Source organism: Neopsephotus bourkii, unplaced genomic scaffold (assembly GCF_033783945.1).
Source record: "Neopsephotus bourkii isolate Nb327-2 ecotype Australia unplaced genomic scaffold, CSIRO-AGI_Nbou_v1 NB_1825, whole genome shotgun sequence".
Taxonomy (NCBI): domain Eukaryota; kingdom Metazoa; phylum Chordata; class Aves; order Psittaciformes; family Psittacidae; genus Neopsephotus; species Neopsephotus bourkii.
This window is the reverse complement of record NW_026902298.1, coordinates 4,115,377-4,403,734: the sequence shown is the minus strand read 5'-3', so window position 1 is coordinate 4,403,734 and position 288,358 is coordinate 4,115,377. Positions and strand designations below refer to the sequence as shown.

General features: G+C 42.0%; 2 protein-coding genes across 2 annotated transcripts; one reads left to right on the top strand and one right to left on the bottom strand.

Moving 5' to 3' along the window:
- Positions 1-71,874: 71,874 nt before the first annotated feature.
- On the bottom strand, positions 71,875-236,737 carry TMEM135 (transmembrane protein 135). The gene is made up of 15 exons (XM_061343739.1): positions 236,436-236,737; positions 224,365-224,492; positions 218,098-218,190; positions 200,288-200,321; positions 165,534-165,599; positions 131,243-131,289; positions 91,159-91,200; positions 89,321-89,467; positions 87,251-87,320; positions 81,676-81,843; positions 79,808-79,871; positions 79,088-79,164; positions 77,391-77,489; positions 75,799-75,866; positions 71,875-74,196 (listed from the first exon to the last, which is right to left on the bottom strand). The coding sequence occupies exons 1-15, from the start codon at positions 236,574-236,576 to the stop codon at positions 74,064-74,066; spliced, it is 1,377 nt and encodes a 458-aa protein (XP_061199723.1). The 5' UTR covers positions 236,577-236,737; the 3' UTR covers positions 71,875-74,063.
- Positions 236,738-255,916: 19,179 nt separating this feature from the next.
- On the top strand, positions 255,917-261,577 carry FZD4 (frizzled class receptor 4). Its single transcript, XM_061343725.1, has 2 exons — positions 255,917-256,229; positions 257,062-261,577. Exons 1-2 carry the CDS (start codon positions 255,993-255,995, stop codon positions 258,388-258,390), a joined length of 1,566 nt encoding a protein of 521 aa, XP_061199709.1. The 5' UTR covers positions 255,917-255,992; the 3' UTR covers positions 258,391-261,577.
- Positions 261,578-288,358: the final 26,781 nt, after the last annotated feature.

The window sequence follows — 288,358 nt, the reverse complement described above, 5'->3', positions numbered from 1 at the left end:
AGTCTTGCCTTCTGAACCACACAGAAAGAAGCAGGAGTGAAAGCCATAGTATCAAAAGAGAAGCAATTACTGGTGTAGATGGCTTCAAGCTCCATACTACACCAGCCATGTGGTTGTCAGTATGTCCAACCAAGAAAATGGCTGTGTCCTTACTCTTTGGAGCTGGCACATGATGTCCTCTCTGGGACACCTGGGGACCCTTTTGCCCCTGGCAGCAATCATTTAGCTTTCATTAGAAAAAGATGATGAACAGAAATGTTAGGAATGTCATTGGTGTTTCACCAGGCATTTGTTTTGTGTGGGATATTTTCAGGTAGAGGGAGAAAAGATGGCTTGACATGGATTTTGTTAAGGAACATTATATAACCTTCCCACATGCGTAACAGTGAGTTTTATCTATTTTCAGGCTTAAGAGAAGCACTTTTGTTCGCTACCATTCACGTCTGTATAAATATCTCTGTGGGCATGTGACAGTGTCACACACTCAGAGGCAGAACCATCTCAGAGAATACTTCTGCAAACCTTACACCCCAGGAAAACCAATTGCCTTGCTATCACCCCCAGTTTCAGTGGGGCCACTCTCTGTGTAGAAGTAGGGAGAGCTTCCATTGCTATTAGTTATCCGTGTCCTTTGTAGAGCACTGACAACATGGTAGGTTGTGGTCTCTGTCTAAAAACTGTTAAGGAGCTTTGAAGGTAAAAGTTGTGTTCAACACTTAACCCTTAATAGTTCCAGATGATCTCAGTCTCTATAGTTTATTTTCCTATTCCATTTCAAAATACACTTCCAGCTTCTGCACCAACATCCTGTAATGATGACTTTAGCAGGCTGCTTATGCCTTTTCTGGTAAAATTTAAAAAATATAATATTTAATTTGGTTTATATCTTCTACTTGGTAAATATGTGTGTATATGCATATATATATATGTATATATAGCATGTTTTGGTACTGACTGCTTACTTGCTGAGTATCCTTCCTACGTTGTGATTTTAGAAATGCTTGTGAAAGAAAGATACAAAGATGGAGCCACAGAAGCCCAGGCTAAAGAATTTCCTCGTATAGAATGAAAGGGTGGAGAGTAGATAATTCTGGATATTAGAAATAGGATTAAAGGTAAAATAGGAAGTAAGGGGTGGAAAGTTATATTTTGAGTGGCTAAATACAGTGTTTTCTTTTCTTTAAGTCCTATCAGAGTAGTTCACAAGATGGATGGTTTACATGTCAGGCAGCGATAGTTTCTGCAATCTCTCTCAAACATACCTGTCCTCAGGAACATACCTGTTCTCCTTCTGTTCTCCTAATTTGAAACCAAATTGATTCTTACACTGCATAACTAAAAGCTGACCATAGTGAAAATTTCCAGTGAAACAGTAAACTCAAAATGCCACCAACATACTAGTGGTCTCTTAAAGAACATTTCCAGTTTCTTACAGAGATGAACTGGCCTCTTAGCATATTGTTTCTGTCAAAAGAGCTCCATGCTCATTTTTCCATGCAAAAAGTAAGTCCAGGAACACAGTTAGCCCATAACCCCAACACTGCACAAGACATTGAAAGAGATTGCTGAAACAGCCACGTGCCTGCTCAAGGAACTGAGAGAATTAAGACACAGTCCAGGATGCGGATGATTCTTAATTCTGACAAACTTCAATTTCCATGTTCCTTTCTGCTCTGATGATCTCAGAGCATTTTACAGCAGTGAGTACAATTTCCCCCTCCACCTTTTACACATCTGACTGTAGTTTAGGGCATTTGTGCAGAAAACCAGTCTGTCTGGTTTAAGTCAAAACTTATTTGTGTGTTCTTTCATGATAACTCAAGGGGAGAGGAACATCACCTTTATCTCATTCCTGCCTTTTCTCTTTCCTCCTTTGTACATAGGAAAGGCTTTCTTTCCATACTTGACATGGCATTTGTACTATCTCCACTTACAACCCAAATATCCAGAAAGAGAAAACTGCTGATAGTGTTAACCTACACACAGCAGTAGACAGGACCTTTGCTCTAATAGTAAGATACAGCAGCACAACTCCTTATTCCTGCCCCAGATTGCTACCTTGTGCAGAACTGTTTTACATAAAAACAATCTTGTGAGAGATTTCATAAACATGATGGTTAAAGCACTTTGTCTTCACTGATGGTGAATGCAAAACTTTAAGCTATTTTTAGCTGACACATTTAACAAGAGCTTTTATGGAAGCATCTTTCACATACTGTATTTGAATAACAAAGAGAGAAATGAGGCTTTTACAGGACAAACAATAATGCATATTTTTCACTGCACTTACCACACAATAGTCTCTGTTGTGCTGTTTGTAAAACCCACAGTAACAGTGCTGTTTCAACTGTTGAATCTTACTGACCGTACTCATTAGACTACTAATACCGGGTAGGGGTAAATCCACTTCATAAGAAACTTCATTGTCTTTTGGACAATATTATGCAAATATTCTCAATTAATCTCAGAGTAATGAGAATTTTGTAAAGCAAAAGTTGCAGTGAATGTTTGATGAAGTAATATTATGCCAACAGTCTAAACATGGCTCGATTGTGGAAATGAAATTTGGGTAGGGAATTCAACTATTAAAGCAGAAAATATCTAATTAAATGGAACTCGTGCATTAAATTCCACTTATTCTCTACACAAGAATTCTTTTTCAAGTTCTATTTAAGTAAAATTACATAGCAACATATAATTAAAAATCCAGTACCACCTTCAAGTTATGAAAGGCACCACACTTTTAACAGGAAATAGCAGCCCGCGTGAGAGATTTGCATTAACTGAAACAAACATTTTCACTGTCAAAATGTATTTGAAGTTTCATGTTCAGCATATGGAACACTGAGCTGATCTCAAGGAAAAAGGAAAAGCAATAAGAAAATGCATTCACAAGCTTATGAAGTATTTACACATCTTCTAGATAGCAGAGGAAATGTTCTCAGCTCCTGAGTATTTCATAAACATTTGTGTGAATATTCATATTTCATAGAGTTTATACCCAGCAGCTCATCATCTTCTTATTATTTGCTGTGTGCCACTATCTCCGTTAACACATTTCAGTAATTCAATCCCTAAGCAGAAACAGTCGCATATCATTTACATTTACAAAGCATCACAAATGGAAGAAAGTCAGTCTACAGATAGCTCAGGGACTGATGGCAATGCCTGCCAGCCTATAATGCCAGTGACAGGGTCAGACTGGTGACCTTGTCTTCCAGCAGAAAACGCATTCCTGCTGATAGGCATTACCCTGCTGTGTTTAGGCTCCTGTAACCTGAAATTCAGCTTTGCCCTCAAATGAGACAATCGTGTCACCATAATGCCTCAGAGATCAAGTCATGGTGTAGGATGCTGCTGTGGCTGACACAAAAAAGAGCAGAAACAGGTTTCCTGTCAGATGCTCACAACTGGAGCTGGGTAATACGAACACCGAAAGAAAAATACAAGGATAGTGTATTTGGTTAAAAGTAATTTTTCCAAGGACCAGTAACCATTGTTCACATTTGATGAGTGATTTCAGATGTAAAAAGAGACCTGAAAAAAAAACCCCAAACAATTATTTTTATTTTCATGCCTTTTTTAATGTTTATTTTTCCTTTTTTTTATGAAGAAATGTGATTTTTCATTTTAAAACCTTTTTCAAAAATTACTTTTTTATTACTATATATAGCGTTCTTCTTGAGTGGAAAGCTCGGTAGTTTGAATATCAAAGTGAAAAATCTGTTAGAATTACATATTTATAGTTTACTTACAACCCAATTGCTACACAAGCAACAACTGGATAAAGACGGGAGGCACTGGTAGTTATTGCAGCTTCCTTACAGCTTAAATTTTGCCAAGCTGTTTCCAAGCATGCCAGCAAGAGATTGAAAAGCTTCGAAAAGTGAGACGTGTCTGTGAGAGAGCTCAGAATATTTTGCTTGTAAATCTAATGTTTGCTGATAAAAGCTATTATGTATTTAAGTTCAATCAATTTCCAACTGGTTGGTTTGTAACTCCCCGCTTCCTCCTAAACAGCCTGACAATACTATATTCAAAACAATCTGTACCTCCACAGCACACAGAAACAGAGAGCGATAGCAAATTCCTCTCAGACCACCTAGAATGGACCTATAAAGTTAAGAGCATGAATAACTGAACATCAGAATAGCACAAGTATTTACCAAATCGTTTTAGCTGGCTGGCATAATGCCCGTGTCACCCAAAACCAATTTTTCCAGTGGGATTTACATCTCCAGACCAACACTGATGTACCGAGTATAACTAACACATTTGGGATGAGGGAATTTAAAGACTGAGAAAAAACAATGAGAAGAGAAAGTAATGGTGGTTAATACAAAATGAGATCAAAAGAAACCCATCAGTATGAAATGGGCCACGTACAATATCTCCCAGTATAGCAACTGTACTAATAAGCATACAGTTTCATGAATCTGACGCTGTTACAAACACTGGGCTGTGATACTAATTACACCCTGTAAAATATAAACAACTTATAAATACAGAAAAGCTGCTCTGAAACATAATACATAGATCTAAATCCACCATGAAGGTACTGGTGTGTATTAGTTTCCTCCCCAGGCAAACTTCTGATGTGTGACAGTTAACATGCATGGATCAACAAGAAAAGAGATGGATTGAAATACTTCTAATATGAAGGAGAGTTCATATGAAGCAGCAAGCCAAGTCAATCATGGGTGATTCGCTATATCTGGTCATGGTAGAAGGACCTGAACATGGGAAATTCAGACCTAGGATGCAGCATCAGAAGGTAGATAAGCATACATCTAATTTGAAGTCACTTGAAAGGTACCCAGAATCACCTGGTATAGGGCCAAGCTACCTCTATACCATCAACAGAACAGGACCAGGAACCTGAGCCTGGCTGCTTCTGTGTTGCAAGCTCTGAGCTGGGTTCAGGCCATTCCTTGGCTGTTCCCTTACTGCTACATTAAATGTTGTCAAATCATGAACTTCAGCCCCAGAGTTAAATTGTCTGTACTGTTCAGTTGATAGAATAGTCCCTGACATGGGAGTCCTGTACCAGTCCCTAACTATTCTCAAGTGTTTGGGTTGTAGCATGGATCAAGGACTGCTCCCAACAGGCAGTTCAGGTGCAGGCACTCTGGTTTTGACTATAACAGATTTTGAAAGTATAGATATAGGTTTTTCTGTGCCTCCCTGAACTCTTGCAACCCCAAGAAACAGTCCTTTTATTTTTAGTGGTATTTCAGTTCACAGTGTCTGATGGAGGTGAGTGCCTTGCTGCAGCCCACCACAGTGATTTTTAGTAGTAAAGCAAGGGAATGCACTGCCTCCCTTAGAGGGGATGCCGTGAGGATATACAAGGTGCAAAGCTCTCTGAGATAAAGCTGAAGGCTATGTGGAGGAGCAAAGGAAACAAAAGTGCACTCATGTCCATGTCATCTTTTTGTGACCAGTCTGAACACTCACCAAAGCCTTTGTATTCAAGTAATGCAGACCAAATGGCCCAAAACAGGAGCAGAGAATTAACAGTTGACAAAGGGAATTAACAGTTGAACAATATTTGAATCTGAGCTGTGACCTTTTCTCATTTAACAGTAGACATGTCTATTGGACCCAGTCTCATCAGCTTTCTCTACCTCTGATGTGGTGATTTAGTATGTAAATGTACTTGCCCTGTCTTACCCTGGTATTTACTAAACACTGTAGTAATATAATTACATTTATGGCAAACCATAGTGAGAAGTTGGACATACAATATTCTAGCATTCATTTTAAAAAGCATAAAGTATATTTTTATAAACATCTAAGTAATATCTTCTCATATACGTACATTTCTATTGCTTCTGAGGAAAAAAATATTGAAAAGACATTAAGCTTTAAAAATTTGGCTGTAAGTGATCAAACAAGGAAATTGACTGCATAGTGCAATGAGGGATGAGCATCAAAGAGTAAATCAAGGCTTGTAAGATTGGGATAACTGTCTACACTTATGAGAACAGCCGAAAATAGGTTTAGAGCAAGAAACAAGAAAATACATAGGCTTAATTCACCACCTTCTATGAAGTTGCATCTTAAGTGACAAGCATAACTACTGATCTTGTAACAAGCATCCTAGTAAGCCTTTAATGTAGCTCAAGATTCAGGCTCTTTGAATTAAATAAAGGTAGGAGCTGCACTTTGCTCACTGCAAGTTTGTAAGAGACTTCCATGTTCACTCTAACACCTCTGTGCACGCCCCAGTCTCTTCATCTGTAAGTAAAAATTAATATATTCAGCATTATTTCTGTGTTACACACTTTCAGCAGCACATTGCTGGGAGCTCTGCTACATCTATACAGCCCCAGTGTGGGCTGGCTAGACCCCGTACTCTTGAGAGCATGGAGAAAAGCCTGTTAGTGTCTTAGACTCTTTCTTAGGGATTCTCTTATGCCATGATAACCTTTGGTCTAGCCATTTAAGAGACATTCCCATGATCATTTTGAATCCTATATTGATGCAGGCCTGGTTTCAGCTTCTGGAGTTGAACAAGTCCACAACTTTAGTGGCAGAAGAATAGAATATTCAGGACAAGGAGTCAAGACAGATGAGATCAGGCAGAAAGAAACAGGAAGGGATTCTCTAAAATTACACTGGCACAGTTCATTTTGACCTAAGGCATCAATTTTCTCCCTTTCTCCCCATTTAAATTCATTTTGCTGGTTATTTCTGTGGCGCAGATTGCTTCCCTGCCCAATCAAATCATTGTCAATGCATAAGTAGGCTCCATCTTCATTCCCCGCTCCCTTCTTTTTTTCCTTGTGCTTTTTGGGGAGGAACATATCATCTGATTTCTTTCTCTTTGCATTGCAACCAAAATGGTATAGGAAAACACAAAGGAGAAAGAACAGTCTTCCCTGGATAGATGTCCACGTTCCGTCTTTAATATGACACGTTATTGTCGGTTGACAGTTCAAATTGACGGTTCAAAAATCTATCCCAGCTTTTCAGTATTTTCTTGTTGTTTCCAAGGAGTCTTTTTCTAAATATTTGCTTTTGGAAAAAAGATGGTGACAAATCACTTTCCAGGTTTCCATGACTGCTGAAGTGGTTAATTTATTTTCATTCATTCTGTGTTTACATCTGCTTTCAGTCTTTGTGTCCTGTCCGTTGAGGATTCACTTAATCTGATTAGGCTTCCCTAGGTAATTTGGGAATTTTATGTTACAGTTTTTCTGGCAAAAAAAAAAATAATAAAAAATGGGAATTTGGTTTTGTCATTCCTTCCCCTAAAATATTTATGAAGTACAGTATATAACTATAGCAGATGTGAATAAGAAACAGAGCTCCCAAGACATCTACAGTACAAAGTTCACTGGGGTAAGAAGACCATTTCCTTACCTGGCTTCGTCATAGTTCAGCTCTTGGTTAGAATTTCCAGTTCTCCTCATAGACCCATAGGAACCATGGAAGTAAAGAACCATATTTTTAACCTCTTATTCAGCAAAACACAGAATGCCCTTAGAATCATAGGATCAGATGGGTTGGAAAAGACCTTTAGATCATCAGGGCCAACCTCTACCCCAGGTCTGCCAAGTCCACCAGTAAACCATGTCACTAAGAGCCTTTAATGTTATATAATTTAAACATGTGATTAAATTCCTTTAAACAATTGTCTGAGAGCATCTTATCACTTCATTATCTTTTCCATTGCTTATTTGGCATCTGACATAATTTCTGTTGTACATCTAATTCCGAGTTTGTAGCTAAAACAATGAGTGTATGTTTTAACCAACCTTTGTCATGAAGCAGCTGAAAAGATTCATACAATGGGTAAACAACAGAAAACTTGCACCTGCAGAACTGCATGTTTATTGATTTCCTTCCAAACTGGTTAAGTGTGTGAGTACAAATTCGTGGTGGCAGATGTTGCCCCTGCCACCCAGCTACTAATAACATGAGGAGAAGAAGTTGTACATGTGGCTAGCTTTTCACTGTGGTATTTGTATGAATTTTGACAACAGATAAGGATCCATCTAGGTTTTTGATTCAGCTGGAAAAGTCCATTCGCCTGGGAAGAGGAGCAGTCTTTGACTTCGTTATGCATTTTTATAATGACTTTTGGGGACATATAATTCAGAGAGAATCCACTAATTCTGACAAAACTTAACGTGTTCTGACATCTTAACATTTTTAAATGAAAGATTATTTGAAGGGCCAAAGATACATGATTACAGTGATTGCTATTTTCTCTCTTTCTATTTTGGGGTTTCTTCCTTTGCTATAGTGTCTGCTTCATTTCCTAACTCCCTTAGTTTAAATTTGAAGTGAAATAGTTTCCAGATGCAATTTTACTGCTCCCTTACCCACATAATGAAAACTAAAAGACACCATAGAATCAGTGTTGAGGCACCACTATCAGTAAGTTTGACAAATACCCATCATAAAGATTTTTTACTGCTTTGTTGACTTAAAAAAAGGTAATCTGGAATGGGATGAAGTGCAATAACAATTTAATAGTAACAGATTCATTTTGTGGGTGTTATGATGCTTCTTGACAACTTTTGCTTAAAATATGCACAAACACACAGAGGATACAGTTTGGCAAGTGGAATTCTTCATACTCTATAGAAAGAAAGCACAATTAGTCAGTTGCAATCCAATTACATTTGTGTGCTAAATAAGGCTGCTGAGAAAAATCACAGGCTCTTTATTCCTAAAGAAGAGTAATAATACAGTTTAATTTGATTTTCCTTAGCCTTTCTATAAAGTCAGTGTGCAACTTTTTCGTATTTAATAACAAGCAAACAAAAAATAGCCCACTTTTTCATTTTATATTGAAGTAAATTCAGGGCTTGTGTCAGAGATGATTTATTCCTCAAACTCAGAGTAAAATGACTGACTCCAGAAGGCTAAAGGAAGGAGTTTATTTTTCTACTATTAAACTTTAAATGTAGCAAAAGTTTCAGATTCAAAGTCATCTTCCTAGGAGAGTGCAGTGTATGAGCCTCCATCTCCCAAAGCACTTCTTAATTCATGAGGGCCTCTGGAAACAGAGTTTGGACCATAATAATGAAACGGATGGAGAAAATTAATTACTGCATACAAAATTTTACCTTTAATACCCATATTTCTGAATGTATTCCTGGAATTTTAACATACACCTGATCAGACTAAATGAGGTCAGAATTCAGGTCAGTGAAGAAATCAGTTCCCTTCAAAACAGTCCAATATCTCAGGATTTACATAAATGGAGAAGATTTCATCAGGACAGTAACCTTCAAAGTAGGAAAGAATAAGAATGCCCTAAATATAAGGCTTAAAGAATGTTGTAGTATTAGTAGAAATTAGTAAATTAGTAAAAAGACCTTATCAACAACTTGAACAAAGTTGTTCGAAACTTCAACACAAGATGAAGCTTCTGACCACTTCAGCTGTTAGAAACCTCCCTACCAAAAGTCCCTAATTTGTGTGCACAAGGAAGGGCAGAGGAGAAGCCAGTTACCTGCACGCAGTTCCTCCTGAGGAAGACTGCTCTCTAGACCTGCTCTTTAGACCTCTCTGCCAAGTTGAACCCCATCCAGGATGTGTTTGTCTCTTGATCTCCAGCTTTCATTCAAGAACAAACCCTGAAAAGTCCAGATTTTATCCTTTCTGTGCCCTTGATTCTTCAAATTATTTTCTTCCAGGCTCAGTCCAAGTCTCAGTTTTTGAGCTATTCATTAAAGTATTCTCCAGATGAGCACCAGCTGCTGTTGTTGGACACCAGCTGGCTTCTCCCTTGAATGAGACCACATTACAGCATTCACTTCTTTTGTAGCGTGAGTTCAATCAGCACTAGCTTAACCCAAAGTGAGAACTTGCAGCAAAACCTATAGCTGCTGGCAGAGGAGAAACATTTTTGTTATATCAGTGATGTTTTCCTACTTGTTTTCAGGAAACATCCCAAAATCCTTATCTTCAAGCCAAAGGCTTTCCCTTCCTTCTAGCTATTACAGTCAGGGATTTTCAATAAATGACTCCTTATCCCAGGAAACACATTCTTAGCATCCACAACACCCCTCATTTTCTCTTTGGTATTCATTTGAATGAAATTAACCACTAGAACAGGAATCCTTTAATATCTGGCATTAAAGGAAAAGAGCAAAGAAGTAGGCAGAAGCCACATCTTTTTCTCAGAATAGAAAACCCTGGTCTTTGGAAGGAGTGCTTATAATGCTGAAGATAACACGAGCCCCTGGCTTCCAGTGCCAGCTTGTATCCTCTTCAATGGGATTTTTAAAACTTGCCTTGAAATCCGAATGCTGTAATGAAAATTGCATTCTCTGATTCAGTGGAGAAAAAAAATATTCAACAAAAATTTCAGTTCCAAACACATTTATATTTCATCTTGACCCACTGGAACTCTAAAATGTGGTGGGCACAGCTGCTGGAGATGGTCAGAAGAGGCTGCAGTAGCAGGATGCCCATACTGAGATATGGAGATACAAGCACTTTGCAACATATTTTTGCTTATAGATATCTATGAGAATGAGTCACTAACACAGGATGCAATTACAATTACAATACAAGCACCGTAATAAATTACAAAATTCATATGTAGGGCCATACAAGGGAGACATTTTCTAATTAAACCATTAAACATATTTATGATGATAGTCCCCAAGACTGACCAGTGTAAAGCACCTATAAATTAGTCAGAGAAAAACACATACCTTTTCATTTCCTATCCATCAAGGCCTATTAAATTAGAATAAATAATATAAAATGCAGTGGGTAAAACAGTTATTAATAGTCTGCAAGGGAGAATCTCACGTTGCCAAGTGGACAGTTTGGCATACATGTTCTTTCTCATCTTTAGTTCCTGTGAGCTTATGGAAAAAGCTATTGACCAGATAGAGATGAAGCATACATAATTGCATTATGTCACCATTTTACACTTAGCATCTGGCAATGATTCTGCCTCCAAAGTAAGAAATTCAGATATGACAACAATGAACAATGAACCTAATTCTCATCTTCGTTAAATTGGGTTTTCATGCTGCAATTTCAGTCTATTTCTTCTCCTAATATTCAGTCATTCCGATATCAGCTGATTCAGAATGTGAATAGCTAATTAGATTTGGATGATTTCACGCATCCCAAAAGGAAGCTGAAATTTGGCTGAATCCGTCTGAAAAAAAAGGAAGAGTCAAGATGTACTTCTCTGTAAATAAAACTGGTTTCCACATTCTCTCCAACCAGAATAGGCAGTTCATGCCTTCTGAGTAACCACATATCATAGGTCACCTACTGGTTTCCTTAAAAATCAAGAGACAACTTTCTTTTTTACAGCTCTGAAGCATTGGAGAAGTTAATTTGTGAATCAGTCTTTCGTGTGGTAGCCTCCACCACCAGACATGAGTAGCAGCTAGCTGTGTTAATCTCTACAGCTACTTGTCTAGCTGTCCCAACACCCTACTGAATAAAATCTCTTAGCTACCTTGGTAAAGAGCCCACAGAATTGCTGTAACTGTAATGTAAAATTAATGTAACTTTAACTTGTATTAGACTAAAGCATTCAGAGTGACAAAGCAGAGCCTTGCTTGGACCTTAAAGCACAATGTGAGGGTTGAATGTCACTCCCATGTTGGACAAACAGATGTTGTAATTTAGTAACACAAAATGTGTTGGTGAATAGGTCAGATCACACACAGAGTGAGTTTCAATCTGTTTCAGTCTCCCTTTTTGAACTTCTGAACAGTTTGGTGAACACTCGCCTCCTTTTCTAGCTACCTCACCTCCAGGCTTGTAGACAAAGCAAGTGCAGGGAGAGCTCCCAGAACTTGCACAGATTTGGCTGAAAGGGATCTATAATCATTCCTATCAGTCTACTTGAAAACAGAGTATTTTTAGAAACATATTTCCTCTGTTTTCAGACAAAAATCACTGACTTTCCTTAAGATTGGATAAGGATATGTCAATAGCGCTCTTGGCCAGAGACTTTAAGATATGAATCACTGCTAATCTATCAACATCATAGATTTAGCGGCTCAGTTCTCGCACAGACAAGTGCCTAATTTGAAGATCATTTTGTGCCAGTTACAGTATAATTATGTGATGATACTTGTTCAGCATTATTTCAGATTACAGCAATTTAAGTCATAGTCCTACTTCCCTCAGTGGCCACGGTAGTCCTGCCACTGACATTAACAAAAGCTAGATGAGATACAAAGAGAACGGCAGAGCCATTGTTTACTGGCCATGACTTCTACAAAGAGAGATTTTCATACTCATGACTAAAGTTCATTTTCTGTAGGCAGCTAGACACTAAGTACACAGGCAAAATGGAAGAGATCCTGATTCCATTTACTGGCACGGTTTTAAGGCAAATATATTACATTTAAATTGGTATAACTAAGAACAAAATCCAGCCAACTGTATCAAGCCCAAGGCCCATAAGATTTTCTTCCTTGCAGATCATTAAGATATTTCTCTTACATTGCAAGATCTCTCTCAGTCTATATTTTTCTGGTACTCACATCTGTCTTTCATCTGACAATGTCAGCATCAAGGCAAGCCCATTACTAGAATATATGCTACTAAGTACTTGATTTGAGACAATTTTATTCTTGACAGAGATTGAGATACTCTCAGGCTTGCTGTTATTTCCATTTTGTACACTGGAACAGTGCCAAATAGACTTGTACAATAAGGATACCAGCACTGAAATTAAGGTTTTAAACTCTATCAGCTACAGAAAGAAAGGAAAATAACAATCAGGAGTTAGGTTAGTGTTTCCTTCCTTATGGATGGACTGAATAAGGCTTTTACTCTGACATTAGAAGGGTCTGTTGCAATGCTTTTCGGACCTGATTTTTTTTTTTTGCTTTTATTTTGTCTTATATAACAGGGGAGTCCACTAACCACAGCTGCACCGTTCTGTATTTGCACTGGCACCAAGATCAGCTTCCATTTATGAAGATTGCCCACAGTTTTGTTGACCATAAAAACCTTTGACCGTCATTAGAAATCTGGTCTGCACATTATTTTGTGTTCTGCTGTTGCAGGACTGATGGTCTCAGCTCTTTCCATGGGTACACCAGGTTTCAGTCCTCACCAGCAATTTGCTCTTTTGTTCAGACCACTGACAGCATCAGTCAAAACCACAGACTCTTCCCTCTCACAGAGTACTGAGGAAGCTGATTTATTCTGGAGATATTAAAGATGAAAGAGAAAACACACATAACCAGCAAAAGTGCCTTGAATGCTTTTCTTCTTCCAGAGAAATTGCAGTCATTCACAACCTGTTACAAGTCCTTAAGCAAATTGCTTCAGTCACAGCTTGATATCAGCCCTTCTTCTCTTTTGTGTGTTTCACTCAAAGAGCAGTTGTCTTCGTATATGTCTTTTCCACAAGCTGATGACTAAATAATAGGCTGCGCCTTTTCCTGGGCTGCTCCTGGGCTGTTCCCTTCTCCACAGGCTTAGCACCAGATGCACTGCTCAGGTCCTTTTATGAAATGCAGTGACAAGGAGCATGCCGTGAAGGAGCAATGTGCTGTTCATCGGGCACAGCAGGACTCAGCCATCCTGCTGCTCAAGACCATAGACCGAGCCATGCCCGACTGTGTCTCAGGTTTCCCATTTGTGATTTACAGTGCATCCCCTAGGTCTGTAACGTGACAGACATATATATTTCACCTTCTAACGATACATTTCCCTCAACCAACAGCTTCACTGCATTTCCCCTACCATTGATTTTGCCTGAATTTAGACTACACATAGCTGTAATGCTAACATCACTTCAAACTAGTCTCAGCCCATGCCCTAGAGGTTTTCCCTCTTCATTCCCTGACAAGGTTCACATTACATCAGAACAGTAGGACTGAGTTAAACTGAAGGTCCATCTGTCTGTCACTGTGACAGGTATATAGCTTCCCACAGTCTCTCAGATTTTGTATTGAGACAGGCTGGGATGGTATTCAGGTACCTAAATGTAGGTGCTTGCTGCTATTTCAAATCCCTGTCTTGGCAGCCAGCTGCTGCTCCAGGAGGGCATAGGTCTCCTACAGGTTCTGTGGCATATGTGCCAACTCTGTGAAGATGTGTCATGTATTTTAGGATAACTATCTTTGGCAATAAATCCCAAATGTCATGTCTTTATGTTCAGTAGACTTTGTGGTGAGGAACTGGCAGCAGGGTGCCCAGAGATGTTGTGACTGATAAATTTCTGATCTATGAACTTGCCTACTCTTTTTTAATTGCACAATTTTAGCACCAAGAAAATCTTATGGCAAGGAAGTTCAGAAGTTTTATGAATAATTACTTGCTTTTGAATGTGGCTATGAATGTGCTATCTGCTAATTAAGCTGACACCCAAGCAGAGCCCTCCTGCAGCCATAGCATAGATGCACACAGAGCGAGATGCGACTCGCTTGCCTTAAACCCATACGTAAGAATACCATGATCATTATCATCATCAAAGCATATTGTAACATTGTAAGGTCACAAATAGTATTTTGTCACACAGATAAGTTAAAATATAAATAATATACAGAACTGCAAAGCACAAATGGTAACTTGTGATACAGCTTCATAAATGGTATACATAGAATAACATGTGCAAGTACTAAAATCTGTAAGATGAGAATTAAGGACATAGAGTGGGCAGGAAAGTGTTTGCTGGAACCACAATTCCTACAAAATAAGCAAAACCAGTAAAGCCTGATCCCCAAAACAAAATATCAAGAACAGATGATATCATCCCCCTTTTGTTTGGGGGGTGGGATAGAAAAGCATAAAACTTCAAGGCTGGATGAGAAAACCTGGGGAACGCAGGCCACTTCAGTTCTGGCTTCCCATACCAAAGAGCTTACTCAACTCAATCTCAGGGACTTAGAACCATGAGGGACCACAGTTATCAATGCTAACTACACCAGCATCAGCTTCAGTGTGTATTCACACCTAGTTCAGGATAAGCTCTTAAAGAACAAATTATTCTGTATACGTGGTGATTATGAAAGCCCTTTCAATATCATTTATGGTTTTATAGAGCTAAGTCAACCCCCACTCTTATCCAAAGGGGCTTGGAGAGCCTTTTCCTATTCATTTGTTTAAAATATGAAAGATAATATTTAGCCTTAAGCATCCTGCAACATTTTTCTAAAGGTTTTTCAGTTCTGCTGTAGCCTTGTCAGACGGAGGAAATAGAATTGCTAATATTTCAGCTCACCATGGCCTAAGTCAAGGCATAACAGCACACACTGCTACACTTTCTGTTCTTCCCTAATTGCTAACATTCCGGATGCTGTTTTGCCTGCCTGTGGTATTTCTTGTGGGTATGTTAGAACAGGCCTCCCTGCCTGGCATCCTGACGTGTTAGTTAATTGATGCCGTTTAACAGGGTTTAAATATCATATTGCAGTTTACAGATGAAGTTAAGATCATATTTAACCAATGTGGGTTTAACACTTTGAGTTGCAAATAACTTAAAACAGAAACTTTGCCTAACTAAATCACTAGTTCTGTTATGTTTTCTAGACTTGAATGGAACATTGGGAGAAAGAAGAGATATCCAGAAAAGAATATAACTTTTTTAGAGTTATCATGTAACACTACAGAGAAAAGAGGGATTTGGTGTTTTTAATGTAATTTCTGCTGTACGTTGAGTTACAAATAGTACCATATCCCCTTACAATAGAAAAGCAATTCATGTAGGAGAGAGTGAGAGGTGCATTCATGATCCTTTTCACTGCTGTTTTAATACACAGTTTCTTTTGGATTTTGTTTGGTTCCTTTGAATCCCACTCCTCCACAGACTTCCCAGGACTCAGTACTCTGTTATTGCTTATTCTTCCTGCTGCTCTGTTGACTGTAGCAGTCCCATAGTTCCTACAGCTGAAAATAGTTCTCTTAAATTCCAAATTATTCTTCATTGTTGAAAATGTGTGAAAATTTAAAAAGAAAAAAAAAAAAAAAACAAAGACTACAGACTGCAACAGAGGCTGTAGAACAGTATATGCATCTTCCATTAATTTCATGATCATTCAAGAGACCATAGGATATCCTTGACATGGAGAGACACCATTATATTCGGTTACTGTGGGTTCTCTTCTGCCCCTGTCTTTGCTGGATTATAGCTTAAGAGTTTAAAATGCCTAGAATTAGTACTTTCTTCTTCCTTTATGTTCACTAATACTAGTAAGTACTTGTACCTTGCGCTTATTTTCATTTTAGATATTATCAAGGCTTATTCAGCAACATTAATGAGAAGGTATATATAGATGTGTGATTACTGTAATCACACACTAGGAAAACTCAAGAGTGTAGGGTTTTTATGGATTAACTGACAGAAATATAAAAATGTATAATGGAAGGAGACTGTGGAAATTGAGTTTAAACACCCTGCTTATCCTAGAGATATCTACTCTTGATGCAAAAATTAATCATTCAGGAGCCTATTGGCACAATTTAGGCTTCAATTCCATAAAACACTTCAGGAAGATTTAGATACATTGTCACAGAGGAAGTTACCTGTGATTTTAATATTTCTATAAGATTCTCCATGCTTCTCTTTAGCAGAGATGAAAATCAGATTATCTGCAATGCTCAAGTAGAATAGTCTATCACCTTGTGCTCTGAGCCAGACAGACACTGACATTCCCATATTTATTTCCCATAGTTAACAGTAATTTACCACATTTGTCACCACAGTTGATGCAACTAGTCGTGGATCCAATATTTCCACGCTTATAGAATCACAGAATAGTTAGGGTTGGAAAGGACCTTAAGATCATCAAGTTACAAATCCCCTGCTGTGGACAGGGACACCTCACACTAAACCATGTCACCCAAGGCTCTGTCCAACCTGGCCTTGAACACCGCCAGGGATGGAGCATACACAACTTCCCTGGGCAACCCATTCCAGTGCCTCACCACCCTAACAGGAAAGAACTTCGTCCTTATAGCCAATCTAGATTTCCCCTGGTTAAGTTTGAGCCTGTTACCCCTTGTGCTATCACTACAGTCCCTAATGAAGAGTCCCTCCCTAACATCCCTATACACCCAAGCAGAACTCCTTCTCCTCTGCTTATACAAGCAGAACTCCTCCAGATCACCCAAGTAATGCCTGAGTAAACAAGCATTACTGTAAACAGTCCTACACAAAAAGATATTTGTCTCTGGAATAGCTAGTTCTAATTGAAATTGCAAAAGAATTTTGACAGCCAGTGAGTATGTCTTCTCCTGTTAGTGTCTCTCCCTTCACATCAATTTACTTGCTTTATTATGGACACAGCCCAGAGAATGTGGGTTACTTAAAGACTGTTATACCAACTTTTGTCACTATGCTCTACTTAATATTAAGTTATTTTTCCTACACTGCAACTTTTCCTTGTTTAGGGAATGTCTTGCACATAACTCCAAGCACAAACTGCTTTCTTTTCTATAAATATTTATATATAGATGCTCAATACCCTTTATATTATTAGAAATGAGGGATTTTCTCCTATGTATGTATTTCACTACTGATCAGTCTCCTAGCTAACACAGATAATTTGCTTTCATCTGTTAGCAATTGTTTTTAGGGACACAAAGCAGCTCTGTGCTGCTGAGAGTAAACTGATGTGTTGGCAAAGGGCATATTTACCTCTGTTCAGCTTGGTCAGTGTAACACAGCTGGGTGTCCGTGTGCCTCAGGCAGCCCTGAATACACAGCAAGGACTTCAGCCATTACCTCAGAGTTTAGTTATTTTCCTGGCTGGTTTTGGTGCCTTGAAGAAGGCTCTGTGCCCTTTACATGGGAAAGCAGGGGAATTGCATGGAGTGCTGATGAGAGATGGGCCATGAGCCAGCTGAGAGATTATGAGTCAAGATTAACTAGCAGACCAAAGTGCAGGATGTTGTTGTAGGTGTCTGCTATAGACCTACTGATCAGGAGGAGAAGACAGATGAGACCTTCTTCAGGATGTTGCTGGGCAGTTGCTATTGGAACAACAACGTGCAGAAAGAATGGGTCTGCCCAGGCTTGATGCAGCCACTAAGTGTCGGGATACCAGGGCAACACAGCCCTGAACCCACTGCTGTCCTGATCTCTAGCATTATAGAATAACCGAATGGTTTGGGTTGGAAGGGACCTTTAAATATCATCTTGTTCCAACCCTGTGCCACAGGCAGGGACACCTTCCACTAGATCAGGTTGCTCCAACCTGCCCTTGAACACTGCCAGGGATGGAGCATCCACAACTTCTCTGGGCAACCTGTGCCAGTGCCTTAACACCCTATCTAAATCTACCAATCTAAATCCATTCTCCTTCAGTTTGGCAAACACCTACTATGTCTTAGTCTCCCATCTGTGGTTTGTCTGTGACTTTATCTTAACACCTATGCGATAGTCCTAAGACAGAAGAAGGTCAGAACAGTGCTGTCTTTGTTGGATGAAAGAACAGTGGGTTTTATCCTCTGAAGTACTGCAGTCCAGTGCTGCAGTAGAATTTTAATCTAATGTCTGTACACACCTCACCCCATCCAAGATACTGTCAGGAAAAAGAAAAGTGCTCCTTTTGGACAGTTAGCATCTACTCAAGGTCTGTGTACACACTCCTCCCCAGACTGGGCTTTTACACGTTAACAACTGAGTGGGACTTGGAACTATCTACCAGCACCATCTGCTGTTACCTTGGAGAAGGTGTATGAACGATAGACAGTGTCATAAATGTGTCACAACACTAATGAGATCCCAGTCCTGCAGTGATATTTATATAGATAACTCTGTGTTCATATGTAATCAAGAAGATTTTCTGGCTATAAAATCACATCCTTGTGTTTCTTGCTGACACTGGAGTTCACATATGCAGCACCCGCTGACTTAAAGCTCATTTCCATAGCTTTGGCATTGTCTAAGTCACTGTCTTTATACAAGAAGGTGCGTTGAGTAATGATGACAAAATGTCATTACACTTTGGTAAACTGGGAGAGTTTGGAGAGCCCTATTCTCTCTCTTGCTTCTGCTTTTCTTGCTGGTTGCAGAAGGTAAAGCAAGAGGAAATCCTTCATCACACCTTTTATGGGTAAGTTATATCCCATTTATGTTATTGTCTCTGTTGTTGTGTTTGAGTCTTTGAGTATTTTTCTGCTCTTCATAAAAATAAGTGATGAAACAAAACAAGCTTCGTTAGCATTAAACACAGGCACAGCTAGAACTTCACAAGGGTTATCCATCCCATCAATTTTTAACTGACATTAATTGATATTTCACTACTGTGAGCCAACATGGTTTTCAAGCACATGTACAGTATTAATTAGAAATGGGAGCTCACAATAGTTGCTAAGAAACAAGTATATATTTGTAATCACTTTTTTACCCCTGGCATTAATGCCTTGTCATGAGCTCAAGGATGTTTCCCTCAGTACAAATCCCTGTCTTTCCCAATTGGCAGGCTGAAAATTTCAAAGCTAATTGCTGATTAGTATAATGAGATAGGAGGGGGTATGTCTGCTAAAGTAAATATAGAGAATCACTAGCAACATCTATATTAAAGCACTAAAGAGGACACACAGGTCTGAGCATGTTAAATTAGCAGGGTCCGTAGCATGATTTTCATCTAGGTCAACTAACAGCTTCCCAGGGTAAGGCCAGGCATGGTTCAGGGGGTACTATGGCCAGGCAGCTTTTCCAGTAGGTAACTCAGATGCAGCCATCCCCTTTTAGAACACACAAGACAGAATTACTTTAATGCTGGCTGATTTCAGGGCTAGCAACATTCCCCAGCCTGCTTTATTTGTAGCTATACATACGGGTATAGCCATAGAAACCTGAAGAACCAAGGAATAAATAGGAATAAAAAATCCCCCAATCTGTTAGAAGAATAGCACTTTAGCACCTTTGGGATTTGTCTTAAATGCTATCTTAGATCTGACTAGCTTTGAGATGTGTAATTGCATTTCTTTATTTTAAGTACTCCCTTGTCCATTGCTATATGTGCCATGGAAAAGAACCTGCTAAAATCCCGTGCTGAATCTTGTTTATGTGAACTGTTGCCTTTACTTCCATGTTGCCACTTCCCATGAGGGGAGTTAGTGTGCTGAAGCATTTAGAAGGACCTAACGGACTATACAGGAATATGGAGAAAACAACCCAGAGCGCTTCCAAAACATGCAGAATAATAAAACTGGAAAACCCTAAAGATTTTTCTTTTTTCTATTTTCCCTGAAAAGGTTTACTTGTAACAACAGAGAAAAGGTTTTAAAGAAAAACACGACATTTAAACTAACATTCCTCTTAAAGCAGTGTCTGCATGTGAAGACTGACCTTCAGCTGTGAAAGGTATTTTTACAGGCCTCTGCACAGACTGTTTTTTTTGGTCCAAAGACAAAAGAATACAAAGTTTGAAGCTGACATAAAAAACAGCAAGTGATAAATCACGGAGTTGTGAGAGAAGTACCTGGGTCACTTGGAAAGCAAGGAAGCGATTCATAGAATCACAGAATAGTTAGGGTTGGAAAGGACCTTCAGATCATCAAGTTCCAACCCCCCTGCCATGGGCAGGGACACCTTGCTCTGAACCATATCACCCAAGGCCTCGTCCAGCCTGGCCTTGAACACTGCCAGGGATGGAGCATTCACAACCTCCTTGGGCAACCCATTCCAGTGCCTCACCACCCTCACAGTAAAGAATTTCCTCCTTATATCCAATCTAAATTTCCCGTTTAAGTTTTAACCCATTACCCCTTGTCATATCACTACAGTCCCTAAGGAAGAGTCCCTCCCCAGCATCCCTATAGGCCCCCTTCAGATACTGGAAGGCTGCTATGAGGTCTCCACGCAGCCTTCTCTTCTCCAGGCTTAACAGCCCCAACTTTCTCAGCCGATCTTCATACAGGAGGTGCTCCAGTCCCCTGGTCATTCTCATGGCCCTCCTCTGGACTTGTTCCAACAGATCCATGTCCTTCTTATGTTGAGGACACCAGAACTGCACACAATACTCCAAGTGAGGTCTCACGAGAGCAGAATAAAGGGGCAGGATCACCTCCTTCGACCTGCTGGTCACACTCCTTTTGATGCAGCCCAGGATACGGGCTTCATGCTTCAGAATTATATAAAGGGTATCTAGGATATCTAGAAAGAAACAAATGGCATTGACCACAGATGCTGGCTCAGTCTTGAGAAGCATCAGGAAATGGAGCTGATAGCATGGCAAGTGTTGGACTCAGTGCAATTTCCTGGATGACATTGTCAACAAAGAGCTGATGAGATCTTCAGCTATCTCAATGTGTTGATTTCGGGTTTACGCTATCATATCTTTGTCTGAAGCAGCTCTGACCACTATAGCAATACAGTGCCCACTTCTGGATCCATGACAGATTTTGGTGCACTGGAAAGGTTTTAAAGAATCATCCCTCTTAAAGAAGGAGGGATGACACAGTTTGAGGACAAACCTTACAGATGAATAATTCAGAGGCTCCCTCTGGTTATCTTAGCAATAAAAACCCCAGAGATTACTTCCATCATCATGGGCTGTTAAAGTCTGGATTTTTAAATTATTGAGATTTCTGAAGTTGATTGAAAAAATTTGCTGTTGTCTGCTGACTGCATTTGATTTTGCCATATTTACATGATGGATTTACTTTATCTCAATGCACAGCTTCTTTTCAGGAAGGGAAGTGTTGTCTTCCTCTGAGGCAAGAGAAGCAGCAGCATAATTCATTACCCTGAGATGGATCAGGATTGCAGCTAGGGACAAGGGATTGTGTCTCATTAGAAAGCCTTGATCCAAGATCCATTGGGACTGAATTTTTGTTTGAATGAGGCTGGCAGGTTGTTTCTCTTGGATTTCTTTTAAAATAAAAGATCTAGCCCCTTTACAAGGCTCTTTTTATTAGTTTCACATAAACCCTTTGCTGCTGCAGGAGGATCACAGATCTTGACCTTCTTTGCTGCCTTCCCCTGGTCATAGGTTCTGATTTACAGTAAGTTCAGGCATGTTTTACATGTCTCTGTCTATTTCACAGCTTCCAAGGACTGTGGAAACCTGGATTTGATGATCCAGGAATCATTTCCCATCCTGTACTTTATTTTTCTTGACTAGTTGATTCTTCAATATAACAGAAACATTACGTGTTTCAGAGGTTAAAAGGGAAGGTAAACTATTTCTGGTTATAATTGAGGTAAATTTTCTTAATGTGAAAATATTTAACTTTTCAAACCGACTTACCTTGGACTGTTGCAGATACTTTTTCATTGCCATTTTCTTGGTATATAATCTTCTAAAACTCCAAAAGAAGAGAACTTAGGAACGGCTGTATTGGCTGTGCATGGCAAGCCAAACACGGCAAGCCAAACTAAGTGATGATAGCCACCTTACTGTGACTTCGTGTCATGGTGCTTTATTAAATTACAGACATAGCAAACCAACCCAGGCCTAGGGGAAGGTATAAAATGCACACAGTTTTCTGCATTCTCACCTATTTCAATATAATCTTACATAACCAAGGCAATGTCAAGGCATAAACAAAATGTGATTTTTCTGGGCTAGCTAGACAGTCAAAGATAACAAAGAAGCCTCACTGCCTAAACAGAGACTACAATGCCTAGGAATACCAATTTGGCACCTACTCCTGCAGAGCAGCATCTTCCAGCAGCAGGAGCCACTTCCCAACTCCAACACAAGCCAAACATCCTACACTTGGTATTTTTTACACGAAAGTTTACCTATTTTTCCAATTACCCTATGCAATTTTTCTCATATAAAGGTAAATATTAGTGATTATTTCTGTAACAACATTTCTGGGCACTTACTGTTTTGTGGTCAGGTATTGGTCAAGCCAAATATTAAACACCATCTATTATTACATCAGAGTATTACCCCTCTTTGATCATTAAGAACATGGAAACAGGTCTGTACTGTTTAATTAGGTCTCTTTATCCTACCTCCATACAGATATGGTAGAGATAGTATTAAACTGAGCAGTGACAATTATTATTATCTACCACCTTTTAATTGACCAATCTCTGCTTGTATACAAAAAAAAGAAACTTAAAGGAAACACACTCCTAATTTTGGAGAAAACCAGACTTGCCTATTAAACACAGTCATTCCTTATCTATCTCATTATTTCACACACTTTGTGAAGAACATCTTGACCACATAAAGAAAATGTGAGTCAATTAAAGTCAGAGTGTTTACTGGTGGGACACGTAACCCACCTGTGTAATTAAAACCAGACATTTAATTTAACTTTAAAACTTCTAATGTGACCTAGAAATACTTCCTCAAAACTTGCTGCCACCAGGAGAGAGCAGACTGCAACTTTGTCCTTTATGTAAGGTTTTTCACTTTCCATTTAAGCTCTGAACCTCCTCCATCTATTTCCAGGTCTTCCAATTCCTTTCCTTCCATCTCACTGACAATTCCCAGAGATTAATGTTTAATAACAATCTGGGATATGAGCCCCTCTTTTTATCCTAATTCCCATACCTGCAGCATCCTCTGACTTAGTGGCCATTTCTCCTCATTCCTTCCCTCAGCTACCTTCTTGAGCTACAAGGTAGCTGTCACTCAAGGATGCAAAGAAGCCAGGGAAATACAGAGACTGCAGTGTCTGCTCAGGTGCAGCAAAGCCGCTCTTAAGCACCCAACATGCAGCCAAAGGGAGACCAGGGAGGTGCAGTACAAAAATGAGCTTCGAGGTTAATACTGCACAAAGTTCAAGAGAATGATGGAATTGTCTTTCATCATCTGAAGTAGAAGCTAAGTTATCCAGCAATGAAACAACCCAACCAATTTTCAGTGTCTTAATCCCTGGGGAAAAATAAGCAAAGCAAAGGAGCTTTCTGGCCCTGATCACAGTGGCCATACCCTTCTCATGCAAGGTCTCTAGATGCATGCAGCACATCCATAATATTTCATATGTTTTCTCTCCTGGGTGACTCTAATCCAATGACACTTGATGAACAATTATTGGCATGAAAAACATGTAATGAGAGGTTATGTCATACCTGTCTTGGCAGCCACCTCATGTTTGCACCACTGCCTTATGGAACCAGCCACCATCACACTGTTGTGTATACAAGGCCAAGGTATTGCTAGGTCACCGTCCCCATGACATCATGACTAAGGTGTTCCATCAGAATCCCTCTTGGCTCTCCTGTGTCTTCTGAGGGTCTATTCAAAAGCAGTTCTCAACTGTGTTTTGGAAGAACCAAAAGGCAGACTTTCCCATAGACATCGCTTAGAGCTTTTACATGAATGTCATAGAGCCTCAAGTCACCATAAATAAAGCTACAGCAAATCACACTCCAATGTTGGTGTTCAGCCTACTAAATGTCACAGATGCCATCTTAAAATTTTCACCAGAAAGTCTGCTAGATTAATGTGCAGTTACCTTAAAGCAGAAGCCCACTGAAAGAAATATTAAAACACACATAAGAAAAAGCACCCTATTTTGTATTGCATTTTAGTACAACCACTTTCACTTTGCTAAACTTATAGTCAACACTAATGCAGATTTCTGACTTCTTTCTAGTGCTTGTTAAACATGCTGGGACAAAGTTGTTATCAAATACCACAACAGGATTAAAACAAGTAGAACAAGCAACACGTTATTACCATCCTCTCTGCTCAATCCAACCACTCCCATATTGTTTTCAACCCAGCAGCAAATTCAGTAGAGAAGGTGGAGGAGATATATAGGGACAAGCAGATATTAAGATCCACTGAAACCATCTACAAATCACGTAAAATACTGTGACTACAGCTACTATTTTGTTGATTAAGCACTAACTGAGTGGGAAAGCTGCTTCCTAACAATGAATGAACACAACTCTAACAAGACAATAAGACGATCAATCTCAGTCACAGAATCCAGCATTTAGAGGGGAAGTGGTTACAAGAAAAAGTCTGTAAGCTCTTTGGAAGTTGGACTGAGAAAAGAACTTGCTAAGGGCCATCTTCTCAATGGATATGAATTCGACACTTACAAAGCCTGTGCTTCAGCATTGCCTTATACCAGCTGACATTAGAGATTCCTACGTTGAAAAATTGGTACAAAACCTTCTCACTGCCATAGGGACAATGCTGCTTACAGACATTTATCCTAGCAAGCATTAACTTGTCCATCAGCAGTGGAGTTCACTCTCAGACATTCACTAAGTTTCTAACATGATTTTTAAATTGGAAAAAATAAAAAATATCCATTTGTCCAAGGAAAAGAATAGAAGACAAATCATATATATCACACACATACACACACACAGAGTGCTCCCTTTTAGGTGGTGGGTCATCCTACATCTGGTTGCAGATAAGTGCCTGGCAGCAAACTGCCCAGTCTCCTTTGGTACCAAGATGTTTCCTGTGATCACTTCAGTGTCCTGGTTACCCACTCTCCATTTTTGACTGTGATCTTGCTGCACTTGCATGAGCTCTACCATTATCCTCTTCCCAGACTCATTCCGTGCCCTCTGAAACCTGTTCTAGCTCAGTAGCTCCCTAAGGGATGACACAATTACCCTTTCAAAAGGCACCCTTAGCCCAGACACCTAAAGGAAGACACACACTTTTGGGAGGAAAGCATAGCAACCTGTTATGGACATGTGCCTGGATTTCACCTTTCCTAAACAACGAGCAGTTGTTCCTGCACTATTTCATCTGCATCCACACTGGCACTACAAATAAGTTTATGCAACTGACCCAGAAATCAGCTAGTGGGAGGTTTTGTGCTGGGATTTCAGCTGAGAACATGTTTGCCTCCCAGTCCAAAACATTCCTTCGTTGTGCTGAAATTCTGAGTCCCTCATCTGACTAATTTCCTAAGAAAAAGAGGGCTGTACTGCACTCCTGACGCATCCTCAAAGCTGCCATTTGACACTATCCCAGCCCTTGCAAAAGACTTGTTTTCAGCCTGTCTCAAGCTCCACAAATCTATCTACTACAGTGACAGACAGCCCCAGGGCTCCACTAAATAGCAGAAGGGAAGAAATTGCTCCTGAGGGCAATTTTCAGAAGGAACATGACTTCCATTCTCAAATTGCCCATTGGAGGACACTTTCTCCACTGACTTATAGGAAAAGTCTAGGGGGATTAGCCTTCTGACTCAAATGCTGCATCATTTAGATGCTTGACTCTCAGTAATGTAATTCATAACGTTGCTAAGCATATATAAGTTTCAAGGTTTTCAACAGATAAGAGATGTAACTACATTGTGTTGCTGTGATAAAAGCCAGATGCTGAAGGTAGGGGGAGGCCCTAATCAGTCATCAGGTACATCCATTGCCAAAAATGGATTTTCATTTAATTGGCAAATTTTATTACATTTTCCAATTGAGGTTTGAGCAACCCCTATCTGCCCTTCCACTGATAAAGAAAACAGTGCAGACAGTGGCTTTGTCTCTGCTACGTATCAGCAGGACAGCTTCTGGAGCCGTGTATACAATCACAACAATTTATTTGCGTATGTCTGTACAAGAAGCCACATTGTCCCAAGGTCCTTGAGGAAAACCTTTACAGAGACCAAAAGGACAGATAGCTACTGAATTCTCCCAATAGCATTGCTTTGTTATTGCAATCATAAGACATTGAACTCAGAGACAAACATGAAAATCTCTTCAGGAAAAAGAGGAAATAGAGTCCTCCTATGCCCAGATGAAAATCCTCACCTCTCAAGTCAGATCAAACACCTTTCTTATTCCCAGCTCTGAAAAGGCTTCAGATGCCTGTGAAATCCCTTTGCTAGTTGTTTAATCAACTCACTGCCCAGTGCAACAGTGCCCAAAGGTTCCTGTGTCCCAGACTGGCAGCACTGTGGGGCAAAGGAGTGGGTTCAGCTCTTACAAATGATTTCTACTTGGCAGGAGCAGAAGTCAAAGAGAAAGTGATGTGGCAGCTCCCAGTCAAGTACAAAGCCTGGCAGAATTTCCCTGCATACTGAGTTTTCCATAGCTTCACTAATAAAGGTGGTTGGAGTTATGCTGTCAGCAAAAGCAACGATTTTCAGCTGCCCAAAACAAATCCACCTGTATTTCTGCATAGAAGTCTTCAAAAAGAGGATGGCTTGTTTTCAACTTCTTTTTTTCCTCATCTTAGTGGTGAAATTCCACAGGGACCTCATAACGATCAAGGTGTGTTGTGCGGTGACTTGAAGTCATTGCATAATTGTGAACAAAATGGCACATATCATTTTTATCCTCATTCCCTTCATGTAAGTAGAGCGAGTGAGTCACAGAGACAGGAGTGCACGCTAAAACCCTCACCAAAATTTTAAACAGATAATTTTAGATACGACAGAGAACAAATGGATGACTCTGAGTGTTACATAATGTGGCCTTTTATATCCTCCTGTGTCCCAGATACAGGTACAGACCAGCACTACTACAAGTTCCCCAACAACAGACCAGCTTAAAGAGGTTGCCACCCTCCATCCCAGTCACAGGGCCCCCCAAAAAGCACATATAAGGTACTGGGGAAGTCTACACACAGGCTCTCAGCAAAACAACTAGCAGAGGGGGAAAACAGCAAATTCAGTGAATACTTCATTAACCACTTCAGTTCTTTTATTCCCTGAGGGAGTCAGTAAAACAAAAGCACTCGTACACTCTCTAATCCGGTTCCTCAAATTTTATAACCACTTTGAGACAGGAAAAGCAATTTGCAGGGAGCTCATGGTAACAGATTCACTTCTCCCAGTGACTTAATGTACTTGGCCAACATACTTGCGGTGGAGCCAGGAAAGCTATGTCAATTTACATGGCACACGAATCTGCCTGCATTAGCTTCATGTCTCCAAAGATGGTCTGAGTCACCAGGAATCATGCAGGCCACTTGAAATGGCCATGTTGGGTAATTTAAGTCAAATAATTAGTGCTAAAACAGGAAGTAAAATGGTCCTGCTTCTGTCACCTTTCATAAGTGAAGGAGTGAGAGGTAACTTCACTAAGACCTGCATTTCTGCCCCATACAGAGAGCTTTGGTTCCCTGCAGGCATTCCTCTGTGCCAGCCCGTGACTGTCTGTCCTGGAAAGCTGCTGTAAGCATTTTGACAGCTCACAGGAGCTAACAAGCACAACCTGACATCAGAGTAACTCTGATGCTCTACTACCAGATAGAGTGAAACGACTCAAGAAGCAAAACAACCCATTCCCCAGTCATCAGCCACACAGGGGATGGGAGTGTGCAGATGGATGATGTCCCTCCCCTTCCCATCCCTGAGGGAACCACTGGAGAGATGAAAAGCACAGATGTATCCTACCCCATAGCAAAACAGGCACTCGCCACTCTTCCCCAATCAGTCCTTCTTCAACCTGAGGGCTATTCAACTAGAAGGAAATTATACTCTTGATTTTCTACATCAAATAAGCAGGAAGCCCCAGATGCGGTTGGCTCCTACAAGAGTGAACCTAATGCTTATAAAGGCTTGGGCCAGAAGATAAATCAGGGGTGATGCTGGGTAGGAATGGGTCTCGTGGTCAGAAGACAAGCAGGGAGATGTGGGAGCAGACTCATGGGTTATTCTTAAGAAGATTTTGTGGGAAAGGAATAAAATAGTCATGTTGTTGAGAAAGGAAAGTAAGACTATCAGAAAGAAATGTAGGAAAGATGCTCCACAAGCATGCAGGATGTGGGTGGGCATCAAGTATCTACACAAAAACACATTAGAGATTTGGCTGGAGAGTGGGGACTCAAAGCCTCTGAAGACATCTGCAACCCAAGCTAAGCAGCTAGGACAGCCCTTTGGGATTGAGAAAGAAGCAACAATGCCAGCCCTCTCCAGGTCATTAAGCAAGGGGTGATGACCACAAACTACAACACTTTTGTGGGTCAAAATGGAGATGTGCAGGCTGGTTGTACAGCAGAGAAAGTCTGTGATATACCAAATGTATGACCAAGCTACTTTAAAACAGAGCTCCATTCCCTGGCTATGGAATTCCATCAAAAGATGCCCTCTGGTGAGGTACGGTCGTTCCTCTTCCTTGGTTTTATTGCCTATTGTTTTGCCTTACTTTAAGTAAGATGGAAATGTAGACAGTGAAAGTTTATGGACCCTCTAGGGGATGACCCTGTCAGAACAGAATTTACTGCAAGAATCTTTAGCTTCCACAAGCCAGAAATACTTATTAGATCAGTATGGATGAGAGGGTTTTCAAATGTAACACCAGGGTATATACATTCTGTCCATAAAAAATAGGCAAATTGCATTTTTTACTCTGGAGAGAAACGTCCATAAATCAGACAGTGGATGGCATAGCGCTGAATGCAGTGCGAAGCAAGAGTCTCAGGAACAAGAAAAATGAAGAGAATTAATGTCAGAAAATTGCCATATAGACGGTAATTGTGATGAAGAAGTTTAAAACCCAATAACTCATTTAGCATCAGCAGCGGTGGGGAGCAGGATTTTAAGACTCACTGAGGCCACTGGTTTTCATGAGAAGCAGCAGCTGTTTCAAATACCCAACTGTCACCAACTGGGAGAACAGAAAGTTCAGCATCACTGCTGGAGCTCTGCCTGCTTGACGTTAATGTGAGCTATAAACAAATGCCATAATGGGCTGGTTTTCTGCAAAATTCTATTATTCCTTTTAATTTAAAAACAAATCAAATGGTATTTCTTATAAGATGTTTGTTTAGGGTTGACATTTAAATGTAGGATCTATTATATATGCAGGTCTTCAGACAGTTTGTCCTTTAGTGGTTCTTGAGGGATATGGCATCAAAAAACGAATCACGGCTAAGTAAGATTGCTGTGGAAAAGGAACGAGATAGTGCAAGAGATAATTCAGGTGTGCCTCTTCAAGGACAATTCTGGGTCATGGTATAAGCTTGGAAACAGTGTGATTGAAAATGTCAACAAACAGGGACTCCATCCCTTTCAGAACTGATCAGCTTTTGCATCCATTACAACTGCTTTAACTGGTAATGAGGATATTTAGCAGCTTGCACGTTAAGGTCTTGCAAATTAGTTTCCACCTATAATATCATATGAAAATATCAAGCTGTAATTTAATACTTACCTGGATCCAGGAAACTCCTGTGAATTTCCTTCAAGGTGGAATTCAACTTTCTACTTAAATTTTATTTAAAAAAACAAACTACAAAACAATCATGTTTGCTCGGAAAAACAAGAATCATGATTTTTTCCCAGTTTGTTTTCAAATGGCAAAGCTGCTAGCTTTAATTTTCAGTCAGTCTCCCCCAGGACTTGGCAGTGGAAGTCTGGTTATACTGAAATGTGGAAATGCTGTTTGAGCAAGAATTAGAGGAGTATTATGTACACTGGGTATCTTTAAGGGATTCTTGTTCCAAGAAGGCAAGCAGATAGAATATCAGCACTAGCTTTTCAGACCATTCTTAAAACTAGTGAATTTTCTGAGGCCAGTGCCATTAAACAATGTGCATAACTGGCATATGTAGCTGTGAGCAGTATTACCTTCATCCAGCCAGTCTAGTATGGAATCATGGAATAGTTAGGATTGGAAAGGACCTTAAGATCATCTAGTTCCAACCCCGTTAAGGTATACGGTGGTACCTTAAAAGAATTGGAGATATAGGTCACTTAGGTCTTAAAAATACATCTCCTCATAGCACAAGTCATACATCTCCTCATAGCACAAGTCATCAGCCTAGCTAAATCGTCACCTGATTCATTGAAATGCCAACTACAAGCATTGTTTCAGATGATGCCTTTCATTCTAGAAGACAACCCATTGCTGATAGATATAGATCTATGGGGTAGGGTAGGATGAATACAGGAAGGAAAGGCTTTGCAGAATCCAAATACAAGAGCACACATACATGGTTACGATAAAGGCCATGATGAGTAGCACTACACAGTCCTTTCACAAAAAAGCTACACATTTGTCCCACAAATATCTCATTTCCCGTAATTATGTCCTTTTAAAAGCTGTTGATGTGATTTGCATTAGGACAAGGCTTACACATGCTCATTTACTGCATTTCACTTGTGGATTGTTAATAACAAAGTATAGTATCTCTGCTGCTTAGAGTTGAGCACAGCCTAAGAAAAAAAAGGAATCATTCCACAAGCGTTGTCTTCTGGTAACACGCTCACACAGTCTTAATCTTCATTTTCAACAGCGGGATTAATGTTCAAAGAATCATGTGTTCCAAGAACAAATCCATTCCAAGACTTCATAATCTGCTCTAATATATTCCTAAAGGGGGAAAAAAATGGCTGAAACAAACAGATTACTCTTTCTGCTTTTCCCAAGGCTTTAGGACCAATTCCTACCAAGTACCAAATCACTCAGCACTCTTGTACCTCTCTTGCTCTACAAGGTATTTGTGGCTGTTCTCACTCTACAATGAAGGTCACACGTTGCTTTGTTCCGAGATCCACAGGGATCACTTCAAACAGTGGAATAAAAGACAGTACATTCATAATGAACGGTGTACAAGGATATCATTATGAAAAGCTGCAGACTGTTTTCACTCTCCAGAGGGGTGGCTGAGTGCCCTGCTCTCAGAGGCACTTGAAAACACGAATAAAGGGATCCGCTTTCAGGCATCAGTGCTCGTGTGCATTTTTATGAATGATCTTTGCAACTTCAGTGAGAGTTTTTCTTGTTGCCTTTTAGCAGTGTCACTGTCAGGAAACAGCTCTGCAGCAGGGTTTAGAGCCCCACTCAAGCTCTTAGCCCAGCCAAAAGAGCTGTATGAACTATGCGTCTTTTACTGCTCAACAAGCCACCTGGCATGTGTCTCACCCTTGTAGTTGTCTTCTATTCACTTAGCCTTGACTGCTTACTCTGATTCCTGATGCTAGACTCCTAGGTCCTCATTCCAGCTTGACTATTCAATACCCAAGTTTTACTCTTTAGCACTTGGCTTTGGCTTGGACCCACTGCCTCCTCGCATGTTCTGTGGTGTCCTGACTGCTTAAACTTTGATCACTGGCCTTTCACACTCCATCAGTTTAAAAACAGCATTGATTTTTTTTCTGGTTTTTAGCCTTGATTTGTCCTTCTTACAATAGCTGGCTGCTATCTTCTTCTGCGAGTCTAGCCTGACAACTAGCTACTGTGTGAGGTTTCCCATGTCTCTCTTGCATCCTTAGTGACTACAGCTACAGAACATCCTCCATTCCCCTTACTGTTAAGGATTTTGTTTTCTAAAAACATGTCAAGTTACTGTGCAAACAAACTTTTATGCATTTAAATATTAAGAATGAGAGCCCAAGCACGACTATTCTGACAGCTTTTCTGACTAATGATAGTATTACTTTCTTGCTCAGTGATTCAGCTCTTCTACCACTAGCACTTTTCCTTTTGGTTGGCTTTAAAGAACAGGCAGTCTAAGAAAGAGCAGATGCCGATGTTCCCTGAGTGCTCACCAGCATGTCACCTGGACCAACATCATCAACACTTTAACCAACCCATGAAAGCAGCACTATACTCAGTCGTCTTCCTTTGTGTGGTTTACCAATGAGCAACACTTCGTTTCGAATCAGTCTTACTTCTATTACATTTTTCCCTATGTTCAGCATCCTATATTCTAAGCAAAGAAGGCAACTCTCTTCTCACCCAGTAGTGTCTGCAGAGGAGATACGTGCACCTGAGATTGTCAGGTACACCTTCTCTCTATTCCAAAAAACAGGTTCTTCCAATCTTGATATCTACCTAATGATTAAAACTCTGGAACTTAGTACTCATACCTACACTATATCACCTAGCCCTAGGAGAGATGGATATTGTCTTAAACCCACTGCCCCCCAAAAAATAGTGAAGTAACAACAGATTCCTCACAAGTATTGCAGAAAACCCCTCTTTTGAAAATACCTTCACTGAGGTAACAGTTGTAAGTTAATGGTCACTGTTTAAAGACCTTCATGCTATCTGTTGCTAGAAATGTCTGGAGATATCAAGATGGTCCACATTCAGCACAACTAAGACGCTGACTTCATCCTTTCGTTTGGGTGTAGGTGGCTTCATACTCCAGACCTTTTATTGATCCACTGCATAACTCCTCAGAAGTTTCATATCACTCTCTTCCTCTGTATTTAACAGAATATGCATTTGATACAGGTATCAGTATCATGCTTTACCATTTTAAAATTATCTCTTATCTTTAGCTTTAGAAGGTTGATTCTATTAATCAGAACAAAGGAGAATGTGACAGCTAGAAGGAGAACTAAGGAAAAGTTGGGAATATTTATGACAGCCATTTGGGGCTCAAGGTATCCCAGTCTTATTTAATACTCTGACATGTTGAACACTAAGTGGTTTTTTTATCATCATCACTCAGCTCTGATATATAAATACAGACATCTATTAATTATACTAGCAGATGATATATATGAAAATGCCTACTTAGCCTCCAGTTATGAGAAAATGCTTTATACTCATCAGGACTGCCCCAAAGGTATCCGTGACTTGTCCTTGTGAAGACATGCTTAACCCTCCAGTTAAAATACTTAGTAGGAAACATCATCTCACTCTTGAGACAGCTACTTCTGAGACACAGCAAAAAACATACCTTCCCTTAGCCTCAGGGTATAGGAGCCAGAACAACCTAAGAATTAGAACATTGTAACAGGAGTGGATTTTTGCTGTTCATGAAGATAATTCCCACACAGTAAATATAGATGCTATATATGCAGCAGTCAGAGCTGTCTGTTAAGAATGAATGCCAAAATGGTGTAGAGGCAACACAGCAGGAGATAGATACCCTCCTTTCCAAGCCCATGGGTCCAGTCCATCAGGAACAGACAGGGGCATACTTGAATTACAACCTGCTTCTGCGACACCTAACTACGAAATACTGCCTTATTGCTGTAGGGTTTAGATAAACTTCCCTAAGCTGTACTGGGGACCAAAACCTTTCTTTTAGCTAGCCACCTGCTAGCTACAGCTTTGTCAAATTGGAGAATCTGACCCAGAGTAAGACTCATTTTATGGCCCCAAATTGTTTGCATTAATGGCTCTGCTTAATTACTGGTAGTTAAGACGTTAGACTAATGTAACAAGCTGAACCAGAGCAGCTATGCATAGATGGTTTCTGTGCTGTTGCAATTACCCTTTAATCTAATGTGTCTGAAATTGAACTGCTGCATTAAGCTAACTGTAATTTTCCCATGTAAAACACTCACTTGTAAGCTGTTACCAAAGTTTAGGTGATACACAGCAACTTTGTACAGTGGTCTAAATGTAGATCAGAGCCTGAGGAGCAGCAGGTACCATCCCTCTGTGGTATAAACCAGTGAGCACTGTCTGGCTTCACTTGAGCTTGGCCAGTTTCTGGTTGTATTCTTTCCTTCTTTGATACCTCTTCTGAGACATCTTAAGAGTCAATTCCAGCTCAAAGTAGATCATGATATAGGGATGCTAGGGATGGACTCTTCATTAGGGACTGTAGTGATAGGACAAGGGGTAATGGGTTAAAACTTAAACAGGGAAAGTTTAGATTGGCTATAAGAAGGAAATTCTTTCCTGTTAGGGTGGTGAGGCACTGGAATAGGTTGCCCAGGGAGGTTGTGAATGCTCCATCCCTGGCGGTGTTCAAGGCCCGGTTGGACAAGGCCTTGGGTGATATGGTTTAGTGTGTGGTGTCCCTGCCCATGGCAGGGGGGTTGGAACTTGATGATCTTAAGGTCCTTTCCAGCCCTAACTATTCTATGATTCTATGATTTCTTTTTGGAAGAAGCCTTCAAAGTCACTGGAAAAATACCCTGGGCAGTGAAATGAAGCTCATCCATGCCTAACTGTTCTAGTGGTTAATATAGCCTTACTATTAATTTTAAATGCAATTTCTCAAAAGTAAAAATTGAAATTCAGATTTTTTATCTCAGAAGAGCATAATCTGGTAGACTGGGAGTTGTCCATTACCAAATCCTACTCCCTAAGCAACTACTTTTCACAGTGTTGCATTTGCAGTTCATTCATCTGTTGCCTTTAACACGATTTGCAAAGTGATACAATGCAAAATGTAAAAGGACGAAATCTGTTTTTCAAGCATTCTCAAAGAGATTTCGAGAGTTAATATGCTCTAGAAGAATCTACCGTATCAGATAAAACAAATACAAATCTTTCAACAGGTGAACTTGATCTGTTCTGCTGAATCCAAAGGGTTTTTTTATAGTAAATAAAACTTTTGGATTGGTGGTACAACTTGAAACAGACTTTTCAAAATTAAACACTACCTGGCTTTACAGTCTTAATAATAGAAGAGATGAGAAACAGCAATGACATTAACAGTAAATATTCTCAGAAGTGAGACGCAGGACCTGAGCACAGAATGAGACACATCTTGCCTCAATACACATCTGCAGGAATCTCATCGAGATTGATCTTATCATATTTAGAACCTAAGAGTGTCTCAGATGGACTGGAGGCAGGAAAATAGCTAAAAGCTGTTACTTTTAATCGTGGGCAAGGATAAGAGAATGAATCATCAAAGTACCCTTGCTCAACAAGGAACCAAATAAAATGTCAAAATAACAATACAGAAGACATGTTTGAAAAGAAAACAAACTGCCTCCTAACTCTCCCTTAAGTCAGCATCGTTCTCTGTTCAATGGGAAATATTTAGATGCTGTAGAACTAAAAGCTAAATTCTGATGAAGCTCATTGTTAACTCACTTGCTCTAAGAAGTTAACCATTATACTTTCCACACATACCTGCCTCCAATCAGGACTACATTTGATGCAGATATAGTCACTTTTTAGCCATCGTTTATACAGCCATGGAATAGGAACCAAGTCAGTGCCTCACCAGCTGTACATCACAAGATGTAGTACACCATGACAATCCCTACATTTCACTCACATTTTAAGAAGAGAAAAATAAAGACAGAAAAATGATCTTGTACTACCAAAGATTCCCAGGATCCAGAACATTAAATTTTACTCTATACTTCTCCAATTATATTTTTCCCATTTGATCCCTGTTGGAGACTAATCAGTGAATACAGGAGAAGGCCATGCAACCCATAGTGATTCAGTGGCTTTTCTCTGGTTTGGCTTCTCTAGAAACGATCATCGCTCTGTTTTGTTAAGAAATTAGTTTGGTACCAAAATGATCACTCATGTTTCCTTGGTTCAGGCAGGCTGGTGATCAATGAAGAAGCACAGCACTTTTCAACACCAGTTCATGCTCTAATGCATCATGTTATGTATTTGTTACATGGCCACATACATGGATGGATGCACATATGTGTATATACACGTTTTTTCCCCTTTCAGCAAGTGCAATACAGACCAGGTGCCTAACAAGTACATTCTTGCTACTGGGGACTAACTAGTGCATCTGTAGCTATGAACAAGTCCAGCTTAGTTCAGGTGAATTACAGGTTTCCTTCAGCTGTTATCAGCTTCTCAGCATTTGTTGTATCCAGAGTTATTTATATGTCCCCACCCCAGCATAGCTTTACCACATTAGTTGACAACTTCTTTCACTAGCTGTCACTCACAGATTTGCTGAACCTGTCCCAGGCTACCTCATTACCTGTGTTTTCAAGGAATAACATCTCAAACAAAATGCAAACAAGTAATCTCACTCTGCCAAAGGTGTCAGCTTTCAGCCATCACTTGCCACGTTTGCAAGCAAGTGCCTTTCTACTGTCTCCCACATTGCCATCTATGAGAGAAGCTCCTCAAAACATCCAAACCCCACTGCACAGGCTGAGAGCATCCAAATTCAGCTATGATTAAGACACCTGTGCTTGTCTGAGTGACTGGCACCATCCCACTGCTGCTTTCCTCTCCTCATAGCCTCTTTCCTCTAGGACCAGACTGAGCCCATAAACAGGTCACAGCACCAGCTGGAGTCTCAAAGGAGCATCCTCGAGGCTCTATTTGCAACTTTCCATTGAGCTTGGCATACCTGACCGAGAGTAATAAAAATCTCAAAATGGATTCTTAGTAAAGAACTGATACACACCAACAGCAGTTATGTTAAATCACATGGAACTTTGCCAGAGTCAGGAAAATCTGAAGCATCTGGCAGTAGACTGAAATATATAACTGCAACCAGGGAAATATTGTGGGTTTACTATCCTGGAATAGTTTACTGTCCTGGAAAATTGTTACTGTACAAAACACATGCCAAGTTAATATTGTAATGAATTTTATGACTTGGAACTGCAGCTAGTTAGTGCTTGTAGCCAGAGGGCTCTGTTCTGAGGTGGTGTAAAATAAGTGAATGTGGGGGAAATCACAGACTTACCCAGCAACGGACAGCTTAGGCAATTGGCCTGAGAATAAGTCTTCTCTTACAAAAATGGACTCAGTGATTCCGTGTGATCGTGAACACAAGAAATGCATAAAACCTCATAAATTTAGAGGAAGGCAGATGGGTGAAATCTAATAAAATGGTCTCAGAGAATTTCTTAATAGCAAAGACAATTATTCTTTGCTGATGCCTATCCCCAGCACATGGAACTGTTGTATCTATGGTTAGGGTCATCACTCAGAGACACTTTTGCAGTTCTTACCTGCTTTTTGCAGAGGTATTAGAGGTAAGAGGACAGATAGAGTGAAGAGACAAGGGCAGACCCAAATCCATCTGAGTAGTGCTAAGGTCCTTTGCAGTTCCGTATTCTGCCTTCCACTTGCAGGTCTGTTACCTTTCACCAAAGCTATTACCTTAGTGTTTTGACCTGTTTTGACCTGTTCTCATGCTGTTGTTCTCACGGTGTTGCACCTGCAAACCCTTATGTTATTTTTATGTGTGATTCCTTATGGAAGTAGTTGCCACCAGAGTAAGAATGACTCCATCCTTCCACCTGCCCTTTCCCATGCCTTCTTTTATACCTTTTAGTTTACACCAGAAGAAAAACAGAAGTTAGTCATTAACATAGTGGATAACTGTGATTTAAATCTCCAATTAGAATTATCCAGTGATATTTATCCGACCGCAGTGTGAAACACTTGTGCTCCATTCAGAGGAAACAATGTTTTAAGCAGGAGTAATCAGAAATGAGGTAAAGCAGGTTGAGATGAAAGGGGTGTGATTCCTATAGAAAAACATGGTGGAAAATTATCATCATTAACATCACCTGTAGAGGATCCCAAAAAGACGTTTGCATTGGAGACTCTGCTTCACGTCTTTGTGACCAGCCATAGGTGATAGTTTCTTCTTTCTCTTTTCTCTCTTCTCTCTCTTTCTCTCCAGTATTTTTCCAAAAGGTAGTTTTAGGGCAGATATGTGGCATCAGCTACAGACTCCATGAATAAAGCTTTAAGCATTTAAGTCTGTCACAGCATCATTTGTGCAACAACGGTGTGACCAGAGTCATCTCTTGCCTACGGCAGAAAAAACCCATTCAGTTCCAGTCTTGACACTGACTTAGTACGTAACTTTTTACAAGTTATTTTAGCCTAGGTGCAGTCTCCCAGAAGCAGTGACTATGTGGAATTAGTGGCTATGATGGAATGTATGTCCCTTCTTATCAAAATGGAGAAATTCATGGTACAGCATAGCCACAGCTTGGGAGGATTTAGCCTCCCTCCACAGACATCTCTATCTCTGCATATATAAACTCTCCCAATATGCATACTGGCTTCTTCTATAGCCATATCTAACACTGAAGCAATTTATGAAAATTGCTTCCTCAGTTAATGCTCCAAGTAGCGGTGTGGGAGAGTCTGTGATTTATTCCCCCTGTATCTCAGTTCCTCAGATGTAAAGCACCCTGTGGTGTGGACTCTCTGTCTCACCACGTAGGTGGACAGCCTTTTTCAGAGGTTTACATGCAATTATGGCACAAACTGCATCAATAAAGTCACTGATGGTGTGTCTGGACATTACAGATATGTCTATACTTGTAGATTAAACAGATACAAGGAAAACTCCCAGGCAGTGGAAATGAATTGTCTGCCCTGTAACTTTGCACTATTAAATTATCGCAGCGCAGTGTGGACCATGTCAGATGGCTTTGACACCCTAGAAAACACTCTCTAGGGGAGCATGAGAGTTAGCATGGGCTAGGGACAGTTGCAGCAAGCAGTTCAAGTGCAGCCTCTGTTTTGGAGGCTCAGAAGGGTCAACAGCATATTTTTGGGCAGCTCTGTAACAGCCAGACTCGCTGCTATAGGGTGAAAAAAAACCCTAGAGAATTAAGTGGCAATATGTAGTCTAATTGTGCCTATACACAATGAGATCCCAGAGATCCCATTCCCTGTCCCAAAGGGTAAGACTTCACTTTCACAGGGATCAATAATGCATTAAAGATCTGCCTAGTATTATTAGTTTGAAATGTCAAAGTTTTCCTGCCTACAGTGAGGTTTCAAAATTCATATTTAGTCTCTTCAACAGATGTGGTTTGAGCTTTCATTGTAGTTAACGACCTGTAGCTCTCACACTCTGTACTTTGAGAGAGCTCAACGCTTCTGAAAATCAGGCTATTTCAGTCAGCTCCTGAAAAATGGAGTTTGAAGCAGAAAACCCCAAATGCCTTTGATTTTCTAAGAGTCAGAATGAAGGAAACTTTTCTTCTAAGCAGTGATGTAACTTGACGGCAAAGCTAACAGCTGTGTTTTCAAAATGGATGCTTGTCCTCTAAGACTTATTAGCTTTTTGCACGGGAACACAAAGATGAAACCTTTCATTCTCATTAATGAAGGAATAATGAACAAGTAGTGAAAAGAAGCAAGAACTTTATATAATTTATGTAATCTTCCTGCTGACTTTGACGTAATCTGAAATCACTTGAAGTGGTTGTATGCTGTATGACTTTGCAATACAATGAAAGGCTGATCAAATAAGTTCATCAAATAGAATCATAGAGTCATAGAAATGTCTATGTTGGAAAAGACCTTTAAGGTCATCCAGTCCAGCTGTTATCCTCACACTGCCAAGTCCAGCACTAAACCATGTCCCCAGGCACATCTTCTTGTCTTTTAAATACCCCCAGGGACGGTGACTCCATCACTGCCCTGGGCAGACTGTTCCAATGCTTGACAACCCTTTTGGTGAAGAAATCTTTCCTAATATCCAGTCTAAACCTGCCCTGGAGCAACTTGAGGCCGTTTCCTCTTGTCCTATACCTTGTTACTTGGGAAAAGAGATTGACCCCCAGCTCACTACAGCCTCCTTCCAGGTAGATTGAGACCCAGTCATCACAGACCCAACCAAAATTTTCCTAAATAAGCTTGAAAACTTCAACATGAAAATGCCTGCATAGAAATACAATGGATTGGAGGCAAAGTTCAATCTTCAAGGCAAACAAGCAAAGAGGGTTTTCATGGTGCCAGATGAGTCACACAACACTGAATGGAAAACTATTCAAAGACTGTGCAGTGGTGTAATCATATACTTGTGCCATAATAAGCAATATGTTGTGGACCTGGAATTTAGTTGATTTTCCTCTTTTGCATTACATTTGTTTACTCGGTCTCTCTATGGCATCGTAACCACCTCTAGTTTCCTCTCCAACAACAATTACATTAAGTTACTTTTAAACTAACAAAGAATATATTTGTCTTATTAATATTTCAGTTACTGTAGCTAAGCACCAGATTGCATTTAATCTGTGAAAGAACACAGCAAAGGAAATATATAAATATATACATATGCAATACAAATAATACTTCTTTTTTTACTCTCTTTAATATTCTCCAAGATATTCTCTTATTCTTATTCAAACAGACAAGTATCTCTTTCTTCAAACAGCCTCACTGATTTTAAGGTACTGTGAGGAAGGTCAAATTTTATTCAATATATGCAAAAGACCTTTGTGAGCATACAGAAAGAGCAGAGCTTTCACAAGATATGTGAAGGAGGAAGATGTTTGATGCAAGGTGGAAGATGTTTAATGCAAGAAGCGTAGTGTCAGTTGTCATCTGAAATATGAAGAGCAATTTAATAAATTGTTTAGCAATAGCCTTTGTCCTCTCATATCTATTAAGATGAAAATGCAGGCTCAACAAATGCATTCCAAGGAGAATTAGAAGACATAAAGAAAACTGGGTTGTTTTTTTTTTGGTGGGGTATTCCTGTGTAGGGTTTTTTCAAAGTTAACCCAATAAGGACTTTTAAAAGTGAATGTCAAAGTATTGTTAATGGTTGGGTGGGATTTTCTGAGCAAAAGATTTAATTCTGTTTCTATTGTAGGTGCCATAATAAAATCTCAGGAATAGATACATTTATCAACTACATTTCTTGATTCACTTTCATGACTTTCATGACATCAGTATACAATTTTATACTTAACTGAATTTTGTCTGTGCTATTAGCATGGTACCACGGACTTTAAGCATTAGTAGATTGTGAATTAGCCTTTTTTTATTAGTTAATGTTCAACCTAAATATTAACAATGTCTTCTTAAACTTATACTAACTCTCTGTTTCATACTGGATGTCTTTGATCTAAGGGCATGATCTTCTTGACTGTACAGTAAACTGCAAAAATTACTTTTTTATTTAGATACTCTTGTATTGTGTTATTGCACTGGGTTAGCATGGCAAGGTTTGGAGTGGAACAGGAGACAACAAAGGGCAGCTTCTGCTAGAAGCAACAGCAACAGCAGCCAAAGAGTGAGGACCAGAGATTCCCCTGCAGCCCATGTTTCAGCCCATGGTAAGGCAGGCTGTGCCCCTGCAGCACACAGCATTGAGCATGTGACTGCATGCCACATACTAAGGGCAAGAAGAACTAAGGGGAAGAAGATCTAAGGGCAAGAATTGCTAAGGGCAATGAAGGCAAGAGCAGAGAATCGAACACAGTGCACCAGCACACTGACGGGAAACCTGAATCCCTTGGTATAGTCTGTTTTCCCATTTTCATTTTGCTGACAATTGTGCAGTGGTCCTGTGAGTAGGGCTGTCCTGATCAACAGATGTGGGTATTGCATTATTGCAAGACGATACCAGCCAAATTAAAAATGCATTTGGTCCCTGCAGCGTGTTCTCATCCTACAATGGAAAAATCATTTTTTCCCTGTATCACACTGTCTTTCACCCAGGCTCAGTTTCCTTTTAATTTCTGCACTCTTCCAGGGTCTTAGACCTTTTCTTTGTTTTCTTTTTCACGAAGTCTGTTATTCCTCCCAGTGTTCACAACTTGACAATATTCATCTAAATTAGCACAAAAGTTTATGAACTGGCTGTTTACAACAAGCTTGGGAAGTGCACGTTGCTGGACTTCATGAGAGTGGCAGGTGGTAGATGCTCCACTCTTTGGAGCAATAGTCCCACCACCAGCTCAATGTCCTCAATATGCACTCTGTGGTCTCCTTGTAAGGTTCATATAGCTTAGATCGAGTCATGTCTTCTTATTCCCATAAAGATACACATAACAGTTCTGCAGAAAGTAAAGCCCTAAGGTTTCAAATATATTACTTTACCAAAATTAAGTTAGATGGTTTAGGCCCAGAGGTGATTTCATTTTAACTAAAGAGAAGTTTCTTACAGTGCAGCTGGAAAAGGTATGTGCTGTTATTTTTCAGCCTATAAAATTTAACTCTAAAAACTTCAGTTACACCAAAAATGCACAGAATTTAGTGCCTTCTCTAATACAAACCCCAAAACTAGCAAATGAAAGACGTTAAAAAGATTTTGAAGTTGTATACAGTCCAGTTTTTATGTCCTAGATTGTAACCTTCTCAGCCCTGAAATAGCTTTGTACTAACACAGACACAAAGATAGAGGAACCAAAGGCACTAACCTTCCAAAAGGCTGAAATGATAGAGATGGGAAAAATATACAGAGGAAGGGAATGACCCCTGCTGGTTTTGGGACTAGTCGAGCAAACAGGGACTCTTGGCTACTACACTTGGCTATAAGGAGTAATTACAAAGCCAGGCAATTATTTCTAGGGAAAAGCAATGGTTTCATTCAGCCACCTTCTGAAATAGCTAACTGGCAGGCACTTACATCCTAACAGCAGGAAGGCTTCCCTCCATGTTTTCATTTCTCTACACAGAAAAGACAGTCAGAGTTGGCTGGAGTATGTTCAGGAGAATGCCTCCAACTCTGTGGTTCAGAGCTGAATGCAGCACAGTGAGTTAAGGAATTCAGTAGTTGTAAAGGGTCCAATACTGTGTGTATGGGAGGGAAAGCCTCACTATGACCCCTGGGTTCAAGAAGCAGCCACGACCTCTGGACTAGTGATGACTGCTTCTCTGTGTGCTATGGGTTGCAAGGAAGATGGTTGTTCACACTTCTCTTGTCACGAGCAACCTCCTACCTCGGAGAGAAAACAGTGTATAGGAACCTTCTTATTTCCCTCTTTTCTGTCTCAGCATTCAAGTGAAAGACCAAGGAGCTAAAAAACAATGTCTATTTGTATTCTTACTGTGCCAGAAAAGGACACACAATCTGTCTTTAAGGTGGTCTGATTTATTCAGTCCCCAAAACACTGTTTACACAAGGAGTCAACATTGTTTAGTGCAGGCTTCACCCTCATTGACATTCATTGGTTCCACTGTGGTCTGTTGTTTTCAAGATTTCGGTAGTGCTCAAAAAGCAGTGCTCATGTGAAACCAAGCAACACCACATGGATACTTATGCTGGCAGATAAAGTCACTCCACAAAGCATCTTTCTTCTGGCAGATAAGACCCGCTTGGGAATAGTGTATAGCATTCTCATGGGGAAATTCCCTCACTTGTACTGAAGTCAAGCACAAGCCTTGACTTGTAAAAGCAAAAGCTCCAGAGGTAACTCCAAGCTGCAAATTGTCTTTGTGTCACTAAATCTACAATAAATATTAAACTTTCTTTTGTATCTTATTTTGTCAGTGTGCTTGTCTTCTTTCTCTCTTATCAGGTACGAGGCACCTTTTACTATAAAACAAAAGACCCTGTCAGTGATGGCTCTTGCAAAGCACAGATGCTATTCCCAGGCACTGTGCACTCTCCTTTGCATCATACAGTTACATTCCAGTATCAACCCATGAGCAGCTGCTGAAACACTCTTATTTTCATTTCTTCCAATTCCCTTTGGTTTGCATGTAAGTCAGCCCTTGGTGAAAAGCGACATAATGTCAACAGGCAGTTTTGGCAACCATTAAGGACACCCAAGAGGAACGAAGTTTGTTGTTGAAGCTTTAATGAAACTGCACAAATATGGAACAGCCTAAACAAACCTATTTCTTATATTTCATCTTATTCTGTTCACCTATCAACCATAGGTCCTTCAATATTTAGGTGTAAACAATGTGTTAGATAACCCAAGCAAGCCTCTTGTAAATCCCTGGTCTATTTAGTTTACCTGGTTGTGTCTTGGGATGAATAACTTGCATTTAACAAAAAACTGATTTGTATTTGGCTAAACCAGGCTTTCTGGGAAGGCAGTGGAAGATATATCAAGTGCTTGTTAAACTTCCAACACTGGGACTTTTCTCCCTCTGTTTCTTCATCACTCGAATTATCTTACTTCTAGTCCTTATATTCTTCTTTGCTGCCAAGAGCCCTTTAAGAGCCTGTTGCATCTTTCCCATAAAGGCACTTGCCCACTGTAATTCTCTCACCCTGTGGTACTACCCTCGGCTTTCATGTCATTTCATAGTCACAGACCATCTGAGGTGGGAAGGCATCTCTGGAGATCATTTGGTCCAAACCCCCAGCTAAAAGCTGGGTCACCTCAAAAAGGATTGTGTCTAATCAGGTTTTGAATGACTCTCAAATAATAATAAAAATAATTAATTTGCACAGCCTTTTTTTTTTGTTCTCCAGAAATATTGAGTGGTTCTACAGAGCACCCCCCATGCTCCTCTTGAGAGCACGGTCAGTTATGGGAGATTGGTTTAGTTTGCATTATTCTGATAGAGCATAAAGAAGTCAGTATCATCAGCACATCATGTGGTAATTACAGCACTTAAACACATAACCAGACAATGAAAAGCCAGGGATTGTCCTTGTGTAAAAGAGAACAGCCACGTATTGTCTGTCTTGACTGGTGAAAAATGATTTGATAAAACCCCTGGAATACTCTATCAGCCAAGCCTGAGGGCACTGTGAAGGGTACATGCATAAGCATTGGATATGTATATTTCTATTTTCAGAGGCAAAATGACAAAATGATATTGCTTCTCCACTGGTTATGACTTTGAGGGATAAAACACAAACAGCAGATCTTTGATGTTCAGAAAAAGGAGGAAAAAACAATTCTATAAGACAAAAGGGAGTTCAGCATTAGAGCCAGTGGTTGCAATGGTAAAATAGTGTGGGGTGGAAGTGATCACAGAGGTCTGCTCTGTCCCTCCAACACGCAAAGCAAGTGCATCATCAAAGTGGGGTCATACTGCTCCAGTCTAGTTATGAAAGTGCCTAAGAAGGTCCCCACAGCTTTCTGGGGCCTTGTTGCAAAGCTTCACTCTTATGGTGAACATTTGTTTTCCTGTGTCCACATGGATTTTTCCCTGCTCTGGTATCTCCCTGTTGCTGCTATTCTTGCCCTGTGCACTGCTGTGCTCAGTTGTGTCTTCTCCATCACCTCCCACTAGACAGCTGTAGATAGCAGTGAAGTCCTTGTCCCCTTCTCTTCTGCAGGCTGAGCTAGTCCTCATCCTGAGACCTCCCTTCAGATGGCAAGCACATCAGCACTAATCATCTTGGGGGATCTCTGCTTAACTTACTCCAGTTGATAGATGCCTTTCTTTGATGAGGGACCCAAAAGTGGACACAGTCCTCCAGCTGAACCTCACAAGTTCTGGGTAAGGAGGAAGACCAGTTCCCTGGGTCTGCTGGCTCTACTTTTGCTGCTGCAGCCCAGGCATTGTTAGTCTTCATTGCTGCTACTTTTGCTTCCAGAAAACTGTCCCAGTGAAGAACTGTTAATGTTTACCCTTTCAGACTATCACAGCCTGAGGCATCATAATACAATAGCATTAAGATCCAAAGGAGCAGCATTAGAACAACATTTTCAGTCCACTATAGTAGTGTGAGCATCTGCTTTTTAAAGAAAAGAAAGAAATATGACAAACCACTGTCTGATTTATGCATTCATCCAGCTATTATCACCTAGGAGACAAATAAATAAACAGCTTTCACACTTGGATGGTCTAGACTAGAAGCCACAGACCTCACACCAAAGTGTGAGACAAGTCTCATAAATAACAGTAAAATGTGACTTGGAACTAGATGATCTTCAGGTCCTTTCCAACCCTAACTGTTCTATGATTCTATGATTCTATGTATTTTAACTTTCAACCAACAGCAAAACTTTCCAACACAAAATAGAGTGTGTGCAATAAAACTTAGGGACAATTAAAGGTGGTGAATTCATTTTGATACAGAGCTAGAATTCTGTTAAGAATGATGAAGGAACTAGAATGTAGAATTTGAGATTAAAATTGATGAAATGCTTCTGTTTCACCCAGTTTTGCTGTTCTTGGCTCCAGTATGGTTTGTGGGCATTGTAGTCTTGAGAGGGTGGTTACCTGCAGCTGCAGAGCTGTGTTGGAGCACCAGGTATCCACACCACATCTTTTCTTCTGTTAGTATCTCTACCCAGGTCCCATCCATCTTCTCAGGTAATGTCCAGTGGCCACAGTCTGTAGTCTGTAGTTCTTTGGTACCTGCCTGTTGCATTTGTGCCCAGTCCTTGGAGGTAGCCACTATGTGTCTTATGGTCTTGATCATACAAAGGTCTTTGTTCTGTGCCTCACATTCCAGATTAATTCATCTTTTTCATGTATCTTCATCATCCCCCAGACCAATGCCATGAAGTAAAAAGCAGCTGAGCTTCTCCCTCTGCTGATGAGAAGAATGGATGACAAGCTCTATAAACACGATGAGGAAGGAATTAGCACTTTACAGAGGCAGTAACCCCAAGGAAAAACTCCTTAATACAAACATAACTGTTTTGAAGCAATTTGTGTTCAATGCCACTAGATTATTAATACTCCATTAAATAATTACACTATTAGAAATCTATTTTTAATTTCCACATTCAGTTTTGCCAGTCCCCAGGTCAGGACAGATGGTTCCCTGTAGCAAAGCCTCAGAAAACACAGATTTGATCCAGAAACATACAAGAATGCCCTCAAGATGAACATTGCTAGTTATAGAGTCTTTAATGTGAGGACATAAAGATTAATGACCTGGTAACGTGGCTGCTAAGCATTTCACATGGATTTGCACTTACAGCAGGGTTTCCTATGAAAGACAAGCAGCACTGTACACAATCTCACCTGCCAATTCTGTTTAAAAACTGAGTGATAGAATAAGGTGCTTTCTCAGCAGCATGGACTAATCTAACAGAATCCCTCGTGCATAAGGTGGAGTAGAAAAGGGAAAACGTGTTGTCAGACACAGTCTAGCCTTGCAATGGCCACCCTGGCACAGGTTAGACGAGAGTGAAGGCCATGGGTGAAAGACTGCAAATGGGTCTCATGTCCATGTTGCTATATGTTATTTTCACAACTTGTCAGAGGTACAGTGTTGGCACAGGAGCCAGATCCTCTGGGAATACAAGCTTTTTCTCTCCCCTTCTCTCAACAAGGGGAACTCTCCATTTGTCTCCTGGAGCCAAATTTGGCTCTTGGTATTCTGAACTGCACAGAGGAACCAGACATGACACTGAAGCCAACACAGCATAATGCTGCTTGTTGCATTATGTCTTAATTGCATATTCTGTCCTGCATTTGTTTAAATTCACCACATTCCAGTGAGGCAGGGATGGGAGCTGGACAAACCAAAGTACAAGACCACTGAAGGGAAATTGATGGTGATAAGGGAAGATGATGAAGCCAACAGCATGGAGTGCTGTAAAAAGGAATTACCAAGCCAAAAGACCAAAGTATAGGTACTTCAGAGTCATGCTTTCCCAAAGGAGGGCTGCATGAAGTAGGACATGGCTGAAACAAGCTATATTTTGCTTTGCAGTGCTTGGATTCAGAACACCCAGAGGCAGTGCTCAAAGAAAGATGTGCTAACTAAGCACAGGGAGGCAAGGGTCTTTATTTCACCATGTGAGTGTGCCAAGTGCTTTCTGACTGTCCCTTAAAACACCACAGCAAATGTTGAACCTTTACTTACCCCTTTTAAGAAAAGCTAAAAATACTTAATTTCACCCTCCTCCTTAGGTCTTGCTGGATGAAGTACCACTGCCATGTTGTACTAGCCCCGATGAATGCAAGAGTGAAGATGTTAATCTGAATATCCAGATAACTTTCTGAGTTACCCAAACTGTTGCTCCTAAGGACAAACCCACGATTAAAAGCCAGATGTCTAAATAGACTTTACATATAATATAGTATACAATACTTTGCTAATATTACCTATTGAGGAAGGCAGATTGCATAAGGACAGACAAGAAGTTGGGTTCACACATTAGGCCCACCTTTCAGTCACCCCAGTCTGGTCAGAAAAATCCTTGTGGCCTATGCCATGCTTCTGAGTAGGACCAGAATTAACAGTGAAGAGGATAAGGCAGCTTGGCTTGAGGTGAATCGGGATCAAAATCCTTGGGCTGAGCTTGGACAAAGCCTCTGGGTTTTGCCTGGCCTGCAGTCATGCTTCCAAGTGAAAATGCTCAAATCCCAGGAAGAGAAATGGCTCCTCCTCAGATTGCACCTATTTCTGATACATGGCTTAGTCACACTGCCCACTAACCAAAGGTCAACCTTCTGATGTCCATCAAACAGAGTTGATTCCTCTGCTCCCGTATTTTGATACCACCATAAGTTATCTGAACTGAATTCAGGTATCAGGACAATCCCTCTTTGCCTTTTGCACCATTTCCCACTGAAGTCATGTCTTTCAGAAGTATCAGAGATCTCATGAGTAACCTGAGATGCCCTTATACAGACCTAGAGTAAATCTTATCCTCTTCAATGCATCTGTGATTTTCTCTCAAATTTCATTACAATGGAAATGATGCAGGAAAAGAAGGTGAAGCTGAATTAGAGACTTTTGCAGGTGGTAAGAGCTCAACAGTGCTTTATTTTGTTTCCTGTCTTTAGCTGCCTTGCTTCTTAGTTAAGTCTAAAATCTGGTGGCCTCTGAAACCGAAAAGTGGATTCAACGTGGGCATGGTAGACACAAGCAAGTCTGCATCTCAAGGGCAGGGATGGCTTTTGTTCTCCCTGTCGGTTTGACAGCCACAGGAGCCTCAGACACAGCCACTGCAGGCAGGTTTCAGGTCCTTCCATCCCTAATGAGCTCTCAGCAGTGTGCTGGTGAGTGCTGAGCAGGGGTTAATGCCCCATCCTGGCCACTCTGGGCCAGGCACAGGCTCCGTTCCTCCTGCTGTCAGCACAGCAGTGTGTCAGCAGCAGCATTATTTATCCAACCTGGTGTCAGTATCATTCTGCTATTGAAATAACACTGTATGAATTCCATGAAATGCCTGGTTCTGTGTTGCTGTTGTCTCTGCTCAAAGGAGCAACAGAAATTCAAAATTCAGTAGCCCTGTTCTTTCGCCATCTCAAACCAAAAATGCTGTTCTCTTACTCTTAATGCTATCTGTAGCAGAGGGGTAGGAACTGGATGATCTTAAGGTCCTTTCCAACCCAAAATATTCTATGATTCTGTGATCTACCCCATCAACAGGGTGGCTGAACCCATTCTGCAGGCTGTGAAGCTGGGGCAAAGCTTTGCCCAACACAAGATAGCAGAAACAGTTGGCACAAGAGGCAGCCCTGCTCTGCCCACTCCCACATCCCTGCTCTGCTCCATTACGTGCTACAGCTAAATTCCCACCCTTTCTGCTAGAACAACACACGAGCAGTGCCCCAGAGTTCAGTACCGAATCAGCTTACACTGATTGCACCTTCTTGAAAGAGCTTGTGTGGTTTTCTTTTTGTTTCTTTCCATTTTTGTTCTAAATTTTTGAATCTTTAAAGCATAAAAACAACAACCAAGAGCAGAGATGTCCATGTGGTTATAGTAATCGAGGAGTGAGAAGCACTGTAACTCTGGTGCTTCAGATTAGTGAACAACAACAACCCAAACCTCTGACGTTAATGGGCAAACAATGAATTGGTGTGCATGGAAGCTGCCCAGAAGATTTCTGTGTGTACCTACATATAATTTGTTCCATTTAAGGCCTCTAAAATGGATTTTAAAAGGACACTTTAAAAAGCATTTTCCCCACCACCATTTACAGAGCAAAGCATTACAACATTTTCCTACAGCTTACAAATCACTGTGCATGGGGAATTTCAGTATCTGGCATCTGTTAGGAGCATGTAGCATACATCGAGTAACAAAGCTGATCCCTGGATAGCTCATTTATTTAATAAGTAGAGACAAAGACTTTACTCAGTTCCTTCTGCTGTAGCACTGAGATGGCAACCTCACTGCTCAGCTATCCCAGCAATGCTTTTAACCCTTAGCCCCGAGGCCAGCACATAGACACTGAATTTTCTGCTCAGCTGGCTCTGTAATAGCCCAGCCACACTGCAGAGTGTACTTCTCTGTGTTGCACTAGGTTATCTCTGAACAGTGAGCTTATACTCAAAGGACAATCTCATTAATAATAAGTTACTCAGAAGCCACCCTAATGCATCATGCCATCCACCATGTGCTTCAGGAATTAAAAAACAGCCTGTCTGAAGATGCATTTGTTCTTGACGTGGAGGAGAATGCATACTTCTGGCACACACCACCCCAGACGTGCAGAAGTAACCGTTGGCTCTTGATTATTAAACAGAAAAGTATGCTGTCCTGCTTTGGAAGCAATCCCATTTGTCTGAATTGCTGTTCTTACCCATTAGCCACTCCACCCCACTGAGAGCAGTGTGCCCTGGAAAATCAATTACCCACTCCTTACATGTTGTGTGCACCCCTGGTAGAAGGAACAGGCTTTAAAATTAGGGCAAAGTCTTCCCCAGAGTTGACTTGGATCCAGCAACAAAATTATATGCATATTCAACTTTAAATTACACACCGTGGTACAGCTACTTATTAACTGTACTTGTGCAGAGCTACCAGCAAGCCATGAATGGTTTGCTCTGTGGGTAATGTAGCTATGTAAGACCCATCCATACTCTATTAAATCAAGAAAACATATTGAGAAAGCTGGTTTAGGGTATGAATAAACAGATGCCAGAGTCTGAACTGTTGCAACTTTACTGCTGGATAACTTGGAGGCAATCACTGTTAGGCAGTCACTTATGTATTTCTAGCATGTTGCAAGTATAAAATAAAATGGGTTAATTTATTACAGGGAAGTTAAATAACTCAGTTCCTCAGCAGTAAGCCGTGGGGCCACATTAACTCGTTTTCTTGCAGTCGTATGTACATGCTTTTAAACAGTAAATCTTTGAAATCTTTGAAAGTTCTAAGAATATAAAAGTATATCCAGGGAAAAATATAATAGGGAGGAAAGGGAAAGAGAAAGAAAGAAAAGAAAGAGAGAAAGAGAAAAAAGAGAGAGAGGAAAGGAAAGGAAAGGAAAGGAAAGGAAAGGAAAGGAAAGGAAAGGAAAGGAAAGGAAAGGAAAGGAAAGGAAAGGAAAGGAAAGGAAAGGAAAGGAAAGGAAAGGAAAGGAAAGGAAAGGAAAGGAAAGGAAAGGAAAGGAAAGGAAAGGAAAGGAAAGGAAAGGAAAGGAAAGAAAAAAGGAAAGAAAAGAAAAAAGAAAAGAAAAGAAAAGAAAAGAAAAGAAAAGAAAAGAAAAGAAAAGAAAAGAAAAGAAAAGAAAAGAAAAGAAAAGAAAAGAAAAGAAAAGAAAAGAAAAGAAAAGAAAAGAAAAGAAAAGAAAAGAAAAGAAAAGAAAAGAAAAGAAAAGAAAAGAGGAAAGGGAGGAAGGAAGGAAGGAAGGAAGGAAGGAGACAGAAAGAAATAGAGAGAGAAATAGAGAGAAAGAAATAAAGAAAAGGAGAGAGAAAGAAATAGAGAGAGAGAGAGAAAACACACACCAGAATGAATAAAACCAAGGCAAATCTATGACCAAGAAACAAATCATCAGGTAAGAAGGGAATTAAATCAGTGCATGATGGAAGAGCTTCACGTTACTGAAGACCTGACTTTAAAAACCAAACCAAACAAAGGGTTTTCTGGCTTTTCTCACCCCAGCACAGGACTGACACTCAGGTCGCAAAGGCTCTGCTGAGATTTCCTGTGGAGGTGGGTGGAGACGGGGTAAGGTAAACACTAAAAGTGTTGTCCCATAGCGCACAGCTGGACACTGCAAACTAAGGAAGGCTGACAAGCATTGGATCACATAAATTATATCCCAGAGATCTGCAGGAAGCCACAAGGGAAAACAGAAAGCCTTAGGAGGAGTCTTTTCGACATAATGTTTTGCGTGGAGAGGGAGGAACTAAGTAATGGAGCCAAGGACATAATTCATTTGGATTATGTTAAATGCTCTCAGCAGAAGGTTGGAAAAGCAGCTACACACTGAGAGGGGGAACAAGTGCCATTAAAGAGGTTCACCTGGACCTTACTTTTGTTTCTTAGCCTTAAGCTGAGTTACGTATTCATACCTTGAGCTTCCTCAGCAAAAACTGGCACTGAATTATAGACTGCGTAGGTACAAATAAAACAGCTGCAATTGCCAAAATGACTGCCCCTACTAAAGATGTGCATTTCAGTTCCCTGGTCAGCAACACAGATGGACACCAAGCAGGCAAGGAAGCAGAAGCAGCACACCCATCATAGCAGCACTGACAAAATCAAACTTCAGGTGCTGCTCTGTCTGAAAAGTTCATAACATATTAAGAGGTTTGAATAAGACCCTGAAGTAGACGACCATGGCATGGTGGACTGGGCTGGAGGAGGAGGAAGGCACTTGCTGTTTCAGCAGTGCCATGCATGATCTACGGGTATTTTGAGTTCTAAGACACTTTGGATGAAGGAGAACAGGGTTTTGACAAATGAGGACAGTTTCTGTTCAGCTTTCCTCACAAGGTTATGTAGTGGCAAACAAGAGGGAATGGCTTCAAACTGACAGAGGGGAGACTGAGATGAGCTCTTAGGCAGAAGCTCTTCCCTGTGAGGGTGCTGAGGCACTGGCACAGGGTGCCTAGAGAAGCTGTGGCTGCCCCATCCCTGGCAGTGTTCAAGGCCAGGTTGGACACAGGGGCTTGGAGCAACCTGCTCTGGTGGAAGGTGTCCCTGCCTTGTTCCTGGTTGGAACTGGATGAGCTTTAAGGTCCCTTCCAACCCAAACCAGTCTGGGATTCTATAAGATGGGAAAGATGTCAAGATTAAGAATGCCTGTAAGGACATCAGAACCTGCAGTGACAACGAGAGGTAGCCAAGCACTCCATGAGAAGAGACATAGGTGCCTGGGGAATAATGCACCATTGGTAACGCCAATATTCATACAGGAACTGTCTGTTGCTCAACACTTGGCATAAATCGGGCCCTCAGAGAACCTACTGCTCTGGTCTCTGTGTGTCCTCTGGCTGCCCCCAGCATGACGCACAGCAAATCTGACAGAGAAACAAAGACAAATGTTGATGACTTTGATGATAAATACCCTACGCCTCATGTGGACACTGCAAGAGTTCCCAAACAATGCAACCCTGCCCAGTCAGAGCTAATTTAAGAATTTATTGGTCATTCATTGCCCTGTCTGGAATAATTTGGTGAGCAAAAAGGGCCATCAGCTTAAAACACAGCAATTCCATTTGTCTGGGAGGGGATTTTTAAATTTTCCATTTCTCCTCTATTTTTAGCTGGATGTGCATCTAGTTTCATCTGAGTGATGTTCAAATCTCTCCTAATGAAACTTGCTAAGTGCAGGTCACAAACCGGGTTTTAGCATTGTCTGTAATCAGAATTCAAGTTGATTAAATGCATACTGAGGGGCAGCCAGCATGGAAATGGTCTTAATATTCACAGCTTAAATTGAATTAAGTGTGCATAGACCTTACTTTATCAGAGCAGTTACTAATTTCTCCTGAGAAAACTTACATACATTATGTTTGTAAGGCTAAAGCTCTTTCTGGCTCTGCTCTAAGAAGGTAAGTGAAAACAGTTGGACTGAAACAAAAGGAAGTATCTACAAGATCTTGGAGAACTCCTGTGTTTATGTCTCCAAGCTCCCATCTTCTAACACATACATGTGCGCGTTTAGTGCATTGGATGCATAACTTTACCAGATAAGGCCAGTTTTGCACAAGTAAGTTTTAGGCTTAAATACCTTAAATTATCATAAATGGCAGAACAAGAAACAAGTGATTTGCTTAACTGAGGCTGATGCTACTCCTAAAATCCAGCTGGTTTCTTCTAATTCTCCTCAGAAGACAGAAAATGTGCTCAGGAGCCATCCATGCTGCTCAGGCCAGGAGCACCGAAATCCCAGCTCCCTTCAAATATCATTTTTCATCTTGTTTATAACACCTGCCAAGTTCCCACAGAATTAAGGTCTTACTTGGCTCTGCCCTGATTGCAAACAGATAGGGAAGAACATTAGCAGCAAGGAGCCCGTATCTGTTTGCATCAACTGTTGTTGTGTGGGCACAGAATATCAAAAGGCTCCTTCACTCATCCCCGCAATCACTTGGCTCTGAAAGGCAAACACTGCCCATGCTGCAAGGGCAGACAAAGGAAGCAGTGACAATCCCTGTTGACGCTTCCAGTAGCGTGATGCTGGAACAACTTCCTTTGGTGGGTCTATTAAATAAATCAAAGTAACTACTAGGGAGGCTAAAAAGATATTCTACTTTGGGGTGTGTGTGTATATATATATATATATATATATATATATATAAATAAAGTTATATATTTGTATATATACAAAAACAGCATGTCATTTGGATTTTGACAGTTTGAGACAAGATTGTCAAGTAACCGTCAACTACCTGGAACCACAGGGGAGTAAGTTACAGTAATAGATTGCTCTCTGTTATGGAAAAGCTCCTTTTAAACTATATCTTACCAGACACCGTGGCAGATCACTATAGGAATTCTTATCTGTGAAATCTCCCTTCACACACAGCAGCCTGACAGAAACAGAAAAATAGAGTTTGGTCGGTTCATCCAACTCCTTCTGTCATTTTAGGCTTTATTTATCAAAAGGGAACAGTGTTTCTGCCAAAAGTAATAATAACATAAGTTAAATGCATTCCTGCAATTAAATCTCCCTGAGAAACATTTTGAAGAAACATCCTTCTTCAGTGTTTTTAACCCAAAAGCACAGCCATCTGAAAGCAAATCTGACTGGAAAAAAAGGTGACAAACCGCTTGGTTTCCATTCTCTGAACAGGGAGAACGGCATTCAAACAATTATGAAACCGGTCCAGCCCAAGGGAATGGAAATGAAAACAGTTTAAATACTTACTCAGTGATGATACACTGAGGGGAGGGAGGGTTTTGCATCTGCTGAAGGCAAGGGCAAGTCGCACATGGATTTGCAGGTGGAGGCTAAGGTCACCCACCGACAGCCAAACTACTCCAGCTTTGCAAAACATGTAGTTTTTAAAGCAGAAGGCAATTCAGATTACCATCTCCCCGCCAAGAACATTGTTTTTACTTGTATTATAACCAAATTATGACAGAAACCCCAGCCCAAACCACAAAACTCTCCTGGTTTTGAGTTACAACTGGATGAAGCCACCACTCAGCTTTACGTGGTTGCCACACGAAAATATATATTACACTCAGGTTTGGCAATAGGAAGAGCATATCCCCTGTTCAGGGTTAAAAGTGAATGAAAGCTGTATGTTTATGGGCTTCTCACAAAGCTTTTCCACAGCTGTATCTGTTTTATAAATAGAACAGGTCAAATTAGCTGTAGAGTTATATCCATTACAAAAGTGGCCTCTCTGTTTTTTTCTACCAATTCATACTTATTTTTTTGCTCACAAAAATCATCTCTTTGTTTGGAAGCCTTTTGCCAACATCTTGTTTGAACACTTGTACAGTAAAAGCCAGGCCTCTTTCCAAATGGCCAACGAGTTTATTCATTATCTTTTGTGTGCCAGTCACTACAAAATCATAAAGCATTATCTCTACTCCATGAGTGATAGCTGAAACACCAGAAGCTGAAGAAGACAAAGATCTGAACCGTTTTCTGACGTGACTGTTTGGATTAAAAGTTCAGGCACAAATCCACAAAACTTTCAGTACTTTTAAATCTTTTCAAGTATACAAAACTATTCACAAACAATAAATGAGGTTTTTTTTAAGCCAGTCTTGGCATCACTGATTGGAAAACACTAAGCCTTTTTTTTTAATCTCAAGTTAATCCTATACGCAAGTGTGTTTATCCCTTAAGTCTTAAAGAATACTGTGCTATATCCTCTGACTGTTATGGCATTATAAACAAGGAGCAAGTTCTTTCAAAGTATTTGTTACACCCCGTCAAACTAATCATAAATAGAGAAAATGAGGGCACAGGGGGATAGGGCTTTTTTTAGCCAAAAATAGCAAGACAGCAAGAGCAAAACAGCGAGATATGCAGCAAGCTGACCTAGAAACCAAGCACCTACAATGTGTTCAAGCTGAATAACGTAACCATCTACTCACAGAGCTGAGTTTTGAGATGGCAATTTCAGCATTGCATTAGCCCTGCACCCACTCATTCATCTATTTGAGTGACAAGCAAGGTGAACAAAATAGCTGCTACTCAAAGGGGAGCAACCAAAAGGCCAGGTGGAAGTCACCACATCTCACAATGATTTCCATAGCAAGGATCTTACTGCTCACTTCACATGGGATCTTAGGCCTTGATATGCCTTGATCCCAGGTCATCTGAGAAAAGTATCAGCATAAAGGAGAGAAACCAGTATTTACTAGGAATATCTACAGAGCTATATCAGAGAACACCTTCTTAGAGCTTGTACAACCCAGCCCTAAGGCCACTGCTTTTATTTCTTTGCAAGAGATAGCTGTAAATTAACCTCCAAAGTGCAGGACCAAAGGAGTTGTCTAAAGGAAGAAACTGGGGAAGGACATTCCAAGTGAGCCCAAAGCATCCTGGTCATTTGTTAGCAATGAGAAAGGGAGAAGATTACTGCTGAAAAAAACAAAAAGGCAGAAGGGAGAAGTCCCTTCTGCTTACTGTAATAAAGAGACTTGCAGAGCCGTGATTTGATTTGCTTTCCATATAGCCACAGCTATTTAATAACCCAGATTGCCACACCATAAATTCAACAGATGCAGAGCTGTGGAGCATTCAGAGGCCTCTTTGCACAGAGTTGATTAAATGCTCAAGGAATTAATAATGACTGAGAGAACTGGCTGAGGGAATGACTGTAATCTTCCAGGGCAGCAATAACTGTGGAAATTACATTTGTGTTTACAGCTTCCCCATAAAAGCATTTGATGGGAAAAGTAAGATATTCCCATATATTTTTTTGTCCCAAAACATACACAAGATTCGGATAACCTCAAAGGTCAGTGCAATAGGTCTGTGGTACCAACATAAAGATACTTTACTTCCTTCTCTAGGTCATGTTCTATCCATAGTGTTGTCTGCAGTCTCCTACAGGAGAAAATCCCACCAGACATCAGGGCTTATGAAAATGAAGGAAAGTTGGTTCCTGGTAGGAACAGCTCCCCACGAGTAAAGCGCTGTGAGGGACCCTACAGAGAGAAGAAGGATCACTAAGCAAACAGAGCAGAGATGGCTGTACATGAGGTGAGCCATTCCACAGGATAAGCACATGGGTTAAAGCCATGCCTAAGTGCTCTGTGTAACGACCAGGGAAGAGCAAGGACCAAAGAGAAACAGGAGAAATCACAGTGTGAGGAAAAGTTTTAGCTGAACAGGAAAACTAGTGTTTTTATGGGTGGAAGGGAGAGTTGCGAACAACACAAGTCCAAGTCTCCAAGCTTAAAGGAAGAAAAAGATGATCCTGATATCAGAAAGGAGATCAGACCTTGAAAATAATGTGATTGGATTTCTTATTCTATTAATTAATCCAGTTTCCATGCAAGCAGCAAACATCTTGCCAAGACAATCAAACGGCATCCTTGCGCCCTGACAGTGCTCAGATTTCAAGGGCCATATGGGAAGACTGAAGGGAAGCATCTCCCAGCAAATGCAATGGCTCCTCCTCAGTTTTACACCATACCATGGTGTGTTATCACATGAGTTAAAGGATCAGCCTGTTTCACCAGGATGGGAGATGCCTCTACACCAGCTACATCAAGAGCATCAAGTTCTTGGAAAGGGCTTGGTGAGAGACCACTACAAATTAGACCCTGCCTGGGTGGAAGAAGATACCTACTAGTGGTTAGTACTTCTCATATGCATGTTATTAAGTGCACAGAGAGGGCAGCTCTTCATAATGGGCTATGACTAATTATTTTCACTCACCAGCACATTTAGGACCATATTTCTTAAACAGTAAGTTCTCCAATAGTAACGGGACCTGAGGGTTCTTACCACACCACTTGTCTGTTATTAGAACACACTACTAATGTGTCTGTGGGAAGATGAATATTAACTGAGAGACTGGAATAAAAGGTCATTCAAATGCCAAGAAAAAATGGAATTAATTGCATAAAGGCATAAACCAGCACTGAATCAATCAAACACCAGCTTGGTAATAGAGACAAGAGAGGCAGGTCAGCTGCAGCGGGCATCCACCTTCAGGCAAAGTCTGGATCCTGCTCCCTGAGGTCCTTGACTTCTGGGTCCTATCACTCTCATGATGCAATGGCATGGCCAGACACACTGTGCTGCCTTGGGTTAAGAGATTACAGCCCTCAGCCTGTCCCTGACCACTTGCCCCCACCTTTCCCTCCCATTATATCTCAGGCCAATTACAACCCTTCCATAATCACTAGCAAAAATGTGCTCGTAGCCAGGTTCAGCTGTAACTTCAAAGTGCCTTTTGCTCAGATCTTTAAAGATCTTTTGGGAAACTGAGCCTGGGAAAAACTACACCAGCAGAATTCAGGAGGAGGTGAGGAAGAATGGTCTAAGCCCTATTACACCAGCTCAGCCACAGCCAGATCAGCTCAATGGACTGCATGTGAAAACAGACCTTACAGCATCAGTGAAGGGAGGTGACACCAGCTTCTATTTCAAAATTTGGGCCAAATTCTGTCCAACCAGGGACTCAGATGGTTTCATTAGTGCTGTATTTGACAGCACCAGAATGTCAGTGCTCTTCTGCTTCCATTTCTTCCATCAAAAGAGTTTTGGGTTTTTTCAGTGGACCTACAAGCAATGGGATACCTGCCTTAGAAATACAGATGAAGTCAGGACAGGGCAACAGTACTGTTGAAGCCGCTGCTGCTATACAGGATGGGGCAGAACTTGAGCTACAGTTGAATGGAATTCAGGCACTCTCTTGTATTGCACTTGAAAAATCAATCCAGAAACAGAACCAACTAAAAGCATAGAACATCAGAAATGACTTTTTTGAGATCTATCACGCTGATCCTACAAGTTTGCTGTAAGGACCAGTATCACACAGAAATCAGGACAAGAGCCCTGTCAAGAGCTCAATCAGAACCTGAACCTGCTGCAATGCACCACCTCACAAATGCTGCTGCTCACTGCGTGTGCTCAGCACCACACACAGATTTCCATAGGCTCTGGAATATCATACAACCCACCGAGGATCGAGTCTCTGTTTTGCACAGCAGGAGTGTCAAACATGTTCTCCATTACATCTTGCACTGCATGTGAAGGAAGGCTTGCTATTTGGTTTGAATAATGGTACCGTTAGTGACTAACATATTACCACTCTTTATGTAACCACACACAGACACAAATGCTGGCCCTGAAGACAATCAGTGATTCAATCCAAATGTTAAAATGAAAGTATCCCCCAGGTCATCAGCAACTTTGGCTTTATCTGATGACCTAAAAACTTGCTGCAGGAAAGGTTAAAGATGCATTTATGAGCGCTTCATGATGGCTGGTAGAGGTGGTCAGATGTAACACCAGTGCTCTGCCATGGGCAAATCCCATTCCTCATCTTGTGCCATCCTCTCTGAAAATTCACACACTTCTGCTTTCTGAACTGATATTCACAGAAAGCAGGTTTCAGTGCCGTATGCATGAAGCCAAGCTGCAGAAGCATTGGGTAGTCAGTGAGCTGTTTCCAGCACAACTCCAAAACTCAGCCCTGTGAAAGAAGAAAATTAACTCTATCCCAGCCAAAACCAGCACAAGCCTAAGTCAGGTTTATAGCATTTCTATAGTGATCTCGTCAGAACGTGGTTGGTGACCTGGTCATGGGAAGTGTCATTGTCTGCATTTTAAGGCCAGGAAGAAACATGGCATTGAAAGAGCTGGGATGCTGAGGGCTACTCGAAAGGCACAGATTCCCTCTTTAGAAATGGTGCGAAGTATTCCAGCATCAATCCTGAAGGCGAGGCTGCTAAATTCATCCCCCATGCACCAAAGGCAATTAATCTGAATTAAACAGTTTAAGAACGTGCACTCTTCACTTCCCTTGCCAGGGTTTCTACCCCTTGGAGCAATCACAGCTTCAGCATTTGGCTCAGCTATAGGGGTAAAATAGTTTGTGGGGAGCACAGATGGAATAAGCGACTGATGGGAGGAAGAAGGGGGAGAAGGTTGGGAAGTCTGCAGGTTGTACCCTGTTCCTCAAGTAGCAGATGTGGTTTAGGAGGTTTTTGCCCTGCACCTTCCCCTCTCTGCTCTTCAGTCGTACCAAAGGCCAGATAAACTGTTTCTGTGCCCACGCAGCAATGTGACAATTGCAGGAGAAAGAGCAAACTCCTAAAACATTACTGACAGGCAAAGTCAGCTATTATTTATGACAATAAGAAAAGCACCGAGCTGGTTATCATGTGATGACCTTACCATGAAATAAACTGAGGAAAAGGAAAATCTATCCATGGATATCCAGGAATTATTATTTTTCCTGATGTGCAGGTGATGCATAGATGTGAATCCCAAAGGCATGGCCAGAGTAGAGCCCAGGACCCCTCATTTCTGTTATTGCAGTTAGGAGAAGCAGTGTAAGGCCCTCAAAAAGATAGACTATCCCACAGAAAGGAATCCAGATTTGCCATGTAACTGATTTACAGTGATTTTTTGGCTCAGCTCTGCAACTCAGATTGAAATTCGCCCCAACAGGGACCTTCCATATGTCTGAAGTGGTGCGATGCTCATTCTTGTCTGTAGAATGCAGTCATCAGTAACGTGCAGTTTGACCAAATACTTTCCACAGTCACAAAGAACAGATGTTGCACCAGTCCCTCTGGCTATTAAAGTTAGAAATAACTGGTCTTTGTGCTAATATACTGACTTCTATAGCCCCATGACCTCAGCACTCTTTCATATCCCCACCATCTCCTATGAAATAGGAACAAGAATCCACTAACAGTAAAACAGACTGCATTGGCTCAAAGTGCATTAGGGGAGGGCAGGCAAACACAGGAAACTTTTCCTTGGCCAGTTGAATTGCTAAAGTCTGTTAATCCTTGCACATGCAGTTCTCCTCCAGAGAGCTCAAGCTTAAATTAGGCTATTAAAATAAAGCAATAAGAAAAAAAGGGTAGACTCTGTTTTACAGGGTTCAGGTCAACTAGAATTTTATATATACATACATACACATATATATAGGTTGGTTTATTTTCATCTTGTGAAAAACATAGAATAAATCACCATCTATCTATTTTGCATTGCCAATACAAACCTCCTCCCACCTGAGCAATGCCATTGAAGTAGCTTGGTTTACCTCTATAGGTCCCTCAGGATAATCAAGGCTGGCTTTCCCTTAACATACATGCACAAGGATCTAGCTCCAATCCACATGCCTGTTTGTTTAGGTTCCATGGCCCTACAGTGCATTAGGATGAGTCCCAAACAGCCTGCTGCATCAAGTCTCTATGCACACATGAACATCCCATGTTTAACAGCAGCACTGTTAACATGGCACAGCAGTTCCATTATCAGACATACTGCTTGGTTAGCCATCAAACCTTAAAATGGTTCTTGTGTGAAATCACCCCAGCATAGGAAGTTTCAATCTAACTATCAAAAGTGCATTAAAGACCTAAAGCCAGTTTAGCCCCTTACACTTCCCAGCATGACCAGTATTTATGTGCTAGTTTACAGCCATGAACACAGATATGGTCAGAACCAGCCTTTTCCCAAAAACAGGACTGCACATATCTGCCACTTCTCCCCCTGATCAATAGGACACTGGGTTGGACACAGTCCTGCAGGACAGGGATCACTCTGCCCTGCCTAAGATGCTCATGAAGTTGGAGGCTTGAGCTACGGGCTCAACCCTAAGCGATGCCAGCAGAGAAGCTGCTGTTCACAGAAGCACAGAATATTTGAGGTCAGAGGGGATCAGTCCCTCAATCTTGGTTCAATCCCCTTCTTAAAGCAGGGTCAGCAGGAGCAGGTTGTTAAGGGCCAGGTACAGCTGGATTTTTAATATCTCCATGGACTTCATGCTGATGCTCACAACCTTTGCCCACAGTTTTCAGTCCACCTCCCTGTTCACTTACCTACCCAATACTTCATCAGTTTGCCTATGAGGATGTTACAGGAGACAGTGTCAAAAAACCATACTAAGGTCAAGATAAACAATATCCACCAGTGTCCCCTCACTCCCCAAGCTTGTCATTTCATTGCAGAATGCTCTTAGGTTGTTTTGGCATAACACCCCCTTCTTCAATCCATGCTGACTACTCCCAATCACCTTCTTCAGATTAGTATGTATGGAAATGGTTTCCAGGACTATTGTCTCCATCGCCTTCTCAAGGTAGAGCTGACCAGCCTGTAGTTCCTCAGATCCAGCTTCTTGTTCACCTGGGGACAGGAGTGGTACTAGGTGAGAGAAACCTTAAAAAATACACTGAGATGGCATTGATTTCAGAAGTAGGAATGTTTGATGTGGTGATTTACAGAAACTCATTGGCTACTTTGGGTCTGAACCAGACTCTAAACTGCTGACAAAAGGTAAGAAGCCATGAGATTTGAATCTATTCTCATTTATAGTCTAGAAAACACTGCTGTTCAAGAGTAAATATCATACTCAAATAGAAGAACGTCTGTGAGTTGCAGATTCTCAGCAGTAGATGAGCCATGCAATGTAGCCTATCACTGGCCCAATCCACACATTTCAGGGGTGCTAAATCCCAGATTACAATGAACAGAGATAAAGAAATATGTGGAAAAAACCCACACATTGCAATGAGGTTTTCATACCTGATGATTCCTTTGAAACAGAAAGATAAAAGCACAGGGTTTGATACGTATTTACACAATGCCACCTAGTGTCACATTGATCAATCTCTTAATCCAAACATCACCCAGTATTTCCTAATATAACGTAGTCACTGGTGCATGTTGTCACCAAGATGCTTTTGAGCTACTGAAACCCAGCAGGAAGAATGTGCAGAGTTCATTCATTATCTCCATTGTCCCCATGTTGTTTGTTAGAGTGCATGTAGGAATGTGCCTGTCAATGTAATAAAGGCATTTCATTCTTACTGTTCTTAGTCTGCAGCTATTCTGATGTCACACACCAAGAAACACGATTTGTGTGGCACACCTGTATCTAGAACACCTTTGCAGTCAATGGATTAAAACAGGCACTTCTAGGGACCAGGGACTGTCATCTCACCCCAAATCAGATACGTAAGACAGTATAGCTGAATCACAGCCCCAAAGTGCCTCTTTTCTCTCTTCTGATTCTCTCCACTACTCTTCATCACCTTCCTTGCAATGCAAGCACTGTATTTTGAAAGAAGGAGTAAAAGATCTTGCTGCCAACCAGCTCGTGGTTTTGGTCTCTGGATTTAGGAACTTGGAACAGACTTGGAAGGAAAGGATAATTAAGAGCAAGGGCTAGAACTGTGTCTTATCTAAGGTACAGAGCATTAAAAGAATTGGACATATTTTAGGAGATAATGGACTTCTTACATAAATATAACACAGAGTAACTGTATTTTTTTTTTAAGCAAAATTTGATATAGTAATTTCTGTCCTAAAATAGGATGTCCTGAAAGAGGAATTTTCAGGCTAAAAAGAGTATTAGTGCTGCTTCTCAATAGACTGTGTGGGCATTAAGCCTACTTAATGCTGCCATTTTGCTGTTGCTCTGTATCCCACTAAACTCAGGATTGTCATTGCTAATAAAAGGCCACAGGTTTTATTCTATCTCTGCAAGGCCTCAGGACTTGTCAGGCTTTGTTAAAACATGTCCTGGCTTGCCTAAGATTTTGCTGCAGCCTGTTCAGCTGTAACAGCAGGTTTTGTAGTGAGGATGGTAGCGGATGCCCTATTTGTTTTCCCTGCAATAATGATGTGGTAAAACCATATTTTTTTATATAGAAAAGTCTTATTCTGTACTAAAGGAAATAATTATGACCCCAGGATAATGATACATCATACAGGAAAATAAGGCCGACAGGATGAGGCCTTGAGAATGGCAACATGGGATGTGGTGTCAACAGGTAGGAGAAGGGACACATGTTGGCACTGGAGACCCCCCCATGCTATCAACAACTCACCAATGGTCTGTTAAAGAAATGCACACCTGAAGCTGGGCAAAGCAGGTTTAGAGGTAACAAGAAGATGAAAGGAGTAGGGTCCTTTCACTTAAGTCTCATTGATGGCTGGAATTGTCACCTGCTCTCCTGGGCATTGATCTAGAAAAGCTGTTAAGCCTATGCTTAACTTGAAGGAGCACTAATGGAAATCAAAGCTGGAAGCAAATAGGATTGAAGCAGAAGTTTAAGTAGCTTGCTGAACTGAATGGGGTGTTTATATGAAAATATTGCAGCTTTGTGAAGCTGAACAAATTTTTCCATTTCCCTTGTGATGAGGTAATGCAAATACAAGAATTATGTTCTCAAAATGTATGCACAGTTGTGAGCACAAGCCTATAAATACTTTCTCATTTATTAGCCGAATGATCTGTCTTCACAGCTACACTTCTTGCTATACACCTACTTCAATTCTGTGGTTTAAGCCTAAATGTTTATGATTTAAAGACACATGCTTAATACGGTAGTGCCAAGGGTGAGGGAGTGCCAAGGTAGTCTCAAACCAGCTTTTCTTTCCGAGGATTTATTGATTCATACAGATGGGGATTTTCTTCTCTTTAAAACGGGCTGTTCTCTGCCACAGCCTCCATAGTCCAGCTGTGTAGCTTCACTGCATTGGATCATGCTCTTGCACCAGGTACAGACCCAGTGAAATAGTTAGCATCTATTTCACTGGATGGAATAGATGAAATAGAGGAGTGAATCTGATTGATTTCAGTAGCCCTGATTTATTGAAACCTGGAGGGAAATCAGGCTGCAGCTTTCTAAGCCTTTCCATGAAGATAACCAGCATCACGTTGTCTCCTGTGCTCAGACACTGAGAGTTCAGCACAAGTCCTCAGCTGCCATGAACTAGCACAACTAGGCAGACAGAGCCCTCCCAGCTAGTAGCTGCTAAGAACTGGGTCTGGAGGCACTAATGTCCTGGATGACAAACAGAACCTCAGGTCCATTGGGCTGTTTCACTGCTGGTTGTTTTAGCTGTAAATTCAACTGTTACAGGATTGGAATGGCGGTGGGTGGGGATGGAATTGGGCAATGTGACATCTTTTGGGGCTTTTTCCTGGCTGGTAAAGTACTGCCATTTCCCCTAAGGGTGTAATTATGCAGTTCTAACCTTTGAGCTGTTTCTGGTAATCCTCTACCAACAACAGAAGAAATTTCCATTTTGGGCACGTCTTGGTCTTCTTGGACATCCTGGATGATGCAGTTTCAATGCATCAGTCACCAGTGGGCTGGCAAAGAACAGAGAACAGAACCCATCTCTTCCAGGCCAGGCAGTGAGAAGTGGGTGAGTTCTGCACAGCCCATATTAAAACCAGACCAACTCTTATTAACTGCACTTGGTTTTGATTACACCATTCCTTGTACGACGACTCTTGTCCCACTCTCAGAGACAGGACTATCTATTCCTACCTGCAGTTATCAGAGGCACAAAGGAGAATAAAGCCTGGAAAAGTCTAACCATAAACAAAGCAGAGTATTTATTACAACTGTCAAAATCTCTTGGCCATTGTCTTGACTGGACCTGGGCAGGGAGCTGGGCCAGATGACCTCTCATGGTCCTTTCCAAACTGCATTACTCTGTGATTCCCTGGCAGCAGAACCTCCTTCTGTTGTACAACTGCATAATGAAAGATCATCTTTAATCAAAACCAACTCTCATTGTCTGATCCAAACCCCACGTGCTTACGGTTCAAATGAAGCGTCCTTCTGAATGAACAGTGCCAGACAGGATGTGATGGACACTGAATGAAAGAGGAAACAAAAGCAAGACATTGAACAGCTTTGCCCAATGTCATAGAACAGGCTGAAAGCAGAAAGGGAAATAAAACACCATGCACAAGGCAGAATAAAGCAGGAAGTGGGAGTTTTGAGTCACTAAATCAAGGCAGATTAAGGAACCTGACTGCTGAGGAGGGAAGGTTTCCAGAAGGAACCTTCTGCATGCAACAATTATTCCCTAATGCTGCCATCCAGACATGTGCCCTAAATCCCCTCAAATTCCCCATCTCCCCTGGAACAAGAGCTCTGTCATCATGACTAATGGTGGCTCAAGACTTGGCCACGTGCTGCAGAAACTGACTGGGGGAAGCCACCCAACTGCTCACAGAGCTGTAAGGGGAGGAAGGGACTCAGACTTTGCTTGTTTAAAGAGTTCTGTTCAGGAACTTGTCTTAGAATCATAGAATAGTTAGGGTTGCAAAGGACCTTAAGATCACTCAGTTCCAACCCCCTGCCATGGGCAGGGACACCTCACACTAAGCCATGTCACCACGGCTCTGTCCAACCTGGCCTTGAACACTGCCAGGGATGGAGCATTCACAACTTCCCTGGGCAATCCATTCCAGTGCCTCACCACCCTTACAGTAAAGAGCTTCTTCCTTATATCCAATCTAAACTATCCCTGTTTGAGTTTTAACCCATTACCCCTTGTCCTATCCCTACAGTCCCTAATGAAGAGTCCATCCCCAGCATCCCTATAGGCCCCCTTCAGATACTGGAAGGCTGCTATGAGGTTTCCACGCAGCCTTCTCTTCTCCAGGCTGAACAGCCCCAACTTTCTCAGCCTATCTTCATACAGGAGGTGCTGCTAAGAAAGAGAGCAGGATGCCTGTAAAGGGCTAATCTGGACAAGTGGGCTCAGCTGCTCCTGGAGCCCATGTGCTCCCAGCCTGGGCTGCTGTAACCTGGCACTCAGGGTCAACTCAGAATAGATGCTGCTGACAGCAACTGGCACGGATTCTCCCAGCTCACATTCCCACGGGAACCAGGAAATCATATCTTTCCAATTATTGCCACACCATATTGGCTCTTAAGCTGCCCATTCAGTGATTAAGTTCCTCTGCAGGGTTTGATTTGCCTCAGCTGAACATTTGTCCAAGTTGATTGGCACCTATGTAAACACGATTCACTTCTCCTGTTTCTCCTCTTCCTGTCACCAGCAAGCTCGCTCGCTTCTGGCCTGCCTGGCCTTGCCCTGCACAGAGAGCAATGGATTGCTCTATTGTTATTTCATTTCTGTCTGCTATTTCCATTTCTTTCTTCTTTTCCTTCCTCCTTTATGGTATTATAGAGGATCTCACAAGCATTTCCAATCGTGTATACTGGGTCAGGGTGCTCCACTGGTCGGCTGCTTGCCTTGAGACCACCTCAGGGAGCCTGATCTCCAGGGTGTGAGGAATTGGATCTGGCTGCGTTGCTCCATCAGTTTCCTAGAAGGTCATTCCTGGATTTTGTAGGAATCCATAAAGGATCCTCCCAGAGGTTCAGGGAGGGAGGTCTTGCATTTTGCTTGTTGTTTTGTTTCCCAATGGAAGCTCACAAGAGATGTTAGAAATGGCAAATGCCTACGAGCAACTTGTACTCAGAGCCCTTCCTCTCAAGTCACTGTGTCCAACGAGGTGGCACATTTTTAACTGCCTTTTGGTTTCATTAGCACAAAACGTACTGTCTTCCATGTGGAGCTTAACGTGAGCCCATCCAGCCCATCGTCAGATCATATATATACCAGGAGGGGCTGTTTCCTTTACATGGTAGTGACTCGTTTTCCTCGTTCATCTCTTGAGCTTGAAGTCAATAAAGCCGTTTTTTATTTAAAGAAAAGTGGTAAAAGGATGATGATGGGAGCAGGAAGGGCTGCTTGGAAGTCAAAATGCCACCAGACCCACATCCGGCTGTTGCAGTACATCCTATTAGGAGGCTGAAGATACCCCTCTGGAGACCAAAAACGTTCCTTCTGTGCTGAAGGAGGCACCTCTGCCACGTTATCACCTCTAGGGAGGTCTCTGCCCAGGGAGGGAGGGCAGAGATGCATCTCCTGCCCCAGGACACCCATGCCTGGCCCTGCCTGGTACTCACTGTTCCCTGCGGCGTGGTTAGCATGGTTCTGACAACAAAACAAGCTGCAAACTTCCCGGGAATCAGCAGTGATTTCCAGGGCAGACCGAGGGGAAACAGGAACATCCATCTTCCCTCTGCACACATCCGGTTTCCTCCCCGGCTTTGTCCATGTAGTGAGTTATGGCGGTTAAAGCTATAAAACACACATCACCCTGCCTAATCCCGGTCCTTGACAAAGCAGCACTGCACCCTCCTAGAATGACTGCTCACAAGAGGAACGTGTTCATGTCCATTGCTGGTTCAGGCAGTTGATTTTCAGCCATGCTCATGAATCCAAGAGCTCTTCGCCCAACTTCTCCCTCATTGCCTCTGTCTGGGCAGAGTTCCCTCACAAGCAGTATCTCTGTATATCTCCTCAGGCCAATAGGAAGCTCCATGACTCACTTTCCTCCCTTGCAATAGCAAGGAGCAGTGTCTGGGAATCAGAAGCTTCCTGTGCAAACAAAGGGACAAAGCCTTGCCTTGACAAGGCATCAGGATTTGAACTCCTAAATCACAACAAAATCACTGCAGATCACTGCCTCGGTGCCGAGCCCCTGTCACTGCTTTCAGCTCTGCAGTGAGCACAGAAGCAGCCCCACGGCAGTACTGGGGGTGCAGGAGGTACTGTCCTTACCCATACATCAATGCTGCATCCATACCCATAAGCTGAAGCGTTGTGGAGATGCTGCTGGGCAAGGAATGAGTAGGCTCTAAGTGCTAAGTCATTGGCAAGCTCCTCAGCTTTTGCTGGCCAGGACCAACCAGTGCACAGGCAGCAGGTCCTGGGACATGGCCAGGGGTTTGCATGGGACAGACCTTGCTCCCTCAAGACAGCTTTTGGGGTGCTTCAGGGACTTGCCCTTGGCAGAGGGACCCACACATCCCCGTGGGCATGTGGGAGGCAGGAGGCTGATCAGCACTATCCCTGCAGGAGAAGTGGCAGCACAGAAGGTCCTCAGGGATCTTCACACCTGAAAACAGCACAAAGAGCAAGTTTGGAGGCTGATGCTCCAAAAATGGAGAATGAGACTCATAAGTCATATATGTGGGAGTCTGGCCTAAGCTCCCACCCATGATAGGAGACAGGGACTGGAGTGAAGGGAGATCCTATGATGAAGTGCTTAAGTTGTCAGTCTTTGGGTGACATGGTCTAGTGTGAGGTGTCACTGCCCATGGCAGGGGGTTGGAACTGGATGATCTTGAGGTTCTAACCCAAACCATTCTATGATTCTAACACTTCCCAACTGTCTGAGGGACAGAGACACCTGATCACAGAATGGTTCAGGTCAGAAGGGACCTTAAACTCATCCAGTTCCAATGGCCTGCCACGGGCAGGGACACCTTCCACTACATTACAGGCCAGCTTGCTCAAGTCCCCTTCTCCATCACCCCTGGTATGCTGGCTGGGGAATCAAGGCCATGCGCCTTCAGAGATGTAGGCAAGACCAAGAGGAGCTCACCTCTGTGCACGCAGCACAGCCAGCAGAGCTGTCCTCTCCAACAAGGCTATGGGCATCACAAAGAAAATGTCATGGGTGAACCAGGGGGTCAGTTTCTGCCCTGGTTTCAAACTGTTTATGATATTGTTTGTATCCAAGAATTTTGGTGCAAGACAGTTTGAGACATCAGTGATTTGAAGCAATCAGACCAGTGGTTGGTCTCTTCTCCCAAGTAACAAGTGATAGGACAAGAGGAAACAGCCTCAAGCTGCACCAGGGAGTTTAGACTGGGTATTAGGAACAATTTCTTCACTGATAGCATGGCTCAGGCATTGGAATAGCTGCCCAGGGCAGTGCTGGAGTCATGGTCCCTGGAAGTGTTCACACACCGCAAAGATGTGGCCCTCAGTGCCATGGGTTAGTGGTGGCCTTGGCAGTACTGGGGAATCGTTGGACTGGATGATCTTAAAGGTCTTTTCCAGCCCAGCTGATTCTATCAAATTAGGCTGGGAATATAATCAGAAGTGACCTGGGCTGGAAATACTTGATTATCTATCTATTTACTATTCACAGCCAGTAGACAATGAGCAAAACATCTCCAGGCTGTTCAGAACTCTGTTGAAATCTGTATCAAAAGGGTGCAAGCAGCAGCAGTTTAATATCTGTTCACCCCAGCCTTGTATGGCCCTGTCGCAAGCTGTTACTGCCTGCAACGGGAAAGCAGGACTTTACCCTTTAAAATAATAGGAAAACACAGAAAAAAAGCCTTTGTTTTGTCCCTGACCCTGTGTGATTGGGTCTTCTGTCACCTCCAAGCAGCCTTGAGACCAGTCCCTTCAGCTCCTACTCCAACAGCCATGGCAGTTCTTTATGTCTCTGCTGTAGCAGCTGAGGGGAAAAAGCATCGACTGGATTCCTCCAGTGTGAGATTAATCGTCCTCCTGGATTTCCAACCAGCCTCTTCCAGCCTGGGTAAAGCCTTGGCATTAATAGCTGGAATTCCTCTGACCACTCTCTGTCTTAATTAGCAAGTGGAAAACTTGCAGGGCTGTGCCAGGAAAAAGAAGCCCTTGAGATCAAAGCGGGCTCTAATTCACATTTCTGTTTCCTCGTTCAAAGGAGCCTGTTGGTAAAACAAGCATCGTGTTTGAAGGGGATGGAAGGATGCAATCCATCACCTGCAAAAGGTGAGTGCTGTGTCCCGAGTGAAGCAATCCATCTCAACAGGGGTAACAGCAAGGGAGAGCGAGGCATGACTTTGTCAGTACAGCCACAATGGCAATTTCAGGCTCCTTACAAAATACATCCTTTCCTCAGATCCTCCTGTAAAAGTACCCGTAGGATAAACAGAACATTCAGGATCTTCCACTAAATTGTAAGCACATGAAACTAAATTGCAAGTGGCTCAACAGAAAGTATCAAATTATTCCACTGTATCCTCAAAGGAATGGGAGAAAACATGTCTGTTTTGCAAATGGAATTGACTTGTGAAAGTGAGACCCCCCAAACAGAGTCACCTGCAAGTACTCCCAGTGCTGGATTCATCCAGGTGCAGAGCAAAGGGCTGAAGTGAAGGAAATGAGAGTCTCCTTGGTGAAGGGCTTACTGCTTACAAACACAAATCTGGAAATGGAGGCCTCCAAACCAGCATTTAGAATCATAGAATGATTTGGCTTGGAAAGGAACTGAAAACCATCCAGTTCCAACCCCTGCATGGGCAGGCACACCTTCCACTAGAGCAGCTTGCTCCAAGCCCCATCCAACCTGACCTTGAACACTGCCAGGGATGGGGCAGCCACAGCTTCTCTGGGCCTCACCACGAGAGTGAAGAATTTCTTCCTTATAGGCAACCTAAACTGAACTTCTCCAGGCTGACCCACCATTTCCCAAGAGCCCTCTGAATTCCTCTTTACAAAATCACCTTCTACTTGCAAGAAATTTGATGCTTTCGAACAGACACCCATCATATGATCAACCCCCCAGAGAGCTGTGCTACATCCAGGGGGAGGAATCACTGCTATGTCAGTCATAGGCAGAGCTGGAGCCATGCAGCCTTCCATGGTCCTCATCATCAGCTTGGGCTCCTCTGCTCGAAAAGGAAACATGAGATAACCTCCAGCTACAGTGCATGATTACCTGCAGAAGCATGGAGCTGAAGTTGTCCCTTTTGGCACTAACCTCTTCACTTACACTGAGTTAGGACTATATTCTGTAATGCACCCATATGATTTGAATGCTCAACCACCTTCCTGGTGTTCCTTCACGATCAATATGACTTCACTTATGACTCCAAGTGGCTTAATAACAACAACCTAGACAAAAAGTCACTTCTTCAAGCAGCAACTGTTTATTATTGGGAAAAACATTAGGACTTTTTTTCTTCTTACATATACTTGATCTGAATAAAAATAATTTATAACTTTTTAATTTCTTTTTATATTACACAAAAATAACTCGCTACGAGGACTGTGGATTTTGGAAGCAGGAAAACGTAGACAGAACTGTTTAGCTGCTGAGATGTAGTACTTGGATTTTTCTTACTTCAAATAGAGAAACAATCACAAGTGTCATTCCAGTGAAGAAAATGAATCCACCTATAAAATATCTTTACGTTTGGGAATGGTACATAGTTACACTACAAAATATTCATGATATAGTGTGTGAGTTCTAATGTATTACCTAAAATATATAACTTCTCAGACTTTACAAGGTCAAATATTTCAGACCATATTCCAGTGGAAAAACACTACAAACCTATTACGATCCTTTAAAAGTTCTTGTTGACTTAACTCTTTATTTCCTTTTGAGGAATTTTAAGATAAGACTTCAAGCAATAAAATACTGCATACAAACTAGCTTGCAGAACTTTATTCACACTAACGTGGACAACTGCTGTTCAAAAGGATGAAGCACCTTTAGTACCAGCGATAAAGCATCACTGCTGCAGTAGCTGATGAAGAAGCAGGTTTTGTGCACAGAATGGTATGATTTTCACGACATTCCTACAAATCTGATAAAAATTACTGTATATTCAGTAATAAGAAAACTAGTGGGAATTAAAATACGCTTAGAGCTGTATTACAAGATAGAGATTCTATTAATTAATCCAATTCATATCATCTGACAAAGACTCCCAATAAAATACTGATTTCTTGTTCTTTTTTCTTTTTAAAACACATGCAACCTACTGCAATTTCCATTCCCTGGCTTACCTGGTCTCTCTTCAGTTGAATGTGAATATAGCTCATCTTTTCATTAAGCTCTAGGTAACGAACACCATTCAGCATCACCTGAATGGATTCTAATATAAAAAGAGCCCCAAAAAGCAAAAATAAGCAGCAATTAGCACGTCAAGGTCTTGCTTTAGAACACAAGCTCTTATCTGCAGGAATACTCAGGGTAAAATTGAGATGGAATTTGTGTAGGTAGTTATTTGCACTGAGTACCCCATTAAACTGAATGTAGCTGTCCCAGTTGTGGCTGTCTGATGGCTTGATGGAAAACCACTTTTCACCAAGAACAAGATAAAAACCCTATTAAAGCAACCATCAAAACCATTCTCTGAGTCTCAGCCTCAGGGGGTCAGCTCTCTTTAAAAGAAACACTTGAAATGCTGGCTGGTGCTGCAGCTTGACAAACAACCCCATGCGCCATCGAAAGCGACAGTGTCAAGCCCTTTAAACACAAACATTTCATTTCAGTGTATTCTGGGGGAGTTTTGTTTTGTTCTTGGCTTTTTTTAGGTCTGGAACTGTCGGCTGTTCCCAGCACCATCTCAGAGCCCGGAACGTTTCATTCCTTCCTCCTTCCTCCTGCTTCTGTCCTTTTCCACTTGGCAGATCCTAACCACCACACCCCCTGCTCCTTGCCACACAGCAGCCGCTGGTATCACCTTCCCACTTGCCTTCTCTGCTATCCGCATCGCCAGTGGGATTCACAGCCTTGGCATGTAGTTTCTGTATTAACATGTATTTTCTTTTCCAGAGGAATCCCTTATTTTGCAGCTATAGCTGTGTAAAAAATACTGCTCTTTTAAATAACCAGTGGGCAGTGACACAGTTTAGAAACCCAAGGAGGCATTTCTACCTGACTGCAATAGCTGTAAGATCAGGTAAAATTCGGGACCTAAACTATGCCACTTGTCTTCCTTTCTAAATTAAGAATTATTTTTAGTTTTACTACTGTGAACTACAGATTTTTCTGGAAGTTGTTATGGATAATTTATATTTTACTTCTCTAAATATATTACTCATTTGTTTAATTCATTCAGGAATCTACCGAACTGCCAACCAACTACAGTCATCCAAAAATAGTTTCTGTCTATGGAAGGGGCTTAATCATTAAGCCACACTTTCCTGCAAAGCTTCAGTACTTTTGATTGGTAAAAAGCATTTCTCATTGAAATAACACTGAAGTGGAGCCCAAGCCCTCCTCCATATATACGACTGTTAAGTTAATTAACTTCTCAGGACAAAAAGCTGATCACATTCAATGACAAGATACACTGTCGTGTTCAAGACAACTCCAGTGGTAGCTCTGGTGGTACAACAGTGTATCTTGGGTCAAGCTTAGGTGTGAAATCCTTGAAGTACTTAGATGCTTCGGTACCAAATACATCTAAAGCTTTCCTGTTCATGACAGCAAACCTAGAAAAGAAGAGATATGAAGGCAGGAATGGATTATTCATTTAATTATGAAAAAGAGTAGAATTATTGTTGAAATGATTTCATTTCATGGAACACCACCCAAATCTTATTAAACAGGCCTGTACTGTTTAGAGATTGCAAGTTTTCCTTTCAGGCAATAAAGATGAAAAAGAAACCACATGTGACTTATCTGTTTAGTAGTGCTTTGTGTAGATGTACTTTATAGAACACACTTGTGACAAAGGGGAGAGTCTTATTCTACTTTTGACTCCACAAAGAAGTCAAACAAAACACTACTGTTCTTTCTTGTGCCAGCAGAACAAACTCTGGCCGTGCTTGCACGTGTCTAGGTAAAAATTTTATGGGTGTTACAACCTATTTCCATTTCATTTCATGTTCAAAACTGTAGAGTGAAAGACCTATGGAATGTTAAAAGAAATCACCTCTATGGAGTGTCAAAATTACTATTACAGAAGTTTGCTTCAGATAAAAGAAATAAGCAGAAAATAATTTCTTTTCCCTTCTCTGTTTCAATCAAAGCAATTTTAGGATTAGGAAAAGAGGGAAAAATGCAGCCAAAATTGGACATCTGCACTGATGTCACCCCTGTACCATGCCTGTATGGCCTCAAAGGTTGCCTGCAGGCTGCCTCCAAGCATCCCAAAAGGTGCCTACGATGTCTAGCAGTGTACTCAGTCACCCTCTGTCCAGCTAAGAGTGTCCTGTGCCGCAGGGAGTGTAGGTTCAACATGTTCCAGGGACGGGGATCTGATTTCACTTCTGTTTTTATAGTCTGGAGAGCCCACTGTCATGACAGACCTTGTATAATTACCTTGTATAATCCCATTCCTAACCTGATCTACACTGTCATTTGGACACCTTGTTCCTGATGTTTGCACTGATGCCTTACACATTCAGAGTAATAGTGTACACTTCACTAAATTGTATGTTTAGAAATCAGTTCCAGCAAAACCTATTTTAAAGAGTCAGCATCTTAGATCCCTGCAGCAAATAAGAGGAAAAATATGCAGTAAGATATTAAAGGGTAAATTTATGGTTATAGTAAGTGGAAATTTTTCATTAGTTTTCCAAGGAAAAAAGATTCCTTTCTGAATTTAAATAAATGGCCTATAAAAAAGCCCTAATGAATCTTCAAAGTATTCTTAGGAAATACTCTGACATTTCTAGTAATGCTTTTAAACATTACTACTAATACCATGTTGGCAACCACTGCATATACTACGTGATTTCTTTAGCCTGTATAGTTGCTTATTGAATTCCTCATTTTCCACTGAAATCTGAAAGCATTCCACCCTCCAAGTGAACTAAAAGATAAAAAAGGCTTCAAGTAAAACCCTCGTCTGCTAAATAGTCTTAACTAGATTTAAGTCTTTGCTCCTGTCATTAGACTAAACCCAGCAATGTCACTTCAGCAGCAAAGAACTTCCAGCAGACTGGAAACCAGCTGAAAACCAAAGTAAATACCCAGGAAATTAGCCCATATGTACTACTACAGCTCTGCTGTTGACAGCGAATGACATGGAAAGCTAAGTGTGATCAATGATGTGCTTGGACAAGCGTAATATACCCCTGACTACATACCTGCCCTTTGTTAGTCGTAGAAGAAACTTCCAGTATGAAGGTCTCAGGTTCTGAACTTCCATGACAGCCTGCAAGGAGAGAACTGTGTCAGAGCCTGCTGAGTGCCAGGGAAAAGCTTCAGCTGCTACAGAACATTGCCAAACCCAGTGAAAGGATAGTTATGGATATATATGGATATGTATTACATGAAATATAAATATTTAATTTTTAAAACATTATCTCCTAATTCATGGTCTGAAAGCAGCTGTGATCACCTGCCAATGGCCAGAATTACCACCAGACAAGCAGCTCACAGCTGAATGCAACACTCTCCATGCCCACCACCAGCATACCGATAGTCCCACAAGACTGCCTTTCAAGAGTGGTGGCAGATAACTTAGATCTCATTGCAGAGAAAGCAGCAATAATCCTTATTATTCCTACACACACAATTTTGCACTTGTGGATGCCAAATTTACCTACTATTTTATGCCACTCTGCATTTTGTGATCTTCCATTTCTTTATAATTCATGTTACGTATTTAAATAATGATATATAACCAAAATCTTTGTCTTCTATTTCATTACTTTTCCAGGTCACTTATGAATATAGTGAGTAACAAATGTCTCAGCACAGATTCCTTTGCTAATTTCCCCTTCCTTCCTTCCTCCCTCCTAAACCTAGCAATTTACTTCTATTCTTGGAGTCTTTTTCCAATCAGTTATTAAGTAATGAAAAATCCTTTCCTCTTTTCTCATACGAACATTATTTCTGTTAGCCTGATATAGTCCTTGCCAATAGTTATTTTGGAGATCTCAATGCTGCAGATCTTTAGGCACATCCCAAGCATTAAAATACCAGTTCTCTTTGATATTAGAATGAGAGATATTCCCTTTGGGAGCAATGAGGAGGAGTGGCACTACACTGTTAAGCACAGAAGACTGTTTTAGGGTCATTTTATACTATACTGAGGGGTACAAAAAATACATATAGTTATGGAGGTCCAGAAAACATGCAGTGGGATGTTTCAGCAGCAGGTCTAGAAATGGAGAGATGTAGTACAATAGAAGAGTAATTTGGGTACCACTGAAAAGGAATTTTCCAGCTGATGTGGCTGATAAGTGCACTGAAGCTGAAGGTACGTAACTGACTTGGGAAGTGCAAACGATAACTACAGCTTGTCTTGAACATCAAACTTCAGATTTTCTTACTAACTTTGGCAGATTTTTTCAATTCGGCAACTTCAAGTTGGCTTCAAGTGAAAACTTCCACTTTATTAAAAACTTTTATGGGTATTAAAACGTTTACGGGTATTAAAGTATTACAATATACTATTTGTCTCCTTGACAAACTGTCCTTTCATATGCTTATGAAAGTCCATGCATTTACGTTCATCCTCTAGGTCAATGCATTTGAAGATCCTTTTCAAAGAATTCAGTGCTTTCTATAATGTATTCAGCTACAAGCATACTAGAAATATGAGTCCTAGAAATTATCTTCCCACAATGACACTCAAAAGCAGGAGCCCTGATTCACAGCATCTTGCTGGAAGCACTGTAACCCTGTGCTCCTCATTTCATTCAGCATTTGACATAAAGAACATCATACTTACTGCCTGAAAGCATATCGATGTGGAAATGGCATAGATGATGCTATCTGCATGAGGAAAATAAGGAACCTTCCCTGCTTCAATGCCTTTGAAGTATATAGTCTATAAAAACAAACAAAAAATGCTGAATGAAGCAAAATAAAGCTAAAGTAGCTTTTTAGCTCTTATTTATTTTACCTTTTCAAAAAAACATGTCAACATTACTACCCTGCTCTCCTATATTTTTGTATATGTCCAGAAATGTGACATTGATGGAGATGGCTTACAGAAGTTACCCAAGATCAATAAAGTGAGAGGCTATTAATGCACAGAACAGGACCTAGCAACAGCTTTGGGTGTTAAAAAGGCTAGTACGGACCTCAGAGATAAAAAAAGGGAAAGTTTGCGGTGTGGAATTCTTCATTTTAAACAAGCAAAAGAACAATGCAGTAACTATCCCAACAAAGTGAATATTCACTGTTCTTAAACAGCTTGAAATCACATACTTTACTTTCTGAGAAAACATGTAAAGTTTATTTTCCTGAGCACAGCTTGACCTTCCAAAGCAGCACACGCCTCTTCGGTCAGTTACCCTTGGCTTGCGTAAGATGATAAAAGAAAGAAAGAACACACAGCACTTTTCTTATTTCACTGCAGCCACAATGTCTCAAAGTCCAGAGAAAACCATCAGCAATATAAGATAATATTGGGGTTTTTTTACAACTGGTGTTCTAAAAATCAATATGGATAACTCAGATTTGCTTTTATATAACATGTGAACTACCTTCAGAGCTTGGCCTAGGATTACAAGAAGCAAGAATAAACAGAGGATATCTTCCCTTTTTATGTTTAATTTTATGCTTCACAACAATAAATGTTCCTTCTTTTTGTATTCTTTGAAATGAATTCTGCTCTGGTAGTGGAGGTGGATAAATAACACTAGGACTCAAGGCCCTCGAGGTCTGCTTTGCGATTTAGAGATGATGCTTAACAGGAGAAGGTTCCCAACTTATTCCAGTGGTGCTGTTGGGGAAATAACCATGACTAAGTCCTGATTTTGTGGAAAAAGCACAGTAAGACATCAGAAACTGGTTAGCAAAGTTTCATCAGCGAATCCAAACTCTACAAACTTCTTCCCTGCGCTTCTCATTTGAACAAGTTCATAGTCATAATTCAAGCCTGAAAAACAGTAATGAGAACGAAGTTCATTGCAAAGCTGGGAATTCAATCAGTTGAAGTAAACCGACAAACAGCCCCAGCTATAGACTAAAACCTAAGCTATTTTGAGTTATCTCAGACTGTTGAATGCCAAAATTAGGGAACAAAGGCAGGAAGTGAAGCTGTAGCTTTTGGCAATAAATCTGCAATTAAGGACTAGGTCTGATTTATGTTTCTGGCAGAATTCTTGGAACTTCCAGATTTAAAAAGTCTGAAAAAGCTACAAAGCAAAGAGCTATCAGGAGATTAAAAAAATTCATGGAGAACACACATGGAGACCAGTGGATAAAGGACTTTTAAAATGAGTCACAGAAAAGAAAGTAAGAAAGAAATGAGACCACAGAAAGGCACTGCTCTTGGCACACATGCACTGAAACACACCACTGCCACACAGCTTTGTATTATACTGGAATCATTCAACAAAGCCTGTGCAGGTCATTTTCTTTTTCTGCCTTGAAAAGATAGATGAAATAAAGAGCTCTGTTACAAAGGTAGTATCTTACCTCTACTAATTTGGATGCCAGATACATTGAGATAGTAGTACTCTTGTAAAACATCATGGAAATTCCTGCTAGACACCCTGCAACAATTAGAAAACAAAAGGATTGTTAAGACTGTGATTTACATTGCAGTATGTTAGCTCAGGAGACACTGCACAAGATTGTTTTCTGTAGCTACAACAAAGTTCAGTGATCAACCTGTTCTGTCCATCAAAATATGGATTTTGCTATTAAAACAGAAGTTCTGAAACCCTGAAACAAAGCTGTAGTTCAGGGCTTAAATTTCCTCTCTCATCCCACAAAGAGAGACCCTTGAGGTTCCAATATGTGACAGATGCATAAACAGCAAGGAAGGGCCAGCACTACACACAGATCTCATGGCAAAGGGTCCTTCTTTGTACCTGGTGGAGCCCATCCTTTCAAATGGGTCTTCTGTCACATATGGAAGAGTCAGTATTTGAAACTCACATCTCTACAGTTGGAAAATAAAGGACAAGTTTACATTTGTATAAAGTCCTTGAAGCTGACCATAAAACCCACACCATTTGACTGAATTTGCCTTACAATTTTAATTGAAACCCTTTATTTGAAGCTATCTGAAACATGACATAATCTTGACGTACACAGCCCTATTTTCATCATAGGAGTCAGAACAGTGATGAGAGAACAGACAAGAGGCAAAGTGCCAACAGAGGCAATATACACTTCTTTTCATGGACTCACCAGCTACAAGTGCATGAAGCTCATCATCTAGGTTTCGTACCCAACGCAGGAAGCAACTAGTACCCTGTAGGTGAATGGAGAGCGGGATTAGTCCTAGTTATTTCTCTTTCATAAGGCATAGTCTAGAGACACTCCTCTATAGGCTAGTAATATAACCCACAGTATGAATTGTGTAATGTGAGAATGTTCAAAATCAGACAGCAGATCAATCCAATTTGAATACCAATCTAATTCCAATGCTAATCTTGGATTCACATCATCTTTATTTGCTGTAGTTGTCTAGACTTTCCCATGAAAAAGTCTGTTTTCAACTGTACTGCAAACATCTCAAGGTTTTTCCATATATCTAACATATACTGGAACTAGGAAAACATACTACCCTAAAAAGTTAGACCTGCATATGGCTAAAAGACACCATGATACTCCTAATAACCTGTTTGTTGACACAGACAACAATACCCAATTGTTCAGGCCAGAACAGATGTAATTGTGGTTGAGGCTATATTAAAATGTATTTCATTTGGATGACTGCAGGTTACCAAATGATCTGGATCACTCCACATATGCCTTATCCTCTGCATTGTTTTGTTCAACTGCTTTGGAAAGCCATCCTTTGTCTCCAAATTTTACCACTGGTAAATTTCTGTTAACGGTTCAGATCCACCTAGTAAAGCTCAATCCAGTGCTGATGGCACCAAGAGAACATTATATAGTTCAGTATGACAGTCCAATGATGTCTACTTTGAGATAGCATGTAATACTATAGTAATGGTGTCTACTTTGAGATACCTTGATACTTCGTGTCAGCCTTTTAATCCATCTAATGTGTGCTCTTCATGGAATCAAAGCATGATTTATGTTGGAAGGGACCTCTGGAGATCATCTGCTCCAGCCTGAAGCAGATCTCATTAGAACAGGTATCTCAGGAACCTGTCCAGTTGAGTTCTGAGCACCTCCAAGTATAGAGACTACACAGCCTCACTGGGCAACCTGTTCCAGTATTTGGCCACCTTCACAAGAAAATGTATTTATTGTCTTGTATTTCTTCGCAATCTCCTGCATTTCAGCTCCTATACTCTCCTTTACTTGCTATAAGTGAAGGTCAGAGCACACCACCCTTGTGAAATGAGTATCTATAGAACTAAACTGCACTTTGCAACTGAAGCTTTTAAAAGATATCAAAATTATTTCAGCTTCCACAATAATACAGAATTATCTTAACTTTACAGAGCCAGTAAAGTGGCAGCTGAAAAACAACATGTGTGATTAAGACTATAAAAGTGCAAAAGCCACTTCAGCACTGCACTATTTAATATATTCTCCCTCAGGGTGTGTGCTTTGCCACATTCTCTTTTGGCATAAATAAACATCATCTAATTAATCCCAACAATGCTGTGTGAATGCCCATCGGTTTGCAATCTGTCATTTTATAATGGTGTAGAAGGGTACATTTCCAAGTGGTAAGTGCAATGTCTCCTCAGCTGCATGTGATATATGTTCTGCAATCTCCTGCTATTTAGTGTCAAGCTAGAATTCCAGATATTTGAGCCAAAAACAATCTGCAAATGGCTTCTCTGTGGCAACACTGCTGCTACTGCTCAATTCACTTTCTCTGAAGTACACCTTAACTCCTGATCTTGATACCATGCTGCACAATCCATCTGGTTTATTTAGAAATGATAGCAAGAGCACACAGAATAGAAGAGTAGTTTTCTATTTATGATTTGATCACTGCAATACTATAGAATTTGTTGCTGTAGAGCAAACACTACCAGTAGTATTCAGCGGCTACACTTAGCTCTCTGTGACATTCTGAGAAGTGAAATACAACCCATGGTATTTGTCATTTCTGTATGTTTTAAGCTTACTTTGTATATACTGACGAAAGATCCCAGAAAAGCTCCGAGCTGGAAGTTTTCCTTGTTGTAGAAGAGTGAAAGTAGCCGGGATGGTTGTGTAAACAGATGCCGGAAGGTGGATGGAATCCGAAGGCAACACTGGATCAGGTAACCAATGCTAAACATCCTAATGAAGCCCTAGAGAAAAGAAAGAAAGATTCTGTGGTAAGAAACCACAAATTCAGGAAAAGGAAAAGCAGAAACATCTACAGAAGTACATTTTTGACTTCAAGCAGTTTAAAGCCCAACTCTGCAGACACAGTGTAAAATGCAGCCCCATCTTCAAACTCAAGATTAGGGTTTTTTTTCCCCCGATTCCCCTGTAAAATAGCAAAGGTAATAAAATCACAGTCAACTGACTCTCCTTTAATTTCTGTGAATATCTGAAAGGCCTCAAGGGACAAATTCTTATTTCTCTTCTGCCTCTAAAATTCTGTCCTTTGAAACAATCCTGATGACTTCATTTCCAGACTACTGACCAGCTTTTAACCACAACGGGTACACAGAGGAAAGTAATGTGGTGGAAAAAAAGAGCACTTCTACACTCAGATGCCTGCAGAAAGCACCAAAGGAGGGAAAAGTCCACAAAAATAACTTTCAGAAAGTGTGAGAATTAGAAAGTGACCTTGGTGGCTTGGCATGTGCTCATGGACTTTCCCTCAACCGAACTGGAGGCTGAGTGATGCCTGCAGCAAGAGAAAGGGTGAAACAGAAAGGGAAATTACATGCAGAGCTACTGAGAAAGAATAATGTGGTTCCAATGAATTTTTCTTACTGCTGCACCTTGGACACAGATCTGTTCTTTTTACACCGTGTCACAAAACCACACTGACTTTTTCTTTCCAAATTCTTCTCCCCAGTTTCTTACAACTTCCTCCAAAGCTTCCTATCATTATTCTTACCCCATGGCTGAACTCCTCAAATCATTCTGAATTAAATCTGTTCTTTGGAGAATGTTTTATGTGAAAACTATGTACACTCTCCATTAGCAAGTAAAGCAGGCACGCAAGCTCATGATTTTCTGAAGATACTCAGGGACACTGAAACAATTCCAGATATTAGAGAAAAGATTTGGAGCAGCCCTGCGGAGAAGGACTTGGGGGTGCTGGTTGATGAGAAAATGAACATGAGCCAGCTTCAGTGTGCGCTTGCAGCCCAGAAAGCCAACCGTATCCTGGGCTGCATGAAAAGGAACGTGACCAGCAGGTCAAAGGAGGCGATCCTGCCCCTCTACTCTGCTCTTGTGAGACCTCACTTGGAGTATTGGGTGCAGTTCTGGTGTCCTGTTGGAACAAGTCCAGAGGAGGCCACGAGAATGATCAGGGGACTGGAGCACCTCCTTTATGAAGATAGGCTGAGAAAGTTGGGGCTGTTCAGCCTGGAGAAGAGAAGGCTGCGTGGAGACCTCATAGCAGCTTTCCAGTATCTGAAGGAGGGCTACAAGGATGCTGGAGAGGGACTCTTCATTAGGGACTGTAGTTATAGGACAAGGGGCAATGGGTTAAAACGTAAACAGGAGAAGTTTAGATTGGATATAAGGAGGAAATTCTTTCCTGTTAGGGTGGTGAGGCACTGGAATGGGTTGCCCAGGGAGGTTGTGAATGCTCCATCCCTGACAGTGTTCAAGGCCAGGTTGGACGAGGCCTTGGGTGATATGGTTTAGAGCGAGGTGTCCCTGCCCATGGCAGGGGGTTGGAACTTGATGATCTTAAGGTCCTTTCCAACCCTAACTGTTCTATGATTCTATGATATAGCTGGCAAAGGGTTTGATTGAGCAACCTTTCAAACTCAGACACTCAGAAGTATTTTTGCCTCCTACAGAACTTTATAATGCACCATGGAGTTCATAAAATTGTATTGTGGTTAAACATCCAGTAATAACATCTTCTTGAAGCAGTTACTCTCCCTGCTAGTCAAGCAAAGGTTTATGAGAATCCAATGAAAGAAAACATGTTGTGTCATTGAATAATCCAGTAGCTATGAATAAAGAAGTTCCACTTCTCAAAAGAGCTGAACTGAAGGACTGAGGTTTAGTTTTGATGTGCACCAAACAGCAAGAAATAGCACACAACATCTTTCTATGTAGCTCATTACATCAAACAGGTGAATCTGTAGCACACAGGTGTTTGTTTCAGAGCCACAGAAAGTATTAAATCTTATAATTAACACCAAATATTGTAACTTTTATCTTCCATAACAAGATTTCAAGTAATAACAGAGGCAGAAAACAGTACAGTATACATAGGACACTAATAAACGTAAGTGAGGGAAGAAAACTCTGCTAAGAGCTCTTTCACCACAAAGACTTTTGAGCTGGGACTCAGCTCAGCCAGAAGCAGCAGCCTGGTGAAACCACATCTGCAAAACTCATTAAACAAACCTTCTGTTTTTTGAGACAGTCAAGATCTTGGCAATAACTCGAATTCAGAAAAGCACATGTGTGCACATGAACAGAGCTCAGTAACGTACCAAACCTCAGTTAACCTGATGTAATGTGTTAGGAATTAGTTAAGATACCTAAAATGTGTTCAGGCTGTACAGTAGCTCATGTTTCTTCAAGAGACTAGAATAATCACAAAATAATCTCATTTATTTTTTATCATCCTGGTCATTAGGTGAGCTCTGAGGGTTATATGGTGCCATCTGCAGCATCAGCAGAACAAATGGACAACTGGGCTACTACTGTTGGCTGATGTCTCCTTATTGTAATCAAGTGGAATCCAAAAGAGGAAAAATATCTTCTGACTGCTTCTAGTGGCTCTTTTCAGACATTTACAAACCTAAAGCACTTTAGGTATTTAAAATGTGAAAGGAAGTCTATAAAATCAGGTGGTAACATCACTAAATGTTACTTAATACCTATAATGAATTCTGTCAACTACCTAACATGCATTTAAATGTGAAGCAGGAGGAAAAGGGCAAGAAATGGCAATTAAAGCTCAGATGTGATAATGAGAAGATGAGATGCTCAACGGTACAGAAAAATATAGCATGGAGGGGAAATTTTGGCAGTGAGCAGCTCATCAGATCATTATTAGATTGGAAAGTTCCCGTACAGATATGGAATTACAAAAACATGCTAGAGTCATGTCAGCTGACAGTTACTACTGGTCGACTCCAGGAACGGCCATAGAGAGAGCTGAAAATGCTTTTAAGGATTTTGGATCTTTAAGAATCCAAATACAAAAGAAATTTTTTTATCTTATAATTTCAAAACAAGTCTCCAAAAAGTCAGGAAATTCAAAGATCTGGCTGCCACCTCAGTAATATTTCTCTGATTATGTTATTGTAGTCAAGAATAATTTACACTCAAATGCTATACAAGACTGGGCCAAGAATGAAGTATAGTTTAAAAGCACAACTGGTTTATCTAACGAGAGAACAGCCTTATAAAAACGTCTTTTTTTTAGACTTAGTTCAGTTCTATCATCTTTTGGGTTTTCTTTTCCCCTTATCCCCTTCCAAGGGTATGAGATATGTTGTAAAAATGATGCTGAATAAACAACCAAAGAAGACAGGGACTCCTGAACATCCCCCTTTTTTTCCTCCTTTTCATCACTGACACATCTCCCCACTCAGTTAAGAAAGGACACAGAGAGTAGTGTGGGGCTGGTCTACTGTAATTTGAAGAACTCACAACCTGAAATCAGATTTGTGTCTCTCAACTAGAGTAATTTAACAAGACTGGTTCCTATTTCTCAGTCACCCTTCAGTTTTATACACGTTTCTAATTCATTATATTCCATACTGATCAGATCATCTCTCTCTTTACTCATACACACAACTATTCTTCCAGCAGATCATGACAGTTTTCCATGGAGAAGTGGCATCAGTTCCATTGGTAGCTGAACAAAAATCCTTGTTTATTCTAACTGCACTGGTAAAATAATACAGTGTGACAAGAGATTTGAGAGTTACAGAGATCTGACTGCTGAGCATGCAGCACAATGCATAAGGATTTTGTGTGAGTGTAATAAGAATCTCCGCAAGCAAGCCTGGACTAACAGTAGTTAAGAGCTAATTACTGTAAAATATGCCTAAGTAATGAAAGACAGCACTTTATGTAAAAGTGCAATAGAATGAAGTTATAGCAAGGCACCCATGGAAAAAGATGCATGCTAGGAGATACTATCAGCAGAGATTTGGAAATGCAGCATGCCAACCCATGAAATCACTTCTTTGTTTTGAATACAGTATTCACTGCAGTCTTGCACACTGATTGTGAAGGCCAGACACTGATGTCTATGGGAAAAACATAGAGTACTCTGCAAATGAAGGCACAGGGAATGTTTGCTCCCCAGAGGATGCTGACCAAACATGAGCATTCAGGGAATGAGAGACAAAGCAGGCCAGGAGGCACTGAACAGCAAACTTACTGGGCAAGGCACTGCACAAGCACAAAGCAAAGGGAATGTCTGTGTCCTCAGAGATGTTACACCTTGAATAAAGAGCTCAGGAACAAAACATTAAGTGGATTGAGATGGTGGTGAGAGGTTGTAAAACTATAACCGTCATCTGGGCTCTGTTAAATATGTCATAGCTACAACAGGAAAGCAACGTAACTACCCTGAACTATTCATGAATGCTCTACTGTATATTCTCATTGTAATTCAGCAGAACACTTAAGCACCATCCCAAATCCTATCAGCTCCAGCACAGCTTATATCCATGTTACGCAGTGGGTATGCTAACGTACTGCCGTGTAAAAGGAGTGTTAATACAACACAAAATGATGGTTTTAATAAACATACATGAATGAATGCTGTGCTAAGTCTCTTCTGATGGTAAATTTAAGCATAGTGCTTCAGAGATAACACTAACTGTATGGAGAATTTTAATTTAAAGAAGTTATTTTTGAAAGTAATTGATATCAAAAGCATCTCAAGATCCTCAAATCCATTTTTGCTGCTCCATATATAAAAATGGGTGAATGTTCAGGTGATGGAGATCTTCTGGAGTCTTACCAAGTCCTAAAAGAGGCATTAGCAGTTGGCACCACCTGTGCCAACCCAATGCCAGCCAAACTAAATTTCTATCCGGTATTCATGTTACCATCCAGCAACATACGCTGATCACATTAATGATGGAGGGTGAATTATGCCACTGAACATGAACAGTTCACCCTGGGAGCAGCAACTGTGACCAATCTCTCATTACCCTGAGCCCTTAAAATAACATAACAGAGCAGTGGGCATGGGGCTGGGCAGCAGAGTGCCAGAGCAGCACATTCCCAGTGACTGATTTCGGGTGGAGCCACAAGTGGGCTCAGCCCTCAAGTGCATCACATAGTTAAACAATTTCCTTGCTTGCTAGCCCATGTTTTCCCACACATTTGTATGTTATTCATTCACTACAGCTAATCTTAGAGACCAGGAACTTTAACCCCAGCACCACCCCGTCCTAAATTGAGAAAACCTGTTTTCAGGCTTGTCACATTTTCAACAGAAGGAGAATGAGTAACAGGCTCCTTTCTCACTACAAGTATATGCTTTTTCCAACTAAAGACTTTGTCAGGGTTTGTCCATTTAACTTTTTCTGCACTTACTTTAATACAATATGAGATGCAATTATCTCCGTAGTGTTTACAGCATCTGTGCCTTGGGCCATGTTTGCACCTGCAAAGAGCACAATGAAACACATATTAACTCGTAGCTGTTTTCAGCATCATCAAGAGACTTCACATTTTTTCTTGCCTAAAAATACATAAAGTTCTATTTTCCCACCACTCATTCTCCCCATTACCCACCGAAGGGCACTGTGAACTTTTATGATGCTATAAAAGGATAATAAAAACTAACAATACTTGAGTTGTACAGCAAGAAGTGTCTGCATACTTACTTGGAGCCAACCTCTTGCCATGCTAGACATTAAATGCAGAATTAAAGAACAAATTTTCTGCTGTGGTGAACACGGAGAAGTGATGTGAACCTTCTCTGTTCTGTGGTTCTGGAAGGATACTTGATATCTGCATCATTATATCTTTCATACCATTGTAAGGTTCACTGGAGGGCAATGCAGAACATACAAATGCAGAGATGCCCTGTGAGACTTCTCTCAATTACAAGCCTTCCACTTCCATGCTATTGCTCCTACTATATAGATTTTTATGTAGCCCTGACTTCAGACTGAGAATTTGACCTTGAGCATTTAAAAGAGCCTGGCTTGGGATAGTGGGATGCATGGACTGTACAGTTGTTAGCCCTGCATTATGTAGAATTACAAGAAGTAATGTCATACCAGGTCTGAACATTATATTTTCCTATAGCCAAGTATTTAAGTTTCAATGCAAAATAAATGACACAATTTATATACTGTGTCAAATATGCTGGAAGTTCTGAATCATGTACTATAAAGTGTAATGGCCATAAATCATCTGTGAGGTCAGTTTATGCAGCAAAAATTGTAATGAGAATGTGATCAGGTTACAGGCATTTAGACTCAATTATACTGAAAAGAACCATATGGAGGAGAAACCTGGGAGAGCAGTAGGACTAAAATCTGAAAGTTTTCTCAATGTCTGAGTTGGGAACTGAAAAACCTTAAAGCAAAAATGCTCTTCACCCACAGATCCTTGTATTTAATGAACAGCGGAGGAGCTATGAGCTATCTCTAGCAAATTGAACAAGAGGTATTTAAGACAAAATGGGTATAAGCAACTCAGCTAAAAGGATCTGCATAAAGCTGGAGCTGCCTTCTCCTTGGAGGTCTTTTGTTATCTGAAACAGTTGTGCCTGAAAAGCCACTGCTGACTTTGAGAACACAATGCACTTGGAAGAGCTGTTTCTCTCCTGCGTGCCAGCAGGTAAAGGTCTGGTCATAAAACTGCTCATGGAGATGCCAATGGCAGTGAAGATTGATAGCTGTGGTATGAACAGATCCCATCTTTTTTTTCACCTTCCCTGTAAACCAATGTCACTTTGTGGTACCCAACATACCTGAAGCTGACAAATGAAGCACAGCAGAAGTACATCACCTGAACTGAAAATCTACCTGATGTAATTTCTTCAAGCTCATACTAAAGAGCAATAATCTGTACCATGTAGACCAGGAGTGAGCCTAACTACCCTAACTTCAGCTGTCTAGCTCTAAACTTGTGCAAAACAGTTTCAGACTCACTCTTTTACTTTACAATTGCTGACAGTGGAGGCAGGCCACACGCTATCAATCGCGTTCTCAGGCAGCTCCTGCTATTCAATACAGGAATGTAGCTCCCCAAAATGATGCTACAGTGACTTATGGTGACCTAAGGTCTGCTGCTGTGCAATTTCCCCTCCTTAGTATCACCACAAGCACCAGCAGAACCCCACCATGAGCTGGTTTTGCTGAAAACCGCAGACAAAGCAAGCACCACTGCAACTCAGAATTGTCTGAGTTTACCTTCCCTCATTAGACAAGTGCACATTGCAAGTCACTGCTATGACATAAATGTCTTAAATTTTGCTTTTACTAGAGTTCATCATTGCCAACTACCCAGTAACAACGAAATGCAAACCACTTAAATGCAAAGCAAAAGTATCATAAAGCATTGTCAAATAGAATGTAACAAAGCACTAAAGTGACCTAATTAAAGAATGATTCTTTCTGTTCTGTTTGTTTGCTGTTTTCTTTGACTCACACTTTGTCCATGAGCTTTTTTGTCAGAGCCAGTATGTTCATCCGCTGCGATACTTTTTCACAGGGCTTTATCTTTCTATCTGTTTTTGAAAATGCTGCTTCAGGTGAAAACGAATGAGTGGGGATTTCTTCTTTCCCTACAATGAACCTGAGAGAAAAAACAAAACAACCATTACATAAATAACTCAAAGAAATACGTAAAGTCCAGTTAAGCCTCCAAGTGTTTAAGACAAGCTTGAGGTTGCCCACAGGGCTGCACCCTATACAGCTGCCAAACGTTGTATCTCTGCAAAGATCACTCCGCTGACACATATTTAAACATCAAATAATGGTCACAATTGGTGCCAGGAATGTTTTAAAGCTAGGAACAAAAATATTACTGGGGAAATACACCTCACATACAAAGGACAAACACAAGTAAGAAAATCAGAAGGGCACATGAAATGTCTCCATTCTCTGCAGCAAAATGGGGTTACATAAAGCCTGACAATTACTGTAATATTTTCATAAAATATCTGTTTTTTAAAATCTTCAGAATGTTTTTGCTCCCACCAAGAGCATCAGCTCTGTTTTGTTTGGCTTCATCTTCAGCCCTCCTTCGTCACCCAGAAGTTGATATTGTCAATACACTGGTTCACCTTAGGTGTAGAATTACTGCGTACCAAGGGCAGTGGAGGACACCATGGCAAGATGTTTCCAAACACTCTGCACTATAATGGAAGTTACACTGTGTTAGTCTTGCTGAGGGTGATGAAGGTATAAAAGCTTTGTCATTCAGTATGTGACTGAACTGGTGATGTCAGATCTTTCTGCATGTTGATACAGGACTGTTTTCATTTCTGGACTACAGACTGTACTATTTAACCATTGGCACCTTCTATCAAACGTGGCTGTTTCATAGCTGTAAATGTTGTATTTCCCACTACCAACAACAGCAAATCTGTCTTGCTTGACTTCAGCTCTTTTCTTCCAGTACCTAAAGAGGGCTGACAAGAAAGCTGGAGAGGGACTTTTTACAAGGGCCTGTAGGGACAGGACAAGGAGGGGTGGCTTTAAACTGACAGAGAGACTGAGATTAGATACAAGGATTAAATTCTTCCCTGTGAGCGTGCTGAGGCACTGGCACAGGGTGCCCAGAGAAGCTGTGGCTGCCCAATCTCTGGCAGTGTTCAAGGCCAGGCTGGATGGGGCTTGGAGCAACCTGGTCTAGTGCAAGGTGTCCCTGCATGGAACATGAACTGGATGAGCTTTAGGGTCCTTTCCAGCCTAAACCATTCTGTGATCTGAGTGGCAGACAGGTGGCAGAGTATGTGAGGGAAAGGGAAGAATAACGTGTCTTTGTACTTTTGACTCAAGACACAAAGATGGGAGAACTTCATACAACTACAACAGAGTAACGCCAGAGGATCACATCACAAAGTAAATTCTAGGAGAGCCTGGAGCATGACAATAGACACAAGGTTTAGTTACATGATGAGGATATCTCAAACCATGGTAGGAACCCATGCTTTATCTGGATGCTGATTACAGAACTATCTTTGTAGTCATTAAACATCTTGTAAATGCAGCAAATAAACTCCAGGTCAAAACAGGGAGCCATTTATATCAGGAACCCCACTCTTAGAAATACTAACACTCCTTCAAAAGCAAGCAACCACACTGTCTGCAGTTCCTTTAATGATGGTCCCAAATATATCCTTCTCTTGCCAGAGAGAAATCCTCTGGGAGAGATTCCTCTCTTTCCTATTTCTTAGGAATACTCTTCTCACACAGCTGCCACCATGCAGGATTCCTCCAAATCTTCACTGTAAATTATGTACTCACAGAATCCATACTTACTTTAGTGCAGAGTATGTAAATCCTTTCAAGCCATCTTTGCATCTGAAAGATAAAAGGAACAGGTTTTTCTATAACAGGGTGCTTGCAATATAAAGTGTTCTAGATTAAGCATTGCATAAAAGGGCTGTGGATGAACACTAGCTCTTATTAACAGAAAACACTATGCCTGTAACAACTCTGCGGCTATCACTGACTCCACAGTTGTCACCACAGCCTTGGGACATCTCAGAAACAAAGGGCACAGCATACAAATGTCAGTGCTTCTCTCTTTTAGCCAAACCAAGCGTGGAGACATTTTTAAAGGATGGTGACAGAACCACTGGGGTGACAGTGGAAGATTTCATCAGACGAAGAATCACTGCTTTATGGAAAAGAAGTCAGGATGAGTTTTACGAAACAGAAATGTTAATGCAAGGAGAGAAAAGAGCGTTGGACCTCGACAAAATACCCACCCTCCTGTGGAGAGCTGCAAGCAATAGTTATTCTGACTTTGAGATAACTTGTTCTACTTTGTACAGCACTGATCTCTACAGCTCATTACTTTAAGAAGACTCTCAATGTCCCGGTCTTTCAATTATATAGTGGTTATGCTGATTCTGAGCATGACTGTATATATACTTCCTTATAGACTACCGGGTTCCTTGTGTGAATGATGACCATGGTAAAGAGTCCAAAACTAGCTGTGAAAGATTTAAGTTACTGATTTTTTTGTGCCCTGGGTACACTGGAAGCTTGATTCTTCCTGGTAGACTTCTCAGTGTCATGTAGCAAAGCAAAGAGCAGATGCTTGGGGGTTTGCCCCTTTTCTTTTTATAGACTTGGCAAATACATCATGGTAAAAATGAATTCCTGATAAGAATCCATAAAGCACATAAAGAATGCATAAATCCATAAATCCTGATGAATTCCATAAAGCACAAACTAGTAACTTACCAACTTACGTGTTCTCATGAACACTTCTATTCTAAGACAGGACAAGACAGAGGTTGCAAAGGCTTCTTAAGTGGGAGTGGATGAACGTGACCCTCTGTCTTCTGCCTGCTGAAACCAAGTGGTGCCCATACCCTCCTGAGAGCCCATGACATCATGTCCCACAAGGCACCATGTGTGGTGAACATGTGCTAACAATGGCTGAATACACACAAACAGCAGAAAGAACACAATGAGACCAAAGATATGCACAGGCCAAGAAAGTCATGATTTCTCCTGTCAGGCAAGCTCTGGTAAGATGCAACAGCTTTAAAAGCTTCTGGGAAGGTCTTCCCAAGGGTATGGCCTTCCACATGTGTGTTTGTAAGGACTTGGTTTTATCACCATGTGCACAGTGCTAAATGAGTATCAGATAGTTTCACACAGCACTAAATAATTCATCTTAAAAGAGTTTCTCTTTTAAAATGAATGTACCCGAAATATTGCTCATGTATATGATGTACATGGGGTTCAGGGTAAACACATGCACATAAAATTGCTCACTGTATCTTTAATTAACATAGAAGTTTGTAACCACGACTATGCAAACATTTTACTTTTTATGATTCTTTCCCTATGGAATTCACAAGCTGAAAATTACCCTAATATTTTTACAGGAAGATGGACTGAAAGATGAATTGAAACAATTGGTGACTGACGGACCAGAACAAATGAAACCATCTTTGCCCATAGATCACAGCGAATCACTGGCACATACACCCGCTCTACCCACAGAACCGTGGTCCAGTATCAGCAGTTTGATTTTAAACTCACAAGTGACTGTAAGTTAATGCCCTTTGAGTTAAGGGAGGTCAACACATTATGTCTACAAGCTGACAGCTCAATAGGCCCTTTTCTTCCCAGTAAATTAAAACCATGCACGAACTGAAATGCAAACACACACAGGAGTGTTTCTAGAACAATACTGAAGCAGAAAAGTAGTTACAGTATGAGCTTAATGATGCTTTTGCCTTAATCATTCCAACCCAACTGCACTTCTAGCTGCAAGTGTTCAATTATTCCTTTATCACACCACCAGATGTCCCTACCCAACTACTGCTGGAACTGACCTGACCTGACTGATGCTCTCTTACGATTCCTTTTGCTATGAACTGTCCTCAAATCCTCACTCAAAGCTCTTCTTCACTAATAATGTAAATAAGAAGACATCTGAATGGTCAATAGAGCAAACAGCACTCCAACCTCCTGCTCTTTACTCCCCAAAACACAAAAAAGATTTCTAATGCCTCTTCTAATTACATGATTGTAGTCAATTCTACACAGTAAGTACTGAGTGTATTGGGATTTTATCAGTTGTTCTTACTTACTATTTATTATTCTATACAGTTATAGAGCTACAGCTATGAATCTCCTGCAAAATGCACTGAGGTTAAACACACAAGTTCAACATGTAAATAAGGCCAAATTCACCATTGTTTTTTTCCCATTAGCTTCCTATTTTTTTTTAATTATAACACAGTATGAAAGTGCAATTTACGTTCTTCAATAGAGCTCAATTCATGCTGCTTGCTGTCTCCAATGACTTGTGCAAAGCTATTTTGCAAAACTAATGGGTATGTGGAAATAGTGAGTATTAGTGGTTTCAAAAATAGGAGTCCTTGAGAAACAATACTTTGGATCAAGAGCAATTTGCACTGTAACTTTCCTTTCTCTGACTTGGCAGTTTTGCTCTTACAAAGGAAGCAGCAAAACAAGAACAGAACTAGAAATTGAAGGTTTGGCTTTACATCATCAATACCGTATATTTAAAGGTTTCAAAATACTTGTTTAAAGATTGAAATTGCCTTATTCATTCACTCAGTGGATACACAAAAAAACCCTCCACACTGACTCCAAACACGCTTCTTTTGGGGGGGACACAACAGAACCCTACACAGGGACAGCACACAGACGCCAGCCACATACTCAGTGACTGGCCCCGACAGTGAGCGCTGAGGCACAATGCAAGCTGCACATGGCACGTTTCATGAACACCTGGCTGCTAATAACTGAACTAAGACTAATGATTTGCTTCATACAGCCACTAATTGGTAATAATAATGCCACCACTAATTGGTAATAATAACTTTTACTCAATGCTTCATTGCTCAAGGGGTGAAAAAGTCTGCACTCTGCTGCTGACCCCTGCGAGCTATTCAAGCTGCAAATGAGCACAGTAAAATGCATTACATGTGCCCAGCGCTGCAGATACCCCTGAGACAGAGAAGTTTCAACACTGTGTTATAAGCTTGTTTTTAGGGTTATTTAGGGGATTATTTAACCCAGAAGGTCTGAGATAAAGGGTGAGCTGTATGCCGTTTGGGGTGCTCACCATAGCTCACCTTTGCCACCATTCCCACCACCCTGAACAGCCTAGGGACCAAATCCCAAGCTGCAAGAGGGCAGCGTGGAGTTTGATTTATTTGCCCAGAGAGCAATAATTTAAATGGCACATAATCTGGTTCCATTTTCCCATCACAGAGGAATTTGTCCCTGGTACAAAGCCAATGGCACTAGCGACTCTGTCAGTTGTCCCCACTAGACACCTTGTACCTGATGCCACAGCAGAAATGCTCTGCTCCAGCTCCGTTTTGGCCAGAGCCACGGCTGGAGCTGGAGAAGCAGAAGAATCAAGGAGCCATAGCAATAAATTTGGGTTCTCCAAATCCCCCTCCTGGGACAATTTTGGCTCATGAGCAAATAGGGTCGATTTTAATCGTACGTATTTATAACTTAGGGCCACACACATTTATTTTTTCATACAGAAAACAGCAGAAGTGGAATAAAGCCAAAGCTTGATGCTAACTATACTACAAGACATGCATGAACTCTATTTTTGTTTGTGTATGTAAAGAGGTGCTGTACATGAGTTTACGCTCTCCCTCCATCCTGTGGGAAGGAGGAGTTCCCACACTGAACTGTAAGGCTGGATGCCAGCAGTTATGTTTTGGGCTTTCTTATTAGTATGTCTTCCCCTAACTCTTGTCAAGATTTTCTCCGTGACTAACTCCTATACCCTTCACAAGAAGCCTTCTGAAGAAACAAATCATTTTTCACCCATGGAAAGGGTAAGGAGAAAGCAGCTCCAAGCAACATGTGCCATGTTTAACAACATCCCATATTGCTTATGTTATCCTTCAGGGTAAAAGTAAATTAGAAACTCCTATATGCAGAGCTCTCATTCTGGCCACGTGGGAAGGGAACACTGCAAGCACAGGGCATGTGTTGGCATATTACTGCAGCACATCTGCTTGTAAACACTGGCCGGGGGGGACCACGTTTCCGAGTTGTGGTGTCTTGTTTAATGGGGCAGGGAGGATCAGAGTGATGAAATGTGACTGTGTCTGAACACGCCAGCTACATCCCTCGCTATTAAATCCCTTGTTACTAGGAATTAAGGGCTACCTAAGCTCTTTTGTGAGCTGTGCTGAACCCCAGAGGATAATCCACTTTCTGTTTTAAGCTACCCAGGGAGGTTACTATACCTTCCTCCTCCTGTTTTTCTGTCCGTTATTCCTTGTCTTAGAGTCATTGAATGGTTTGGGTTGGAAGGGACCTTAAAGATCCATCTAGTTCCAGCCCCTTGCCATGGGCAGGAACACCAGTCTTCTTCTTCTCCCCAGTCTTAGAAGTCATCAGCAACTATCCTTTTTCTGAGCTGTCTTCTGTATTCATCTCTCTTGTTTTCCATCTCCTCTTTTTGCTCCTTCTTCCTGCACGATGAACTCCTATTTTGTATTTCCTCTCCACCTGTCCTCTAAATGCTATTCTCAAAAGCTCATTTCTTTTTGTAATAATAAACATGTTTCCCAAACCTCCTCATGGTCTGACACGTTCCACCGTGTTAATCATAGAATCACAGAATAGTTAGGGTGGGAAAGGACATTAAGATCATTCAGTTCCAATCAAGTGGGTTATGACTACGAGATTTAAAGTACAGATTAATCACCACTGAAAACCAGGATTATAAAGAACTTCAAGAGTCAGGGGCACACACTTACTCATTCTGAATCACAGAAGGATTAGTTCAAGCTCAGTTCTAAGTTGTTTTCAACTATCTAAACAGGAAAAAATGGTAAGATTCATGGGTTGAGGTAAAGACACTTTAATTACAGCCACGTCAACTAATTGCCTTTTTTTGGTATCTTATTAAATACATTAAAACTTGCATATCTCACAAAGATAACTCAACCCAAAAGGAAATTTCAAACTAAGTTACGGTATCCTGTACAGACACGCAAACATTTCTGTCCACCCATCCACATGGAAATGTAGCTCTTAGGAGACACCAACCAGCCATTGTATCAAGGCACCTGGAAATGCATAGAGCAGAAAGAAAATGTCCATGCACCAGCTGGAATTAACTTCAACATTTCCCCCAATACCAAACTTAAGCCCTTCCTTCATGATGTCTCCATATCCCAACTTTTCCCATTTGGAATAAACACCTGCTTTCCTCGTTCTTCCACTTTGCCAGGACTGGGAAAACTGATGGAAAACCTCTTCTTGCCCTCCTCTCACCAAGCGCCAGGAAGGAGGCCCCACCAATGTCGGACCACAAAACCCCAGGAGAACCAGCAACAGCTACAGGCAGAGAACTGCCACCACCACACAACAGCCACTTCCTCCAAGGCTTGACAGGATCATGAGGCACAACTTGTGACTTGTTCAGAGGAAATACAGAGCCAAATTTAAGGGAAAACAGGATTTACAGCCAGATTCTCTCTCCTCTGAATTTCATTTTTTTTGGATTAAGCATTTATTTATTTTTATCTTTCCTCATAGGTCTTACCTATTCTACCCAGGGCTATGGAAAAAATACAGGGAGCAATTATAAGAACAGAGCCTCATCTTGTACTTTACAGTAGTGTTTAGAAGACATGTCAGAGTTCAGACTGAAAATAACTGAAGTCAGAAGAGTTGCAGTGGAAACTCTTACAAAAACCATACTTCAAACTATCAAACGTGCAATGCAGCTGGGATCAAAATGCAATGAGAAGTCTCCTTGCTTGTGGTTCCAAATCAGACTGATAGTTTAGCTTTTGTGTCTTAACTGTGTTTGAAGTATAAAGTGATCTTCTGAAAAGGCTCCTTTTTTTGTAACAATTATGAACAGGAAATATAAATCTGTATTTTAAGAAATAGCAAATGAACAAAGAAAAAGCATGTAGGGACCACATTCAAAGAGAAGGGTGAAAGAAGCACAGTAAAGGATGCGCATTATTTGTTTCTAGACCTATACTGAATACATCATTTACAATACTTGGAAAGAAAGGGTGAATGGAGATGGCAAACAGTGTAGTCAACAGTAAACTATGGTCCCATTGAGGAGCTTTCATGTAAATCCAGGGAATTACATTTTTGAAGAAAAATTCTGAAATTCTGGCAAGAATGTGACACCGCAATTGCAAAGAAAGCTGTTTGTACTGAGGTTAAATCACAATACTGGATTCAGAGCTGGAAACCAAAGCTGTTCTCCATCAGCATCTGACTGGTAATCAAGTTTTGTGTGTTATTGCCAAATATGAAATCAGATTTCTAGTGATGTTAGTTATTCTGCTACTTACAACGCCCTCGTTTCTTCAGAGAGAAGTGCTTCCTGAAATGTGCATTTCTAAGTGTGAGTTCACTCAACAGATCTTAAAAACGGAGAAATAATTATTTCTTAACATTTTAGCTAGATGCAGCCCTTCCATGTCTTTGTGTAGCAACAACGCAGTGCTGCGGGCGCAGGAGCAGCAACTGAGTCATTGAGATGGCCACATTCCCTTCCCAAAACCCTTCATCAAAGCTCCTGCCTCACACAGCTAACAGAAAAAAGCCAACATCAATTAAAAGAGCTGACTGAACAATTGAGTTAAGGATCTATCTGCTTAGTTCAACTGGTTTACTGAAGTTTGGAAAGTGATGTCATTTTTCCACTACCCAATGTTAACCTTTTTTTCACATGAGTTTTATCAATGGTGGCTTCTGCAGCAGTTCTGTCTTAGAGACCTATGCCAAATCCTCCTCTGGCTTGTTCTACTGGCTCTCTGCAATTGGGGAAACAAAATAAAGGAAACAAAATGAGGAAAAAAAAGGGGAAAAAAAGGAAGCTGAGGTTGCTGGAACTGTTTCTGTAAACATACCTTGTGCTATTTGAAGGTGATTCAAACTTTCAGTGAGCTAAACCTCTCTCACAGAGGTTGACTGATGAAAACATGCAACAGAAACGGGTACAGCATTTGCTTTCCCATAATTGGGTTTGAGGGGAATGTTTGGCTGTTTGCTTTGCTTCAACTTGGGGAAAATATGATTATGAGGAGATAAATCATTTCTATTTTTATATTATATTACTTGTATCTCTGACATTTAATAAAATGACATCTATAATTAGAATAAACTTATAATGAAATGGAAAGCTATAGAAAGACTTTAAAGACATCAGCAATCATTCTGTATATGCCCAGGCCTTTGCTGTGTCAGGTTAAAGACTGGAGATGATAGGTGCCATTTTTATCACTGTAATTCACTGACTTGAGGTGGGATCTTCACTATGCTACTAAAAATAAATTGTCTATAGTGCAGAACATTGCTGAAATCAGGGAGACTCTTGCAATCAAGTATTGAGCCATAAGCATTAGGACAGCATCAGCCGGTTGCTACACTCAAGCTAAATGACCATGTTGCAATGTTTGTTGAAACTTGAACTTTTACTTTTGGCTATATAACATTTCTTTATGGGACTGCCCTGTGCAGATTTACCTGCTTACCTGGAGTTTACATTTACACACAGATCTCCGGCATGGTGAGGCACTGGAATGGGTTGCCCAGGGAAGTTGTGAATGCTCCATCCCTGGCGGTGTTCAAGGGCAGGTTGGACAGAGCCTTGGGTGACATGGTTTAGTGTGAGGTGTCCCTGCCCATGGCAGGGGGGTGGCACTGGATGATCTTAAGGTGCTTTCCAACCCTAACTATTCTATCATTCCATGATGCTGCGGTGCGCAGACATGCCACTGAGGTTCGTAAGTATCACAGGAGATCTTGAAAATACATTCAAATCTCAAAGCTGTGCTTAAGAACCACAGAGTGAATGAAGTATTTCTGCACAACCTCTGAAAACACTATTTTGAGAACTAAATTCCTGTGCTACCACAGAAATTCATTCCAGAGCAATTCCCTTGCTGGCTCACACTGTAGCAAGGGACCAAACTGTACTCTGACAGTTTTACTTTAAATTGCTACTTTAAGTGCTGTTAAAACAGACCGTATTTTTAGTGCTTCACACCCAGGTATAGTATTTGAAATAGAAAGCTGCAACACTGAAAAGTTCACAGACTGGTCATGAAACTTGAAGTGACACAACACAAAGCCCAAGCCTATAGGTTGGAAAGGGGAAACGTCACCTCTGCAATGGACTTCTGGTCCTTTCTTCTTCTAATAACCACATGAATGTGGCCTCTGAACATCTATAATGATCCCAATATTGATTCTTTATACAACTTAATACAAAAATGGCATACTCCATACCCTGAACATGTGCAATCACTCAGATAAAACAGAAAATCTCCCCAAAAATATGAGGAAGAAAGAAACACGGAATAGTTTCTGCAATTTATTAATTTAACCCAGTGAAAGAACATGGTATTTACGAAAAATAACCTTTCAAAAATGATTGCTGGGGAGTTAACCATGGCTGATATCATTGTTTATGAGACCAATAAAACCTCCCACAACTATTTCACTCTGCAAATACACCTGGGCATTCACAACTGTTATGCAGAGACAGTGTCAAAGCCCAACCAACTCTTACTGCTATAGTGAGTGTGCCATCGTGTGTCTCCATCACAGTGTCCAAGCTCTTGGGTTGACTGGGTTTAACCAAATTATCAACTTTACCTGATTTTCACAGTGTAATTTCTAGCATGTCCAAAATGCAAAGCATGAACACGTGTATTGAATCAAGGAAATCATAAAAGTCCAGTGCATACATGTTGGCAACCCTAGTGATTCTGTGAATACATAAGGAACTTCGGGGCGGGGGCACTGTGGTGGGGTTTTGAGGTCAGAGATAGCTGAGATAGAAAACACATGACACTACACTTGGAAGCCAGAATTTAGATGTTCAAAATGTTAAACTATATGGCAAGGTAAATAAGACACTGACAAAATAGAAACAAGCCATCCATAAATACTGATGAACATCATCTAAATGAAGCCATGCCAGAAGCTGTAAGGTAGAGCCAAAGGTTGTTTTAGCTCTACAAGTCAAAGTTTGAATCCAAACCATTTGCATGTGCAAACATATCACCAAAGTCACAGAGTAATAATATCAGAAAATCCTTGATGACTTGACTCATTTTTAGTCAATAAACAGCTTGATAAACTTGATAAAGCACAGCCATCATCAAACTCTGCATCTTTGTGGTTGCCACTGCTCCAGAAACAGACAACAAGAAATACATTCAAGTTCCCAAGTAATACATATAACAAAAAGCACAAATATGAGAACCTTTTCTTTCCATACTTTTTTTTTTTTGTTTTCTTGAAATGTATCAAGTATGGGGTCCATTTCTAGGGGAAGTTATTACTGCAAGGACAGGATCTTCTCTTTACTGTTATCAAGGAAGGCTGTCAGATGCCCTACAACTATGACACTGGGGTGTCTTGATACTGAAAACATTCTGACTTCAGTTCCCCTGAACCAGTCCTGAATGCACAGGGGTACATTCACATGATCAAAGCACTCTCATGTGGAGCTATCTATCTACCAAGTTAGCTTGGAACATGTGCTGAAGCACTCCCGTCCATGTCACTGTCATACTTCACCCAGGTGAGTCGGTTTTACCAAAAAGGCAATGATTATACTGATCCTGGAAACTGGGCTGGCACTGCATGGCACTGCTGTGCCATGAAAACCTAACAAGTCAATGGCTATGAACTCGTGTGTCTCCATCATAGATCTCCCTCATACAAAAGTAACATGTCTTCAGAAAATCACAGAAAGTTGGTCTTTTGTAACAGATAAAGCCTAACCATTGCTATTTTGGGGGAAAAAAAACACCCTCTTCAGCCTTAAATTCAGGATAACCATAGGTAACCAGCATAACTAATAGCATACTTGTGTTCACATCTGCTTCCATCAACTACTAAATATGTAGCACAATCTCCATCTTACTGGCAGTAAGTCATCCCAGTTCTAGAGAAGGACAGTTACAGGCTTGATTATGAGCCACCAATGTGACTGCAGCAGTGAAAAAGCGAACGTGACTTTTGGATGCTTCAGACAAGTTATTTCTAGTAAAGACAAAGTTAAACAATAAATACTGTACTGTCTGGGAAAGGAGGAATTAACACAAAACTGCAATTCAACTGGCTTCCTAAGGAGGAAGGCAGCTACTGTGAGAACCAGCATACATAAACAAACACTGCAAACACCTGAAAGTCAATCATGAAGGCACGCCTAACAATCATCTTACCAAAGAAACATCCCCAACAAAACCCCAACCCCTTTTCAACACTGGGTAGCATTTTGCAGCTAGTGATGAAAAGCAGGATGTGTCATGCACTATTGACATGAATTACACTTTGGACCCAAAAGCATGTGACATTTTCTTTTAAAAACAATCCAGGAAACATAACCTAATGAAAGATATCTAGAATGAGCACAGAGTACATGGTTAGACATGAGTAGTGAAAGAGCAGTTATCAACGCCTTCTGACAAACTGGAAGGACGTACTAAGTGGTACTCCACAAGGACCTCTCCTGCATGTCTGCTACTCCATAATTTCAGTAGCGAGAGAGGTGACAGAGCAAAAAAGTGTATGCCTGTTACATCTGCAGATAATACCAAGCAGAAAAGGGATACAAGAGACTGGCTCAGAAAAAAACAGAATGATATTGCATGTGTGTTTCATATATATAGAAACAATCAACTACACAAACACAGGGTTAAGAACTGTGGAGGGTCAAAAAGCAAAAGCTGCTCTGGGATGTAGAAGAAGGCTACAGTGTAGAAAACAATTAATTCTCTTGCCTTATCAGGTTTATCAGCTGAAATACACTGTCTTATGCATCACACTTCAAGGTAGACTTACTTTAAGGGAAACATGTGGCTGCAATCCCAGCAGGTCAAGAAACACAAGGTGTTGGATTGTATTTATAGTCTTCATCTTAAATACAGACAACAAACCCAATGTACTTCATCGTCCCTGAAAATATGAAGTCAAATAAAAATGGTGTGGCAAACAAACTGTCATGTGGCTGCAATCCCAGCAGGTCAAGAAACACAAGGTGTTGGATTGTGTTTGTTGTGCAAAAGTAAAGATCAGTTTTGGAGCTTAACTACATGAGGAAAAAGTAGAGGTGCTGCCCAGTGCCTCTCCGTTACGAGCCAACAGAAGAGGCACAACCAGGTAAATAAATCCATGTGGCCATCATACACACTTGGAGAAGTGACACAACCACCTTAGTTGTGAAACGCAACTGGGGGCCACGTGTAGAAGGGCCAGAAAGCACATCTGCCACTACTTGTGTGCCTGATAAAAGTGTGAAGCCAATAGGAATTAACTGTTCTATTGCCTGTGCCAGGCCCTTTTTCCAAAGTCAACATTTCATAGGAAAATACATCAGCTGTGACTGACAGACCAAGGACTCTGAGCATGCACATGTGGGCTCTGCATGGAGCCATCCAGGTTAGGCAGGCCACTCTTTCTCTCCTTTTCATGCAAGTTTTCCTGTATGGAGTGCTCCAGGGGATATTTTGTCTCAATCTTGCTTCTGATATAAGGCTTTAGTAAGAATAAATAAAACCCCAAGGATCCTCCAGTGACGTGTCCCTTAACTCTATCAGAAGCACCAAGAGGTAGCAACATGTCCCTTTAATTCCATCAGAAGCACCAAGGCATAGCCAACTAAAGGAATATTTTACACATTTTAACAGGAAAGGAGGAAAATCAGTGAACAAAGGATTTGCACCATGAGCTATTCCTTAAGCTCTAACAACTTTCCAGTGAAAACGTCCAGTTTACAGTAATATCCATAATGTTTGGACTCTTTCTGTCAGGGGATTACATCTCTCTATCTCTCCCCAAGCCAGGACATGTCTGTTTTCTAAGTGCACCTGATGCTGACTCATCACAGACTGCCCTGGATGCTGTAAAGCCACGAAAACAGATTAGACAAGGCTGCTTAATTTCTAATTTGCAGTAATTAGATGAAGATGAATCCAAGTTCTAGTGGCATATTCTTGGTGTTCCGTTACTGCTTTAATACACTCATCAATGTTATGTAAACAGTTTTACAAACTTCATATAGCAGATGGCAACTCTTGGACCTGTACCATTTCAAGCGTTTATAATAAAGTTACACAATGTAATTCATACAAAAGCCAAGTGCAGACAAAAAATATTATGGTTTCCAAATTTCACTTGTGATCCAGCAAGTAACTACAGCAATAGCTTTACATTAGTACAGCAACCACAAGTCAACAAAGTTCCGCTTCAGTCAGGCAAGTTATTGTAAAGTATGTGAACCAGGCAGTAGACAGCAGCTGCATGGTCATTCAGCACACCAATTACCTACTGAAGTTTAATCGCATTCATTATTTTCCACTAGCTAGTGGCATACAACATTGCTTAAGAACAGTAGTATTATGTGTGTTTCAGCCCAAATATACTAATAGTTGAAGGTAAAATTGGTCAAAAGATAAGAAGTTAACGTTGTATGAAATCAGGCTACTATATGAATGTGCAGACTCATGGTAAACTTTAAATATATACCCACAGAAGACATGTCTTTAAATGAACTGCTCTCCAACAGGATTTAGGAAACCCAGGGCACTTGTGAAAGGGACAATAAGAACTGTAAGGAATCAAGAGCCGACACTGTCCAAAAAAATGTGAGGAAGCCATGTCTTGAAATGATGTGTTTCACTCTACAACAGTGAGAATAAGGAAAGGATTCATGGAAAGGATTAGGATGCTACAAATCATATGGAACATATGAATAGGAGTCTGTTTCCACGTATCAATAGGGGTTTAATTTCTGAATGAGAAGCTTAAGCAAGGGCACATTCCTTTGTAAAACATCCCACGGGTTTCCTAGAAGACACAGACTTGGTAACATCCTCAGTTCTGATTTTACTCAATCAGTTCTTATAAATCGGTGATGAACATTTCATTTAGTGCTTAAAAGAGGAAAATATCGGCATTAATTTTGAGGAGAATAAGAGAAATAAAGTTCATGATCAGTAGAAAATTAAATACTCTCATTCTACAGAGAAACTTATCAGGAACTGGTTGTAACTCCTCAAAGTTTGCCACTCTGGCTGCTATCTGAAACCAAGATTTCCCAGGGAAAGGAAAAATAATCTTCAAACAGCTGGAACCCATCCTGGAGATAGAAAATAAATCACTTGCAAGTGAATTCCACACTGAAAAGCTCTAATCAGTACTCTATACAACCAACAAAACAAACAAACCCCCGAAGGAACATTAACATCCCTGGTAAATGGTGTCTACTAATTGCAGAGCATCAGGACAGCTACAATGGGAAGGGAGAGACTCACTAGGATTGTCTGATAAATCTACTACCCTCAAACACTCAACACAGTGTTCTTGACCCTGTAGGTCACAACCTTTTGCTCCCAAGTCACTCAGGCAAAGGGGGATAAAGAGGTTTATCCCATTCTATTAAATCCTTGTAATTATTTGTTACGGTTTTAAGTCATCTAGCACTATACACACAGTAATTTGGTGAATCACACATGCCCTTTTCAAATGAAAATACAATAGACAAAATGGTTGCAATTTAAAAACCTTTAAGATAGCCCAAGTTTAATTACTTTCATATTTATCTCCTAAGAACTCCATGTAGTAGACAAATTAGAGTAGACAAATGAGATACAATAGCTTCCAATGATGCCTAAACCAAACAAACGTGAATTATTTCACAATGAAAGGACACTAGAAATTTATCTGAAGTTTAAATCTACAACAAAGATGGGAAAAACACATACTGGGCATGAAAGCCAGGGCACCATCCGAGAGCAGCACAGTCATAAGTAAGTCTTTGAGCAGTCACTTTTCGTTCTCAAATTCCACATCACTAACAGTTTGCTGTCAAATATAATATTTCTTTTATGGTGTAATTTGGCTGAAATCTGCCAAGTGCACTGTATAAAAGTGATTACTTCACCTTATGAATCACTTTTCATCAACATACTTTTAAATGCAGCTGTGAAACTTTTGTTCTAGAGAAAAACAACCATTTTATATTGTTGATTTATCTGTGATGGAGCAAGGGTGGAGTCTGGGGACTTGGGATGTTTTCTTTTTTTGTATTCATGTATTTGTTCAGTGTTTTGAGTCTTAACTATTCCTTTTATAAATTCATTTCAAAACGCACTAAAATATGTGCATTTTTATCTTGCAAAACAACGTTCTATGGCAATCAGTGATGAATGTGTTTCATGATGTGCTTGCAAGAAATTGGCTCATGAGATGCAGTCAAGCGAGTTTGGGGGCGGAAAAAAGTCTCACATCCAGTCTGGAATATCAGAGTTCTGGACATTAGGGAGTACATTTTAGCTAATTCTAGTACTAATGTTGAGGTCTAACCTGCCCTAGAGACATGTCCTCGTCAAAGGCCATGTCTTGCAGCACAGCCAGATGTAGACTCACAGTCTGAAAGGCCAGAATAGCCAATGTCTATCCTACTCATGCCAAATCCAGCCAGAGTAGCTCATTAATTCTTTCCTCATTTTCAGATGCATGCTCTATCCCTATGGGCCAGCAGTAAATATGTGCAAGAAAGTTTAACATATAAGGAGCAGAGGGAAGTTCATTACAAGCAATATGCATCATGAATAGCTCCAGTGAATTCTGAGCTGTTGGAGAAAATGTTCCCAGTGGGCTTTTTTTGTGTGGTCATATAATGTGGACACAATTACACTATTTAAAAGGTCTTCTCTGGAAGGCAATCCTCCAAAAAATGTTGTGTATTGCTATTTTCAGTGCAAGTATTCCAGAGTCAGGAGATTTCTTCAAGCAGTGCTAATGGCTAGGAGGGTCAAGAACCCTGTAGGTACAACCTTGACAAAGCAGCACATGCCTTAGGCTTTGGAGTATTTGTGTGGTCAAGTCACAGAGGCTGCACAGAGCCCTCCTCTCCATTTCTGGGGGGTCATTTTAGCTCTCTTTTGATCAACTCTACCCTTTTATTTTACCTACAATGCACCTCAGGCCTTCCTACGCCTCGCAAATGGGTAACGCACATGTTGCAGAATACCTTTTCTCACGTGGAAGGCACATTAAGACATAAGATGCTCTGCAGTGTTGGCATCAACCAAGACGACTGAGTAAGCCTGCACCTCTGCATTAAACCTACTGGCTTGCCAGGACAGGTTTCCACGTGTTAGAAACCATGAGGAGAAGTGCAAGTACACACATTGGAGTTGCTGGTGCTTTCTATAATGAAGCTGTAGAGACAGACCATGGAGAAAAGGCATCTTCTTTCTTCTCTGATTCATGTTACACTCATGGAGGATACAGATTCTCTTACTGGACATAAACATTGCCCAGCCTGTCCTTTGAGGTTTGTACACAAGGTATTCCTCTTGTCCCACCAATGTGGAGTTTGCATGGTTGAAAACAGTAACTTAACTTTAAAACTGATATCGCAATGATGTTCTGAATTAATTTAAGAATTAACAATATTCATTAACTTGCTCCTCTGACACTTCAAGGTTTTGAAACCAGGTTATTTCCCTGCAAAATACAATTATTCATTCAATGATCAAAATCTGAACTAAGCATTTTGTGAGTTCAGTAAATGATACCTCCCACCACTAAATGTATCTACGGAAATTTTACCTTACGTTTAAATACATGTGAATTATATTCTTTTAAAGATTATTCTTTTAAAGAAAATCACACTCCATCACAGAAGACAACAAGACTGCCCCCCGTTTTCCCTCCCCTGGATCAACACAGGGGAGAGAGTATTCTGCTTTTGTAAGCTCTGTCTTTTATGGCCCCCTGACTAGAAGCAGGGTTTAAAAGGCAGAAAAGGACCTTAGGTGTGCTTTCAACACTGGGTTGAATTTCAATCAGAGAAATTCAACCAGAGAAAGAATTCTTTTATTCATCAATGAAATAAAAGATAATATAATATTTTCTGTATGTTTTTAATTGAGTTGAATTATTTTTATGAGAAGGTGAGTCGATTCTTGAATGAATTTGGCATCCTAAGTCAGCTGCATGTTTTCATGCCCCGTACAGCCTAGATCTTGAGTATCTGGATATAGATAGCATCTTGCTGCTATTTACCTCATTTGCCAGCACATCATAGCACATCACTTCTCCTCTCCCTTTGAGTTACCTTTTGTTATATGAACAAATTTATCTTCTTTATCTATTAATAGCTTTTTGGGGTTTTAAGTAAGCTATATTGAGAAGGGTGCATGTAAACAGTTATACCTTTTTAGGAACAGGAAGAATACCAAGACACTTAAATACATTATTGCCCATGCAGATTTTAAGGCATTTTGATCATCCACATTCAAATTCTCTAGCTATGGATAAAGAACAGGAACGCAGCAAAGTGTTTAAGAACAGCTAGGTTAAACACATTTTGGGGTTTTTTTCATTAGTAGTTAAACCAACAAGGTTGGACAGAGCTTGGGCGACATGATCTAGTGTGAGGCATCCCTGCTCATGGCACAGAGTTGAAACTGAATGATCTTAAGGTCCTTTCCAACCATAACCAGCCTCTGACTACAGGAGCAAACAAAGCATATTCCACGAGTGCAACAACCTCATGTGTTCTCTGGGATCTACAAAGGATGGCCTCACCCTGGAGCTTGTGATCACCAGTGTATTTGTCTTGCCTACAAAGCTGCTTATTGTGATGAAAACAGCAGAATTCTCTCTATCTTTGGGACCTTTACGCTCTACAAATAGGACCAAAAGTGGCTCTGGGGTTCAAAGGTTCCCAAGAAGGAGACTGACAGAGACACAAGACAGTGCTGTTGCAAACATCCCTCCCCTCCTTTGGAAACGAGGCGAAACGTGGCTGCAAGGTCAGGATTTCACTTGACAAAGACACATGAGGGTTTTGCAGTTATCTCCCCTGACAGAAATTATGTCTGCTAAAAGGCTAATGTGAAAAAGATACAGTTAAGAAAAACAAACTCGCCCTGAATCTTATCTTTTTCACATCTCGTCATCTGTTTTTGTGGGGAGTTTCTATTAACATGTGTTCACAAGATGATTTTCAGAAGTTGCGTATCAAATTCAATCCATTACATATGGAAACAGAGACTCTCATAACTCATTTTTTTTACCCCCTTTTTTCCTCAGACTGCCTCATCCCATAGGCACAAGGCAGTTTAATTTTGAATCCACAGTGAATTTGAAAATCAGACTATTTATGTCTTAAAAACTCATGAAATGAGTAGTTTTAAAACTTAAATGAGACATTTTTCTACACAGATACACCATGACTACAGTGTCATAACAAGGCACAAAACACTCAAGGAAGTGAATGGAGAATGATCCAGAGCCATTGTCTGTCTACATCACTGCTTTAACATGTATAACTTGAGCTGTGAGTACCTCACCAAAAACCCCATGCTCCATAAACACATCTATGTAAAACTCTAACATTGTATGCGTATATAAACTACATTATAAAATAAATATAATCTATGTTATGAATTACGACTCAGTCCTTGCCCTTCTCAGTTCCCACTGTTGAAAACATTACACCAGCTTGCACATTGATGTCTATGTGTATAAATTCATATATATTTGCATGCAAGCAGAATGTTACCGGCAAGAAAGCCTTGGGTGAGATGGTTTAGTGTGAGGTGTCCCTGCCCATGGCGGGGGGGTTGGAACTGGATGATCTTAAGGTCCTTTCCAACCCTAACTATTCTATGATTCTATGAAAAATGTACTTATTTCTCTAAAAGGGGTCCCAATGAAACTTCAGAAACTAGGACAGAAGGGAAAATTTGCCGTTTGATGCTGTTTGTTTGTAATGTTTGGAAATGCTTTTTCTCAAGGTTACATCACTGGGAAAGAGCCTGTTAATTACTGCAGCATAACTCATGCAGTCACAACATGAAAGTAAACATTAGAAAGAATATTTCCATTTGCAGATAAATGCAGAATAAAATAGGAATCTAGGTGAAACAGGAAAGCATTAAGATTTGGGCTATCTGTATTTTCCTCATCTTTAAATGAGGTTCCCAAAATGAGAGAATCATACTTTGTTTTCCTGTTGATGTCTTCTAGAATGGTTGGATGAGGCCTTGGGTGATATGGTTTAGAGTGAGGTGTCCCTGCCCATGGCAGGGGGTTTGGAACTTGATGATCTTAAGGTCCTTTCCAACCCTAACTATTCTATGATTCTATATATGGTGGTCCATTCTATCACCCGACATGTCATGCCAGAAAGGTGTGAGGTTTTACTGAACTTTGCCGAATTCCTTTAGGAATCACAGTCATCCATGATAACATACACACACATATTTATCTGGCTTCTCCTCTAGCAGGGTTAAAACTTCTGTTAGCTGCCATGCCCATCCTGTGGCAACACAGAGAGCAGGTTGGAAAGAGACTGTATTGCAGATCATGCCCATTCTCCTTCTTGAGTGATTAAGTGTAATTATCCCAAGAGTAAGTAAATTTAATTCTCAGCAAGGAACATACATTTCTGATACGTAAATCTTCTGCTGTGCCCTTATTCCAGAAATTCATCAGGCTTACTCACTGTGAAGCCCTTCACTAAGGAGGACACAGAAAGAAAGGGAACAGAAAAGGTGAATTTTCCTTTTCTAATCATGGTGCAGTCAGGCACTTCAAGACTCAGTTGAATCTATTTAGGTTTAAGAGATGTAAAACATGACTTCAGATCTGGGTGGTCTGTGCAATGTCCAGGAATACATGAATTGGCTCACCTTCAAGATAATATTCTTCCAATTTCTTTTCCTCAACTAATAAATCACATCTACTTTTGCAGCAAAATTACAGGGTAGTGTCTGACAACACCATTGCTCTCCATATAGTGCTGTATATGTATCACTGATATCCATATGTCTCTTCAATTCAAAGTAGTGGGATCACTTCAGTAAAGCTATTACCACAGCTGGATGAGTGCACAAAAGGTTGGAAGGTTCTGCTTTCATATAACTTTATAAACACATAAAAACCCTGATTTTAATCATGCCCTAAGAAAAAAAACCCAAAATCAATTCTCCCTCTGTAAAATCAGAGCTACGCGAGATGCGCAGATCGTATTTTTTAGTCAGAGCTCTGCTGAAGCCAGGAGAAATCTGACAACACAGAAAAGAGCTGTAAAACTAAGCCCTGCCATAAACTGCTGAAGAAAACACTACATCAACCAACTGCCTTCTGTAAGATGTTTTCTTTGACAAAACCAGATTGACAATAATACAAATGTCTGTACAGTGCTTCAAACATATTCATAGCACCCCTAGGTTTATTCCACATTTCCTGGCTCCCAACTATGTCTGCTTTTTACATGAAAACAATTAAGTACTAGTAACTACTAAGACAGTACTTTTTATCCTGTATTCCTGATGTGAATATGGGTTATTCCAACAGTAAATGTACTAAATAACTAATTTTGAGTCTAAAACCCAGGGTATATCAGTTTTAACTCTGTAGTAGGTATCCATATTAAACCATTGTAACATTGTGCCACCCAACACACACTGGCCAAACTGTATTTGAAGAAACACTGTCAGTCACTTGGTTTACAGAAAGAAATTGGTGGAGGAATGGGGAGAGAATGAATCTAAAACCTGATTTCTTCTGCAAGTCTGGCATAATTATACATGCTATTTGTGCTGCAGCTTTCCACCACCAAGCATTCATTAACAGGTTATCTCACTCAAGTTTTCAAGCAGCTTTGAAACCAAACGAACTTCAGTTTAAAGGACCAGAACATCACTTGCTAATAACATGAGATCTCTAACAACATATATCCAGCAACAGGCCCACTAGATGCCCACCAACACACACCATTTCCCAAGACCACATCAGGAAATGCATTATTGCAAGTAGGACTCCAACCAAGCCTAAGAAAGGAAATTCTCTTCAATCCCCCAACATCGGATTCACAACCCACACATCATGGACTACTCAGAAACCTGCTCCCTGTCACATTTTAATAGGTGCTGCATCAAAGTGAAGATCCCTTATGGTTTTTCAGGAAGAGAGGGTCACTTATACATGTCCTAAATTCATGATCATTCATACATCCAACCAGATTTGGACTTCTCTACATATTATGGGGCCTCATTGCAGGCAGACTTGGCCACACATCTGAAGACTGTTCCTGTTTCTTGTGGCTACAACAGATCTATAGGGTTTAGTTTGCCCCTTCACAAGACATGCTACACGCTGCAAGGGCAGTAATCTGCTGTTCTGAGATCACTAAAGCATCCTCCTCCAAGGAACAGGGCAACTGCTTGTTAATTAGAAGATCTAAAATACACATGGACCTTATTTAATGAAATAGTAGCTTGACACATGTTCGCCACCTCCCCCCAGCTATACAGTCTATCATTTTTCCATCTTACATATCAGGTTCCTGCTTTTCCAGGACTTCCCATAGGTGTGAGAATGAGGAGCTAGCTCCTCTGCTCCTGGGGACGGTAGGTCAGGCACAGAAGACTTGTGGTGCAGACCTGGCTCTGATGGGCACCTCTGGCTACACAATCCCATTTTGCAAGCACGGATCAAGCCGTGGAGGCAGATGGAGATGGGGTGAGGTTAGTCACCCATGATCTACACTCCATTGCCAGTGCTCCAGCTGGGTTAAGCATTGCGTGACAGACTTGCAATCCTGATCAAGTCCCTGATTTACGCTTTGGCACGCTCCACCAGCTCTTCTCAGCAGGACTAGATGAATCATTGATCTGTTCCAGTACAGTAATTCCTGTGTATGTTCATAACCTTGGAAGAATCTATATAGAATGTGAACACGCACTTAGTTTGCACAGTGCTTTAAATCCTGAATTTTATTCATGTTATGCACTTATATTGGTGCTGCATTTGTTTAACACAAAATTAATTTGGGGGAAGAAAAATAATCACCTCCTAAGTCTTAACTTAGGTCTTCATTTAAACTTTTTGAGAGATGAACTCTATATTATATATATCCATATATTAACTGCAGCAGATAATGCTGCTCTTCAAAATCCTTAACCAGAGGAAAGCTTCACTGAATTGCTGGATAGCATAAATGTAGCAAGAGAGACAAGACAGCCAGACCTGGAGCAATCTTTCTGCTTCAACTAAAGTCATGCAGGTCAGATGCAAACAGGAAGAGAACTCGTATCCAAATGGAAATAAGTCCAAGTGTCAAGGCTTGGAGAGCTCGAGTAGCCTCCCAGCACTGCAGAGCCAGGAGCTCACTGGCATCACTTTTTAAAACAAAGGGAAAAGTAAAAGAAAATCAAAATGTGCTAAAGAAATTTCCTGTTATTCCACACAAGAAATAAAACCCCATCCCATGTCCTTCATCTATAGCAGGGACCATCAGCATTCTGCAAGATCAGAACTAGCCAAATGTCTCCTTAATGAGCTTTACAGATGGTTTTCTGAAGCTGTAACCTGCAAAAGCTTCTGAGCACCAGGAGGTCCAGGCTCTGGCCACCCCTCAGTGGCCACTGCTCGGTGGCCTGACCTCGTCTTTACAGACCGGTGCAGCAAGGCTGATACATTTCACACAATGCAAACACATTTTTCCCTGTATATATCCCTGGCAGTGTTCAAGGCCAGGTTGGATGGGACTTGGAGCAACCTGGGCTAGTGGAAGGTGTCCCTGCTCATTGCAGGAGGGTGGAACTGGATGAGCTTTAAGGTCCCTTCCAACCCAAACAATTCTATGATTCTATGATCTAATGACAGATGACTTTGTCAAAGGAGATCTCAGAGGTCAGCTGTTTTCTAATGCAGAATCTTAAGTTATTTCAAGTAACAGAGGGCCTCTGTGTATATATACACATATAGACACAACACATGGTATTTATATACAAAACATTTTAGCTCAAACTATTCTTTGAATTTGAGCAATAGTTCTTCAGGAGGAGGAAAACAGAAGTACCAATTCAGGGCAAATAACAGAAATGCACATTGTTAATATAATTAAGGGGAATACTGACAATCAAATTGTTACAGGAACCCAAAACATACAATCACAGCTTCAGCTGTTTTCCAAAGTCTTGTGTATTTTATATTGAATTAATACAGTAGTATAAATTAAATCCTTAACATGCATGGTGGAACTGGATGAGCTTTAAGGTCCTTTCCAACCTAAACAATTCTATGCTTCTATGATCTAATGACAGATGACTTTGTCAAAAGGGATCTCAGAGGTCAGCTGTTTTCAAGTTTGTTATTTAGCAAGACTGCAAATAAGAATGCTCAAAAGGAATTTAATGTTATATTCATTTCTTCCTTCCTGAGAAATGCTGCATTTTTCTGTAATGCCTTTCATTGACACCTAGATAACTGCTTTTCAACGGGTGCATGTGCATGCGAATGTGCGTATCAGTCACGGTGTTATCCGTAACTCCAGAGTACCCAGTGGCATGTTCAGCATACTTTTAACAGTCACTGCTATGTGATTTGATTGCAAGGGCGCTTTAAGAAGAGGGAAATGTGTGGGGTTATGCACAAGATATGATTTCAAGGTGGTTTTAGAAATTATTAATTTAGATTTCAAAATCAGTATCAGCCGTCTGGGAATCAAATGTGTCTGAAGTAAGGATGTACCAAGAGCCTGAGAACACAACAGAAAACAGACTCGCAGTAACAACTTCTGGGTAACTCACTATATGCTTCCCAAAGACAATCTGTAACATATACAGAGACAGAAAACCCACTGCAAATGATCATACCTGCAGCTTCAATTTGTCAATCATGTAATGTAAGCAAAAATTTCTTATGCAGCCAAAGAGAAAAGCATGGATATTGGGTTAAAAAACCTAGAATAATATATATAATATATTCCTGCACTTTCCCTTCATATTTATCAGTTATTAAAAGAAACTTGAGCACCTACTAACATGCTAAACAATGCTGATAATGGTCTAGAGAAGACAATGGATACAAAGTGGGATGTTAGCCTATAAAATTTATATTAGACTAGTACAACTTGGGGGGTTGTGGTGATTTAACTGATACTGACACTGCCTTGTCACCAACTCACACCACATGGAATACAGTGGAAACTTTCACACTCTTACCAGAAGCCACAAATAACACTCCAAACATCTTAATAGAGTTGAGAATTTAGCTTTCAACATAAGGCTTACCCTCTGTTTGCACCCGTGAGAAGAGGTGTATCAGCAAGAAATTATCAGTAACCTGTCAGTCTGTACTGCAGAGTGACAACAGAGGATGAGTTAAATTCCAACTTCATTAAGTCAGCTTTGGAAGGCGACAAGTGCAGAAAACCCAACAGTGGCTCCTTTACCTGGACAAATCAGATCACTGGGGAGTTTTTTGCCTTCTTTTATCAACTATTCTTTACAAAATTAGAAGCATAAACTTAAAACAGAATTCCAGAGTGAAGCTCTCCCATTTATTTCTACATTCTGGTTTCAAACACTTTAGTAATTTAGTTTCTCCTCAAGTGCTACAGGCAGTTATCTATTTATTTAGCTCTTTTCGGAGCAATGGAGAAAAGAAATCCTAAACCAGGAAATGAATAATTGTAACAGCTACTTGGTATTTCCATTGTACGACTGAAGAGATTCCAAGATTGACAAGGTGTCAAACAACCTTTTACAGCAGATGTTAAATGAAGGTGTGGGCTACAACCACCTTTCTTTCTTTCTTTCTGTCTGCAGCAGACCTTGCACTCCTAGAACAAATGCATACAGGCATGTACTAGAGACCGAGTACATGACTGCTACGTGGGTTTATGTTGCATTAAATCACAGAGGTGTTTCAGTTACCGCTTAGCATGTCATATCCCTCCCATAACCAATCTTTGTTGCTTCAGTGGCATATTATTTATATTACCAGCAGGCCAGCCTCATAAATCCTACCACTAATTCTATTGATCTTAAGGTCCTTTCCAACCCTAACTATTCTATAATTCTATGATTCTACTACTGGCACCTAGGTGACACACAAAAATTCACATTCCTAACAGATTCTCTTTAAGGAGAACCTTTCATAACCCTTATGAAGGAACAGCTCCTGCAGGCAACAGAAATGTGACTGTTTTTACTAAAACTTATGCCAATTTGATGCCACCCATTTAGCCTCCACTTACAAATACTTGCCCATCTGAGTAGCCAACATGCAGCCCCAGAGGATCAGAATTACACTTCCACTTGGATCACAAGTTACACAGAATAATCACATAAAATTACAGAATGTAGAACAGTAAAAATTCCATATAGTCCATTCTCCCATCAAAAACAAGGACTGCAGCTGTGTCCATTTGTGTCTAACCTGGTCTTCCATGATGGGATGATGGAATAAATTCCATATAGTCCATTCTCCCATCAAAAACAAGGACTGCAGCTGTGCCCATTTGTGTCTAACCTGGTCTTCCATGATGGAATGATGGAATATCTATCCCATTGTTAGTGAAGCTTTAATATTAGAAATTTTCCCCAATATAATTATTTCCAACCTGCTTCAATTTGCTTCAATTTTAGTCTATTATTTCTTTTCACCCAAGAGAATTCATTATTGTTTTCCTCATTAGAGAAGTCCTGTGTAGATGAGAAGGCTATTATCTGCCTACACTTTCTCCAGACTGAACAAAATACTGCAAGCAATTTCAAGTTCCTCACAGAACATGGTCTATAAATTCTCATGATCATTCAAATGACCACTTTCATTCTGCTCTGGGTTCTGAACAATTTGTCCATGTATCGACTGAATTCTGTTACTCCAGCTGATGCTATTGACACTAAAGAGAGGTTGGTGGTAACTTGATGTACTTTCCATGCTGTACTCTTATTTATATACCCAATTACAATTGTTTTTTTCCACACCCTGATACTTTGACTCACGTCCACAGAATGGTTTGGGTTGGAAAGGACCTCAAGATCATCCAGTTCCAACCCTCATACCATGGGCAGGGATGCCTCACACTAGACCACACCACCCAAGGCTCTGTCCAGCCTGGCCTTGAACACTGCCAGGGATGGAGCATTCAACACTTCTCCAGGCAACCTGCACCAGTCCCTCATCACCATCACAGTAAAGAACTTCTCCCTTATACCTAACCTGAACTTCCCCTGTTTAAAGCTATTCCCCCTTGTCCTGTCACCACAGTCCCTGACATTAAGTCATAGGCCCTGCTATGAAGAGCTGTCACCTGCAAAGAGGTTCCAAATTCTCCATCTGTACAGTTAATTCTTTCTCCCAAAGTACAGAACTTTCCATCTAATTGCATTCCCTATTTGGGGAATATTTGTCCAATTTGGCAAACTGTTTTGAATGAGGTATTTATTAAATCTGTGGATAAAACCAGACATCGCAGAAGACTGATTGGTCTGAATACAACAAGCTTATAAATTACCAGGATGATGATTTAGGGTTGGTAACAGATTATAGATGGAACCAATTATCTCTGGACAATACTTCCACTGTGACAGTAAACTCACTACTCCAGTTAACTAGGAGCTTAACTAGGAGCTTAACAAGGAGCTGTTTCTACTGCATACTTTGAGGCCATGCTTATGAGAATGTCACATGAGAGTCTGTCTAAAGACTTACTGAAGAGATATGATATCCTCTATTACTTCTGAATCAACAAAGCCTCTTATCTTCACAGAAGGAAGCCAGATTGACTTGACACAATTCATTCTTGACCAATAACTTTGCACACTGTTAATTCAACTCTTTCTCTCTCCCAAGTGTCTTCAAAGAGTGTATTTAAGGACTGATCCCACATTTTTGGCACTTGCATGATCCTGGGCTACACATTACTTTAATGTTTCATTGAAAAAAAAAATTAAATATGCTTTCATTCAAATACATACAGAAAAAAGTCTCTCAGTATATTAACTTAGCAGAAAACTGCAATTTAAAATACCTAAGGTATTCTTCTTACTTTAAAAAACATAAATTTTAAGCTAAAATGAATCAATTCTTACTCTTTGGAGCAAAATCTCAACCATGAATATGACTGATTTAACTCAAAGCATTTTCAGGGTTTCCCTCACTCACTATTTGCTTATACAATTCTCTTACTCATACCAGAAGTGAAATTCAAGCTTCTTAAAAATCCACTGAAAACCTGCCATTGAATTTTTGAATCACAGTTCCACCTGATGATAAAACCCATGGTTTGATGTAAATGCTAGGAAGAGTAGATTGAGGTTCTGAATTACAGTTTGCTATTACATTAATCAGATCTGGTTAGTTTGGGGCAAGGATTATTTAGGCTAAAAATATCAGACTAGAAACCATTCCTCAGTATGGTTTCTAGTCAATATGTCAAACACATGAAAGAGAATAAAGAATGTCTCATTCTTCATGATATCTGAAATGGCCCATAAAGTCTCAGTTTCACAGAAGAAGCTGGGTTTTCACAGCAGTTTCTTTTACTGTGAAATTGAGACTTTATGAACTGAAGCATGTCTGTGAAAATCATCTATGACATAATTTATACTCTTCTAACCAAAGGATGTATAAGGAGACGGCAGAATGAAGAAAAATGATGTAATTCAATGTTTATAAAGTAGCTGACATTTGACAGGCTTCAAATTATGCCCAGGATACACTGATTGATACCATTATCCCTTAGTGTTTTCCCTGACATTTTATCTTAGGGCCAAAAGCCAAAAGACCGACCACAAGCATCTAACCACAAAGTAGCTCTTATTTTCCTATTCTAGTCAGCAATTAGCTCACAGGAACAGAATCCCAAGTATTTCCAATACCTGTAGTTAAAAATATGCCTGTTTCTAAAATGAAATATAAATGGCATGTGTTAAAAGCTTTATGTGGGACTTCAGTTTTTAGACTACAAATATATATTCAAGTTGTGCAGCAACTAAATATTTGGGTGCAACACTTACATAAAGACTATATATTTTATATATATACCAAATACCCAAACACAGTGTCTAATGTAATCGCCTTTCGCTTTCCATGCAATGGAGATTTTCTGCCCCTCCTGTTATCAAATCAGAAACATGTGATGAGTGTGAGTTACCAGTTTAGGACTTACATTTCATGACCACAATGGTGTCTGCAAGAACTACAGATCAATGTCTCCACAAAGGACTGCAGCAGTCAAACCAACACCAGGGACATTCAAATGACAAGCAGAGATTTCTGCAATCTAACCTACCCTCTAAGAACTGTGATTTATTTCTTGTGTGTCCATTCCTTTCCTCGATGCATTTTGCAAGCAAACAGATTGTTCTTACAAGTTGCAGAACTGCTGCTCAAAGGGATCTCTTCTTTCTTTACTGTCAGGAGGATTCTGGTTTTCTGAATTAAACAAGCAACTACACAGATGTACCTCTCAGCTCAGCAAAACTAGGTAACTGTTCCTAATACAGGAGCAGTAAAATCAGGAAGAACTGACAGGAAACAGTTAGGAAAAAGAAATTAAGCCAAGGAGCTGAAAGAGTAAAGAGAACAAGACAAATAAGAGTGCAAAATGTGCTGAGGATAACATATCCAAGTGATAGAGGAGCCAACAAAGAGAGGGGCTATGCTGGACCTTGTTCTCACCAAGAAGGAGGGGAATGTTAAGCTCAAGGGCAGCCTTGGCTGCACTGACTATGAAATTGCAGAGCTGCAGATCCTTAGGGCAGTGAAGAGCATACACAGCAAACTCACTACCCTGGATTTAGGAGACCAGATGTTGGCCTCTTCACGGATCTGAAGAGCAGATATTTGACAGAGCACCATACAGTAAATCCCTGGAAGGAAGAGGGACCCAGGAAAGCTGGTTAATATTGAAGGCTCACCTCCTCCTTGGAGATAAGGAGCAACGTATCCCAACAAAAAGGAAGTCAGGTAAAAATACCAGGAGGCCTGCAGGGATGAACAAGGAGCTCCTGGACAAACTCCAACACAGGAAGCCTACAGAAGGTGGGAGCAAGAACAGGCAGCCTGGGAGGAACACAGATAAATTGTTTGAGCAGCCAGGGCTCAGGTTAGGAAAGCTAAAGCCCTGATAGGATAATCCAGATTGGCAGTGTTTAACATCTTCGTCATCAACATGGGCAGTGGGATCCAGTGCAGCCTCAGTAAATTTGCCAACACCACCGAGCTATGTGGTGCGGTCAACATGCTGGAAGGAATGGGATCCAGAGGGACCTTGACACACTTGAGAGGTGGCCAATGCCAACAACAAAGTGAAGTGCAAGGTCCTGCACACAAACGCATGTGGAGAATAGACTGAGAGCAGCCCTGAGGGGAAGGACTTGTTGCTGTTGACTGCAGAGAAGCTCAACATGGGCCATGAGTGTGCACTTGCAGCCCAGAGACCAACCATGTCCTGGGCTGCATCACCAGCAGCATGAGATCCCACCTGCAGCCCTGCATCCAGATCTGGGGCAACAACATAAGAAGGATGGGGAGCTGTTAGAACAAGTCAAGGCTCTGGAGCACCTCTCCTATGGAAATAGGCTGGTTTGCCTGGAGAAGACTCCAGGAAGACATTAGAGCAGCTTCCAGTGCCTGAAGGGGCCCTGTAAGAAATCTGGAGAAGGACTTTTTATAAGGGCAAGTAGGGACAGGACAAGGGGGAACTACTATTCTAAAAGCATTAAATCAACTTCACTTCCATCACAGCACAGAAGTATGTTTCTCATATCCTAACTGACATGTAAAGCTCCCTAGGAAAACATTGCATAAGGTAACAAAAAAACCTAATAAAGAAACTTTAACAATTGTAGAGTCATTTTGTTGTTCAGCTTCTTTTTCCATTCTCTTTTGAAAACTGGTTAAAAAGAGTATTAGGAAGCTGAAGTTCTTGTTCCCACTCATTCAGAAAGCCAAAATATAATAAAAGTATCCAATTCTGCTGAAAAAGAAAATGAATAATACATCTATTGAGTTAGTGCTTATTTGGCTTCAAACTTCGTCTTGTTATACAGCTGCTTATATCCTGCTTCCTACTTTATTTATCTGACAGCAATTCTGTACCATGCCCCACTTTATAAAGTTAAGTTACGTCCTGGAACAGGAATGCAGGAGAGATAGCCTTGTGATTTAAGAACTGGACTGGAACTCCATGGCTCAAAGGCTCACAAATTCTGCATCTGACTTTCTGCAGGCTACTTAAATCTTCTCCCTTAGTACTCCATCTGTAAAATGTAAAGTGTCTCAAACGTATGTGAGTCAACTAACTGCCAAATCTTTACTACAGAGCGTACACAGCATAAACTCCAGAAAAGTAACTTTAAATAAGGAAGGAAATACTAACTTTCTGTAACATTTGGTGATAATCATAGGCAAAATACATCTTAACAGTTCCGAAACCCTGCAAAACTACAATTCAATCCCTACACCCTGTGAATGGGTCTTTTTAGCTGCAGGATTAAAGCAGCCGGAAATGTCATCTGCACTCCACTTCCACTCACAGACCTTGACACTTTAATGCCGGGATCAAAGACAGAAATTGAATCTGTGAAGCTCAATTGCTTTCTCATCATCTGACTTCTAACATCAGCCTTGTTGTGACCAGTGCCTTGAGAGCTGGGAGCTGGAGCCATATGGGTGATGTGTGGCATCGCCAGCGACCGCATCCCTGCAGAAGGCATTCCAGGGCAGCTACAAGCAGTTTATTCTCAGAGCCTGAGAACCAGAAGCTATTTCCTCTCTTCTATGTCGCATTAAGGATGACAGGAAGATGATAAACAGCCAAAGCCCAGACACATCGATGTGCTAGGAGCACAAAAGCCCTTTGTGATTGACAGACGAAACCCAAAGAAGGGGAGGAGACCCTCTTTCTCTTCCTTTGGGGATGGGTCTGCACAGAGACACCTGAAACTTTAGCCCTCAAAAGCTTCTCCCTTTACCAGCAGATCACCTTGCAGGTAAACACCTTCCTGGTTCACTGAGTGACTGTTACGTATCTGAGAAAGAATCTCCACTGAAAAGTGATAATGGTGGAAAAATACTCCCTATTGTACAGGCATAATTCTTGTATCACTTGTCTGCAGGCAATGCGCTTCCTCTCCTGAGGAGGCTGTGCAACTGGATCCAACTACACGTAAAGCAATCTGTTCAAACAAGGACAAGATTTACTGTTGGAAAGAAGAGGTTTAAATAAGTCCCAGCAGCCTATGTACCGTATGTCTCAAAGTGACCATACATGGAAAAATAATCTCTTTATATTATATTTAAAAGCTGGTATTTTCTATAAAGAGTAAATGTATTGATTTAGCAAAGGCAACAAAATATTTGCAATAACTCCTAAAAACCCTGATTATTTCTATAGACTAGTTACATTTTTAATAGTGTAGACATGGTACTAAAATCCCTATTTCAGTTGTTTTAAAGCATGCAAACTGGCATGTGTACTATGCAAAGTGGCACTGGAAAACATGCTTCTATGTAAATGTATTCTTTTCTTCCTACATAGCTATAAAATCCATAGCACTACTTAATCCAGAGGAAACATGAAGTAAGCCATCAGAGTTTAGTGTAAAAGTGGGTTTGTTTCTGTTTAAAGGCAGTGAAGCCCAACTGAAGGGAAGTCATCCACTTTAAGAGTATCTTCTTGACTTTGGACATGTGTATTACTAAGGAACAGATGCATCAGCCTATGTCAGTATGAAAAGCTGCAACCACAAAAAATGTTACGAGAAATAGGAATTCAACTGAACCACATTCTCTTCACTCACTGACAGCTGACAAAGCATTTCTGCACACTGAGAATCAGGAGCAGCATGATGTACCCATGGGAAAATCAAACCCCAGCCTGACTTCAGCCCATACAGTTAATACTCTTCATTTATATCCATCTACCCATAGCTTACACCTTCAAGGAGAGCTAGTTTGAAGGCAAGAGTATAACACAATAAAATACCTGCCTAGCCATTTCAATCCACTGTCACCTTTTCAGCTTGAAAGACAAAGTGAAAAATAGCGGGAACTGGGAATGGAAAACCTACTATAACAAGAAAGGTGGCTCAAGGGATTCAAAGCCAAAAGGACAATGATCACCCTTATTGTGGGGTATCATTTGAGCACAGTAAAGGTTTAGGTAACGCTCAGGTATATAAAAGAGTTGAAGGCACAAAGTACTGGAAGAGCATATAACATTTCTCTATCAGATCGAGAGGCACTAAAAAAAAGGAAAAGGAATGACCTGGTGACTTGTAAATTAGGTACTTGGATGATTCAATGTGCTTTTAAGTACTCTCTGCAGAGCTTTAGGAAAACTGAAGACACAAAGCTGCACTTAAAGCCCTACTAATGCAGTAGCCCGTGTTCTCCCACTCCTTTAGTTACAGCTGGATCCTTGCTGGGGGAAGCCTTGTTCTGCTTGGCCTCTTACTCCTTCACTGCGGATACTGTCCTATCTCCCCTCCTCATGTTTCTCTTTTCTTCCCTGGTCAAGCAGTGCATCTGATAGCGAGAGCAGGTAAAGTGGCAGCAGCCAGCTCTGGCACTCAGCACAGCCCATCAGTCATCCCCAAGTGTATACAGAGCCAAAGGAGTGAGAGGGATTCAAAGAAGAAAACACTTAAAAAGAGGCACTCGAGAGAAGCATAACACAGGCAGCTCCCAGACAGAGCCTCCCCCAGCCCCTTCCCTCCCCTCGGCTCCCACCACCACTGCCAACAACTGACCGTGACGTGGGGCAGTGACACAAATCATCTGTCCCTGCTGCTAACAACACTGCTGATGCTATAGGCTCCATCTCACCCTTCCTATCCTCTCATCCGCTCTTCAGGAGAGACTGAGGAGCTGCCGACTGGGATGCAGGAGGCAGAGACTGGCATGGGCACCAGCACGGCACCAGGTAACAGCTGCTCTGATTCTCTCCTCCTAAAACTTACTATCAAAAGGAGTGTTTGAGGTACTGTAAAGATATTCAGGCTGAGAGACTTGGGCTTGCTCAGCCTGGAAAAGAGAAAGCTCAGCGGAGTCTTTCAGTACAAGAAATCTGGAGAGGGACATTTTGCAAGGGCATGTAGGGATAGGACAAGGGGGAATGGCTTTAAACTGACAGAGGGACACTTAGATTAGGTATTAGACAAATTCTTCCCTGTGAGGGTGCTGAGGCGCTGGCACAGGGTGCCCAGAGAAGCTGTGGCTGCCCCATCCCCTGGCAGTGTTCAAGGCCAGGTTGGACACAGGGGCTTGGAGCAAGCTGGTCTAATGGAAGATGTCCCTGCCTGTGGCAGGGGGCTGGAACTGGATGAGCTTTATGGTCCCTTCCAACCCAAACCACTCTATGATTCTATGATATTTATGCTTACCCCTCTGAACACCTAGATTTTACAATATGGACTCTCAGCTTTGGTTTTGCTCCCTCTGATGCAAACAGACATGCACTCTGTCAGAAGACAGCCATGGACTTCTTGCCATCGTTTGGGTTGGCATGAAAGCCATACCATGGCTGACAGTAAAATAATGAGCACAAGGAATGAGGGCGATGTGGCACGCAGTTCCTAGGAAGAAACTGTAAATACCACAGGCATCAAGGGATTAACAATCACCATCAAAATGTCCAAACTTTTCTCTGGGGGTATTTTCAGGAATGTAGTCCAGTAACTCCTGGTGCCTTAAGACCAAAGTAAGTCTGTTCTAGTAATGTTTCAGTATCACATACACACATCTTCGGGAGGTAAACATGAATATTAAATGTTACATTCTAACCCCTAAACTTCCTGCACTGTTATCACATACTATCTCAAGAACATTTACAAGGCACCAGGAAAAAGCTCTCAGTAAACTGAACATGATTTGACAGATGCCTGATTTAAAGGAACGCTTTAAATGCTATTACCAATTGAGCAAAATGTAAGCCAGACATCAGGTGATTATTACTAAATATGCACGTGAGATTCAGGAACAAGTCAATGATAACATGGGCATGTATTCTTTAAGGACAGAAAAAAACAACAGCAAATTTAAGCTGCTTCCTGGTTCATAAGATGCACCTCTAGGAAGCATCAGAGGTATAGATGCTTTCTCCTTTTACTCTTGACAAGGATCTATAGAGACCATGCAGATTCCTGTAGTCTTGTACTTTACACTGCTGCACAAATTTACATTGCTGTACAAATTTAAACAACTTTAGTTAGAATTCAGAAGGTTTTCAAGTATTTCACATATTTTTTCCAAGTAGGAAAGTGTTTTGCCTATGACGTCTCTTTGCTGTAACTTCCACTTACAGACTTCGGTAATAACCCAGAATAATCAATATGGAAATATATACTTTAATATATATGTCCTCTTCCTTTTTTGCTCTTCTTAGCAGAATATGAGCTGGTTTTCTTTTTATATTAAAGCAAAAAATGGATCCATGAAATAGAAGGATAATGCAGGTGATTTATGCAGAGGAAGTTACAAAAATGTTTCATAATATCTCAGCATTTCATTAACGATCAATATACATATATAAATAATTATAAAGGCCATTTTAGAATAATTTTAACATGGTTTCTAGGTTTTAATGGAAGACATTAGCCCAGACTTATTCCCCTAGAACCATGCAACTAAGTTTTGGTGCACAATCACCCATATCATAGAATCATAGAATAGTTAAGAGTTGGAAAGGACCTTAACATCATCCAGTTCCAACCCCCCTGAGATGGGCAGGGACACCTCACACTAAACCATGTCACCCAAGGCTCTGTCCAACCTGGCCTTGAACACTGCCAGGGATGGAGCATTCACAACTTCCCTGGGCAACCCATTCCAGTGCCTCACCACCCTCACAGCAAAGAACTTCCTCCTTATATCCAATCTAAACCTCCCGTTTACATTTTAACCTCTTAACCCTTGTCCTATCACTCAGTCCCTAATGAAGAGTCCCTCCCCAGCATCCCTATAGGCCCCCTTCAGATACTGGAAGGCTGCTATGAGGTCTCCATGCAGCCTTCTCTTCTCCAGGCTGAACAGCCCCAACTTTCTCAGCTTATCTTCATACAGGAGGTGCTCCAGTCCCCTGATCATCCTCGTGGCCTCCTCTGGACTTGTTCTAACAGATCCATGTCCTTTTTATGTTAAGGACACCAGAACTGCACACAATACTCCAGGTGAGGTCTCACGAGAGCAGAGTAGAGGGGCAGGATCACCTCCCTCGACCTCCTTCTGATGCAGCCCAGGATACGGTTGCTTTCTGGGCTGCAAGTGCACACTGAGGCCGGCTCATGTTCATTTTCTCATCGACCAGCACCTCCAAGTCCTTCTCCACAGGGCTGCTCTGAATCTCTTTTCTGCCCAGCCTGTAGCTGTGCCTGGGATTGCTCCAACCCTGGTGTAGGACCTCTCACTTGGCATGGATATCATGCCAAGTCTCATTATCATCAGGTAATGAGAGGCAGCTTCACAACACCAATTTGCCTGTCTTTTTCTCTTATTTCCTAACTTAAATATCTCAGATACATACCTAAAACAGAAATAAGAGTCTTGCACAAAGGTCCCACAGATACACAGATGAAACAGATGTAAGGTTCTCTTTAATGTTAGAGATCAGATTTGGTTTCTTGTAATTTTATGGATACCATTATTGTCCCATTCCTCGCACACTACCCAAATGAACAGGTAAGAAACAGCGATTTGTACTTCAAGAAGACAGAAACAGAAGAAATGGGATTTGCTCATGGACATCCTACAGCAGTCACTGCAGACGGTTGAAGGTGCAAGAGTACCATCAGAAGCTGCTAAAGATGCCCACCACAATCCCTCTGGGCACTGCAATTTTCATAGAATCATGGAATGGTTTGGGTTAAGGGGCCTTAAAGCTCATCCGATTCCAGACCTCTGTCACAGGCAGGGACACCTTCCACTGGAGCAGAGTGCTCCAAGCCCCTGTGTCCAACCTGGCCTTGAACACTGCCAGGGATGGGGCATTTTGCATCTGTTAAGTCTAGATATTCTTCTCACCTGTAGGGAAATCAAATAATCTCACATTCTTGCACTTAAATACGTTTCAGACGTACCTTTAACTCTACTGTATCATTTTTAACATAGAGGTTGGTACATAACATTAGTCTGGGGAGAGCATCTTCCCTCTCCTGTGAGCGCAGCAGAGAGCTAAGACCCAAGCTCTGCAAAACTCCACAGCAACCCCCCTTCAAAGCAGAACTGAAACAATACTACATGGTACTGCAAGTTGAAAAGGACAAAAAAAAAAAAAAACAACCTTGAAATGCAGCAGAAATCTGGTAAAAGAGTATGAAAGAGAAGAAAACAAAAGGTGCTTCCTGAAAATAGGAAAGTAAAAATTCTTTCTCACCTTTTATTCTAGGGGTAGTTAAACAGCACTCAGATTATCTCACCCTTCTACCCGTATTTGCAGTTGAACTAAGGCTACAAAACCCTAAAGCAAGGCTCTGCCAGAGAAAAGTCATAGTTAACCTATAAGGTTATCTCTTTATCTGCAACCCCCCTCCTGTGATACCATGTTTTACTTTTGCTCACACAAAATAAAACGAGCTGATTATTTATAGCATTTCTTAGGAGACTGAATGTTTTCATCTGCTCACCAGGTCATCCAAAATACCTCAGAAATCATGGTTCATGACAGTTACCAAAACAATGCTTCGAACCACTAACTCTGAGATGTTTATGTAAGGATAGTAAAAATATATATATAAACATGGAAAAAAATCTCATCTGTTGATTTTTCTTCTGAATTATTAGCTAATAATTAATAGCAAATGACTTTTAATGTGCTCCTTTAATTCTACAGCGAATATAAAAGGCTTCAAAATAGTTTTAATAAGAAAGGGAAAATTATTTTGTATTAAATCCGTAAAATGGTGACTCCAACCATTAAGTTTGCCTATTCTACAGTACAAAAGAGAGTACAATTAAAGGCAAATATATGTTTCAAGTAGTTGCTTCTGTACAAAAGGGAGTTGGGGCGATTAAACACGGGACTGGTACCACAGAAAGAAAGATAAAATAAAGAAACTAAAGGCACTTTGAAATATCATGTCAAAATAGGGAATAAATTACAGGATATGTGTTTCATGGGGAAAGAAAAGTAAATAGCTGTAATTTGGGAGGCTAGAATTTCATTAATGAGATAGAATAAAGGGCTCTGCGAACAAAAGGACCTTTCTTAAAGGTTTTCAGTGACTTTACACAAGTTTCATTACTCCACCTTAATGCAGTATGTGACAGTGCATCCCCATTTCACTGTTCTTTTCATTGTATTTCTCATTAGCCATTTTCAATCAATAGATAATATATAAATGACATTAAGAGACCAAGAGCTTTCTGTTGTGAGTGATTCAAACCCCGAGTAATGAAAACCACCACATTCTGCTTTGCGAAATCCCAGCAGCAACTTCTCATTGTCTGAAATCATTGCTTCAGAAAGTAACATTTTAACATCTATCACTATAGAAGGCAGACTTCATCCTCAACTTATGGTCCACCAATCACCAGAACCATCCAACTTCCCATAATAGCTGGTTTCAGCCTTTAAATGCTTTCCTTTCGAGGGTTCAGAGAAGAGTTAACATATGCCTATTATATACTGGTGGTATAGAGTCTGAGGATTAACTACTATAGCAACCAGTGCTTCAGTCTGCCTACACATATTCACCCAAATTGCTGGATTTTCTAAGTTTATGTGGATAGGATTTATATGGAGGTGTTCATTTATTGTGCAGAGACTGCAAGTGTTCTATTACGTGGATTTCTTCAATTGTGTATAAAAGCAGAGCCATTGCATCACTCTTCTGCAAAACCCCAGTGTAATATTCAAAATCAAACTGTTACTGTAATAACATCGATTCAATTGTATTTTACAAGTATTTATTTTACACATTACAGGATTCCTCCCGCTTGATTTATCCTATTCAGTTATTCTAGACTGGTATTCTGGTCAGCCAGCACCATGCATTATTCAAACGGAAATAAGATGACATGAAACTATGGTATAATCAAACCTTTCCACCCATAACTCCATGAAAACTGTAATTTATTGTTTTTCTTAAATAGAAGCATCAAAGTGTGCTTTTGTTACAAGACACTTTAAAAATGGTGCTTTTTAAAACAAAGCATATATGACATCATATAACATCACGAATGAGTCTTTAAGTAGTGAGTATTAAGTCCTGGCTGAGTTCAGTGTCATCTGAAAACTCATTCCTTAAGCTATGGGAATGTTCCTCTCCCTATATACATGTCTGTATGTGAGTTTTTAGGATAAAATGGGCAGAAGAGGAAAGAATCCTGTTTCAACTGTGATGACCTGTATGTGTGCATTACACATATGACTGACCACACTATACACATTACGGTACACTACAGCTACCCACAAATGAGTGATGTATCATTTCATCACTCCCAGTAGAGCTGAGCAGAAGCATTTGGTGAAAAAGCAGAGGTTTAATTTAGGAGAAAAGTACCAGAAAAGGACAAGAAAGAAAAAAAAAACTACACTAAACTATGATTCCTCTGTCTCTAAATACAACTTTGTTGCCTGCAAACCTATTATCTGCATTTCAGCTGCCTTCTTCCTAGTACAGTCTTCTATTTTTTGTCCTGTCTGCTGACATGATCTTATTCTTTTCATCTTCAGTCACACTCTCCTTCCCTCTCCCTACTGTCTCCCTTTCTATATTGCTCTTTTGAATCTACCTTTCATTCTTACTCCCTTCTCATGTCATGTATTCTGCAGTAATTATTCCTGGTTTCTCTTCTACCGTTTCAGTAACCTCCCCTTTTGTGCCTCTGCTCCCTAAGCAGTTGGGTGTTCTATTGTGCTTCTATCACTAGAAATTGTAGAAAACCACTTTCATTTGGTGTAGCAGAAGAGTCCCATTGTTACCTCTACTGATTTTCAGTGATGCCCCTGCCCGCCTGGACCACTAACCTGTTCATATCTTCACCCTGCTGTCCCCACTCTATACATTCCACAAGACATGGTGCTTTCAACAGCGCACAGCTGGAATTTGGGGATTTTTCCAGCTAACAGCTTTCAAGCTGCATTCAGTGAAGCACAACAGAGCTTTCCTCCCTCCAAAGACTTTACTGACCACTGTCTTTGACATATTAAACATTTCATGTTATGGCAGCCATTGATGTGCATCAAAAAGTGGAAGAAACTCACTCCTTAGAGCAGTAACACCCACGTTAAGCCAAAATCTGTTCCTATGGATCTGAGAGTACAACCTGCAGCCTCACCAGGGAAACTTTCAATTGCTTCCTTCTTACTATTTCCTTCCTCAATATCTAAGTGAATTCATCCCTGCTGCTAGTTATTGTAAGAAGAAATTGTCTTGCTCTGTTATGTCTCATCCTTTCTATCACAGTCAGCAAGAACGGACTATTGATTCTCTTGCTCTTTTCAGCACTCTTGTACCTGAAGACAGTCATCCCATCCCATGGAGTTTTTATTTTTAAATTAAGCAAACACAATCCATCTTTTTACACAAGCCAACTTTTCCAAACTCCAAATCGTTCCCTGAGGTTTCTCTGACTCCTCCCTCTTCTTAGCACAGAACAATAAAAAAGGATACAAAGAGAAGCTCTTCCCTGTGAGGGTGCTGAGGCGCCCCATCTCTGGCAGTGTTCAAGGCCAGGTTGGACACAGGGGCATGGAGCAAGCTGCTCTAGTGGAAGGTGTCCCTGCCCTTGGCAAGGGGTTGGAACTGGGTCAGCTTTAAGGTCCCTTCCAACCCAAACTGTGATTGCAATTTTAGAAGAGAAAGTGGTCTGGAGCCCATCCAACCAACAGTGTTGCTGTGTCAGGTCAGGAGGAATTCACCAAATACCTCGCTGGGCTCTGGTCAGCTCTCACTTAACATCCAGGCTGCCCCTAAAACACCAGTTTATTACCAAAGACACAGACAGGAGACAACTAGCTTCCTCCAAAATCATGCAACATTTATAGCTTTGATCAGCATTTTAGCGTTTTGAGACGGTTTAATCAGTATTCATACAGACAAGTGCCAAACTTCAGTCCTGTAACTCAAATCCTCCAAAGCTGCTATGGCATGACTCTGGGAAGCAGGACAAAATAAAGCAAGGAGAAGACTACTAATGCAAGGGTCTTAATGGGTGGTAGATGAGAGGGGGAATGAATGCTTCTTCAAGTAAACTGACAGCTTTCCCCTATCCACAGACTGTTCTTGCCCAATATCCATAAAATAACCTGTAAGTAATGGAATTATGAAAAGAAAAAGCTGCAGCTTCCAGAGTTTTGCAATTACCAGGGGATCACAGGGCTTGGAGAACCATAGATGGCTGCATGCCACAGAAATTCTAAGTCAGAGGGCTGTAGTCAAAGGTTATTTTAACATGCAACTTTCCAGCTTGAGAGAGAATAAGGAAAATTTGAGGCCTGGTTATTTAAAAAGGAAGCAATGAGAAGGTAAATCACATATATCTTACAAGCCAAGGGAGAAAAAGATTAGAGTGTCTCATCTGATCCCGATACTGTATGTTTTTAAAGAATGAATACAACTGATACCTTGTGAAAAAGTATGTGAAACTAATGTACTCTACAATGAACAGAAGGCAGTTGCATCTGCACCCATGTGAGAGATTGGGCACTATCAACAAGTGTAAAATCTCATTTTCCTGTTCTTCTCCATTTTCACTGGAAGAAAAAATATCATCTCCCCTGGCACAAGCCACTTAGGAACATACATGAACAGCACTATTTCAGCTGTTTCATACTGTGTAATGTCAGAACTCCAGAGTCTTAATTACGAGCTGAGAGGAGGCTCCTTAAGTAATCAGTATAATCTCCAGAAGATTTAAAACATTTAACTCAGCATTTCCCCTTTTAGCCCAATTTATGTTCACAGCAGTGGGGATTTGATGCCATGGAAGCATCAATTCAGAAAGCATGAGTCAAGAATATACAAGTTTTCAGATGAATAACCAAAATCAAGCGAGCTTTTAGAAAAGCTGTTTAAAATAATCCTTACAAACATATATACATAAACTAGCAACGTACCTGAAAAAGAACATGAACAGAGCAGCTGTGATGCAGAACAAAAGGACCTACAAGGAGGAGAAAGAGTGTTATTACATAAAACATCACACTACTGCTGTGTGTTCTGGATCATGAGGATTTTACAACTGCTATAAAAGTTACACATTATTTATACATTTGATAGACCAGGATGAAAGCCAGCCTGAACCCACCAAAAAGGATTCTCTTGTTCCTAGTGGACTTCAAGCTGTTCCTGTAGAAGGTTAAAAACCCTACGAAATCCAAAGCAGTGCAGTGGGACAAATGATCCCATTTAAAATAGTCTGGAATAAAATAATAAATAACAAAATACAACAATATAATGAAAATAATAATGCAATAGAACAGCAATTTAAACATGGTATGTTGTCTAACTTTGCTTTTGTGATTTATTCAGATATTTCTAGCTTTAGTTCAAAAGGCAGGACAGTTAAGATGCACGTACAGGAAGCTGCTTCTGCTTCATTCCACTCCCAAATGAGAGTATCCTTAACACTTTACCTCACTGTTAATCTCACTTGGATTAATCCCATCCTCCTCTAGATTATCAATGTGATCATACAGGACTCATTGAGCCAATTTAGCACTGAGAGGGGAATATCCTACTTCTTCCTCTCTGCTGGGGCTCCGTGCTCCCACCTCCTCCTCTCCACCTGCTCAGTGACTCACAAACACTGAGGAAAACAAACTCAAGGAGGTACAGAAAAGCAACTCCAAACTTTGGAGAGCTTTCTCCAGCTTGGTGAGATAAGGAGATCACTGGAAAGGTATAAAAGCACCAGAGCAGGCCCAAGCAAAAGGATGGACGGGACCTCTGTGCCAGGAGCAGAGAAGGGCAGAAAGGGTAAAGCCGTCCTCCTTGAGATACCAAGAAGGTGCCGTGCCCTGGCTGTGAGAACCAGCTGCACATACAGCTGCTTCAGGAACAACTACACCATACTTTAAGCCCACAACCTGCCCTAATCCACTCCATCTTTGCCAGATACAGCTCAAGAGTGAGAAAATGCTGTTTAGTTCTAGATACACTGGCCCATATTCACACCTTCATTCAGGAGGCAAAAACCTTGGAGAAAATTACCTGCTCTCACTCAGTGTCAACCAGTTTTGATCATGATAGGATACAGACAGCTTCAGTGAGAAGAATGGATATACTGTCAGCAGAGCAAATCTAAACCTTATAAACACACACAACAGGAGGCTGCTGCATGTTGATACAGAAAGTGATAACAAATTGAAAAGGAAAAGTTTACAATGAATTTCAGAGCAAAAAAATCTTACAATGAGACCATTTCCCTTTTCCAAGTTCTCTGGCATGTGATTTAGAATTAGGTCACACAAGACATTGTAACGATTATTGCATAAACTACCCTGTTGGGCTTTATTTTTCCCTTTTCCTTCCCCAGTAACTATCGTATTGTATTATTCTGCATCAAAAATGTGAGCATCTGAAATAATTTTACATGAAGTCATTAGCGCACAGTGAGTATTGACGTAAGTGCCAGTGGGCACAGAGCTGCTCAGGAATACTACAGGAGAAAACTCTAATATAGAGAAGACCACTGTCAAACTAAAAGGCATTTTAACTGTGGCCACCACAGAGGTTTTGCTTCCCTTTTCAGTAAGGATTTGAATGATGCAACAGAGATTATGTCATAAATTCACAAAACCCTTCAGAAACCAGTTTTTCACACAAAGTAATTGAATTGCCCAAAGTCAACAAGATGAAATTCAATAAAAACAAACACGAAGTAGTTGGCAGGAGAAATCACATCCATAAAAACCATGACAAGAAACAACTGTGCAGGCAGTACAAGAGTACAACGGATTCCACAGATCACAAGTAAATAGGCATCAGCAACACAACGCTGTGGAAAGTGCTGTAAAATACTACACATTCTTTTCAACGACCTGGTGGAAGCAACACCCCTAACTACAGTGCTGTAGTTAAAGAAAAGCATAGACAAAGCAAGACAGTCCAGAAGAGCACAATGAAAGTAACGGGCATGTACTGTATGAGTGTTGGGAAATGTATTAAACTAAAAAAGAGGCAGCAAGTGACAACACGACAGCTACTGTGTATGTACAGTTCTGGTGTCCTCAGCATAAAAAGGACATGGAACTGTTGGAACAAGTCCAGAGGAGGCCACGAGGATGATCAGGGGACTGGAGCACCTCCCATATGAAGATAGGCTGAGAAAGCTGGGGCTGTTCAGCCTGGAGAAGGGAAGGCTGCGTGGAGACCACATAGCAGCCTTCCAGTATCTGAAGGGGGCCTATAGGGATGCTGGGGATGGACTCTTCATTAGGGACTGTAGTGATAGGACAAGGGGTAATGGGTTAAAACTTAAACAGGGTAAGTTTAGATTGGATATAAGGAGGAAATTCTTTCCTGTTAGGGTGGTGAGGCACTGGAATGGGTTGCCCAGGGAAGTGTGAATGCTCCATCCCTGGTAGTGTTCAAGGCCAGGTTGGACAGAGCCTTGGGTGACATGGGTTAGTGTGAGGTGTCCCTGCCCATGGCAGGGGGGTTGGAACTTGATGATCTTAAGGTCCTTTCCAACCCAAACCATTCCGTGATTCTATTTTCATATAATTACCTTATAATGACAAATCTGTCTCATCAAGTACAGAAGGAGGAAGACAGAGCTAAATCTACAGCAAAGACAAGGCAGGTCACATAAAGAACTCTCCCTGTGGGTAGTGATACACCAGAACCAGCTGCCTGTAAGATTGTGAAATCTCCTTTACCAGAGGTGTTCAAGATCAAGAGGCAAGTATCTCCTAGAAATGTGCTGGGCATGTTTGATACTGTCTCTTCCAACACTGGCACAACCTAAGGACAGCAAGATGTGCAGCTAAACCTGACTCCTTTACACGAAATGCACAGCCCAACGTGGAAAGCCCGGTGACTATCCTCTTGTCATAGCACCAAGAACCACAGAATGATTTGGGTTGGAAAGCCCATCCAGTTCCAACCCCCTGTCATGGGCAGGGACACCTTCCACTAGCCCAGGTTGTTCTAAGCCCTGTCCAACCTGGCCTTGAATGATTGCAATGATACAGAAGGCAAATGGTCACCTACAGAATTTTTTGTAGCACCCTCAGTACAATATACAATGCTCTTCTAGACTTAAAAACAACTATACTAAAAAAAGGCAAAATAATACTAAGTCCCACAGAAATATAACTAAATACTGAGTGAATTTAAGCCTCATTATCCAGGGAGCAGGAAGCTTTGTTTGGGTTTTTTCTTGCAGAGTCCATCACTATTTGATTTACGATAGAAGGTCAACAAATTGTGCTTGGCAACACAGGCCTTGAAACATTCCAGCTGCAGAACCAGAGACAACAAGCAGACAACGTACATCTTTCAAATGAGACTGCTACACCCTAAATATTTGGATGCTTTAAAGGGATGCACAAAAATCTCTATGCTCCAGGGCCAGTCAGCGTATTTGGTGTGTAACAAAAGCACTGGAATTTAATTGATTATATTGTACTTTATTGGACTCTATTAAACCTTAATAAAAAAAGAGGAAAGTTGCTGACGAAACTTAAGAGGCTCTTTTTTTTCTAGCTCTCTGCTGGCTGACAAAGATTCTCCCTTTCAAGAAAGCTCAGCCCTCATATAAACAGCATCACAAAGCGACATTCAGCAGTGCTGAACACAAACCAGAAAGCTTTGGCTGAAAGCAGTTAACAACAGTCCCAGTAACACCAGCAGCCCCAGCTCACCAATGACTTGTCCTCACAGCCAGACAGAAATCTTGGACCAGAGAAAGGAAAAACAACAGAGAAACTCCTAAACCCACCCCTGAGTCTCGTGTATTCAGACTTTGGTGCATATTACATAATGCTAAGGTTATGGGTACTTTCCTCAAGTAGTTTCACTACAGTCAAATTTCCTGGGGTAAAAGAAAAGCCTTTGACCAGAATAAAGAGTAGGACTGAAGTCTGTCATAAGGTACCAAACACCCTGTGATTAAAAGGAACAGCCCTGAAGATACACATAACCTATGTAAATGAAAGCAGGAGGGGGGAAAAGTGATCAGTGATATCACCTGGCAGAAGTGTGTCAGAGCCACAGCTCAACACTGAATAGTGTTAAACACAGCTTGCAGGAGACCTGTTTCAGCCACTGCCACATCAACACTTGAGTTCCAGCGTATCCATGAAGCCTGAAAACCATCACTTTGTTGATCAGTCACTTTGCAGTGTATGCAAGAGCTGTATCTACACTTGAGGGCGAAACAAGTCAAGCTCCTACTCCTAGTTCCTGAAGGCTGGGTGCTACAGAGAAGAGAGCTCTCAGCTAAGGTCTGCCTGAGGAAACTCCTATTAGTAAAAACCATGGAAAATTAACAACCCAGTTAAAAATGGGTCAATAATTATTATTTGAGCCCATTTTTTCCAAAAGTTACAAGTAAGAGAAAGTAAGACTTACTATTGTACATTTTTAATCAATCCTGATTAGTATTTCTACTAGAAGTAATGCCACAGTAATAAGGGTTTCATATTCATATGTGGTAGCTTTCTCGAATGACTGCTTTGTAACAGAGATTTTTCAGTTTTACAAGCATTTTGTGCTTTACAAACACACACATGGGAGTTTTGTTTAGTGCTCAATAACGGACTTTTACTCTTAGAATACATGATCCAGACAAAAAGAAACTATTTTACATATTTTAAAATCCTTTAAAAAAGCCATTTATCCACAGAAGAGCTTACTGCTGTCTCTGCTGACAGAAGGTATAAGCATGCTTTTACCTTTATACCCCTCATTGAACAGTAGCACAGCAATTGTAGTATCTTTTGTTATACCAGTTAACATTACCAGGGATGAAGGAAAATGCTCCATAAGAATTCTGAGCACACAGCCCATTCTTCAGGCCTGAGGAAGGGGATTTTGTACCCCAAACCCATTCTGTTGGGTCTAATAAAAATAACCCTAGCTTTAACAATAAATCCAGAGTTAAATATTGGTGCAGTCATAGAAATTTGTCTACTGTTGCGTGTAGTTCCCAAATGTTATTTGAAGACATGTTATTGCTCCAATAAAAATGCTTCCTACAGCACTTATCATTTAAGTTTCCTCCTTAAGCAAGCTCACTTCTAACAAAAAGTAAATAAAGGAACTAGACATGCAGATTAATGATCAAGGAAATAGCTGTGAATGGAATCTCTCTTTTCTACCTGCACATTACACAACGTAACCTCCAGCACCCTAACCCATGAGCTGTCTTTATAAAATGTATATGCTATTCTATTCAAATAACAAAACAGCTGGTTGAAAAGTGTCACATTTTCTATAATCTTCTAGTAGTCAAAGGTGATGGAAATCACAGAATCTGAGTAATTACAGAAAGGTACCAGAAGTCATATAAAAGATACCTGAAAAACCATTCAGAATCATAGAATAGTTAGGGTTGGAAAGGACCTTAAGATCATCAAGTTCCAACCCCTGCCACAGGCAGGGACACCTCACTAGCATCCCAAGCCCTCCACCTGGCCTTGAACACTGCCAGGGATGGGCACACACTCCTGGGCACCTTCCAGTGCCTTGTGTTGTGTTGGGTTGGGGTTGTTGTTCCTGCCATGAGCAGGGACACCTCACACTAAGCCATATCACCCAAGGCCTCGTCCAACCTGGCCTTGAACACTGCCAGGGATGGAGCATTCACAACCTCCCTGGGCAACCCATTCCAGTGCCTCACCACCCTCACAGTAAAGAACTTCCTCCTTATATCCAATCTAAACTTCCCCTGTTTAAGTTTGAACCCATTACCCCTTGTCCTATCACTACAGTCCCTCCCCAGCATCCCTATCGTGGTTGTCCTTGACCAAGCTCAAATTTCTAGTGATTCCATGAGACATGCCAAATGAAAATCCTAAACAGAATTACCTCTCTGGACATTTCAGGGTATAGAGTGTTTTACCTTCTTTCTAAAGTAAATCCTGTCAAATCAAAACCTTCATAACACATCACATCACATCATGTTCTCCTTTAATTGAAACCCACCGTGCTCGGAGAAAATTTCATGAGCTATCGCAAGTACTGGCATAAACCCTTGCCGCAGCCTCAGTCATCCACATAATGATTCTCTTCCTAGTTGAGATTAAGCAAGTTCTGATGCACTGCAGCACTGCTGCTGCTTTATAACTGATGGGCTTTATGAAAATGTAGAAAACAATTTGTCTGATCCTTATCGGGCGCTGGGCCAATTCAGCTGCACCCACACCACTTGAGCACAGAGGCTCCTGATTTTTTATTGCCAGCAAGCCACAAGCAATCTCTAGATAAGATCAAAAGAAACACTAGTATGTGTTATTAAACAAGAGATTATATAGATTCATCTTAAAGCACTGTTGTTTGATCACGATTACGACTGGCAAATGTAGATGGTAACTGAGCCAAGACGGGGGAGCACCTGCCAGTCTCAGAAAAGCATGAAAGAATAAAAGAGAAGATTAAACCCTTGGTTTTCTAGTTCACAAATTCCACACAGAGATGTACAGTTGAGTATTGCAGCACCCTACATTTGTTTTCTGAGAGAATGCTTCTGAAGTGCATTCCCCTGGTTTTTGTGTTCTTTAGCCACAGCAAACACAGGTACAACATATTGTAATGGAGCCTCAAACTGCCATGGAACAGACTCTTAAACCTCTGGATGAGGGTCCACTGCTTTCAAGAAGGCTGAGAGACTTAAGTACAAACAAGTGATTGACAAATGAAACAGCATTTCCTCACTACTGCACCTCACTGAAAAGGAAAGCTACAGGCTGGGCAGAGAAGAGATTCGGAGCACCCCTGTGGAGAAGGACTTGGGGGTGCTGGTTGATAAGAAAATGAACATAAGCCAGCTTCTGTGTGCGCTCACAGCCCAGAAAGCCAACCGTATCCTGGGCTGCATCAAAAGGAACGTGACCAGCAGGTCGAAGGAGGTGATCCTGCCCCTTTATTCTGCTCTTGTGAGACCTCACTTGGAGTATAGTGTGAAGTTCTGGTGTCCTCAACATAATAAAGGACATGGAACTGTGGAAACAAGTCCAGAGGAGGCCACGAGAATGATCAGGGGACTGGAGCAGCTCCCATATGAAGATCGGCTGAGAAAGTTGGGGCTGTTCAGCCTGGAGAAGAGAAGGCTGAGTGGAGACCTCATAGCAGCTGCCAGTATCTGAAGGGGGCATATAGGGATGATGGGGAGGGACTCTTCATTAGGGATTGTAGTGGTAGGACAAAGGGTAACAGGTTAAAACTTAAAGAGGGGAAGTTTAGATTGGATATAAGGAGGAAATCCTTTCCTGTAAGGGTGGTGAGGCACTGGAATGGGTTGCCCAGGGAAGCTGTGAATGCTCCATCCCTGGCAGTGTTCAAGGCCAGGTTGGACAGAGCCTTGGGTGCCATGGTTTATTGTGAGGTGTCCCTGCCCATAGTAGTGGGGTTGGAACTAGGTGATCTTAAGGTCCTTTCCAACCCTAACTATTCTAAGATTCTATGATTCTGTTTTACAATATACCATGGAAGAGCTGGTCCACGCTCATTTCTAGGACTAATCCATCCTTCGACACATAACTCGAAGGCAGCTCTAATGCTGAGCAGTGGGGACACTCCTCTGATCCTATTCCACATTTTCTGGTACTCCCAGGTCTCCAACATGTACCCCATGCTACAAAACATAAACCCTCAATTATCTCTTGTGTAAACATCACTCTGGCTGCTAGATAGTTGCCTTGTCATTTGCAGTAGTTTCTAACTAGGGAAAAATAGTGTGCACACACACACATATATATACACATGGAAAACAAGTACAGTACCTTATGGCTACAGAGACACCGAATTATTTGTGATGATTATTCTTTCCTAAATTTAAGAAAGACAAAATTATCTGGCTTAGTAGTAATTACAAGAGGAAGAAAAGAGCAAGAGGAAACTCAAAGCAACATATCATTCAAATGAGAAACTACCTTCCTGAACCAAAACCCAAATATTCTAAAGATACTGACATTCAAAAATCAAGTATTTTACTTTTCCACCCTGTAAGATACATTTAGATCAAGCAAATTTACTTTCTTCCCTGCTTATCTGGTCAGGTAACATTATGGACTCAATTGCTCAGTACACAGACAGCCAGGTTGTCTCTAAGAACCAAGAGTAAGAGGAAGCAGTAAGGCTAAGACAGGGCACCAGAACAACTCAATACCTCCCCATCTCCTCCCTGTGAGGGCAATTAAACACAAAGTGTAGTCGCAGCATCACTTGGAATTCTTCACAGTGCTCAGGCACTCAGAAACTGAAACAGTTCAAGTTCCTCTGCCTTTCAGACATAAACAGTCCCTAACTTGTGCAAGGCCAATTGTGGTAAAGCTCAGTGCAGGAACCTCTGGCATTTCATTAAATTCTTCAGAGATCTCCTAGCAAAACAAAACAAAACAAAACTCCTTCCCCTTCCCAGCAAAGGGTGTTCTGAAACTAGAGTGTGAAGCAACAGTTACCAGTGATGTTCTTGATCAATACCTCATCAAAAATACTGTGAACAAAGAGAATTAATACAGTTAAAGATTTTAATAGGCAAAATCCTTGAGAAGAATACGTTCTGTTAGACCTAAAATTCATACATATATATATAAGGACATGGCAGAGACAGTCTAGCAAAGGATCGTAAAGGATGAAGAGCCTGGAGGAGAGGCTGAGATAACTGGGGTGGTTTAGTCTGCAGAAGACCCAGGGACAGGTTTACAGTCTAAGACTGGCTCAGTGCAACACTACTATAAGCTGTAGTAGCGTTCCCCTTGACAGCTACACATCTTGTTGTGTAGGTCTGCTCATGGCTGGGCCGCGCTCTCGGTGCAGGCTGAAGCTCCATGGATTACTTTCAGACAGCATCACTTTACACAGTCACCGCTCCTCCTCCCCAGCACCTTTTTTTGCTGATCACTGCCATGTGTATTCTATTAGCACCAAGATGCACACAAAAGCAGACCACAGACCTGATCCATCTGTAACTATTTTCACCTCCCAAGGACTGAACAGCGGCAGGAGCAGGCAGCTGGGGTTCACGCCTGCCTACATCAGCTTAAGCCTCAGTGAGATCAAATCCCAGGCAGTTCCAGACTGGAAACCCCCAACAAGACAGCCAATTCCACCAGCACGGTCTGAACCTCCCAGTTTTATAACTCTGATGAGTAAGTGTGAAGTAGTTACGAATGGTTCATACAGGGATACTTTGAAAATGCAGAATTAGGAATAGACTTGAAATAGAGCTTTGCAAATGGAAGGTACAAGAACGCTAATATCTCTAAATATTAAAGCCATATGTAAGCTGAAATTTAGATCTGATTACTTATCCTACAAGAGCATTACAATTTAGTAGTAAATACTAAACTAACAATAGATTTTCTTAGTAGTCTGTGCAGATGTCTCAGATTAGGCTTCTGAACGTAACTCCTTAGCTCATGTTACGGATATCATCCAAGATTTCATCTCCACCATGAGGATTTCTGCTTGTCTCTTTCTTCCAGAGCTCATAATCACTGAAGAATTACAAGGTTTGATATTACCTCAGTATCCAAAAAGGAACTGCAAGAGATACTAGTCTTTAAAAGTTTACGGGTGTTGAAATAATTTCGTTGCTGCAACACACATGTATTACAATAATAGTCCAAGCATAATATTCTGTGCAAGGCAGCATCATGAAAGACACCTTACCCAGTAGTCCTTCAGACTGGTGGAAATTCTAAACAGTAGAATTATACACAGTGTATGTATAAATATACATTTATATACATATAAACATCTAGAAAAACATTTAAAATTGATTATAATTCTGTGTGTTTATGCACAAATCCTGGCACCTTGCATATGATGTCATCTATTTCTGTGAGTCTCCACTACTTCATCAGTTTTCAACAATGCAGTGAACTAACGTCTGCAAGTAAAAGCCCCTTTCCCTTAGAATGTGAGGAGGGGGAAATCACAAGGAAAGCTAAAATGCAGGAGCCTCCACAACGGAGAGCTGACGCTAGCTGTCATCGTACGGTAGTTAACTCCTCAGGGTAACGAGGGCTCTGAACAATTAACATGCTAGGACAGGGATATAATCACAATTGTTTAGAAGGGGGTGAAAGCAGAGATGACATCATCTGTTGAATGAAGACGTTCATTCATGCTGCAATGGAACTGCTCTCCAGTGAAGCTTCCTGAGAAGGCACAGATGCTTCTGTGTCACAGGGAAGGAAGGATGTAGCACACTGGAAAGCCCTCACCACAGCTGTCTACTCCATCCCAATGCCAGAGCTGATCTTTGCTTCAGCTATGCCTTGCAGCACCAAAGCAGCTTACGTGAGCGCTCAGCATCAGCTCCACTGCAGCGAGCCAGGAAAGTGAATCACACTGCTGGCCATGGATGTTCAACACAGTGTAACTCACTTTGCTTCTAATCGCCCCTTGACTGGTCCTTTAACCACTTCCTATGTGGTGAGTGGAGAGGCGAGATGCTAAGCAGAAGCCAAGAGAATCACAGGATCATATAATGGCTTAGGTTAGATTGGGTTGGGAAGGGATCTTAAAGATCATCTGGTTCCAACTCCCTGGAAGATTCTTGGACATAATAAAGAAAAGCTTAAAACTGATACAGATATCAATGATAAAATAACAACCTTTTACTGAAATAATTATTAACATATTTATTTTTAAAATACTACACAGCAAAGGCTCACACATCAGGAAACACTTTTTTTTCTTTCATTTCAGAACTTTATTATATCTCGATTAGGGTAAACTGTTTATATATGTATACATACATGTGTAGGGGGCCTATAAGGATGCTGGGGAGGGACTCCTTAGGGACTGTGGTGACAGGACAAGGGGTAACGGGTTAAAACTTAAACAGGGGAAGTTCAGACTGGATATAAGGAAGAAGTTCTTTACTGTAAGGGTGGTGAGGCACTGGAATGGGTTGCCCAGGGAAGTTGTGAATGCTCCATCCCTGGCTGTGTTCCAAGGCCAGGCTGGACTGAGCCTTGGGTGACATGGTTTAGTGTGACATGGTTTAGTGTGACATGGTTTAGTGCGAGGTCTCCCCGCCCATGGCAGGAGGTTGGAACTGTATGTGCTTTCCCACCCGAACTGTTCTATGATTCTATATTATGTTCTCTTTCTTGCTAGGGTTTTAAAATTGTCTGTTTTGTTTTACCAACAATCATCTACATGTTAGATGATTTGTCACCTACTTCTTAACACAGAAGTTACCAGTTCAGAGAAAAGCTTTGGCTCTGCCAAAAAAAAAAAAAAAAAAAAAAAGCACTGCCATCAAGTACTGCATCACTACTTTCTCTAATGTTCATAAATACATTAAACTCATGATCGGATTTAGTATTAAGGAAACTACACCACAAACAAGATGTTTTAACAATATCTCAAACTGTTGCTACTAATGAAGGTTTGATCCGTATTTCACACTTAATTTTGCTGCAGAATCAAAGCTAAAATTGAACAGAAGTACCAGGTCTATACCATCAGACAAAAAATGAGGTGATTTTTAACCAGAGGAGAAAAGTAGGGATTATTTAAGCACCCTCATTAATGAAACAGCTGTATTTAATACAGTTGATTATACCTCTAAAAGACATCAATGGTTATATCGTTCCCTTTAAGATTAATGCTATAGATTTGACTCTTCAAGAACCTTCACACTTTCAGGTTGTATTTTCTTCCCCCTTAACACTAACATAATTCTCAGAACTGAATTAGTCCTAAATGTCACTGAAGTCCTTAACTTGCCTGGTGAGCCACAATACAAGTACTCGCATTTGAAAGACACGTTTGATTTGGTTGCCAGCAAAGGATGAACAACCTCTAGTCAAGTGTAGTAACTCTACAATGACTTTTCCTGATAAGGAGAAAAACTGAAAGAAAGCACATCAAGGAATTGTTCAATACACTGAACTGTGTAAAATGACTTAACACGAACATCTTCAAATACACCACCAAAGAGCACAACCCATTTCTTTATGCTTTCCAGAACACATCTCCTGTCCTTTTGAACCATCTCATTAAGTGTTGCTCTGAAACACAAATACACTGAGTGAAGATTACATGGCTCCCCACATCACTCTTTCAGGAAACATAATTCTGTATCTCCTGCATCTACAGCCCATAAACAGTGCAGAAGACCAAATGATTTGGCTACATCCCGGCAGTTACAAGTGTTTTTGATTGCAGGACAGGCACCTTGAACAGCAAAAGATGAAATGCACCCATAGCTGGTTGTGAAATACTTGTTCCATTAAACTGACTCCGGTTTTCCCCTCAAATAGCCACTGAGAAATTGAATTTCCCACAGCGAGGTGTGTGAACAGATGAACTGCCAACTAAGGAAGTAAAATGGCATTCAAAATGGGATTATCCTGAGAAAATACTACTTAGACTTCAAAGATGATGGATGATTGCAATACAAATTAAACCAACCAAACGTCCTCGTGTACAATTGTATCAGTCAAAAACACCTTTTCATCTCTCAGCTAATCCTAGATAGATTCTACAAAAACACTACTAGGAGTGGGGCCAGTCCCCTACTCCACCAAAATATGTTATCTTGATGTTAGTTGTACTCAATAGCATAAATGAACTATAAGAACATCTAACTGCAATGCAATAACACTAGAATCCTCTTTCTACCGCTAATTTAGCACTTTTAGACCATTAACACTGAAACCAAAAGGTGAACAAGATACCACAGCTCTCCATTCTATTTTATATATATATGCATATATATATATAAAATGGTCTAAGAGAACTAAGAAAAAGCTAAACCCAAAGTGCAATGTCTTTCCTGCAAATTGCAGCAATGCAGCTGAAATCAAAACTGCTTTTAGTTTAAAGCCTGTTATCACTAAAAACTCTTCTTAAAAGGTCAGCAGTTTGGGCACAGTTATATTTCTGGCCTGTTTCCTCACCAGCCTCAGCAGACCTTCCTGTCAAACAGCTTAACTGCACATCCTACTCTGGAGAATGACAATGAATAATATCATGGGATCCATCACATGCAGAAGATGTGACTTTTTTTCTTTCCCAATAGGAGATGTAAGAATTAATCTATCAGCTAAAACATTAACTAGCAAATCTTAGTGAAAATATCCTGGAACATTAACTTATTTCTGCTAACTTAATAAAACAGGCACCTGAGAAGAAGATGGCATTTCAGGCTATCTCACTGAATTTCATTAGTCCATAAATAAGGGGATGTTTTCACAAATACTCCCAAAATCTTCCAGTAACCTGTTATATCACCATTTCCAGGGATTTTAGTCATTTCTCTGAAATCCAAGGAAGTAACAAAAGGATTTTATCTTTACTTTGTTTCCTTAATAGCAATTCCAACAACCCACCACCGCCCAGCACCACAACCACTTGCACTCACATTTGCACAGCGAGGCCAAGAGCTGCTTATTTTCCACCAGCCAACAGGAGCTGTTCATCGGAGTATGAGCAGGAGTCTGCAAGCTTACAGTTTAGAACAGGCTTATTAAAAAGCCTAGAAACAGAAAGTTTCGTTGTTGCAGTTGTTTTTCATTTTCTTCTCAGAATATACTGCCTGCCTCACAGCCTTCTCCCACTGTTACAAGTATTATTAGATCACTCCTTATAAAAAAGTCCTTATTAAATTACCTTAGCAACCTGCTCTAGTGGAAGGTATCCCTGTCTTTGGCCAGGGCTTGGAACTGGATGAACTTTAAGGTCCCCTCCAACCCAAGTTATTCTGTGACTCTATATGATTCTTGGCATCTGCTGATGGAGACAGAAATCCTTTTGAGCTTACAACCGCCTTTATCTATACATCACCTCCTACTTTCCAAAAGGTATTTCCAGACTAGAGTCACCTCTTCCTTTTGGAACCCAAAAGAAAATATGTGGTGTTCCCTCCATGGGCTCTCAGTCATTAATGGCTAAAACTGTTCCATAGCTGGACCAACTTCTTTTTCACACCACCCAAGTTCAGGCGGTGGTTAAACAGAAACAGCTTTTTAACCCACACCCATTAGAAGCAGTGAAACAAACTATGTGCCAAACATGAAAAAGAGAAAATCTGAGACAGAAGATCCCCAAACACGTTCCTTTTCCAGGAATTATTTAAACAAAAAGAGGTTGGAAGCAGGATTTAAATTTGAACCTAAACCCAAACCAAACTATGCACAGCATCCTTGTACGCTGCTCACAAATCACCGGCCTCTAAATTAAACACAGGAAACAGGAAACACCGTGTGACCCCCCCCCGTATTTGTCATGATTTGCACTAGTGCCACTATCTGCAAGGTATGGTTGACCTCACGTGGACCTCGCTGCTCCTGGACCATAGGGAATCATTACAAAAGTGAAAACAAGGGAGACAAAAGCAGAGCCCAGCAGAGCAGAGCAGGCAGCACATGCCCCAGTGCAGCGAGAATACAGATGGACAGATCCGGTTACAGTATACACCAGTGTAAAACACAGACTGATAGTTTCAGCTATCAAATTACAGCAGAAAACCCCCTGTAGAAATACAATGCCATTCTACACAACCCGGACAATGCTCTGATACATTAGTCATGTTACAGATATTTGGCTGGAAGTTTGAATATAAATCTAACAGTTTTGGTGAACAGAAGTGAACTATTGTTCTCACATAAATCTCTTTTTAACAAACATCTTGCAATGATGTTTAGTAAAAAGATACTTTGTTCAGACAATCAAATGATCCTATCATGTAATAACAGATAAAATGATTTGCATTAGTGGCATTAACGTTTTTAACACTTCAACTTACTTGCTTGGCATCTCCTACAGTCCCCTTTAAAAACAAAAGGAATAGTGAAAGAAACTCAAAACACTGTTAAGAGGAGCACATACGACTTGGATATATTCTCTTTGGTGAAAAGATACTGTCAGCGGACACATGAAGGGATTCATGCCAAAAGGAGGCATCAAGTAAAACATCAGCCATAAGCCTTCAGTGGGGGTTCAGAAAACTACTCCCTTCTCAGGAGTGGGAAGCACTCAACTGATGAGTGCACCCAACTTCTGCACTGACCAGAGCTTCAATACTTCAAAGAAAAACATAGAATCACAGAATAGTTAGGGTTGGAAAGGACCTTAAGATCATCAAGTTCCAACCCCCTGCCATGGGCAGGGACACCTCACTCTAAACCATATTACCCAAGGCCTCGTCCAACCTGGCCTTGAACACTGCCAGGGATGGAGCATTCACAACCTCCCTGGACAACCCATTCCAGTGCCTCACTACCCTAACAGGAAAGAATTTCCTCCTTATATCCAACCTAAACTTCCCCTGTTTAAGTTTTAACCCATTACCCCTTGTCCTGTCACTACAGCTCCTAATGAAGAGTCCATCCCCAGCATCCTTATATGCCCCCTTCAGATACTGGATGTTAACAAAGGTGCTTCAAATCTAAACCAAGGGGAAAACAACATGCTCTTAGTTCATAAGCTTGAGTCTTTGAGGTGTTCCCTAATACCTGACATGCACTCACACGCTACATCGGGTTGCTGTTTTTTTTCTGAACATCAGAACGCCACTTCTTTGAGCAAACTGTTACCTTCAGACCAACCACTGTAATTTTCCATTTCAACTGTAGTTAACTGCAATGCTTTCAAGTAGGGGACAGCCTGTTGAACAGTGTCCAGAACCCCAGGTGAGTGCAGAATACACTTTGTACTTACATACTTACTGCCTTTACTGCACTCACTTCCTGTGTAACTCAGTTGCTTCTGTTACAGGGACAACACAACTTGGACAGAAGTTTATTCACCCAAAAGGTGACCCATAAAGACTCTGTAAAATATATCAACTATTCTGATTTGGAGTAATCATAGAAGGGTTTGGGTTGGAAGGCACCTTACGCATAATCTAGTGCCAACCCTTTGCCATGGACAGTCCATTCTGTTCTCCTATAATACAAAGGTTTTCTCCACATCTACTCACCCAGGCCTTTTCTTTTTAGACAAGAATATCACCTCCCCAATTTCTATCCCCCTAACTCCTTATTACCTGCCATGAATCAAATGTTATTGCACAATTATGCTATTGAACCCCTGGAAAAAAGTGAAACTGATAATCTACATTCCTTTCAAAACAACTGAACAGAGCAGCATGCAACCAGAAGCTGTTTGTCAGTTGAGATGGATCACACAGAAGTAAGTCAATAACAACCCTTATAATACATAATATATAAAACCCTGAAGGAGGCAACAGCAAAAGGTTGACAGAAGAAGCAGAAAGGAGTTCAGCTCTTCTGGGAATTACAAAACAGGGAGGGTTTGGTGGGGTTTGGTCACTGTGCAATTTGGCTACTCCCTACCCTGAGAGTGACATGAAAGATGCATTTCCTGAAGCAATAGGGAAAAAGGAAGTAACGATGCAGACAACTGATAGGGACGATATGGAAGAGTTCAGGTAGGGTTGTTGAGTTATTTTAAATGAAGAAAAAATGCCAGGAATGCAGGAAAGGAGAAATATTACAAGAGAGAGGCAAATTTAGTTTATTTTTTTAAATGTTTTAGAAAGACAGGGAACAACTTGAAGGGGCAATACTGCACCCAGTAAAACTGATTTAAACCCTCTAAATTGCAGCCAGGATGATCACAGGGGAACTGAAAAAAGACCCATTAGTCAAAACCACCCTGTTTGAATGGCTTATTTACTATGAAGTAAAACACAGGTTACCTGAGGAAGAATAATTCACTAGTACAACTCTCAGAAAACGGAACAAAATGGCAAGAGCAGCTTTACAGCTGTCCCATCAACAGTGGAGCTCGGCAATGCTGGGCTAGTCATCAGTCTAGGCACTGATATTTAGGACTAATTAAACCTGTCAGGACAAGGAAGGGGAATAAATTAGTACACCATTAAAAGCCCTTTTCAACCCTAATTACAAGCTGCCTTGCTTTTGTCAAGTAAAAATAACATGTGTTAGAGGTTTTCTGTTGCTTCCTTTGTGTTCAAGAGCTTTAGTTTAAATTGCAAGAATACGAACCTGAAGCGAGCCCTGCACAAGGGCCTTAACTTGGTATCCATGTACAAATATTGTAACATCAAAGTGACTCTCAGATTGCTTCCAGAACTTCTGGCAGCGTTTCATACTATGTGAAGAACACCTACTTCACTGCTGGGGCAATGAAATGCTTCTCCAAACACTGACCAATATTGTGGCATAGGGCCAAGGGAGAAGCACATATAAAAACACTGTTTTGAGGAAAATCACAGCCCGTTCTTACAACTTGGCTTCTTACAGCTAAAACCAAACTCACAACACAGACACACCACATTAGAACAGAATGAGGGCTTAATACTGGCAGATTTAATACCAGAAGCCTACGTGAATCTGACCTGAGGTCCTTCTGCTTTTAAGCAGAGATAAATCCAAGGCATGAAATGGTCAAGATTAAGCAACTTAAAAATACAGATGAAATACCTCAGAACTTAACTCTGTTATCTTCTTGTTTGTTTTGAAAATGAATCTTCTATTGGAAAGCTTTGACAGCAAAATCAGGAGCTTTCCCAGGTCTTACCTATAATACGTATTGAATCTCTAGTAAAGCCTTTTTCCTTCTAATTAAATACTTGCACTAAAAAGGTTTTGATCAACAAAAAGACAGCCCGACACAACCAGATATAAATCACGGATACTCTGACAGGCTGCAACTTTGCCAATTCCATAGAAAAAAAGAATAAATGGATACATAAAATGAAACCCTGAAGTATTTCCTCTCCCCCAAATATTGCACCATTTTTATCTGCTTCTTAGGTCACCTGAGCAGAAAGTACTCTAGAATCATACAAAACATGACAAACCAGGTCTTATCTTCAAAGGTGGTAGTGGGAAAACCCAAAGGAATTTCAAACCCCTGAGATATCAACAAAGAATTTAATTATGAAGTGATTTACGACAGTATTTTGATACTACAATCTGCCTACAATACAGGAACAGGTCAGAGAAAAAATTCGAGCAACCCTGGTTCATTAATGTATCTTCAAATGTTTAATACCTGCATTTTTTATGCTTAACATAATGCCAGATAAGAATGTCAGCAACAGAAATGCCTTTTTTAATAGATCTTAAATAAAATTCCGTAAGATTCTCTGGGGGAATTAACAGAGGCAAATATGAACTCTCATCCATCCTGGGAAAATGACTGAATTAGCTATTCCAGCAATATGTCTAATTTTACCTCTTCTAAACTCCCTCTTTAGGGAAACTCTCACACTCCGCGCTGTGGGACCAGAGACATCATAATAGTCGTCAGCACTTAAATTAGAATCATAGAATAGAATCATAGAACAGTTAGGGTTGGAAAGGACCTTAAGATCATCAAGTTCCAACCCCCTGCCATGGGCAGGGACACCTCACACTAAACCATATCACCCAAGGCCTCGTCCAACCTGGCCTTGAACCCTGCCAGGGATGGAGCATTCACAACCTCCCTGGGCAACCCATTCCAGTGCCTCACCACCCTAACAGGAAAGAATTTCCTCCTTATATTTAATCTAAACTTCCCCAGTTTAAGTTTTAACCCATTACCTCTTGTCCTATCACTACAGTCCCTATAGAATCATAGAATAGTTAGGGTTCGAAAGGACCTTAAGATGTTGTAACTTACAGACAACCCTTCCCCGAATCTCCTGATTGGATGGTTTCATTAGTCCAAAGAGTCCCCTTCAACAGGCTGGCCTGGTCTTCCCAATACCACTCCAGCAAGGCTCACCCCCTCCAACTGCATCCCTCTGCACATAGCTCTCACTTTGGGAATAAAGCTACAGAAGCACAGATCTAGAGGGCTGTTCCTCGTGCTTTTAAGAGATGCCTTTGTCTAGACGGCATCTTAAAAAACAACTGTTCAAATACTTAAAGAAGTGGGGATGGGAGAAGCAGCAAGGGCACCCAAGTGCCTGGGGCAACGTGCATTGAGCATTTGGGACAGGGATTGCTTTGGCTACAGTTCTCTGCTTGGCCACTTCAAAGAGAAGAGGCAGGACTTCTTCACACCAAGGGGTACGAGCACATGTTGCTGCACAACCACTTGGAAGGACAAAATACATGCCAAGGGAAAACTTAGAAATCTCCTATTTTATGGCACTTCTGTGGCCCATAATGTAAGGGCAGTAATGTGACGTCTCTGCACTGACAAGGGCTGGTACAGCATGAGCAGAGCGAGACCTTGAGCTAAGAAGGTACTAAGACTTGTTAAACCTATACCAAAGCAGGGATTACACACAGCATTAGGTAGCATGCACAGGGCTGGCTGCAGGCAACAGCGTGGATGAATGTCCACTCCAACCCCAGAGCATCATCTTTGGTGATCATCTGTTTGCACGAAAACACCTCAGGGTAAATGATGTGGAGGAACCTTTTCTTAAGCCAGTTATTTGGCACCATGTCCACTGCTGAGCAGCACTTTTAGTAACTGTTGTAATGAAATCTTGTACTGACACCTTAATATATGCAAGGGCAAAACTTATCCCAAAGCATTTATTAGAGTCAATGAAAATAAATCTCTCTACAGTGTATTTTAGAATAAATGACCTTTTTTTTTTCCTGCATTAACTGACAAATTGCCATATAAACCATCTGTGCAATGTTAGCAAGTGGTATTTTAAAGTATCATGCAGTTAATCTCATATGAAACTGCATTTAATACAGTTCCACCAGGCTGATGAATACAATTTACTATAATGCCATATTTCTGTTTCTTGTGTTACAGTTCCATCAATCAGAACAGTATTTCCCATATTGAAATAATAACAATTTTGTGAACCTCAATGCTAAATGCTCGACGTAGAGAAGGCATGGACTCAAACTGAAAAAATTTATATTGGGAGATTAAGTGATGAAAAAATATTAAGGCAGTTCCCCAAGTACAGTTAACTTATGGAAGGAAATGCTTTCTCAAATAGACAGTTACTGCTGTCTCATACTGAAATTGTTTCTTGGTCACCTCTACCAGGATGTATTGTTCATCACCTGCTGCTTTTAAATGGCTCTTTTGTACCCAAAATGCAACTACAGAATGAACTGTAAGATGTTCTGTGGCTACCAAGAACATGGGAAGAGATACAAATCAACCTTTCCTTTACACATCATCGCCACCATCCAAATAAAAAATGAAGGACACTTACTTTAAGTGTGATAAACAGTTCCAGGGGCAGATTAGATTACATAAAGTTCTGAGTTTCAACAACTTAAATAGTTTTTTCATTTAAAAAAAACCACTTTTTATTAAATATATGTGCATGCTTCCAAATGTCTGCAAATCCAAGCACTTTTCTCATGACTGGAAAATTCTACACACTCCTGATCTGCTGCACACAGTTGTTGCAAAGTGAAAGTGAGTTCAAGGGCATGTAGATGACACATAGAAATTTATTTGTCCATATTTTTCTCCTGACTTTACACGAAGTCCAAGGAGCTGTATAAGGAATGGTGCAGGAGAGGAGAGCACTGCATACAGCATGTTACTGAAAAGAAACACTTCCACATCTGCCTCGGCTCAGTTCCATTCTGCACAGACTCTAAAATGACACAGCTCAGAGCAAAGAAAATTAGAGAAGTAAATGCAAAATGACTGTTGAACTCTCCTTATAAACAAGCTAAGCAAGATCTTCAATCCAACTTACGCATAGGAGTCAAAGCACATGTCAGAAGGAGCTTTGGGAAGAACACCGTTCATCTCCACCTGCATTACAAGCATTTCAGTAATACGCAAAAGGAGGCAACAATGCTGTTAATGTTACTGCACTAAAGCACCAGCTTTTCCTTCCAAGCTTCCAAACTCCAGTGAAATTCAAGTAGGCAGAGCAGCATGATCCATCTTGCATCCCAACTATATTATTAGTCATTAAATTGGCAGCCCAAAGTTGACAGGGTACCTTATGGCTGATGCCTGCAAAGAAAAGAGATTGCTAAAGCATTGGGACCAGCTCCACTGCAACCTGTAACTGCAGGAGACCACTTGGGTTACCAAGACCCATGGTCTTTCACTGCAGGTACCTTTAGTAATTAGTGAGGATAGGAATCAAATGCAGTTATTGCATGGCTGGTGGAATACTGTCCTTATACATGATGAGATAAAAAGTTTACTTCTCACTTTTACTTGTTAGACACTGATCTGTCCAAGGTTCACATGGAGATGTTAATGCTACACCTTTTCCCAGTCATTTCCCAAGATTATTTTGGCAGGTAACTGTTCAGAGCAGGAATCATTACGTATTAAGTTCAGGTGGTTCTTGACACATGTGTGGAGACCTCATAGCCACCATCCAGCATCTGAAGGGGGCCTACAAAGATGCTGGAGAGCGACTCTTCATCAGGAACTTTATTGACAGGACAAGGGGTGATGGGTTCAAACTTAAACAGGGAAAGTTCAGGTTAGATATGAGAGAAGTTCTTTACTATGAGGGTGGTGAGGTGCTGGAACGGGTTGCCCAGAGGTGGTAAATCCTCCATCCCTGGCAGTGTTCAAGACCAAGTTGGACAGAGCCTTGGGCAACATGGTCTAGTGTGAGATGTCCCTGCCCATGTTAGAACTGGATGAGCTTTAAGGTCCTTTCCAACACAAACCAGTCTGTGATTCTATGACCCTATGTTGCTGGTGCAACTGTAATTCAGGTCTCCGAGTGGATGTGTCTTTCATTACTCCATCACATGGTGGGTTTTGCTAAATCCCTCGGCCTCCTGCATGAAAGGAGGTGAATGAAGATCGCATAGCAAAGGACAGTCCTGATGGGCACCACCGTCATTTGCTTTAGTGTATTTCAGCCTGAGCAGTTCAAAGTAAAGATATATGCCATTGAAAACTGGGATAGAGAGGGTCAGACTGGTAAGTTCTGCTGACTGGTAGTGCTATATCTGCTAAATAGATGACTGAAAGCTGTACTTCTTCATTTAAGGAAACATCTTAGCATAATTTTTAAAATTGCTGGTTACTACCCAAAAAACCCTACTCCCCTACAATGAGAAATACCCCAGATACAACAAAGATGGTTAATATAAGCCAGGCTGGTAAATATTCCAGGGACTGTACACATAAGGCTCAGACAGTGCTTGCTCCAATGAGTCTTCCAATGCTCTGCTTTAAAATAAAACTTAACCGAAGTACATGCTTAAATGACTATTTCCTGTCTAGCAAAAAGTTTAAGTCACTCATCTGGCTAAACACTGCTGAAGTCAGGGGGACCTATACACATACTTAAATTCACTCCCCATCAAGTAAAGCACTAGAGCATGTGCTAAATGTGCCTTTGGGAATTAGTGTCTCAAGCTGCACACTCCTGCAAATATTTAGGCACATGGGTACTTTTGTTACCATGAATATCTCCATTGATAAACATGTCCACAGCTGTTAGCAGGAGCGAGACTTCGAGCACCACTGAGAAGGCAAAAGCAAACACCAAACAAATTACAATTGTGATATTACTTCTCCTTGTAAATGAAAATCCCATAGAGATGCATGAGAGATTTCTCTATAGGAATATATAGAATAAGGGAGTCAAAACCCTTAAGAGAAAAAACACAGTACAGATGTAAATTATTGTCACAGCTGACAAACAGAAAAAGTCCAGTTTCTTTGCCCAATTTCCACATTTTTTCCAGAATCCCTGTACATCAGCCAGATACAGCAATCAACAACCCTGTATTTGTATTTCTAATTCTGTGTAATTAATGAACAGTTTTCCCTTTTACTGCAATCAGAACTCCCATATAGGAAAATATAAGCCAATTGATGCCATATGTCCCTCTGAATTGTTATTCCAGATGTATTCCTTGGAGTCGCAGAATTGAAGTTCCTGTTTCCTTTAAATAACACATTCCTCAAAACTCAAAACGAAGATATTTGGAGTATAGTGTGTTAATATGATTAATTTATTCTGTAATATTCCATTCCTTCACCATTTTGCCTATAACCTGAGTACAAAATAAAGAAACAACTTACCTATAACATATTAAAGAAGTACAAATGCATTTTGCTGTGCTGTCAGCCTCAGCTTGCTCTGGCCAGAACGATGACCTTACACTTACGTATCTTTACATTTCCATTAGCACTGAATAGCTTCACCCATACAGTGGAGGAGCTGTATTTGGTCAGAACACTTGCTTTTAGGAAGCTGCAAAGTTTCATTATCTTCCTCTTTAGCCTCTAACAAAGAAAGCTATAATAACGCACAAGTTTTGCAGGATTATTTGCTTAACCGCAGGTTACCAGTGCTAAGTCCTGCTACAGAAAATCAGAGCTGGGGAAGGCAGCTCAGCAATTGCTTTCCCACATTGCCCTGCCAACAACCTCAACCTTGCTGGGCCATTCTCTCCAAGGGCTACAAGTAATTAAGTTTCATTGCTAAATCAGTCTTGAGCCTGTCTTGAGCAGAAAAATCACTAATGCTTAATTGCATGTGGTGATGTGGTGAGCAGTCCATTAGGCAGGCTGCAGATACCAGCTTAGTTTTTGCAGCTCTGCAGGATACTGCAAAATGAAAGGTCATTATTTTATCGAGGCAGTCACTTGTATAATACGTACAGAAATACGACAGAAAACAGTGCTACTTCAAAAAGGCTCAGGATTTATGTTACAAAGTTATACTAATATTATTCTGAGGGCTGATGAGTTTAAAAATGCAAGTTTCTAAAACTCAGAAACAACAAAACTGAGTATTTGTTCTACTTAAACTTCCAAAAAGTAATAATTAATATTATTATGTGAAATATAATGAAATATATATGAAAAGAAAGCTACTGTCCATCATCTTAATATAGGAAGATGTATATATAACACATATATGCATAGTCAAACACACTGAACACATGCACATGTCTGAGGAATGTTCTCCATGACCTTAGAAACTCTGCATACTGTTTGCTAATCAGAACCACATATTTTTCACCTGATTCCATCAACAAAGAATTAGTTTCCATAAAATTGTAACAGACAGGAACAGATTGGTTTCATGGCTCAGAGAGGGAGAACTGTTGGAACACGAACACTAATATTCCTGCTGCTGGCAGACCACATCTTCACCTATCACAACCATCCCACATTAAGGGACTGGTCAAGAAAAACAGTGGAATTCTGATAAGTTATTTAATATTGTAAAAATATGACAATAAATTATTATAATAAACCAATGCAGACAGTTACTACAGACCTTCAACAATACAAAGTTCAACTAATGCCCATTAATACTGATTGTCAAGGCACCCTCATTAGATCTTTTCCATACCAAAGACTTATTTTACATTTGTAGAGGTACTTAAAAGTCTAAGAGCAGACTGTTCCCCAGAGCATGCTATCATGAATCATAGAATAGTCAGGGCTGGAAAGGACCTTAATACCATCCAGTTCCAAACCCCCTGCCACAGGTAGGGACACCTCACAATAAACCATGCCACCCAAGGCCTCGTCCAACCTGGCCTTGAACACTGCCAGGGATGGAGCATTCACAACCTCCCTGGGCAACCCATTCCAGTGCCTCAACACCCTAACAGGAAAGAATTTCCTCCTTATATCCAATCTAAACTTCCCCTGTTTAAGTTTTAACCCATTACCCCTTGTCCTGTCACTACAGTCCCTAACGAAGAGTCCCTCCCCAGCATCCCTATAGGCCCCCTTCAGATACTGGAAGGCTGCTATGAGGTCTCCATGCAGCCTTCTCTTCTCCAGGCTCAACAGTCCCAACTTTCTCAGCCTATCTTCATATGGGAGGTGCTCCAGTCCCCTGATCATCCTCGTGGCCTCCTCTGGACTTGTTCCAACAGTTCCATGTCCGTTTTATGTTGAGGACACCAGAACTGCACACAATACTCCAGGTGAGGTCTCATGAGAGCAGAGTACAGCGGCAGGATCACCTCCTTCGACCTGCTGGTCACGCTCCTTTTGATGCAGCCCAGGATACGGTTGCTTTCTGGGCTGCAAGCGCACACTGAAGCCGGCTCATGTTCATTTTCTCATCAAACAGCACCCCCAAGTCCTTCTCCGCAGGGCTGCTCTGAATCTCTTCTCTGCCCAGCCTGTAGCTGTGCCTTGGATTGCTCCAACCCAGGTGAAGGACCTTGCACTTGGCATGGTTAAACTTTGTAACTTTATATAAACTTTATAAGGTTGGCAGCCCACCTCACAGGTGTGTCAAGGTCCCTCTGGTAGGTACAGGGTTGGCCTCCCAGAGCAAACTCACAGGAGCTCTTTACAAGAAGGAAGAAGACAAAGGTTTTTAAGTATGAAATGATTTCAGATCACTGGATTGTAGCACCAGACTTACGGTGTCCATAAAAGCCAGCTGTGCTCACTCAACGATGATTACAAGCTGTCACAGGATGGGGATGCTACATTCTCTTCTCTCCTGCCACCAAATAGTATTACACCAGAAATACTACACCGTGTTTTGAGTATCATACCCCGGTTCTAGACTTTATAAGCTGGAACTGCCTATGTTAGGTACTGTCCTTTGATTTTTCTACAATTTAAGGAGAATTTTAGGTAAGGTTTTAATTTTTAATGTTATATCATATCAACCAAATATATGCTCAATAAAAGTGTCACTATCTTAGTTTTACACATACAGAAAAATACAGTGTAAAGTTCCAAAATTTAGTTCTTTAAACCCAAACAGAAGTAGAAAGAATCACAACAGAATAGCTGAGGTTGGAAGGGACCTATGGAAGTCATCTTATCTGACTCCTAAGCTCCAGCAGGGCCATCTCAAACCAGCTGCCCAGGACCATGTCCAGATGGCTTTTGAATGTCTCCAATGATGGAGACCACACAGCCTTCCTGGTCAACATATGCTAGTACTTGGTCACCCTCACAGGAAATATGTGTTTCCTGATGTTCAGCCACCACCTCCTGTTTTTCAGTCTCTGCCCATGGCCTGTGGTCCTGGCACTGGGCACCACTGAACACAGCTTGGCTCTGAGCTCTGAGCCAGAGCTCCTCTTTGTATCCTTCCTTAAAGGTGTTTATATGTATTGAAAAGATGCCCCTGAACCTTCTCTTCTCCAGGCTGAACAGTCCCAGCTCTCTCAGCCCCTCTTCATGGAAGAGATGCTCCACTGCTTTCACTATCTTTGTGGCCCGTTGTTGGGCTCCCTTCAGGGTGTCCATGTCTCTCTTGCACTGAGGAGCCCAGAACTGGACACAGGACTCCAGATGTGGCCTCACCAGTGATGAATAGAGAGGAAGGATCGCCTTCCTCAACCTACCAGCAATGCTTTGTCTAATGCAGCCCAGGATACCATTAGCCACGTTTGCAGCAAGGACCCATTCCTGGCTCATGTTCAACTTGGTGTCCACCAGAACATGCAGGTCTCCTTCTCTACAGGTGGCCCCCAGTGTATACTGGTGCCTGGGGCTGTTCCTCCCCAGCTGCAGGACTTTGCACTTCTCTTTGTTGATCCTCACGAGATTCCCATAAGCCCATTTCTCCAGCCTCTCAAGGTCCTTCTGGACGACAGCATGACTGGCTGGTGTATCAGCCACTCCTCCCATGTGGTGTCACCAGCAAACCTGCAGAGGGTACACTCTGCCCCATCACCCAGATCTGAACAGGATCGGACCCAATACTGACCACTGGGTACAATGCCAGTTATTGGCTTCCAACTACACTTTGTGCCACCAATCATCACCTTCTGGGCCCAGCCAGTTTTCAACCTACCAGTTTTCAACCTACCTCCCTGTTCATCTGGCCCATACCTCAACCACTGGTCTCAGAGGATCTTATGGTACACAGCATCAGAAGAGAAATATTCGTTATTACTGGTTACTGAATTCATTCTGTTCACATCTCTCCCTTTCTTACTTTTGACCATTCTCCCCTTTTATCAGTTCACCAGGTACAAGATAAACTTAGTCATTAATAAGGAAACAGAAAGTAGTATTTGTATGATTTTCACCAGAGGTTGAACATGGAACAAAAAACACAGAGAGCTTTCTCGCTGACTGTAGCGTATTTCTCCTCTCTTCAGAAAACACACACACACAAAAAAAGGCATTTCAGATTGCATTTTGATTTCTATATAAAATACAGGGCAATTAAAATGGATTAAAGACGACTTTTTTGTTTCTGTGTGATCAATGTATTTTAAGAAGTCTAACATATGGGTAAGTAGCATAAAATAACTTGAATTGGGGCTGCAGAATCAATGAGAACATTGTTTGCCTAAAGGAACATTAGATTTCATTCACCGGGAATCACTGACTGTAGCTAACATTTGTAGTAATCTTAAGACATCCCTTCTTGAAAGTGCCTGTACACACAGGATAAGCACTGAGTTAGCTGACATGCACATATTCTTATTGTAAAGTGTTACAGAAAATGACAATGCTTTCCTATGCTGGCAAGACGACTATTCCAACAGCTTGCAGGGAAACTGCGGATCAGTTGAGTGCATGCTTTAAGTACATCTTTAGCATGTGTTTAGCATTCTTAAACACATACAGGAATGTGAGCAAATTGTTATCTTTATCAGTTTAAATAGCTTTTTAGAGTTGCCTATTTCTTCAACTAGATGAATGTGTTAACATTCAAATCACCACCACCAAAGTGAGTTAGAAGCATTACTCAAGTGCCAACCTGCTGTAACAAATACCTACTCTGACTTTCCTTATGTATAAACTTCTCCCTCCAGATTATCTCTGCTCTGGTAGAACAATGCAGCTGCCAGAGCCTGTCTTTAGGGACAGGTTTTACGTATAAAGCAAGATAACAGCTTCATTCCAAGACTATGACATATAAGACCACAATTTGAATAGTTATTAAACAAATGCTGTCAGGTTACAGAAATGTCTATATTTGAAATTACAATCTCCAAGTACATTCTTTAATGAGAATGAAATTAGGAACAACAGTATCTTAACAACCTCATATTCTTCCCAGTACTGTATTTCTTGACCCCCACAAGTCATGTTAAACCAAAAACTAGACTGGAAAGTAAATACCTCTCCTTACATGCAGTTTGTTTGCCATAATTCTATATTGTTTGCATTTGCCATGTGCTCACTGTATTGCTCATGAAAAAAGAGTAAGAAATACAGAATATACAGGCAAGGTATTAAGAAAGAAAAAGAAGTCTTTAAAATAGGTAATTTCCTCCTGACTTCACTCCTTGCCAAAAACTTTTTGGTGGAAGATACCTGGCAAACACTTCTGAGCATAACTCAATTTGCTTCAATGTGCTTCACTTCACAAAGGGGTAGTTATGATTATCGTAAGATAAATACATCAGCCTGCTTTAGAAACAATTACTTTGTCATAAAAATGTGTAACATGGTATGTCAACTGCTGAAGTACTAAATCCCATTGTTTCACTCAGAAACAGACTGTATTTCCCATACATTTAAAAGAAAAATACAAAGCATGGATCACCAAGATAACTTTCAAAACAGAAAGGAAATCATGAGCTCTCTAATTTCCAAACCTGTGCCTTTCCTTTCCTCAGAAGTAACCTTCTATCTGCTGGAACATGCAGCCACTACCCTGTTCTCATGTATTTACATCTTAAATTTACACCAGACATGATTCCTACCTGAAGTGCATTCATTTTTCCCATTCCCATCACTTTGCTTTAAAACACTGCCAGGGATGAAGCATTCACAACTTCCCTGGGCAACCCATTCCAGTCAGTGCTTCACCACCCTTACAACAAAGAACTTGTTCCTTATATCCAATCTAAACTTCCCCTGTTTAAGTTTTAACCCGTTACCCCTTGTCCTGTCACTACTGTCCCTAATGAAGAGTCCCTCCCCAGCATCCTTATAGCCTCCCTTCAGACACTGGAAGGCTGCTATGAGGTCTCCCTGCAGCCTTCTCCAGGCTGAACAGCCCCAACTTTCTTCAGCCTATGTCAGAAGAGCAAAAAAGTTCTTCATACTCAACTACAGTTTTGAGACCAATCTGCTTTCCTCTCCATGATTAAAAGTGAATGAAAAACCTAAAAACCACACAAAATGCATGATCCAGGGCAAGCTACACAAATGACACCTTCACACAACTGGCAAAACCATCACTCGACCACTGTACACTGGAACACCTCAAAGGTAATCTGGTGGTCTTCCTCTGCATGGTTCAATGGCATTCTCTCTCTCACACTCTCCAATCAAGGCTTAGCTATCATTGCATTTAATCAGAGCAATTACTTACTTTAACTTACTTCCAGACAATATAGATAAGGGATGCCAGCCTTCAATTAAATTACCTTTGGGCTGTTCCCCAGTGTGACCTGCCAGAAGGATTTCCAGGATACTGGTACCACTTTTAAATACTTCTGACACATATCCCCCAAACCCAAACCTGAAGCAGAGAGACTGTAAAACAGTTCTGTTCTTATGGTTTCCTCCATTGGCTGCTCCTTTACAAAAGGTTCTAAAAGAGAGGCTCAATACTACTTTCCCATCCGACCTGGCCTTGAACACTGCCAGGGATGGGGCAGCCAGAGCTTCTCTGAGCAACCTGTGCGAGCTCCTCACCACCCTCACAGGGAAGAGCTTCTGTCTAAGACCTAATCTAAACCTACCCTCTTACAGCTTAAAACCATTCCCCTTTTCCAAAACCAAACCATTCCTTTGTAGAAAGTCCCTTTCCAGATTTCTTGCAGGCAATACTAAAACCTGCTGGCACTTTGTATCTTACCACACATATTCAGAAAACATGGTTTGGTTCAATTAAATTCATGCTGTTTTGCAACATACTAAATTTAAAAAAACACGCATTTTTCTGTGTATTAGCAAGCCTTAACCAGGAGGGAAAAAAACCTCAGGATAAGATCCAAGAGACTGACAATCCTACTTCGAAGGCAGAAAGAGCCCAAGAATGTTATGACTTGGCCTTACAAAAATTTAAGTTGCATTGTACCAAACCAGATTTCTTTTGTAATGTTAAGCACTGTTTGTTAGCAAGCATCACCCTTTCAGGGAGAACAAACCAGACCCATCTAACCAACAGCACTGCCTTTGAAACGTGTCCTTGGCTGAAGGCTTAAAGAGTCAAGAGCATTCAGGACCATAACTACAGTGTCTCTACTGCTGCCAGATTCATGTAAATCTGAGAAACCATCTTTCCTCACATGTTAACATGACAGTAACCAAGTATTCAAGCAAAAAGCATGGAAAGCAGAGACAATGGGTATAGTCTGTGAGAGCACAACTTTTGAACCCCGGATAATAAAGACATCTTTGTGATGGGAAGGCACGAGGGCAAGCGGATTGGATGTCCACTATCCCACTGCCATTTGGCTTCTGATGTGCCTGTAAGTGATGAGACCTGGAATGCCCCTGAGCTGACATCACATGAAGCAGTGTACCCAAAGCCATTTGATTTAAACAAAAATTAACGTCAAAGTGATTCATGGTACTTCTGAATCTCAAATGTTACCATTGATGAAGCCTTCCTGCGTTTCAAGTATTATAAATGAAACTGGCCAAAAATGCAAACAGAAACATCACTGTGACAAACCCCACCATTTAAAAATCAAGCGTAAAATTTGGTAACTTCAAGAACAACCCCCTTTATGTGGAAAAAGAGATCACCATTTAAATGAATACTCTGTTCCATCTCATCTTCATAGTACAAAACTAAACATAATGGCTGAAATGTCCTAAGGTCTCTTTAGAATTGCTCTAACAGCAAGTAAAATTAGAAAGCCCCTTCTCCTGAAGAAAATGATTACAGTTATTGTATCAATAAAAACAGTTCTTCTCTACATGGCTTAATTCCAGAGCTGAGTTTCCAGGACTTGACAGAGCACTCTGCCATAACATGGTGGATAGGGAAGAAGAAAGAGGGCAGGAACACTGAGCTAGCAGCAGTGGTCTTTAACATGGTCTCACCTTCTACATTGAAATTCTTTCTTAAAGTCAACACAAGGTAAGATTTCACACCCAAAGAGTTCTGAACACAATTAAAGCCATAGATCTGGTGTGATCCCATCTGCTCATAGCATCACAGAATAGTTTAGGTTGAAAGGGACCTTCAAAAGTCATCCAGCCCAACACTCTGCAATGAGCAGGGGCATCTTCAACTAGATCACGTTGCTCAGAAGCACACCCAGAAACTACCAGATCATAGAATAGTTAGGGTTGGAAAGGTCCTTAAGATCATCCAGTTCAAACCCCCCTGCCATGGGCAGGGACACCTCACACTAAACAATGTCACCCAAGGCTCTGTCCAAACTGGCCTTGAACACTGCCAGGGATGGAGCATTCACAACTTCCTTGGGGAACCCATTCCAGTGCCTCACCACCCTTACAGTAAAGAACTTCTTCCTTATATCCAATCTAAACTTCCCCTGTTTAAGTTTGAACCTCTTACCCCTTGTCCTATCACTACACTCCCTAACACGGAGTCCCTCTTCAGCATCCTTATAGGCCCCGAATCAGATCACAATAATCTCTACAAGCCTCAGCCTCATGCTCCACCCCCAAAACAAAGAACTGACGGGAATAACTAATGACCATGAAAAACAACACAGTGAAGCCTGAAAATGCATTATGATTCTAGGCTCGATGCCCTCCCATGAATGGTACACAACTTCGACCCAACCAGGAGCAAGGGAACTGGTAGGAGGATTCCTCAGGGACCTCTATGATCTATATCCCAGAGTTCAGTAGTATTTAGCACTATGTACCCAATTTTGATACTACCTTTGGCATCATGATCTTCTAAACTCTCTACAGTCATTTTACAAACCATATTCAAAAGTCAGAAAACCAGCCCATCCTCATTTTCCAATTTATTTACAATTAATAAAGGAAAAACCTAAGAATTCTATATGCATAAAGGCTTGATGAGTCCCAATGAATAAAGAAATGTTGGAAGGAGGAGAAAAGGGATTTCCCATCAACATCCAATATTATAAATGACAAATCCACCTGGTGATGACAACTGGATTATAATGGATAGTCCTTCTCGCACCCTGTTCTGCCTGTATAGCAGAAATGTTTGCACATTAATGTGTTCAAGAGTGCAGACAGGAAATTGTCAGGTTTTAATTTATGAATGTAAAAGAAACAAGAATGATTTTTGCCTTTTTATACTGAGCAGTTTTATCCTCTCTTCTATATTAAATAGGGTTACACATTTAAGCATCACTGTGAAAGCTGAACAGCTCTTTTGCCCATTTGGACTGCTGCCTCCCTAGTTTGCAATTTCCAATAAACAAGTTGCTGTGCTTTGATTTTCACTGCCAAGTTCACACTTCTCAAACAGAACAGAGTCAAGTTTAGTTCAGATTCAACTCTCCTTCTGGCTCCCGTTCTATTTACACATTATGCAAACATGCAGCAAAATTTCTTGGAAGAGCTATAAAAGTATTTTATATGACTCTTGATAATTATATGTTTCTTCTGGAAAAATCAGTTTCATTTGATTAATGGCATTCCTTACTTTTAGAGGAAATAAATTATAATTCCACAATGGAATTTAATGGAAATATCTTCCTTGAGTGAAAATGTTTTTCTCCTCTGCATGAGATATACAATAAATACAGAAGAGAGAAAAAAGGTCTCTTCACTGTTCCCACTGCCCTCTTACACAGAAAAAGCCAACTCTGGGCAACTCTTCCATGCTTTATCTGTAAATTAGCTGGCTCAGCATTAACTGCATTTCCACTGAAGCCCAAGGAGTACCTCGGAAATAACGTCACAGGACACACTACACCAGCGTAAAGTCCACCATCATCACAGAGATGCACTTTCACCCTATCCATGGCCACATCTCAGCACTTACCTTGCTGATTCTCTCCAGCCCTTGAGGTCATTTAACTGATAAGAAGATCAGAGGGAATATCTGAAGAATAAATTAAAACTACTTCTACCACATCACTGAGCTGAACTGGCTCAACATGAGATGAATCAGACACAGAAATCCCTAATACCCTTCATAACAGGGATCTTTATTGCCTGTAATCACCCCCATACTTTGCATTGCAGGGTGCAATACATTACACTTTAGGAAAAGATATCATTTGATCTTCCCACAGTTCACACCATTCACTGGGTAGCTACAAGGATGGAGACCCCACAAACTCTTTGGACAACCTGGTCATTTAAACATGGAAAATTAAGTACCCTTCACTGCAAAAAACCTAAACAATTTGGGAAGGTTGCACATATCTTGCTGCTAACACTTCCGGAAATTGCATTACACTATGCTGTAGTAAGGGATAAAGAACAGTATATGGGAAGTATAAATCATCCAGATATTTAGAAAAGCTAAAACGATGGACATTGGCATGACAGGAAATCCCAGGCACAGAGAATCACAGGATCAAGCCTTTCCTCACAGGAGAGGTGCTCCAGCCCCTCTGATCATTTCTGCAGCTCCTCTGGACCCTTATCTTCAAACACTGATGCAAATGGGTATTACTTCATTTCAAAAGAGAAATAAAAGCAACTTCACCAGCATAAGGAATGTTTTACAGCACAGCTGGGATTCCAGGTAAGTCCAGATGCAGATTCCAGGCTGAACGTTGTGCCTACTACATGAATTCTCACAGTTACCCAGGAATTTGATCAAAATCAGGTTATCATGAAAAACCACTGAGGTTTCTACATTTAAAACCCTAAACACTCTCAGTTGCAGCAATGCCCAGATCAGTTTTCATTTCCAGTGTCATGATTGACTGCAATGTTTCTTAAACGAAATTCAACCTAAGCATTAATTACACCCCCCTAATACTGGAGGCATTTAATCAGCAATGCTTAGAACAATGTTTACCTGACATAAAACCACATAAAGAAGGAACCAAACATTCACCATCAACAGAAGCATGTGCAAGCAACACAATATTCAAATATATTTATCCTCTCCAGAATAATTGTTGTATTAATACTTCATACACTACCTACATTGCCATTTCTTGAAGGGAACAAAGGATTAATTTCTCTATATTCATGTAAATTTCTCTATATTCTGCAATTTCTAATAGAGAAAATGCAGTGAAAAATCACCTCACTAGAAGGACATTCTTGTGAGTCACTTCTATTATAAAGCTAAAATTGTGATACAGGCAAAGAGAAAAACAGTGTATTTTGAAGGATACCTCATCTCCCACTGGGCAGGATTTAAATCCTTGTTTTAATTTATAAAACCCCTACAACACAGGTATGCAAGTTATCTCTGGTCCTGCCTTCTTCACTTACCTGAAGACAATTCATCTCCCAGGAATTTATAAAGCATTACATTAATAAAACATTATACCACATGTGCAAAAAGAAAAGATATACAGATATATTTAGCCTTACTTCTCCATGTCTTAAAGGTGTGATCGTCCCTCGTGCTACTGCCATTCGGAACAAGGTTTCTGTGGCCTGCAGCAACAAACACACACAGAGATACATTACTTAAAGAACAGACAACCCAGATCATGAAGGTTTGTTTTAAAGTGTCAGCTGCATTTAGCACCCATTTTACACTTGAAGCACTTCAGCAAGTTATTTAGAAGTGTCTGCAGAGGCTGGGTGAAGGTTTATTGCAGGGCGAGAGGTCCATCCTGCAACTGTGGCATTACACAAGGCTCTTCACTCAGGTAAGTGATGATCACCTCACTTAATGGCCTTCCATAGGCTGCCAATGAAAAGTGGGATACCAAGGGGGAAAACAGCTATATGGAATTTCACAGCTCATGAAACTAATTCATTTTTTAAACTGTTTTTTAATATTATACACTTAAATTAACAAACATGTATCAAAAAAACAAGAGTACGATGAAACTCTGCTCTTAAAAGGACATGAGCCCCTCTTAGCTCTTACTAACAGTGTCATTACCAAACACAAGGTCATGTGCAAATGACAGAGAACACAACTTCGGGGGAATCTTGATTTAGGTTAACCTTTAGTTAGGTTGCATACTTTTCTGTGCTAGCTGTCCCATCCTTTCTTTAACCCAGTGGGACAACTAGCTCTTAAACATAGATTACTGCCTCTTGATGCAGGCTATAATAGAAAAAGAAGTGTAGGTTCTGTATCACGTTTCTTTCTACAAGCTGCCTGCAAAAAGGCATGAAAAAAATCCACTGGTTACATAAAATCATGGATCAGCACATCAGTGTACACAAGAACAGATTTGTTTTAGAGGCTTGTTTCCATAGCAAGTAGTGAAGCAAGTTCCAGTTTCAAGTGTCACAAAACATGCTTTTTCTGGTTTTAATTAAAAAACCTATTCTAACATTTCAGAATCTTATGTTCAAAACTAACAGGCTGTTAAAAAAAAAAAGGTTTATATGGTTTCTAAATAAAAGCAGTTGTAGTAGTTGATCTAAATAGTGATTTAGAATCTAAGCATCTCAATGCCTGCATGAGTGGAGGACTTGTTGGGTTCATGCTACACTACCTTAAACTCTATCTCAACAAGTACCATTTCAAAGACATCTCTTGAGATGAATTCTTCAGGCTTCCCAGGCACAGATTAAGTGGGGTTTAGTCTTATCTAAATAATTGCCTGCAGAAAAGAACCTGATAAAAGAGCTTTTAATTACCTTATGCTTCCCCCTATCTGTAAATGAATGTGTGAGCTTCAAAGCACTGCACTGCAAAATGTATTACTTCATTTACAACCCCAGGACGATGCAGGGCACTGCCCAAGTGTGATTCTTCTTCCCAAACCCTTCTTCTTTGAGAGATGAAGTGAACCTCACACAACCTTTTGTGTTACTCAAAATTGGTTTCTTTCACTAACATTTTTAAGGATGATTCAACTGAATTGAGCATTCTGTCAATACAGCTGAGCTGCTTTTGTTTCTTTTGAAAAGCACTGGGGTGTGGGTCTTTCTTTTCACATCTACTAGGAGAAGATCTCTCTTAATACACTTGTACTCACACTATTAATGCCAGATGTCAAAACCATTCAGAAACAAGGAATCACAGAGGATCTAGCACCACAGACGTCCTCCTGTGGGCCACTCTTGATGTGCTGAGCATCACTAAGAAGATCAATCAAGCTGCAATCACACCTTCCCACTCAAACAGCATGGGGGGATGAGGCCACCTACAACCATTCACTCACTGACAATGACAAGGCTGGAGGAAAACCCTATTGGGGTTTTAGATATGCAAAATTCAAGAGGATTTTTGCTTAAAGAAGTTCATCTTTCAAATAGTAATCAGCCCAAAGCTTACTGTTGGTGTGATGTTTGTGGTGAAGGAGGCATTAGTAGAAAACTAATCCTTGTATCCTTTGCACAAAGAAACATGTTGAGATTCGAATATGGCACGGTCTTACATGGCATAAGAGGATGACACTGTTCAGAAATGTCTTTAACACCTTCAGAGAACTATAACATCTAATGATAAAAGCTATCAGTCTTAAAATCTGAATTTAATGGTGGCACTTCTGGTTTGGACACTACCCTGCACTGCCTTCAATTCCCATCTTTTCCCTTCCTCTCCCACAAATGCAGGCACACAGAGAATCGTTTGACAGAGACCACCAGGTCATCAGGTCCTACTCAGGGACTATGGAACAGGTTGCCCAGGGCTTGTTCAGGCACATTTTCACCATCACAGTATTTCACACAATGCTTTAAGTGGTAAGTCCACAAAACAATGCAATTTACAGACACCTGTAAATTCCCTGTGCTTCCCACAGAAGTACAGCCAAATTCTCCGTAAGTGATGGAAAGGCTTTGTACCAGCCAAGCAAAGGCCATGCAGGCCATATTCCCTCTGTAGTTTCTAACTGTGCCCTGACACATGAAATGTCCAGCTGGCATTCCAGCTGTACAGGTTGGATATGGAGGAATAAGCACTGAGGTGGAAATACTTAAAATAGAAATGTACCCAAAAGCCATCCCACCATGTTTCTGTGATGCCTATTATATCATACCCCCGTAGATGTGCACACATCTCTAATTCCTCTTGTTTAGAATAGAATCATAGAATAGTTAGGGTTGGAAAGGACCTTAAGATCATCAAGTTCCAACACCCCTGCCATGGGCAGGGTCACCTCGCTCTAAACCATATCACCCAAGGCCTCGTCCAACCTGGCCTTGAAACACCACCAGGGATGGAGCATTCACAGCCTCCTTGGGCAACCCATTCCAGTGCCTCACCACCCTAACAGGAAAGAATTTCCTCCTTATATCCAATCTAAACTTCCCCTATTTAAGTTTTAACCCATTACCCCTTGTCCTATCATTACAGTCCCTAATGAAGAGTCCATCCCCAGCATCTCTATAGGCCCCCTTCAGATACTGGAAGGCTGCTATGAGGTCTCCACGCAGCCTTCTCTTCTCCAGGCTGAACAGCCCCAACTTTCTCAGCCTATCTTCATATGGGAGGTGCTCCAGTCCCCTGATCATCCTCGTGGCCTCCTCTGGACTTGTTCCAACAGTTCCATGTCCTTTTTATGTTGAGGACACCAGAACTGCACACAATACTCCAAGTGAGGTCTCACGAGAGCAGAATAAAGGGGCAGGATCACCTCCTTCGACCTGCTGGTCACACTCCTTTTGATGCAGCCCAGGATACGGTTGGCTTTCTGGGCTGCAAGCGCACACTGAAGCCGGCTCATGTTCATCTTCTCATCGACCAACACCCCCAAGTCCTTCTCCGCAGGGCTGCTCTGAATCTCTTCTCTGCCCAGCCAGTTTGTTCCCCATGCTATGGGTGTTTTTATAGAAGCATCTGAGCCGAGCTCCAAACGAAGCCAGCTCACTGGCTGGAGTGGCTGGAATAGCTCTACATTGCTCCAAGCATTCATTATAGGTGCTGGCAACTGACTGGGTGTGTTGAGATGGAAGGATGCCCCCCTTCCCTAACACATCTAGTTTATATTAGACACTTGTTCACTGAATGCCAGGCTTTTATATCGAATTATATTTATTGCTCTCTAATTTAAATACCAGCATAAATAATGTCATTTTTAAATGCTGAAAATATTAAAATAATCTTGTGGTTTATGTTAGGATGTGTAACTGTGACTACGAAATACAACTCATTTATCATGTCAGGATAACTGATTACAAAGGCAGAAATGCCCATTTAATAATCATAGTGTTCCCTAAGGAACCACCAAGTAGGAATTCAGATCATTTATCACTGTTTCTGCCTCTGTTAGCATTAAATGTTTCAGTATAGTCGGATTTTTAAGAAGGTGTAAAAATTTAAGATTTATTTGCATGCAATTCACCATGAATAAGCCTTAAATAAGACCCATTACAGGCTGAGGGGATGGCTTTGGATACGTCTATTCAGAGATGGAAGGCAGAGGTCCACAGGAAAGCAAACTATCAACAGATGGTTTTAGTGATCTCAGTGTGAAATAAATGTGTTGCCAAGCCGATAGTCACTGAATCCTGACTCTGTGCTTCATTGTAAGGAATGTGTACTGTGTTACATTATATGTGAGGTGAAACAGCAGTCCCCTGTATCTCACCACTCTGGAACATCATGAAGCTCTAATGTCATCTCCAGAGATGACCAATTATTCCCCCCTTCAAGAAAGCAGTTGTTCCTGTTCAAATTCCTTGCTAGGTTTAAAAGAGAAGAGGAGGAAAAAGAAGAAGAGGAAAAAGGAAAGGAGGAAAAGAAAGAAGAGGAGGAAAAAGAAGAGGAGGAAAAAGAAGAGGAGGAAAGAAAAAGAGAGGAACCACTTGTATGACCCAGAACTAAAGTGAAAAATTGCTGTGCATTATTGATGGAGCTTGTAGAAAAAAAACAGTACTTCAGGTTCCAGATGTTCTGAATTTTCAAGGTATTCACAAAAAATAAACTGGTCTTATAATACTTCATCAAAATAGTGTTTTACCAGCGTTAAACCTGCAAACACAAGCAGAGGAAGGGACTGCTAATGCAAATTAACTGATTCAGAATCACAGGCTTTTAATCACCTGACAGATATTGGCATCGACTTCTAACCATGCATTTAGAATCACTATTAAAAACCTATTTAAAAGCTGTGGGCTGAAAGGCACAGACCTCTGGAAGTCACTCGCAGCAACTTCCAGATTTCATTAGAATTAAAACGGTGCAAACTGTTGTAAGAATAGAAATGTATGGAATAGCACAAAAGGCTTTTCTTCACTCCTATTAAGTTTGCTGATCTTGGCTACCCGAGCTGGCTGACAGCTCTGGCCTGTAAAATATGTATTTCTTCACAAAAAGCAAATGACATTAAAAAAGAAGGTTCTTGACAGTCTATCCAAAGTCATCAATAGCATTTTTCAACTTGATTACATACTGCAAAGGAACTAGTGTTACATCAGCTCACCAGCACATGGCTCGTGAAAACAAGCACGATGCTGTCAAACACATCTGGTGAGATGCAGAAGCACTCACCAACAGGAAAATGTACAAGTGTCTGAAAACCATCCTTTATCCTAAGGTCTATCCACAAAAGTTCAAGTATAAGGCACTGGAACAGGGTGCCCAGGGAAGTGGTAAATGCTCCACCCCCGGCAGTGTTCAAGGCCAGGTTGGACAGAGCCTTGGCTCTAGTGCAAGGCATCCCTGCCCATGGCAGGCGGTTGGAACTGGATGATCTTAAGGTCATTTCTAAGCCAAAACCATTTCATGATTCTATGACTCTAAGCCTCTCCATCTGAACAGTGCTCTAGAGGACAAATTACACTGAACTGAGGAGCTTATCTGTTGTAACAGCTTTTGATTAATCACTGCAATACTGGTAAAGAATTCACTGCCAATACATGTATTTTACACCTTTTGAATGTATTTTAAATATATTAAAATACAACACTGAAGCTGAACTGATGCTTTTAAAGAGACATATTTAATTATTATTTTTTTACCCATAAAAAACTTCATTCACCCCATTTCACAGATGTAACTCCATGGACCTCTGTCTTCACATTTTTAGAGTCCAAATGTCCCCCTGAATGCATCACTGCACCATCTCGTACAATGGGTACAGCAATACTTGACATTCCTTAGGCCCACTGCAGGAGAGGGTCAGGTTCAAGATCATCATAAGAACTTGAATGTGCACAAATCCATGGGACCTGAGGAGATATCAGGACAAAATCCTTCACTGTGAGGGTGGTGAGACACTGGCACATGCTGCCCAGAGAAATTATGGATGCCCCATCCCTGGCAGTGTCTGCATTTTCCAAGATGATGATAGGTGTTTTCCTTCACCATAAAAAGGACATGGAACTGTGGAAACAAGTCCAGAGGAGGCCACAAGGATGATCAGGGAACTGGAGCACCTCCCGTATGAAGGCAGGCTGAGAAAGTTGGGGCTGTTCAGCCTGGAGAGGAAAAGGCTGCATGGAGACCTCATAGCAGCTGCCAGTATCTGAAGGGGGCCTATAGGAATGCTGGGGATAGACTCTTCATAAGGGACTGTAGTGATAGGACAAGGGATAACGGGTTAAAACTTAAACAGGGGAAGTTTAGATTGGATATAAGGAGGAAGTTCTATACTGTTAGGGTGGTGAGGCACTGGAAAGGGTTGCCCAGGGAAGCTGTGAATGCTCCATCCCTGGTGGTGGTTCAGGGCCAGGTTGGACTGAGCCCTGGGTGTCATGGTTTAGTGTGAGGTGTCCCTGCCCATGGCAGTGGGATTCAAACTAAATGATCTTAAGGTCCTTTCCATCCCTAAGCATTATGTTCTATTCTATTCTATTCTACTCTCCTGACTTCCCTGCCTGTTCTTCTCCCTTTCCTCCTCCCGCCCTGCTCCCAGAAAGCTCTTGGTATTTACACTAGGATTACTGATCCCAGCCCGTAACTGGCTTTCACCTTTCTCCACTTTTCTCTGTACAAAAGACTGAAAAACTCAACACTGCAATTAACAAAATATCAGGAAGCCAGGAAAAAAAAAAAAGTAAAACTCCACCAGTATAATGCTCATGAACTGAAATACCAGGCCAGCAGCCAGCATGGAAACTGGAGAAAGAGACCATTTAATCTCTGCCCTGACAGAAACACCACACAGAGGAGGTCCATGCAAGGCTGCCTCGCCTTGCCAGCACTGAGCATCTGAGAAACGATGCACTGAAGCCAGCTCAAACCTTCCTCCCTTCCACTTGCCCTGCAGCATGATGGAGAACAGCTGCCAGCCAGGCTGCAGGAAGCACATCAGCACTGTCAGAAATGGTTTTGATTAGTAATGATGCCAGACTGAATCAAAGATAAGAGAGAAAGACCACTCTGGCCAGCCCAGAAGATACGAGAATGCTTGCACATAGCCGGTGCCCCCCCAGGTCTCAGGGGCAGAGAACTCTATGAATTTCCAGCTCCAAAATGGTGAGAAGGAGCATATGCACCCATCCATCCACTGGGCACCGTCCCTGCAGTGGGAAGACTTCCCACATCCCTCCATTTCATTTTGACCTGATCCATAGGAGATGTTTCTGCTGCCTGGAACAAGAAGCAGAAACAACAGGTCTGCCCAGGCTTGGTGCAGCCACAAGTGTTGGGATGCCAGGGAACACTGCCCTCAGCCCACCACTGTCCTGACCTCCAACACTGTATAGAATCATAGAGCAGCTTGCTGTGAGTTGGAACTCATCCAGTTCCAACCCCCGCCACAGGCAGGAACACCTTCCACTAGACAGGTTGCTCCAAGCCCTTGTGTCCAACCTGGCCTTGAGCACTGCCAGGGATGGGGCAGCCACAGCTTCTCTGGGCACCCTGTAGTCACATCATAGATTTGTCGGAAGGAGTCTAGCCGTAGCTCCCTAGTGAGTTATTAGGACACCTGTGAGCAAAATCTACAGATCCTGATCCTTATTCTCCACTCTAACCCCTGGAAAATGGCAGAGATTTAAACACTCAATGACAATCTATTGCAGCAGCCTTGGGTCTTGTAACATAGACATCTTCAAGTTTCACTGCTATCACTAAATTAATGAGCTGCAGAGTTAGACAGCTTCATTTCATACCATCCAAGTATGAATCTGGGATTCCAGACTCATTTAAATATAGCCATGTACAATTCCTTTATCTGCCTTTGTTGACCAGACTTTCCTGCTAGCATGAACTGTGAGCGGGGTTCAATTCAGTGCATTCCCTACAAGCTTTACAAGATTCATGTTTAATGTGTTTCACAACCATGGTCCTTTCTCTCTAGGGGATTACCTCATCTTTTACATTTCCCACTGGTAGCAATTCAAAGTAGCAGCTCTCAGTACTTGCAAATGGAACAAAAATTCCTTTGTCTCAATTGGTTTGTTTCCATGTATTGTAATTTACCCACAGAGCTATGAGTTAAACTAATGCAAACCTCATCTAAAAGACACTTCCAAGCTAGTGATTTATCCTCCCCATGCTGTAAACCAGAAGTGTTATAGACTAAGTCTACTCTGAATGAGATCCTGAACTCACTTCCCAACCTTACTGTTTAAACATGTGTATGTCATGCAAGCTTTCTGAACTAATTAGAAACAGAACACACAGGTTAATGCTATTGATGCTCACAAAAATGCTTCCCTCCTCTGTGTGGAAAAGTTTCACTGATGAACAACAGCTAAACCTTGTTTGATGAGGGGTATGTGTATTGCACTTAGCAAGAAATGAATTGTGATTTCATTTATCACATTTGTTCTCCATAACAAACACACCAAATGCAGACTGCAATTGATTAAAACCACTTAAGACTAAATAAACGGCAAGAAATTTCAGGTAAATTACAAGCTATATGGGGAATGGGAATGAGCCACAAACATGGTGGAGCAGCCTGAATTATTTTTAGACATCAACTTTTTCTTCTAGGAGAGCTAAAAGTTGCAGGGCTTAGAACACTGGGAGAGCTGGCAGAGGCTCGGCTCAACCTCTCCCTGCTCTTGAGAAAGCTGTTTGCATTTTGCCCATGAGTAACTAATAGAAAACTCCACTCACAGGCTGCATATAATGCTCGGTTTGCAAGAGGAGCCATTTCAGATCAACTGAATGAATCATAGAATCATAGAATCATAGAATAGTTAGGGTTGGAAAGGACCTTAAGATCATCAAGTTCCAACCCCCCTGCCATGGGCAGGGACACCTCACTCTAAACCATATTGCCCAAGGCCTCGTCCAACCTAGCCTTGAACACTGCCAGGGATGAAGCATTCACAACTTCCCTGGACAACCCATTCCATTGCCTCACCACCCTAACAGGAAAGAATTTCCTCCTTATATCCAATCTAAACTTCCCCTGTTTAAATTTTAACCCATTACCCCTTGTCCTGTCACTACAGTCCCTAATGAAGAGTCCCTCCCCAGCATCCCTATATGCCCCCTTCAGATACTGGAAGGCTGCTATGAGGTCTGAGCAAAACTTCTTCTTCCCAAGCATGTCTCTTCAAAACTGATATGAGCACAGCCCTGCCAGGGGCTGAGGTGAGCCTTCCCTGCCAAGCAGCGCAGGGCCCATGGCAAAGCACACATGCTCACTTGCTTTCTCTTTCCAAGAAAGGCAGGAAGCTTTTATCACAAGGCCAATCTCAGAAGGAAGCCACACTTCTCTTTACACACACTATGAGAAGGGCCATGGCTATTCTGAACACTAAAACTGCTGATAGAAGCCACAGTGCAATTGTGCTCCAGCAGCTTCGCTTTTTGATAATCCAGGTTTTCACCTATCACCTACTCACAAGCACTGAAGCATTACACAAACACGCAACAGGGAGAAGTAATGTCTGTCAAATCAGCTCAGACAAAAAGTATCAGAACTCACCACCCCTAATTTAGCGGCTAAAGAACGCTGAATTTCCAAACATGCAGAATTTACCCATGTATAATAACTAAGTTTAAACACTTCAGTCTCTCTGTCCTGTAGGAGCTGCATACTCCTCCCTCCTGCTCCTGAATGTTTTCCATGAGGAGAAGCTAACTGGAGTGACCCTGCCAAGGCATGAGTTACTGCAGCCAGCCCAGCAGCAGGCCTGGAGGACAAATACTGAGTGTCAATGGAGAAGAAAACACCTCTAGCAAGATGAACTAGTAAAATACCCCTAAAAACCAAGGTACCCACCGGACTCGGACTCAAAGCCCCTGAGATAAAGTTGGCTATAATCTCCATGCCCTGGAACACATTAGAACCAAAAGAGCTTTCAGTCAGGCCTGCTCGACCATATTACAACAGCCAAAATTACTGCCATGAATTGATTTCAACACTATGAAAAATCCTTGCTTGGTGTATAATGACCTGGTAATTATTGCCAACCCTAACAATAACTGGGCATGGTTTTAATATAGGGAAGAGAGCTTAGCCATCTTTAACGCAAGAAATAAGAGACTTGATTTCTACCATCACATACCAGTGGTCTCATTGGTTATATCAAGGTTTGCATGGTTGCTATGGGCAATGGTAAGAGAAGGAAACAAAGCTACATAGTGATCAACGCCAGGTCTGCAAAACCCCTGCTTCACTTTCTCTGAAATGTGGAAGGCAAATCATGAGCAAAGCAGGAAGAACCACAACGAGATCATTGGTAAAACAAGTCCACACAAAAGAGCTGCATTCTAGCTTTTGTTCTTCTCATACCGGGCCGTTCTAGTGTCTCAATATAAGAAGGACATGGAGCTGTTGGAGCAAGCCCAGAGGAAGCCACGAGGACAATCAGGGCCATTAAAGCAACATTTAATCTTAAACTTCCTTCTTCTTTTCAGTGACAAAAACAGCAAATACTTTGTTTCCTCTGATACAAGACAATACATCCATCAAAGAGCAAAACACGGATACAAACAAATCCCCAAAGCCTATGTAAGAACCTGGTTTTTTGCACATTAAAGTTCACCGAATTTTTACAACGTTCTGAAACAGGAGAAACATTAGCCCCAAACATGGGGCTAATCTCATCCATATCACAGAAACCAATCTCAAACATACCATACTAACCAAATGATTCTAGAATACAGTACTTCTCTGGGATTAGTATTTTATTCATGATGAGTTTGCACTATTAATCTATTCTGTTACACTGTCCAATACACAATTCCTGTACACGAGGACACCACCATTCAATTTTCCTTTAAGAAACTTCTTTGGAAAACCATCCATCCACATTTCATTTTTGCTCCATGAGCCAACAACTAACTGAATTGTTAAACGAGGATTAGCAGATGAATGTGTGGTGGTACATTAAATGTAGGTGTAACTAAAACGTACTCTTTATGAGAACATGAAATCTCCATGTCCCAGTGCACAACATTCCCATCGAGGAAAGGCAAACGAGGTTTTTAATCCCCAGTTGAATGTGCACATTTCTCAGGGTAACAAAGGCAGCATCACCAGTGAATCACCTCCTAAACTTAGCAAACCCAGGAAGCACAGTATGGTGCTAAGGCACTGCAAGTGACATAGGGCTTTAACACAATATTGGGAGAGTTGGGAAGGCAATAAGGAGATGGCTTAAACTTCAATTTCAATGTAAGCTCAAGTTCTTGCTGCCCACCCTAGGGGCAGACACACCACAGAATCCCTTCCCCAGACCACTGTATTAATCCTACATTTACCTAGTCTCTTCATGTTAAACATGTAAGGAAGTAAAAAACCACTTATGGATTTTAAGGTCTACACCAAGCACCTCAATCAAGGACAAAATAACAAGAGAGAGATTTTTGGACCAGGAACAAAATGCACACTTATTCCTGGCAAGATTTAACGGTACCAAAATGCATGTAGTAAGTCTGTTACATAAACTGCACTGGGTTGCATGGATAAGCATGTTCGTTTGAACATCCTGTACGTTAGCACAGCCAAAGAACAGCTCATGCCTCTTGAGTACATAAATCACACTTACAGAAGAAGGAACTGTATACGGAATGTAGCAATACTGAAAATAACTTAAGAGACTGGGGCAGACATGCTGTGTCCCCCAGCAAATGAGCAAATTAATCCTGGTAAGTGCAGAAACATCAACTGGGCACATAAATCGGACTGTCTGATGGCTCATTTGGGCTTGCACTTTAGAGAGCTTTCAAAACCTGGCTGAAGAAAGGATGTGTTCATTTTGCAAACGCTCAGAGCATCTAACACCAGGTTAAGCTATCACCAGGCTAGGTCTTCTATTACAAGCTTTGCCCTCTAGTCAGTCCATCAGATGTTAGAAGTCTCGTCTCTTCACAGAATCCCAGACTGGTTTGGGTTGGAAGGGACCTTAAAGCTCATCCAGCTCCAACCCTCTGCCATGGGCAGGGACACCTTCCACTAGAGCAGCTTGCTCCAAGCCCCTGTGTCCAACCTGGCCTTGAACACTGCCAGGGATGGGGCAGCCACAGCTTCTCTGGGCACCCTGTGCCAGCGCCTCAGCACCCTCACAGGGAGAAACTTCTTCCTAATATGTAATCTAAATCTCCCTTCTTTCAGCTTGAAGCCCTTCCCATTGTCCTATCACTGCACGCCTTTGTAAAAAGTCCCTCTCCAGATTTCTTCATTGACATAGCGTACAGGAAAAAAAAGAAAAAGTGCTAAAACTGATCGGTTTTGTTGGCATTTAAAGGAGTTGCATAATCAAAACATTGGAAAAACGGTTAGCAGGAACTGTCAGCAGTAAGATGCTGCAGCTGTGTCCCAGGCTTTACACTAACACAAGTATCCACCTAGGAATGTGCCCTGCTAGCAGTCAGCTCCCCCCCCTTAGTATACAGAGGGAAGGATTAATTACCCTTGCACAAAAGCCTTTGGATAGAACAGCTTCAAGTAGAGTAGCGAGGTGTGGTTTTGCTGTTTCAAACATGGGTCTTATCAAAGGAAGCAGCAGGTGCTCATCTGCATTAAGGCTTTTAAAGGTCCAGTAAATGTTTAAAAACTAAGTTATCAACCAGAAGACTCTAAAAATAAAGGCTAACGGGAAAGGTTTGTCATCAAGCTGGGAGAGGTCTGTCATCAAACTGGCCATTAAATTATACTGGTTAGTACAAGCTGCAAGGAAATCCGAATCCAAAAATTCATCCCGATAACTGGAAAAGGCCCTTCAGCCCCTCCTGCCTCCAGAAAAACAGGAGGGGACATTTTATGTGTTATCTTTAATTATCTTGACTCCTACCACAGAGGGTCTTTATCAGTTTCTTCCTAGGCACCAAGCTTTCACTTCCACTATATACTACAGATGGAGGTGCAGCAACACAGAGTGTAAACAGCCAGACCCCATTACAGCTTCCAGAAGGCAAGTGGAGAAGTGAATCGGGATTAGGCTTCAGAAGCTGCTGGAGTCTCTGTGGCTGGCACCCCCTGAGCCAGCAAGGCAGGATGAATGGATCCCTCAGTGGTTTCCAGTAATTAGGTCTGTTTCTGAACCTGGTGCTTCCATTGCTCCGCCTGCACTAATTGAGCACAATGCCAAACGCTGCTCTGAAACGCCAAACGGCGACTTTAACAACCTTATAAAGCAGCCACGAATACAGATTCCTTTTTTTCCTTATTAAAGACTGGCTAACTTGTCACTACACAAAACAGAGAGCTGGAAAGCGTCCAAACAGGCTCTGTAAGTGTTGTTTTATTAGCCTGAGACTGTTAATAAATATATTGTAAACGAACTACACTTGCTTGGGTGGATGTAAAGAAACAATTGCATCACTGTTCTTACAACATTTACTATTTACTCTAGTTCTTCACTTCTTTATCCTAGTTACACTGTTTCCTACAGCAGTTTACCTTAGCAACTGACATTTATTTGGTCCATAAATTACCCTCACGCAGTTTAGTGCTCTTTCATAAATTTTACAAACACAACACTTGGAGAACATGGACTCGGATTAATTCAAGCCATGCCTACACAAATCTAACATTTCCTTTCACGTTTTTACTTACTGCTAATTCTGGAGAACAGGGAAGGACAAAGGCTTTTCTCTTCCTTTTAACCAGGTGTGATTTTAAACTTCATCTATACATATAAATGGGTATTTTCGTGTATCTTATTACCCGTGTGCCACAGCTGATAATACACAATCTGTATTGAACTGTCTCCCAAGGACTTGGCATACTGAGCTACAAATTAGACCCTTTCATTAAGAGAAGTTTAATTGATTCTGAGCCATTTCCACTTTCGATTTTACCACTAAAAGACTTTCATTACTTAATTTAGCCGTTAGAAACAGCTTTAGCTATTTCTAACTCTCCATGTTAAAAGCCTTTAAAGAGTAAAACTTGACACCCGCTATAAAAGCTCAGGAAATTTGAAAAAGGGCTTGTTTCTCACAGGAACAATGTTGAGGTACATGTTGGTAGAGAGGTACAGTAAACATTAAGGTAACTCTAGTATTCTAATGTTTTTCATATCTTAGTTTTAAAAGGGAAGAAAAAAGCTATTGTTATACAATTGTAATGTATGAATATACTGAATAAATATTGATTAAATATAGCAATACCGGTACACTACACAATATAGGAATATATATACACGAGACATATATGACAATGAATGCAATTATAGAATCCCAGACTGGTTTGGGTTGGAAGGGACCTTAAAGCTCTTCCAGCTCCAACCCACTGCCACAGGCAGGGACACCTTCCACTGGAGCAGCTTGCTCCAAGCCCCTGTGTCCAACCTGGCTTGAACACTGCCAGGGATGGGGCAGCCACAGCTTCTCTGGGCACCCTGTGCCAGCGCCTCAGCACCCTCACAGGGAAGAGCTTCTGCCTAAGAGCTCAGCTCAGTCTCCCCTCTTCAGTTTAAAGCCATTCCCCTTTGTCCTGTCCCTACATGGCCCTCTAAAAAAACCCTCTCCAGCTTTCTTGTTGGCCACTTAAGGCACTGGAAGCTGCTCCAAGCTCTCCCTGAAGCACTTGGGCACCTAGTATGCTATTTAGCCATACCTCTTTCCTATGTTGCAAATATATTAAAGTCTGCTATGCTTTGCACAGAAAAACATGGTCCCAATGGGTCAGAGCAACACGAGGTGCTGTGCAGACACTGCTCTGGACACCCCTGCTTCCTTCACACAAAGACCTCCAGCTCCCCACAGACACAACTTAAGCTGAGCATCATAAATAACCCATCACTAACCTATACACACGTTCTCACTGAGCACCTACCACCACAGAACAACTCACACAGGCTGCCCTGCGTGAGGCAGCTTCATACAGGACTGGAGGCAGAGGATGCAGTGCTGGGTCTGTGTCTGAACCTGTCACTGGTCACTCACTCGCTGCGACAGCAGGGACAGAGCTGCACGTCCACAGCCTCCAGCACACACATCCCATTCCCAGACAGCACGGAGGGTTGCTCCCAGGCATATATAAACTGCACAGATATTTAATCTGACATGACATCTTTGTGAACCATTTAAGCTAACACAGCAGCACAGTAAAACCTTAGAGATATGATAAATAATTTACAAGAGCAGCGCAGTCACTACCAGTGTTTGTTTTCTCAGTGGTCTTTATTAAACCGAATCACTAGGATTAAAGCTACTGCAACAAAAACTGGAGACAGACATGAGTGGGTTGACAACTCTGCTGTTTGTTTAAGCCAGCCTTGCTGAAGAGACTCGAGTTAAATATGACCAGAAATAAATCTGTCATAACACAATTTCAATGCTCCGATCTCTGGAACCAATTAACTTTGGGAAAGTTTCTGAAGGGCCACCCAGTAATAAACACAAAATAATTTGTGTCTGCTGTCTTGTTTGTGATAATTTTTTTTATTGCTACCTCAGTTTCAGATGTCAGAGTAATGACTTCCACATTCCGATTACAATGGGAATTGAATCCATATGGAAAAGACGCTCAAAGCCATCAAAAATCAAAAGAACTCCCCTTAGTTCTAACTTCTACAGAGCGCAGTTTAGAAAGCTTAACATTTTGACCATTCTTAACCAAAATAAGGACATTTTTACTACTATTACTGAAAGAATTAGCTATGTAATGGGAGGACATATCTATTACTTCAGGGCAATGTTAATGTAATCTATTCTAATTAAAAGTCTCTAGCAAAAATACCATTTAACCCTTTGAATCATGGAACAGTCATAACTGCCCAAATGATTTCATTTCCTGTTATAATTATTTAGGAAATACACATTATTATGAGTAAATAATGGTCTACACTTTCAGGTATTTACATCATAGATTCCATATACAACACATTTATCTTCCCACTTAGAAGTACACTGAGGAAACTGCTGAGACCACAAAGCCCTTTCAGAGTCTCCTCCTTTCCTCAATCACAAAGGCATAGTCTTTTCCATCCTTCCATTCTTCCTCTCCTGCAGGTTGGTTTCTAACTAGGTAACAGAATAACCAGAGTTACAGGCAGAGCTACTAACTGCATTTATAGTTCTTTGAAACCATCCAGCATTTCTTTGTATTTCTTTTTCAAAAATTATTATTTCTGCCTACATTTTCTATGACAACTAACCAGGCCAAGAGCTTTTAAGCTAGTGAGGGAAAGGGAAGAGATTGCTTTGTCTGACAGCAAGGCAGAGCAAAACTACAGTATCAGCGTTAAGAAGGTCCTACTAATCAAATAGAGTCACCGAATGGTTTGGGTTGGAATGAACCTTAAAGCTCATCCAGTTCCAACCCCCTGTCAGAGGCAGGGACTCTTTCCACTAGAGCAGGTTACTCCAGGCCCCATCCAACCTGGCCTTGAATGCTGTCGAGGATGGGGCAGCCACAGCTTCCTGGGGCAACCTGCAGTCACATCAGATTTGTTGGAAGAAGTGATGCATTTACCTCACACCTCTTTTAATACTTAACTATTTTATCAGCAGTATGGCAACAGCCAAAGAAAAGGCTCCTTCCCTTTCCTAATGGTTTCTGCTTAGGTATTGTACACTAAGAGCAATTAAGTTTCACACTGAATGCAGCAGTCCCACCCTTTCCTGGCTGCATAGAGAAGGACATGCTGTGCTACCAAGGCAGCCAGAAATCCAGTGATATACTAAAAGACATACTAAAGGGTAAGTTTCACATTGCTAAAGGGCTCTTCATCTCCAACCACTACAACAGAGACTTCTGTATCTCTCACAGACAAGTAACTTCAGCTGAGTAGAGTGCCTTCCACTACCTGTATACACTAACAAAGGATTCAGTGAGGGAAGCTACATCCCCCCTCGGCATGCACCATCTCTCATACCTGCGTGCTAACAAACAAACAGGCACTGTCTGCCAAGAGATTCCACAGCACAAGAGGTCCATGGCCCGCCTTGCTCTGTACTTGGTCTCTAACAGCAAATAGTCACAGCAGCCTGAAAAATGCCTTCCCTTCTATACACTTCAGCAAACTACAGGGCAGACCTGCAACAACAAGATGCAGGATCTCCACATTTGATTGCTCCAGGGCATTCTTTTCCCCATGATTTCTCTTGTCGCCCACAAGAAACCTTTCAGCATCCAGTGTCCTGCACCAGTGAGCTCCTCAGTACAGCCTGTGTGTGTGTACATCAGTTTGTTTGGAACAGCTAACTCTGGCATCTCTTCATTCTTGTATTACAAGTAAATAGTTCATCACCACCCTCCCCCTCTGTACAAACACGATTCTACATACTTGTCTGCTACTCCTCCTCAGCCATCCTCCCCCAGGCTAAGTTTACTTACTTTAGCTCCTCCACTTACACGTGTTCTTCAACACCTTTGCGTCTTTATTTTTCCACGAGGTACTTTCTCTACTTCTGTTACACTTTAAAGAGGACCAGAACTGCAGACAGCAGTAAAGCTGTCAGCACACCCATGATTCATAGAGTGGCACGATAATGATTTTTGTGTTTCATCTTCTATTTCCCAAGCATCCTTAATACTAAGCTGAGGGGGTGGAGGGAGTTTAATAACTGCGAAGTGTTGAACTGACATTCTCCTCATAATTCCAACTTCCTGTTGCTCTGAGCAATAATTCATATTCTAACATTGTGTATATAAAAAAGGACTTTTTTCCCCACATGCACTGCGTCTCTGCCACTTGGTCAACAGAACAGTATCCCGAGAGTCTTCTGCACGTCTCCACAACCAGCTCTCCTTTTCACAACCCTAGATTATAAAACTCTAAGTAGTTCAACTTTGTCTTCTCACCTTCCTCTCTTCCAGAGTATTTATCAGTGCTCTTGCCCACTGCCTGGTATTTTACCCTCGTTTTTTCAATGCCACCCTGAAATTCTGTGGGTGAATCGGAAGAGCTAAAAATGGGGCTAGCAATATGAACAAAGGACAAAGAAAAACAGTTTCTATGCTCCTAAATTCAGCATAAAGATGTGCATATAATTCTCTATATTTATTTTTTTACCTGCAGAATAGGAATATTTGATCTATTCTTATCAACCACTCTTGGTATTCTCTTTGGGAACAATTATTCGTCTTTTTCTGACCAATCTGTTTTTCCAGTTTTCTTCTGAAGACACATCTTGTAAGTCTTTAAGCTTTCCAGGGTACTCTGTCAAAGGAAAATCTATCCATATTTTAAATTCCTAAATCCTGGTTTTTAAATAAAAAAGTTTGAGTCAAGCACACAAAGCACATCTCTATCCTTCTTCCATATTCTCACCTTCCCTTTTCTTCCTCAGCCTCCACGTAACACATGGAGAAATTCATAAGCTCCCCTTTCTGCTTGTTTTTCCTGCTTTATCACCTACTAATTGCTTACTAACCCAAAAGGGTTGGGCAAAAGGGGAGCAACTGCCAGCTTTGTTCCAGTGGTGCCACGCTCACTGCTTGTGGTTTTACCACTTCCAGCAGTGTCCATCATTTCAGACTACAACTGCACTAAGCTGCACCTTCCTGGGAGTCAGGGGATGGCTTTACCCAATAAAGCTGCTATTTCAGATGCAAAAGGGGACGTGGAGGATCATCCTATGCTATTGTGGTTTGATGAGCTATATTTCCTCTCATAATTCATTTTATCAATCTAATAGATATTCAGTGATTGCTTCAAAATACTCCAAAAGATCCCTATGGAGTTATTTTGTTCTCAAAAGTCAGTATTAGCATTGTCGCCAAACCTGTGAGGTATTTGTCTCCAAATCGCCTGTTCAAGCTATCTGTAAACTCTTGCTCCATTTGTTCCCACCAATTTTCCTTGAAAATATAAAGAAACGGCTTATCTTGTTCATTAAAGTTTAAAACAAATACATTCTGCAAACTTGTTTTCTTTAACAAAACAGACCTCTCATCAGGGAGACTTGCTCTTATTTTTCTAACCAACAGGTAAATAGCACTGAAGTAACAGATTAATGAATTCTCTGCACTGAAAGTTACAAGTCAGAATTTAAAGCAACATTTTGAACACTGCTGGAAGATAAGCATGCCACCAAGTATGAAACAGTAGTAACCATGGAGCAGTGTAGAATTACTATGTCAGCAAATATTTACTGCACTTTGAAAGTTCAACCAGTGAAGCAGACTTGGGTTGAAGGGAGTGAAGAGAACCACGCCTGCACTACAGCCCCCAAAGGTGCTATGGTGCTATGGCTTCATTTAGATTATGTCCATTGTGCGCGACCCACATGTACCGCCTGATGGTGACTTTGCACACAAGGTGACCCATGAACTGCAAACAGGATGTCCGAAGTGAATGGAAACTACAGGCTTTGTTTCTTAAGGTACTGCAAAACAGTGACTGACTTTCTTCATTTCATTTAAATCCCAAGTAATCCATCATCTACTTTGGTCATGGTGCTTGCCAACGGACTGCTATGCCAGCCTTTCTTCTTAACCCAGTGGCAAAATTCCTGTAGCTACACTTTCCTCACACTGCTCCTAACACCCTTCTGTTTCCAGTTCACAGCTCTTGGAAAACCTCTGCTGCACAGATTGAAGGTTTCCCACACCCCAGACCTGTGTTTGCGGCTCCCTTCCACATGAGAGGATTGTGGTTCACACAAATCAGTTTGACTTCAAGTTGCTGTTCAAACTACAGACTAACTCCAGTAAAGTTCCAACAGTAATTGTTCTGGTTGGAGACATGTTCTTTGAGTCTTCGTGTGCCCAATACACAACCTACATTGCACACAGGCTAGGACTCAGAGAGAAAAACTACAGTTGTTTGCCTGTTAGTAAGACTTGCTTAAGAAATCAGTGAGAGGCCTTACTCCAGAAGTTATCAAAACAGAAATATCTTCAACCTCTGGGACATTCAGACTCAGAAGGCCCAGATGGACAGGGCTTTGAGCAACCCGCTCTAGTGCAAGGCGTTGGGTAGTTGGGACTAGATGAGCTTTAAAGTGCCTTCCAACCCAAACCATTCTATGATAAACAGAGTATAAGCAGGCAGTCAGGCACTGCAGTAAAAACCCTAGACAGATTTTCTTTTGGGGAGAGGGGGAGGTGTCCAAGAGCTTTGTTATTTATGAGCATGGCAAAGTTCTCCAGCAAGGTTACTTATACCATTACACCACTGCATTCCCATTACCGTTTGCTTTGCCTAAGGCCACGAAGTTACTGTGATTTGCAAGCATTAGCAAACAATGCCCATATTCAAGTTCAGTGTATCCATTTCAACACAAAATGGTTGATATTGTACACCAGAGTCATGGCTCAGGACTCAAGGGGCCAGTTTGCACAGCTTAACGTGCTCAGGAACTGGGTTCACTTCCTGGCAGCCTTAATTAGGCTGCTATGGGTAAGAGACATGGTGAACATCAAGGTTTAAATATGAAGAAAAAGAGCTATTCAAGATGTCATTTCTGGGACAGCAGAGAATTTCAGTGTGTTGAAAGAACTTTTGTCACCAAAGACAACTGCTTATTTTTGTATGGGAAGATGAGCACCATTTGTAAAGCTCTTGTGGGTTAAAGACATTAATAAAGGGAGAAAAAGAGACAAAGACAGTATGTGTGTGAGTGTGTGCACATGTGTGTGTGTGTGTGCACATGTGTGTGTGTGTGTGCACATGTGTGTGTCAGGAGGCAGGGAAGGGGTCTTGCTCTTTAAAAAAACAATTCTTCTACAAACATCTGAAATATTTAAATTTTCACATATCTGAAGCAAATACAATTGGTTGTAAAGGATTTGTAAGCAGCTGGGGGACATGAGCTTACACGTACACGGAGTACGTGTTTCCAGTGCAACTGTGCAAGCAGCCTATGGAACTTTCTGCAACATCACTGATCTTTAAAGACCTTTTAAGCGACACCAGATCTGCAAAACATGAAATTATGTAAATGAACTGTTGCAAATAGAATTTTGCCTCAGGAATTGTACCAGCAAACTTGAATGAAAGACTGGAGCCATCGGTTACTCTACTCCAGGTTACTGACAACAAATGACTTTATGTAAATGAAAGCGTAACTTTTCCAGATGAAGAGATTTGCAATTGAAAAAGAGTAATCATTAATGTTTTAAAATACTCAAAGGTGACAATTTATTCAGTTTGATTTTGGAGGAGGGTTAAGCAAATACAGGATGCTTTTAATCAAGATGTTTAAAATGTGTGGAAAGTCAATCTAACAACATTATACTGACTGAATGCTTGTATTTTTCTAACTAAGATATGGTGAATACCCTTAAGATTCAGAAGCATTATGTATGTGCCAGTTCATTGAGAGAACATGTTCTGCCATCATAAACCAGGTATTAAAGTCAAGAAAAGTATGTTCTTAAACAGACAGCATTCAGCCCCTCCCTGATTCCCACTTCAGGTCATTCTTCTCCCTAGAAACACTGAACATGGAATTTCCATTTCCAAACTTACTTTAACAAAGACTTGAGAAGAGCAACAGCTATTGAAGCTTCTGAGCAGAGGAAGATCACTGAACCCTGAAGAAACTCCTCAAAGAATCACACAAGTCATGTTAAAAAAAACATTCCAGATTCACATGGAAGTGACCATATGAGACCAACCTCAAGTGATGCAGCTCCTCTGAAATAACCCTGTTTAACAGAATATTGTAGTGAGATAGACAACTGAGGCACTACTGGAATTTCTGTAGTGACTAATGGCCTCATTTGCTCTATTTGATCGTTGATCTGTTGTGTGGAAAGGGTAGAAAACATAAGAAGAGATTCAGGAAAGATCTGTCATGCCATTAAAGTCCGTTTGTCTTATGAACACAGAACAGACTTAAAGACAGGACACTAATTGGAAAGTTTCACATGTGAACAGGGCTAAAACTAACATAAAAAACTGCCTTAGGAAAACCAGCCAGCTTTAGATGCAACTAAAATAAATCTTGCTCTGTCTTCAGCTTTCCCCACATTCACTAGATGTAGTTTGATACTGCAGAATTACTTCCTTCTGCTTGACCAAAAGTGATGGTAATTCCACATTTTCTTCAACAATGTTTCCTCACTGGAGCTCAGCTTCAAGAAAGGATTCTTTTTCCTTTCACTTTTCCAACACCAATATTGTTTTCAAGCTGACCTGTCTTCCATCCAGACTGACATTTACAAGCTGTGCTAGAAGTTGTCCTCCTCCGCCTTTCTAACCTTATTAGAGGCATAAGGAGCATATCACCGAGACAAGATTTGAAATGAACCACCTCCCCCTGAATGCCAAAGCAGTGACTGTTTACACAATTAAAAACTTAGTCTCAGCACTGCTCAAAACCCCACATATCCTGTAACAGCATCACATAAAGAACTTAAGTGGCCGCATGTTAACGTTTTCCACTTTACACAAGGTTACAGCCACACACCAGCACCTCCTCTGTAGCTGATTATAAACCTAAGTAAGATTATTTATTCACAGCAAGACTTTTGAATTCATTTTTGCACAGAGCCACAAGACACTTTTTAAACACAGAAAATACTTCAGAATGTGGAAGTGCAAACAGAAAAACAATTCTTATTTCAGACTGTATGGGCAGAGAATAAAGCTTTTGGTTTGCATCACAACCTGTGAAAAGGAGAAGCTAACTGTAGTACTTTTAAGAGAAACCCTCGCTTTTGTATAGAAAAAGCTGTTTGTAATTTTCAGACCAACTTTTTCTGCTCCAAAACCCTCTGTGGAGCTGGTATTTAAGCATTTCAAATGCACAACTTTCATTCTGACAGCTGAGAGTTTTAAAAGGAGCAAAATGATTTCTGGGCTGCAACTGCTGCTCTGTTTAATTATCACTATTCTATAAGTGACATCAGGAAAACACATCAGACTTTAAAGTCTTTCTAAAGGTAATTCAAAGCATGGGGGATTTAATTTCAACTGAAACATTTGGAACACAGAAAGCAATAATTAAATGTAATATGTAATTCATCAGAACAAAGCAGGACCATTTCACCAGCCAGTCCTATGGCAAGGGTAACATCACAACAATCAAATCGTAAGTCAGCAGCATGAACATACACTTTGTAAACTATATTCATCTCAGAAATACTTTCACACTGCGAATTTTGAACACAGATTTGAAGCTTTCTTCTTCTGTAAAACAAAATCAGAACTCCAAGACAAGTTTTCACAATACTTTATTGGTGCCAGAAACCACAAAGAAACAGTGGGACAACTCCTGTCAATGTGATAACTGGAAGAGTTTAAGTAGGACTGCCAAAAGTGTGGAAAATCAAGATTCCAAACTCCTGTGTATTAGAATTTGCCAGTTTTGTTAAAAGGCAGTACAGAAGCACAGTTGCAAGTGGGTATTTACAGATTTTAGCCAATGCACTCAGCAGTTTTGCCAATCCACCAACCTCCACATACACACCTTTGTCAATATCCTTTGTGCTCCAACAAGGATTAAATTCTGTGTGGTTCTGGTAAATCTCGTACCTGACACTGGTCCATAACAACTGTTTCCCAAATATCAGGAGCCTGCAGAGAACCCAGCTCAAGAACAACTTTCCTTCGTTCTTTACAACGCCACTCTCCATTTCATACAGTCCTTAGAGCAGTCCTCCAGTACCTGAAAGGGGCTATAGAAAAACCTGGAAAGGGACATGTTAAAGGCACATAGCGGCAGGACAAGGGGGAATGGCTTTAAACTGACAGAGGAGAGACTGAGATGAGCTCTTAGGCAGAAGCTCGTCCCTGTGAGGGTGCTGAGGCGCTGGTTCAGGGTGCCCAGAGAAGCTGTGGCTGCCCCATCCCTGGCAGTGTTCAAGGCCAGGTTGGACACAGGGGCTTGGACCAAGCTGCTCTAGTGGAAGGTGTCCCTGCACATGGCAAAGGGTCGGAACTGGATGAGCTTTATAGTCCCTTCCAACACAAACTATTCTACAACTAATAGACCAGTGCCTCAATTGCTGTGTTGTTACACACCATTCGCACTGACAGCAGGACATCCACTTTCCTTTTCAAGCTCTGGTAGAAGACTACAGGGTTGGGGGTGAGGGAAACTGAGAGGAGTGACAAGCCTGCAGCAGCATTTTACCCACCTCACTGAGCACCTGAGGCATTTCCCTCCTGCCAGCAGTACATGGGCCCTGAACATTGCTCTGATGCAAATGGCAAATATTGCTGGAAATAGAAGAAAAAACCCTCCCTTCCAAAGAAGTTCCCATTTCTACACCTATGTATTACCACACACAGAGAAAGCATTGCTTTTCCTTGCAGTCCCACATCAACTTCTTCAGCCCTCGGACTGCATTTTCCTCCCCTTCTCTCAGAGCAGAGCCATTTCCCTTTACTCCCAAACCTCATGAACTCAGAAGCACAAGTGGGCAGCAGAACCCGCCAGGTAACAGAGACTGCTGCAGAGAATGGAGGACAATACCTGCATTTCCTGAAGGTTTGAGGAGGAAAATATGACTGTCTGACAACGTAAGGATCCAAGAGAAAGGAAGAAGACTGCTAAGATTGATGTGAAGTTAGAAGAGCAGGAGAATCTTGCTCTTAGAAGCTTCACCCTTTTCCTCCACCACGAAAACCCTTGATTTTCTTCAAACACTACTGGGATTTCACCTTCTGAGAAGCCTTGAATTCTCTCCTGACCCACTTGATCTGTCAGAGCACTGCCCACAGCAATTATCATCAGAAATGCCACATGCGATAGAAATGGGTGTCTGAGAGCAATCCAGACACTGAAGTCAAGCATTATCTTCATCTCAACAACTAGCAAAGAGTTAACTATAAAAGTCAATCAGCTTTCTTTAGCACTTAGTATATTTCTGATATGTAATTCTGCATAAGCCATAAGCTTTAGCTGAGAGGGAAGTCTCAAAACTGATTTGCAGTATTGACACTTTTGCTATTTCTAGGGTGGTTACTCGCTATGAAAGACCATATTAAAGGAGCATAAAGATAACTATTACATCGATCTTCTAACAGATACACTGGAACGTTGCAAAATGCAAAGCAGCTTTGCATAGAAGGCAAGAGACAAAGTATGAAATGTTTTCTCTGACTCTTGCCAAATGTCCTGCTCTGAAGTGATGGATGGATGAGGTTTCCTGAGGCTAAGATGCCAAAGCCAATTAGCCATGTCAATCCACAAGAACGCCAGCTGCCAGGGTCTAAATTTATTACTGTAGTACTTAAAAGTGAAGCCATCAGCAGTGTTTAAGTTCACATGACTCCTAATTTTAAGACCTGCTTTTTTAGATTGAGGGTGGGGGTAGCGACAATGACCTTATGTTTCAACCTTTTAACATCATCATAGAATGCCACAAATTACCCATAATTTGATTATGAAAAGTATTCTGTTAATCAAATTAGTCTATGTTATGTTCTATTCAGAAGAAAGTAAGACTCCTGCTTATTTCCCTTCTCATCTGAGTTTTATGTAATGTTTATATTTAAAAGTAGCAATTTATTTCAATATTGCCTGTTTGGGTTGCCAAACTGCCTTCCCCACAGAACATGATATGTGTAAAGTATATAGCTCACCCATTTATGGCATCTCCTTCTGAACTCCAAAATACAATTTTTGGAGAGTGTCTCGAGCATTCGTTGACTGGAATAAAACATATCCAAGTCTTTGATTATTTGAAACCATCTGCATTTCATTTCTAAGCAAGGAGGTTGGAAATGTAGATCACACAATACACTGCCCTGCACAGTCACCACAAGAAACCCAGTGAGTCCATGAAAGGGTAAAATCTTTCTTTCTGCTTAGGTGCCTGTGGAACAGATCTGAACGTTACTGTCAGGCACTGAAAAGCGCCCGTTTCTTTGCAATAACTTCCATATTCCTCCAAACCACTCGGAAAAATTTGCTCCTTTTCAAGTAGCCTACATTAACTTTATTAAGATCTTAATAGAAAACATCTTGGCTTTTTGCTACTACTACATATACCCTTTCCTTTCCTCTGCTGCTCCAGTACACAACCAGTACATGGTATTAACAGCATCTCCTGAACTGCTCTGTACCCTGAGGATGCTGAGAGAACGAGACAAAAGCAGAGGCGCAACGAGGTTAAGAAAACCTACAAGTCTTCTGAGAAGAGAAAATGGGTTTTCTTTGTCATATTCTTATCCAAAACTGGGTTTAGGTACTTTTAGTTATTTTTAAGTTTGGAAGGTTTTAGTTATACCTGCAAAAACATGCCCATGCATGCCCAGGTGTTACAGCAAATTAAGAATCATTACAAGAGCTTAGCATTAATAAATGCTGGTTCTCAATTACTGATTTGACCCATAAGAGTGCAAAGCAAAGGAGAAAGAGACCAGAATGAGTACGGAGTACATTCTAGTTATGCAGATCTTTCAATCCCTCTTGGTTCATTATGATTTTTTCCTTTGAGATGTTTCTGAAGGACAGCTTTATATTTTGAGGCTTTATTTTGCAATGGAATTTCAGTGCCATTAGTGTCTAAGAATGCTCTATTTCATTGCCATTTCATTATAGATTATTAAAGACTGTTGTTTGAAATTCTATTAAAAAAAGCAAGCCACATTTCTCACTCAAGCACGCTGCCTTCATGTGTAACTGAATGTCATTAGCTTTCTTCTTTCCTTTTTGCTCTTTAAAATCTAAAGGATTCTGAAGGAATGTAAAGGAGAAATCTTGCTTCTCTTTGCTGAGTTTCATAAACCAGGTTATATTCAAGTCCTCTGTCACTGCCAAAAAGTGCATTTATGATGCCTGATCATGATGCTGTGACACCAGCCATACCAAGAGTCAGAGAACAAGAGGCTGACTCTGCCTGGCTTTAAATCATGAGAAGAGCAAATGATGCGAAGGCCTTAGAATAAATGTCAGATGAGCTCCAGTCGAGTATGCCTTCTATGAAACAGCAACTCTGAGAGCTCTTTGTGTTCTACCCTGTTATTCCACTAAGATCCATGCAAAGAAGCAGCAGAAGCTACAGAAGAGCCCTCCTCCTAAATCCAGATGACAAATAGCAGAAAAACACCATCCTGCAACAAAAGGCAGGATTACTCAAGGAACATCTCATAGAAGCGAAGGAACCAACCCTACACAAAACCCATGTTACAACGTGGTCCAAAACAAAGGCAAAAATGCCTCTATTAGAGGCGGGGATTCAGGACTCTCAGCTGACTTTCCAACTTGAGATGTGTTACATTAGAACCATAGCCTCAGGGAAAACACTGGTGAGTTGGTATCAATGCCTAAATTTATAGCAGAGAAGACTTGTTTCTTGTTAGCACTAAAATTAAAGGCTTAACTTGTGACAGAAGTTCAGAAAGGATCAACCACAGCCAGCATCAAGTCATCACCTGAGGCAGTTTGTCCATGCGGCAGCAGAAACTCTGCCCTCAGTGAGCACTTGAGACTTCTTTCTGGGCAGTACCAAGTTCTGGCCTTTTTGATCTTCCCCAGCAGCAAATGAAAGGTGCTTCCCTTGGGAGATCATACACCGCTTCACAACCATCCCAACATGGGGCAACAAGGTAGGAATTACTTTATGATCCCAAGTTCCAGCTCAGTGTGGTTTTCACTGAGGAAAATCCAAACAGTTCCCTGTTAACTTCCAAATAGGATTTTTTTTTTCCTCTCTAAGTTAACTGGGAGGTCAGAAGCTGAATACCATAGAAACACAGAATCATTTAGGTTGGAAAAGGCCTTTAAGTTTGAGTCCAACCATTAACTTAGCCCTGCCAAGTCCACCGCTAACCCACGTCCCGAAGTGACACATCTACACCTCCAGGGATGGTGACTCCACCATTTCCCTGGCCAGCCTGTTCCAGTGCTTGACAGCCCTTTTGGTGAAGAAATTTCTCCTAATATCCAATCTAAACCAAGTACCAAAGTACTTGTGCTGTCCTAACAATAACTTACAAAACTGAGAAGACAGGGCGATTTACTATTGTAAGAACAGAGCTTGCCTGTTACTTAGGGGTTTTTTTTGGCCAGCAAGAAAGAACAATAAGGACATGAAGTGACAGGGCAAGGGGAATGGCTTCAAGCTGAAAAAGGAGAGACGTGGATTAGGAAGAAGTTCTTCCCTGTGAGGGTGCTGAGGCGCTGGCACAGGGTGCCCAGAGAAGCTGTGGCTGCCCCATCCCTGGCCAGGTTGGACACAGGGGCTTGGAGCAAGCTGCTCTGGTGGAAGGGGTCCCTGCCCGTGGCAGGGGGCTGGAACTGGATGAGTTTAAAGGTTCCTTCCAACTCAAACCAGTCTGTGATTCTATGATGATGGTTTGCCAAAACACATGGGATATGCTAAACACCAATTATTTCATAGAACAATCAATGATGAAGTGACAATCATGAACTTCTTGTATTTTAAAGGCTATTTCTGAGCTGGCATGAAATGTTCTCCTGCACTGAATAGCACCAGCAGCTCAGAGCTGCAAGTTACACAAATGAAAAACATGACTTGATAGTCAAACAGCACATTACTCAAAAGAAGAAAACCCAAACAACAAAACAACCCCTTCAACCTGTATTATTCATAGAATCCTCCCTCATGTAATTGCAACCGGCACAAGGTATTCCTTGAAACATTCGTAACAACTCAGACACACTGTACAGAAAGCATTTGATAAGCTGGTGAGAAAATCACTCAGGAATGTTCAGTCAGGGCATTTCTTGCTCCTTTACAGCATTACCAGCTTGCCTTTAGCAAAAACACAGAACTACAGGATCAGCAAAAAGCACAGCTTAGAAGTGGGTTCCTGTTGCTGCTTTGTCTCTTGCCATCACAAGTCTCACCCCTCTTTCTTCCACCCTTCCACATATCACCCTCGTCAAAAGATGAAACCATAACAAATTTAGAGTATGTGGAAAGTGACATTGAGGGCCCTTGGCCTCAAACATCTGAATGCTGGTTTATATTGTGCTGTATCTTTGTCAAGTTTCACTGCCTGTGTGTACCATGTATCTTAAATTAGGCTAATGGCTTTCATTTCTTCAAACTACTGCAAAGCATGAAGATTTAGTGATATTTTGCATCACTTGGACTTCCATCCTGTAAAAAACCCATACAAATATCTGGAGTTAAAGCTGACTGAAGAGCTCTGGATACTCATTTCTCCATCACATCCTTGGGGATTTCTTTTGAAGTCGATGCTGCAGCATTTTTGCGCGCTCCTAGACCAAATATATCAAGCTTTAAGAGCACAACTTACACACAGCCCTCACATTGACTGGTTGGAGTAAACAAAGATACAGACAAAATGAACCCAGATTTCATCTATTTATGCAACTGAAAAACAATTCAAGCGTGAAACTACTTCAACTACTTTAGAACTGCAAAAAAACTTTGTGCTCAGCTGTATTACACATTCTCTATCATATACAGAAGCGGAGCATCACCCACTGGAATGCCTTTGATCAATGTGTTCAGTTCAATAGATATTTAATGTGAACAGTATTTCTTGGTAGCTTTATTTGTTAACTAGACTTGAAATACAAAAGAAAGAAGTATTCCTGCAATAGCAGCTGTAGGGAAGGGAAGGAGCTGATAGCGCTGAAATGAACAGCGATGAGGGGAGCAGGCTCTCAGCTTCAGAGCAAGCTGTTAGAGTGAACACAGCAGCTCCCAGGGGGTTCCCAAAAACTGGATGCACAACATCCTGACAGTCTGTCCATACTGCACTCATCACTGTCCTCTCAGCACTTCTCTTTATTGTCACTGGTCTTTAACATATGGTATCTGCATTGCGCATCTCTGGGAAGATGTACGCTTCCTCCCCTCCTTTGCTTTCATACCACTGATGACAAGCATGGCTGTGTATTCCTTACATTATAACAGTATCTTTGCCTCTGCATAGCAGTACTTACAGACAATTCTTCATAAATGGCAGACAATATCAGCACAACGACAAATTAAACACAACCTCCATAATTCTGTACAAACTTTATCCAGGTGCAATTGCTGACACCATTTCTGCAACCCCCATATCCAGGACTTCAATAATCCCTCCCCTCTGCCTGTCTGGACTCTTGCTAGATTTCTCTTCATAATAAAGACAACAAAATTCCTCCTTTCCTTTGCCCACAACCCCGTAATTTTCTTTATCATCTGCTCACTACTTTAACTAGAACAGATTCTACATTTTCTCATCTTTTTTCCACTTGTTATAGCTGGAACACTCCCACAAAACAATTTCCATTACAACAGCTTAGCTCCAGTCCCTTCATGACTATTGCCACAGTAAATACCCATTCCTCATCTCCAAATTGTACTTTTCAGCCTCCTCTTCTTTCAATCTTTTCTGTCTTATTTTTCATACCTATACCTTTCCGCTCCCTGATGCTGCCCCTATGGCTGTCCAGATTCACAGACTGGTTTGGGTCGGAAAGGATCTCAAAGCTCCCCTAGTTCCAGTCCCCTGCCACAGGCACGAACACCTTGCACCAGAGCAGGTTGCTCAAAGCCCTATCCATCTGGGCCTTCTGAGTCTGAATGTCCCAGAGGTTGAAGATATTTCTGTTTGGTAACTTTTGGAGTAAGGCCTCTCACTGATTTCTTAAGCAAGTCTTACTAACAGGCAAAAATCTGTAGTTTTTCTCTCTGAGTTCTAGCCTGTGTGCAATGTAGGTTGTGTATTGGGCACACGAAGACTCAAAGAACATGTCTCCAACCAGAACAATTACTGTTGGAACTTTACTGGAGTTAGTCTGTAGTTTGAACAGCAACTTGAAGTCAAACTGATTTGTGTGAACCACAATCCTCTCATGTGGAAGGGAGCCGCAAACACAGGTCTGGGGTGTGGAAAACCTTCAATCTGTGCAGCAGAGGTTTTCCAAAAGAGCTGTGAACTGGAAACAGAAGGGTGTTAGGAGCAGCGTGAGGAAAGTGTAGCTACAGGAATTTTGCCACTGGGTTAAGAAGAAAGGCTGGCATAGCAGTCCGTTGGCAAGCACCATGACCAAAGTAGATGATGGATTACTTGGGATTTATTGAAATCCTTATATCAAAGAAACTGTCGGCATTAAAATGAAGAAAGTCAGTCACTGTTTTGCAGTACCCTAAGAAACAAAACCTGTAGTTTGCATTCACTTCTAACATCCTATTTTCAGTTCATGGTTTGCTCAAAGACCCTGCACCCAGCCTGGCCTTGAACATTGCCAAGGATGAGGCAGCCACAGCTTCTCTGGGCAATCTGTGCCAGGGCCTCCCCACCCTTACAGGGAAGAATTCACTCCTAGTGTCTAATCTAAACCTCTCCTTTCAGTTTCAAGCCATTCCCCTTTGTCCTACCCTATATCCTTTTACCCTTGCAAAAAGTCCCTCTCCAGATTTCCTCTAAGCATTATTCCTATACCTCTTCCTCCCATCACACTCAAGAACCAGTCCTCAACAGCATTGCTCTGCCTTTTGCATCCAGCTGCCTTACCTTAATGCTTAAGCATTTCCAGTTTTATAAATACCATACATTGTAAGCCATAGCACAAAACAAAGAAAGCCTTTGAGATAGTGATGCACAGTTTAAATCTGAAATGTAGCACATAAAGAAACTTCCATATTTTTCTGATAAAGGCAAAAACCACATGTTGTAATTCAGCACATGCTTCTTTGGTGCTGCATTTCAATGGCAACATAGCAATTCTAAACTTTTACTTCTCAAGTTTTATATGAAATGGGTCCTACTCTCTCTTCCTACCTTGCATATTGAACACAAAAAACCCACCCCAATCCAAAAACACTGTTTCTTCAACTTAAAAGCAACAATTCAACTGTTGAGCTGTTCACAATCAAGTATGCCTTAACTGTCTGGAAATATAAGAGCTCTTACTCATGGACAGTCATTGATATCATCTACTTTTCCAGATAAAAATAACTGCAGAGATTACATTTCATTTTCCACCTTTCGTTGGAATCTTGGGGTTCCTTTTGATCTCACATTATCCATGAAGGATCATCTTATATGTTCACTACTAATGCATCTCTTACCGTGCTAGAAATTTCTTGACTTTAACATATGTAATCCAAAATAGAACTTGAAAGGCTCCATGCTTCTGTGTGGCCCACAGTAATGACCACACTGCTCCTCTGTTATGGGCTCTTATGGAAGCATCAGGTCTCACACTGTAACTACTTAAACACTTCCAAAGCCACACATTCAACAAGGTTAAGGCTCAAGCATATTAATTTCCTTTGGAAAACTTTGACTGACTTCCAGTGAGAAGCTCAGAAGTTGATTTTAGGCTCTGCATATCAAAACTGAAACTACAAGACTACAGATCCTTCACTCCTACCCTTATTTCTAGTCTCATATTTTAAAAGATACGAAAATCCAAGCCCTGAATGCACTGCTGTACAGCTTCAACTTAGCAGAAAAGTTAGTCTAAGAAAGCATTTTTAGTTGGTGTTTCCATAGAGCATATATGACCAAACAGCTTATTTTTAACCTGTCATTTTATTGTGTAAGAGGTAAAGAAACACAACTGGGGAGTTCAGGTTCACATAAACCTATTATCACAGACTTACTTAAAACTAGCCAGGAGACTTACTCACTTGTTTCTAACAGCTTCAGATTAAAGAACAATCAAAATGTTAACTTTATAACATGGGTCCTTAGACTCGCTGTTTCACTCAGAGCTGAGAAAACAGCAACTGTGCATAAAGACTTTAACACACCTTTCCCCTTCCTACTAAGTAAACTCAGCTCTGAGGATGAATTGTCACCCAGTACCAACAGGACAAGAGAAATACAACTTCGTGATTTAAAAGCCCTAAAGATTCACTGCAGCAGCAATCATAATTCCTTGTAACAGCCAATAAACCTAATCACAATCACATCCGGTCTAACTGGGCAAAGGCACACATGAAGAGTCACACAAAAAGCCTCAATTTTTATTGCTCAGGCCACAAAAGATTTAGGAAAACATGAAGCAAAACCAAAGGAATACATTTAGCTCGATGAGTATCTTAATAGGTCCTGACACGAGTTCTACACAATACAAGAAATGCAGTGTAATTTCACAACCTAATGATTCCAATTTGCCAGCTCTCAGAATGGGGCATGCCACAATATAATGATGACAGAAATACAGGGTTTACAGGCTTAGTAAATTTCTATGTGAATCTTATCAAAGCATATAAAGTTCTATGCCAAAGACAAGCTACACAAATAGGGAAACATTTACCATGATTACACAGCTTGCTAACAAGGTAAACATCTCATGATCAAGGGCAGTGTACAAAGTAAACCCTGGTAGCCCTGAGTTCACCACAGAGATCTGTGACTAAACTAAGTCATTCTGCTGAAGAGAAGAACATCCATTGCATCGAATGGTGTCCATCAAATGAAACTGCATCCAGCATAACACCATCCAACATCCCATAAACTGTGTGGCATCATAGCTTAAGGGCTGTGAAAGCAATGACAGCGTTCTCAGAACTGGGATACTCAGAGGTGCTGTTATTTCATTGCATTCACTTCTTAGAATCGTAACATAGAATGCCAGGATGGAAGGGACCTCCAAGGATCATCCAACCCAAGGTTCACTCTCCTCTTGAGAAGTCCATTAGAAGTGAATGATGGCATCTCCAGCTGATTATCACCATCCTTATAACCTGTTTCCTGAACAAGGAGTTTCTACACAGCTGCTCTTCTGAATTCAAGGAAAACTTCAACCTTTTATTAGAAAGAAATTCTTCCCTGTGAGGATGCTGAGGCGCTGGCACAGGGTGCCCATAGAAGCTGTGGCTGCCCCATCCCTGGCGATGTTCAAAGCCAGGTTAGATGGGGCTTGGAGCAACCTGCTCTAACGGAAAGTGTCCCTGCCCATGGCAGGGGATTGGGACTGGTTCAGCTTTACGGTCCCTTCTAACCCAACCAGTCTGTGATTCTTGGATTTTCAAGCTTCAGATTTCCTGGCAGGAATCAGACCTTGCTCCCATGAGTTACAGGGAGTGTGAACATCTCACTTACTACATTTCAAGAAAATGATCTGTCATTTCTTGAAATTAAGTCAAAAAACTTTATAAAGAAAAGGAATCCTAGAGGATGGGGTATGAGCCATCCAAGTCAAGCAGCTATAAAAATTCAAATAGTACTTGACAATAGAAACATTGTAGTAAAAACTGATTTCTTCCCTTTTGGAGTCTGTAAGCTCCACTCAGGAGTCAGTCTGTAATGGGAGGCAATCTATCGATACAGAATAACCCAAGAAACCATTTGTGCCTCAAAGCATTTATTAAACACCAGAATTTGAGAGAGAACTGTGTAACCCATTTGGCAAATGCATATGGAGAGTTTCGAGGGTATTTACCTGCCAACAAACACACGATGTCACCTCCTGCCAAAAGCAAATGCTCCCTCCCTAAATCTTTAGAATTACAACCACCATCAACAATGACTGTACAAGGATGGAAGAGAAGGTATCATGTTTATCACCCTACAATACATTTTCTTGGTTCCATCTCTTCTAGTCACTATCCTCTTCATCAGTTCTGCTCTTGCCCAGTTCTCCTGAGGCCACAGCAAATAGTCCCAGTAGTCCAGAGCACAGCTCTTCAGTTTTCTTTTCTGTAGTTTCTGCGACTCTTTATGCAATTCAAACTATACAAAAATGTCAGATAACTCTTCTGGCATAGTAAAATACTTCCTAAAGGAGTATGATCAAATTACATAAGTATTATATACTTAGAAGAAGTTAACGCATAAAGCAGCATTTAGCTAAATTTACTACTGATACTTATTTGAATGAGATTGCAAGCAATATGACACACAACTTAAATTGATACAACCATGTAGTAAAAACATTTGCATATACAATAGCCAAAAGCCCCTTAGTCACAATTTGCTCTTAAGATCATTTTAGTTACTTAGTAAGAAATAAACCTGAACCCAGTACGAAAGATTATAAATGAAATGGATCTCAGCATCAATTTTAAACAACACACATTTTCAATGGATCTTACATATCTTTATTCTTGAAATAAAGGACTACTTACTTGATTGGCCATGTAGATTGTGAGGAGACCTCTCCTATAAATACAAATGAGAGAATTAGTGAGTGAATTAAACTGTTTGCATACTAAAGAAAAACACTTTAAGATTTCTGAATGTTTTATTAAAGAAGAGAGCTTAAAAAGCAGATTATTGATGAAGGATGAATAATTACCACCATATAGAAAAATAAGTATAGCAAAAAATAAGTACAGCAAAAATAGCAACTTGACAAGCACAGTAGCCAAAGTGGTGATGAATTACACAAACCCGGTTATATATAGCAACCTGCTCGTACACAGGAGCCCTGAAGCCAGCATGAAGGGACAAGGTGCCTTGAACTACACAGCACATATGGTAGCATAAGCATAGTGTGGCCAAAGCCAAAGTATAATTGTGAATTTATAGTAAAATGCTGTGTGTAAGCTGTTGGCTTGTGATCAGTGCTATGAAACTCCAGGTGCTTCAGCAAAGGTTGGAAAACCCGAGTTCCAGTATTTCCCACTGGACCGGTGCTGTTCTGGAGTTTATGGTCAGACTTGTAGTATTTAGGATTTCTATCACTGTCCCCACAGCTGTTATACACAAAAAGCACCACATGTTGAACCATTTAAGTTTCTCAATATGGAACTGAGTTTATAAACCTGAACTCATTTGTCCTCACATCACTGAGGACATTTTTATATTGCTACCACATGAGTAACGGAAGGTCAAACCAGGCTTGGACATTCCACTTCATTGTGACATTTGAAGTTTTCAAGCATTCATAGAGTGCTTAAGAGAACAATATGTTAACATATATTGCTAGCACTTCAGTTGAAGGAGCAAGGAAAACAACATGACACGTATCAGGAAAAAGTCTCACAGGGAAAAAAGTCAGATACTTCATCTTTCTTGGATTAGTTCTGGGTTTTTTTGTTTGTTTGCTGTTTTGTTTTTTTTTTTACCCTGCAATAGTATGAAAAATTTAGGTTAAATACCAAAACACTCAGCTGTTTGGAAACACAAATTTACCCATGCAAGCTAACCTGGTAATAAAACACACTTTGAGTAATCCTGAGAACATCAGAACTTCAGTAAGTTCTGCAGTAATACATTGCCCTATGACAAGCAACCGGCTACTGAGTGACTGTCCTCATTTCAGCAGCAGCTTTAGGAGTACAGCCTGTGCATTCACAGTTGTATTATACACAGTGTGCACCAAACATCATGACTGTTGTTTGTGCACATCATTTACTCAGTGGCTTCTCTCCTGCAGTCTCTATGTCAGGCAGGCAAGGGGGGGACACACAGGTTCTTCCAGCCTCCCAATGAAATGCATTTTGAGTACTAAAAAAACTAATAACTGGAGCTAAATAACTTCTATTGTGGTCCCTTCTGGCTAAGTGTAAAATGCAACCCGCCAACCCCAAAGACAAAGAAAGGAAAAGGGACTAGAGCAGAGGAAGGAAAGAAATCAGCGGCTGCAGTGCAGCTGCACCGAGAGCGATGCCGAGAAGTCAGAGCTCAGGAGGAGGAAAAACGTGCAGACAACGAATTGGTGCACAAAGTCACTTCCTGAGCTGAAAATACAGCAGGTTGATGGATGACATCATGTGCAAGTGCCTGCAGCAAGCACAGCTCCATCAACTGCTGCAAGCAGCCCTGGCTAACTGCAAGCAGAAAGGTTTCTTCCTCCAAGCCCGTTCTGTGACTGCTCTCGAAACAAACAGCCCCATGCCCTGTGCAAATGCAATGTGATGCCTAACCCAACCCTGAACTCAACTGCTAAAAGTAGGTGGAAGTTCAGAAAACCTTGCACTTTTTGCAGCAATGACAGCTGATGGAAAACAGGACAGAAAGATGGAGTCAGGCCAAGCAAAGGGCTGCTGGTACAACCCAAGGCCTCTATTAACACTGCAGTTGGTAAGTAAGAGAAGAATGTAATTGGGAAATGGTAACAGAAGAGCAGGAAATAATTAAACATAAAAAATAATTAGTCAGCCATGTCTGACCACCTGTTTTGGGGAGGTTCAAAGATGCTAATACATGGCTAACATTTCACCCCCAAAGTCTATGACCCAGTGTGGCACATCAATCAGGAGCACCGACATCAGCTACATCAGCGACAGTCTGAAGAAGTCTTAAGAAAATTGGTATCTTTTACCTCAAAAGGGGGATTGCACAAAAGCAATCACAATTTAATTACCCTTCAATCCAAGTAACGAAGAGCTGTAGCATTCAGTATACTTTTCATTTTGTTTCTCCTTTGTTACCCCAATTTACACTTTCATGTTGAGCTTCTCACCAGTGGACACAGCCAAGTCTTTCTCCAAGTCTGCTCTCAACCCAGTCTCTGCCTAGCCTGTACATGTGTTTGGGATTGCCTGGACCCAGGAGCAAGACTTTGCACTTGGCCTTGCTGAACTTCATGAGTTTTGCATTGGCCACCTCTCAAGCAAGTCCATGTCCCTCTGGATCCCATCCCTTCCCTCCAGTGTATCAACTGAACCACGCAGCTTACTGTCAACTTCGAGAGTGCATCAGTCCCACCGTCCTTGTCACCAACAAAGATGCTGAACAGATGTTAAACAGATAATTCTCTTTTTCATTTATACCCTTTGCAAAGAAAAGTTTCACTTGATAAAATACACTTTTCAAACAACGTGAAGTTCAGACCAAACTAACAGCAACAGCTCTTCAACTATGGCCTATAAACCTCAACAGAGAGCCACATATTTTTGTGATTGTACAGCCCAGAGGAAAGAGTCTAAAATAACTGCTAAAAATATCAAAAGCTATAGGATAAAAATAGCAAGGAAGCCTAACAGTGCACTGGGCTTTAGTACCAGAAGTGTAGGTAGGAGGTCAAGGGAAATGATTAATGCCCTTTACTTGGCACTCACTATACCAGAGTGCTGCACCCTTGTTTTGTCCCCAGTATAACACAGGCATTGATCAGCCAGTGGGGAGTACCATGAGCACGGCTGGGAGGTCTTGATTTGACCTGAGGAAACAGTGTTTTCTGCATGGAGACAGTCAAACACTGAACAGGGACCCCAAGGGGCTGTCAGACCTCTGTCCTCACGGGTTTGCAAGGCTGAGCAGACAAATCCCTAAGGAAGTTGGTCTGAACACAGTGCTGGTTCTGCTCCGAGAAGGAAGCTGCACTAGCTGACTTCCCAAGGCTAACATTCTATGGAAAAAAGCAACTTCAAATTATCATATATAATTTTTTCCCACACATCATAACAGCAGAAGTGATAAATAAGCTGGCTTTGTAACTAATAAAAACCACAAGCATTTTCTTTAGTGAATTACCCACTTTATTAGAAAGACCAAATTTGTCTTCATTTCCAGTGAAGTCCACAAAACCATGGATAGGTTATTCTAAGGCTGCCTATCCTTGCAATTTGTACCCTCCTTTAGACAAGGATCTGTCTGGTCACTGAAGCCAGTTACATCTTTACCTCCACTGCAAAACTACAGAGTCCAAAGTCACCCACATACCACTTCTCAAACAAAAACTGAGCTCCTTCATTTTCCACAGTGTTCCCTATGATTTTAATTGCTCATGACTCTTTACCAAAACTGACCCAGTTTTTCAGAACTCATCTTCAAGTTCTTAAAATGAAAACACAGGAAATAAAAATATTTAGAAGTTCATATTCTTTGTTTAATCAACAGTAATTTGCCCAGAGAAGCTGTGGCTGCCCTATCGCTGGCAGTGCTCAAGGCCAGGTTGGATGGGGCTTGGAGCAACCTGATATAGTGGAAGGTGTCCCTGCCTGTGTCAGGGGTTAGAACTGGATGAGCTTAAGGTCCCTTCCAACACAAACCATTCAATGATTTTAAAGTCAAAGGAATCACTAAATGCCAGTGTGAGACTGTGCATGCATCTGCCTGTGAGCAAGGTTCATGTAAGTCCTGCACATTCTGGAAAACTTAAATTTGACTGAGGCTAAAGCCCAAATCCCCTTACACATGAGTTAAAGATCCTCCTCGTGCCAACAGAAGCCACGACAAGTGCCCAAACCTGCATGCCAACACATTGTTTGGAGAACAGTTTCCTAAAGAATGTTTTCTTGCTTAGCTTGACATATTACAAAATTCAAAGAATAACCTCACCTTCACCATTAACATGAGATTTTTGCTCCATACAATAGCATACCATACAAAATATCCACTTTTAAAATGCAATCAAGATGTTTTGTTCCTACGGAACTCACTGCCAGTTCTCTTTATTTATGGTTTTCCTTCAATATATTTATGGCTTTCCTTAAATACAGAGCTGTTGCTAAGCTAAAAAAAGAAGGCAACAAAAGCCCTAACTTGCCTGACGGTGGGATGAATCCTTTGAACATAGTGGGAAACGCTCCATCCCTGCCAGTGTTCAAGGCCAGGTTGGATAAAGCCTTGGGCGACATGGCCTAAGGTGAGGCATTCCAGCCCCTGGCAGGGGGTTGGAACTGGATGATGTTAAGGTTCTTTTCAACCCAAGCCTTTCTATGATTCTACACTTATGCTCATGGCAATTTTACCACCAGTTAATTATTGCAACCCCAACAGCACTCAAAGATTTCCAACAGGCAGCAAACACCTCCTCTTTCTCTAAGCAGCAACAGAAGACTGGTAGGCACGTCTTTTTAAGCTGTTTCTCTCCCAGTATTCATTCTTCCTTTGGAATATTTCATCCTTTCCTATGTTGTGCCTGGGCCTGTCCATCTGATATGTCAAACAAGCAGCGCTCCAGTCCCTGCGGTTTTCTCATCAAGTGCTTTTTTTGGCGCTACAAAGTTTAAAGCATTGTTTTCTCTATTGCTTTACTGCACTTAAACCACAAACCTTTCCGAGCAGACATCCTGAAATCTAAACGTTCACTGCAATTAATTAAACATATCTGAACTATTCCAACTGCATTTTTTTAACCGGTCTTGTGGCTTCTACGGTCACATTTTGTTTCTTGCTCAAAACTAAAGGGGAAGTGACCAAGTCAGAAATAACAGGAAATAACTACAGCAAGATGAATACTGCTACATACAAAATCCACAGAAATGGACTCAAGAGGCACGTCCTTCACTGAGAAGAGCTCTATGTATGAGCTGGAGGACTGAGACAGGGGCAAAGCACACACCCAGGCCCCATACCTGCTACAACTCTTGTAACCCAGCATACAGCAGCTGCTAGTGGTAGAAATCATAGAAATCCCAGAATAGTTAGGGTTGGAAAGGACCTTAAGATCATCCAGTTCCAACCCCCCCTGCCATGGGCAGGGCCACCTCACACTAAACCACCTTACCCAAGGCATGGTTTAGTGTGAGGAATTGAAGATGGATAAAGCAGCATGCTGAAGACATGAAGACAGGCTGAGAAAGTTGGGGCTTTTCAGCCTGGAGAAGAGAAGGCAGGTTCTGACAGTTATCACCCTATTTTAGCCCATAATCCTTTTGTGGATTCTCTACAAATCTAAGAAGTCACTAATAGAATGACTTACAAAAGAATCAGTGGATTCAAAAGTATATATGGGGTAGAATACAAAATGAAAAGAGCACATAACTGACGCTGTATTGACTCGTCATAGTAACATTTGAGTATATTTGTCCTTTAAAAACTAAGAGTTAACTCTGGCTTGGATTTCTGAACACAAACTAAGAAGCCAACATAGGAGTTTGTAATTGCTCCCCAGACAGGATTTGTGGTCTGCAAAAACAGGAAGAATTCCTCCTCCCAGCTTCCCCCCCCCCCCCATGCACTGTAAAACATACCACTTTATAACCTGCAGAATTAAATAACACACACAAATCACAGGTTTCCCCTTAAAAGAAAGGGGTCAAAATGAACGGGGGGGGGGGGGGGGGGGTGTCTCTGCTCTACAGCAGCTTGACACCACACAGTGACCAAGTATAGATCTGGCGCTGCGATAGCATCCCTGTAATAACATAAGTATCACAGATTACATTTAGGGTATCGTTAATCTCTCACACCCACCAATTTCCTATTGACAGCTGGAGGCCAGCAGTGAAATCCTGGTGCAAAAGTTCACTTCAAATCAGCAGGAACAGATAAGCTTCCCAAATAATGCCGAAAATCAGGAAAACAGAGCGAAGCAGTGAGTCTCCAAACAGAAAATGAGTATTTTTGGGGCTTAGTAAATACCAGTCCCAAGTCTTTCACACGAAGATAGTGTTCAGGCACATAACCCCATGTCAAAAATATACAGTTTAAGGAACACACTGTTTTTTAAAGGAATCTTCTATTTCAAAACATGGCTTTGTTTAAAGTAGGCAATGGATACTGCACAGGTTGGGGGAACTGAGTTGCTCGAAGCTGCAAATCAGGGATATTCGCTTTGAGCACACTACATGGTTTCTTGCAAATACTCAGAATTTGCTGTTCTTGAAAGGGTAGAAAATAAACTCAACATGTTCTGTGATTTGAACACAGGCCAAAGAGAGGGTCTGAGAAAACAGGGAACAGAGAGAGGCCAAAAAGAAAATATATCTGCAGTAATACATTCCAGTCAATTTAGGACTCATAATTCTTGCAGAGTTCTCAGCTTGTGCAACACAAGATAACATCTAGAGTTTAATTTTTTAACTGCTTTACACTGTATTTTATAGAGTTTCCTTCAACATTCCCTCCCTCTTCCTCCTCTCACAGTTTCTCTATGGTGTCTACAACGGCAGATTCAAAACAAAGGCTGCCCTACAGAGGGGAAAATACCTCTTCATTAAAGTGTGATTTAACCTCCCAAGATTCCATAGAGAGATAAAAATCAGATTCCAAAAAGCTCATTAGTTTCATAGAAGGATTAACTAGTAGATAACAGAAGAATAACAAATTAATCAAACCTCAGGAAAAGAAATGATGGATTTCCAGTGATTGTTTATTAACATTCTTGGTGTAGAAGGACTAGATCTTGTCAAGTAAGGCTCCAAATAACAGTTTCTTTGGAGTGCTGATAGTAACACAGAATTGGGTTTAACTGGCTCAGTCAATCAAAAAGAAAACACTGTTCTCTTCTGAGCACCGTCTCGGGTGGGATACAGCATGTGCTGCTTGACTGCATTCTGGAAGGTTAAGTGCATGGAGCACAACAGCAAATACTCCCTTTTTGAGCAAAACTGCTTTGGGGATCCTTAGCAGCACCAGGTCATTGCTTCTACGTATTTTGCTGGCAATCACAGCTGTTTCATAGCAAAAAGAGGACATAATGGATGGAAATGTTAATGAAAACTAGGACGAAGAACAGGCCAGGGCACAGAAATTCCAGAGCTGCAAAGAGGTGAGGCCCCCAGCTGTGGCTGCCCCATCCCTGGCAGTGTTCAAGGCCAGGTTGGACACAGGGGCTTGGAGCAACCTGCTCTAGTGGAAGGGGTCCCTGCCTGTGGCAGGGGGTTGGAACTGGATGCACTTTAAGGTCCCTTCCAACCCAAACCACTCTATGATATGCAATATTCTCTGGCCTTGGACATACACTCAGTATATTTTGGGAGTGAGATGGACAGGAAGGAGATAAAAAAGAAATCTCATATAATGCTAGTACTCCAGCAGACAGCTTGCAACTGTCCCAACGCCACTGGAAATTCATCCAGTATTTGACTAATTCTCCTCTACTTCTACCCTCCAGCCCTCAGGTTTAGAGCCATTCACCATACCCCACCTGTACACCCCAAACCCAGCCCACAGTAACTCGGTAAGAAGCAGCTCCAGAGGCTTCCCAAGAAACCCACTGAAATAGCTGCCTCCACCTCCCCAAGTCATATTCTGTGCCCAGTTTGAGACTATGCATTCCACAATAACAGGGTTTTGATAAGCTACTCAAAAAGTCATCTATTTCAAAAGACCTAAGCAGCCAAATGTTCTTGTGTGTCAAACTAGTAGCTATTGTTTTGTTTGCATGTTTAGAGCTAATTTTCTCTTTAGCCCCATTGTGGTTTAATGACTACATTTGTTATGGATTTACACTCCTTCTAAAATACCTCAAGCAATATGCAAAAAAAAAGCTAATGTGACAAATCAAATCAACTCTGCTTTTCACAGGGTGTGACCAACTTCTAAATGTCCTTATATTCACAAACAGCAGAGCAGCTATGCCAACACAAGTAGGGTATGGAGTCAGACTTGCCAGCCTCAGAGACATCTGCATGTTTTCCCCTTTAGGAGCCCAGTAACAGCCTATCACATCATATTAAAAACAGGCTTCAAATCCAACCAGAACTCTGAATTAGGCATGCAGAAGATGGATTAACATTGTTACCTATAAGGCCTGGAACACAAGAGGTCCCAAGGAACAGCAGTATCAAGAAGCCAATGGATCCTCCTCTAGAAATGCAGGTAAAGCCATACCAGAAGTTTTGACTGAGAGGCCTTTCCCAGAATCACAGTATCACAGTTTGGGTTGGAAAGGACCTTCAAAGGTCATCTAGCCAAATCCCCCTGCAATGAGCAGGGACATCTAGGTTGCCCAGAACCACATCCAGCCTGGCCTTGAATGCCTCCAGGGATGGCATATCCACCACCTCTCTAGGCAATCCATGCCAGTGTTTTACCACCCTCATTGTAATGAATTTTTCCTCACATCCTGTCTGAATCTCTCTCTTTTAGCTTAAAACCATTGGCCCTCATCCTGTCACAAGAAGCCCTGCTAGAAAAGTCTTTCCCCATTTTTTTTTTCAGGCCCCTTTTAGGAACTGAGAAGTCAATTTCTGGCAGCACATCAGTATTTGATGAAGAGCTGTGCCAGATACTACAGACAGACATTGATGTGACATTTCACCCACCAAAGACAGAAAGATGCTATTGCCAAGTTCAGTCTCAGCCTATTATTTTCTAACTTTAGGCTCCGAGATCCAAAATGCCAATGGTTGATGTTAGAACATTTTTGCTAGTTCCTCAGTCCATTGCTCACAAGGAGTAAGAGACACTGAAGAAAACCTTGTAATTGATGAAGCAATACTGAGCACACACAAATTCCCTCCAGTAGACAAAATGATGCTGTACTGTCAGAAAGCCCATACTGCTTCAGTCTTTCACTAAAGCCAGAGCAGTCTGGATGATGATGGGAGGTTCATGAGACCTGTTTTATGCTTGCATTTGACACCATGTACTCTGTTGTTCCTGCTTTTCAGACAGACCACCTTTAGAGGAATATGCTTACTTTATCAGAAAGGTTCAAACTGGAGGGGAAGTCATCTGATTACAAGAAACACTATGAAAACCATAGGACTTACTAAAGGAAATTAGAACATGCCATTTTCTGTCCTGGGATCTGGAGGGGAGAGGGCAAGAAGGGGAAGCAAGATGTTTAATCACAGTACACTGCTCTAATCTTCACCACAGAAAACCTTCCTGTGGTTAAATATAGCAAATCATTCCCATTCTAGGCTCCCACCTCCACACTTTTTCCTGTGTTAGTAGGAGCTACTGAAGACCTTAACTCCTCGGGAGCAATGAGACTACAGGAAAGAGTCAATTCATTTACAGAGGGTTTATAGGTGTGGCCCACGTGGAAACAAGGATTTAAGCTCCTCTCATCTCTACTATCTAAAAACAATATCCTTCAAGCATACCTGAGGAATGTATAGCAGAAAAATCCCCTCCAAGTCTTTCAGGCAGCGCACCATGGTGAGCAGAGATGTTACCTCGCCAGGTAAATGTCAAACTTCTCACTGCTCCAGCAGCCAGCACTGCAGCCAGCTCACCTGGGCAGCAGCTGAAGTTTATTCTATCCTAGCAGAGTATTTATTATTCCCCCTCTGGGAGCTGCACATTACACACGAGCATTCAGACACAGAAGATGTATTTAGTGTTTGCTCAAGCCAAGGAAGTCCAAATGAGCGTCTCCTGGATGCTAGCACTGAGCAGACAGAGCAGAGCAATTAATCCTCTGTGCCACTGGAATCCACGTCAGAACAGTCCAATGCTCAGTAGCAGGCTGAATTTTAACATTTTAGCTGTAGGCATTTCAACAGGACTGTAAGTTTTCTAGGGTGGTGGTCGTGGGGTTAATAATGAAAAGAGGAACACAAAATTCTACCACCACTCAGATGAATAAAACACATTTACTTAGTTTTCAGCCCATAAAGTAAAAGATTTGCCAAAAGTGGTCCTTAGAAAAATTAAAATAAGCTTCAATTATACTCAAGTCTCAATTCCTCATGGAGCAGCACATGAAGAGTTAGCTACAGAGTCACCTGGGATCTGTCAGAGCTTGCAGCCTGACCTTAGCACTGCCCTTTGTCCATCCATGCTGGCCTCGTGTCAGCTGACAGACGTAGTACAGAGCTTAATGGGTGCTGCCTGGGATGGCTTATCACTATTATTCATGAAGTAACCTCTTGGCTGGTGCTGTGCCTAAGCTGGTAAATCCTCCTCAGGGTCAGGAACTGGAGACCATTGAGCAAATGCTACCAAACAGTCCCACATGAACAGAACAGCTCAGTTCTGACTGTAACAGCACTAAGAGATGTCTGCAAGACATTCTCCAGCATCTCCAGAATGACAGGTATATATTTTACATGGGATATTCCAGTGTACTTACTCTGTCTGCCTGTGTTAACCCAGAAAATGGGTTGTTGACTATAAAGCTATAGCTGCTCTCCTGCTCTTCCACCCTGTGCAAGACTTCCAAGGGCCACTCAAGCAAGTAAAAGTTTCCAACACTTGAAGGCTGCAAGCTGAAAACCTCTGAAACTTGGTTGCTGAACACTTCTGCAGACATGGATGCAGTTTTTCAGACACTCGATTCCTTTTTATAACCATGGAATAAATGCATCGGACTGGGATCACTGATCCCAAAGGATCCTGTGTGCTCTGTTCACAACTATAGGATTCATCTTGCCAAATTTTTGCCATCTGAAGTGGATGAAATCTAGCTTCAGACAATTATTTAGTCACCCTTTGTAACTAAGACGAGTCCAACTGTTTCTTTAAATCTTGTTTTGCTGTTGATGCACTTAAAACCCCTTTCCCATTGTCAGATACAACACTGGCCAATTTCAACTCTAATTGAGCTTTTAGCCCATCACGTCTTATCCCTGCACATGCAAACCACAGCTCTGTGCTCCTGAAAAGCCTAACCTTGCTTCCAAAGAGCATACAACTTCTTTTTCCTCTTGAGCTCCAGGAAGAGTTCTCTGTTCAGCCAGCTGGTCTCTGCCCCATTTGCTTGACTTAGAACACACTGGAGTTGCCTGCTCCTGTGCTTATGAAATGTGGCTCTTAAAAACTGACTTCATTAATATTAACTGGAACTTTTTCTACAATTAACATTTAATGCTGTAACAGTAAGTGAAAAACAGAAATCTCTCTGAAAATATCAACAAAGGGACATACCCTGCAGAGATCATTAATCTTTCTAGTGTTGAACACCCAGCTACTGGGGTTCTTTTCCAGACTGGAAGCTGACTGTGTCAGGACAAACATAAACATAAAGCAGGCAAACCCATTTCTCAGACAAATTACTGCAAACCATTGGTTAGAAACACTCTAGCCCTGTGCTGGGCACGAGCTGCCACAAACAGCCAACGTCGGCAAGAAATGCTCCTCTCAACGAAAAACACCCCCGAGAGCTGCCCATCCACTCATAACGTTCCCACAATAGCCGCATCTTCCGACCTGACTCCTGCCCTTCCAGGCAACCTACCAAGATCAGTGACTTCCCTCCCTCTGCTAACTGTAGGAGCAACCTGCTCTAGTGGAAGGTGTCCCTGACAGGGGGTTGGGACTGGATGAGATCAAAGTCCCCTTCCAACCCCAACCAGTCTGAGATTCTATGATCCTGTAACTACAACAGAAGCAACCCTCAAATCATGCAGCAAAACATGTTCAAATGTTTAAATGCTGTTACTACAGAAACACAGACCTCTCAAACAATGGCTCTCACCAAGGCAGTTGCTGAAGTACAATGGATTTAATAGCTTTTGGTTTAGAAACAAAAAACATTCCATTAACTTCTACAGCTTGGCTCCATATTTCACAGTAATAATCACTTCAGAGGAATACAACTCCAAAACTTGTTTTCCTGCTCTACCAGATAACACCATAAAATACTCACATGAGTGATCCAAACTTGAGTGGGGTTTTCCACAACACAAAGATGCAAAAGCTCATCCCTCAGTGTAGCTGCCTCACCCAATCTTTTACCTGTACCAGGTAAGCCTGAAGCTTGCACAACCACTGTGGCTGTTTTGACCACCATATTGGTTATTTATAGGTTCCCCTAAAATACAACATTAAAACAGGTAGCTGTAAAGCATTTTGAGAAGGGCCATTGTCACCTCAAGTCTAAATATAGTATAGTACTATACAGAAATATATAGCAACAGATATGTATTTGAAAGGACAAGCCTATGAAAAGGCAGTATTTATTTACAGCGTACACTCTTTACCATTCCTATGCTGCCATATTCTTCCTTATAATAAATTTAGACTAATGGCATTTAGGGCAAGCAAATAACACTGACAGGAACTGTTTGATCAGGAGAGCAAACATACAGTCTCAGAATTCCACATTGCTCCTACACAAATGTTTCCATCACTTTCCTAAGCAATACTTTTGCTTCCAAGACACTAAAAATATAGATGTTCTCTATAACATAGAGATCACTTTCTAAATGTACATGCTTTAAATGTTTTTGAGAATCCAGTATATTGGTTTTCTTGATGAAAACACTCAACGCTTACAACTAAAACCATGTTGCCCATCGTTGCCCAGAGCAGGATTTTACAACCAAATTACAAACCCCCTAAATCTCCAGTTTTATAAGACCATCGGTGACACAGTCTTGACTGTAGCGACGAGACAGGCGCCGCTATAATGTTAACAGCCAGTATGTAAACAGTAATGCTGCCTAAGGGGGTCAGGGGCGATCCCAGAAGGGTCCCTTCAGAGCTGCCACATAACTTGGAGGTGGCTGGAGTTAAACTTTATTTGGCTTAATTACTTACAAAGGAAGAAATAAGTTAGCCAGGCACTAAGACAATTAATTTCACTATAACTGTGACCCTTCTTAAAGCTTTCTAGTTCTCAAAACTCACTAATACACTACTACCTTGAACAAGAGTCCAACAAACTGAAGTTAGCCATTTAATTACTAGCAAAACACAAATGGTTTAAAAACATCAGCACATTTACAAAACACTTAACATCATTCAGATTGCCCAGGGAAGTTATAGATGCTTCATTTCTAGCAGTGCTCAAGGCCTGGCTGGACAGGGCTTGGAGCAACCTGGTCTAGTGGAAGGGGGGTTGGAACCAGATGAGCTTTAAGGTCCCTTCCAACCCAAACCAGTCTGTGATTCTATGCTTCTTTTCCTTGAAGGAAATCACAGAGCTCTTAAATACGGGCTCTTCACTGAGCTATCAGACTTCCTCATATTAGAAATCAGGAAGGCACCACCAATCTAATCAGATTTCCAGTAACATGCAGGCCCCAGCCAAGCCTCAAATTCCATTTCAACAGCTCCATTCACAACCATTTAACAAGTATATTCAGTTACTTCCTTTCCTTCTGTCTCAGTGCTTCTAGAACAAGGTGGTACCATGTCTTCCAGTCTAAGCCACACAGCTCCTCCTTTACTACAGGCTCAATCCCTGTTGTTAGCAGTCAATAGTTGCTGAAAAATGACTGGAGTCTGTTACTTTGAATTACAAGCAGAAACCAAAATACTCATCTTTCAGAACTACAAACAACTAAAATTGCTTATCATCAACAATTTGAAACCACACCTGTGAGTAAACAAGGAGTGGACTGGTAAAACAACTCCATACAAAGGATAATCAAATGTTTTCCCAAGGAAGCTTTAAAAAATTAATGTAATTGAGTCATATTTCCACCTTTGAAGAGACATTAACACACCTTTTAGTGCCTAACACTACAGAACTAAATTCTGTCACAAAAGCATTGCACCAGTTTTCTTTACTAGAAGACATAAAAAGCGAAACTGTAAAGAAAATTATATTTTTCTGTATACACTTGTACAATTGCACCAGTCAGAAGCTTACTCATTATAATAGAGCCATAGTTATGACAATACATACATCAAGAGTAATTAAAATGTTGAAGTCACCATCAAATGACCAAAAGGAATTAGAAAAATGTACATTGTAATGAATTGTGCAGATTTCCCCAGGAAAAGGCAGCACTTTCCTTATTTGCAAGCACATTTTTTGTGCATGTGAAAACATGCACCACCTACAATATTGTTTCACCTCTCATTTTTCAACACCTCTGCCAGAGCCATAAATACAGCAAAAAAGAAATAACATGGCAGGACTAACATTAAAAAGGATTAAAATCTCTAGTGTACGAGATAACATCCAGTCAAAATCAGCTGAAATTTAACTCTGTGCCCTCTTCGCACTTTTCAGAGCATCAAACATGCACCAGCTCCGCAGCGAACAGATGTCAAACTGTCATTTATAAATCCTTCCTTGGCTAGTAAGAATGCGAAAATCCAGAGTTACTCCTACCAGAGTAAGGGACTAAAGGTACAGAACATTAGAAACACATCATCTCCATGCTTATCTATTTACATTTGATCATTATCTAAGAACTAAGTCTTATCAAAACATCACTGAATCATAAAATGACTAGCTGTCCTCTGGTAACCTCACAGAACATAGAATTATAGAATGGTTAGGGTTGGAAAGGACCTTATGATCATCTAGTCCCAGCATTCATGTATACATATATAAAAGAGGTTTACAAGTCTCTTTATTCCTTGGGCCTTTCCACAGATCCTAATAAACCAGTTTTCACAGACAGGATAACCATGTTTTATCACCACCAAATAGAATACACATGGATATATTAACTGGCAAAGTATATCTTTATAGAACTGTAGCAGCACAATAAAATGCAGATCATTTCCTGACTCTGTCTGAAGCTCCTCTGCAATGTCCCCTCCCTTTCTCATTGCCATTGCCATGCAAGTCTGCAATCACATATCACACAGATCAAACTCTAATCACACCAGTTCTGTAACACACTAGAAAACACACTCCTCCTCAGGATTCTAATGCTCCTAGACAATCTATCCATCTCTTTCTCTTGTTCTTCCCTAAGGATTACAGAACATACAAGGCAGGCACACATGAGCAGCAGCACTTGGAAGGAAATCTGATTTACAAGCCTGCTGTTCCCAAGTACAGGACTAACAGAGATGCTGTGCAAGCAAATGCCAGTGAGGTACTTAAAATAGGGTATCCACTTGGGAAGAGATTAAGTGATTAAGCTCAATGTTGCTGCCAGCTGCTAGTAGCAATTTGAAGGGCTGGAGATATGTTTATGAACTCAAATCATGACTTTTTCCCACCTTCCTGCTTCTTCTACTATGATTTGTTAAAGCTACTCAGGAAGACAAGTGAGAATGCCACTGTGTCTCTGTGCCAAACGACCATCTCCTACGAGACTACAAGGCTATGAAAACTTGATTTTGCCTGTAACAGAAGCTAACAAGCAAACAGATGTGAAATCATAAAGTCATATGTCACTAAGCCTGGCAGCAGCAGCACCTCACACATTATACACACTGTTAGCATGTGGTAACACACCAAACAACTTGATATTTAAAAAAAACCCTAAACTTTCAAGTACCTTTTGATGCCATTTAACATCGTTTTCCCCTACTAACAATGGCCCCACGTTCTCAGCTGCATGTGTTACACTGCAATACAAATGCTGCCTTTTCACATTTTATCTGACACAATACAAGAAAGCTGGGGCTCTTCAGCCTGGAGAACAGAAGCTGCGTGGACACCTCACACCAGCTTCCAATATCTGAAGGGGGGCTATAGGGATGCTGGGGAGGGACTCTTCATTAGGGACTATAGTGATAAGACAAGGCGTAAAGGGTTAAAACTTAAACAGGGGAAGTTTAGATTGGATATAAGGAAGAAGTTCTTTACCGTGAGGGTGGTGAGGCACTGGAATGGGTTGCCCAGGGAAGTTGTGAATGAATGCTCCATCCCTGGCAGTGTTCAAGGCCAGGTTGGACAGAGCCTTGGGTGGCATGATTTAGTGGGAGGTGTCCCTGCCCATGGCAAGGGGTTGGAACTAGATGATCTTCAGGACCTTTCCAATCCAAACCATTCTATGATTCTATGAATGTGAACTTTTCAGGCAAAATACCTTTGGTCACACATTTTGCATTCTGTCAGAAAAGAGAATAACCTTCCAGGAACTGAGTATCTCACCACCGTTCATTACATCCATGCTATACCAACCTCTTTTTGTCATTTTCACTCACCTCTATTTCAACTTCCATTTATTTCAAATTGCAGGTACTAAATAGGAGCCTGTGAACACATCAAAGCTTTTTCATACATTGTGACTAGGACTTACAGAAATACCCACTTGACACAAAATCTGTTTGCCTACTGTTCTTGCTACAGTTAGCTTTCAAGTTTGAATTTCAAAGTTGCTTCACTGTTACACAAATCCTACAGGTTTGGGCGCACAAGCAGTTTCAACTCTTGATTCGCAAACATTCTGAAAGCTACAGGAAGCTCACAGATGGACAAGCAGCCTCATTTCTTCCCTTTTAACCTTATCTAGAAATATTAGAAGACTGACACACAAAATCCTCACACTCTAACGGGTCCGCAGGAAAAGTTAAGCCATTGCTGCTCAAAGGGAGAAAATGCATTCGATCTCACTGCAACATGAAACTCTGATGCCCGTGGCAGTGCTGGAGCCTAAGGAACTAGACAAAGTTCTATCAAAATATGTCCACTCTCTTAAGAAGTAACTGAAAATCAAACAGCTAGGAAGAACGTTAAAAAGATAATTAACTTACTTAGTAATTTTATTATGATTTTTCTCTATAGTGACATTAAATGTAGTGACTTAGAAGTGCTCCCACCTCTCCAGAAGTTCTCACACATCCTCAGTCTTCAAAACCAATGGATAATGCATTCTTTCAAAAGGGCAGAACTTTGGTATCTTAATCCAAAACCTGGCTTAGGTTTTGCTTACTCCATGACTGCTCTGGAATGGAGCCAGTCAACAACCTGATGTGTACGTATCTGCAGTTACTGGGAATGACTGCTTAAGGAAGTTTCAGATATTCACAGTAACCAAAAATGCATTTGCATCATATTGAGTACTAACCCCCCCACCTCACCTTTTAAAGAGTAATCTCTTACATTATCGTTTTGTCACCTTCTCTACTTTGAATAAAGCTTACTAACTATACGACTAAAGCATCTCACACCATACTGAACACTATAACTTTCATTATTGATACAAACTACCAATAGAAGTTGAACGCCAAAACGTAACCTTACAAGTAAGGATTTCACCCACCACCTTTCATGACTTTTGGCTATCCTTGGATCACTCAGATCTTGCTTCCCCCTTCTTCATATTTTCATAACAAACTTCCCATTGGTAGCTGAACTTCAGCACCTTCTCTTCAGTGAAATCTCTGCCTTCTGTATCCTTACATTTTATCCAACTTTGGATGAAATTTCAGCTCTTCCACTCATTTCTTTACACAAAATCCTATTACTGGTGTGTCTTAACTAACTTCACATTGTTAACTCAAGTCATCAGCAACTTCCATTAGGATGCTCCATTCTGTGCCTAATCACAAACATTAAATTATCTTTAAAAACACACAAAAAACCCAGTTTAAGAAATCCTACACAATCTAGCAACCCAATTACCCATTAAACAAGGGAAACAAACCACAAGCAAGAAACTGAATGTTTGTGTTTATTTCCCAGTAGCTTTCTAGGTTTAAATCTAAGGTTGTAAAAGACACTATTTCAAATGAACTCCATTTCCAGCATTATATGAAATTGCAAATCCATAAATACAAACTGTACCTGCTTTTCCTTTCGATGAGAATAGCCATGTAGGAGGCAGGTAATGCAGCACCAAAGCCAGGAGACCAGATGTAGAATTTTCCAAGTATCTTCCTGCAAATGTAATTTGTACACATATTACATGCAAAGCAACTGAAACGTTCACATACAACAGCATAGTTTACTTTTATTATAAAATTACACACACTTAAGATTCATTTTGTCCCTTTACATTAATCACCACTTACAAATAAATACTAATTATGCTGGTTTTAGAGTTGGACAGTTCTCAGATGGGTTCTGGAAGAGCTTCATAACCATGAAACACCTGAAGCACTGCATTAATATATCCATTTCATTTGAAGGATTCCTTTGCTCCAAAGCAAGCAGTGCTTTCAAGAGATGGTTCTGAAAAGCTCCACATACTAATCACAGAAAAATCTCCTAAAAAAACCTCTTAGTTACTCCTCCCCCTGTTAATATTCCAAGTACATTTTCAAGATGTGCTTTATGGAATACAAGGATACAATCAGCTGAGCCAGAAATCAAATCAAATTAATATCATAGAATCATAGAACGGTTCAGGTTGGAAAGCACCTTACAAGTTCATCCAGTTCCAACCCCTGCCATGGGTACAGATGCCTCACCCTAGACCACATTGCCCAAAGCTCTGTCTAACCTGGCCTTGAACGCTATCAGGGATGGGTATCATATAAATCATGCTCATGAGATAGCCAACTGATGCTAAAAGCAGTAAACCACTCATTTACAGCAAGCCAAGGAATCAATCTGTACATTATAAGTGACATGCCAGTTCTATTAAGGTGGGAAAGCTCTCATTTTTTGCAACCAGATCTGGATTTCACTCAGAGAGTCCACAAAATTCAACCAGCAAAATTAATCCAACAATAAGTGGAAAACAATGGTTATACAAATAACATCTAAGAAAATATTTCTCTAAATTGGTCACTGTTAAAAGAAGAAAACCAAAATGCGTGTCAGAGAATGTCACTGACCACATTTGGTCTGTTCAGGACACCTGTACCGTCCAACTAATTCAGGGTGATCACAGAAGCAAACAATGGTCAGGGAGTCATGAGATTTGGCAGCATGATAATAAGCATACTTCAATTACACCAACACTGCTCAGTTGATAAGCATTATAATGCATGAAAACCTGGAGTCTTCCACCCTTCCCAAAACACAGCAAACACATATAGATACAGACATAAATACAGGGTACAAAAGGAAATGTCCTCAGGTAAAATTTCACGCTGACAAAATAGAAGAACAAGGATAATCAGTACCATCTGATTAGTCCATTTTTGACCTTGCTGTAAAAGGCCTGATCAGCCTCATTTCATACTTCTGCACAAACAGTATTACCAGTGAGCAATGCCAGCTCATGTTCATAACTGAAAAGAGAGCCAGTGTATCAGCAGCAAGTGATGTAATGGCAATTACACACACTGCTCATTCCCACGGCTGCAGGAGGAGAATTTCTCAGGATGACAATGCCAAATGCTGCAGGAGCTAAAGTTCATTATTAGGACTCTCTCAGAAAGCAATTACTGTATGAAGTTTCAGAGAAGCCATCTGAAATAAATATGAACACATCTTCCCAGACACACCTGTTAAGTAACAGAACAAATGCCTTTTTCTGTGGGAAAGAAACAGGAATTTGTTCTTTTGGCATGGTTTAGAATCTCTCTAAGAATGCTTCCATGTATGGTTTGATAAGCTTTTGAAAACAACTGGAACATTTTGCATAGTAAAACCTAGTGGAAATTAAAATGTCCAATCAGCTAAGTGAAGGATTTAAACTTCTGCTAAAGTAAATGATAACAAGGGGGCTTGCTTACTTACTTACATGGTTATTTTCACATGGTCTATGGTTAGAAATTGGCATGAGAAGTATGAGTTCTTTCAGGTTATGCACCTAATTCCTCAATATATAACTGTATCCAAAACTCAAAAGCTGGTGGATACATAAGGCTGAATCTAATTAAGTAGGTTAATCTAAAGCTGTACACAGACAAACCTAATTACTCTAGTTTAGACTAAGAGAACTATGTCTTCATGAGGTTTTGCATTTAATAACCCCAAAACCTAACAATCCCACCTCTCATGTAACAAATGTAATGCTTGTCAGCACTGGAGCCTTGTGCTTCCGTCTGAAGCTCAGACAGATGTAGTCTTCTGGATCTCACAGCTGAAGAGATTACAACCCCCAGCTGGCCTATCACACATCCCTACCAGACATCAACACTCCAGTGCTCTGCCAACAGAGAAGTCTGTAGAGACCCCAGTTCACTCCAGTAGATAAAGAGGAGGGGGTAAAACCCAAAGAGGTCAGCCTATAAGGATGCTGGGGAGGGACTCTTCATTAGGGACTGTAGTGACAGAACAAGGGGTAATGGGCTCAAACTTAAACAGGGGAAGTTTAGATTGGATATAAGGAAGAAGTTCTTTATTGTAATGGTGGGGAGGCACTGGAATGGGTTGCCCATGGAAGCTGTGAATGCTCCATCCCTGCCGGTGTTCAAGGCCAGGCTGGACAGAGCCGTGGATGGCATAGTTTAACGTGAGGTGTCCCTGCCCATGGCAAGGGGTTGGAACTGGATGATCTTAAGGTCTTTTCCAACCCTAACTCTTCTATGAGTCTATGATTCTGAGTGAGTTTGGTAATCCCTTCTAGGCTGAAAACATCTATCCACAGCCTAAGTCACTGCTACTATTGGATATAGATGGTTTTGACAGCTTGCCCACATATGAAATTGTGAGAATATTAAACAATTGCGCTTTACTGCTTTAAGCTTTACACCCTTGAAAATCTTTGCAGCAGTTTCAATTCTGGTGGTTTTCTCTAGCTGAAATATTACAAGAGCACCAAAATGACATTAGCACAAGCCAGACTTCTCAATGCCAATTAAATTTCATATTGAGATATTTTAATTGCTACTGGATGACTAAGATGTATTTTCAGTACACACGGTGACTGAAGATTCACTGGGACTTTGGTAAAGTTACAAAGAGATGAAGAGGTCACTTCACCCAGGACACCCTGTATGCCTGCCAATACATCTCCTGATTGTTGCTACAGAAGAAGGGAACAGGCAATCCTTTTCAAATCAGGAATTGTGCAGGTAAATGTGAATTAACATGTCCAGCTACAAAGCCTTTAATATGTTGCTTTGGTGTAGAACTGCAGGAGGATAAGATCAGTAACCTGCACGGGACATAGGTGCTCCTGAGTAACTGCTGCTCCCTCTGTAATGTAACTTCCATGCAAATAAGATGCAAAAAAGATGCAAAAAATGCAGTGTGTATCCTATTACACAAATATATCACATCCAATCTCTCTATTACCACTATCTAGAATGAGGCTTAGATCATCTAAGTCTCCACAGCCTTAACCAATCTCTTTGCATGGCTGCAAATCAAGTTCAGGAATACCCAGGCCACAGTTATGCAGAACACCATAGAGATACTGGTATTCCTTTGATGGATTAAAACATACAACATCAAATCACATTCCGGACTGGAAAATCACATACAATTATATTTGCTCTCAGGGGCTACCGAAGGAAGCCTGTGTGTATCACACAGCAACAGGTTCAAGGAATCATACAAGTTCAAACAAAGCAATAAATAAATAACTCTAAAAAAACCCGCATAGATTGGTTAAAAAGAGGAGTGAGATCTCCCATTTCCATCCTCCATGATGGACACAAAAGCAAATAATAGAAGCAATCTCATACAGCTCAAGCTGCAAGACAATGTTGATATTAAGTACATTCCAAGTGAAGGACATGTCAACAATACGATCTAAAGCGAAGCTCTTAAAAAAGAACAAAAAAAGGCATGCAGCACCTGTAAAGATGTCATGTATTTATACAGCTTTATGGCTTCTTCTCTTTTTCTCTCTAAATAAGAGTTACTCAGCTCCTTGACCATATTCAAGTACTGAACTGACCTGTTCAATGAAGCTGTCCATGACAACTCTCAAACACTTCCTGATCAACAGCAGCCAGTTTAAAGCTCATCCCTGTGTAAGGACAAGGCTGCTTTTTTCCTCTCAATGCATTACTCTGCACTTTCCTCTCTCAAATTTCGTGACTTTTTTGAATCAACAGATCTTTCTTAAAGGGAACAGGGTCAGGTTTGGATTTCTGTGTAACCTAAATTTTCTCATACAACCTCCACACTACACTTTACCCCCTTTCCAGGTTCTTGAGGTATATCCAAAACAAAGGACACAGCAAGAACATCATTGGCAACCTCTTCTGATTATGAAAATGGGTTATTTATCTGTTGTTTTGTTTCATATACATTAACTACTTGCTAATCATTTACTAATTCCTGGAAGACAGAGGATCCTTCTTCTTGAAGAGTCCTGGCAAGCAATCCTGTCAAAGTCATTTGTGAATTCATGTATAATGCACCAACTGGATCCTCATCAGATACATATTTATCCTTTAAAGGACACCAGTAAATTTAGGAAATATGACTTCTGAGAATCACGTTACCCATCATTTTCTGAAAAGGCATTTAACAGCTTCCAAATACCCTACTTACATAATTGCTGAGGCTCCAAACTTTATTCTGGTCAGAAAAACTGCAAAATACTCCTTATAACTGGACATTCATATACTTCAATAGATACAATGCATAAGGCTGTCTAAATACTTTCTTCTTTTGCCTCTAGTAGCAATCTCAGATCCTCAGCTCCAATCAGCACCCTAACCAGAGGCGAACAGGTTTTATTTGCAAGTCCTGCACTTGCAGGTATTGGGCAGTCTGCAGAGATCCCACCAGCAGAGGTTCTGCTGGAGGTGACAACTCTTCATGGGCATCTCATTGTAACAGATAAAGCACGTATATCTCCCAGGATGTTGGGGTTACTCTGCTGCACAGCTGTAAGAACAGCAGGGTGAGCAGTTACCTACATCCCTTGTCACGTTAAATTGTTAGAATCATCCTTTGCACGGTTTTGGCCTGGGTCAACCTAAACAGTGTTTCAGGGGAACCTGGAGGGCACATGGTTGGATAGGGCTTTCAGCAACCTAGTCTAGTGGAAGGAGTCCCTGCCTGTGGCAGGGAACTGGAACCAGATGAGCTTTAAGGTATCTTCCAACCCAGACCATTCTATGATTCTATGGACTAGGTACCATTTCCATTACCCAGCCTGCATCCCCATGCTGGTTTGGAGGTCTGAACAGTTTTAGACAGCCATGCTCCACATACATGAAAGCCATGCCATACTAGCTGGCTTCAGAGCAAGACACGAATACCTTACTGGCTTCATTTACTAGTACAGGCATACTCACAGATCTCCTAGATGGCCAATATCTCAGTTAGAGGAACCACTGGAAGCAATAAAACTTACACCCACCACACCAGCTTAAATTAGAGAGTAACATCTAAGTACAACACTGAAGTAAGGCACAGCAGATTTAAAGTGCAAGGCAGAATAAGGAAGACTGCTGTATAGCTCAGAGGAGTAAAGATAAATCAGTATTAACACAACTCAGATTGCTAGAAAAAGTCATATTCTTTAGAGCTTGTTACTTAAAGAATCACTCTGAATTTTTACAAATGATTGACTTAAAAGCATTCCACGGATCTTCCGCCTTCCCCCTCAGATTTCAAACTAAGGTTAGAGACCCCTAAAGAGATACAGAAGAAGGGCATAAAGACTTTCATTAACTTTTAGAGGGGCTGTTGGGTGCACCAAGAAATAACTTTCAAAAATTGGTACCTACAGTAGATTTTACAGGTCTATGTATAACATCTCCTACAATAAATGTATTCAGATCTAGGGCATCATCATATTCATAAATAGGAAAGTATAATTTTTAACTATCTTAATAGTTGCTTGAAATATACTGGAAAGAACTCAGAATACAGAAGTGCCATTTATACTCATTTTTCAGAGCAAGTCTATATCTTGCAGAACCCCAGAAGGTGTGCTGGGATTTCCTTCACTTATGACCACAAACTTGGGCCCTGGATCAAGTTTAGGATAATTAAAAGTTATCACAGCCCCGCATCAGGAAAACAGAAACAAGCATCAAATTACAACAATTCTTTCTAGGAGAGAAAGATTAGGCCTTCTCAGTTCAAGTGGTAAGACCAGAAATCAAGTGGATGGCATAGCTGTAGCTTTTCTTACTCCTACCCATTACAAACAAGCTTATTATATAAGCAAAGACAAATTATTACATAAATTGAAAAGTTGCATCAAAAAATAGCTTTCCTATTACATTTTTAGGACAGTATACCAACCTTAGAATGCAAAAGCAAACAATATACAAGGTCCCATTTGCTGTCAGAAAGGAAGTTGATTGCAAGATCTCAGGTAGCAGTTTGTACAAATAATAGTCAAGTTTTCGTTTCCTGAGAATAGCTGCAATCTGAGGGAGGAGGGAAGAAGAAGAAAAACAAAAAGGGGGGGACAAACTTTAATGCAGTTCGGCTCTTTTTTTGCACATTGTAAAGAGAAATACAAAAGGAAAACAAGAACCCAGGACACATCGCCCACTGAAGTAGTAAATCAAAGCCTCTTAAATTTGCTGGGTTTATGAACAATACCACAAAGGTTTCCTTTGAACTTGGTCCAGCTATTCTAATATTTCTACCAGGAAATACATTGAGTGATTCTAAAGAGGAAATATTGGAGGAATTTTATTACCTTGTTACCATTGGCCATAATAGTCAGAGACGTTGTCTGCCAGATACCAGAACCTTCAAGATGTCATAAATTGACACTGAATTTTGTCCTCCAAACAACTGGACTATCACATAATTTAAGGTTAGAGTATTACTAAAGTAATCCAAACACAGGCCCTACACATGAAGTGATGATGTATTTCTAAAGGTTTTCTATTCCAATTAACCAACTGCAAATCCTCTGAAAAACCAATTCACCATCCGCTGGATAACACCACATTCCTGAGAAGTTTTGTAGAAATGGTATGTTATCCTTAAAAAACTGCCTATAGCAGAAAATGAGTTGGGTCTAAGAAATAAATGTTCTCTTTGGTCAGTTTAATGGATGGCCCATGTTCTACAAAGAGCAGTTAATGACTCAAACACTGAAGGTTCTCAGACTCTTGTCTGCAACTATCTAATGGGAAGGTATAGAGAACCAGGCTCTGCTCAGAGGTACCCACGTGTAAGACAGAAGGCAACATACAAGTTCAAGTATGAGAAACTCAGATTAGAGCTACAGAAGAAAACTTTTCACTTGAGGTTGGCTGAATATTGGAGCAGGTCACCCAAAGCAACTGTGGACTCTCCATCACTGGAGATCCTCAAAACCCAACTAGAAAAGGCCGCAAGTGACCTACCTCATCCAGCTGTGAGCAGGAGGCTGGTGGACCACACAGGCTCCCAAGATCTCTCTGACCTGTGCGCTCCTGTGACTCCACAAAATCATACTTTAGTTTCATCATGAAATAAATTTTATTGGGCTTTTTAATTCTTTTTAAAAGCATTATTATATTTACCTGCACTGATGTCCCAAGGAGGGACTGGCAGGGGCTGTCAGTCAAGGTTTAGAATTAGAGAGGTCCCAAACAGAACAAGCTTCCTGCTACTGGTGCTGATGAGAAGAGCAAAAGACATCCTGCCAAATTGGTATTGGCAACACCTCTCAGAGTCCTGGCTCCTCAATTTAAAAATATGGGAGAGGGACCTGTTCTGAAAGACTGTCCACTCAGACAGAATAGCAAGTAGATGTTTTACACTCGGAGATGGGCCGAGGATTCTACTAAAACCCACCCCAGGGAAGTTCTGCCAAAACCTGTTTCCAAAATGAAGCTTGAGCTAACTATTAAGGAGGAGTACATGCATGAACAAACTTCCCAAACCAGATTTACACATTACTTAATCAAGTGTCAAGGCTGCTTAAACCATATGGAGTAGGCAACAAAGCATTCCAGAGAAGCTTTCTGTTGAAGGAGACTCTTCTCACAGTCTAAACACCAGAACAGCAGTTGCTATCTCCACAGCTATATCCTGCCTATTGCACAAAGGTCCTGAACATCTGAACAAAACATCTTGTTTTAAGGACATAGGCCTTACACCTGAAGCCTTCCTCATCAGACCAAAGCATCCCAAGTGTAACAGGAAAACATTAATGTCAAATCAAAGTCAAAAATTTACTTTTGCAGCTTCTTCCCCACGTTTTAGATGTTACCAACTCGGACACACCTCACTTGAGTGAATCAGGAGGACACTATGATGAATGCCAAATTCTAACAGTAAATGAACTACTCAAGGTTTGGCAGCAGATGTTGCTAGCAGAGAGCAGCATGGAAGAAGAGGGCACCAGGACATCCAGTAGATACTTCCTTGGCAAAATACTGCTCCCTACAAAGATGCTAACAGATGTAGCAGAAGGTCTGAAAATTACTTGAGACTCCCTGTAGAGTCAGACAGAAAGCAACATCTCACTGACATCTAGGTCTCAGATCTTCAGGTAAAAGGAACATACAAATCCTAGGACATGTCTATTTATGCACTTCAGTGTGGTCTGTATCAGGATAACTGTAATAGTTTGGGGTGTTACACACTGTAAGAATCATAGAATTGTTTGCTTGGAAAGGACAGGACTGCTATCCTGATACACCTCACTGATCCAAGCAGTTGATGATGATGTATCCAAGGCTGGCCAAAACCAGCTCCACACCTCCCGTTATTCTTGTCACCTTTCTCTATATCTTAGTTCCACTTTTTTTTTTTTTTTTTGAGACAAAGTGACAACAACCTTACAAAGTAAAATTCTTCGGTGCTTACCAGTTGCTGTAGATTTTCAGCTCTACTATGATATCACAGCACATACACAATGAAAGCGGAGTGCTGCTGTGCGAGATAGTGCTATCATATGAAACTGAAATCCAGGGACAGGAGCAACATACTTCTCAAACCACTCTAAGACCATGAATTCATGGCAGAGAAAAGCGCAATCCACTTCCTGTGATGCCTCTCCCTCTATTCTGAGTCTGCAGAGCTTGTCCTGCATGTCACACTTCACAAAAAGGGGAAGACTGCCCAAAAAAAAAACTCTGAACCAGGAAGAGCATCACTGGATATTGTACTTATGAGGGTTAATTATATGTGCATCTGGATGAAATTAGACAGGTCACAACACTGCAGTCCTCAGATAACCACACTTTTACATGCTACAGTCAGACAAGACAAATACATGACTCCTTAACAGCATCTCCAAGTGAGAAATTTATGAGATGAAATATAACCAACTGTCCTTGGGTGACATCTGTGCCCTACACACACACTGGAAAAAGAGGGGGGTTAAGCACCTGCCAGCCTGACTTCCAGAGAAACATTTCTCACCCCAAACGAGATTAATCTGGCTCTAAGAACGTGGTCAGGTAAAACCTCTTGAATAAAGTAAGTCATGCATGGCGGAAAGCAGCTTTTCTCTCCACACCTGAGGAGTGATTCAGCACTGCCCAGTGCCCAATTACCACTGTGGGAAAACTGCAAACAGAAAGACTCTGACTTCTTTTTAAGACAAAGAACTCCTTTCCTCACTTCCGCACACAATGTTTAAAACTTGAAACCCCAAACTCCATCAGCGCTTCATGCAAGCCTGGCAGTGTTTAGCAGCTTCTGAAGGCAATCCCAGCCCCTTGTTACTTACAAAGGGAACCAATAGCAGGACTGACACCTGGCACATATCACAGCAAAAGACATGACCACAAACCTGTCCTCCAAAATCCTATAATATACAAGCACCAGTTCCTAAACAACTCATTATCTTTTATGCTCTTAGCCCAGACTGGAAGATTTCTCCTTCTCCTGTTTATCAACCCAGTGTAAACTGACCACAGATTTACTCTCCAGTGGTAATCACTCCATTTTCCTGACAGCTTAAAACAAGCTCTAATTTAATTTTCCCTAAAACACTTTGGACATTACCACAGAATCACAGATGGGTTGGAAGGGACCCCAAAGACCATCTAGTTCTAAACCCCCCTGGCGTGGGCAGGGACACCTTCCACTCCAAGCCACATCCAATCTGTCCTTGAATACTTTTCAGGGATGGGGCATCTTGAAATATAGAGGCAAAATATTCATATATAAGGAAAATGATTTAATTTAAAAAAATGCTATGAAATTATATTTAGCATAGGTGGAAAAGCCATGAGAAAGAGGCTACTACATCTCCAAGACTGGTTTCACATGAACAGAAATGAGGGCAGAAGTAACTTGGGGTTCAGACTTTCATATGGAGAAAAGCTGGAAGGAGGAGATCACCCTTCAATCAAATGCAAACACTCCTGAAGTTACACATTAGTCACTCCAAGAATACAAATTCCTCACTATTTGAACTCTAAAGGCCTACAGTATTTTATGTCTGAAATATTTAAAAAAGCCTACTCAGTAAAACTACAAAGAGAAATACAAAGAGAAAATATTTCCTAGCATTACCTACAGAACTCACACAACTGCATTTACACTGTCCATTATGAAAACGTAACTATGAAAAAATCAGCCCACCAGACTGAGGGCACCATCAGGCTGAAGAAGAGCATTACTAAGTCCTTTCTTTTTTTTAATTTAGTATTCATATACAAATTTTCAGCCCTGTAGAACTAAGAAATCACAATTAATTTATTCTGCCCTAACCATGGAATCAACGTACGTGTTTCCAAACCCATCCATAAAGCACAGCTACATAGTCTAATGCAAGACCTCATGCTAGGCTGTACCTGTGTTCCAGCAGAAAAGGAACATGACACAAAGCCAAGCCTCCCCATGACCAGAGGCACCAGTCAAGCCTGATTATTTCAATTGTGTCATGTAATGCCTACAAATACTCATCATCCAACTGCAACAACCTGAGCTTCACCTCCAGTATACTCAGTCTTCACCCACGTCCCTGAATGAGGGATTCCAGAGGCAGCATCACACACAAAGGACGGTTCCACTTAATGAACATACCAATTGCCTGACAAATGCACACAGACAGGTTACGCGGCAGGCTAAAAACCACCAACCTTTCACTAACGGTCATTGTGTGTACGGCATTTTTCCTCTCCCTCCTCCGTCAAACTACCATTTCCTAAGTTTGCAGTTAGCATATGCCTTTAAGAACACTACCCCTCCATCAAGCCAGTTAAATTAGCCAACACATACAGCACTGATTGCTAGGAACTGGAGGAAAAAAAAAACCAAACAAACAAAACAAACAAACAAAACATTATCATCTCTCTCTCATTCCTTCACAATATCCAACTAAAATCACAGAATCACGAAACGGTTTGGGTAGGAAGGGACCTTAAAGCTCATCCAGTTCCAATGCCTTGTCACGGGCAGGGTCACCTTCCATCACACCACGCTGCTCGAAGCCCTGTCCAACCTGGCCTTGAACACGGCCAGAGATGGGGCAGCCACAGCTTCTCTGGGCACCCTGTGCCAGCGCCTCAGCACCCTCGGAAGAATTTGTATCTATCGTCTAATCTAAATCTCCCCTTTTTCGGTTTAAAGCCATTCCCCCTTGTCCTATCACTACATACCTTTGTACAAAGCCCTTCTCCAGATTTCTTGTAGCCCCTTTAGGCACTGGAAGCTGCTCCAAGGTCTTCTCAGAGCCTTCTCTAGGCTGAAAAAGCCCAGTTCTCGAAGTCTGCTCTAGAGCACATGTGCTTCAGCCCTCAGAGCATCTTTGCAGCATTCTCTGGACTCACTGCAACAGGTCCATGTCCTTCTTATGTTGGGGGACACAACACTCCAAGCCCATCACAATAAACTTTTATTAAATAAAAAATAAATAACTAAATAAAAAGGAAAGGGAAAAACAAAGCTACAGAAGCATTCAGACACCTGGCCAGATCTCCAGGAAGGCAGAGTTCAGTGACATTTATAAGTGTGACTATATGGCACATTTAGGCACCTTTAAAATGCATATTTACAGACAACCAATAATGCTGTGTAGATGGTTTATATAGTACATACTCTGCAAGTCATTAAGAAGCCAAGGAACATTTTATAACTTCAGTTTTGATAACTTAAGTTTCATTCGCATACTAAAAGTGAAGCAATCCCCAGTATTTAAACTAGTTAAGAAAACGCCTCAGATAACCTGGCAGCAGGCAGAACTACAGACTGATGTCAGATTTCTTTCATAATTATATTCAAGAATTTATAGGTTCTTTCATGACCTTTCGCAGTTTTACATGGATTTTACAAGAACATTATTCCGCTGCTTTATAAAAACCATTTTCATGCCCTTTGGAGTAATCAAATCTCAAAATGCCCTCAGGAAACACCTGGGTTATGAAAGACACTTGCTCAAGTCAGCAATTTGTTTCTCCTGCCGCTTCCTAAACATCCAGATTCAGTGTTCCTCAATTAGTTGGTCCTTCCCTTATTTCACAAATTATAAAATCTGGCTTCCAGATTTTTTAGTTTCATAAATCAGCTCCTGCAATGCTGTGAGGAAGAGCACGTGCCTCCTCCTGCTCTCTGACTTCATTCATCCCTTGTGAGATGTTACGTGAGGATCACTGTCAGGTAGTTGGGTTGTCTTGGTTTGGCTTTTTAAGTTTTCCGTATCAGGCACCCAACTAAAAAACAGAAATGAACAGTAATCAGGCACTCTTTGAATGACACCTAAACTACCTTTAATCCTGGCAGTACTCTCATTCCATGATGACTTATCTTCACCACTTGTTTCCCTTGTATTTACATTAGTAGAATGCTATTTTTCATTCCCTTTGAAGTGCCTACTTAGTATCATTAGGGCAGTGAAACAATGGCACAGGTTGCTCAGAGAAGCTGTGCCAGCCCCATCCCTAGCAGCATTCAAGGCCAGGCTGGATGGGGCTTGGAGCAACCTGGTCTAGTGGAAATTGTCCCTGCCCATGGCAGGGTGCTGGAACTGGATGAGCTTTAAGGTCCCTTCTAGCCCAAGTCATTCAATAATTCTATGATTTTCCCCCTACGCCAAAATTCTTGCACTCAACAGAAGAATAAACTCAACAGAACAGATTTATGTCTTCCTGCTCAATAGTCACCTTAACAATTTGTGTTGGTTCCCAGTATTTGCAGTGTCTTTATACCAAGGCCTTTGCACTGTCAGTCAAGGCTTGGGCTTCCCCTGATTTCTACCATTATTGTGTTGCAGGCTTCAGGTTACTCCTTGCATTTTTGAGACTAAATTCTTCAGTCCATCTCAACTCATTAATTCCCCCTTTTAAAATTCTCAGCATCTCAGCAAAAAAGCTATTTTTTTTTACTTTCGATTTATGAAAGAATTTTACTGGTCTGGACCAAAGGCCACCTGAACAGAGAAGAATGACCATAGCCTGGAATGAAAATGTCACAGCCTGGTTCTTACTTTAGGAACACCTAAGCTGATTTTAGTTATATTTAACCCAGCTTCCAGAAGAACCTAAAGGCAAGAACACACTGACCTACATGTCATTCTTAACACAGCACAGAGATAGAGGACACTACACAGTACCTAAGACAATTACGCATCCCAGTTCAATGCAATCACACACCACCACCACCACAACTTCAGGTACAAAGTCCTGACAGAAGGGAGTTTCTTGACACCCTATCCCAGAGATCCAAGCTGGCATACAGAAGCATATTCAGAGGTAACACTAACATCCTTCCTGGTCTCTCCACCCTACTTCCAAATGCACAACGGTCTGCAGCACAAAAACCACATTTTCATATACCCAGCACTTCAGAACTATTTGGCCCATACAGCCTTCTCACATCAAAAATGAGTTCCCAGCATTTGCAGTGTCCAAAGTGAGACCAAAATGAATATGAAAAGGGTACGAGAAGAAACTAAGAAATCAATGAAATATAGCAAGCCCCAAGGACCACAAAAACATGTGGCTGAACAGCAGGCTCAGGTTAGACCCGTCCTGCTAAGTAACTGGCTGAACTATGCCCCAGTGCAGAGGACACGTGGAGCAGACCCACTGGCATTCCTGGCATCCATGCTTCCTTAGGCCTGTTGTTCCTCTATGCCAGCAGATCCGTCTGGAAGAGGGGTGCCTGGAGGCAGAGACAGGAGTAAAATAACAGTCAGTGTGACCCAGGAAGGGGCCAGCGCTCACACTGTTCCGTGACTGTGGTGAAGAGGGAAAGGCCTTGAGAGAAGAAGGGCAGGACACTAGTTCTGTTGGAGGGGCAGGGAGGAAGCCTGGCTCTTAAATTAGGTGACAAAAACAGATGATCATACTAGAAGAAAGAAAAGGTGAATGCCACAAATGGCTCTTGCCATCGCATGGGCAAACAGGTAGAAGAATTAACTTCACTGCAAACAGATCATTTTACCTTACTTAGATTAAGAGGAAATGTTACCACCAGATCCAAATACCTCTGATAGCCTACAAAGACTTCATACTAACAAATAAGTGTATTCACCTACTGCAAAACATGCACCATCATCAAAAAAGTGCCTAAAATCTGCAAACCCTCAGGAAACAGAAGATCTTGCTCTAACATCTGATGAATGGCAGATCTGCTGTGTGAAATTAACAAATCCTGCGAAACAGAAGCCAAGACAACTGAAAGCCACTATTCCAGTCTCTCCTTTCCCTTTCCCCAGCTTCATGCAGTTTCCCCATGAAATCACTCTTATCCCCACCTCTGTGAATTTCTGTAAGTCTAAATTCAACTTTGAAAATACACCATTACACATCCACATTTTCTTTAGCTTTGGCTGATCTAAAGAAGTATAGATAGAGCAAAGTATAACAAACTGATGTCCTCTGAAAACTCAGTAAAGTTTCCTTAAGATAGCATGGCAGGCAGCCTGGGAGAAGAGGGATTATAAGGTTTATGGGAGATGATCCGTGGGTTGTTTTGGGGGTAGAGGTGTTAAGCAATTTTTAACTTTGGGATTTGTTTCAATTTGGTTTTTTAAGTGGGTCCCAAAGCCTTCTACGTTGAGGTACTGGGTTTGTGTAACAGTCAGTCTCAATTATGAAACTGGCATTCCTTTTGGCTGCTCTGCATGGGGAAAGACAATTCAACTTAGATATAAAACCTACTTTTGCTAAAGCAATCAGTTTGTACTGGAGCAAAAGTAAAGACAGTGGCAGTATAATATCTGAAGATTATATTTTTTCCATCTAAAAAAAATAATCAAGCACAGCTATTAAAAACCCACATTACAGCACTACTTCAAAGATTTTTTCTACCGCTATTTACTGAAAACAGGTATTTTACTCGCCAAATACTAGCAGCACTTAATGTGGCTCCATCAGTCTCCCACTTATTGAAGAGTAGCAAAATGTTTAAGAGATGTGGGGTGTAGCTTGAGAGTTTGGACTCTGGATTGTAACTGTCCCTAATCACATTCTCTCCCAGATGACCTCTAGTAATCGATTCTCATCTATTTTCTCTCATTTATTTCTACATAAGCTTCTGTGAAAGGAAACTCATCTACTTTCCTTGGTTATTAGCTTGTGGCAACAAAAGGAACAAACAAGCAGAAGAGATTTTACAGGCCTGACATAGAAAAATTAAGTGCAATTTTCTGTTGCTGAGCTCTACAAAGGACTGGGACTAAGTAGTATCAGAAATAATCTGAACGTACGCTGATATAACTGTAAATATAATTTAAGTTCATCTCCTCATGTGAATGCCATAATAAAGGACTGAACATTTGTGCTGTCCAACTGTGATATTTCTTCTACAAATACAAGGCTTTCAAGTACAGCTTTAAATCCAGCAAAGAATGAATTTAGTGATGACTGTCTTAATTCAGGACTGTTCTTTCCCTGCCAAGCTACTTAATGTGCAAGCCTTCTGCTTCCTCCTTTGCAGTCCCCACTGCACCCTTTTGCTCTTTACCTTACACCAGCCCTGGTACTCCTCAAACCCTGCTTAATAAATCAATTCCATTCATTAATGCAACTGAAAATTACCCCAGCTAAAAGCAGGGTTAGTAATTTCTGGCTTAGTGAATGAATCAATCCTGTCCAAAGAGAGATGAGGTACAATACACAGAGAAGGCAGTACAGTTACATGTCTGGAGGCAAAGGAAGACAGGTGCTTCCCCCTCTTTATGTGGCAGCAAGATTTTCAGAGCATCTTGGCTTTAGATTACTCTGGTAAAACAAGCTAAACACTGTCAACAAAAATATAGGAGAACTTTCAATCTGCAAAGAAGGCAGTGTAAAAAATGATGCAGACCTTTTGCAGTACAGCATGGCAGTGGTCAAGAAGGTTCCCACCCCATCCTGGAGCTTGTGACAATATGCAACTGTTTATGGGGCCACAGCGTAAGACAGATCAGGAAAACACACTGGATTTTTAGGTTTTTCTTCTTCAAGAAATAAGAAGAGGAAGCTTTCCCCCTAACCCCTGGCTGCACAACTGAGTTAACTGTAACATGCCTATGAGCAGGAATTTCTTTAACAGGCCTGGATGATGGAGAACTTCGACTTAATTACAGAGCTGTTTAAGCTGCTTTATCTTTAGTCACACCTGACAGATCACCAGATCTCTCATGGTTCATTTCCGGCCCGTTCCCTGCTGGTACAAGTATTCATGCTACCACACAGCAAACTGGACCAGAAGACAGATACAAAGAAAAAATTACTGGGGAGGGGGAAGGAAGAGAAGGCACCTTCTTCTCTGTATTAGTTTCCTGGTCCATCTCACCATATGCTCATACAAACAGCTGCCCCTTCTGTTTCTGTCAATTCAGACTAAAAAAGTTTACTGTCAGACATGACAACTTATTTGGCTCACACTGCTACCAGTTAACTTTCTTAATCATGCAAATGGATGTGACAATTTTCACTAAAGAACACTTCAGTGGGAGCTTAAACTACATCAGGACTGCTGCAGTCCCACTCCTTCCCTTCTCTTTATTACATAGCTCGATAGATATGTTGTTCCAGCACTGGTACAGAGTTGAAAGTACAGGCTCAAAAGTACAGACTCCATAACCTGTTTTTCTTTCTGTAGGACTTAGCCTGGAGCCAGCTCAGCAGCCAGCTCACTACTCAATCCTCTAAGTACCACTACAGGAGAAACACGGAGGTGGGGACAGAAGGAAGCGCTCACCTGCAGCAATTCCAGCTCAGACGAGCTTTAAGGATATGTTTAGAGATGGATGCAAACAGATCCCGCCTCCTCTACCTACACCCTCACTTGCTGGAAGCTGCAACTGAGGTGACATAACCGAGACTAATTGCACGTTCAAGCTAAGATACCTCACCCGAAGGATACTCTTTTAATACTTAGACTCTTTTAGCCTCAATGTATTTGTTTAGCCTTGCTTCTTTATACAATGGAATCATCTTGATCCTAAGGCACTGATTACCAGGGTGCCCCCAACTTTAATATACATGTGCCTTATACCTGCTACTGCAAAGCTACAACACTGCCTCCCAGCCAAATACTACCTCTTTATTTAGGTACCATAGCGACTGGGAAATGACAGAACTACAATGCTCAGGCTGTGCCCATGCCCTCCTACCCCACCATCTTCGCCCTTCTCACAGCATGTTGTGTCATCAGCCCCCATCATCCACTATGCCTTTCTTCTCCCCTCCTAGGCCTAGAACCCTCTCTTCAAACATCAGGCTCTCCCCCCACAGATAACTATTATGCCCTCCAGCCCTCAAACCAAGCTCTCGCCCCATCCCACTCCTCCCTCCTCCTCAATACCAGGCTTCCCCCAGAATACCCCGTTTGTTCTTCTGCCCCCTTGCTCCAAGGCCAGGCTGCCCCTTGACATCCCTCCTGCCCTCCCTCTCCCAACATACCCTTCTCCCCCACCCCAGACCAGCCTCTCTCCTTTGATATGCCTCATTCCTTACTCCAGTCCAGACTCCTTCCACTTGTACATCCCTGTACCCTCCCCAAACAACCTCATGCCCTTCCACATCACCTCAGGCCAGGTTCACCCCATATACCTCATGCCCTTCCACATCCCCGCAGGCCAGACTCCCACCACACTTATATCCCTCAGGCCCACCCCCAAACACCCCTCATGCCTTTCCCCCTCACCTCAGGCCAGGTTCCCCCCATATCCCCTATACCCTTCCCCAACAGGCCACGCTCTCCCCACTCTGACATCCCTTGGGCACCCTCATGGCCTTTCCCCCTCACCTCAGGCCATGCTCCCCCATAACCCTTGTCCCCCTCCCTCCCAGGACAAGCTCCCCCGTTCTGACCTCCCCCCCTCCCCGTTCCCAAACACCCCTCCCGACCTTCGCCGCTCCCTGTGCCCTCCCACAGGCCACCCCCTCCACCACCCTCCTCCCGCCCGCGCCCCCTCAGGCCAGTCCCTCCCCTCCGGGGCCGGTGTCCGTGTGTCGGGCAGCACCGCGCCGCGCACCCACCAGGTACAAGGTGCCGTAGATGCGGAGGGACTCGGCCAGGGCGCCGCGGCCGACGTGCACCGCGGCCACGGCGCATCGCGGGTGCCAGGTGTGCCCGATCTCGTAGCAGCTGTGGGGGATGGACTTGCTCAGCGCCGCCATCTTTGCCGCCGCCTCAGCAGCCGGGAGGTCGCGCGGGGCGCTGCCGGGGTTACTCGCGGGCAGACGAGCTCGCTCCCCCCCCACCTTCCCCTTGCCCTTCCCGCGCTGCTCGCGTGAGGCCCGCAGCCAATCCGCGCCCGCCGCGGGGCGGGGAGCGCGCGCGGGAGGGGTGGCGCGAGACGGCGTGCGTGTCGTTCCCCCCCCCCCCCCCGGCCGTTCTGTGTCGTGTCCCCCCCCCCTCCGCCCCCCCCGCTGGCTCTTCCCGTTCCCACACTCACACACACACCCCCCCCCGGTGCCTGCGGGAGGGAGGAGAAGCGGAGAAGAGGGTGGTGTGTTCTGCTTTGGGAATGATGGATACAGGGAATCCTCATCGGGGACTGCAGGGACAGGAAAAGGGGTAACGGGTTCAAACTGAAACAGGGGAAGTTTAGATTGGATATAACGAAGTTCTTCACTGTAAGGGTGGTGAGGCGCTGGAATGGGTTTCCCAGGGAGGCTGTGGATGCTTCATCCCTGGCAGTGTTCAAGACCAGGTTGGATAGAGCCTTGGGTGATATGGTTTAGTGTGAGGTGTCCCTGCCCATGGCAGGGGAGTTGGAACTGGATGATCTGAAGGTCTTTTCCAACTGTAACTATTCTATTTATCCAAGCCCATAAGAGCAGTGAGAGGTGGCACAGTTGCAAAACTGGCACTGGGTTCCAGCTTGGAATTCTGATCATTTGGGGACAAATTGGGCTGCCTGGGTCAGGAGCTGGGCTTTTCACTTGGGTCTTTGTTAAGTGACAGTTTGTGAACACGAGTACAGCATGTACCTCCTGCACTGCAGTCAAGCCAGGAGAGGTTATTCCCAGACCTACATGGTGGGTCCATCCCAAGAAAAGTAGGAAGGAGCATCAGCAAACTAACCTGCAGTCAGAAACAGACTTGGAACACATCCACAGCAGGAAAATTCCTCCCCCTTACAGCCTGCCTCCAGATTCTCCTGCAGAGTTCTGCTCCTCGAGACCAATCTGCACCACTTCCAACAAGATAGAGCAAATTTGGTGTTAGTTTTGCAAAATTGACAGCATACCTGCATTTCAGATTTAGCATTTATTATAATTTATTGTAATTTATCCATTATAGATGGATAAATTGGAGGTTCACAGAGCTTGGAGCCATGGAGAAACTAGCTGCAGCCTCCCAGCAAATCGGCACTAGGAGATTTTTGGCCTAAATAGTTCAATTATGCTATTTCAGTCAAGCATGCCTGACCGACCAGCCAACCCTCTGCTAGGCAGAGCTCTTGTCTATGACAGTCTGTATTTAACATCTAGTAGAATAACTGGAGACAACTTTAAATTCACCTTTAGATTCATGCTCCATCCCTGGCAGTGCTCAAGGCCAGGTTGGACGAGGCTTGAAGCAGCCTGCTCTAGTGTGAGATGTCCCTGCCCATGGCAGGGGGTTGGAACTGGATGAGCTTTAAGGTCCCTTCCAACCCAAACCATTCTGTGATGATTTAGAGCTGAGGTGCAGCTCCCCTGCAACGGCGTGGCTGACAAAGGGAGTGAATATCTCTATGTGCTGACCCTTGTAGGGCAGCAGTGTTGGCACGATAACCTGCTGCAGTGTTGTCTGGACTTTGGCTTGGACTCAGTGCCTTGCTTGCTGTTTTTCTATTACTGTTTAAGAACTGCTTGTGGGCAGAAAAGGCATTTATTGCCTCAGATATCGATTCTGGCTCCGTTGCTTGCATGTTTTGGCTTTGATGCTACTCTGGGCTTAAGGCTTTCTTGCTGCTTTGTATTTGCAGGCATGTACAATACTCGTAATTGCACAAGTTGATCATTTCTCTTCTGACATACGTTTTGGCAGGCAGTTCTAATTCTGGAGGATTTTCCCTGCTGTAGCTAAGGGAAAATGATAAAAAAGGACCCAACAAGGTACCTTGTCCACTTGTGCAGCAACCTTCAATAGCTCTCTGCTTAGATCTGGAGGCTTTTGCATCTCTCCTGTTGGGTCTGCTGAGGAAGACTCCAGTGATGCACTAATAAAGAAGGTGGCACAGTCCTGACCTTGCTCCAGACCCTTTTCCATGGTGTTGCACTATTCTATTCTGGGAAGAAGCCCTAGGGATAAAGCAGCATGGGAATACTGCTGATATATCCCAATTGGCATTGGATGCCAGCCCAGGCTACTCTGTCCTGGGAGAAACTTACCCTTGATTGGAACTGGGACAAAATAGTCTTGGGAAAGCATGGAGGACACGAATTAACAAAGCATTGAGGACCTTTACTGTAAGTGAAGTCCTCATAAGTACCTGGGAGTTTTGGGAGCGCTCCTTGTTGCATGAACAAGGTTCTATATTGGGAATAGCAGGCGGTGTCTGTAACATTGCTTAAGCAAACACGGAGATGATCCTGTGGCACAAAGCCAGGTGACGTGGCACACACTGTTCAGAGCTCGCCTGGTAATATCCAGGTGCCTTGGAGGGAGTTACTCAGAGTAATCCCAAATACAAAGCCAGGGAATGAGATAATTGCTGATCAGTGTGAGTGGTGAGGGAGCTGAGAATGCTCCGCTTGCTCCCTCATCCTTATTCATGCAGCGGTATCAGATACACCACGGTCTCTGAATACAACTTTAGGGTGCCAAAAACAGGTAAATCTGTGAGCCTTGCTAGACCAGGACAACTGCGATAGCCTGGTCTCCATGCCTTGTGCCACAGAAGGGTGTAGGCAGTGTGGCAGCATCTCACCTCATGTAGACTGCCTGCTCCAGTTCACAAGTACTGAGTTAATAAAACACAGCTCTCAGCACAAATCCAGAGGCTGACACAGTCTTTAGCAAAGAGACATTGATGAACAGCAGTGATCTTGCAGTTTCCCTACACTGATGATAACTGATTATGTCAGGGGGTCAAATAGCTTGGGTACCAATTGCTGAATGAAGAAACACAGTGCCTGCCTTTCCAGGTTTTGGTGGGTCTCACAGTCTGAGAACATCCTCTGCTGAGATCTTCAGCATCTGCTGAATCTGGTGTCTGTGAGTAAATCCCATCTCTCGACCCAGGAGCAGAGCTGGAGGTGTGAAGATCTTCTCTTGCCTTTGCAGTGAGCAAGTATCTGTGTTACACGGCGATCTAGCTGGGAGTCAAGGCAAAGCATTTAACTAATTGGAGCAAAGCCAGGCAGAAAGAAAGAAAATGAAGAGAAAGGGCAAACAGGGAAGTTGGAGGCTTTGCCTTCCAAATGCGTTGGGATCTGAGAAATCTTCCTTCTAAACAGTTTTAAGCATCAGAACAATCTGGAAACATTTTTAACTTGGAAGAAATGTAATGCTTTGCCCTCTCAATTCCTTCATGCTGCTTTCCAGCTTGTGTGCTTTTTTTTTGCCATGTATTTGTTTTCTCCCTTGGGACAGGTGATCCAGCTTTTCCCTGCTACTTTTGGTGCCTGAACTTCACTTCTAGAAGTAGCTTCTCTTGTCTGATAGGAACTGCTCATTCCAGCTGATGGGGTATTTTACACTCCCTTATTTCCCTTCTTTTCCATTCTTACACATTGTTTTTGTCCTCCAGCTTGTTCTCCTGCCATCTCTGTGATTGTCTCATGCTTCCATCATGAAGTCTGTGTAATCCAGACTGAAAAATACTCTGCTGCTAAAAAAGCTAGGAATTAAATTCATCCTTCTGCTCAGGCAGTGGAGGCAGTGTGTACTCAACAGGCATCTGCTTCCTTCTTTATAAGGAAGTTCTTTACTGTTATAGTGGTGAGGCACTGGAATGGGTTGCCCAGGGAGGTTGTGAATGCTCCATCCATGGCAGTGTTCAAGGCCAGGTTGGACGAAGCCTTGGGTGGCATGGTTTAGTGTGAGATGTCCCTGCCCATGGCAGCGGGGTTGGAACTGGATGATCTTAAGGTCCTTTCCAACCCTAACTATTCTATGATTCCTTCAGTGAACTGCACTGGAACTTGGAGCTGTTGCTCCAATCTCCATTTCTTCTCAAAATCCTGGATAAATCGTAGGTACAGTATATAATTAGGTTGGTAGAAATGGCTTGTGACGTGTATCACTAATAAATGAAATGGCTGCATTGAATGGGAGTGAATGGCCACTAACTGACCTGGGTTTACTTTCCTCCAAGGAAAGAAGGAGCCTTTAGGAACTACTTTTCACCCTTGTCTCCAAAGCTACTTGCACTTTAAACTTAGCCCATTTTGCATTATTTGAAGAGGGATTCTCCTCTGGCTTGCAGCCATGAGTGCCACTTCTTCATGCTTTAGTGGGGACTAATCTCAAAATACCCTTGTGTTTGCTGATATTTCAAGGTGAAGGAATCTGGAAGTTTTCCCATTTTCCAGATGTACTCATTTCCAAAATAAATATGGGATGGGCTGTGGGATAATACCCTGTGAACATTTTAATACACACAATAATATCCTCCAGTTCATACACATCTGGAGTTTTTCCAAACATAAATGTCACAGTCTTCCTTACAGAGGATCTCATCAAGAAAGCACAATCATAATGTTCTCCACACTGATTCCTCAGGCCAAACCAGATGACATACTGAGCCATATTCATGCTACTGGCATGAGTAGAATTGTACCTCAACTGTATTTAGCCTGTGGTGCTTCTGTTTCTGGAGGCAGTGATTTCTTCTTTCTAATTCAGGTGACAGAATTGGTCATTAAAGGCTAAATTATGACATTGGGTCCTCTACAGAAGGAGTGAGAGTCAGTGCATGTGAACATCATCCCCAGAGCATCCCAGAGCAGCAACTGTGATCCTGCTGCTGCTTTCCTGCTCTCCAGAAAAGTGCTTTCTGTAGTTCTGGAAAGAGTGCAAGATCACATCTTGCATCATCCAGGTACCTCAGTGTATTCCTGTGCTTGAAGGTCTCTTACCCAGAATAAAGGCCAGTTCCCTACCTACTGAAATCACCACAACCCACCTTCAGGTGGAATGACATCTTTCCTGGTAGAAGAGTTGTAAGCTATCAGAAGATATGTCTGCCTGTGCTCTGCTGTCACAGTGCTGTGTCTGGACCTCATGTCCTTATCTGCCATCCTCCTGTCTTGATGTTTATGGAATTCAGCAGTCAGAGAAGACTTATCCCACATAGCTTCCCCATCCTTCATTTCTGGCTACCAGGTGGGGGCAGCAGCCTTCAAACCTGCAGATGATGTTCATCTTTCCATGACTGTGGGTGGGAAGGATGAGAGCAGGCTGGGCACACATGTTGCTGTACACAGGGGGCTCTGAGGCAGCCATACATGGGTCTCCAGTCCTGAAGAGGTCTAAGAACTGAAGCAGAGCTCTGGACCCCTATTGTCTATGCCACCTGAGTGCTAAATCCCTCCCTGGTTCTTCTCTGGGGCCTTTGGAATGAGATCTGAGATCAATATGCTATGGAGAGGTCTGGCTCTAAGTGGGGCAGATACTACTCGGTCATTACTGTTTGCCCACAGGAGCAGCAGTTGGTGGTGGCTGTTCTTCAGCAGTGTTGATGCAAAGGGTCTTTCAGAAGATAGGAGAGAAAAAGAAATCAGGAAGGAGCAATGAAATCCTCAAGTAAAAAAAAACGTTTGTTTGTCCCTCCCCATCACCCATTTCCAACTTACTTGAGGTCATTATGGCTGCATTTATGCTTCAAACACTTGCATTTTTCCAAAGTCATGAAAAGCTTCATGGACTTGAGAAAAGACACAGGAGGAGCCATTTTTTATGTGTTTGAAGTTTCTGGCGTACTTGAAGTTTCTGTAATAAAACTGTCAGTCTAACTGTTGGGCTGCTAAGGCCCCACATAGAAATGCAGTTATTCTAAAGCAACCAAACACCCAACAGCTCCTTTGAAAAGTCAAGATAGTTTCTAAGAACTCAGCACTTTTGAAAAGCTTTTCAGTTTGAGCCTGGTCTTTTTCCAGAGGAATAATGACCAGTACATTTCAGCGACTTAGTTTTCCAATGCTCCTGTTGAAATAGCCTCAGGACTCTGATCACTCCTGCTGCCAGCGCTTGGACATGACAGCAGTAGAATCCAACAGCCTAAGCAGCAGCTGCTGAATCACCGCCTCTTGCAGGTTTGTATTTTCAAGCAAACTGACAGTGATTTTAGGTTATCCTGCAGTGCTGGGTTGATAAATTACATTGTCCTTCAGCAGGACTGTGGATGTCTAAAGCTGTGAGCAGGACAGATAGCTTGGAGGAGGCTCTTTGAGGCAAGCTGCTCCCTTGGCCTTTATAGTCAGCTCAGCCACACTTTGCTGCAAGGTTGAAAGCGCTTCAAATTGCAAATGAAACACAACACACCCATGATCACTTAGGTTTTGAAATACTGGATTTAGGTGGGCAGATGTAGCTTTAGGCATCCACATTTGGGTCTCCTGTCAAAAATCAAGGAGGTATCAAACTGAGTTGTGGATTTGGTGGGACTTCAAAGGTAGTAACAACAAGTTCTGGGTTTGGTTTCTCTCTGCTGGACCCAGCTTGGAATGTGCATGAGAAAGAATCAAGGGAAGAAGTTGAAGTAAATCAGTTAAAGCTCTCAAAAGAACTGTTCTTAAGCATAGAAGCATTCAGAGAACAAAACCTCCTTTTCAGCACCCCTGGCTCATTCCTCGGGGCCATTTCTTACATTTCTGCTAAATCAGTTGAGAAAGTCACTAAAGCGTAGCAAGGCTGCAGTGTCCCTAGGAAAAAAAAAAGCACCAAAGAGCCTTGAGAAAACTCTGAATAGCACAGAAAGCAAGAACAAATGTTTTATATATGTGGTATTGTTAAAACTCTCAAGTGGCGTAAATATAATAAACAATAGTGAAGAATGGGATATTTCTGTTTGTTTCCCCACGCTGGAGATGACCTAACCTACCTCAGGCATGGTTCCACTTTGGGACTTGTGAGTTATTTGATCGGTCCAAACTTGTGAAAATAAACACTATTATTCTACTGTTCTACAGCGTGCATTCCTTTGTTCTCTGTAAATAGACCGAGAACCAGCAAATGAAAATAAATTATCATAAAATACAAATCAAAGTAAAAACTGCCGATAAACCAAAACCAGCACATGGAAAAAAGCCCGTAATGAGCACAGAAATAAAGCAATGGTATACTCATCACCGAGTGCAGCTCTGCACGCTCCAGATGACTTTGTTAGCGTTTTATGGTTGAGTTCTGATCTCATTTACAGACATCTCCTGCAGAGACTTCCTTCATACTAACTCTGGCATGGCCAAGAGAGAAATCTGACATCTTGAGGTCAGTATTTCCAGAGAGCCCAGTGGGAGCTGGATGTTCAGATCTCGTTGGATTTCAGTGCAGGTTGGACACCTAACTTTGTGTCTCTAAAGAAATCCCCTCCATAAAGCACTAGGTTATTTCTTTGGCTTTCCCAATATTGTCTTCCAGAGAATAGTTTCCAATGTTTTGTCTAGTCGTAAGTTTCACAGATCGTTTAATATTTGCCCAGCTTTGTGCACATCATGTGTTAAGAATTACTATTGTTTATAACATAAATGATAGGGCTTTCACCACTCCCTGGGAGAGGTCATTTTGCAGCCTGATGTATGTCACTGTCAGGAGGCTTCTCTTGGTATTTTTATAGTGGTTTTTAGCATTGGAAGATTCTGAAGATAGGGAGCAGAAAGCTCACTGTGTTAGCTAAGAGTTCGGTATGCATCCAGGTATGCATGTGCCTGTGCGTGGAGGTGAGGTAACTGGTCACACTTGGCATCATTTTGCATTCCCCTCCCACACCAGGAAAACACCTTCCTTTCACATCCTATTTATAGAAAATGAAAGATTTTTGCTTGATTTCTTTTTAGTAGGAGGTGTAATGGTAGCATTGCATACAGATCTCTGTGGTCAAAAGCCATGGGGGAGCTGATGCATTGCTGGCTGGGATAGTGTGATGCTCCTGAAAACAAGGCACTGAGGATGGTTGATGACCTGGTGCCCATGGATGTGCCATTTATGGCTCAACACCACGAAGCACTGTTAACCCAAATGATATATTTCAAGTAAGTTCCCTTATACAAGAACTTCAGTAAACTTCACATACATAGGAAATTGCAGTGTATGCAAGAAAATACAGCTCCTCCCAGCATTCCCACCACCACTGAACTGCATCCATCTCTAGGGGGAAAGATTTACTGTAAAAACAGTGCAGAAAAGCATATTTTCAGATGATGAAGCAAAATTTTACGTGACCTAAATGGAGTATATGTCTTTTACCCCTCGCTGTATGGGGGAGCTATAATTATTGATGATCTAAAGAGAGAAGAGGCTTACAGTACAGTTTACCAGAAGCTTGTTGTCTCAAAACAAGTGTCATTTAACAGCCAGCATCTCAGTTTGTTTTAGCTGAAGAAAATAACCCCCAGGCCACCTCTTACTAGCACCGCTTTCTAGAAGGCCTTCTGAAAATCCTCTTTTCCCATGTGTCTACTTAACAAATGATCTCCAGAAATGCCAGCTTTTTACTTACTGAAATCATGTTTTTGGGACCCAGTTCATCCTTTTATAATTCAGAGGCTGGAGTGGAATAGCATTATAGTTTATGTGTACGTCTCACAATAAAGGTGTTAAAATGGCCCTCTAATGAAGGATATTTATCCTATAGTCATGCATTGTTGCCCAAGGGTTCTTGCATAAGTTCTTCTTTAATCCCCACCCTCTTATCACACTTGAGCCTATCCTAGTTCCTCTTAACTTTACCCAACTACATGGGGCAGCTAAGGAATGAGGTAGACATCCTAAGCTCCTTTGATAGTTAAGGGAGAGTGGAGGATCTCCTGTGCAGTCACATTAGATCTTGAGTACCGTCACTGTCTGCCTTGACTACATGAGGTTCGATGGCAGACTAACCTAGCAATGGCAAAGCCTATCAAAGTTATTATTAGGAATAATGCTATATAATACATATGACATGTACAATTCCTAATATTATTAGGAAATGTGGGAAACATTATTAGGAAGAACTTCTTCCCTATGAGGCTGTTGAGGCGCTGGCACAGGGTGCCCAGAGAAGCTGTGGCTGCCCCGTCCCTTGCAGTGTTCAAGGCCAGGTTGCATGGGGCTTGGGGCAACCCGGTGTTGTTGGAAGGTGCCCCTTCCAAGCCAAACCATTCTGTGATTATAAATAATTGACTTTAGTTTGCTCAGGGAATATTTGGGTTAAACAGCAGCTTTCTTATGCTTTTTCTGCACATTGTTGTGAGTTTTCTTTTTATATTTTCCATAGTTCCCCAAGGATGTGTGTATAGTGTCAACAGTAATGAATGGCATGAGCTTTTACCATAAGGAGCTGAAATATCGTGGTAATCCAGTTTTCATGGTAATTTGGCCCCATGGAAGTCTCTCTGAGGAATAAAAATGCCTGAGAAAAATGGAATTCACATGAAGTCTCCTTATTTTCTAAGTTCATCTCAATGTCTGTGGGGAGCTGGATGAATTGCCAGCCTCCAAGTATAAATTACACAGCTCAAGAGTGAAAGATCAGTACATACTCCAACGCCTGATCCAGCAATAATAGAAATGAAACTCTGCATTTGTTCCATTGATAACAAAACCTTGGTACAGTGCTAAAATACCATCACTGCAGAAAAGCCCAGGGGTGCGGTTCCTTGACAGCTGAAGCCAATCTAAGCTGATCTGTTTGCATTCGTGGTCACACCACCCCTCCTCATCATCACAGGACTATTTATTTTATCTTATTAGTTTTCTAACCATTAGTAACTGGACTTACCCTGCCACGGAGTCTAAGGAAGAGCATATATGCACATAGGGGAAGGTGGGTTGCACTGCATGTAATCACCTGGATGTGTGGAAGGAGCGCAAGGTAAACGTAAATGACAGCAAGGGCTTCTGGACAAGAATGAATGACATTATTTATGCTCAGCCTAGTTTTGAAGCTCCTTTAGTCTGTGTAACACTAATCCATATGATTAATTTGCCAGCTTGGATAGAAATTAAGGAACCTGTTTGCCAAAACTTGCCAAACCAGTCTTTCTCACTGTCTGGTATGAAGTTTATGTGTTTGTCTTCATATGAATGTAACACTGTTTATAGGAAGAGGTAAAGAAAAATGTAAACTATGAATGTCATATACAGATGGTTTATGGAAGAGCAGCTCTGTCTATGTGAGAAAGGGGAGTAAATTAAAATAAAGCAGATATATTTTGCAATTATATAAAGTATATATAAAATAAAGCACATCTATTTTGCAATTATATCCATGCTATAAGTATAAATACATTAGCAGAATCTCATATCCTTCAGTGAAATACCACCTCCCAGACTGAGTGTATTCTACGGTCGTTTAAAGAACACAACACAAGGGGGATGTAGACCTAATTGAGCAAGTCCAGGAGAGGCCATAAAGATGGTCAAAGGGCTGAGCATGAAGCTCAGAGGAGACATTAGAGCAACTTCCCATAACTAAAGGGGGCCTACAAGAAATCTGAAGAGGGGCTTTTTGTAAGGGCATGTAGAGATAGGACAAGGGGAATGGCTTTGAACTGACAGACGGGAGACTGAGATGAGCTCTTAGGCAGAAGCTCTTCCCTGTGAGGGTACTGAGGCGCTGGCACAGGGTGCCCAGAGAAGCTGTGGCTGCCCCATCCCTGGCAGTGTTCAAGGCCAGGTTGGACACAGGGGCTTGGAGCAACCTACTCTAGTGGAAGGTGTCCCTGCCCATGGCAGGGGGTTGGAACTGGATGAGCTTTAAGGTCCCTTCCTACACAAATAATTCTGTGATTCTGTGATTTTATGAAAACAACCATTAATAATAATGATAATAACAAAAAAGAATTGCAGAGGAGACTGGAATTTGGACATAAAGAACCCTCAGTGACTATATTTTAAATGGCCCACAAAATGAAGAGCAGTGCCACTGTAAACTGGGCTCTCCAACTAGAACTGGAAGAGTCGAGTATTGCTGCCTCTTTAAACTTTTCTGTGGTTCTATAAGGGCCTGTAAACAGTTGTGTGCGTAACTTAAAGCCTCTTTATGGCACGTGAAGCAGCTCCTCGTGAGAGTCATGCCAGCAGTCCCTCTCAACAAGGGAGCAGGTCTCCCTGGTGTATCTGTACCCCTTTGTGTATTCACAGGCACTACTGAAGCCGTGTGAGTGCAGCACACTTCACCTCCTGGCAGATGTGGAATTTCTTTCCCAGGAGAACAGCCCACCGCCTGCCTAACACAATACAAAGAAGGGTTTTTTCCAGCCATGCCCTGCAAGTCAATACTGTCTGTTATGTGATTAAACACAGCGTATCGGCTCACATGGGCTTTTTAGTGGGGAAAAATAGTACGTTTTAAGATCTGTGGCCAGATTCTTCAGCACGCTTGACAGCTCTGGGCTGCTCCAATGACACAGGACAACCTCAAGCCTGCAATAACGGATTGATTCAACCAGCTTGTTGCGGTATTGCTGGAGCAGGGCAAACCAGATGAAGCGTATCAGCAAATCCAGCTTCTCAGCTCTTATTCTAAGGGGTTTGTATCTCAGCCTAACTTAGTTTGCAAGGTTTAAAAATGAATTAATTTATTTAAATAATCTTCACGTTTAAAAGTAATAAATAAATTAGAATTAGAAACTTGCAGCCCAGAAAGCTAACTGTGTGCTGGGCTAAATCACAAGAAGCATGAGCAGCAGGTGAAAGGAGGGGATTCTTCCCCTCTGCTGTGCTCTGGAGAGATCCCACCTTCAGTCCTACATCCAGCTCTGGGGGCAACAACACAAGAGAGACATGGAGCTGTGAAAGTCCAGAGGATGCCATGAAGATGCTCCAACCTATGGAGCCAGGCTGAGAGAGCTGGGCTGGGTCAGCCTGCAGAAGGGAAGGCTCCTTAAGGGGAGACCTTAGGGCAGCTCCAGTGCTTAAAGGGGCTACAGGAAACCTGGAGAGGGGCTTGGGACAAGGGCCTGTAGGGACAGGACAAGGGGAATGGCTTTAACCTGCCAGAGGGGAGACTGAGATGAGCTCTTAGGCTGAAGCTCTTCCCTGTGAGGGTGCTGAGGCGCTGGCACAGGGTGCCCAGAGAAGCTGTGGCTGCCCCATCCTTGGCAGTGTTCAAGGCCAGGTTGGACACAGGGGCTTGGAGCAAGCTGCTCTAGTGGAAGGTGTCCCTGCCCGTGGCAGGGGTTGGAACTGGATGAGCTTTAAGGACCCTTCCAACCCAAACCATTCTGTGATTCTGTGATTTACTCCTTGGATAATACATTTCAGGAGAAAGCACTGTAATATGCTTTCAGAAACATCTCTCCCCTGTGTCCATAATCAGGGTCGTATGACATGGGTGACAAATGAATGTGAGGACCAGGACTGGGGGCAATCTGGGTGAGTGAGAAGCAGTAATGTAACTCAGCATGCCGTGCGAGGCAGAGAGAGCCCTTCTTCAATCACGTCTGGTGAAATCTGCTTCACAGAAAGTGCCAAATGCCACCAAGAGCCAAGTACAACGCTGCTTATAGAGAGCAAACACACGGGAAATAACCCCTGATGCTGCCATAGAGTTAAAGCCAAACAGGACGCAGAAAGATTTAGTGGGAAAGATGACTCTGCAGAAAGGAAATGAAGCCGTATTTATAAAGCAAGACTCATGACCTTGCAGAGAAAGAGAGCCCAGCCTGTCATTTTCTACCACAGTTAAATCACGCCTTGTGAGTGATCGGCCTGTTATTTCCAAGACTTTGGGGCTAATTCGCTGTTGCGAAATGAAGTTTCTTCAAATGAGACAGAAAGTGCATTCCTCCTTCACGACGGCGCTCCACGCATGCCAAATCTGCAGTTATAAAACCAGGCTGTTTTGGAGTTATCTGAGCATTAAAAATAAATGGGCCTCGGAACAATTTTCTGAGAAAAAATGTTCATCATTTTCCAGGAAAAAAAAAGAAAAGGAAAATCCCTTGGGCTAAGGTCAAGTGTGGGAAATCTGAAGCCAAAATGCAAATCTCCGAGCATTATAGAAGCAATAATGAGCAGCAGTTTGAGCTGAAAGTCATTCTGGGAGGCAGAAGCACTGACTCCAATGTTCAGGCTGAATTTTGCCTCCGCCATGGGTCTGGTTTTCAAAACAGGCTTATAATTGTCCCCAGAGGAACTGACTTTCTTGCAGTTGGGCATGAATGGATCCCTGGAGCAGAGCCTTCCTGCGAGGCGTGGTAAAATCAGGAAAGGGATGAGGGCTGGTTGCTTTGGATGGGTTTGTGTTTCAGTATGATGTTTTATAGATGTAGCTACACTGAAAATATCATGTTTGGATGTTTTTGTGTCAGTGGATCCTTAGAGCAGCTTTGTCTCTCAACTGCTCATCTGTTCTGCTAATCTGGCTGGAGAAGTGTATCAGTCTCTGAATTACCTGAGAAAAGGGGTTTCGGGAAAGCAAATCAGAAGGGAAAAATTGATATAAATGGAAATAAAGTTATTCTTAAGCCTAGAAAGATAAATACCGTTATGAAAACATACTCAATGAGAAAATGAACATGAGCCGGCTTCAGTGTGCGCTTGCAGCCCAGAAAGCCAACCGTATCCTGGGCTGCATCAAAAGGAGCGTGACCAGCAGGTTGAAGGAGGTGATCCTGACCCTTTATTCTGCTCTCGTGAGACCTCACTTGGAGGATTGTGTGCAGTTCTGGTGTCCTCAACATAAAAAGGACATGGAACTGTTGGAACAAGTCCAGAGGAGGCCACGAGGATGATCAGGGGACTGGAGCACCTCCCATATGAAGATAGGCTGAGAAAGTTGGGGCTGTTCAGCCTGGAGAAGAGAAGGCTGCGTGGAGACCTCATAGCAGCCTTCCAGTATCTGAAGGGGGCCTATAAGGATGCTGGGGAGGGACTCTTCATTAGGGACTGTAGTGACAGGACAAGGGGTAACGGGTTAAAACTTAAACAGGGGAAGTTTAGATTGGATATGAGGAAGTTCTTTACTGTAAGGGTGCTGAGGCACTGGAATGGGTTGCCCAGGGAAGTTGTGAATGCTCCATCCCTGGCAGTGTTCAAGGCCAGATTGGACGAGGCCTTGGGTGGCATGGTTTAGTGTGAGGTGTCCCTACCTGTGGCAGGGGGGTTGGAACTTGATGATCTTAAGGTCCTTTCCAACCCTAACTATTCTATGATTCTATGATTCTATACTAACATACAGGTGAAGTGATCTTTACATGGGCACCTTTTATCTTATGGAAGGTATATCCAGCTTTGCTCTCGGTCCCCGTGGACCAACGTGTGTGAGACGTCTGTGACTGCTGGATTCCTCACTACACACATGATTGGAGAAGTCCTCTTGCGTTGTCAAACAATTTGATGCTATCTAAATGCAAAGGGCTTCTTCAAATGATGCATATTAAGCAGCACTGAGATTTCCTGTTTACAAAGCTATAAACCCGAATTCTGTGGTTTCTGTGCAGACCAAAATATTGACTTTCAGGGGTCATGGAACAACTATTGACCCATGTTGGCATGTCAGGAATTACGCGTGTGAATCCAGATACAGGGTCTGCAGAGTGATCTGGTTCACATGAACACACCAAAGGTAGAAACCTAAGCAAAGCATCCTGAGAGCCTCAGGAGCCAAATCCTACTGGATCAGACCCAGAAGGATGCTGCAGTGCACCATAGCTGGCAAATCTGCACATACTATATGGTTTATTTTAAGGTCTGGGATGCATTCTTCCTCACTGAGATCGACGTTGATTGATTCAATATCACTGAATCAGAGTGCCACTCTGAACCACCCCATGCACTGATCTTATATATGAATATTTTAGATACAAACCCCCCATATGTGTGTGTGCATGTATTTGCATATGTGTATATGTATATATGCATGCATAAACACATATGCAGCTCAATGCACTGCTCTTTTTCCTGGGGTCAAGAAGAGCCATGTTCATCTGAAGTGTCATGACAGAACAAACCATTTCTTTTCTGACTGTTACTGGACAATTGAAATGCTGATTATAATCAATAAATACAGCAGGATAATTGCAAATCAGGGAAAAGATGTATTTCCTGCTATTACAAGGTTCAGCCTCTCAAAGTGCAGAGGTAAGCAGGGGAAGGAATTTATAGTAAGCACGTGAATAGTAACTAGGAACCCATTTTAAATGTATTACTGGATGCTTGAAAAGCCATCACTGAATAAAGAAATTGATCTATATCAATTAAAAAAATCAGGTAACTTTATAGAGGGGAAATAGAACAAATCTTCAATGCAAATTTAAAGTAGATAAAGTTATTTAACAAAAGCACAAATATCAAAAAGCAGAAAGGAGACATTGATTTGTATGAATATAAATCCAACAGGAATGACAAGAATGTGATAAAATAAACAAAACAAGAAGTGAATGGACAGGCAGTCCAAGACAATAGTGTCTTACGTAAACTGAGCCCAAGAGCAAGTCACTAATGGTGCCAGTCCATTACTCAATGGAAGTTGTGGAATTGTCGATAAAACAGGTGACAGAAGCAACCAACCCTCATTTTTGTTGTATACTGGAAAATACGTAGGAGTTGCATGATAGAGGTAATTTATAGCAATAATTAACGCATTCTTACAAGTTCAATGTCCCAAAACAGCTCTAGAAGTTACACGTTCCAAAAGCCCTGCATGTTTAGGTTACTTATACCCAAGGCCTGTAAAAGAACTTTCAGGGGTGGTGATTATCAGTCTCCTCTACGGGTGGGAAATCAGGGACTGCTCTCATCCAATATCAGACACTCCTTGGTGAGTTTTCACCCTGAGAGGTAGAGGTGTTCTTTGAATTAAATTCATCCGACCAAAAGCTGACATTTGGTTTAAGTAATCACGTCCTAATGTGGTATCTGCTTTCTAACACACATCAACAGGGTGCTCAAGGTTTCTCCAGTCTGCCCCCAAGGCATCTGTCCTGGCGCTTGGTGTGATGCTATGGGGTAGGTCGTGTCCTTGGAGGTCTAAGCAGGGTGATCTTGTGTGGGACTGCAGCGGGTATTCTACCTGCACATTTGACATGAGCATCACTCCAGTGGAAAGCTGAGCTGTGCTGTAATACTACAACTTAGACAAATGCTAATGCACTGAAAATGATCAGAGTTATGAACCTTCTAAGATACCCTAAAAGAAGATGGAAGACTCTCAGAGATGCTAATAGGCATTAGTTATTTTGTAATGCAAAAATATGCCCATGGCTTTAATAAATATACAGAAAACCACATAAAAACTTAAGAGGGAAATAGTAAGAACAAGATAATAACAAAATATAAGTAGGGTTCTATGTTCGTGTAATTCCTATTATGTGAGTTGCCTTCTGCAAGTGTCTGCCTCTGACCAGGGGTGCTTAAGCTACTAATTCAGACATAGCCATTAAGACTGTGATGGATGGTTTGGGCTGAAGGTGGTTTTCAAACAGTAAGGTCAAATCTTGCTCCTTTAAAATGAAAAATATGATTACAGAATTGGAAAAGACACTTTACAGTAAGGAACTCAGGAAGTTCAGTCTGTTTTGTTTGCTACAGAAAGGTCAAAGGGTGGCTTAATCACAGCCTAACATTACCTATAGGGATAATCGCAGTAATGACTTCTCAACCTGGCAGCAAAGGGAGAGCAAAAGTCAGTGGCTGGAAGCTGAAGATAACTCAGACTAGAACCCACATGTAATTATTGGCGGCCACAGTAAATAATAATTATCAGGGTGGGTGCTTGATCCTTTAAGGAAAACAACCTCAGAGGCAAAATCAGACTTATTAAAGGAAAACACGCTGTAAATCAGGCACTTACTGACGAAAGAACATGGCTTGTGATGGGCACGATTCAGGCCAGCATCTCTCACTGCCCAGTAATCTAAGAACCTATAAACCCACTATCTGGGAGGTTTCTTAAAGAAGCTATTATGTTCATGCTTATGGTGACATTTACTCACTGTTAATACATGCATAAGGTTCAAAGCAGAGCAATTACCATTTTTCCCCACTCTGACCTCTCATATGATTTTCTCCCATCGCCCTTGTTTTGAAAACTAATTCATGTTATCTAAAAGACTTTGCAAAGCAAACACAGCACTTTAGAACTTTCTAATATTTATTCCATGCTGCCAAAGAAAAGACAATAGCAGTAGAGTTTCTTTGGGGGGTAATTGTTCTAAAAAGGTCTTTGTAGCTTTAAAACGTCCCCCTGCCCCTTTACTGAGTCCAAGGGCTGGGTCCATGGACCAAGGGTTTTGCTGTAGAAGCAGCAGTGGATGGATTTTTCCATGGGAATTAGGCAAAAGCCCTGCTCTGGTAGCAGCAAACTCTGCTTCAGTGCCTAACTGCACTGCAAATGAAAAGGGTTTTCATATACAAAGACAAAGATGCATAGTTTTTAAGGTCACCATGATCCTGCCTCTCATCTTTCTTCCTGCATAATTAGGACAAATCAAAAAGAACCCAACCAAAACTTCTCCCATGAGAGTCTCTGCCTCCAGCTTTTGGTATGTGGCTGTACAGAGGGTGTCCATCACCCATTCCCCATGCTTGCCTGATGCAGGTGATAACTGCAGTGGGGCTGGGAACATGTGTAGCGCACTGTGTGTGTTCACAGCGTTATCACCCACCCAGATTAGCAGCTGAGCATGGCTGGTTACGGCTTGTGAGTAAATAAGGGCCTTGCAAGATATGGTTGAGTTGCTGACTCCATCATAGACTCCTTGCCTGACCTTGGGACTGTAGCACTGTCTGTGTTTGAAAAGTTAAGATAATATTGCTTGTCTGCCTCACGAGGATTTTGCGAGGTTAAAGGCACCCTTTATTGGAGCTAGCTGTAGAGTGTTACGGTGATGAGAGCTGTGTGAATAGCTATGCTCATGAAACCTCAAATAAAACACCATCCTGCTTGAGGAAAGCACATTCAAAGCCCACAGATCCCTACAGCGCCATGGTACAACTCACGCATCTCAGGGGTGAAAAATCATAGAATAGTTAGGGTTGGAAAGGACCTTGAGATCACCTCGTTCCAACCACCCTGCCATGGGCAGGGACACCTCAAATACTGGTGATGGAGCCACAGAGGGGAAAGGTGAGGGTTGGACTTGATCTTAAAGGTCTTTTCCAACCTAGTTGATCCTACAATCCTGTAACTGAGCACAGAGCACTTTATAGCGTGGGGTTTGCTGTGATTTACAATCCCGTGCTTGGAAAGGAGACATAGGTAAGGGCTACCTCAGTCCATTAGTCTTAGCTTTAGTCTTAGTTATAGCCCACAGATGCAGCCTAGGAATGTCAGGGAGAAGCGGAGGCCCCGAGGTGCATGGGGAGGCATAGCTGCTCGGGATGGACATGCTCAGGAGCACATGCACATGCCACACACTGTACGCGCAGGAAGAGGTCACTTCACCGGGGCTTTACAAACATTTTCCAAGTGCTTTACAAACAGCTCTCTAATAGATGACATATTTTTGCTGAAGGCACAACCAGCTCAACCAGATTTTATTACAGGTGTAAATAATACCCAGGGAATTTAAGCACGAGCCTCATTTCTCCGCTGTTAATCCCTCCTCCCGCTGACTCGTTAAAGGTCTGTTTAATCATCCAGCCCTTTCCCTCCCCGAATTCACCAACGCTCCATCCACGCTTATGTATTTTACAGAGGTTTATATGGATGCCAGCAGGTACCCAGCAGTGCCCTCCGGGTTTCGTGGCCCCAGTGAAAAAACAAACAGCACTAAAGCCCAGATGTAACCCTGTGGTGCGATTTAGCTCCTTAGAAAGAAAAGGCAGCAGCTCACAAAGCCACCCCAGACAGCGAAGAAGCTGAGTGTGTTTGGCTGATGAAAGACAGGCAGGAGTGAGGTAGGGCTGTGTGTGGGGAGCTGGATTTGGGGAGCCCCTGGTACCAGCACCCATCCTGGGGAGGCATGGTGGGGATGCTGGGGATAGTGATGATGGGGAACAAGCATGCGGAAGGGGCTACCTGTTGTTAGGAGAGGGGGCATGGACAAGAGCATGCACTTACAGACTGGTTTGGGTTGGAAGGGACCTTAAAGCTCATCCAGTTCCAACCCCCTGCCATGGGCAGGGGCACCTTCCACTAGAGCAGGTTGCTCCAAGCCCCTGTGTCCAACCTGGCCTTGAACACTGCCAGGGATGGGGCAGCCACAAGGACAAGGGGATGACACCGAGGGACAAGGATGCGGGCTGCGGGTGGGGCTGCCCCAGAAGGAGAAGATGGGAAGGGGGGGGGAACCCTCACGAATGGCATCGGGCTGCAGCGGGAGGGTGCGATGGGGCGCGGGGGGCGCGGTGTGAGCCCGGCGGGGCGGGGGCGGGGGCGGGGGCTGCGGCTCGTCCCTCCCCTTGGGCCGTTTCTCCGCTCGGAGCTTTAACAGCGGAGCCGCCCCCGGCCCCTCCCCGTTGTAGCCGGCCCGTGCGGCGCGGCCGGGGCCGGGGCCGGGGGTCGCTGCTCGGCCATGGCGGGGGGCCGGCTGCTGGCCGTGCTGCTGGCCGGGCTGCTCGGCGGGGCGCGGGGCTTCGGCGACGAGGAGGAGCGGCGGTGCGACGGCATCCGCATCGCCATGTGCCAGAACCTGGGCTACAATGTCACCAAGATGCCCAACCTGGTGGGACACGAGCTGCAGGCGGACGCCGAGCTGCAGCTCACCACCTTCACCCCGCTCATCCAGTACGGATGCTCCAGCCAGCTCCAGGTGGGTCGGGGGACCGGGGAAATGGGGGGGTCTTTGTGTGTGGTTGCGGAGGGGGGAAATGTGTATGTGTGCGGTGCACGGACTGGCTGATATCCCCCATCCTCATCCCCATGTCCTTGGAGCTTTGCTTTCCGAGGGTCCCACCGCTGGAGCCGCTGCTTTCCCAGGCGAAAGGCAAGATCCCCGTGCTCCCGACGGGCATGGGTTTCATCAAACAAACCCCGGCTTGTTTCTTGGGGCAGAGCTCCCGAATTAGCACGCGATCCCTCTTACGTTGTCGCGTCACAGAACTGAGGTTATTCAAAGCCCCGAGAAAACAACAGTATTTTATTATCCGTGTACGTATGTGACCTTATGGGAAAAGAAAAAGACATTCTTCTAGGCGGATCATTCAATAAGTGCCTTTTCTTCTGTTCTCTCTGTTAGCTGTAATACCCAGGCAGCGCTAGAACAAATATATGCATTTGTTTAAACCGCTTTAATCTGTTCTTTTGCTGTCCTAAATCACACCCTTGAGGTTTAGTTCTGGCTGAATCCCACTCGCTGCATTGAAACTGATGGGCTAAATTTACACGGAGCTGATCTAGGGAGTAAAATGTTCAGGCTTTGGCTTCGGACCTCATTTGAACTGAAAGAAGACAACATTGTTAGGGTTCCCCCCCCCCCCCTTTGTTTTTATTGTTCTTGGTTTATTTGTTTTATGCTGCTTCCTGTTTTTTAAGGGAAAGGGCCAAATATGACTGCTAAAAAGGCAATAAAAAGAAAACTCGTTATACTTCGACCTGTTTAATTTTGCCCTGACGCACTTGTGCTTTCTGTTTCTCCCTCCCAGTTCTTCCTTTGTTCGGTCTATGTCCCGATGTGCACGGAGAAGATTAACATCCCCATAGGTCCCTGTGGAGGCATGTGCCTCTCTGTCAAAAGAAGGTGTGAACCCGTCCTGAAGGAATTTGGGTTCGCCTGGCCGGACAGCCTGAACTGCAGCAAATTCCCACCCCAGAATGACCACAACCACATGTGCATGGAGGGCCCAGGAGATGAGGAGGTTCCCCTTCACAGCAAGACCTCCTTGCAGCCGGGAGAAGAGTGCCACAGCATGGGATCTAACTCGGAGCAGTACATCTGGGTGAAGAGAAGCTTGAACTGTGTCCTCAAGTGTGGTTATGATGCTGGTCTCTACAGCAGGTCGGCTAAGGAATTCACAGATATCTGGATGGCCGTATGGGCCAGTCTTTGCTTCATCTCAACTGCCTTCACAGTCCTGACCTTCCTGATTGATTCATCCAGATTTTCCTACCCGGAGCGCCCAATCATATTTCTGAGCATGTGCTACAATATTTATAGCATTGCTTATATTGTGAGGCTAACTGTGGGCCGGGAAAGGATATCCTGTGATTTTGAAGAGGCAGCAGAACCTGTTCTTATCCAAGAAGGTCTTAAGAACACAGGATGTGCTATAATTTTCTTGCTGATGTATTTTTTTGGGATGGCTAGCTCCATCTGGTGGGTTATTCTCACATTGACGTGGTTTCTGGCTGCAGGACTCAAGTGGGGCCACGAAGCTATAGAAATGCACAGCTCCTATTTCCATATTGCAGCCTGGGCTATCCCCGCGGTGAAGACCATTGTCATTTTGATTATGAGACTCGTAGATGCAGATGAGCTCACCGGTCTGTGCTACGTTGGGAACCAGAACCTTGATGCGCTGACAGGTTTTGTCGTCGCTCCGCTTTTTACCTACCTGGTCATTGGGACTTTATTCATTGCAGCAGGACTCGTGGCCTTGTTTAAAATCAGGTCGAATCTCCAGAAAGATGGAACTAAAACTGACAAACTGGAAAGGCTGATGGTGAAAATCGGTGTGTTCTCAGTGCTGTACACCGTGCCGGCAACGTGCGTCATCGCCTGTTACTTCTATGAAATCTCCAACTGGGCTGTGTTCCGCTATTCCGCGGATGATTCCAACATGGCAGTGGAGATGCTCAAGATCTTCATGTCCCTCCTGGTGGGTATCACGTCGGGTATGTGGATCTGGTCAGCCAAAACTCTGCACACGTGGCAGAAGTGCTCGAACAGACTGGTGAACTCAGGGAAGGTGAAGCGGGAGAAGAGAGCGGATGGTTGGGTAAAACCTGGGAAAGGGAATGAGACCGTGGTGTGAGACAAGGACAGCACCATGAGGGTCTGACTGCCCTCCTGTGAAGGACTGATGGCGTGTGAGCATTGCCGTGTAAAGGTTGGAGTAGAGTAGGGAGATGGTTACACAACCTGCCTCTGGGGAATGGGAGGGGAAGAAAAGCCTTAAGGAATAAACAGCAAAAAGGTCGTGCTGCAGATACAATAGCCATAAACCATGCTGCCCAAAATAGGAAAGCCCAAGGAGGCTTTAAAAGCTGTGAAATACCCAAACGTGTTATCTTTCTCTTTTTTTAGCAGGATGCAATATACTGAAGTGTTCAGAAGCTGAGGGACCATAGCCCACAGCTGCGGGATGTTGTTTTCTTTTCATCGTCTTATGGAGGGAAGGTGGTCTGGGGCCAATTTATGGGCTGATTTAGGGTCCAGTTATCAGCCAGGACCTCAGTTAGATGTCTTCTTGCCGAGTTCAGCATTGGGAAGGAAGCGCTCGCAGGGTTGTGTCTTTATGCCTTTTGTAGTGGAATTCTGTTGCTCCCATGTGCTGCACAAGTCAGCCAAGGATCAGGTCGTCCAGCAAATACCAAGTGCACTTTCCAGGTGTGAGAGTTGTTACCCATGATGGGTGGGATTTAGAGAGGCATTATGAGGGTGATTCTTGTCACCTTATAGTCTGACAGTAGTTCTGACTCATTCTTTTCACCATCTGTAACCTGTCCTGAATTGAGAGTTGACTCTGCCTTGCAGGGATTGGACCTCCTTAAGTCCCTTCCCACCTGAATTAGCCTGTGGTTATATCAATATTCCTCATTTTTTAAAAGCTTCACTCAAGGTCGTTGTCAGAGTAGAGGGGTCAGTGGGAGCTGGGAAACTATGGTCTTCTGCACTGATTACTGTTATCAGTCTGCCTCCATTCCCATCCCATCAGGTGCTCCTCCTATTTCCAGTGGGCCACTTTGCTGCATTTAATAGCTTTAACTAAAGTCTTACATTATAGTGCTCATTCCTCCAAGAAGGAGAAAAATGAGTTGAGGGTCTCTTCAAACAATGCCAGTTTTCTCCAAGTAAACTTATCTGGCTCCCTCTGGAGACCCATTGCACAAAGCAATTAAGTCTTAATATATTTCATTCAGTGCGATGGTATCTCTGCAGACGCCAGTCTGGGGAGAAGCGAAACGTTAAGTTCCTTGGCAACCTTGTGTTCACACAGATCAGTTGTGTAATTATGTGTGTCAGTTACAATTAAAAGAACATTCTCAGCCCATGACATCGCAGTGCAGCTAACTGCCTCACAATGATGCTCCAATTGCTCCCTGACAGCTATGGAAGGAGGGGTTCAGTGTATATTTACATGCAGAATGCGAGCAGGCGTTCGGTCCTCAGGAAGGACAAGAGACATTCCCAGTTTTTGCAAAGGGATCCCAAGAGAAGAGGTCCAGCTTCTTGGTGAATAATGTTGTTTCACAGCAACTGTTGAGTTTTCTTATCCTTTCATTTGAGGAGGCATCATCTTGTGCTCATGGGGAGCTTGAACCTTGTGCTGGGGGCTTGTTTGACTAATGAGAAAGGTGATGCAAATGGAAACACCCATAACCACTTAAAAGAGCACTGTTCTGATGCTATATCCCTTTGAAGGACCTTTGGTTTTATCTGTGTGCCTTAGACTTTTGCTTCATCTGTCTGTGTGGACTGTGGTCGTCTGTGGAGCATCCCCCCAGTGCCCCAACTCACCCTTCAAGGGCAGCGGAGCACAGGCACTGCTTTATTGCCCTCCTCGCTTGTGACACAGGTGCCCCATGTGCTTCCCAAGCCACAATTCATTCCAGCTCTGGCCGTGAGCACTAATGTGTCCCAGAAGCATGTATTGTTTCAATGTTAATGTTGAAACATGTGCTACAGCGCTTCTTTTCTTCTCTTTAAACAAACCCCAAACAAACCCTAATTGCAGTCTTTGCGGTTGGGCTCCCTCTCCAGCACAACAAGTGACAACTTGACACATTCTGCTCAAGACACACAATCATTGTCTTGGCCAACCCCACATACCAGCCGAGCCTTTTCATCCTCTCCATAAAGTCTCTTGCCATTAGTGTTGTGTTTGGATCTCGTTATTCCTCTGTGGACAAGGAGTTCTGCAAGCAGGAGGTCTTCAGATGGCCACACTTCTCCATCATGCAGTCTTTCCCCTGGGATGTAAAGTCAGCAGCAGCTGTATGTTGGCTTTCCAGGGGTGAGGATGCAGCATGAGCCTTTTCTTGTAACCTGGCATTGGGCTGTGCCAAGGTATCATGTGCACTCAAGTGTCCTTCACTCTGAAATGGCTTGGCTACTCTCCTGGTCGATACGACCCATGTTTGACCTGACTGATTCAATAAACGGTGTTTTAACCATGCTATGTACACAGGAGTGACTGTTAAGTAGTGCCTTGTTATCAGATCCCTGCATCTCTGCCTGTGACCCTGTGGACTGACAGATGTCCCTGGTGATGAGACGTTGGAAGTGAGTTGGATGAGGACAGCACTATGAGGGAGCTGGGGGTTATTGCATTAAAGAGTGTGAGGGTCTCGAATACTAGGGGGAGGATGTGGGCTGGAGAGATACACAATCTGCTATTCCTGAAGGAACATCTTTCCCAAGCAGAACGGGAAACACTGTGCTAACCCAAAGCAAATTTAGCTGTTGCAATGATGAAACCATTCCATAAGTGTATTCATCCATGTGCATTTACCTTGCTCTGTTTTGGGGCTGTATGAGTGGGAAGTCGCAGTGGTTGCAAAGAGTGGGTATCTGCAACTCCTATCTTCTCTTGTTTCAACGTTGTTATGAATACAAAGCCAAAAACTGTGTGACTGAACCTGTGTTGGAAGTGTGGATGCTGTGGTTGTACAAGTAGAAGCTTTACAGTTATCTTCTGTACATGGGTCCTGCTCCCATCTCCCCCCCTCAGCGTGTGTCTTCTCACTGCAGGTATGGAAGCATCTGCTGGAGAGGAACAGGCCTGGCTCTTGTGTTAAACAGACAAATTAGCTCCTTTTCTAAATTCTAGGGGAATAGACACTGATTATTTTGGGGTGTACAGAAAATATATCTTCTTCAATGTATGTACTGTAAATTTCTAATTTATCACTGTAAAAAAAAGAACAAACCCAAAACCAAACAACTTTGCTATTTAATTTTTGTATCAAAATAAAACTTTAACCTCTGTGGATAACTAAGGTGTTCCTGGCAGCCCTCAAGTGCTTGGTGAGTTTGTGTCTTAAATTGGCTTCATGATTGTTGGAAGTGCTATTTTTCCTCTGAAGGAATGACTGAAATGCACTGAAAAGGTGATCTGAATGGGTTCATCCAGCATGGGTTGGATCTGATTTGCTCATTGCAGGGTAGCTGGACTGGATGACCTTTGAAGGTCCCTTCCAACCCAAACTATTCCATGATTCTATAAACATGGGTTGCAAGAAACAACTGAGAAGACATCATTGGGATAACTGAAGGTATGTCCATGCTTCAGGGCTTGCAGGCAGGATGGACAGAAACCTTTCCAAAGGCAGGGCAGAGGTCTCCGGTTCTGGGGATGCAACTGGAGCACTGGGCTTGTCTGAGTGTGTCCCTAAAATTGAGTGGGAATGCAAAATGGAAACATAACCATCTGCTGCTGTGGGACCACCATAACGTGGCTCCTGGGGTGAGCAGAGCCTCCTGTAACGCTCCCTTTGTATTTCATGTGTTATGGAACACGTTCAACCAAGGGTGTACTGACTGGTCCCAGCCGGGGTGTTTGGTGGAGGAGGGAGGGTGGCATCACCATCTGCCTGTTTGAGTATATGGGAACTATCAGGGGCTTTTGGAAGGGTGCAAGCTTTTCTTTTAGTAACATACTTGAAGTAAGTTTGCTCCCAGAGGTTGTTTCAGCCCTTCAGAGAACACATTCAGTAGACTGTCAACATTTTATTCCACTGTATATTTTTATTATCATTATTTAATGGTATTAAACTGTCAGAGGAGAGATTTAGGTTGGATATAAGGCGGAAGCTCTTCCCTGTGAGGGTGCTGAGGCGCTGGCAGAGGGTGCCCGGAGAAGCTGTGGCTGCCCCATCCCTGGCAGTGTTCAAGGCCAGGTTGAGCACAGGGGCTTGGGAGCACCCTGCTCTGGTGGAAGGTTAGAACGGGATGAGCTTTAAGGTCCCTTCCAACCCAAACCATTCTATGACTCTATGAAATTAAGCTATTAATGCTCCACTTATTTTGTCATTCCTTTATGTCATTTCTGCTCACAGTTAGCATGTACGGCATGTACGGTGTCTTCTTGTGTACATCCCTCACCAGTTTCTCTGGCACTGATAGTAGAGTTTGTGACATTAGTCATCATCTAAATCCACTTAACCATCTCCATCACACCGTATTATGTGTGTGGGATTACTTCATTAGCATAATGTTATTCTAATAAGAACCTAAATCTGACTAGAGTGAGTAATTGTGAGGGTGTGCTGTAAAGAAGACACTAGGAATTATCACCTGTGTATCTGTAGCTAATCAGGTTCTGAAGAGCAGCATCTAAAACTGGTAATAAGAGTGATTTGCTCATGCCTTTGGCAGCTCATCACTGTAATGTTCTCAGGCTGGTGATTAATGAGGTCTCTGAAACTTGTAATTAGGAGTCTTTAATGTAGCTACAGTTAAATGTAACAAACATAAAAGAAGAGCTGCTGGGGCTGTTAACACCACCTCAGGCGTAGCATTGGAGATGGTGTTGGATGCTCTAGGTCTTTCTGATGGCTGCTTGCCTTTAGGGGTATCCCCCACATCAGCCATACCATCACCACCGCCAGGGAAGTGACAGTGTATTGCTGGAGTGGCTTCCAGTGGGGGACAAATCAGCCCAGGAGGGGAGTGTGTTCTGTGTACAGAACTCACCAAAACATAGCCTCTCTGAGGACCGTTTGTGGTTGTTTTGCTGTTTAAGTTTGGGGTTTTTTGCTTGCTTGGTTGGTTTTGCTCAAGTTATTTTAAAGCTGTCTTTAAAGAGAGCAAACACTAAGGAGCTTGCATCAAAGAGACCAGAGTTCTGCTGCCAGAAATCAGGAGCATCCTAAGCTCCAGTAAGTGGAGTTTCCACCACACCCCCTCCGTCCTCAGCTACTTCTTCCCATAACTGCGACTCATTTCAGCTCCTCCTTCACTTTGCCAGTACAACTGTTTGCAAAGCAGATCAGCAAAGGACCCAGGTTTAAAACAACCATCAGAGTTTTTGCTTTGCTTTATGCTGGGGGTTTATTTTTAAGGGGAGCAGGGGTCTGGCTAACATTGCCTTGGCTCCTGCAGGCATCATCCTGCACAGGCCCTCTTGCACCATCATCTCCACAAGGCCAGAGCTGTGTCTACCTGCAGGGATGTAGGGATGGATGAGAAACAAGCAGTAACTACCCAGCTGCTTCGAGCTTCTCTAGCCTTGGTTGAAATAGCAAAGCCCTCAGTAGAGCTGCTGGTGACTCCCCAGGTGTGATGCTTCCACTGGGACAATCGAGTGCAGCTTTGAAAGCCCCATTGCACAGCCCTATAGCAGCTGATGCTCTGTAATGCAACCTTTCCATCACACTTGGGTTAATTGGTTTGTAACAAACACCAGGAGTTTGCAGCCTGTCTCAACCTAGGATGGGTCAATCAGGCTCCCAAATATTAATGTAGTGTGAATACAAAGTGGAGCTTCTCTTCATGCTTGCAAAGCCAGCGCTGGCTGTGACAGTGACGAGGCAGAGCACGGTCCAGGCTGGAGCTGCATTGTGCCATCCTCCTGCTGCACCTCACCCAGGAGAATGGACAAGAGGATGGATGCAGACCCAGCAGCTCCCAGCCCGTGATGAGCTGGTGTGTTAGATCCTCTGTCACTTGTATTTCCTGCAGCTGGGAAATGATTTCTGGCCAGGAGTGCTGACATCCTGGCAGGCTCCAGCTGTTGTAACAGCTTTGTGCTGCTAACAACCAGATGTTTTGTTTTACCCTGTGGGAACAGCCTACCAAACAGTCACCACGTGGCTGGAAGACCCAAAGGTGCCTTAGAGGGTAGCAGCAGCAGATGGAGGACTCACATGCTAAGGTATCACTGAGGAGCTGTTCTGTTTTCCTGGGGTTTGGGGCAGGGACCTCAACGTGGGCCAGATGTTGGGTACAACAGCAGTGGAAACAGGTTAAACTCCACACACAGATATTGCACATCTCCACGTTTACTGTCACCGGTAACTGTTGATTTTGTTGCTGTGTTTGCTTGCCAGGAACAAAAGCGCTGATAATTAGATCCATATCAGACTTAACTTTCATGTTGCCCATGCTTAAATCAATGGGTTTCCAAACCTGAAACTCAAACAATCACCCACGGCTTGTTGATACACAGGCGAGATAAATATCCTCATTCTGTATTTCCATCAGCGTTTAGCCTGTTTCCTGCCTGCTTCTCTCATTTCCTGAGCCTACATCCTTCCTGTGCGATGGATGCAAACTGTTTGACAATCTGCTTCTGCAGGGTTAAGGCTTAAAACATTATCATTACGCAGAGGAACAGCCTCGCATTAAATCTCTTTATGGATGAAGTGTTTTCTTCGGAAGCAGCTCGGAGACGCTCTCACTCAATTACGCGGTGAGGGATGATAAGCGGAGGGCTGCGGGAATTAAGTCTTTTCAGGGATTTTTCCTGCGTTTTGGTGTCTTTTGCTGTGCAGCAAGGAGCGGCTGACATCTAGCGGCAGCTGCGTCCCTCGTCCCGCACCATCGCCAACCCTGCTCCCAGGTATCCAGGACGTTCCCAGGAGGCAGATTTCCTTTACACGGCACTACAGGGCTGGGATGCAAAGTGAGGAGCTGCTGCTGGAATGGGGCTCCTCACCGCTGCCTGCTCCCCAGCCCTGCGCCCTATTGCTCCAGGGAGGGTTGGTATCTCTTAGTAACACCAATGGTGCTGTAGACCTTCATAGATAGCATCATAAAACAGTTTGGGTTGGAAGGGACTTTTAAAGGTCATCTCATCCATCTTGCCCTGCAATGAGCAGGGACATCTTCAACCAGGCCACACTGCTCAAAGCCCCATCTAACCTGACCCTGAATGTCTCCAGGGATGGGGTATCTACCACCTCTATGGGCAACCTGTGCCAGGGTTTCACCACCCTGGCTTTCTTCGTGGCTCCCAACATCGGGCCCATTACATGTGTGTTCAGAGGCAGTGGTGTGCAGGGACAGGAGGACCATCTATCCCCCATCTCCATGAAGGCTCTGAACCAGCTATGGGAAGGTGTGGGAAAAGCCCAGGAGCCCATCTGCCAGCTCTGGGTTTGTACCTAAGGAAATCACTAGCTCACCCCCAGTTTGATATTAATCTCTCTTTCTCGCTCATAGCTGGGCTCGGGGCTGGTGTGGCTACAGCAGGTTGCTGACATTGAAGAAGACCCAATAGTGTTGTAGCATGGCAAACGGGCCAAGGGGACATGTCCCTGCCCGTTGCAGGGGGGTTGGACTAGGTGAGCTTTGAAGGTCCCTTCCAACACAAGCCATTTTATGGTTCCATGACCCTGCCGTGGCCAGGGAAGCTGTTGGGAGCAGAAGTCAGCAGCATGTATACTCCAAAAGGTCACTCAAAGCACTTAACACGGCCTCTTCCTTGACCTCATGTTACTTGTGTTTAAAAGAAATAGGTGTGGGAGAGCACAGCAGAAAGGAAAGCCTCAAGCTGGAGGTGATAGCTCCTCTCTTCTTTCTGCTGCCACTTGGCAGTGGTGGGAAAGAGCTGGCCGGCCCCAGGCGAAAGCAAAAGCGTTTGCAAGAGAACCACAATAAAACCATAGCATCTTTTTGACAGGTAGGGAGAGGCCTGGAAATGGGAAGAGGGGCTCCCAGAGGAGGAAGGAATGTATGCATAATGCTGCAAACATCAGCTGCAGAGGCCCCAGTGAACAAGGGTTATGACAAACAATAATACCATTCCTCTCACAAAACAATCATGTTGCTACAGCTGTGGCCTGAGCGGAGCCAAAAGAAGTGAGGAGCCATCCCTGCTCCCCTGGAGAATGGTTTTATAACTGAAGCAGGGAAAGGGGCAGTTCTCATCCTGAAACACCGGTAACTCATCCTGACAGCATAGGCAAAGCTAGCCCTGCTTTGCTGTGGGGTGAGCTGGGTTTCACTGCTGTGAGCTCACGAGGTCCCTCCTTCTCCAAAACGCCCAAGAGCAGCATCTGCCAGCATTGGGGTGCACTGGGACACTGCAGGGGGCTGCATCCCTTCCCCTCTGCTCAGGACATCAGGCACTGACTCTGGTTTTGGCTGTGAAAAGTCAAGTCTGGGAGATGTGGCCACCAGCCCAGTCCTCCTTAATGGGTGGCCTTCCCAGTAGCTGTGCTCTGCTGCCCCATGGCTCCTTCCCACAGTCTGGGCTCCCATAAAGAGTCTGCAGCCCATTCCTAAATCTGCTGCCGAGCTGTTGTTTCATGTCACAGAGGGCATGGCCTGGCCATGGTGGACTAAGAGAGAGCAGGATCCAGGAGCTGCCATAGCTGCTGGGACAGGATTGAAGATAGGATGAGATAGAATGGCCTCAGGTCGTGCCTGGGGAGGTTTAGGTTGGATGTTAGGAACAATTTCTTCACAGGAAGGGTTGTCAAGCATTGGAACAGGCTGCTCAGGGCAGTGGTTGAGGCACCATCCTTCCCTTTTAAATACGTGTAGATGTGGTGCTTGGGGACATGGTTTAGAATCATAGAATCATAGAATAGTTAGGGTTGGAAAGGACATTAAGATCATCAAGTTCCAAAACCCCTGACGTGGGCAGGGACACCTCACACTAAACCATGTCACCCAAGGCCTCGTCCAACCTGGCCTTGAATACTGCCAGGGATGGAGCATTCACAACCTCCCTGGGCAACCCATTCCAGTGCCTCAGCACCCTAACAGTAAAGAACTTCCTCCTTATATCCAATCTAAACTTCCCCTGTTTAAGTTTTAACCTGTTACCCCTTGTCCTATCACTACAGTCCCTAATGAAGAGTCCTTCCCCAGCATCCCTATAGGCCCCCTTCAGATACTGGAAGGCTGCTATGAGGTCTCCACGCAGCCTTCTCTTCTCCAGGCTGAACAGCCCCAAGTTTCTCAGCCTATCTTCATACAGGAGGTGCTCCATCCCTTGGTCATTCTCATTGCCCTCCTCTGGACTTGTTCCAACAGATCCATGTCTTTTTTTATGTTGAGGACACCAGAACTGCACAATATACTCCAGGTGAGGTCAAGTGGTAGACTTGGCAGTGCTGGGTTAATGGTTGCATTGTGAAGTTCTTTCCCAACCTAAATGATTCTGTGATTCTATGATACTACTTCAGTACGAGGCCATGCAGAGGAAGGCAGTGTATGGGTGTGCAGGGGCTGCCCAGGACATCCACGCCTCCCCAGCTCTGCTAAAGCAATTGAAGTGGAAGAGGCACAGGTTCTGAAAGCCTTTCCCTGCAAGCCCAGAAGAACCCAACTAACCTACTAGAGACAGAAAAAGGACCAAGAGTTTTGAGGATCTGTTGGCCCAAAGAGGCAGAGTGGGGAGAGCAGGAGAAGAATCTCCATGGGAATAGATTCACAGCAAAACTAAAACCTGGCACTCCGCGTTCCATTATTCCCTACTGCACCTCTTGGTTCATCACTGTTCATTTCAGGAAGACAAGAGGTGCATTCCAGAAGCAGAAGGGAAGAATCATGGAATCACAGAATACCAGGTTGGAAGCGACCTCAAGGATCGTCTGGTCCATCCTTTCTAGGCACAGCATGACCTAGATTAGATGTTTTAGCTCCCTGTCCAGCTGACCCTTAACAATACCCAACACTGGGGAATCCACCACTTCCCTGGAAGATTATTCCAATGGCTGGTTGTTCTCATTGGGAAACATTTTCCTCTTGTGTCCAGTCAGAATCTCCCCATGAGTAACTTGTGCCCATCACCCCTTGTCTTTTCCATGTGACTCCTTGTAAAAAGGGAGTCTCCATCTTCTCTGTAGCCACCCTTTAACTACTGGAACATGGGGATAAGGTCTCCCCTGAGCCTTCTTTTCTCTAGGCTGGCGAATCTGCCTTCAAGACTGCAAAGGAGAACCTAGGATCTCCTAAGCCGCACCATGTTCTTGTGCTACCATGGTGATTCCCCTGCATGCAGAAGAAATAAGAGGCTGGAAAACAAACTGGACTTGAGCCCCATAGAGCAGCAGAAGGCTGAAGGAAGACACCAGAGATAGATGTAAACTCAAACAGCATGGAAGGAGAACTCCAAGGTGCCCCAGAGCATGGGCAGACATCTGTCCCCAGGGCAGCCATGGCTGCTCAGCACTGCCATGGGGCTGCTGGCAAAGGGATAGCATGGAACACCTCAAAGGTGTGGGGTGTTGGACTTCATCTGTGCACCACTGCCGAAGCAGATGAGGCAGCTCTTGGCAGAGCTGAAGGGTCAGTACCTGCCAGCAGAGGCAAAAACTCCTTGCTGAAAGGTTTTCAATACATGCAGCCATTTGCACAGTGTGTGTCTGTGCACATCCTTGAGGCTGGAAAAGATCCTTAAGATCATTAAGTCCAGCACAGTGCACCTAACACCCTTTAGCCCTTTTTCATTTATGGGTTAATAGGCTTTAATCATGTCCTCACATTAACAGGAACACTTTAAACTGGCACTTGAACGGGACCAAACAAGCATTTCAGCTCAATCTGATACCAGCCTGGAGGTACTTGCCAGCTTCAAGTTGGTATCTCGGGTTCTCTTTTGATACTTTAAACCACCTAACATCTGCTGAAGGTGTGGGGAAGTGGTTTTGGCTGTGAGTAGAATATAACATGTTATATCTGTGACGGTAAGAGCTATTTGTTTGGTAAATAAACAGAATAAAAGTAAGTACAATCCTTCTTATAACCGCAAGAATGGTTACAATCTGTTCGCTATAGAATTGAATTCCCTGAGGGCTGGACTTGGTTCTGGGAGCTCTTCCTGCAGTTCAGCACTATGAATCCAGATTTCTATAGTTATCACTTGTGACGGAAGAAGAAGACCTCATTTCAGTGTAGATTTCATAAAGCAAATGGAGATTAGAAGGAAAGAAGCCCTTTTAAAGAAGTACCAAACTCTGAGGAACAAGGAATGATGGAGACAGGATTGGAGGGGGTATTGCCATGGCACAAGTGTGTGACAACACTATGCAAATATTATTTCTCCCTGAAATAGGAACACATTAGGACAGACATACTCATTTTTGTCATTGCACTAGAAAGCTGGAGGGGGGTTCATTATTCTACATAATGTGAGTATAACTTCAGTTGGATCAGCTGTTTCACCTACTTTGTTGAACGACGATAATGCATCAAGAGGAAAAAAATATATCTTCGAAACCATTGTTTTTTACTTTTGAGTTAAAGTTCTTCAACCTATATATTGTGGGAATAAATACCACTTGATTGATTACACCCAAAACATTGACTCTGATCTGGAGTGTTTGCTCAGCGGCCAGCCTCAGAGCCCTCTGAAATCATGTTTACTCACTTGATGGATGGCAGACCGGTGAGCATCAGGAAGGCTTCAATAAATCATCTCTGACGTTAACCTTGCAGAAGCCAATTCCCAGGAGTGTTTGTGTTAGTTCTGCTGCCAGTGCTTATGCAAACACTGCAGGACAGGATTCACACTGCTGTCTTTTTGCGGCTCCTATTGCAAACAGAGGTTTCTCATCGCCATTTCCAGGCCAAGTCAATGGGCTGGGCAGGGATGAAGGAAAATGCACTTTGTCTGTTCAAACAACTGTTTGAATTAACAAATATGCATGAAACTTCCATAATGCGTTTTGGGGTTGATAAAAAGATAGAAGAAAGCGTGCACTGGATTAATCATAGAATCATAGAATGGTTTGGGTTGGAAAGGACCTTAAGATCATCCAGTTCCAACCTCCTGCCATAGGCAGGGACACCTTCCACTAGAGCAGGTAAGCAATGAAATATCATTTTTATCTGTTTAAATAAGCAGAATGATCCAAATGTCCAGCATCCTACACCTCAACTTTTGTATGTGCTGTTTTTAGTGTTATATCTACCTATACCACAAAATTTTCCCTATAGTTTGTTCAGCATAGTGATTATGTGATTAAGATGGTGTAGGTCAGACCTTCTTAAACTATCATGAGAAATAGGTATGGAAACCTCTCCTTTTGAGGATAGACACACTAGACTGGTAAGCATCAAGTACAGGGTACATATATACACATATATGTATTTGTATTTTTAATTTGAAAATTCTGCTAATGATAACCTTGTGTAGAATTGCCATAGCATCGTCAAAACCAGCTTCAGCAAAACCTTTATCTGCCAAAGCTCCAATGGAGCATCACTCTGCAAGGTCATAGACCCACTTGCATTTGTACTGTGGGGAACTGCTGCTTGGCTGAGCAACTCTTCCTGAGGTCTGCTAGTTCAGAGCTGGGCTCTTAACTGCTTCAGAAAAGAGCTCCCAAACTTCATTTTTATATGTTAATGGCCAGCTGAGTGCTTCCCAGGTTCAGGATGTGACTGTGGATCTTCTAGAGACCCTACAGCCACTTCCCATTCCCCACACTTCCATTGAGAACAAGCAGGATGGTCTTGCTTCTGCCACTGAATTAGCTAGGAAGCTCTGACCTGCTTTGGGGAGCAGGACTTTGGCCCATCACACCCCAGGAGAGTCTAACCCACAGCCTGCTCTAAGTGTGATGTGAATGGGCTGCTCAGCCCAGTGTGGTGCTGAGGGGGTGTCCAGGGGCTGAGGAAGGGCCTTTCCAACCCTAACTGTTCTATGATCCTATGATTCTATGACATTCCTGCTGAGGCACCATGGTTCTCTCTGCCCATGCTCCTGCATGGTCCTGCTGGGCATAGCCCTTGCACGGGCACATCACCCCTGGTTCCTGCCTGCTGAGCCACCTACCTATGGATGGAGAAGGGTGTCCCAAGGCAGCAAAAGCCAAAGGAAAAGCTTTCCAGCCCAAGTTGTCCATGTTCTGTACCTTACACAGCTAAATACCATCAGCCTGTTAGTGTGGGATTGACCTTCCTGCCAAACATGTCACAGAGCCAGGGAAAGCTTTATCTCTCTATAACCCAGAATGTTGCTCCCTTCAAGTAAGAGGTGAAAAATGCTTCCAACCTCAGTGGACTGCTGCAAACCCTCATTAATAAAACACCACACGTTCCTGACTGCTCCTGTAACTTTTGCCACATGTTAAGCCCCTTGGCAAGGGGTTGGGTCAATGATTTCAAGGGTCCTTTTCCCACAAAGATAGATTAAAGCTCTGCTTTTGACAAATGGACAGGAAAACACCCCTGGTGGGTTTAGCAGGTGGCTCTTCCCACATCACCAGGCTCAAAGTCACTTGTGAAAACCAACATGTGGGTTTGACAGACCACACTGCCCAGGATCCCACCATCGCTCATCCATCCAGGCATTGCAGTGACAGAGAAAATAGTCTTTATTTTTTCCCTTCTGGGAACACCAGCCTGGAGAAAACAACCCCTCTGAGTCTGCAGTCAGCAGTGGAGCCAGGTCAGCCCCATGCCACCAACCAACACCGGGCTATCTCCAGTATGTCCCACCTGCAGTGGGATGATGAAGGCACCAGAGCATCTCTTTCACAAGGAAAGGCTGAGAGAACTGGGACTGTTCAGCCTGGAGAAGTGGAGGCTCCAGGGGGGTGTCATCAATGTATATAAATGAATGAAGGGAGGGTGCAAAGAAGATTGAGCCAGGACCTGTTCAGTGCTGCCCAGTGCCAGGATCAGAGGCGATGGGCAGAGACTGAAACACAGGAGGTGCCACCAGAACATGAGGGAACACTTGGTTTTACCGCAGTGCTGACCAAGTACTGGCACAGGTTGCTTGTAGGTGCTCTGGGCTCTTCATCCTTGTACATATTCAAAACCCATCTGGACATGGTCCTGGGCAACCAGCTTGATATGGCTCTGCTTGAGCAGGGAGGTTGGATGAGCCCATTTCCAGAGGAAATTCAAGAGGAGCTCCCAATGTCTGAGTAGCCCCTTTTGTTCAGTGGCCATAGGGTGGTGTGTTCCCATGTGTAACCTCCACCAGGCCTGTAAGGGCATGTCTAGGAAAGCAAGTCTGCAGTCATCAGCATCCTACATCATGTCTTGACAATTCACAGGGATCCGCAGGCTAAAAGCAGGTTAAATCCCGTGGTCCAGTTAGCATCCTTCATGGCTCTTTTGTCCTTACATTAACCCGGGAATGAGGATTGATGGATGCTGTCACTTCAGCTATGCATAAGCAGTGTTGTCCTACAGGCATGCACACAACATCCTTATCCCATTGCTTCTACAGAAGGAAACAATAGGTGTGTATCTCCAAGCATCACAGCTCACAGACTTGTATTAAATGCTGCAAATGTTCAGTTTGATGGATTGTGTAGAAAGCTTTTCTGTTGAAACAACTGAAGAGATTGCTCCTCGGGAGTGAAAGAACAGCCTTATCCCAAGGCACATGCCTGACCCCTTGGAAGGAGGAAATAATTTGTCAAAACAAGGTAAGAATGTCTGGAATTTCACCTGGTTTCAGGCTATGCAAGTGGAGTCTGCAAGCAGAGAGAGGCTGCTCAGAGATGCCACCCTGGCTGCCTCCTTGCTTACTCTACTCCTGGCTTGATGGCATTCACTTCCAGCCACTCTTTGGGTCCTTTCTCTTGACATTTGAAATGACAAAGGCAGTTTGCACTGCTTAGAAGTAAAAGTATCTGGATGTAAGTTCTGGCATGGAAAGGGCACTTTTAAGTCTTTAAAGTGATCACAAACTTTGTGAAGTTCTTATTCCTCCTAACACAACCAAAAGAAAACAGGATTTAAAGAATAAGAGCCCCTGGCATCACTTGATTCAGGGTAGATTTGGAGCTGCTTTCTCCTGTTTCAGGTCTAAGGGTGAGCATTTTGTAGATCTGTGCTGCTAATGCCCTGCCCAAGGCACACAGAAGCTCACCTGGTCACTGGACAGTCAAAGGCAAAATTGTGCCCAGCTTTAAACCCTATGTTCACTTCATTGACTTAACTGGGGCTGTTCAGCCTGGAGAAGAGAAGGCTGCATGGAGACCTCACAGCAGCCTTCCAGTATCTGAAGGGGGCCTATAGGGATGCTGGGGAGGGACTCTTCATTAGGGACTGTAGTGATAGGACAAGGGGTAATGGGTTAAAACTTAAACAGGGGAAGTTTAGATTGGATATAAGGAGGAAATTCTTTCCTGTAAGGGTGGTGAGGCACTGGAATGGGTTGCCCAAGGAGGCTGTGAATGCTCCATCCAGTGTTCAAGGCCAGGTTGGATGAGGCTTTGGGTGATATGGTTTAGTGTGAGGTGTCCCTGCCCATGTCAGGGGTTTTGGAACTTGATGATCTTAAGGTCCTTTCCAACCCTAACTATTCTATGATCCTATGATTCTAACTGGGACCAGCTGCTTGGCGAGGTGACACGTATCTGTCTATCTGCTCTGTTCCAGCAGCACAAATGCAGCCGCTGCCTTGGCTTTGGTAGAGCAGTTTTGCTAAGGGATCTGTCATGTCAACTGCACGTGGAGTACTTCAGCTGCCAAGCTCACATACAACTCATTTCATTGTGCTCCCGTGGCATGAATTATGCCTCAGCCAGTTCTTTGCTGGTGTTTTCCCAATGCCCCAGTGAATGTTTGTACCAAGCAGGCTGTTCCTCCTTCCTATTGCCCTCATGGCTTTAATTTAAGTTACTTTGCACCATTTCTGGGCCTCTCAGAAGGTTCTGATGTACCATCCTACTCAGAGAGCCAAAAGGAGATGCTTTAAAGGTTATTCAAGACTGTGACATGCAGACTTCCATAGATCATCCCAGCTGGGGCTACCAAGGTGTCAGCCCCTATTGAAACTGGAGGCTTAGGTCTTGTTCTTTGCTACTGAGAAACATCCAGGTTTACTCATCTGCCAGTACACAACTGAACTTCTACACTGGCCCAGAATTTGCACCCTCAGCCCTCTTCCAATGCCTACTCAGGCCTTGTAAATCTTTCACCACATTAACTCCGTTTCTACCATGTATTTACAAAGGTTTGTGACCTTTAACAGTAGTCAATCATTCCCCATGCTCTAATTTCTCTTCCCCCCCCCACGGCACCTCCAACACACTGACGTTACCTATAAATGATTTACCCAGAGCTTACAGGGCACTGACTGCATCCCTTGAGGCACTCACAGCTATAGGCAGTCCTGCTCTGGTTTAGATCCCTGGATTTTCTGGCATACCATTCAAATCTCCATGCTCTCCCTTATATCAGCCCTTGCTCCTCATCTTCACTACCGCAGGTAGCTGGTCACGTTAGAAAGGCGCTGGACATAAATTGGGATACACATACATGCAAAGTGGGCAGTAGCTCATGTGGATGGAGGAATGTAGATCACTGGCATGGGGTATTAGTACCTGGGTGTATTCTGCATACAAAGTTCAGTGTCAGTAATTTAGGGACACTCAGCTCTATCTCCCATCCTTCATGTTTTGTCAGGACATCCTTTAAGTGTTCAAACAGTCTTTAAAGTGAATTTAATAAATATAAAATTAAAAATTAAAATTAAATATTAAATTTCAAGTCTAAAACTTAAATGTGTATAAGGAAAGTGAATTTAAATAACTGAATGTCTGAAATAAATCCAGGGTAAGAAACACAGCCAGCCCTGGAGAGAGCATCCTGTCTTTGTAGATGGCCCACATGCTGTTGTTCACCCAGCCATCATCAATGGGGCACAGGCAGGATCCCCACAACCCCTGCACCTAAACCAGAGGGTTAGACCCTGGTCTTTTTTCCCGTGGTTTGAATGCTTGGATGAGCTTACCAACAGGAACTGGTTTGAGGTGGGCAAATGAGTTTCTATGTGGTTGTCACATGCCCTCTGCAGTGGAGCTGGCCGTTGGAGAGGAGCACAACCCACCAGTGTGGACCAGGAGGGTGACACTGGGAAAAGTGATTCCTCAAAAGGCTGTTGGGGAGCCTGAGCACAGCAAAATCTTGCTTAAACAGGTGGAGATCCTTTGAAACACAAGAGGGAAGTGGATCTGCTTAAGCAAGGCCAGAGTAAGCCACGGAGATGCTCCGAGAGCTGGAGCAGCTCTGCTCTGGCTGAGAGCGCTGGGCAGGTTCAGCTTGGAGAAGAGAAGGCTCCTGAAGGGGAGACCTTAGAGCAGCTCCAGTGCCTAAAGGGGCTGCAGGAAACCTGGAGAGGGGCTTGGGACAAGAGCCTGTAGGGACAGGACAAGGGGAATGGCTTGAACCTGCCCGAGGGGAGACTGAGCTGAGCTCTTAGGCAGAAGCTCTTCCCTGTGAGGGTGCTGAGGCGCTGGCACAGGGTGCCCAGAGAAGCTGTGGCTGCCCCATCCCTGGCAGTGTTCAAGGCCAGGTTGGACACAGGGGCTTGGAGCAACCTGCTCTAGTGGAAGGGGTCCCTGCCTGTGGCAGGGGTTGGAGCTGGGTGAGCTTTAAGGTCCCTCCCAACCCAAACCATTCTGTGACTCTATGATGCTATGAAAATGCGTCCCGATGCTCCCGCTGCTGCTCTGGTGGGGTCTGAAGACCTGCGAGGGTCCCCAAGGGCCGTGGGAGCATCTGGGGACATCGCCCGTGTGACCACTAGGTGTCACGGCTGTGCCACGGAAACCACCTTGTCCCAGCGCACTGGAGCCAGCCAGAGGCTCCGTGGCTGCTGTCCCCTGCCATAAACCACCGGTCCTGATAAAACCCCCTGTGCCTGGCGCTACCCCTCCTGTTCAGGGTGGCACAGAGCTGGGGGGCTCCCCAGGGTGCCCCCAGAGCCAGTGCAGCGCAGCAGGGGCAGGGGACTGGAGGAGCAGGACTGATGTCTCAGATTGGCTTGCACTGCTGTATTAATGAGACGAAGCACCTCATGAGACAGGGTCAGTGTTCCCCAGGGTGGGGATGTAAAAGGAGTTGGGAGGGGACACAGCTGATCCAAAGGGATATTCCAGGCTATATGGTGTCATGCTCAGCACATAAAGCTGGGGGAAGAAGAAGCAAGAGGGGTGATGTTGGGAGTGATGGTGTTTGTCTCCTCATGTCATCATCATGTGCGATGGAGCCCTGCTGTCCTGGAGATGGATGAACACCTGCCTGACATGGGGAGTGGTGGATGAATTCCTTGTTTAGCTTTGCTTGTGTATGGAGCTTTAGCTTTGCCTATTAAACTGCCTTTATCTATCTCAGCCCACTTTTACCCTCCTGATTCTCTCTCCTATCTCACCAGGGAGCAGTGAGCAAGTGGCTGTGAGGCTGAGCTGCTGGCTGGGGTTACACCGTGACACTCGGCTTCTCCACAAAAGGAGAAGTGGCAAATACATTTCCAATCCAGCATTTCAGAGAAACTGGCCTTAAAAGCATTGCTATGTGAGGTTTATCTAATCCTTTGTCCTGTGTTTGTCCCCACGTGTTTAGCCAGGTTTATGCTGGAGATCTCATACAGCCAGATTGTGTCTGTGAGAAAGGAGGCAGCTCAAACACTTACTCTGTCCCTGAAGCATCCTCTTCCTTGCTGTACAGCACCCTGCAGGTCTCCTGCTCTCTCTTAGCACCATCCACATGCCTGCATCCAGCCAGCCCCTGTTTGCTTTCCCACTGCCGGAGCTGGGAATACCCTCTCAGTGAGGCTGGTCTGCAGCAGCCACTCCCCACTGTGATCTGTTTCATTAATAAAAGCTTTTTCTGACCCTCTTTTCAAGATGGCACGTTGGAAACATACAGCACCTCCCAGTGATGTAGACTGATCCTAATGGAGCTGTATGAGAGATTCCCTGTGAGCTGCTCTGCAAAGATGGTCCTGCAGCACATCAGGAGCCATTAACACATCACATCAAGCACTCTGAAAAAGATCTAGGAGGGACTAATCCCTCTGGTGTTACAGAAGAGAAGGCTCCTGAAGGGGAGACCTTAGAGCAGCTCCAGTGCCTAAAGGGGCTACAGGAAACCTGGAGAGGGGCTTGGGACAAGGGCCTGTAGGGACAGGACAAGGGGAATGGCTTGAACCTCACAGAGGGGAGATTGAGATGAGCTCTTAGGCAGAAGCTCTTCTCTGTGAGGGTGCTGAGGCGCTGGCACAGGGTGCCCAGAGAAGCTGTGGCTGCCCCATCCCTGGCAGTGTTCAAGGCCAGGTTGGACACAGGGGCTTGGAGCAACCTGCTCTAGTGGAAGGGGTCCCTGCTTTGTTCCTGCTTGGAACTGGATGAGCTTCAAGGTCCCTTCCAACCCAAACCAGTCTGTGGTTCTAGGATATGTTTGGGAAAGAATGGACTGTTTTCATTTTATGACCATATAAATCAAAGAGCAGAGCCTTACAGCTTCAGAAATTACTTATGAAAATGAGAAGGCAGCTGGTCCTAACACTGAGCAAACACAACGGAAAATACAAGGATCAAATACTGATGGAGCTCTCTGCAGGCCACTGCACTCCAGTGTGTGCAGGCAGTCCTCTCATGAATTTTTAGCATTACTGGTCTCAAGTCCCTGTGCTATTTACAGCCTGCAAAACCTTATCAGTCAAATTCAGTGCCAAATATCAGTAAGAACGAGCAAAACCACTTGCTTAAAGGCTCAGGAACACCCCAGTTCAGCACAAAGAATACAATTAGGTAACAGCCTCTGCTCTTCCTGGAAGTCAGCTCTGTGCTTCTGCTGCTAATGTTTAACTGCTTTAAGAGGTGGTTTAGGAAATCAGGTTCTGTTTACCAAGCTGAGGATGTGAAGTGAGCAAAACAAAGGGTCTTTATAGACAGCACCCAGGGATAGAACTCAAGTCAACGGTTACCCAGTGGCTTTTAATCTGAGGACTGGGAAAAGCCTCTTGTAGAAACTTCTATTGCACGTTTGGGATCAAATCCAGAAAATGTTCAAACCCAAATGTTCAACAAACTTGTTCTCAACTTCAGCATGGGGCTGCTGGCCAAAACTGAGCAACTTTTGACCCAGAACCACAGACTGATCATGTAATTGATGTGGGACACGAAGAGCTTCTTGACAGCTCCATCTCTGCCAAAGTCAGACCAAGAACTTGAACTTAGGTTTCTCTTTCCAGTCTTTGGACAGCGCCACAGTCCCCAGGTTATTGGTTATTCTGATGGTCTCTTTCATGTTTTTCACTACAAACTCTAGAAGACATTAATTCCATCCCTGATGGAAAGCACAGGACGTTATAGTTCATCAGGGTTTGTAAGATGGGAATATAGCTGAGACGCTGACTCTGAACTCTTTATTGCTGACTTCAAATGTTGAAATATTTGCCACAGAATATACTTGCTGGCTGTACATCCTGCAAAATATAAGCTTCCATAGCTCCCACTCATCCTGCAAGCCAACCAGAATCCTGTTTCATGCCCAGAGCTGACATCTGCTAATCCTTGCCAGTGTTTCGTCAGCTAAGAAATTTCAATCTATCTCTTCGGATGGAAATACCATTGGAATTAGACAAGAAACACTGAAGTCGCCTTTGAGAATACAAGCAAGCTTCAAAGGTGACTCTGAAGATCCAACCCGATCCATCACAGAGAGATTAATTATGATTGCAGTGACCATGATTCAGTAGGGATTATAAAGCATAAACTTTCAGTCATGACATTGATGTACAATGTGGCAATTTAAGCACCAGGGGCTTGCATACCATTTCCATCAATCCTATTTATACCCTACAATCTTACAACAAATAGCTCTGTAAAATGCAATGAGTTCCCATCCACGTACCATAAAAGCAAACACACCAGAATACCAGAATGCCAGGCACAAATTGTCATAACTGGCATCCACCTGTAATTTTAAAAGCAGAAACACTAAAATGCAGCCCAAAGAAATCATCCCCAGCATGTATGAAAAGCAAAATTGCCTGGAAATTGAAGTCTAAGAGCATCTTTTCAAAGCTGAAACCATATAATGTTTGGCTACAATCTATTTACACAAAGGAGTAAACATCTGAAGAGTCTGCCTCACAGTGTAATGTAACATGGATTGACCTTATCCCCTGTAAGCATGAGAGTTAGAATTAGTATTTGAACATCTACTGTTTGGGAGAGAAAGGCAACATGCTTAGCATGCTCTGGTAGGGACCAGCCTTGCCAAGGGAATAAGAACTCAAGGCTTGACAGGGGTGTATTTCTTGAGAGCTTCTCAAGACATAAGACCTATGAGATATCCAGAAGTGAAGGATAAAGTTGGCTAAGAAAGAAGACAAGGAATGACAGAGATATTGTACCAGACCCCAACACTTGCGGGTAATTTTTTCATTACCCGAAGGTCTCAACTGTCCTGTGGCAACCATGACCAAAGATGAGGCTTCACAGAAACCTCCTTTCCAGGCATTTCAGGCTGTGGTCCCAGACAATTAACTGAAGCAGAGATGCAGAATCACAGCTTTTGACAGGGTTTGTGTCTTCCTTCCATTATAACTATGGTTTTAGTAATTCAGTTACATTAACATCTTATCTCTTCCACCCAAGTTTAAATATAGCTCTTGAAGTTTAAGTATAGCTCTTGACCCATACACATAGTCATGTGAATGATGCTTGTATGGGAATACGCTGGAGTGAGATTTAGGTTCAGATTCTGTCACTGGAGCATCCCTGCTGCACCTCATGGGCAGGTATGAGGACAGCTGTTAGCACAATGCACCATCACTTTCCCCATCTGCTGCCCATATGGGATGAACGACTGACAGATATCTACTGCTACATAACAGCTGGAGCCTGCCCTGGCTGTTCTGTATGTGAGTCTGTGACAGCCTTCAAAAGTCCCCAGCAGCCTATGAAATGCTGCATAGATGCTTCATCTCAGGCAAGGTTTTCCAAATCTGCACCTGTGTCACTGTAAAATGAGGACAAAATGGGTTGTTTTCTCCATTCTGATGTCTGCAGACTAGAGGTGAACTGGTCAAAGTTCATCTCTAACCATGGGGCATATTTAAGGCTGTTCAGGAAATGCTTTTCCTGCCCTATGTGAAAAAACCTCATGGTTCACAAACACTCCCAATCTGTCTCCCAGGCAAAACAAACACCTTTGGAAGCAGAGGGAAACCTTGACTGCAACAACAGCCCCAAGGCACTGTGCTGCAGATGACACAAAAGACAGATGAGAACTCCTTCATCATGGGAAGAGCATTTCTGTGGTAGACATCACTCAAGGGAGACTCCTTAAAAGCTTGGCTCTTGGAGAATGCAGTAAGAGCTGTGCTTGTTTCCAGTGCTGCCTGTTCCTCTGCACCAGAACAGAATGAAGGAACTTCACACTATAAGCACCCTGAGCTTCCACTATTCATATGCCATTTCCCTTCACACCTTGGAGAATATTTATCCCACAGGAAGACTCCGGGCTTTTGCTCTACCATGTTTCAGGTACTGGGAGGGAGGGAGCAGGAGCAAGGCATAGAACCCATCAGCTTCTATGAGGACCTTCACGGTGCATCTCTCCCCCTTCTGTGTATCTCGGAAGCATTTGAGTAGATGATGATCCTTGCTTCTCTTGCTTGGGATTAAAATCCACATATGTAAAATCAATAAAGAAACCAGCTTCTTACAGGGCTAAACTGAAGCAAGCCAACAGAAGAGACTGCTGGCTCTAGCCATCAGGCTGGCTCGGTGTGTTGGATATGGTTCGTTAACTCTCATCTGTACTGTGCTAAAACATCTATACTATTCCCAGCTCCAGTGTAGGAATCATAGAATAGAGTTGGAAAGGACCTTAAGATCATCTAGATCCAGAAACAGGGGAACAACGAAGGAGTGTGATACACTTCACTTTATCAATACACTTCTCCACGCAGGCTGTGCTTGCCTCTGCAGGATGTGCAATTCACCTGAAATGAGAAATCACATGCAGACACTCCTGGTGTGCACTGAGCTCGGATCCTAATCTAATTTTCAAGTTTTGTCGAATTTTGGCTACTTGGGAATAATATTATTTCTACTTTATATTTCCTTGGTCCTTCTCCCAGTCTGTAGGAACAGCACTTGTGATGGATAGAGCTATGAAATAACCCTTTTCTTTCTTCTGGGAGAAAAAAAGGTTATCTGCAGCCCAAGTTATCCATCTGTACTTTATTGGAGCAGAGAGACAAACCCAAGATAATCCATTTTCAGCCAAAATCAACAACCTTGAAAAACACTCTCCTGTCCACCAGCTTAGTCACCCTGCATGCTGCTCGTTTGGTTGGGTTTCGAGCAAAACAAAGAACTCAGAAGAATAACGTGTGTTGCATTAGGATCTGTACCAAAGTCTGTAAGGAGAGCCAGAGAAAAAATGACTCACACACTGGGAAGAATTCCACCTGTTCCCATCCAAATTATGTTTCCCTGTCAGGCTGGAAGCAGCTGATGCATTGGTTCCCATGGGAATATTTTGATCTCAAGCAATATCCACGTTTCAAACCACTTCCTGACTTTGTCCTATTTACGATTATGTTTGCATTAAGTGCTCTCCTCTAATCAGCACAGAGCCTGGTGCTGCGTGAATGCTTCTCCCCCCCACCCAAGACTTCAGCTCTGCTCTGATTTGTAAGGGAATTAAGGGTAACTAATGTAAGAAAGTCCTGTTCACCGGGACTGGGAAAGCCATTGAAAAGCCCACCTGTGAAAAGGGATTTAGTGGAAGCTGGAACGAGGGGAAAGAAATGAGTTTGCTTGAAGGGAAATGCTAAAGACCACGAAATTCAAAAGAAAGCCATGCCACATAAAGGAAGGCCCACAGGGTGGCTAAGGTAATGGCCTAAAATGGAGATATTTTGTGAGTGTTTCCTCCAGTAATTGAAAATCTGTTATTAAAAATCTATTTTATTATGTATAAAATAATACAGCAGTAGTTAAAAATTACACAGCCACTGGATCCTAGTGCCCACTACAGCTGCATGGCCACAGAAAGAAGTAATGACGTGGACTGACCATAAGCAGGCAGGTTTTACAGCCACTTATTCAAGCTCCACACGCCTCAGAATCCCAATTCTGTAGATATGAATCAACCTTGAGCATAGGGAGCAAGCCAAAACTGCTCCATTGCGTTCCTCTGCTTGGTGTCTGAGTGATGGTGAGGAGCCACAGCAGTAACTTGCTTCTGCATCACTCCTGATGAAGCAGCATGAGTGAGAGAATTAGACATAAGGCTGGAATTTATGGCTATGCCTGTGTAGACACACAAGGGCAGATGTGAGCTTGTCTCGCTATGTTCTCAGCCAGCCAAATAGCAAGATGGATGTGGTTTTACTGGGGAGGATCTGGATCCCTCTCTATGGACTTCTGTGATTGTCTTCTGAAGTCTAGTTCTGATGTTGCCACTATTTTATCTGTGACTGCGTGATCATTTCTGCATTTCAGACTATCTTCTACTTTAAAGGTGTTTCAAGAGTGACTGTGTTGAGGGATAAATCCTCAGCTCACAAATGTATGAATTTATCCTTACACAGATGATGGACTAGCTCTGGAGAGAATTGGGCCCATTCCCTAACACACCTAATATCGCTTCTGCTTCCAGACATGCTGTTTACTCTTCTATCTGCTGATAATGATAAATATTTCCTCACTTGAAGTAGAGTTTATAAAAAGCAACTGCCATGTGAAATATGGTTTTGAACTTGGTTGCTATTACTATGATAAGGAGTACATTAAGCACCTCTCATGAAAGTGGTAAGACCTCCTGCTAGCTTCAGCTCCTATACAGTTATTGCTGCCATTACTCAAAACTTCAATAAAATTAAGAAAATGAGCCCTAATAGAATGAAATGGAAAAATTAAAGACTGTTTTTCTGGTTCTGAATAATGAATAATAGTAATAATATTATAATAATTCTACTATTTCTCCATTTGCTATTGGTCTAAGGAAGGCATTTCACTGCTTCAGTCCTAGTGACTAGAACACTGCACAATGTCTCTACATGGTTGTTCTTCAAATCAAACTCATTGTCTCTAAAAGTGAGCCTTTAGGTTAAGGTCATTCATGTCTCCATAGCATGTTCATAGCATAGATCTGAGCCAGATGTTTTACATTTTTCATGCCTGAGTCACGAGCTCAGTGTCTGACTATTGACCCATGTTTTGGAGTGAAAACGTCAAGAACTCCTTTGCGGTAACTGTAGTTTCCTGTCAGCTGGAATAATGTTGGAAACTCTTTCTCATGAACTTCTGTCTCTCACTGTCTGTATTTCCTGTCCAAGACCTTTCTAAGTGGGTTGGCATGGAGACAAGCTTTATCTAATATGCAATTGCTGATTAGAGAAAAGGGAATGTAAGTGGCAGCTTAGACAAACTACAAAGAAACTTTTCTCCCAGTTCAATTTTTTAAGTCAAAAAAGCATATGGTGAAAGCATATAATTTCAATCTGTGTATCACTCAGACTAGTGCCCCCAGAGCAGTTACTAGCCTAACATTCATGGTTTTGTTTGTACTTGGCAATGTTCATGTTTCAGATGTACTGGAGCAGATTAGGTTTTGAAGTGGTAAAGTAAAATAACCCAGTACCATGAGATCTGGAAACAGCCTGGAAAGTTGAATACTTCTACTGTCAGGACCCGATGTGACCTTCATTCAAATCTGTGGAAAGAGTAAAATTGAATTCAATATGAGATTGTTCAGGACTATGAGTGCTTTCTATACCATTATGGTTTTAATTATAAGGTAATAAAGGACAGAGAAATTCTGAAGCCAGCAGTTGTGCCAGATGAAATGTGTTTGCCTGAAATCTGCTGCCCCATCATCACTGGGAAAGAGATAAATGAGCTGATGTGACTTGCTAAGGTGGATTGTGCCTGAATATACCTGAAGACATTGAGCTATTTGAGAAACAGACACATAGACTGAGGAGCTGGTCTTGGTTAGTTGGATAACCAAGAAGGAACTGACCCAGAGATCAGGAGGCAAGTTGATGACAGTGTTGTATGGTTGAGATTTTTAGAGAGGAAGGATAGGGTTAAAAACTCCATACCAGGTCTGCAGTTCTGTGCCGTGTGTTTGCACATAAAGCTGTGTGAGCCTACTTCATTTGTGATCCCTTATTTAATGACAAGTGATGGCTGCTCACGCTGCCACTGATGGCTCTTATGATAAGAATTTATATCACCACCAGGCTTTGCACTTTGTTTTTCGGAGGGTAGTCTTGCATTCAGCTTCCTGCAGAAGGCATGCTAGATGAGGATCAATGATACTAATGTGAATGGTCATGACCAAAATTGGCCTCTTAGGAACCCTGAAACAAGAGGTGCTGCCAGGACACATTTTGCTTTCTTATGAGGCATTTAATCGAAGTTCTGCTCTATATCAGACATTATATTGGTGATGTAGCTGATTGCAAATCTACACAAGTCCCTGAAGGATCCATCAGTGCTTCCTTTCCTCTTAAAACATTCAGCCAAAATCAATAAGAAATTATCTTTGTCATTTCTTAGCATTATATTGGTATTTATTAAAGTCAGATATTTACAGAACAAGAATTAGCCTATATGATGAAGACCAGTAAGAAACCTCTACCCCTACACTCCATGTGGCAGCCACTCATACCATAAACTTCTCAAGGGGCTCATACCAGAGAACACTGTTCCAGGGGACTTTTCTCTTACATACCTAGTCTCAGTGTCACTGTACACATCTCTCTGTCTCTCTTTGAGCTATGCAATATCATAGAATCATAGAATAGTTATGGTTGGAAAGGACATCTAGTTTCAACCCCCCTGCCATGGGCAGGCATCAATCAGATGGCACTGCTGATTTTCAGTTCCTGATGGACATGGAAGCTTCCAAACTGGATTGTGTCTGAAAGGTTAATAGAATCATACAATCACAGAATGGTTTGGGTTGGAAAGCCATCACAGAAGGCTACCAAGTTGGTCAGGCATAATTTGCCCTTAGTGAAGCCATGCTGGCTGCCAGCAATCACCTTCTCATTTTTAATGTGCCCTAGCATGGTTTCCATGAGGATCTGCTCTACGATCTTGCCTTGCACTGAGGTGAGACTGACTGGTCTGTCATTCCCTGCATCTTCCTTATTACCCTTTAAGATGGGGTTATGTTTCACCTTTTCTAGTCAATGAGGACTTCACTGGACTGCTAGATCAAGCAGCTTCATGGAGGAAAGTACTAAATGTGGTGTGGCTGAAGCCAGGTCCCAAACCCAGATGCGTTACTAGCCACTGCAGTTTGTACACACATGCTGTGTCTGCAAGAACATGCACATAGTGAAAAGACCCTTCTACACCTGCTTTAACTGGAGGCAACAAAGATTGTAGTGGTACAAATAAGAGAGGAGGTAACATCACTGATTGTAGAGAAATAATATGAATTATTAAAGACGAAGGTGAAAAAGCTGTCTTGAAAAAGCTAGATGTAAAGTGAGATTTCACAGTTAGATATAAAGTGAGGCATCAGCAAAAAGAGAAGTCATTGCCAATATCAGAACCCTATGGTCAGTGTTGGAATAAAAGGAAAAATAGCACAATATCATGGAAATCTACCAGCATTTGTATTAGATGTAAAGGAGGACCAATAAATTCCAGCCTTTATTCCCCAGTTTTGTGCATTATTGCAGCTCATTTACACCTTATGCAAAGGCAAATGACAATAAAATGCCATGGTTGATCTCTTAGCCTATAACTGTTGCTTGGTTAACTCAAGTGTCCCAGTTTGCTTTAATTACCCGCTGTCTCTCATCCATGGATATTTACATACAGCATTGAAGCTTAAGGCATAAACCTAGTCTGCGTCACGTAGTGGTAGCTCAGGAGGCACTTAAAGAGCTACAACAAAGCAGGAGAAAATGGCCCATCCATTCTCAAGTAGTAAATTTGTCATGCTGGGGCAAAGCTGCTTTTATTTTGGCTCACTGAAGACATTTTAAACTCTCTTGAATTGGGACAAGTTGACTGTCACTCCCTAAATGCTTCTGAGTTCATGGCCAAGAGGCAAATTATTCGGGCCACGAACAGTACCTTTTAATTAGGTACTTTGCAATGTCTAACACAATACATTAAGATTATTTAGGCACAAGCATAGTATAAATGATAAGAATAATGTAAAGAATAAATGAGTGTTCAAGACATAAAGCAGTGTACAACAAGACCTCACATTTTGAAATCCTTTCACTAAGATAATATGAACATGTGGGCAGGAAAATGATTTTATATAATAAGATACGATTTGCTTCATCAAGCAAACTTAGGCTATTCTTGACAAACTAAAAGCATGAGTGATTCATAATCAATTCTGTATTATAGACTCTTCATTTAAAGAAAGAAATTTGTTCTATCAGTTTATGTAAAAGTAATTCAATGCCTGAATGATCTAACTAGAGATGTTTCCCTTTGTCAAAAGCTTTTCCCTTCTCCCACCTGAAATAACACATTTACAAGTGATATTGCAGAGCAATTCTTTAACAGTGCTCTGGGTCCAGAGTAGCAGCAATTAAAACAATCATGAAAAGTAAACTCCTTTCTTCAGTAAAAGCCTCGATCAATGCCCCCAGCTACAGATGTAAGACACAGCAAGTGGTATAAGACACAAGTCGTCCCTGAATTGCTTGCAAAAGAGACCAAACCATTTTAGAAGTATAAAGACAAGACATGACAATCAATATGGAAAGATTATGTTCAGGAGGAGCAAGCTCTCCAATGATCGGAGCTTGGCCAGTCCTTTGCTGGTATAGAGCCAAATCTCAGACCTTTCATCTGCTAATCTGTCATGTCCCCAAAAAAGTGATGACAACAAAGTGAGTAGGAAGGTGAAGCAGAAGAACAAAAGGAAAACTGAAAATGTCCAATTGCTCCATACAGGTGCTCAGGACATAAAGACAATCACAGCTTTTCTAACACTTGTCATTTAGTATTTATCAACTAAGCAAAAATAATCATAGAATCATGGAATGGTTTGGGTTAGAAGGGATTTTTAAAAGCCGTTTTGCTCAAATCCCTCTGCAATGAGCAGGAACATGTCCAAATAGAATAGGTTGCTCAGAGCCTGACCTTGGATGCTACCAGGGGTGAGGCATTCACCACCTATCTGTGCATCCTGTGCCACTGTTTCACCACCCTCATTGCAAAAAACTCTTCCTTATGTCTAGTGTGAATCTCCCCTCTTTCAGTTTTAAACCACTACCCCTTGTCCTATCATTCCAGGCCCTATTAAAATATCTGTCCCCATTTTTCCCATAAGCCCCCTTTAAGTACTGAAAGACCACAATAAGGTCTTCCTGGAGCCTTCTCCAGGCAGTAATAACCCAGCAGTAGTAATGTGCTTTCCAGTGAAAGTGGTAGAACTGGGACGAAAGGATGTGGTAACAACCCTTTAGCTGCACATGCAAGAGCAGGGTTGACAGCAGAGGACACCTAGTGGTGTTTAGAAGCAAATTATAAGATAAACAGGGGTCTCTGCATTATTCCACTGACAATGCTGGCTCCCAGGGAAAAGCTGCTGTGTTCAAGTGCTGCAAGAGCAGCTGTGTGCCTTCAGGAAGCATTTATACTCCTGCTCTTTGCAGCTCAGCAATGCATATCTGCATTACAAAGAAATGAGGTGTTTTCGTGCACAGGCTAGAAGCACAGTTGTAGTTTATACACACGCATGTATATGGAGGATGAAATCTACTACAAGCTTGGCTTTTAGTGAAGCTACAAACTAAGTTATTCAGTTGTGTGGAAAAGATCCCTTAGAGGTTTTAATTACAGAAATATATTGCTGAAGTATATCAGAAAAAAAGCCTCAGCTAAAATTAAATAGCTGCTAACTTCACATAACATGGTGTTACCCTTTGGGATGAGACACTGCTGTGAAAATTCAAGAGATTCATTTCAAGGAACAGACTATCTCATGCCTATGTGCCCCATGATTAGGCACTCCATGTGATACTACACGCTTACATGAAGTCCACACAGAGAAAGCTTCTCATGCCTTTGCTCTATGGAGAAAGATGGCTTGTTTTATTTATTAACTTATTTATGAAA

Bases quoted from the DNA above. Each gene is read 5' to 3' on its own strand.
- FZD4 (XM_061343725.1), top strand. From the start codon at position 255,993: ATGGCGGGGGGCCGGCTGCTGGCCGTGCTGCTGGCCGGGCTGCTCGGC. The intron at 256,230-257,061 runs GTGGGTCGGGGG...TCTCCCTCCCAG, and splicing joins GATGCTCCAGCCAGCTCCAG to TTCTTCCTTTGTTCGGTCTA.
- TMEM135 (XM_061343739.1), bottom strand. From the start codon at position 236,576: ATGGCGGCGCTGAGCAAGTCCATCCCCCACAGCTGCTACGAGATCGGG. The intron at 218,191-224,364 runs GTTGGTATACTG...TTACATTTGCAG, and splicing joins GTTTGCTTTTGCATTCTAAG to GAAGATACTTGGAAAATTCT. The intron at 74,197-75,798 runs GTATGTAGTCAG...CTTCTTTTCTAG, and splicing joins CTACGACTAACAAAGGGCAG to GTTTGCTGTCATGAACAGGA.